This window comes from Rattus norvegicus, chromosome 3, assembly GCF_036323735.1.
Source record: "Rattus norvegicus strain BN/NHsdMcwi chromosome 3, GRCr8, whole genome shotgun sequence".
NCBI classification, from domain to species: Eukaryota; Metazoa; Chordata; class Mammalia; order Rodentia; family Muridae; genus Rattus; species Rattus norvegicus.
The window spans coordinates 132735750-133003907 of NC_086021.1; the positions used below are offsets into that span (position 1 = coordinate 132735750).

The 268158-nt window shown below is 43.0% G+C and overlaps 5 protein-coding genes and 2 pseudogenes across 35 annotated transcripts; 6 read left to right on the plus strand and 1 right to left on the minus strand.

Moving 5' to 3' along the window:
• Positions 1 to 37054: 37054 nt before the first annotated feature.
• Positions 37055 to 56593, plus strand: Slc24a5 (solute carrier family 24 member 5). The gene is made up of 9 exons (NM_001415920.1): positions 37055 to 37200; positions 37667 to 37852; positions 48968 to 49051; positions 49140 to 49243; positions 49575 to 49675; positions 51287 to 51570; positions 53809 to 54015; positions 55625 to 55726; positions 56164 to 56593. Exons 1-9 carry the CDS (start codon positions 37080 to 37082, stop codon positions 56484 to 56486), a joined length of 1512 nt encoding a protein of 503 aa, NP_001402849.1. The 5' UTR covers positions 37055 to 37079; the 3' UTR covers positions 56487 to 56593.
• Myef2 (myelin expression factor 2) lies at positions 55945 to 91823 on the minus strand. 7 transcript variants are annotated; one of them, NM_001013205.3, is made up of 17 exons: positions 91563 to 91774; positions 84916 to 85124; positions 83667 to 83719; positions 82266 to 82273; positions 82071 to 82164; positions 78075 to 78266; positions 77267 to 77420; positions 76798 to 76847; positions 76614 to 76677; positions 67744 to 67845; positions 66281 to 66331; positions 65934 to 66002; positions 65535 to 65633; positions 65187 to 65258; positions 63538 to 63746; positions 63339 to 63390; positions 55945 to 57199 (listed from the first exon to the last, which is right to left on the minus strand). In NM_001013205.3, exons 1-17 carry the CDS (start codon positions 91694 to 91696, stop codon positions 57036 to 57038), a joined length of 1776 nt encoding a protein of 591 aa, NP_001013223.2. In that variant the 5' UTR covers positions 91697 to 91774; the 3' UTR covers positions 55945 to 57035. The 7 variants fall into 7 exon arrangements, with proteins under 7 accessions (NP_001013223.2, XP_006234993.1, XP_006234992.1 ...); XM_006234931.4 differs by lacking the exon at positions 65187 to 65258 and having other exon boundaries at positions 91563 to 91823; XM_006234930.3 differs by lacking the exon at positions 66281 to 66331 and having other exon boundaries at positions 91563 to 91822.
• A 14664-nt stretch (positions 91824 to 106487) lies between these two features.
• Positions 106488 to 119025, plus strand: Ctxn2 (cortexin 2). Of its 4 annotated transcripts, none has more exons than XM_039104078.2 (2): positions 106488 to 109586; positions 118582 to 119025. In XM_039104078.2, exon 2 carries the CDS (start codon positions 118636 to 118638, stop codon positions 118882 to 118884), a length of 249 nt encoding a protein of 82 aa, XP_038960006.1. In that variant the 5' UTR covers positions 106488 to 109586; positions 118582 to 118635; the 3' UTR covers positions 118885 to 119025.
• Positions 119026 to 123831: 4806 nt separating this feature from the next.
• Positions 123832 to 200605, plus strand: Slc12a1 (solute carrier family 12 member 1). Of its 4 annotated transcripts, none has more exons than XM_063283138.1 (27): positions 123832 to 123862; positions 124943 to 125540; positions 131226 to 131357; positions 132474 to 132549; positions 137782 to 137877; positions 141173 to 141312; positions 142267 to 142377; positions 142783 to 142894; positions 145588 to 145715; positions 149598 to 149682; positions 154573 to 154724; positions 156124 to 156231; positions 156532 to 156655; positions 158094 to 158195; positions 160008 to 160163; positions 163012 to 163111; positions 163871 to 163982; positions 169294 to 169434; positions 172136 to 172242; positions 174587 to 174669; positions 183051 to 183194; positions 187806 to 187937; positions 188169 to 188280; positions 189829 to 189915; positions 196129 to 196264; positions 198315 to 198382; positions 199366 to 200605. In XM_063283138.1, the coding sequence occupies exons 2-27, from the start codon at positions 125133 to 125135 to the stop codon at positions 199499 to 199501; spliced, it is 3288 nt and encodes a 1095-aa protein (XP_063139208.1). In that variant the 5' UTR covers positions 123832 to 123862; positions 124943 to 125132; the 3' UTR covers positions 199502 to 200605. The 4 variants fall into 4 exon arrangements, 3 of the variants coding, with proteins under 3 accessions (XP_063139208.1, NP_001257546.1, NP_001257547.1); NM_001270617.1 differs by having other exon boundaries at positions 123841 to 123862; positions 124940 to 125540; NM_001270618.1 differs by lacking the exon at positions 137782 to 137877 and adding an exon at positions 138339 to 138434 and having other exon boundaries at positions 123841 to 123862; positions 124940 to 125540.
• A 12063-nt stretch (positions 200606 to 212668) lies between these two features.
• Positions 212669 to 213196, plus strand: Rpl32-ps1 (ribosomal protein L32, pseudogene 1; annotated as a pseudogene).
• A 3312-nt stretch (positions 213197 to 216508) lies between these two features.
• On the plus strand, positions 216509 to 227684 carry Dut (deoxyuridine triphosphatase). 19 transcript variants are annotated; one of them, XR_010064679.1, is made up of 7 exons: positions 216639 to 216841; positions 217170 to 217320; positions 219006 to 219097; positions 221074 to 221118; positions 225586 to 225823; positions 226810 to 226884; positions 227324 to 227396. XR_010064679.1 is itself a non-coding variant. In XM_063284327.1 (7 exons), the coding sequence occupies exons 1-7, from the start codon at positions 216694 to 216696 to the stop codon at positions 227332 to 227334; spliced, it is 609 nt and encodes a 202-aa protein (XP_063140397.1). In that variant the 5' UTR covers positions 216639 to 216693; the 3' UTR covers positions 227335 to 227684. The 19 variants fall into 19 exon arrangements, 16 of the variants coding, with proteins under 16 accessions (XP_008760410.1, XP_063140402.1, XP_063140397.1 ...); XM_063284327.1 differs by lacking the exon at positions 225586 to 225823 and adding an exon at positions 227016 to 227102 and having other exon boundaries at positions 227324 to 227684; XM_063284325.1 differs by lacking the exon at positions 225586 to 225823 and adding an exon at positions 227016 to 227086 and having other exon boundaries at positions 216644 to 216841; positions 227324 to 227684.
• A 22756-nt stretch (positions 227685 to 250440) lies between these two features.
• LOC134486434 (large ribosomal subunit protein eL8-like) lies at positions 250441 to 251989 on the plus strand (annotated as a pseudogene).
• The last annotated feature ends 16169 nt before the right edge of the window (positions 251990 to 268158 follow it).

The window sequence follows — 268158 nt, forward strand, 5'->3', positions numbered from 1 at the left end:
TACACGGCTGCACTGCACTCTGGCTGTGCAATAACTTGGCTCTCCACGAATGAGCACTTGGGTGTTTTCCAGTCTTCCACCAATGCAGAAGACGCTGTAATGGGTAGCCGTGCACACCTGTCTGTTTGCACAGCAGTTCCATCCACCCTGTGAAATCCCCAAAGTAAAGTTGTTTCAGGACAAAAATGTTGCTCAGACCTAAAAGGACAGTCAAGTCCTGCAAAGACACAAACCAAAACTACGGTTCTTTGTGAGGTGTCCAAGGCAGTGCAGGAACAGATAACTGAAGAGCCTCCCACAGGAAAGGCGTTTCCGTTTCCTCTATTCATAATAACAGAAAACAAAGGCAAGCCTCCATGATGAATATGGATTTCTGTATTTAATGGGCTTTATGCCAGATGTTACAAACACTGTTGTGTTTGATATGCTCTGCTATGGTTTCATTCATAACGCTGCTCTCAGACTTTTGAACAACAATGGGAGAGAGCTGAGTTAGGTGGGAACTCGTGTGCAGAAACTTAGTTGGTTAAGATGTCAGCTACAGAGTCATCTTGGGGTCAGACAACAACAGCAATGACACCCTCTTGGCTGAATTGTTGAGTTGGTGATTGGCAGGCCTGGGAGCTTAAATTCACGTGGGCCTGTCTCCTTTCCCGCTGTTGCCAACACCAAGCTCAGAAACCAAAGCCTAATGCACAAGGGGAGTTCCTTCTCCTGGGAGCCCACAAGCACAAAGCCAGCCAGCCAGGCTGTCCATGGCAGCTGAGGGTGGAGACTTGGCACGTTCATGCATGGGACAGGAGAGCCAAGAGGAAGGTGGTCCAGTCTCTTTACTCCGACATCCATCACTTCTTCTTAAATGATTCTGACAGTAAGAGTGGCACTTGTCCAGGGAAGTTCCCTCCCGGGTCACATCCTCATAAATCAGAACGTGCTTCTTTCCCATGAGTCTGCACCAAGGCCGAGCACTTTGGGTTGAACAAGAAGTCACCGTAGGCATGTAAAGGGATGGCATGAGCCTGGCACTGACGGAGACATCTGAGGAGACAAAAAACACTGTCCAGCGGGCAGAAGTTCGGAAACATTGATGCCTCATTCCTTATAATATTACCTATCAACTTGAAAAAAAAATCATTGTAATAACAAAAGTCTGATGTTTCAGCCTTCAAGGAAGAAGCAGGAGAGAAGCAGACCAAGCTGGAGGTGGCTCACACAAGGGGCTTCGGAGATGAGGCCTCGTGAGGATGATTCAGGAGATGGTGCAAGGTTATAGGAAAGCATCCAGGAACTCCGGCGAGCTAAGGGAGCCTGGAGGAGCAGCCTGGAGAATCAAAGCACGACTGCTCTTTTTTTCCACCCCCCTGCCTAAATCATTATATATTAGCTACAAATTTAGTTTGTTGGCCAACACTCAAAAGTGACATATGGCCAATAAAAGGTTCGGAGTTTCCCATCTGCTGCTCAACTTTACCATGGCTTCCACCCATACAGCACCATGTCAGGGCGACCACACGTCAGAATCCTTTCCTGAGCCTGCACAGCCTGTTAAATGGGCACTATTCTAAGTCAGCATATGTCACCGACACAGCAGAATGCTTCACAGGTTGATATGCACGTTCTTTGAAATCTGTTCCACTCTCAGATCCAACTGTCTTCCTGGAGCTACAGAACAAAAATGACTGAGCAGAACCCTCTGCAATGTCGCAGGCAGTCTTGCAGTAGCTGCCACTGCACAGCATCCCAGAGGCATTGTCTTGATACTCAGCAAAAAGCTTGTGAGACAACACTCTGGGTACTCGTTAAAACCCAGAGCCAAATGCAAAGGAATTGGCAAGAGCCCTGCCTAGGATTTGGAAACTGTATCCATTGGCATTAAACTGCACAGGGAAGTCGTCTATTTTCCTGGCTCTGGATCTTTCATGTCCCCTACCTTGAAACTAGAATTGCCTGCCTCTGAGCACACCAAGGCTAGGTGGCCCCATTTGTGATGTGTTCGCGAATCAGTCAGCCTGCTTGCTCCTTGTAAGGGCTGACGCTCTGCCATGCATTCGTGGGACACCGTGCTGGTCCCGTGTGCTTTTTCCTTTTTAACTGCTTTGCAACTAGGACAGCTTTTTACTGCAAAAGCTTGTGATAAGAAGGATCCAGAAACTCCAAATCATTCTAATCGTTTTCTGACTGCTGTGTTCTAAAAAGCACTGCTCTGGAGAGGGACTGATAGCCATGGTGGTTTCTCTGTTCAAGCAGAAGAGAAGATGATGGGGAAATGGCGATTTGCAGTATCCGCGGGGAATGAGGCAGGAAGGCCAATCCCACAATCCTCTGCGTGCTCCCCTCCTCCTTGGTGATGCCATTTCCCCTCCCTGCTCTGCACCTGTCAGAATTGATTGCTAGAGGCAGAGAGTGAGAGATTGGGGTGAGACTCATAGCATGCCTGTGGCTCCTCTTTCAAGTGTGTTGGCAAAGGTAGGAGAGGAAGAAAGACTTAAACACTACACAGGAACTGGCTTTTAGAAAGAGTCCCTGAGATTGTGAGGAAGTGTCACAAATTCTCACTGTGAATCATTTGCAACAGAAATGGGTCCTTGGTCCTGACAGACTGCTTGGATTTAGGAAGATGAATTCCTCCTGAGTTCATCAAGAGGCTGTGGCAAAGAGGCCAGCAGGGCTTGGGGTTTGGCTGAGACTTCATCCTTTCTCCAATGTGCTGACTTGGTGGAAACTCTGTCCACAGGAGCCAGCCTCTCTGGAGACTATAACTTTTTAACTCGAGTGTATGTGAGGGAAACTTTAATCTCCCTGACTCTGACTCATTTGTGCTTTAACTCACGCAAGAGTTGCTTTGTTCTGAGTTACTAGATAGCTAGTTAGTTTAATTTAGAAACAGCCTCTGGGCCTGGAAAAACACCCAGAGAACCAGCACTCAGGCCCAATTTCTGCATGCAAAAATAGGAGACTCTCTCTGGGAGCCACTTCAAGAAAATAGTCGGGGCTGGGGATTTAGCTCAGTGGTAGAGCGCTTACCTAGGAAGCGCAAGGCCCTGGGTTCGGTCCCCAGCTCCGAAGAAAAAGAACCAAAAAAAAAAAAATAGTCTATGTCGAATTTCCCCCAGCTCCCACACTCCCCACATCCTATCTGCAGTCACCTGCACTCTCACCTGAGGGACCCCTGGCACATGTCCTTGGAACAGGCCTGCCTGGCTGGCTCCACAGCCATGAACAGGCTGCCTGGCCAGCCGTGATGGCCATGCACACCTGCATAGCTGGCCTAAGACAAATCATCTCGAAGCAAGAACATAGAAGACCTGGGGGGGGGGGGTGCGCTGCGGGGGGGGGGGGTGGCATTGAGAAGGTACAGGGTGGAGAATGGGTTCAGGTTCCTCTGCCGTCCTTTCTTTAGTATAACCTTCGGTAGGCAAGTGACTTGATCTTCTTAATTTTTGTTTTTAATTTTTGTGTGTGTATGGGTATTGTACCTGCTTGCATGTCTGTGTACCGGGTGTCTAGTTCCAGGCGGAACTAGAGGACAGCAGATGAAGGATGGAGGAGGTGCTTCAGTACTTAACTTAGACTCTCCTATACCTGAAGCCTCAGAAGACCACACAGCACGTGCTTCATAATGGTCTTCCCCAGTGAATGAAGCTAACAAAGGACTTGCCCATTGCCCTCAGCTTCCAGAGATGCTAACCCCCTAGCATGTGGACTTTATCACACTGTTCTACCCTGAGAAGGTCCCAGAGAGCTGCGGGAGCTGGCTGGAGAATCAGACTGAATGCAGAGTCAGGGGCTTGGGGGAGCAAGGTCCTGAGGACCAGAGGCAGACACAGATGCAGCAGCCATGCCTGCCACACCAGCTCTGGGACTTTGAAAGACTTGGGGACTCTGCATGAAAGACTAGCGAACCCAGGCCGACATGAGCTAACATTTTCTCAGTTGCAAATTTCCAAATTTCCATTGATGTACCAACATCAGAGATACCAGAGGCACGATATGGAGTATGAAGTCACACGAGCACTATCGAGTGGGTGAGACCACCGAAAGCATCCAGGAGAACTTCTGACCCTGTGGATCACTCTCCACCATTGTGTTGCACATCCATCAATAGCATTTATAGGCGAACTGAGGAGTCTCCTTTAACAGCTACAGGAATGGAACTAGAAGCAGAATCTTCACATTCTACTGCTGTCTGCACGTGTACACTGTCTCCACCCCTAAATGACAGAAGACTAAGCCCTTATTTTAAAAAATGAAATAAAAGCATAGACACGGTGGCTAACTTTAAGTATTTTAGGTCAACATCAGATTTTGCTATTTTGAACACAAAGACCTTAAGTGCCCTCTTTGATGCAAAATCTGTGTTCAATAAAGAAACAAATGACATATGAGCACCATCCTAACCTGCCCCGTCCTGTGCCCTGACACAGAGATGTCAGCCCCACATCAGCTGGTGCCGCCCTGATCCTCATACATGGAAAAACTCCACGCATAATATATCACTTGTTTCTAGGAGGAGGATGCCGTCCCTTCTACTGCCAAAGTGCCAATGAACATTCGGTGAGGACTGCTGCCCTCCCACCCCCACTGTGGCTCATCGGGTGCTAGCAGCGTCAGTAATGACCTGAATGATACAACTTCCCAATTACTCTCCTGCCACTTCACCCACATGGACCTGAAAGGCATAGATGAAGACAATGGCACTACACAGTGCTTGTACATCAGCTGGAGCCCACCTTGAGTTAGACACAGGTGACCAGAGTCTTTCCCTGAGGCCAGCTAGCCACGGTGTTAGCCACTGTGGTCCATATGGCCTTGTTTGTAATTTCTTCACTCTGTGAGTGCCAAAGCAGTGAGAAGCCGATAAATACACAAATGGATGTGTCTATATCACTATGGAACTTATTCCAATTGGTTGCATTCTGATGCACCTGGATTGGTTATGGTCACCCTCATGAACACACCAAGGTGACCTGTTGATCATGCTGTGGAGTTTCTCTTCAAGCCCAATTATTCTGAAAAGAAATTACTCAGAAAGCCCTAAGAATCCTAGTATAGCTTTGTAAAAGTATTTTTTATTCTCCTGAAGTAATTGCCATTTCTGAGGTTAACTGCCCTAGTCTGTAAACTAGGCCTAGTCCTGGAAGCTTCTTGCCTCCTACAATCTTATATAGACCTAGAATGTTGTCAGCTTCTGAGACTGATTGAATACCGCCCACCCCTTTCTAGTTCTTTCTGATCTCTGTCTGGGTAGTTCAATTCAGCTCTTCCAGGTCAAACTCCTCTCCATGCTGACTGATTCAATCTGCTCTCTCTCTCTCTCTCTCTCTCTCTCTCTCTCTCTCTCTCTCTCTCTCTCTCTGTGTGTGTGTGTGTGTGTGTGTGTGTGTGTGTGTGTGTGTGTGTGTGTGTGTGTGTGTGCCTCATACTAACTTTGGCAATATGTTCTAATCTTCTGGCTCCTTCTAATTCTCTGACTCATTCTGTCTTCACCTATGTTTAGCTTGTTCTCTTTCTGCAATCTGTCTCGGTACACCTGTCTAACAAAAAACTGCTTCTCCTCCTCTTTCCCTCTGCACTGATCCCCCTTACACCTACCTTCCTTTTCCTCTCTCTTCTCATGAGAGTTGGGTATATCCTATTTGGTCAAATTTTTCTTGGATTCATCACTTTGTCTGCCATTCAATTTAGACATCACAGGAGTGGTACCTTCTACAAACTAACTTTACCTTCATTGTTTTGGATTAAAGGTATGTACTAACAACACACGGGGGGTGGGGGGATCCACAGTGTGATCAAATATCCTGCAACATAGTTTAACTTACACTAGTAAACTACAGCACAGTTTAACTTAGCATAGTAAACTGCAACATAGTTCAACCCTCTGGACATGAGAAGTGGGAGAAGCAAGAGGGTAGGCTCTCAAAACTAACTGAGACTATCAGAAGACAAGAAAGAAGAAGAAGAAGAAGAAGAAGAAGAAGAAGAAGAAGAAGAAGAAGAAGAAGAAGAAGAAGAAGAAGAAGAAGAAGAAGAAGAAGAAGAGAGAAGGAGGAGGAAGAGGAGGAAGAGAAGGAAGAGGAGGAAGAGGAGGAAGAGGAGGAGGAAGAAGGGAGGAAGGGAGGGAGGGAGCAAGGAAGGAAATAACCAAGGGAGGAAGAATAAGCAAGCTGACAAAGTATGTAACTTAGGGAAGTGGGAATGGAGAGGTGGGAATGGATAGGAGAGGTCTAACCACTGTATGGTGGAATCATCCCTTTAGTAGTAGTGTCTAGTCACAGAAAAGACATGTGTTGTGGAACTCAATCCTTCATCACAGTCAGCTGTGCTTCTGGCATGGCTGGTGGGACCTTGAGAAGTTACTCTGGGCACCAATACCCTCATCTGTAAAGTAGAACTGATAGGACTGAGGTGATTTAAATTAAATAATTTGTAGAAAGTACCTAGTATGATTTGGCCACTGGCAAGGGTCAGTGTAATCGGTTTTGACGTGTTATAATCCAGTATGAGACCAAGGAATGGAGGGTATTATGAAAATGCAGTTATAAATTTACCCATGCTTGTAGTGACTAGCCAATAGTAAGGAGCTCACTGGGGAGTCCACTGAACTGTCTGGACAAGCAATAAAAAGTGGTGGTTCGGCACACACACTTGCCTGCATAACACAACCTTTCTAAAGTCCAGACCCTGTTAGTCCTTGCCCCTAAGAAGTCTCCTTTTCCCAGAATTGTACATTTAAATATATTACATGCTAGGAGTTTCCCTCCACACTCTAACGGTACCTGTCAGGAAAACTGGAGTGTGTTTCCCCTGTCAGTTATGTCACTCCTGCTTTCCTGAGAACTCAAGGAAGAACAAATTAGATAGTGTAACTCTTGGGATGCATGAGACTAAGCTAATTCTCTATTTGTGGGAAGCCTGGTGAGGCCTTGTTCACAGCTCTTACCCTTAATGGGTCAACCTAAGACCTTTAAGGTGGAGAATTAAATTCCAGGGCATAAGCATTGACACAGACAGAGAAACGGAAAATGAGAATTGGAAAGTAATTGTTTCCTGGGCTGAAAATGAACACTTCTTGTGGAGTTCAGCCCGCTTGAGGCCCTCCCAGCTTTGAGGCTTATCAAAATAACGTCTCTCAACAGATGGAATTGTTATGTTAGAGGCTGAAGAAACTCACCATTTCTAGCTCTTTCTCAACTCTGGCTGGCTGGTTCAACTCCACTGTTCTGGCCCGAACTCCTCTCCAGGCTGATTGATTCAAACTGGCTTCTCTCAGCTTTTGACTGAGTTCCTCTACTTGGCCCCAAACTAACTCTGGCAATTTGTTCTGTTCTCCCTGCTCTTTCTCATTCTCTGGCTTGTTCTGTCTTTACCTGCAACCTGTCCTAATAAATTCTCTCTCTCTCTCTCTCTCTCTCTCTCTCTCTCTCTCTCTCTCTCTCTCTCTCTCTCTCTCTCTTCCCCCCCCCCGTGTGTGTATGTGTGTCTGTCTCTGTCTGTCTGTCTGTCTGCATTCCATGTGTTTCACATAGACCATGAATGTGATCCCTTGCCAGAGCAACCATGTTGCTGGATTAAAATCCCTCTACATCTTCCTCCTGTGTTTAAGCTAAAAATTGTACACAGTTTAACTTTTACTACAAAAACAATTATCAGTCCCACAAATTTAACAATCCAAATGTCCTTGTGAAGATCCGTCGATGTGATGATTCTTCCTAACCACAGTCCTGGTCATCTGTCCTTCAGCATCAAGGTTTTCCAATCTGCTGGTCTGAAGAACCATCTGTCCTTCTTCTCCTGGTTTGTTGAGCTATCCCCGTACAGTGGCGATCTTCCTTTGGCATCATGTGCATTGCTGTCTCTCTGTCTCTCTTACTTCCTTTGGTCCTGCCTGTCATGTGGAGGAAGCTTCCTTGTTTGGAGCTGTGACCATCACAGAGATCAATAGCTGGAACATCACAATAAAAACCCCTTTGTTAGCCCTTCCAAGCTAGCACTCCTCCTACAGTAACTAGCCTGATGTCTACTAACAGACTAATTTTGTCCATCTTTGCAAATGACGTAAATTAAATCATACAATACAGTATTAGTATGATTGTTCTAGTTGTCTAGAATCACCAGGGAAGAGTCTCAATGAGGCACTGTCTAGGTCGGGTGGGTCTTTGGGCATGTCTGTTGGGGGTATCCATTGAAGTGGATAGAACTGCTCACTGTGGGTGGCACCATTCTTAGGCACTGGCTTCTGAGCTATAGGGGTAGAGAAAACCAGCTGCTAACTAATTATATGCATTGATTCATTGCTCTTGGATGTTCACCATAATCAATTCTTCAATATGCTGATAGACTGAAACCTGTTATTGTGAGCTATAATAAACCCTTTTTCTCTTAATTCACTTGGTACTTTCCATCATAACTACTGTTTACTATGAAAACTTCCACTTTGCACTTCTGGGGATGGAATCTGGGGTCTTGCTAGGGAAGCACTCTGCCACAGAGCTACAGCCACGCCCTTTATTTAAAAGTTTTCATTTTAAAATGTTTTTACATGGAAAAAAAAAAACCATTCTCTTCTGAATCAGTCAGCTTGAAGAGGAGTTTAGGCCAGAACAGCAGAGTTGAGCCAGCCAGCCAGAGTTCAAAAAGAGCTGGTTTGCACACATGTCCTGCACTCTGGCCCTCTGTCAGTGTCACTTTGCCTAAGTACAGAAATTTAAGGGGGGCTTTCCCTTCCGTTTTCTTCACTCAATTTCTGACTTCAGAGATTTACCTCCTGCTGGTTATGGTCGATGCTCTGTCCTCTTTGCTGAATGCTGCTTCATTAAGGGAATGCTTCTAATTATTTATCCATACTACTATGGATGTACATTTGGATAGCTCCCAGCTTGGAGTCTTCACAAAAGCTGCTGCTAGGAACATTCTGGCATGGTCTGTTTAAAAGGCTCTTCGGGGGTTCTAATGTTCAGTCCCAGGTGGAAAGTGCTGATGTAGTCACACCAACTTGAACTATTATTCTGGCTAACGCAAAGTTAATACAAAATATAAATATACTATCGATTAAACCCAAAATACAGATATAAACTATTATTGGTTAGTTGGTTGATAGTTTCCTTTTTCCAAGTAGGTCTGCTCTAGATTCACCTCAGCTTCTCCTGCTGGGAAGCTGTGGAGTGAGGCATACAGAGCTCACCTTGCTGGATCTGGCTCAGTGAAGGCTTTCCCTCTCGTCCTATTGTGATGGATCTTAACAGGCATCCTAAAAGAGAAAATCCGAGTGTGATTCTTTTTTATTTTTCCTTGCAGGGAGTCTTTTATTTTATTTTTAATTAATCATTTTATTCATTTACATTTCAAATATCGCCTTTCCCAGTTACCCCTCTACAAACCCCCAATCCCCTCCCCCTCCCCTTTGCCTCTATGAAGGTGCTCCTCCACCCACTCACCCACTCCCACCTTACTCCTCTAGCACCCTACTATGCTGGAGCATCAAGCGTCCCCCCATTGATGTCAGAGAAGGCCATCCTCTGCTACATATATATCTGGAGTCCTGGCTCCCTCCATGTGTACTCTTTGGCTGGTGGTTTAGTCCCTGGGAGCTTTGGGTGGTCCAGATAGTTGATGCTGTTCTTCATATGGGGTTGCCATCCCCTTCAGCTCCTTCAGTCCTTCCCCTAACTCTTCCACTGGGGTCCCCGGGTTCAGTCCGATGGTTGGCTGTAAGTATTCCATCTGTATTCGTCAGGTGTTGATAGTTCTCAGGGAACAGCCATGCCAGGCTCCTGTCAGCAAACGCTTCATGACATCAGCAATAGTGTGGGGGTTTGGTGTGTGCAGACGGGATGGATCCCTAAGTGGGCAGTCTCTGCTCCATTTTTTGGCCCTGTCTTTTGGACAAGAACATTTCTAGGTTAAGTTTTTTGAGTATTTTGGGTGTGTGTGTATATATGTATATATACACATACATATCTAAATTCAACCTGCTGAGCTGTCTTCGTGTTGCTTGTGTATGTATGATTTCAGGGCTAACCTCTTGGTATTGTAGAACCAGTTGTGGGCCTCATCCCTGGGGAAGACTAATTCTCCTTCTCAGCAGTCTTTATTTGTGGGTGACCCCATCCTTCAACTGGAGGCAGTGCCTATCTACTTGAGGTGACCTCTTATCGCCTCTTTGTTGGATATTTTGTCTAAAGTCATTGCCATTGGCTCCTGGGAGCCTCTCACTTCCCTGGAGTCTGGGACTTTCTAGTGACTACCCCCAGCCCCCAGCCCCCACTGCTACATGTTTCTATTCAATTTCCTGACCCTCTGTACTTCTCTCCTGTCCCTTCTAATACCTGTCCCTGCCCCTCCCCCCTTTGTCCCATCCTCTCTCCCTCCCAGGCTCCTCCCTTCCTCTACCTCCTGTGTTTATTTTGTTACCCCTTCTGTGTAGCACTGAAGCATCTACACCTTGGTCTTCCTTCTTCTTAAGCTGCATATGGTTCATGGGTTGTATTGTGGGTATTCTGAGCTTTTGGGCTAATATCCACTTATCAGTGAGTACATACCATGTGTGTTCTTTTGTGTCTGGGTTACCTCACTCAGGATGGTGTTTTCTAGTTCCACCTATTTGCCTGCAAATTTCATGAAGCCATTGTTTTTAATCACTAAATAGTAGAACTCAATTGTGTAGATGTACCACAATTTCAGTATCCACTCTTCTGTTGAGGGATATCTGGGTTGTTTCTACCTTCTGGCTATTATAAATAAGGCTGCTATGAACATAGTGGAGCATGTGTCCTTGTTATATGTTGGAGCGTCTTTTGGGTATATGCTCAGTAGTGGTATAGCTGGGCCTTCAGGTAGAACTACTTCCAATTTTCTGAGGAACCTCCAGACTGATTTCCAAAGTGGTTTTACCATGATTCTAAACATCACAATGAGCTGGATCAACCATAGGTCAATTTGCTGAACACTGGTCACTCTTTTTGTATGCTATCTCTCAACTATGCCTTTTAATACTGTCTTTTCTAATTGACTTTTTTGAAAAGGGGCTTCCTACTAAGGAAGTTGACCCTGTTTTTCTGGGGTTGATCTTAGGTACACTGCCATGACTTACTTGCCTTTGAATTTCATGTATGATGGACCCTGAGAATCCCACATCTAAGCTAATCTTTGCTCTTGCTGATTCTTCCCAGTTCTACCCTAAGCTTTGTGCCTGTCATTCTGAACTTCCAGCCTGTTCTCAGCAGCATCTTAGACTCTGAGTCTGACAGAGAAAGCAGCTACAGCTGAGTTTATCTACATATTGTTCTCCTGGGTCTTACAGCAGCAACGACCTGGTAGATTGCAACTGAAGTGCATTTGTTCACAGTTCTGGATGCTGGATCTTCAAAACAGAAGTGCAGAGAGGATGTCTTAGAGGTCTGGAGGGAGAAAACATCCTGCTCCTGGGGCCCTCCATCAACTTCCTTGGCATCCACCACTCCAGTCTGCATCAGTTCTCACATTGCCTTCATCTTTGTTTGTGTGTCTCTGTGATGGTTGACTTTTCGTATTAATTTAACTGAACCATGTTTCCCAGATGTTTAGACAAGTGAAATTCTGGCTGATTCTATAGGGCTGTTGGGGATTAGACCAGTATTTGTGCCAGTGGACTTTGAGTAATGCAGGTTGCCCACTCTAATGGGCCACATCTTGTGGGCTGCATCTAATTAGCAGGGAGCTTGAATAGAGCAAGATTGATTCCTGAAACGTGAGGGAACTACTGCAGAAAGCTTTTCAGCACGAGCTGTCACCGGTCTTCCCTGGGTCTGAAGAGAACTCCTTGGCCTGAAGATTTGAGCCTTGCCAGCCCTCCCCCTCCCCCTATTCCCCATAGTTCCGTGAGCCTATTCCTTAAAATGAGCCTGTCTATGCTCACGTGCATCCAGTTGGTTCCATTTCTCTGGAGAACTCAGGCTGAAGGTTACCTCTTGTCAGAAATATACCAGTCATTAGAAACAGAACCTACCCAAATCCATTATGACCCTCTCCTAACTATCACATCTGAAAAAATCCTTGCAACAGCTTCTCTCTGTCCTTGAGTCACTTCCATGGCATCAGACAACCTTGATCCAAAAATATTAAACAGAAACTTCTAGGAATAAAAAATTGATATGTTAAATAAGTGTTATTATATCACAATAAAATTATTTCATTTTATTGTTAGATATTTCTGACAATCACTTTGATGTACCTATTTATATGTATACATACATAGTATACTATATGTAATTATATTGATAAGGTATAGGACTTGTTGTGGTAAAAAGTTTCTGCCATTCGTAAAGAGTCCTTAAAAGCTCCCGGGGCTAAGTGGGAAGTGTTGCTCTGAATAAGGCCAGATTCAGAACTTCTGGGTAGACATGAACTTGAAAAATGGCCTCATTCCATTATCTGATATTATGTATATTGTCTTGGAGTTACAGTACCATAGACTTGTAGATGAGATCGGGTGGCTCCCTTCTGCCTCCCATTAAAGAAGAGAGCTCTGCATACCTCAGACTTCTAGCACCCAGTCCCATGGCTCTTCTTCTTTGGCTCTTTCAGACCGAACAAGTAGATCTCAGATACAACTGAGGCAGTTCCTGCTGGAGTCTCATCACCCTCTGCCTAAACCCAGATGGGTCCACTCATTGACATGTTTATTAGTTCAATGATCTTTACTGGATTCAACATGGAATTCCCAATGATAAGAACATGGGCTGTGTGTGGAATCTGGTTCAACCCTTATGTCTGCTTTGAGTCTCACACCCACCTCCTCACAGGCCAGGACCACCCCATAGCTGTCTCCGGGTCTATCCAGCTCAGTTTGGCAAAGAAAATGCTTGTCTGTTGACCCCCTTGACACCCTGCCGAGGAGGACAGTCACTAACAGCATGTGTGGTAGGACACCAGGATTTGTTCCTCTTGCTTTGCCTAGAAGGACTCTGGTTTCACTTCAATTATTCCTATATGCTTTTTTTCCAGACTTAACCTAATTAGTTATCACATCCTAGTACACTTCTATTCCTATCAACAATCCTAATATCTTTTTATCCTCAATTCTATGTCCTTCTGTTTATACTTAGCACGTATCCCAGCAGATCTTCTAACCACCTGGCTTCCTTATGAAAAAACTCAACGTAAGGGCATAGTGAGGCTTCATATGTGAGGCTTTAGTTTTCCCACTTCTGCTTTTCATGTATTGGGACTGTCACTAGAGAGTAGGAAATGCTTATCGCCAGTAGACTGATCTGCAGAACTCTGCATGCTGTATGTGGCCTGATGTCTGCTCTCACAGCCTCTCCTTCACCCTTTATCCCCTTCCATATTGCATTGTTTGGAATTCTTAAAATTCAAACGCTTTTCTTCTCTTCAAACTCTGTGACCTACCGTCCCTCATCAAATGGAGCCAATACCTTTCCATCACTGCATCCCTTATAAACCTTGCTGGGAGGGGACATGAGATAGGTAGTGTAGAGGCTCTGGAAATGGGATTCTCCCCTGGGCTTGTGACATTGCTGAACAAGTATGTCCCATCCTATTTAGGGTATGGCAAGCTTACCTATAAATGCAATTTTGACTCATTTAATGGAAAAATGAGCTAAGTTCAGGCCTGGAGGATCAGATATGAGCATCCAAAAAATGAGAGTGCCCCCGTGTTAGCACCTCAGAAAAGACATAATATACAAGGTTATATTTCCAAATACACTTCTTAAGCTCAACATATATTAGCAGATAAGCTTCACCAAAATTCCTCACCTCCTCATCTCTTCCTCTGGTAAGAGATGATAAGCGATTTACTCAAGTTGCACTCCTGAATCCTCGGTGCAGTGACATTAAGAGTCCCTAGTCAATAAACACAGTGAAGCAGATCCCTCGCACTCTCTCCACACCACCTGCAGTCTTGTGATTGAAGATGCCACTCTGAATTGTCCGAGCACACTGCACCCGGGCAAAGGACCAACACCCCCATTTCATACAAGGGCTGCATTCCTCCATAGAAATGGTCATTCACATTCCTCACCCACAGGCATGTGGAGTCTTCATCCCTCATCAAAAAAATTTTTTCTCTTTGCAATAGGAGACCATCGAAGTAAACTACAACCAATCAAAATGCAGAGTTGTAAACCACAGAGCCAATGGCAATGTCTACAAACAACTCTTGTACCTAAGGCTCAAGGAAGATTATGAAGAAGCTGTAAAAGATTGTAAGAGCTGGGATTGGGGATTTAGCTCAGTGGTAGAGCGCTTGCCTAGTTCGGTCCCCAGCTCCGAAAAAAAGAAAAGAAAAGAAAAAAAAAAAAGAAAGAAAGATTGTAAGAGCCAGGGGGTCAGGGAGTTTGCTGTGAGATTATGTCTTCTACTATTATCAGAAGCTATGCCTGTAAATCTCACCAATGTGACCACCTAAACATGAGCAGAACAAGGAAAACAGTTACAGACATGCTAAAGTGGACAGGAAGAAAGACCACAAGGCCTCAGCCCTACACAAGAACTACAAGCCACTAACAAATGAGAAACATGGGGGAAATAGTTTTCCTCAGGAAAGGGCACACCACTGGTTCTACAATACCAAATGGCCAGCCCTGAAAAGATACATACAGATAACACTATACAGATGGAGCGGGCTATCATTAGGAATACATATATGTATATGCATGTACATACATGATTGAACTAACTAACAATTTTTTTTTTGGTTCTTTTTTTCGGAGCTGGGGACCGAACCCAGGGCCTTGCGCTTCCTAGGCAAGCGCTCTACCACTGAGCTAAATCCCCAACCCCCTAACTAACAATTAATGAAAAAAGAATTTAAAAGAGAGCAAGAACGTTATATGGGGGGATTTAGAGGGAAGAGGGGAATGTGGGAGATGCTGTAATTATATTATAATCTCAAAAATTAAAGAAAAATATTTTACAAAATAATAAAATAAATTCAGAAACAAAGCAGTCAGTTGGCACAGTAAACAATATGGATTTCTTCCCCACCCACGATCCCTTCCCATCTCTGCCCGTGCATGAGCCTAAGGTATCTCCTCTTTAAGTGACCAAGGAGTCAATTCTTAGTAAGAAATATCTCAGGGGTGCAGTGGAAAAGTGAGAGTTCGATAGTTTGATATCGTCAGGTACTGTAAAATCAAATCATGTCAATCAAGATACCAGGTAATGTCAGGAGAGAAAGACTGAAGGAAGGAGGTGAAAGCATCCCTTCTCAGTTTATATGATTAAGACCTTCAGAGCTTCTGGCGGTTGTGCATGTAGACAATTATAAATCAGTTTTCTTTAAAGCCGAGAATGTCCTCAGAGCTTCCACTTCACTGGGGTCCCAGAGTGCCATAGGAAGCAATTCATGTCAGTGCATTTGACTGCAGCCTCTCTGTTGAAAGTGTTTCTCCTTCTAGTAGCGGTGAGCCCATGACAACTGAACACAGGATGTGGATTCGGTCTTACTTTTCCCATGATAGGTCAAAGAATCATCAAACTAAGTGCCTGGTAAGCAAAGGCATGTTAAGAATTCAAGCTCACGCTTCTTGGCTGTTGAATAACAGTCCTGACACACAAGCGACAACCTTGCAGCAGGAGTTTATTGGCTTATTAATTTGCAGATACGGGGCCAGCAAAAGACCCTCATGCTGAAAATGTTGTTTTGCTGGCTCTCTAGAGCCAACTCCAGGCAAGGCATAAGGATGTGGTTCTTCTAGAGGTTATCAATTTTTCCATCAGAAAGCTATTTTAACTCATTATGAATGCTTTCTTAGAATGCCACTATCTACTCACACACTACTGATGACAAAGGACAAAAGTGTCTTGGGAAATGCAAGGCACAAATCCCTCTAATATGTCCATTGGTCCATCCTCGTGACAGTCATTAAATCATCTTCCCTCACAAGTACGCAAGGCAACCCTGGCAGAAATCCCTCAGAAACGTTCCTACCCTTGTCCCCTAACATTATACTGATAAAATCTAACGACCTTGGCTAATTTCCTTAACTCTTCTAAAAGTTTCTGCTTGGAAGATGCAAAGTATCAAGTGGACTTCTTTCATGGGACAGACACATGGACCAACAGTGTGACGAATGCTGGCAGCAGAGAAGCCTGTAGCATCGGCTGTTGAGTACACGGTATTGCAACAGCCTGGCTGCTTGGCAGGCACCTGTTCTATTCAGCCTGGTTGCACTGCTGAGCCTGCACGGACAGCAAGTGCCTATGATTTCCATAGTTCTTCACACTGCATGGCCTATTCTGCCCTGTAAGCTGATATTCACACTGCTGTAAAGAACAATAACACTACCTGACACTGGGCAACTTTCAAGAACAAAAAATTTACTCCTTATAGTTTGGAAGAGTAGAGAGGCCAAGACTAAGTTGCTGGCAAATTCAGCCTCTGGTAGGACCTGCTTTCCACTTTGAAGATGGATTGTTGGGTGGAAGGGACAGAATGCTGTCCCCCACGGGACATAAAAGGGAAGAGCAAAGCCCTTTTTGGGGGACTACTAACCTGTTCCTGTCGCCAATAGTAATTTAATGTCCACAGGAGGACTCCATCTCTAGATGCCATCACATGCAGCATCCGGGACCTGGTAGCAATCTGGACCATGGCTCTACCATGTGTCCCCTTCCCTGCTGGCCTTGCCCTCCTGCACAGCAGACTAGGAGAACCAGCCACAGTCTCGGGGGGTGGGGGGGAGCTCCCTCCTCATCTCTGGATGGGCGGTGATGGAAGGCTCAGACCTGTAGCACTGCCTCAGTTAAATCTTCCATTAAAGGGAACGAATAAAGGAAGGAAATGAAACTAAATCTCTCCTTTAAAAAGAAATGACAAGATTTTACCTTGTCCACACTACCTTGAACTCAGGCTTAAAGTGTACTGGAAAAATATCATGGGTCAGGCTGCGTATGATATCTTAATGAATCAAACTAGCTGCCTTGGCTTCAAAACTAATGAGTTGTGGCTTTCCCCCTTCCCTCTACTCAACTCCCACTCATTGTTCTAGATCATGCTATTAATATTCCATCCAAGAATGAAAGCACGTGATGGGGCCCTGTGCTTCTCATTATCCCGCCTTAATTCGCACCTTGAGATGAGTTACTCTGGAAGTTTCTGACCGCACTCTAGCTGATCCAATATGAAGCCCCTGCTTTCATTTCTCATCCATGCTGTATAACCCGTGTCCTGTTTCACATCGCGGCACCCTTGGGACTCCAGCCCTCACTGATCACACCATTTACTGTATGAGAGACCCAGACCCATGGCGACTCAGCCAAGATGACATTATCCTACCACAGCTTAGATGCCAGGGTGTCAACCATGGAATAAGCAATGGTATGGTTTTTTAATGATGCAGCTAAGCATAAGGAAGCAGTTTGTGCGGGAGGTGTTATGGTGCTATGCACAGGATGGGGTTGTTTTTAATAATGTGATATGGGAAATCTCATGATGCCCCAAAATGGATTATCTATTCTTAGTTCCAACCTGAAAGTGACTTTTCTCACACGTAAGAATTGCAGACCTGGTCAATAACCACAATCCTTTACATTTTTTGCTTCTGGCTCCCAAATTACTAATCCTCACAGAGGGAATGCAGCTGCCCAATCAATCCCTCTTTGGAGCCACAAAAGCCAGAAATCTATATGACTATAGGCAGAGCATTGGGGCAATACTGATGAGAAGCAATGTCTAAAGAGTGTATGTTAGGGACTCTGAGCTAGTGACACTGGAGACAGAAAGACCTTTTGTTTTCATTAATTAAATCAATTCACTGCTAAGTCCTTTGGGGGTTTATTCTACTGGCCTCCTCCCCCAGGAGTTATGAGATTTTCAAAAAAAAATCTTAAAAGGAGACTGATAGATAGATGATAGATAGATAGATAGATAGATAGATAGATAGATAGATAGATAGATAGAAGCTCTGTGTGTGTGTGTGTGTGTGTGTGTGTGTGTGTGTGTGTGTAAAATCTTTATCTCTCTCTCTTTTTCTCTCCCCTCTCTACCAACAATCAGCCTATCTTTCCCAGTTTCTGGACAGCTTTTCTTCTGAAGTACCCTCCCAACATTGGGTCCCAGGGCTGTCTAGACTGTGTATTCCTCGAACACTTTGGGATCTGGGATTCTGCCACTCCCTTCCAATATTTTTTTTCATTCAACACTGTCTTTGATCAGGTCCTAACTTTCTAAAATACCAGGGGACTTTGGCCTTCCTGTAGCTTCTCCTGTTTCCCTTGTGTTTTTGTCAGGCTTTCTATTCCTGCACGAACATCATGACTAAAAAGAAAGTTGGGGAGAAAAGGGTTTATTCAGCTTACTTTCATGTTGCTGTTCATCACCAAAGGAAGTCAGGACTGGAATTCAAGCAGGTCAGGAAGCAGGAGCTGATGCAGAGGCCATGGAGGGATGTTACTTACTGACTTCTTCCCCTGCCTTGCTCAGCTTGCTCTCTTATAGAACCCAGGACTACCAGCCCAGGCACAGCACCACCCACAATGAGCCCTCCCCACCCCCTTGATCACTAATTGAGAAAATGCTTTCTAGCTGGGTCTCATGGAGGCATTTCCTCAACTGAGGCTCCTTTCTTTGTGAGAACTCCAGTTTGTGTCAAGTTGACACAGAGAACCAGCCAGTATACCTTGCAAAATTTTCCAGGAAATTTTCTAGGAAATATAAATAACCTTGTACCCCACAAAACTGAGAGACAGGAGATAAGTAAGGATATGTGCACACCAGTTAATATCTCAACCTCTTATTCTAAAGTGGAGATCTAAATAGGCTGTGGGTCTCCAAGGTCGCACAAGATCTTTCCAGATAAGTGCAGCCCGAGCCATGCAGAGAAGAAATCAATTTGGACAAGAATTATCTAGCAAAAGATGATTTTTCTTTTCAGGAGGATGAGAGATGGGAAGAGGGCAGAGGGCTGTATACCATCTCTTCTCAGCCTGAGGTCTGCACACAAGAACAGGGAATAGTGAGGGGACACCCTCTCCACAGCTCTCATAAGATCATCCTGAAACTCAAGTTTACTGTCCCTTAGTCACTAGGTCTGTGCTATTAAGCATTAGACACCTGGTCTCTGTGATTGATGCCCACTGGACAATAAAGTCATACAGGAGACAAGGCAGACACTGCTCCCCTGAGAGGACTGCCTTACCTGAGACTATTGCTATCTGCAGGAACAGAATAAAGAAAACACCTCATTTTCAAAACAATTGAGTACTACTCAGCTATCAAAAACAATGATGTCATGAAATTCATAGGCAAATGGATGGAACTAGAAAATATCATCCTCAGTGAGATAACCCAATCACAAAAGAACACACATGGTATACATTCATTGATAAGTGGATATTAGCCCCAAAGCTTGAGTTGCCCAAGATACAATCCACAGACCAGAGGAAGCTCAAGAACAAGGATGACCAAAATGCAGATGCTTCAGTCCTTCTTAGAAGGGGGATATTTAAAAAAGAGGAAGGGGAAACAGAAATATTCATAGGAGGAAATACGGAGACAAAGTTTGGAGCAGAGACTGAAGGATAGGCCATTCAGAGACTTCCCCACTTGGGGATCCAGCCCATATACATGCAGCCACCAAACCCAGTCACAATTGGGGATACCAAGAAGTGCATGCTGACAGGAGCTTGATATAGCTGTCTCCTGAGAGGCTCTGCCAGAGCATGACAAATACAGAGGTGGACTCTCATAGTCAACCATTGAACTGAGAACAGGGTCCCCATTGGAGGAATTAGAGAAAGGATTGAAGGAGCTGAACTGGTTTGCAACCCCATAAGAACAACAATGCCAACCAACCAGAGCTCCCAGGGACTAAACCACCATCCAAGGAGTACACATGGACAGACCCATGGCTCCAGCTGCATATGTAGCAGAGGATGGATGGCCTTGTGGGGCACCAATGGGAGAAATAGTTGGTCCTGCCAAAGCTGGATCCCCCAGTGTACAGGAATGTCAGGGCGGAGAGGCAGGAAGGGATGGTATGTGGGTGGGGGAACACCCTCATAGAAGAAGGAGATGGGGGATGGGATAAGGGTTATGGATGGGAAACCTGGAAAGGGGTTAACATTTGAAATGTAAATAAATAAAAATATATCCAATTGGGGGGGGGGGAAGGACATCCAAATGTTAGGTACAACTTTTACATGGCACAGATGCTTTGAAAAGTAATCCTCCCTTTCCCAGTTTATTACAGTGCTCAGTTACTCGGGAGATGGGAATTTTGGAAGTCAGTCATCTATGTGTAATGCAAAGATTAGCCCTTGCCAGAGGGGAGCAGATATGACCTGGCCTGTTTGCCCATCGCATACCCAGCCAGCACAAGGCACAGATCTTCCAGCCATAGTATGCAGTCTAAGACTTTACTCTTTCTCCATTTTGTTGTTCGCACAATGGTTCTGCCTGAACAACGGAAGAAATCTTCAGGGCGTCTGGTGACCAGGCAACCAGTCAGACTGTAGTCATGTGAAAAGGTGCAGTAGAACTCTCCTAGCACAAGTAATCCATTAGTACACGCTTATTGTTAAGCAAAGAATCCTAGAGAGTATGTAAATTAGCTAATAACAGAAGTGAAGGATTGCCTGCTATCCTGTCACCTGGTAATAGCTCTGATTGATAATAGCATGGTGGATACTTTTACATATACATAGAACACATTTCTAATTTTTACCGGAACACTACTACCATTGCATGGTTTTTAGCTTTCTTTTAAATGTAAGGACATATTTTCATATAAACAAACAAACCCCTGTCTCATCACTTCCTATCTATAGGATACCCGATAACAACATAATTTTAGAAAATGCAGGTTCTCTCCAGTTTTTGGCATTGCTAGTAACACAACGAATGAATAAACCATAAATATATTTATGGTCACTCCTTTGAAATAAATTCTTTCAAAAGGAAGTTAAAACGAAACCTGTTGAGATTTCAAACACTGTTTTGATCCAAGCTGTAAAACTACCCTTCAGAAGCGTCTTTCCAAGTCACACTCTCACTTGTGATGTCTGGGTGAGGGTCCAGAACGTGAATCTCAATGCTATGCAGCCAACTCACTGACAGACCAAACTCCTTACGATTTAGAGATCCGAAGTCCTTCCAACACACTGTCCATCATGTACATGAGCATACCCATGAATAAAGTGACCTCACTAATAAACTGTACACATATATCTCTGTATACATGTATTGACTAAAAAGACCCTTAGGGCATTAACTCCAAAGTCATAGTCTGCTTTTTAAAATCTTGTTTAATCAAGTCACCATCTAAGTCGCAAGTTCTTTACCAACCGGATCTGCTCCGACACCCCTCTGTTACAACATCTATGGCTCCATCCTCGGAAGGGAGACAAGAGGCCTAGCCCTCCTTTTGGCCCAGCTCCTTCTTTAGCTATTCCCTCTACTTCCCTTCAGGAAATCTTGAAGCCAGTGTTGCTTCCTGGGTGGAACTTGGTCAGTTTTGAATTCTGAGTCCGACATGTTCCCTCTGTGTCTGAATTTCGCTGCCCTTACTAGCTCCCAGACAGTTCTCCTGACCCATGAAAGCACACTCATCATGACGTCCTGTGGAAGCCCACGCGTCATGACGTCCTGTGGAAGTCCACGCGTCATGACGTCACATCCACGAAGCTTTCCTCCTTTCCCAGCTGGCACTCTGATTCTGCCACTCGCGCCTTCTGTCCGTGCCTGTCTCCTCCATGTAACAATGAACTCACAATGTTTTCTGGATTTAGAATTTTACTATGCTATAAGGGATGCTTCATACGCGGTTGATAAGTATGCAGCAAGCAATTGAATAGATAGGTTACGAATTTTCTGGCTTCATCTACAACACCTCTAGGAACCTCTGAGATTCAAAATCACTAGAAGACGATCTTTTTCTTTTTTTTACATCTAAGGGTCACAGTCTTTTCTGGAGCTCATCAAAATCTAGTCACCGCCCCAACAGTTTTCTACTGGGAGAACTACTCGCTAGTTCTCTAGTCGCCCAAGTTCTCTTCTTGGGAGCAGGTGCCTGCTGACAGTTCCAACAAGGGGAGCAGTTGACAAAAGTCCATCCAAACACCTAGTACAGTGGAATCAGCCAGGTGCTACCCCATCCTTGGAGGGAGAGGTGGAAGGGTTATAGGAACCCTGGATGAATAAGGGGAGGCTGATGAATGTGAAGGGAACAGAGTATTTGCATTCCCTTCCAGCAGTGATAACAGCATGACACTGCCTTAATCGGGGTTTCTATTCCTGCACAAACATCATGACCAAGAAGCAAGTTGGGGGGAAAGGGTTTATTCAGCTTACACTTCCACATTGCTGTTCATCACCAAAGGAAGTCAGGACTGGAACTCAAGCAGGTCAGGAAGCAGGAGCTGATGCAGAGGCCATGAAGGGACGTTACTTACTGGCTTGCTTCCCCTGTCTTGTTCAGCTTGCTTTCTTATAGAACCCAGGACCACCAGCCCAGGGACAGCACCACCCACAATGGGCTGGGCCCTCTCACCCTTGATCACTAATTGAGAAAATGCCTTACAGCTGGATCTCATGGAGGCATTTCTTCAAGGGAGGCTCCTTTCTCAGTGATAACTCCAGCTTATGTCAAGTTGGCGCACAAAACTAGCTAGTACAACAAGGGAAATAAGCAAGAAGAGTACTTGGGAACCACGTTTCCACTTTAGTCAACTTTATCCTGTAGAACTGAGGAGTAACATCACAAGATGTCCCGATGCACTGTGGGCGGTTCCAGCTCTGAAGGTGCTTCAGCTGTGCTTACACTGCATGACACCGTTTCCCAAGACACACCCCTTCCACCATTATTACAGCAGAACATCTCCCCTGTTGCTTTTCAAAGCTGCTCCAATCATAGACATATGCACCGATTTTCCACGGAATCGTGGCAGAGTGCCCTACAGCAGCCACGGCAGTCCTACAACCAAGCACCTGCAGCAAGGAGACAGAATTCAGGGATGGAGTTCTGCATTTGAAACTGCACTCTAGGGAGAATTAGCCTGTAATATGGGGACAGGAATGATCCCAGAGGCTAACATCCACAAATTTAAATTTTAGCTCTGCCATTTTCTATTGTGTAACCCTGGGGGAAACTATTTATCTCTCTGATGAAATGCCAACTGCACAAATTTGTTCCCCTAGCTGGGGAACTGTTGACAGGTGATGGCTGAGGGGAAAGAGGGTCAATTTTCTTTAGTGTTGTGGTCCCTGTGAGGTGCTGCAGTGATGACCACAAACAAACCCATGTGGGCATGCTAATGGGACTCAGCACTGTACAAACAAACATAAAAGAGAACATTAAATCGAAGGGAGAAAAGACAGGGAATCCAGGAGGAGTTGAGAAGGTGACTGAAATACATTGTTTGCATTAGGAAACTCCCAAATTATACGTATGTGTGTATAATTTTAAAGAAATTATATATTTCTAAAATAATATTTGCCTTAGAAAACTTTTGCCTTGCCGTGTGGGAGGTGCAAATGATTTTCTGACAGTTTTTTTTTGGGGGGGGGAAAGATATATAAGTCTTCAGGGAGTAAGAAGACTCTGAGGACTTGTCTAGAAACCTTAAGTTTCCCACACCCACGGATCCCGGCCCGCAGCAGCTCTCTGCTCCCAAACCCCGTGGGAGAGAGACCTCACTGTCTTATCAGGTGGGCACTCCTGAGGCTGCAGAGCGGAGGAGACCACCAACACTGCCCACCCCTGCCCACATCCCTGGCCCAAGAGGCAACTGTATAAGGCCTCTGGGTTCCCGTAGGGGAGGGCCCAGGAGCGGCAGGACCCCTGCGCCTGAGACACCGCCGGAACCTGAAGGAAACAGACCGGATAAACAGTTCTCTGCACCCAAATCCCGTGGGAGGGAGAGCTAAACCTTCAGAGAGGCAGACACGCCTGGGAAACCAGAAGAGACTGCACTCTGTGCACATCCAGACGCCAGAGGAAAACACCAAACGTCATCTGGAACCCTGGTGCACGGAGGCTCCCGGAAAGAGCGGCGCAGATCTTCCCGGTTGCTGCCGCCGCGGAGAGGACTTAGGCAGTACCCCACGAGCAAACTTGAGCCTTGGAACCACAGGTAGGACCAACTTTTCCCCTGCAAGAAACCTGCCTGGTGAACTCAAGACACAGGCCCACAGGAACAGCTGAAGACCTGTAGAGAGGAAAAACTACACGCCCGAAAGCAGAACACTCTGTCTCCATAACTGGCTGAAAGAAAACAGGTCTACAGCACTCCTGACACACAGGCTTATAGGACAGTCTAGCCACGGTCAGAAATAGCAGAACAAAGTAACACTAGAGATAATCTGATGGCGAGAGGCAAGCGCAGGAACCCAAGCAACAGAAACCAAGACTACATGGCATCATCAGAGCCCAATTCTCCCACCAAAATAAACATGGAATATCCAAACACACCAGAAAAGCAAGATCTAGTTTCAAAATCGTATTTGATCATGATGCTGGAGGACTTCAAGAAAGATGTGGAGAACTCCCTTAGAGAACAAGTAGAAGCCTACAGAGAGGAATCGCAAAAATGCCTGAAAGAATTCCAGGAAAACATAAATAAACAAGTAGAAACCCATAGAGAGGAGACACAAAAATCCCTGAAAGAATTCCAGGAAAACACAATCAAACAGTTGAAGGAATTAAAAATCGAAATAGAAGCAATCAAGAAAGAACACATGGAAACAACCCTGGACATAAAAAATCAAAAGAAAAGACAAGGAGCTGTAGATACAAGCTTCACCAACAGAATACAAGAGATGGAAGAGAGAATCTCGGGAGCAGAAGATTCCATAGAAATCATTGACTCAACTGTCAAAGATAATGTAAAGCGGAAAAAGCTACTGGTCCAAAACATACAGGAAATCCAGGACTCAATGAGAAGATCAAACCTAAGGATAATAGGTATAGAAGAGAGTGAAGACTCCCAGCTCAAAGGACCAGTAAATATCTTCAACAAAATCATAGAAGAAAACTTCCCTAACCTAAAAAAAGAGATACCCATAGGCATACAAGAAGCCTACAGAACTCCAAATAGATTGGACCAGAAAAGAAACACCTCCCGTCACATAATTGTCAAAACACCAAACGCACAAAATAAAGAAAGAATATTAAAAGCAGTAAGGGAAAAAGGTCAAGTAACATATAAAGGCAGACCTATCAGAATCACACCAGACTTTTCGCCAGAAACTATGAAGGCCAGAAGATCCTGGACAGATGTCATACAGACCCTAAGAGAACACAAATGCCAGCCCAGGTTACTGTATCCTGCAAAACTCTCAATTAACATAGATGGAGAAACCAAGATATTCCATGACAAAACCAAATTTACACAATATCTTTCTACAAATCCAGCACTACAAAGGATAATAAAGGGTAAAGCCCAACATAAGGAGGCAAGCTATACCCTAGAAGAAGCAAGAAACTAATCGTCTTGGCAACAAAACAAAGAGAAGAAAAGCACACAAACATAACCTCACATCCAAATATGAATATAACAGGAAGCAATAATCACTATTCCTTAATATCTCTCAACATCAATGGCCTCAACTCCCCAATAAAAAGACATAGATTAACAAACTGGATACGCAATGAGGACCCTGCATTCTGCTGCCTACAGGAAACACACCGCAGAGACAAAGACAGACACTACCTCAGAGTGAAAGGCTGGAAAACAACTTTCCAAGCAAATGGTCAGAAGAAGCAAGCTGGAGTAGCCATTCTAATATCAAATAAAATCAATTTTCAATTAAAAGTCATCAAAAAAGATAAGGAAGGACACTTCATATTCATCAAAGGAAAAATCCACCAAGATGAACTCTCAATCCTCATCTTCGGTTGGTTTATATACAAGTGTGCAATTTCTAGGCTTGAAATTAAAATGATGCTATCTGGTGCTGGATAGAGGAGCCTTATTTTTTATTATGGCAGCTTGCTATTTTTGTAACATGGTGATTTGGTTGAACACAATAAAGTACAGTAGTAACTGATCTCCCCTTCTTCCTGGATGAGTGAGGAGATGATTAAATGTTGATGTCAGCATCCTTGAGCATATTCAGATGAGCTTCTGCTTCTGTTGAAAAGGATGCTGTGTTTGATTGTGGTCCGAAGCTTTGAAGCACTACTTGGCATCTCCTTCCTTGGAGGTCTCACTGTTTAAACATAACAGATTTGATAGCTTGTTGGTAAGGTGAGGTCCAGCTTGTCTCCACTAGGTCATCTTCATGTGAATCCGGTGGTTATACGGTTTTGTTCTAGGGATATTTCATTTTTTTAATAACGGTTTTAGCTGACATTCATGGAGAGAATGAATCCTTAGAACTGTGCCACTAGTGAAAGGAAATCCTGTCTAGAGTATGTTTCTTTACAAAGCTGTGTCACACCATCCTTTGGGCCCTCTGCTGGAAAAGTAGAATCAAGTCTCAAATAATGCCTTTTAAATTGTATCCTCTAGTATTATAGATGTAGGACAGTACTGTATCATACCTCTGTGGATGTAAAGTAGCTTGTACCTGCTTTATGACACGTAGTAGTGACCGTGCTTTATCAGAGCTGTTTTTAATGATGTTGCTCAGAATGTTTTCTTTCCAGATGATGAGTGAGAAGCTAATTTAAAAAAAAATGGTGCCAGGTACCACAAGAGTAACAGAACTGTGCTGTTTTCTCGGGTTTTGTTTTTTTACTTTTTTTTTTTTAATGGAGTGTGCTGGATGTCTCTACAGTTTTGTTCAGATGACTGCAGAACCTGGAAAAGCTGTTGTTGCTGTTGATGCATAACACACTGCTATTATTGGTCTTTTTATATAAATATAAATATATATATACAGATATATAATTTGAATTTTTTGAAACTTTAGCTGTGCTGTCAACTTTGGAAAAAAGTATCCCCGTTTACTGTGTTGAGTTGGCACTGTACAGAAATTAACAGCCATATTGGTCTAGAAATGTTGAACTTAAGTTTTTTCCATTTGTACAGGGGTAACACACTGTATTAAATATGTAAGGTCTTATCTACGTGGGTTTGATTACAAAAACTAATAAAGTATTCTCTAAATTAAAAAAAAAAAAAGAAACCTTAAGTTTTACTTTGATCTCCCCTGCCCCGCCCCACCCCCCTGGAAGGTCTTCTTGTGACCTCCCACCTTGGAGTGGAGCTGGCTCAGAATCACTGGCTGTGCTAACGCCAGATAGGGGGCTGTTGAGGCACCCTCCTTCAATAGGAAATGCAAAATGGGACATGAGTGTGAGTCTGTGGGCAGGAAGGCTGGTGGCTGAACTGTCACCCTCAGGCAAGAGCAGCAAGGACTTAAGGGGAGGCTGCCTTGGAACTTGAACCTCTTGTTCCTTCTGTGTCCCATTGGACAATCTGCCAGCCTCAGAATTAGAAGGATCTCCAGGAGCCACAGAAACAGTTGAGTGAGTCGTAGGGAAGCCTAGAAACACTAAGTGAGAGAAAGGCTGAAAACAAGGCTATAACCATACCACAACCACCATCACGGCTGCCGATTCTTCCTGTCCACGAGCCTCTGTGATACCTAGGGCAACACAGACAAAGAGATGAGGCCAGCTAGGAGTCGTGGGATACAACCTTGGGATACTCGGGATAAAGCTCCCACTGGACTCAAACAATCAGAGCTGGCCTGGCCTGGTACCCAAGAGTTCCTGTCTGTTTAATAGAGACACATTGGGAATGATGTTTTTAAACACTTTCTGCCCTTGTCTTCATTTCCCTTTGCCTTATGGCTACCACCCATCGAATCAATAGCATCTATGGCTTCCAAAATTCATTGCTTATGTGCCACAAGAGAAGTCTGGCATTCTGAGCTCTGACCTCTACAGAACTCAGAAAGGCTTAGTGTCGATCATTGAAATGACTCTTCAGAAGTTGTGACTGAGATAACTGGGGGATGGTGCATCTACTGGGGTTTAGCACTCATGAAATAAAAGGAAAATAGAGGAAGCCTCAGCCTCAGCCAAGCCAGCATGGAGTTCTTGCATCTCAGCCATCCAACTAAAACAAGGGTTTTAGGCTGAAATGGCCATATTTTATGTCCCTGCCCTGGCTACAGTCGCCTGTGCTGGCATGACCTCAGGCAGAGTAGCCTTCTGCAGCTCAGACTTTCCCTGAATGGCTTGGATGCTGGAGTCCATGTGTTACCACCTATATATCCAGTTTCTGGGACAGCATTCCTTCAAGGGGTCAGGAAGGCTCTCCTTTATGAATATACTCTTTAAAACCCTTCAAATTTGAAGAAGCAGGTAGACAAGGGAAGGAGGCAAAGGGAGAGTGTATGTGTCTTCATTTTCTAAAAAGGGAATTTGGTTTGCGTCTGGACATTTGACATGTCCAGATAATGCATTCAGGAGGGTAGTTTGTTTTATCTCTAGTTCTGTTCTGAGAACAGGGTCGGCCCACAAAACCTGGTGCTCTGGTCATGGATTTGCTGACCAGACTAATTGACTAATTTTTGTCTCCTCTAATTCCATGCCTCCCATCCCAAAACACGAGACACAAGGCCAACCCGCATCTGATTGTTAAGGAAGGCCTTCAGGAAATAGAAGAACTTGCAGAGCCCAAGCCGCACAGAGAGAAGGACAAACCCTATACTAGGTTCTCTTTTCAGGACCAGAATCTTGTTTTCAGCCCGGATGAGCCCTATGACTTTTGATTTCAAAGCCTAAGGGAGAACTTCCAAGAAATTCCAGAAAAATCTGAAGAATTCCTGCCAATCTTCCTCATCCTGAGCAAAAGGAACATCAATCTCCCCTCGTGGGGACGGCAGCCTTCACACAGCCGCTAGAGGAAAAACGATTATGCTAACTTAGACCCTGAGGGCGTTATTATATTAAAGCAAAGAAAATAAATCTGCATGCTCCGCTCAGAGTCCTCACCCCTCCTCTGGGCTTGCAGCAAAGTAGAAATGGAGGGGGAAGTGAGAAAGCCACACTGGAGACGGGCTTTTTTCCAGATCATTCATTAAACCACAAAATACTGAGGCCCTAGGAGGGCATTGCTGGATCCCTGAGAGCTGAAATTGCGAGATGAACTCAGAAGAACCGAGAGTAACAAGTATCAAAAATGTCAAATTTCACTCAATTTAAATATAGCTAAAGAAAATCTGCTGAATTTCCCCCTCGCTGAAGTTTTCTGCCCAACACACTTCGTTTCACTGAGAGCTGGGCTACCAGCCAACTTCCAGTAATCACCTAGTGCAAAATGTACTGTCCCGTGCACTCCTTCAGAAAGGGCACAAAAGGGTGCATTTAACTGGGTTCTGATAATTCTAGAATTATTTCAGCTCAAAATGCTTGGTTTTTGTTGTTGTTGTTGTTGTTGTTGTTGTTGTTTTGTTTTGTTTTGTTTTGTTTTTTAATGTGTGCCTGTGTCAAGTCTGCGTGTACATCTGTACACCACAGGTATGTAGTTCTGACAGAGGCCAGAAGGGGGCAGCAGAAAACCTCAGGAACTAGAGTTACAGATAGTTGTTAGCTGCTATGTGGGTACTGGGAATTGAACCCTGGTCCTCTGGAAGCGCAGCCAGTGACCCTAACCACTGAGCCATCAACTCTCCAGTACCGTGTTGTTTACTTTAAATAATACCCGATCTACAAAATTGGAATCGTTTTCAGTAATCTGGGGATGTGCCCTGTGGAGGTGGAGAAAGGAACCAGTACAAGTCTTATGGGGCCTGAAAACCTAAGGGTGGCTGCTCTGCTTTGCTCGAAGGTTGGTGTAGCTGCTGTTTGGACTTTCGTTGCATTTCTGACACTCTTGAACATGGAGGTGGTGCACTCTGGTTATACCCCCACACCCTTGGCCTCCCTCCCGTCCCTACTAATAAGCCTTCCTGCCGACACATTTGCCTTTACTCTTCAGTGTTCCTATTCATTTTTAGGCATCTTGTACAGTGTGTTTTACTCAAATTCATCCTCCTCGCTCGCTGTTCCCCTAACTCCTCCCAGATGTACCATCAGCTCCCACCTCCTCAGCTCCGTGTCCCCTTCTTTAGTTTAGCCACCCATTGAGTCCAATCTGGGCCTCCCAATTGCTCCTGAGTGTGTGTCCATCCTCTGGAGTATGACTGACCTTACTGGGGACCATACCCTTAAAGAGAGCTGACTCCCCCTCCCCCAGATGTCATTAACCGTCTGCAACGCCTCAGAGGTGAGGGCTCAGGAACCTCTTCCGACTGCATGCTAGAACGTTGACGGATTTGATCTCGTGCAGTTGCTGTGAGTGACTGGTGGGTGCCACCAAAGGTCCTGTCATGCTATCATGTCCAAAAGATACTGCTTTGTTTCGGTACTCCCTGACCTCTGGCTTGCTCTGTCCTTTCTGCTCCCTCCTGAGTGACAGTCCCTGAGCCTGGGGGGTGCTGCAGCTGTCCCATGTATGACTGAGCAGTCCACTGACACTTTAACCGGATATGAGTCTCTGAGTTAACCACAACCCACTGCACAAAGACACAGCAATAAAACCCATTTAAACGGAGTTGCAAACCGCAGGTCCTCACCCATGCCCGAGGTCAGGGCCCAGTCTTGGTTTCCATGCTCAGTGTCAGTGGGTTTCCGGGCTCACTAAACACGGGGAGGAGGGTGTCTGTGGAAGGTGACAGGGCTCATACAAATACATAAAATACCGAGCAGAATGCTGCCTTGCTTCTAGCTTTGTCTGTCTCAAGGTAGCACAAAAATCAAAGACCCTGGGAGGTCAGATCGCGAGCTCCTGTTCACGCTGAAACTCAAGCTGCTTCCTAATGAGGAACACAAGAGAAAGAAGTTCGGGAGCATAACTGTGGGGACAGAGAAGACTCCGGGGAGCGACGCTCTTACACTCTGCTCACTCCACATCCACCCTCTCAGGCTGTTCATGACATGGTGACAAGCACTCAACACATTAAATGCTGCCAATGGACTTGACTCTATGTGCTTAAAGAGCAAATGGCAATTAGAAAATAATGTGTGCCCTTTTATACAAGCATTATCTATACTAATCAGCAGTTAGGGAATAAAGGGAGCTGCTGACAAGCTGAGTGGAGCATAGGCACAGCCGTGACCGCCGCTTCCTCAGGCCTCCCTGTCACAGGGCAACCTATGAAAACCTTCATTGCAGAGACTACCATGCAGGTAAAAGCAGGGTGACCAACATACTAACTTTCCTTCCATACCAGAACCTACTTAATGCATCAGCAGGTGGAGCTGAAGAGCTATGGGAGCCACTGAGTTAGGGGACATCCCAGACAACTGTTTGGAGACTGTGTTGATGGCATTTTATATCAGATAAATGATGGCAAAGACCTGCTGTATTCCTACAGGTCTGGGGGGTGTTTTCCAGAGAAGCCAGTGAGACAGGAATGTCATTCACTCCACTAATCTGTCCACTCACTTGCTCCCCACAAGAGCAGGGCACCCATCAAACTCGGGAGAGCTGTAGGAATTCAAGCAGAGCTTGAATTGTAGAAATCAGGCGAGGCTCATCCCTAAAAAGCTCCACACGGTTTTTTAGGTAACTGACTGATCATCACCTATAAAGCACTGGGGTGGATTGGTAAATGCACCCCAGTAACTCCCCATCTTCCCAATGTTACCTGAAGATTTTATTTAAATCATCATGCCTACCCTCCTTACCGTTAATTTTCAAAGTCTTGGGTATTTCTACTGAGGAACAAGTGAGAACTCCTTTCTTCTTTAGAGCTGGGTGTTTAACAGGCAACCATTGGCTTTGATACCCAAGCATGAATAGTGGTTGCCTGCATCAGTAAATGTGAGGTGCCCAAAGCTGTTATCTGAAATTGATCAATGAACAGAGAGCACTGAATTGTGATAGCTTTGTTTCTTACAAAGGAAAAATGCCCCCCAACCTTTACAACTTGATCAAAAAGGAGGAACTTGTGTTATTCATTTCTGTGATAAAAATCACTAACAGAACTGACTTTAAGAAAAAGGGGGTTTGCTTTGGATTACAGCTCCTGGGAGGGATGGCAGAAACACACTAGGGGGTCACACAGCATGCACAACAGGAAGGCTGGAGGATCACACAGTATATACACACAGGAAGGCTGGAGGATCACACAGTATACACACACAGGAAGGCTGGAGGATCACACAGTATATACACACAGGAAGGCTGGAGGATCACACAGTATATACACACAGGAAGGCTGGAGGATCACACAGTATATACACATAGGAAGGCTGGAGGATCACACAGTATATACACATAGGAAGGCTGGAGGATCACACAGTATATACACATAGGAAGGCTGGAGGATCACACTGCATGCACAGGAAGGCTGCTGGCTCACACCACATGCACACACAGGAACCAGAGAGGGAGAATGGCTATAAAAACTCAGTTTGTCCCCAATGATGCACATCTTCCTGTAAGGCTCTGCCCGGCTTAGAGATTGCAGGAGCTTCCCAAACAGTGCCACCAGCTGGGGAAAGAGCATCTGACATTTGGGAGGTGGAAGCAGAAGGAACAGAAGTCCAAAATCATCCTCTAGTTCAAGAACATCGTGGGCTCTGGGAGACTCTGTCTCAAAACAAGATAGGCATGCTAAGAAGACATGGGAAGAAGATTTGTGAATTAAGAAATGCCAGGCTAAACAAGGACATTCTTTTATAAGTTCGGGAAAAATTAATTCGGTGTAAAAATCAGAACAGGCAAAATCCCACAAAATGGTATGAGAATAAGAACTACTCCACATCCCTCCAAACGAGCTAGAAACATTCCCTGGAGCCGTCATAGCTGTGGAGTCTGCACCCTAAGACACAAAGGAAATCAGAAGACACAAAGAACAGAATGAAAAGGTATTACAAAAAGGAAACTAGGTGTTACAAAAAGGAGCAACTTCAAACAGAGACTCTCTTAAAGACACAATAGATGATATCATAAAACATCTTAAGTAAAGTGGAGAAGAAAAGATTAAGTAAGCAAAAATGAGTGGAGGAGGCTACAAGGCTGGGGAAACTGAGGCAGGAGGGTAAGCGGGTGAGGAAACATATTTAAGATAACCAAGGGAGTGGTGTGAGCAGGCGGTCCCTATCTAGCAGGGCTGCTCCTGGGGCTCTTTTCCCTCCTGAGTTGCCTTGTCCAGCCTCAATATGAGGGCTTTTGTCTTGCCTTGTTGTGTCTCATTTTGTCCTGTTGCTTGGAGGCCTGCTTTTTTTCTGAAGAGGAAATGGAGGGGGAGTGGATCTGGGGGAGAGGGGAGGTCAGGGAAGCTAGGAGGGAGTGGGAAACTGTAGTTAGAATGTGTTGTATGGGAGAAGAATCTACTTTCAATTTTAAAAAAAGAATAAGGATTCTTTTGAAAAAATTATCAGCATGGAAGGACTCAGAGATTATCATTCCACATTTAAAGGAACATTAGCCGAGTATCAAACATGCACACTTGTGAGTCCAGACCAATTCCTGAGAATGGCAGAGCTAATTCGGTATGCTCAAGCTATGCAGGTAGTGGGGGTGGGGCTCAAACAGAACAGAAGGGGGCTGCACCCCCTCAGCAGCTCCTCTGATTCAGCTTCTGGCTGCATTATTAAGTTGAGACTCTCTCGGTGGCATGAGGCCATGCTAATTCCATTATTCTCTGGGTTCATGAGTTCTCTGGGCATGAAAGACGGGGATGCAGCTAAGAGCAAGAAAGGCCCAATTTATAGGCTTAGTCGTGCACTGAGGAGGGGTGTCATGGGGAGCCTCAAGTTACTTTATTAGGAAGTAAAGTTGTCAGAACTGTATCTGTGATGCCAGATAAGGGAGGAGGGTCATGGATGCCAGGCTGGCCTGGGCATGATAACCCAGGCTAGGCTACATAGTAAGTCCTGTGTCCCAGACACCAAAACAGAAAAAAGAAGACCATGAATTTGCATGTGTGTATGTACGTGCATGAGAGAGAGAGAGAGAGAGAGAGAGAGAGAGAGAGAGAGAGAGAGAGAGAGAATGAGTGAACTCACAGGAGATAAGAGGGGGGGGGAAGGGAGGGGGAAGAAGGGAGACAGACAAACAGACAGAGAGCCAGAGATAGAAAGAAGATAGATTGGAAACAAAATAGCAATTAAGTGTCTCTAACAACATATCAACTTAGATTGCAGTCTTATGATTCTTCTTGAATTGCTTTGATTGCATTTACTTGTGTGCGCATGCCTGTACCATAATGCACATGTCTCAGTCAGCAGACAGGATATGGGAGTAAATTCTCTTGCACCACATAGCCCCCAGGGATCAAATTCAGGTGATCATGGTTGGTGGCATCTGGCATCTCACTAGCCCGTGGTCTTGAAGTGCTTTGTTTAAAAAGAGCAAAGAAGCATTTTGGAGGAAAGGGCTAACCTCTAAGGCAAGCCTGGAGCACTTGTTTCTACCTGATGATAAGGAAGTTGTCGAATAGAGTCAAGATCATGTCAGGACTCTCACAAGGAAGAGGTTGCCCCTAGCTGAGCCAATTTGGCCTTCAAAAGGAACCAGTGCAGTTGAGCAGAGCCTATCAAATATAAATTAGTTAATTCAAATCATGCTTAATCTAATTGGCTAGTTTGGAGGACAGTAACTCCCTTTGGAACTAGTGGCTGGTGGGAAAGAATCACCCATGCTTCATCTTGAACTGCTCGCCTTTGGGTACAGAGAGTAGGGGTAGAAACTGTTTCTGTGAATGCGAACACTGTAGCACTCAAACGCCTCTGTCTGCAGATGCCATATAATCCCAGGGTGTGCGAACCGGGCTGCTCACATCGCAGAAACAGACAGTAGCCCCGGTGTGTTTCCTGAGAACATCCCACCTCCAATCGGCCTGGACGATGGGCCTGAGTGTGAGGAAGCCTCCACATGGAGCTGCGGCAATGTGGAAAACACACATGGGGACCATCTGAAGGATGCCTCAAGGGAATCGGCACAGTGGGGGACTGGTAAGTCAGCTGTAAGAAAGAGAGAAGAGGAGGCCAGCAGCCCAACAGCACAGAGAGCAGTGATGGAGACAAGACTAGGCAATGGCTTCCTGAAGATGTCCCCAGTGAGGGGCATTATACTGCTGGCCAGGACACACACTTCAAGTAACCAATGCCCAGGTCAGGAGGGTGGTTTCCTTAGCAAAACACAAGTTGAGGTGCATAAAGGGGCACCTGGAGTGGCTGTAAAGTTCTATTTCTTAGTCCTGGGTGTTTACACAGATCTTTGTCATATAACGAAAGCTGTACACTTACCTTGTGTGGCTTTATCTGTGGTTTGTTTCACAGATTTTAAGACCGATCAAAAGAGAATAATAAACCTTACAGCAAAGCTAGCTACCCATGTCTCCCCCCTCCCCGGCTTGGTAAATTCATGTTTAATGGGCTACTTTATTTAAACTGGGCACTTGCACATTCCTGGGACTGTTTCTAAGAATCATTGCTCTTTAACCAACCAACTACTGTTTCCTGCAGGCCTACTATGTGCTGCAGATTTCTGTTCTGTGTCGAACATGAGCTTGTACCTTTTGGTACCTGCTTCCTTTTTTTTTTTTAGCTTGCTTCACATGTGTTGAAAATAATTCTGTGTTTGGGCATCTGCTATGGCTAACACTCCAACTGTGAGCAATGCTTTTGCTGCGTAAACTGGTTTGTGTATTGAGTTTTGAGGGGGAGATCACAAAAGCAGTCAGCACGCAGTGGCCCATTTCCCTGGCACTGCTTCTGAGAGTCCATGGGCAGCTCTGCCTCACTAGCTGAGAACAGACCTTCTAGTTTCTATTCAGATGACGCAGCATCCCAGGCTCAGCACCACAGGGCAAACTCGAGAGCTGAGTGTCAGAGAGGTTTGTTTACACCAGCAAAGTTCCCAGCAAAGCCTCCGTGTGCTGGGCTGGTTTTGAAATGGCACAAGTTCGTGAACAGCCAGAAGCAGCTCACTCTTCTACACCAGATGCACCAGTTTCTACATCAAAGGCTCGGCACCTTGATTTATCAGTTAATTTATTACTTGATAATTGCAACGTGCCTATAATACACTCCCGTCTCTCCAATTTTATGTACAAAGCAAAGGAACCATAACAGTTGCAAAGCTACAGAATTTCTCCATGGCAGTTTTTATCTCAATCCCAAAAATAAATAATGGCAGACAGGTGACAAAACAACAGAACAATGGCCCCCTGGAAGAGATTGTCCTCAAAAGGTTACACTTGTCATGTAGTACACACCAAACCAAAATAGAGGCGATCCCTGCCTTACAGATAGTGTAAGGGTGGAACAGAGAGGTTAAGTACTGGGCCTAAGGTCACAGCTAATAAACCTTGCTAGACCTCCACCCTTGCAGTCTACTCCAGAGCCTGTGCCGTCAGCCACAGGTGGCTCCCCTGCCACAGGTTTTCCCGATCTTGGCAGGCTACAGAATGTATTCGAATGCTGTCTGTCTGGTCCAATTAGCATTTTATACAGCTCCTTCCGGCAAAAAGCACAGCTGATCTATGATCAAACAGCATCCATTCTGCCTCCTTAATAGTTCATGGCGCTGTGGGCAGCTCTCAAGCCCCTTAGCCTCGGCCTTCATTCATGCAGCCCTAGCTTCCCAGTTCAACTATCACAGTCACCTCCTAATGGACCTTTCTGTCTCTGGCTCTAACTGTAGATGGACAGGAGCGACCCAAATAAAACTACAAACCGTGCCGTGGTAAGCAGAGAGTATGCACACACACACCAGCCCAAATAAATCCTACAAGCAACTGCTATAATAGGGAAGGGAGCGGGGAGGGGGACAGCATCAAGCTAACCCAGGTCCTCACAAATCTAGAGGAAGTCAAAGGCAGTGTCAGTGTGAAGATATCAATAGATCCAGGATGAGCACAGTTGCAGGCTGCCTGGGCCTGCCATCAGAGTCCGGCATGGAAAGAGCTGTAGTCGGTTTGTGTCTGCGCCCCTCCCTAACTCCTCCAACCTCCCTAGGACTTGGACCTCCTGATCAGAGAAGCTAGGCTGGGCTCCCTCGCTGGCCTCCTAAGCTGTGACCCCCCTTCCCCCCGCAGGCACTGGGGAGGAAGGAGACTCCTCACATGATTCAGCATAAGTCTCCCTTGCTCCCTTCCTGAATCACACACTGCCAAGAGCACGCTGGAAATGCGGACAAAATGGGGCCCAACTTGGACAAGAAGGGTCCTGCGGCTGGGGATCTTCTGGGTCTCTGCATACCTGCCTGTCCGTGGTGTTTTCCTGCCCCCGCGCCTCCCAAGGGCCACAGGTAGGTGGCAGTGGGTTCAGACACCCCAGTCCCACATTCAGATATGGGATGCCCCTCCCCCACCCCGACTCCTGCTGTATCTGCTCTGCTTCCTAGCACTGCAGAGGATGGGAAACACTCTTGATCTGCAAGTGGGTTCTCAAGAATGTTCTGCAGTAGTTCAGAGACCAAGAGGTGGACAGGGCTGCACTTCTTACAGTTGGAGAAAGTTTCAGAACATTCTTCCCACTTAGAAAGAGCATTTAGAAGCAGACACAGAGAGGGGCTGTGGTAATTCCTCCTCCAGTTCTCTTCTAACAGTTTATTTCATGAAATAACCTCTTTCAAAGACCACCTAAGGCTTTGTATCATGTTTCCACCAACGTCTCCATATCTCTCCACTCCCCAACCCCGGATATCCCAGTTTTGGCTTTGTGGGTTTGAAATGTGTGGCTCCAACATCTTGTGGTCTTTTTCTTTTCCTCAGTGGGAAACAGCACGCAATGTGCTGTCTCTCCGGCATCGTCGGAGTTTCCCGAAGGGTTCTTCACCAAGCAGGAGAGCACAGACGGAGGCATCGTAATCTACTTCCTCATTACCCTCTACATGTTCATGGCGGTCTCTATCGTCTGTGACAAGTACTTCCTGCCCTCCCTGGAAATCATCAGTGACTGTAAGTTGCTGGCAAGGTCTCCTGCGGCCTTCCAGAAGAGTAGTCACACGGATCTGTTGGAAACAGTTTGGTAACAACCCTGTCCATCTCACCCGGTGGCAGTGCACCAATGTCTGTCCTGGGGTCCTGTGGGGTCATCCCGGGAGTGCAGGCAGAAGCGCGCCTTTCAGTTCTAATTGTACACTGCTTGCTTCCAGAGGCTTCCTTTTGTTCCAGCACGTCAGTGGCCGTTAGAGAACAGTCTCGAGATTTTGCACCAGTGTCCTTCATGTGCCCCTGACACACTGGGTGCCGGGTCCTCACTGTTTTCTATTTCAAACCTCTTTCCCTTGGGCTCTGAGAGTGGGTGGTAAGCAGATGGGGCCAAGGACCTCCTTTCTCTCTACTCCTTTACTGGCATCCTGAAACTCATGAACCAATAAGTAAATAAATTCTAAGCTCCATGGAAAGGAACCTCAGCAAACAGATAATAATGTTAAGTGTTAGTAGTTTCTGAAAATAAAATCAGTTAAAGCCTGTTGTACTGCAGGTTTCCCAGCACTCTGAGTATAATAGGCCTTTGTGGATGCACTGGGTCCTAATCCAAGGAAAAATGATAGCCAGCCATCTACCCAGAACTACCAAAGTCTGCAGCCTCTCTCAAAGCTGATCTTCATTTCGCAGCAAAATCAAAGCTAAGGGTTGTGTCTTTTCGCAAGACTACAGAGAACAGAACAGCAGCACCCTTAACTCCATCCCACACATACACATGCAGATATATACACACATATGCACACATTAAACACACACAGACTAATATGCACATACATGCACATATATAAACACTCATACACACGTGCACACATATACACACAAACATGCACACATGAGCATGAATTGAGTATAAATTGTCTTTTTCTCAACCCCCTACCCTCCAAATGCAAGGCAGGTTATTTTCTTCCTTTTACGTATGGCCGCGGGACACTTAAGAACTACAGCACCTGTAATGGCAAAGGAATGAAACTTCTATTTGTTCAATAATAATAGGTTTATCATAATTATTAATAATTAAGTAGGTGCAAATGTACTTTATACCAGTATTATATTTTATGCTGATAATACATTGCTATTTTAATGTTAGCTGATTTTAGCACATTATCTTTGCTTAATGAAATGCAATAACAAAAGTAAATCCACCTAAATTTGCGTCTCTTGATCCCCAAAGATCCCTAAACACACCATTTTGCTAGAGTCTCTTCTATCTGCAGATTCATCCACTCACCTCCTAAAGGTCTTGGATTTTCCCACATTGCCAGTCTCTTCAAAACCCTAACTTTTAATCACAGCATAGGAGCTCATGATCCTATGAGTAACTCGGGAACTTCACTCATTATGGCGTCCTGTGAAAATTTACTATTTTAAGCTATTAATCTCACAGAACCGTTTTAAATAGCATTGTGTCTGTACAGTGCGAATGCTCTGCACACTTCTCTGATTCTCTCTGACTAAAGGTCAAAGCTGTGCATACGTAAGACTTAGGATGGATATCATCAGAAACATCCCACAAAGGGTTACAACCCCATGGTCTCAGCAGGGTCCATTCCTGGAAACAAACATCACCTTTAATGTCTTTGTTATGTTCAGCCGAAACCTCATGCTATGACGCTCTTATTTCTCCCATGCATAAGGTGGCTATTCTATGTGCTTATTGAAAATCATAGCCTTACTTACTTACTTACTTACTTACGTGACTTCTTGCCTGCATTTGGGAAGGAATTTTTCTTACCAACTTTCTCAAGGCCTTAGAAGTATGAACAGATATTAGCGCTGATATAAGTTTCCGTGGTTTGTCATCTCCATTTATACTGAGGGCATCCATGGTGTTGCAGCTGACATTTTAAAGTCAGGAATTCTGCTTCAGCTCCTGTGGCCTTCTATCCAGAAAGATCCAATTAGTGGCCCTAAAAGCCTCCCTTTCTTTTCGCTTGTTTTACTTCTACACTTATTCCTGAACCCTCAAACTCATCTTCACAGTATATATCAGTTTTCAAACACATGCTAAGTACATATGAGTGTGTGTTTCCATAATCCTAACTGTAATAATCTTTTCATTCTCATGTCAGCACTACATTTAACTAAAGTGAAAATGTAAAATATTGCTTCATACCTCACTAAGGACTGTAAGCCTCAGTGACTCAGCTGAGCTGATAGAACAAATCCAGCAAGAATTCTGTTTACAAAGGTTGTCTGTAAGAAGTAAAAAATTTAAACTTCCAGTCCTGCATGTTAGATCATGCCCTCCATATAGTCTTCATTAAGAGTTTCCTCCTCCTGTCATAATGACTTCCACTATACCACTTTGTAGAGTTTCTTTGAAACATCATCAACAAACATGCATTTCTCAAGAACATCACATAAGAGGGTAGCTATTAGGACTGCGTGGCCGACGAATACCCATGGGATGCCAGTCCTCCTCAGCTGTAAGATTTGACTTAGCTCCTGAGTATCAGAATGACAGCCAACAACACGAGGTAGAAATAACGTTCGTTCAACCCACTTGTCAAAGTCTGATCCTCTGTCATACTTGTAGTCAAATGACGACATCAGCAATAAGAACCAATCAGCAGTTTGTCTCCATCCTCAGGCACTGACTTCCGTCTGGAGTGCATGCCTTTCCTCTGTGCTCCTTGATAGGCAGAGTTGTACAGCTCCCCATCGGCTGAGGAGTAATCACGTAGTCCGCAGAACATCCCGTGTATATCCCACATTCTACTAAGGGGTCCCTTACTTACAGATACCCATCACGGTGCAATCATGGAAGCCCAGGCACATCATATAGTTGCACATATATGTGTGTGAGTATGTGTGCGCATATATATATATATATATGTGTGTTGTGTATGGCCTCATCTACATAAAACCTTACAAAACAGGGCCTAGTGCATTGGTTTTACTTCGAGGAAAGCGAAGCTGAGCCCACACAGCTGATGCAGACCCTTACTCCGGCGGTCCACAGTCCAAGCTCTACCCCTCCTCTCTAGAGATTATTTACCATCACGTGGTTGTCTCAGAAGACCAGTTCTATCTGAGCCATCTTGTGAGCAATTTTCTGCCCAAGGGCACTGAAAATTTTGATAAAAACATATAGGAGACATTCACTGGAACTATGAAGTATATTAGAAAATCAAGAGTTGTTTACTGAAATGGGTTTTGATCTCTTAGAAATCTACCAAGGGTTATAAATTAATTTTGTAAACATTGTCCCAGATGACTAGCCTCTCGGCCTAGCATGTTGCCTAAGATGCACATGGACTTACTCCACAGTCCTATGGACTTCAATGTCATGTAGAATTCCTGTTGACACATATGCTGTGGCTCTAATAGGACAGTGGTGGAAGGGCACCAGCACTAGCCCTCCCTCCTCTAATCCGCAGCGGCTTTTGGGGTTAGCAACAGAGTCTTCAGCAAAGGGCTGGCAGCTTCTCCTATAGCTGTAGCCACTAGAGGTTTCCAGCAAGGATTTTCCACTTCTCTTCCCTCTCTGCTCTACTTACAGTCATAAAAGCCACACAGCCTCCCCATGCCCTTCAACCCTGGAAAAGCATGCATTTATCTCCCCTGGACAGCTAGAAACAGTCTATCATTATTCGAGTTGTGTGAATCATGACGGGAAAGCAATGCTCGATCTACCCCCTCCTCCCACTGGTCAGCCCCGCTCTCCCATGCTCATTCTGACTCAGATTCCTGTTTCTTCCTCCATGTAGGTTGAGGTACAAGAGGAGTCACAGGAGACTCCCTAAACACAAAGGTCTAAAGTGAAATTAATCGATATTATACAGGAAGAATAGTTATCCACACCGTGGTAACTGAAGACCTAGCTTCTGTAGCGAGAAGCAGAACATGGACTCTGGAAAGGGAGGGAAAGGGTCAGATGCCTTAGAGCCAAGGGAACTGAAGGATAGGACTCTCCTCATCCTTGCCAGGTGTCCCCATCAGACCCTGATTTGGAGGATGCTGAAGAGTGGGCGTGGGTACAAGAGACAGAGAAGAGTGGTGCCTCTGTGTACCTGGTCATTTCAGTGAGACCGGCTAAAAGAAGCCATGCTAATGACTACCGTGCTTGTTGTGAAGCTAGTAACGTTCCTGTTGCTGTGTCTTACTTGCTTGGGATTTTCCCTTCCTAGGTGTTTTCCTCCTACATGTTCATGTACTCAGTAGAAGGTCTATGACACACAGGAGGGCTGGAAGGGTTGGGGAACCCAGTGACCACAAGCCGTGGTGACAGAATTGCTAGAATGGTTGGAAGCGTCCAACTTAGAGACAGACACATCTGGGCCCAACTCCCAACTCTGCAAGCTGCTAGGTCTTTGGCAAGTCCTTAACATCTGTATGCCTCAGTGTATCAGCTGTGAGACATGTAATGAGAGTTTCGTTCAAAGAGCTCTGTTCTATGTACATGAGGAAAAATAACAGTAAACTGCACACAGGGAACAGCCTCTGAGAATTCATTATTACAGAGTATACCAAGAAGGCTACCAAGACTCCTTTACCCAGGAAAAAAATCGAAGTGCAGAAGGGAAATAAGTCAATAAAAAATGTGCTTGGAGCAAATAACAAATCTATGGTAAGGTACAACAGCTTGGAGCCTGTCTTAGGGTAAAAACAAATCAGACAGTCTCATAAGGCAAGATGTAAGCTTATAAAACTCTTACTTAATAACCTATGTGGCAATTCTACACTATTTTTTAGAGTTCCTTTGGGTTCTTTCTTGAATCAACATCCCTCCTGTACTATTGCAATTTCATAATCTATGTTCAAAAAGTGATCTCTTAATAAAAATATACACACATATAGTACACACGTGAGCACACACATACCCACTAACGTTCACTCTCCTGTCTGCAGAGGTGAGACACACTTCTCTGTAGGAACAGAGCACAGTATCCTCTCACTATGTTCGAGGATCTCAGCTATACTCAATCGCTCCTGAACAACTTCCTTTACATTTTTCTAAGATAGCTCCATAGAAATTACAGAGAAACTCTTCAGAGTTTCATTTGCACCTTTAATCTCAGCACTCTGGGAGTCAGAGAGGCAAGCAGATGTCTGAGTTCGAAGCCAGTCTGGTCTACAGAGTGAGTTCCAGGACACCCAGAGCTACACAGGGAAATCCTGTCTCAACAACAACGGCACAGTCACTTGCTTCAGTCAAACAACAACACAAATGTAGTCACTTGCTTCAGCCGAATTCCAGTAAGCTAACTACAGAACCCATCATTTAAATGCTAACCCAATTCAATTCCAACATCTAATCTCTCATGCTAACACCTTTGAGTTATAACACATTTTAAGTGAAAATTTTCCCACGTTTTAGGAAACTGTTTTAAATATTTACTTTTTATCTTGTAAAAATTACTTTCACTACCTCTACCTTGAACTGATGTTTGCCTATGTTCCACACTATGTTTCGGAGACAGACGATTAAAAAAAACAGTAAGCTTTAATTCCAGGTAGAGCTTACTCTAACTTGTGAAGTTAGGAGCCTTAGTAATTCTGAGTCTGACATTTGGATAGCTTACAGTTTGAGGGGATTATCTGAACTCTTAAGCCTCATGAAATTTACAGAGGCAAAAACATTCTCAGAGACTCAGAGCAGTCCCTCCTCCCTGCTGGAGAGCACAGCCTCCTGAGAGCCTGGGAGATGCCCCCACTGGTGCTCTTTTCTCTGGCCTGAACTGTAATCCCTTGGACTGCATCTATAGTAGAAGCTAAGAACTCTGGGTAGTATCAAGATGTAGGTGAGAAACAGGCAGTGATGGTAATTGCACTTGTCCCTTTCTCTTCAAGTGGCAGAAAGCATCACGTCTTTGGCATCAGAACCATATAGGTCCTATCCCACCTCTGACCTTGGGCAACAGGGACCATGAGGTTGAGAGGACCTAGTGGATGGGGGAGATTCTTTTTCAACAAAATCAGGCCTTTAAAAGCATTATAGAGATGTTCCAGAGTTCATTTCATTTAAAATGTGTGTGTGTGAGGTTTTTCTAAACAACCTCTTTAAAGTCTCATATTAAGTTATTTGGCAGTGACAGAGTTTGGGCCTCCATTTTAGCTAAGTTCTCTTTACTACTTGGTATAGCAGTATTTCCAAAAAATCACAAACTTTCCAGCTGGTCATTACAGAAAAGAACACACAGAGGAAAAAGTTTGGTAAACTTTAAAAGCACCTGATTGTCACGATGCTGTGTGTCATCTAAACAATGTGTTGGCACCTGAGCCTATAAAGGGACCATACCTTGGACATCTCTCCTATACCTTGAAATAATGTGGTTGCTCTTTCGGATTAATAGAAAGAGGAATAATAGCAATAATGGAAAAACAGAACAATTTATCTTTAATAATAAACTACAGCACAGGAAAATGTTACCCAAAGGTCAAGAAAGACAAGGCCAATCTACTGTAAAGTTCACAGATGTAAAATAATCTTACAACCATACAATGGGGCTTGGAAAAAATACCCTTGAAGTTTTGTTCAACCATCTAACAGAATCTTTCCTTTCATAACTACAATTAAAGCCCAGGGACTAGCGAGAATGCCTTCTGACACAAAAGACTTCCAAAGGGTCACTGCTTTTCCCACCTTAATACAGCCCATTCCACCATCTTTTCTCTCTGGAAACTGAGCTTGTCCAACGAAGCAGTCTTCAGGCCGCACTGACGGAAGACAGGTCAGTCTTCGGGGCATACTGAGTGTGCACCATCACTGTCAGAAAGGAAAGATGGTTGCTTTCCCTTGTCTTCCCACACTGGCTTTGGAGGGCACAGCCTAAGACTCTGTAACACTAACTTTTAAGTTTCTAGAAATGTACTAGGAAACTGTCAGAGATTCTTGTTTCCCAATAAGTAACTTTCTGCTACTTAAGAACGAAAGAGGGGGCCCGAGGAACTGGTTCAGTGGGTAGAATGCTTGCCTTCCAAGCTCAAAACCCTGGGTTCAATGCCCAGTACTGCAAATCTCGAAGTGCTGGCACAACAGCAGCCCCTGGCAGAGGCAGGGAGATGGAGGTAAAAGGTCATCTTTGGCTACATGGTGAATGCAAGGACAACCTGGGATACATGAGACCATTTCACAAAGAAAAAAAATGTTACAAAGCATCAAGTAGACAAAGTTACAAGGCCGGTAGCATGAAGCCATGGAAACGCTATTGCCCTCCAGGTCCAGCCCTAATTCCCATATTTACAGTCCGTGAGACTTGATTTGTTTTGTACTCCCAGGTCCTGATGTTTGTTTGGATGTGCTGGGTATCAAAGTCGGGGCCTCGTATGTAATAGCGAGTGCCGATTCTTCCTAAAATGTAAACTCTAAAAGTCACATCTAAGAGTTAATGTTAGAAATATGAGGGGTTGGGGATTTAGCTCAGTGGTAGAGCGATTGCCTAGCAAGCGCAAGGCCCTGGGTTCGTCCCCAGCTCCGAAAAAAGAAAAGAAAAAAATATGAAAACAAGCTGAATGCCATAGTGTGAGATAGTGCCTCCAAGGGGTTGGGGATTTAGCTCAGTGGTAGAGCGCTTGCCTAGGAAGCGCAAGGCCCTGGGTTCGGTCCCCAGCTCCTGAGGTGGTAAGAATGCCAAAACTTGAGGACATTCAGGTCTGGCACACAAAATCATGTATTGTGTGTGTGCATAGTGTTCCCCCCCCCACCTGAGTAGTTCAAATGATTCCGCCGTGATCTGTAATAACTAATACAGTGTGCATGGTGTGCAAATAGCTTAACACTGCATTGTTCAAGGAAAAAGAAGAGTCTAGCCCCTATTCAGAAGGAAGGTGATTTCTCTTTGAATAGTTTGGTATGCAGGAGGTTGAATCTGAGGCTATGGAACTTGTGAGGACAGGGCTGAGTATGTATGATTTATATATGCGCCATATGTACTAAAAGAAACACCATAAACTCAAAGCCCACAAGCCATTACTTTTTCCTCCCTTCGTTGTTTACTTAGGTCAGGTGTTTAAGTGATAGAGTCAAGGCAAGTGGGAAGAGATGAGAGAGCCTGGGTGGGATGATCTCACTCCAACCATTCACAATCATCACATGGCAAATGGGCTGGTTGATGCCTTACACCAAAGGCCCCAAAGGATAAAGAGAGTAGCTGGGACTTTATGCCAACTGAAAAAGTGCTTCAGAAGAAAATTCCCTAGCCTTCAGGGTCCACAAGGCCATACACGATGTACCTTCAATCCCACCCCGTTGTTCTCTCTTGGGGCTCTTCATTCTGTCTGTAGCCTGCCTACTACACTCTTACCTACAGAGTAACACCCTCATTTTGAAACCTCCCCTCCAAAGTTCCTTATCCAATGACATTTCATATCTTCTCTATTTTCATTTCTTGTTGCTTCTCAAAACCCCTGTAGAGTGTGTGTGTGTGTGTGTGTGTGTGTGTGTGTGTGTGTGTCCATCTACTACACTATAAGGTGACAGCCGCAGCTCTTGTCTGTTTACTGCCACATCCTGACACACAGAGAAGCATCTGGCATAGTTAGTGTTCACACTCAGCAAGGAAAGTCAGATGATTACAGCTACTTAACAAATTCTTTCCATAACTTGTAGCTAACAATAAAGAAACATTGTTTTTATTGTTCCCCACAGTCTGGGGGCTTTACAGAGTTCAGGTAGCTGATTAGGGTGCCTACTGGTTATAGTGAAAGGGTGGATCTGGAATCACTGAAGGCTTGTTCTCCCACGTGTCTGGCACCTAAGCTTGGAAGACTCAGAAGGACGAGAAGGCATGGATGCTGGAGGTGTGTCCTTCAATGGGGCTCACGAGGTCTGTCCCGATGGAGGCTTCCAGATAGCAGGGCATGTGTGGTGTCTAGGGCACTAAAGCAAATGTCCCGAGAGAGGCCACTTGAGGAAATTCTATCATTTGCTTTAATGTCCTGACCTTGAAAACATTATCACACTGCCATGGCCCTCAATTTGTCAAAGCAGTCACAAAGGCTCATCTGTGTTCACGAATGCTAGCCACGTGCTCTACCACAGAGCCATATGCTCAGTCCCCTTTTTAAATAAGAGAAAAGTTATTGGAAAGGATGTGGAATACAAATATTGTAGTAAGTTTTGTAAAATTCAATCTGCTACAACCCAAACAAGGAATTTGTAAGGCCAAAAAATCAAAGCTTCAGCAGAGAAGAAATGTGTAAGCAGGACCAGTCAGGAGCTGAAGTGGTGGCTGCTCTTCCAGAGGACCTGGGTTTAATCTGAGTGCCCACATGGTAGCTCACAGGGAACCTGGCATCCTCACACCAACGCACATTTTATAAAAGCAAAAATAGCCAGGCTTCACAAAGCCCAGCAGCACTGCCACCCATGACAGAGACCAAAAGAAACACACCAGAGTTCGAGGACCAAAACCTTAGTACAGTAAAAGCAGTTAGCATCGAAGAAGGACTTCCATCAAGAATTAGAAATCTGAATTCTAGTGGCTGGGGTGTTGGTAGGCTTGGCACCCAAGCTTGAGGATGAATTCCGATTACCAGGACCACATGAAATGCCAGGTGCACTAATGCTTGACTGCAATCCTGACCCTGGGGAGGTGGTACAGGGGGATACCTACGGAGCTTCAAAGTTACAGCCACACACCTGACAAAGACATTGCCTCCATATGTACATTTAAAAACATGTAAACACACATGGACATTGGCCTCCATATGTACATCCATAAACATGTATGCACACGCAAACACATGCACACACACGCATATACACACACGAAGGCACACACAGCCCTACCTTTGCTGGCAAATGTAATGAAGATTTCTGAAAGACTGAGTTGTCTCTTCAATACGGCTTTCTCTTCTCCTTCCTGTATGTAGTATGTCTCTCGGTTCTAATGCTGGAAAAGTCACATAAGACTCTTCCCAATGTCAATTAAGTGAAAGGACTTGTATGCTTGGAAGTTGGACCTACAAACCACTCAAATAATAAGACAGTACTTACTTCTTTGTGTAATTTGCATAATGCCAGATTTATTGGGCTTTTTGTTTACTGATTCCCTCCTCTTCTCCATTAGATAATGATGTTGTAAAACTGTGAAAGAACTCAATCCAGCTTCATTGTAGATCTTAAGAACCACTGACCAAATTTGTCAAAGGAGTTGTTTTTGTAGCTCACCTCCAGCTGGAAGCCGACTTCCCTGACTTGGCTGACAGCCCCGGCTTTGTCTCCCCTTTCCATTGTATATTTATCCATTTGTTGGCAGTGGAGCCACAACATGGTGCATGTGTTGAGATTAGAAGACAGTTTTGAAGGGTTGGTTATCTCCTGCTACATAGGTTCTGGAAACAGAACTCAGGCCACCAGGCATAGTGGCAAGGTCCATTATCCACTGACCCACTCACTGGCCCTTAGGTGTTTATTATCTTATCCACTGACCCACTCACTGGCCCTTAAGTGTTTGTGTACTTGCTGGTTTTATGTCAACTTGACACAAGCTAGTGTCCATGATCATTGAGGGAAGGCCTGGCTGATGGTGGGTGGTGCCATCCCTGGGCTGGCAGTCCTGGGTTCTATAAGAAAGCAGGCTGAGCAAGCCATGGGAAGCAAGCCAGTAAGCAGCACCCTCCATGGCCTCTGCATCAGCTCCTGCTTCCAATTTCCAGCCCTGCTTGAGTTCCTGTCCTGACTTCCTTCAAGGAACAGCAATGTGGAAGTGAAAGCTAAATAAACCCTTTCCTCCCCATTTGCTTCTTCAGTCATGGTGTTTCAGTGCAGCAACAGAAACCCTAAGACATCTTGTGTATGTGTGTATGAGCGTACGCGTCATGATGCCCCTTCAGAAGCCAAATGACAAGTTCGTGGAGTCGGGTTCTTCTTCCATGTTTTCATGGGTTCTGGGGATTGAACTCACATTGCCTGCAATGCACGGTGTCTGCACCAGCCCTCCCTTCTGTAGAAATACTCAGTGATGCGTTCATAGGAAACCGAGATGCATACAGGATTTCTCTAAGTCAAATGTTTAACTTCCAGATTCAGTCAGTATCTGTGTAATGTTCAGGTGTAAGTTCTGAGTGTCTTTCACATAGCTCTACTGTGTGCTCCTTGCCACTGTCAGCCATAGTAATCACTTCCTTTGTCTTTAGCCCTTGGACTGTCGCAGGATGTTGCAGGTGCGACTTTCATGGCAGCAGGTAGCTCGGCCCCTGAACTAGTCACCGCCTTCTTGGGTAAATACTGTTCCTTTTACTTGCCACTTACTCGGTGTGGTTTTAGTTTCAAGTCAGCTCTAACCTAGCCACCACTGTCTTGTCCCAGGTGTATTTATCACAAAGGGAGATATTGGTATCAGCACCATTCTAGGATCTGCAATTTATAATCTCCTCGGCATCTGTGCTGCCTGCGGCCTCCTCTCCAACATGGTAAGAAAACTATTCAGTAAGATGTATTTTCTTGACAAATCTAAGCCTGCCTGGGATGAACAATAGGACACTGGAATCGTGTTCAGTCAAATTTAATAACCACCAGAAAAACATTTACTCAATTGACTTAATCCACAAATATCTCTTACTCAAATTTATAAAAGTCAGTACAGGTTTATAAACAAATTTTCTTTAAAATTGTTTTTCTCTACATAATATGCAAACTTAACAATATTTTACCACAAATACACAGTTTCAGAATTATACTATACACTGTTCTTGAACAACTTACCCTGTAAAGCACACAGTAAATCAAACCACTGTTTTCCAGGTTTCAACGCTCTCGTGCTGGCCCCTGTTCCGTGATTGTGCTGTGTATGCAGTTAGTGTGGGAGCAGTTTTTGGCATAATATTTGACAACCGAGTTTACTGGTAAACTTTAAATAACTGCCTCTCTTATGTAAAACATAACTGCAGAGTTTTTGAGGTCTGATGGCTTAGAAGTGTAGTGTCCAAAACCTTCGCCTCATTTCTGCAGCCACTCCAGTCTATGCTGCTCTCCTCACAGCTGCTGGTGGCTCTCTTCTGTGAGGCTGTTGTGTAGATGGCCTTGGTTAGAGGTGGTCATAGTGAAAAAAGCTTGGAGAAGCAGCAGAAGCCCCTCCCCTGCTGCAGTTTCTCCCATCCTCCCCAAACAGAAGGAGCTGAAGCCTTCTGTCACAACCCAGAATGTTTTTATGTCATTATCAAAAAAGCTTGCTGCTTTCCCACAATTTCTGCACCTAATAGGTCCAAGAAAATAAAGCCGCTAACTTGGTGGAAAGACGTAAACTTGCCAAACAGGGGGACGTACCTCCTAGGTCAATGGTTCTCAACCTTCCTACTGCTGGGACCCCTGGATACAGTTCTTCATGTCGTGGTGACCCCCAACCATAAAATTACTTTTGTTGCTACTTCCTAACTGTAACGTTGCTGCTGCTATGATCATTGGGCAGACATCTGATATGCAGATGGTCTTAGGTGACCCGTCATAGGGCCATTCAAGCTCCAAAGGGTCGTGCGTGGCCCACAGGTTGAGAAAAACTGTCCTAGGTGTCCTATGCTGGATACCATAAAACAAAGAAATATAAAACATATGGCCACATGTGTATGTATCCAGAGAACCCAAACAGGGAGAAAACAAGATAAATGAGAAGTCAGGCTGCGTATAGCAAAGAACCCTGGGAGTCTGCTGCCCCATGTGACAGGAGCCAAGGAAATCAGGAACCCCATTTTCTCTTTCAGTTGCAGCAGAGAAGTGATTCTCTGCTATGAAATAATTACCAATACTAATGTGATGAAAATAACTATATACAGAAAAGTGAGACACCAAAGCAAGACAATTCTTGGTGCTGTGTGTGCAGTTTCATTTCTGAGACTATCTTTTCTTATGAATATAAACCAAATTAAGCTACAATCAAATCAACAAATGGGGCCAAGCAGATCTGAAACCCTCAAAGCCCAAGTAGAAGAGGTAGGAGGATCGTGAATTTGAGTACTTAGGCCAATCAAGGGTAGCGTTCAAGGCCAGTCTGGGCTTTTACAATGAGACCTCAAAAGCCAGCAATACTCCCAACACCTCCAATTTTCTTCTAAATCTCTGTAGCACAAATTGCAAAGCCAAACTGAGCCAAAATCTAAAATAGTCAAAATATTTCACACAAGTTTCTGGACCAGAAAATCTTAAGAGACGGTATATTATTTTCTAATTATTAAATATTCGGGGAATATAATGTTAAAGAAATGAATTAAAAAATGCCCATTACTTAGCTTTAGTTTGAAACTCTCCAACTATTTTCAAGGCATTTTTTGTGCCTAATACTTGAAAGGAATCTATAGTCAGACAATGGGTTTTATATTACGTTTTTTAAAGAGTCAAGTTTTTATCGATGAGTTTGTAACAATATTATAACCAAGACAGGGTAAATAAAAGTATTTCGGAATGGTTCCTTGAATTTCCTACCGTTGCTTTTGTTAGATAACAGCACTTCCTCCCATTTCTAGGTACGAAGGAGCACTGCTGCTGCTGATATACGGGCTGTATGTCCTGCTGCTGTGTTTTGACACTACGATCAGTCGATATGTCACGAAAACATGCAGGCCCTGTTGTCCCTGCCTTGCCAAAGCCATGGAGGAGAGAAGTGAACAGCAGACACTGCTGGGGTGGGAGAATGAGAGCCAAATCTACATTCGTCGCCAGTCAAGGACTGACAGCGGGATATTTCAGGAAGATTCTGGTTACTCCCAACTTTCTCTAAGTTTACATGGTCTTAGTCAGGTTTCTGAAGGTAACAACTACACCCTGTTCACTATTCCAATCTAACCACTAGAAAAACACAGGTTCTCGTTTGGAGTTAGTGATTAATACACGCTTATACAAGACACTGTGGAGTCAGACTTGATAACTACAAGAATGTCCTACCCTTTAAGGAGCTCCCAATAAACATTCTTTATAAATCAGCTAAAAGTGTGGGGAAGAGGAGTGTGCACAGACACAGAGGCCAGAAGTCGGTCCTGGATGCTATTCCTCAATTCTCTGAGACTCCACATCAATCTTTGGGACCAGTCACTCAGTGACCCTGAACCTCGCTGACTAGGCCAGTGAGCTCTGGGGACCCGTGTGCCTCTGCCTTCCACAGCACTGAGATTATGTGTGGGCTGCCACACTTCTTATGCGAGTGTTAGGGATCTGACCTCAGACTCACATGCCTGTGCGCCAAGCACTTTACCCACTGAGCCATCTCCCAGACCCAGACTCTGAAATCAGCTAAAATTGAAAAATGTAAGTACCATAAACAAACATAAACTGCTAATACTGGTTCATACAGCAGACAGACTGAATAAACTTGGATGACACTCACACAGGAGATGCACATGGAGAAAGGAGCATTTGAACTGGGCCCCGTGGGATAAGAAAGGCTTTAACTCAGTAATCTGATAGCGTAGTCAGGAAGCAACGACTGACACTTTATTGCATATGTGATGCAACGGAGAAGCATGCTCTATGGACTGAGGCCTGGGCCTGCGCACATGCTTGCAGACAGCCAACATATGCCAGTGAAGCAGCAGAGGAGCAGGTTGAGAGGAAGGAAGTGCAGTGGAGTCGTGTAAGACCGTAAGGGGCATGCAGCGGTCATGAAGAAAGTCGGAGCTGCACTTAAGGTTCCTGACTCTCACCAGTGTTCACAGAATGAACTAAGAGGACACAGGACATGAGCAAAGCAGAGAGGGCAGTGGGGATGGATTATGAGACTAGGAGAGGAAACATCGCCAAACTATGGCAGCAGGAGGACCATGCCGAGCCAGAGCGGGGGCAGAGACAAAGCTGGAACTTGGATTTTCACTGGCTAAGGGATAACTGTCAATCAAAGGAAAGGGGAGTGTTCGGAGGGACAGAATGGGGAAAAGCAGGTGTAATTTAAACATGCTGTGTGAAACAGAACATGAGCTCAATATGACAAAAGCAATCCCGACTAGAAAAGCTTTTATAAAAGTGCTTCCAACTCCAGTTAAGTGACTGAGAAGGCTTCTAATTTATTTAAAATTTTGACATGTGACATTTATTTTTATAAAACATACTTTGTAGTCTTTGAGGAGATTTAAAACAACAAAAACTCCAAAGAACTAGTCAAAATGCTCATGCTAAAGTCTGTGTCTAAATTAAAGCTGCACTGAGTCTTGGTAAGCATTTCTGAGTAATATTTGTGATTTGATCCAACCTCTGCATAACTGACATACATTAGTGTACAGTGCAGTCCCACTTTTATCCGATCTACTCATCATCCTAGTCCCCAGAGCACACGCCCTGGAGCTACAGCAAGGAACTAGGCCCAACCTTCTCTAGGTTCCTACTTCCAGTTGTGAAGCCCGCATTTGGTAGATGAGGCCCAGTGAGAAGCAGATGGAACTTTCTCTCAGCAGGCATCAGTACAACAAAGCACAAGCACCATCAGTTTTGGAAAAGGGATGGGGAGTGAAATCGCCTGGGAAGAAAGCAAGTTAATCCCCAAAGCATGAAGTCCCTAGGGAGTCCATAGTGCAGTAGAGCAAGTAAGTCCTACTTCCTACTCTGTGAACACTGTCACATTCGGCAAACAGTCCTAGACATCACAGCTCATACTGTCTGCCTAGTGTTAGGAAAACTTCTCTGACAGCAGTAACAGTAATGAAGTATTCAAACGTTCTAGATCAGAGCTTCTCAATCATCCTAATGCTGTAACCGTGTGATAATTTCCTCATACTGCAGTAACTGCCAACCATAAAATGATTTTCATCGACACTACGTAACTCTAACTTTGCCGTTATGAACCATAATGTAAGTATCTGTGGATCTTATAGTCTTAGGTGACCCTTGTGAAGGGCTGTTCAACACCAAAGGGGTCAAGACACACAGGTTTAGGCTACGGTTCTAGACAGCCGTTAAAATCTGCATACATTACCGTATTTCAAAACAGCCTTCTAAATGGGCTTTTCTAACATAACTGTACATTTTAAACAAACTCAAAATGTTCAACTTTCCACCACAGATCCACCAAGTGTTTTCAGCATGCCAGAAGCAGATTTAAGAAGAATTTTTTGGGTTCTCTCTCTTCCTGTTATTACGTTACTTGCTCTGACAACCCCGGACTGCAGGAGAAAGTTGTGGAAAAACTACTTTGTGATAACCTTCTTCATGTCTGCATTCTGGATCTCTGCATTCACATACGTGCTGGTTTGGATGGTCACAATAACAGGTGTGGAATTTAAGTATACTAGCACAAGAAAAGTATTTCATGTTAAGAACAAATTGGAAGTATTCAGTCTTGGGGGGCATACATTTTCTTCAGCAAGACTAAAACCTATTTACAAAATATGAAAACTTTAATATCACAACAAACGCATTCAAGTTTTTTCTGGGTTAACATACCAAAAGCATTTCCTATGTACGCTGACACAGCCTGGGGTACAATTCATAGGCTATGCTTATAATTACACGGGGTTCATAAGAATTCTTCATCAAAGTAAATTCTAACCCACAGTAGAAAGTAGAGAAAGAAACTGACTGGGGTCTGGGCTCGGCAGTAGGTGCTTGCCGTTTGACCAGATGGCATTTTATTTTGCTTTAAATATGGTAACTCGAATACAATGCAGAGGAGTAAATGAGAACCAAAGTTTTGTTTTTAGGTCTAGCATCTTCCAGAGTTTTACCACTTAGTCGTCATATGCCCATTAGAAATGAATCCTCTCTTTCCTCCCTGCCTAAATCATCCAACCTGATTGTATCAGTGAAACTTCATGATCAGTTGGGCCCAGACATCTACTAACATGTATGTATGTATGTGTATACATCTATATCTATATATGTGTGTGTGTATATAGATATAGCTACCTTTACACTGCTGACTAAAGAATTACAATAGAAACTCAAACACTGGAAAGTTGAAATAATTACTACCTGGAACCTTCTCCAAACTGGCTGATCCAACTTTTCCCAGATAACTAACCTTACTATGACTGTACTCTTAACTAACAAACAAACAAAAACAAAATAGTTTTATTCTTCATGAAAAAGATAAGAATGTCCAGGTAGCTTGCATATTTGCCATATTCAATTCTTTCCCAATCAGAACATATCTGACATTAGGCAAACAGGAAGAAAGGAACCAAACACAAGCTCGCAGATGAGTCCTGAAGATGACAAACAGTTCCAGCTCAGTCCTCACTCTGCTACGGTTTCCACTAAACCAGTAAGAGAGCAATTACATGTGCCCACCCTTTTTAAGTGCCCTCTGGTTTTATTTCTCAGGATGAACCCATCTGTGCTATCAATCTGATACAAATATTAATAAATTGGTACCATATGTCAGACTCAGGCAGGAAAGAACAAGATCCTGTCTACACCAGATTATCTATGTACTTCCCTTAAAACAAACAAAAAACGGGGAAAAAAACCAGTAAGCCAAGTAGCATTTCACATTTCAACATATTAATCGATAGCTGTAAGGTGCTTAATTCTCAACTACTCTAACTTCTAGAAAAGAGAAAATGCCAACAGTCCGAAGGAGGCAACAGTGACACCCACAGCTTCCTCTGGATGCCAAATATGAGGATTTTCCTGCTAGAACTTTGGCTGCTGAGTATCTTCAGATATCTGACATTAAAAAGATGTGCTAACCTGGTTACCCCAACTATCAACCTGTTTCAAATACTTTGTCATCTAAAAACCATATAAGCATATATTGGTTCAAGTACCTAAACATACCTAAATATTTTTCCTGAATAGAGAAGTATTCAAGCTGCCTTCAGAAAGTAGTTCATGTAAGATCTGAGATTGGTGACCTACAGTCTCTGTACCTGTTACAGGGGAAACACTAGGAATCCCAGACACAGTGATGGGCCTTACTTTGTTGGCAGCAGGGACCAGCATACCAGACACAGTCGCGAGTGTGTTAGTTGCAAGAAAAGGTAAGACTTGAGGTCTTCTACCATAAAGCAAGTCAAGGTAAATGAAATAAGACTTCCTCAGTGACATACTTTAAAGGAAAAAGAAGTGACTCAGGGGAAACATTTAGTTTTTAATAGCAGGTTAATTCCACCAACCTAATCCTCCACAGACCACCTGAAATGTGCATTAGATGGTAATTCACTATCAAATGAGAATAAAAAGCAACAAGGAAGCTGCATACCTTATTAAAAATGGTTTAATAAATAAAGACAATTATTAAATAAATGTTAAGACTTTAAAATACTAACCCAAGGAAATACAAATTCAATAAGACTCTTGCTCTAACAACAGTTTTCTAAAACTAACCAACAAAAGTATCCAGTGTTTTTCTTATGAAGATTATTAATAAAATATAGTGTTGATGTGCACATTTTAACAACATGCTATTCTTCTGCAGGTAAAGGAGACATGGCTATATCTAACATCGTGGGATCCAATGTGTTTGATATGCTATGCCTTGGTCTTCCCTGGTTTATTAAGACTGCATTTACGAATGCATCTGCTCCTATAGAAGTGAACAGCAAGGGACTCACTTATATAACCATCTCTCTCAACATTTCAATCTTTCTTCTGTTCTTAGCGGTTCATTTTAACGGCTGGAAACTAGACCGAAAGTTGGGGGTGGTCTGCCTAGTGTCATACTTAGGACTTGCTACTTTATCAGTACTATATGAACTTGGAATCATTGGAAATAACAGAGTAAGGGGCTGTGGAATTTGATATTTTTAATAATGTTATGTGGAACAACTGGAATGATAGAGGGGCAAAAAAATTCATGTCTTCATTTAGGTCAAATTAAAAAAAAAATCTTCAACTTTAGAGTGTAACACTTAATTACTATCCTTTATAAGCAGAGAAAAGTAATTTAAACCAAACCAAAATCACACCCTAATTTGTCTGAGCCCTTTCTTTAACAATTAAATACAAAGCAGAGATTTTAAAAGAAAAAAAAAAGTATCTGTTAACTTAAAATAATGTTGGAGAAACTAGAACAAACAAACTCTACTACTGAAAATAACAAAATGGCTTATTTCATTACAAATGGTATGTCCATCCATTGAAACTGAATGATCAGACGTGCTGTTTCTAGAAACTCAAACTTGAGAGAACGAAAATCACAGTATGTTTTTCAACATTATACTGTTAAAAGCTGGTGGGAGTTTTAAAAGTTCATTTTTTACAGCATTTGTAAGCATACAACATTACTAAAAAATGACTTTTACTAGGAGTCAATAAACAGATGAGGGAATGTTCCAACCATGCTTGAAATTATGCATTACGGTCCAAGCGCACATCGATTTCCCTGCCACTGATCTTGATGCCGTTCATTATTCTGCAGGCCTTTTCAGCTGACTCTGGGGATTCAAACCTGACTGTCCCACAGCCTTTTGACTTGCCATTCTCCATCTTTATTTCTGCAAACATTACATGACCTGGAAAAAGGAGTTACACAATTACAAGTCCATTTAAATGAGTTCCACTTCACTAGACAAGTTTTGTAAACTCCTCACAGCAATGGAGAGATCACAGGTAATTTGGTTAAGCATATTAACTAATAATATAAAATGCATATGTAAGCATTATCATTTTATAGTTTGAATACAATTCCTATATAATGACTACATATACATATGCATTAGCATACATAAAACAGGAATTGGACGTTGAGTTTGGTTTTAAACCCCACTTTCTGAAGTAGATGTTATAGCAATAAAGCTAGCTAGCATAAATGCCGACAGCTCACCATGACCCCTGACGAGATTACACAGTAGCTCATTGTCCAACCTCCTGAATAGTTCTCCCTTCTCTTTCTATTTTCACTTCCCTCTGGACCTCACAGGAGCAACTATCCATAAATATAATTTCTGTCAGTTCATAAAAGGGAACATCAATTCTATTTTTCAAATACTGTGACAATATAGATTCAAAATCTTAAGGATGCTATCAAATAAGGAAATGACAGCAGATTTAAAACATTAACAATTAAAAACAAGGATGTTGAAGGGACATCTCAGAGAAGCTAGTAGTCTTAAAATCCATCAGTTAAACAAGAGCACTGCTGAGAAGGAAACAGAAGGAAGTACATGGTAATCACAGGTAAAAGGATAAGACGGACTAGTAAGACCAACTGAGACCCAGTCCAGATGGCAGTAACTAGGGTACAACCACTTATGGATGCTCCCCCTATTCTGGATGCATCTGTCATCAAACCATGCTAGACTTTAAATATTATAGCAGCTGGATTATTGTGCTAGTTTTAGTCTATCAACCAAACCAGACAGTCAGACACATTTACTTTTACAAAGGAACAAAAAGGGAAGACAAAATAAAAGGTGAGGATCTGTCAAGAAGTGAAGCCCTTTCCAGATGAAGGAAATTAATATTACTCTTACTGAATAGCAAGGATATTTCCCTTTTAAGGCTTAAGCTGAATGACCTCTTATTTATAATACCCTACGCTACTTTGTCTAACCCACTTTTTATTGCATTACTTCTCAAAGCCAACTGATAATCAATCCTTCACCTTCTCAACACATTAAATATCAGACAACGTCACACTGATTCAAACCACAGCCTGTAAAGCAAAACAGAAACTGTTAAGTATGCCCCTGAGAGTTTAAGACAGACTAATCCCAGAAGAGTCACAGGACCAAAGTAGATTGAAATAATTTACTCCACAACTAGTAAAATAGAAAAGAAGGGGTTGGGGATTTAGCTCAGTGGTAGAGCGCTTGCCTAGCAAGCACAAGGCCCTGGGTTCGGTCCCCAGCTCCAAAAAGAAAAAAAAAAAAAAAAAGAAAAGAAAATACAGAAAAAAAATCTATTTTCTAGTTGGGGGGGGGGGCAAAAAAAAATCGCAGAATGATACTGAGATATATGTGTTAAAAGAAATTTTAATAGTTGTCTTGGTCAGGGTTACTACTGCTATGATGAAACATGTGACCAAAAGCAAGTTGAGAAGAAATGGGTTTAGAGTTTACTTTTACAAATCCCAGTTCCTCCTGGAAGGAAGCCCAGGAAGGAGCTCAAGTAGAGCAGGGACCTGGAGGCAGGAGCCAATGCAGAGGCCACTAGGAGTGCTGCTGACTCCTCATGGCTCACTCAGCCTGCTTTCTTACAGAGCCAGAACCACCAGCTCAGGAATGGCATCTATCACCTACAATCGACTGGGCACTCCCACATCAATCACTAATTCAGAAAATGCCCAACAGGGTTGCCTAGTGCCAGATCTTATGGAGGAATGTTTCAGCTGAAGCTCCCTCCTCTCAAGGTGACTCTAGCTTATCAAGCTGACATAAATGAGTCAGCCAGCTGAGTGGCAGACAGTCAATATCCAAAATCCTCCAGCATAAGAAGAAACTGGTACACAGGAGCACCTCCATTTAGGTGGCACTTAGATCTCCAAGGACTGTGGAGAATTGTACAAGCTTTGAAACTGGAGGTTCTTCTCTTTCTTTACCTTAAAAATTGGGTTTTTCTAAGTTTCACAGCATAGGTGAAACATAAGCAACAATGAGGTTTATGTGAGCAAGAATACTGGAAACACGTTAGCTTCTCTTGAATAACCATCTTTTAATCTTCAGACAAGATTCTCCTTCCATTTTCAACTAAACTGTCCCTGCTGGTTAAGGGAATGTCACTCAGACATGGAGACTCCATCTCATGGCCTATTGATTTAAGACCTCTTGGCTGAGACTCAAGAGATTTCTCAGTCTGGACACTTACACTACAGACTGGCCTACAGACATGTTCACGGTTAGACCAAGACACCCAAGGAAAACAGATGCCCGAAGAGCCCTAAGCCACCGGCGGGCCTTGGGGGCTGAGACAGGCACGGGTGTTAATGCTGAGCCACAGCACAGCCTCAACTTTTGGGTTTATTTAGGGTTTTTTGTTTTTAATCTTTTAAGGCAGAGTGTCACTAGTTTGCTCTGGGTGAGCTGTAATTTACTGTATAACCCAAACAGTCTTCCTACCTCAGCCTTTCTGAGCTCTCAGACTGCGGGCACTCACCACTACACTAAGGTAAACGCCACATTTCCCAACCATATGAAAACAGAAATAAACATTTTCTTTCTAAAATAAATAATTTACAAGGGAAAGTTTCAAATAATTAAAATCAATCTGCCTAACTTTGTGCATGCTGAGGGTGACTTCTAATGGCCAGATTCTATTTGCAACATGACAAGGAAATGAAAACAAGCCTGACATTCAGCAACTGTGCAGGACTAAACTCAGCCATACACAGGAGAACCACAGATCACACACTGTGCCACACAGAGCACTACTGAACTCACAATGAAACAACGCTTCACTTGCCAATTTTTTAAGTCCAGGCTATTACTTTTGGAAATGGTATCCATGTTGCCTTTTGGGAGTTTATTCAAATCTAGAATCTGGAAACAAAAATTTTCTCAATTATTCTTCATCTTTAAGGAGATTTGAGGGCTGGAGAGATGGCTCAGTGGTTAAGAGCACTAACTGTTCTTCCAGAGGTCCTGAGTTCAATTCCCAGCAACCACATGGTGGCTCACAACCATCTGTAATGGGATCCGATGCCCTTTTCTAGTGTGCATGAAGACAGTGACAGTGTATTCATATACATAAAATAAATACGTCTTTTAAAAAAATAAAATAAGGGAGATTTGAAAAAGATTTTTCCTGAACCACAAAGCTTGATCAGACTATGACTTCTACAGGACAGTTCACTACATGCATTTTATTAGCAAGGCACCTGCCAGTAAGTGAATCCTGGCAGATACTGTGTCTAGAGTACCACTAGATCCTTCTTCAGCAAGAACAATTATTTAGCTAGCCTGGACTCAGGAAAACAAAACAGCAAATAAATCAAAAAAAAAAAAAAAAAAAAAAACACCTGCCTTTATAGCTAAAGAGATCATTACTCGCTTGTGTCAGGTTAAAACAATACTATATTAAAACAGAAAAACTCTTAGGAGTCATACATAATGTGATATGGCAGGAAACAGTTGGTTCACTTCAAACAAGTCAGATAATACTCTGACAAAAATGATTTAATTCTGTATTACTATAACTTACTTTCTTTGCCATCAATATTAATTCATGGTTTTAAAAAATGGGATATGAAGTTATATAAATACAATACTAAATATAAAATTGAATAGCAGCTTTTAACAGATTTGAAAGTAAAAAAAAAAAAAAAAAACCTCATTGACCTTTTAACTATCAGTGTATTGGCTGACTTTGCATGTCAACATGACCTCTAAGTTAAGAGTCATCAGAGGAAGGAGCCCCAGCTGAGGAAATGCCTCATGAGACGCAGCTCTAAGATGTTTTCTCAAGCAGTGATCAAAGGGAGGCTCCCAACACCTTTCAAACAACTGCCAACTCACTTGCTTTTGACAAGGTTTTTATCAGAACTGCCTCTTCCTAAAATTTTAAATTAATGTAAAGTGAAAGTGCCATCAACAGAACACCCAGACGTACGTAGCCTCTTAGAAAACCTCAGTATTTTATTTTGTTCACCTCCAAAGGTCTAGTAGACTGCCAAAAACGCAGTGATCGTAGTTAGAGAAAATGAATAACTGAATGAAGATTTAATCAGAACGTCTGTGAATATATCACAAGTCTTTTATATAGAAATAATAAAAGGTACTAGTTTAAAAAGGTAAGAAATACCCTAAAAAGCCTCAATCTGGGGTGTAAGAAAATTAGTAAATTATTGTAATAGCTTAAATAAATGAAGGTATAAAAAACTAACCCTGTAGATAATATTCCTGAGAGCAACCCACAAAGGCTTTTTATGTCCTTCATTTTTCCCCCTTAAGTACTTAGAAACGAACCTAGAAACCCATGCATGATAGGCAAGCATCCTACCACTGAGCAATTCCAGCTCTTGGGGTGGGTGGGTGGGTGTGTGGGTGTGGGTGTGGGTGTGGGTGTGTGGGTGTGGGTGGGTGTGGGTGTGTGTGTGTGTGTGTGTGTGTGTATCTTCTTTGGATTTGATTTCTTATTTTTATTGAAAATAAGATTCTTCTCTAATACAATACATCCTAACTACAGTTTCCTCTCTCTCCAATCCTCCCTACACTCTCCCATCTCCCTGCTCCTGCAGATCTAATCCCCCTCCATTTCCTCTTCAGAAGGAGCAGTCCTCCAAGACATGACAGCCAAAAAGGACAAAACAAGATACAGTAAGCAAGGCAGGGCAAAAGCCCTCATATCAAGCCTGGACAAGGCAACTCAAAAGGAGGAAGACTCAAGAGCAAGCAGAAGTGTCAGGGCTATAAATGCTCCCCTGTTAGGGAATCCCACAGAACGCAGAACTGAAAGCTATAACCTGGTGCAGACCCACACAGACCCCAGGACTGCTCTTTCACCTCTGGAGCCCATGTGAGTCTTGCTTAATAGACTCAGTGGGCCATGTTTTCCCAGTGTCCTCCGTCCTCTCTTGGCTTTTACTTTTATGTTGAGACAGTCTCACAATTGTCCATGCTGGCTCTGAATTGACTCGGTAGCCCAGACAGGCCTTGAACTTGAGGTACCCTGCCTCAGCCTCCCAAATGGCTACAATGACAGGCTGGACCAGCAGCCTCGGCTAGGAAAGTTATCATCGTTGTACAAGGACACTAAAGTTACCTATTATTTTATGCCTTTAAGAATATTCAAGATGTTGGGGATGGTAGTGCACAACTTTGATCTCAGCACTATGAAGGGAGGCAGGCAAACCTTCACTCTCTGTGAACTCTAAGTATACAGCTCAGTATATGGTACTGTATAGTACTTTCAGCCATCTTTCAGCATAACGTGCCGTATTGTGATTTTAGGCTGAGATTCTATATAATAAAAGGAAAACTGTTGCTCTGTGTTGACCACCCAATTCCCCTCTCACACAATTCCCTTATTCTCATATTCATATTCTCTCCCCACCCCCGTCTGCCCTCTCTTTCCAACACACACACACACACACACACACACACACACACACACACACACACACAGAGAGAGAGAGAGAGGAGGAGGAGCTTTTGAAAAGTGAATATGGTACAGAAAAGGCTTTATTTGAAATTAATAAATTAATAAACTAAGGAAAAATTAAGATCTGTAGCTAGTCAGTCTCATGATAGTGAAGAAGAGTTTCCAAAGGACTAGAAGAGCCACCACAATGTATGTTCTAACAGAATCCTAGGCTACTGGCTTAAGGTTTCTATGGTGCGCAAGCAATACAGTGTACAGAATGGCTCTCCATCAACTGTGCATCAGCAAGGGAGTAAATATGCCATTTATTTACTTTTGCTTCTCGTGGAAAAAAAAAAAAGCCTCCAATGAAAAACCATCAACCTCTTTAAAATCTGGTAATAAAAGACTGCTTTATAATGAGTCATGACAGGCTTCCTTGGTGAGTGAGTCTGTACTAAGCCCTGTTGTTTGTTCAAACCTACCAGACAGCAAAACTATTACCCATCTGAGGTTGAATCAGACGAGACCATGACTGGGGTAAGCCAAGATATAAACATTGTATTTCAAGGTTTAAAAATCAAAAATTTCCCCACAAGCAATTTCAGCACAATTTGTAGTTACTGGTACACTTACCACATTGGCTGAATTTCTCTTTTAATTTCTGCCAAGTCAAGTCAAAAGGAAGCTAAAATGAAAAAATTTAGTAACACATGTTATATATAAATTTATACTTTTATATACATGAAAATAATAAAATGACAAATAAATAATTTATATAGACAGACAAAGATATAGAAAGAATTTTAACTTTCCAATACATTTCTTCGCTTACATTTCTAACAAATATCTGGTTGCCCTTGGAGCCTAATCTGTCTCTCATTCCACTTCCCATGGGACCCGATAAAAACCCTCGGTCCACGTCAATGCTCCTTTCCAGTATGGCTCCGATGCCTGGCCCCATCCTGTCGAAGCTGGAGCTCATGCGGTCCAGGCCCATTCCCATGCCTCCCGTCACGGTGCTCATGCCGCTCATGCTGCCACCTGCATTGTAACAAGGGCAGGAGTCCCGAGTTTCAAGTTTTAAAAACAAAACAAAAATAGCAAAAGGAAAGATGAGAGAGGAAGAAAAGAGAATGATCAGTTTTGAAAATGGAGAGGAAAAACTCATTTCTATAACAAAAAATTATTTCCATACAGAAAATAAAACAAGTAATAGATTTTGGTATCCATTTGCTTACTTGAGAAAACTTAATTTTAGTAACTATATAATTATATATGCCTCTGTAAAATAATATTCTAATAAGAAAACATCACATATTTAAAACTTCCATATTATAATATTATATATTATCATGTTATAATAAGCTTTTAATTCTTATATTTTGCAACAGCAAATATAGTAGCTGCTGAAAGCTGAAGCACAGAGATGAAGACACTGTTACGACTCCAGCACACATTTCTCTCCCCACACTCTCCTATGCATCACCCTTTCCTTGCTCACCTTTTACCTCAGTATATGGAGCTGTTTCCCACACAACTTCAATTTTCATATCAAATTTAACTTTCAGTAACCACAGACAATTAATTATCCCATCTCATTCTCCTCCCTAATATTCCTTCATGAAGAGTGTAAAGTCCTAAGGCTTGCCAGCTGGCTCTCTGTTACTGGCAGTCTCCCTGGGAAACAGTGTACACACTGAGATAAAAGGGAAGGTGAGGACGATCCCGAGAGGAAATGAATGCTGCAGGATGGCAGGCAGAGCAGGAAATAAAGAGAAGCACATGGAAAGCAAATGTATCCAGTGGACAGGATGTCACAATTCACACTAAGTACGTTAACTTCCTGTTTCCTAAAATTTCACCACCAAACGAAGCCAGTAAGGTGTGGAGATTTCACAGGCACAGCAAGTCAGCAATGCCCGTCAGGAACTCAGTCTAGCATGTGTGCAGGCTTTATATGATGTTTCCCATGTGGGAGTGGGAGCTGATGGGAGGTATTGGGCATTCTCTAGAGCTGAGACACACCCATGGTTTTGCAAGGTCTAGAAGAGAAGAAAGCAATCATCTCTTCATTCTTATTCTTCAACTTCAGGAAATCCCTAAAATTTGGTGTTTTGTCTCCAACTGCTAGAAGGCATAAGGTATACAAGTCAAACAAACTAGTAGCTATTGGGCAAAATCAAGCAGAATTAAGGCTGGTGTTCAAGTAATGGCAGTTTATGACATGGGTGTGGAAAGACAGTTCTTGGACTGGCTACTGAATACGCATTCTGGTGTTAGCTGAGAAATACCAAACAAACAAACAAATAAAATTAATTTTCAAACATCAATCAAGCTATGACTCATTAAAGTTTCTCAAAATATGGTAAGACACATTAACACATAAAAGCAAACTATTACTGTACTACAATAACTACTCTTGCAAACTCCTTGCAAGCACTCAAATACTACTCAGGAAATTCTATTAAAATTTAAACCTACTTATTCCAGTTCCTACTGGACCCATGTTAGAAGCTCCTATTCTTCCTGCAAACCCTCCAATCATTGCACTGCCTAAACAAGGATGAAAAGATAATATACTAATTAATTTAAATAGTGACACTTCAAAATGCCCAAGGTACTATACTCACAAATAACTAAACATAAAATTTTCTGGAGATAGACAAAATATTCAAGATACTGTAAAAGAGAACCATGAAATTAAAATCCCTAAAGTTTTCTTCTAGTAGCAAACTATGTAAATTATAACTTTTTAATGATTTTTTTACACCAAAAGGAACAGTTAAGACTACAACCTGCAAAAGGGAAAAAGTATACAACCAGCCCTACCAAGTCTACCAAAGGAGTCGCCAAAGCCTCGACTCAATCCAATATCACCACGTCCGAAATCTCGCTCCATGCTACTAGTCATTGCACCGCGGTACAACTCTGAAAAGACGTACGACAAATTAACCCTTCTTCAAGTGCATCAATGTATGGAAAACCACTGAGGAATATGTCTAAGCTAAATTGAGGAGAAAAAGATCAGAAGTTACCAATTCAAAATAGTATGTGGCATACCAACTTACTTCATACACTCACTGTATAACCCACTACCCACCCCCTCCTGCCATGTTTCCAAGTGTCCTCTAGTGCCCGTGTGCCTTCTGAAGACTCCTATAGCATCCAAACCCGTGTGTGTGTAGGGAAAGCAAAGATAACGTACCCCGTATAGGTACATTCACCTACCTCCCATTCGGCCAACTCCACCAAAGCCTGCCATGCTATTCATTGCTTCCAGACCACCAAACCCAACGCCTATGGGACAGAGAATAGTTGTGAAACTTGACTGGAGCTACAGATGAGCGGTACATTCTGGAAATGTTAAGTCACCAGTAAGCGCTTCCTTCATTTCATGTTGAGCAGGTAGTTTAACACAGGACCTTCTTTTAAGGGTGTATTTAGGCTCAGTGTTTGCCAACAGCCTTTAGAACACAAGCCAACAATATACCATGACTTTTTTCTACAATTCTCAACAGTTTCTAGTTTCTTTAAAATGGCGATGAGTACATGCAGAAACAAATACTTATACATACCTCCTCCAATTCTATTCACTCCTCCAAAACCCGGACCATCCATTCCCATACCTCAAACAAAATACATAGTATGGACTTTCAGTAAATCTTAATTTGTGACTAACGAATGACATTATAGCAAAGTAAATACCATTGGTTTAGTCACAATGGAACACTAGAGAAGCAGGTACAGGGTATACATAGAAGGATGGTTTACAGAGCTATGTCATAGTGCCTAACCAGTCACCAATCTTCAAACAGGCCTCTGAGCATCAGAGAAAAAAAGAAAAAAGTTTACTATTCACATACAACATCCGGTCAGAGAGTTACTAGAGCCCGTGTGCACTCTTGCAGAGACAATGATGTTCCCACAGAAGACTTAGACATTAAGACTACAAAGTAAAGATGCCTCTAAACACATCAGCTAAGAGGCTGGTCAAATCAGTAACAAACAGCTTGTGTTTGGACAGGAAGGGTATGAGATCCTAAAACAAATAAGAAAAGGGGTTTTGCCAATTATAAAGTTTGTATCATCCTAACAAAAAGACTATGACATACTTATCAGCTCATATACTGAAATGTAATTCTCAAAGGACAGTAAGGGAACCTTTGAAGGACCAAGAGGTCAAAATAATTTCCATAACTCAATACTTCTGTTTCCCCTCCTCCTCTCCTAACACCGTGGATCTTTCCTTCCATAAACTATCCGATGCATGCCATCACAGCAAACCCAAATGCGGACACAGCAGTACAGCTATTGACATTACCCAAACACTAGGAAGAGATGCCAAAAACAGAATCACTCTTCTCTGATTAGAAACACTTTATTTTCTTAAAAATAATACTTATGTTAATTACATGTTTCATATTATATACATTAAGTATAAATTTTAGGATTAAGATTGTCATCAGAGTAAATCATGACTTTTAAATAAATAAGTCAATTTTTTACAATTTTAAGTTTTTTTATAATACAGTAGACACTGGGAAACATAATCACATAAGTAAAATCATGTTAGAATTTTCAGCCAACTTAAAAGAATGAAGTTTGCTGAAATTAAAAGTTGGAAAGCCGATTTCTAAAGATAATTAAGAGTGTAACTAACAGACAAATAGCTACTTCAAAGCTACCTTCCAAATGTAATACATTTAAACTGCCTATGCTACGGCATGTTGCTACTCATTCCCGGACTCTACATCCCACGATGCAGAGGGCACTATGGAGATACAGAGGAGACGTCATCTCCTTAAAGCCATGTCAGTACGCACAAACTCCAGCTACCTTTCACATGCCTGGCCCCAGAAGCCGTCCCCACCTACACCTACCCTCTTGTCAGCTGCTCTCACAAGGTTTCTCTTCTTTTTCAGACAGAATTGACATGCTAAACATCTTGGAACAGAGTTCTCTAAGTACTAAGACGAATAAATATAAGCTTTATTAAACAGCAAATAGATCACTTACAAAGGTTTCAAGAAAAACTTACCACTTGGACCTAAATTTCCCATTACACCAGTTATGTTCAGCTGGCTGGCACTAATTGGCTGTCCACCTGGACCCAGTCCCATTCCAATGCCTCCAAGACCACCTAAATCACAAACAACAACATTACCAAGACTCGCATAGAACTAACTGTACCAACCTTTAAAACTAGCTGTATGCTTGCAATAGTATCCTAAAAGGTCGCAGATAGCAAGGGTTCTGGTTTTCATTTAGAAAGCAACATACATAAAGACTAATACCATTTATGAGGGAAAAAAACCACTTACGAAGTAGGTTCAGCTTACACTCCATTTGAAGGTACCGAGAGAGGTGTAACAATCTGACAAGAGGGGGTCTGAGAAAATGGCTCCATGAGTAAAGGATTTCCACTACAAACATGAAAACCTGCCTTCAATTCCCAGAATGCACTTTTTTAAAAGCCAGAATTATGTTGGACATGGGTAATCTTAGATCTGGTGAGGTAGCAGATCTCTAGGGCTCACTGGCTAGCCAGTCTAGCTTACTCAGCAAGTTCCAGTCAGTGAGAAACTCAGCCTAAAAAAAGTAGACACTGCCTGAAGAAAAACACCCAAGGCTCTCTTCTAGCCTCACTTCCACACCTACCCACTCCCAACCCGAGACACACACATACACCCCAAATGCATCCCAAGAAAGTGTGAAAGACATTTTGTCATGTCACACATGTGGAACTCTCTTCTCCAGGAATGGTATGACATCACCATCAGAGCAGTTGTGATCACCAACAGGAGAAACTCCCAAGATTGGGTAAACTAATATTCCTTTGTGTAATGAAGAGAGCTCACAAACCCACTTATACCCTGGAGGAATTAACTATTAGTTTGGGAAGTGGGAAGAGGGATGACACACGTGACTATTTCTTGTTGGTATTGCACCTGTAAGTTACCCATGATCCTATAGGTTACCTGTAGATAATTAAATGCACTAATTCACCAAACAAGACTTGGGTGAATCATTTCTTTATGGTCTGTGGCTACTAGCCTTTCTGGCTGAAGACATGTTTCTCAGACATCCTCATGTAGTAACACTGTACATACATACCTGAGAATGAACATCTTGCTCAGTGTTGAACAACTAAAATACTAGTATTACATTCAAAATAGTCCAAATAGAACTAAACGGTCGGCAATTACTGAAGAGATAAGACTTGAAAGCAGAGAAGAGGACAATGAGGACAGCCCAGCTGCAGCTATGGAACAAGATTCCTATCCAGACAGCCAACACCAAAGCCAGTTTTCAAATTAGTTATAAGGGTCTGGAGAGATGGCTCACTGATGAAGAACACTTGTTATTCTTACAGAGGACCTGGGTTCAGTTCTCAGAACCCAAATGGTAAATCGCAAGTATGCTGGATCCACAAACCTGAGTGTCTTAGAGAACTTAGACACTGCACACACCTGATACAGGCAAACACCTATACACATAAAATATCTTTTAAAAGCCCACAACACTGGAAACTCTAATTGCCTGGCTTTATCATGATATTTATTACATTTACAAAATAAATGTTCTCATCAGGCATGAATATGAGGAATTTGAGACCTTACATTATCTGAACACCAACATTTACCTGTGACTAAATTCAGATCTTGTCTCTTGTCTTTAAATTCAAGTTTGTTTATTGTTTATTTGTTCAGTTTTAATATACTGATGCTCTTTAAATAAGTAAGGAAATAAGTAAATAAATAAATAACTTTAGAAAACTTTAGTTATAACCTCCCCTGGGCATATATCCAAAGAACTTCAAATCCTTGCACATCTATCTATATATCTGTGTTCATTACTGCTCTATTCACCATGGAAAAATAAATAAAGAAACCAGACTAAAAATTTACCAAAAGATGGAAAGATAATGAAAACATGCTAATATATAAATGGAGATTTATTCAGCTACAAAGAAAAGTGAAATTTGGAGAAAAAATAACTGGTGAACCTGGAAAATATAATATAAAATGTGGTAAGATGAGCTGGAGAGATGGCTCAGTGGTTAAGAGCACTGACTGCTCTTCCAGAGGTCCTGAGTTCAATTCCCAGCAACCACATGGTGGCTCACAACCATCTGTAATGAAATCTCATGCCCTCCTCTAGTGTGTCTGAAAACAGCTACAGGGTATTCATATACATAAATAAATTTTTTTAAAAAGATGTGGTTGAGACAACTCAGAACAAAACCCTGCGAGTTTCCCCCTCATCTGCAGACCCTCCCTAACCTGTAAGGTATAGAAACTAAGGTAAACAAGTGTAGGGCAGGTCAAGCCCAAAACCTCAGAGAGGAGACCGAAAGTGAGTAATATTCAGTAACGAGGAAGTATCCAATACAGACAAAAGGACACATCATGAAAGATGTTATAAATCTGTTTTTGCCTAGTTTTCAAGATGTGACTTCAACTTTCGGTTGCAACGTCAGTTGTAAGAACCATTTCTGTACTTCCAGAGTCTAATATGGGTTAAGCCTTTGAGGCAATGATTGTTTGGGCTCTCTTGAATACCATTACCACAATGGGAGTCATATGACCAGTCACTGCGCCTTTCTGTTACACTGGCTCAGTTAGGAAAAAAAATTAGCAATTAAGGCTTGGGGCTAGGAATTATATACTGTAAGATTTGTACAGAATGGTAGTTTTAAACTGCACAGATTAATGTCAAGTAAATGTGTTCCTGTGCCTAACGATATCACAGTAATTATAATCTCAAAGAACTATAAAAGAGAAAAGAACTATAAAAATGAAAAGATAAAAATTAATATCAGAAGCATGGGAATTGAGAAATTTCCCACTTGCCAAGTCACAGTAAAATGAGAAAGTCAGATGAAGGACGTAAAAAAATCTGATTCTATGGTAGCTCATGACTTTATTATATCTCAAGACAAAAGAAAGTATGAAAATACAAATCATTAAAAAATATAAAGCATACCTAATAGGACAAGTTTTTTAATTCATTGTTTGAGACTTCACACATGTATACAAATACATTTTGATTGAATCATTGCCCTGCTCCTTCCCCCACCCCTACGACCGCCGCCCTCCCCACCACTGCCTCTCAACTTCACACATTTCTTTGTTGCTTTAAACTACTGCGTCCACTTAGTATTGCACTTGCATGGGTGTAGGGACATCAACTGGGACCTGGGCATGCTCTCGAGGCTGTTTCTGAATCTTCCCCAGCAGCCATTAGTTCCTCAGCTAAGGGTGGGCTTGCATGCACTCCTTCCTTCACCAATCTCACTCACCCAAGCTGAGACTATTATGGCTGGCTTCACTGTGCAGGCCTTGAGCTTTAAAATTTACTGCTAATAGAGGTAAATGCAGTCAGGATCATGAACAAGGTGAGCCTGGCCAGGTAAACTGGGAAGGGAGGAAGCTGCCTTACAAAGGGAGAAAGGGAAATATTCAAATATGCATGGTTGGTAAGTTTCCGCTGTAAAAGTTCAGCAAGTAGTAATCCACACTCATTCTGCAGTGAAACTGTCAACCAGGGACTAGGACTCTAAAATTAGTTCCATGAACAATAAACTACCAAAAAAGAGGGGATAATTCAACAAAAGCCTTATCTGAATTATGGATTAGCAACAATAGAAACCAGAAGACTAAACTATTTACAAAATGCTAAGATAAAATAACTTAATCTTAAATTCTCTTTAAAAAAAAAAAATCAAACTATCTTAGAAGACATTTACAGAGCAGCCAAAATTAGAAGAATTTACTAACAATAAATCCTTGTTGGGAAAATAAAAGCTTAACAAATAGATACTCTGAAGAAATGAGCAGTAGCAGGTGACAGAAAACATGATGTGTACTTGTGACGTCTGACAGTGACAGAGCGCCCTGTGCCAGTGCATGCAGTTACCAGAAACGGGTTAGAGTCAAGGAGGAGGATACAAGATGAACTTCAAGCTTTATACATATATAACATCCAGGGTCACCACTCAAAATACAGACATATTTACAAAGTACAAAAGGTGAAACCCAAACTAAGAAAATGAAAATCCATCCAAATGAACCACTAAATGTGAAGAAATTTAATTCCTCAACTTCACATAAAAGATTGCCAAGCCAATTTTAAAAGATGTAATTGCAGTTATAACATTTACACACAGAAAAAAAACATTTACACACAGATCAAAAACAGTAATACAAAATAGTATAAACTACACAAAATTGTATTTAGTATTATACAAGGACTTAAGGTAACTACAAAATCGCCTTGTAATAAATTACTTGATTTGAATTTTTGAAATACTTCAAAATATTTTCAACAACAAAAAAGTAACTAAATCTATCAATACACTGAAAAAAAATTACCATTAAGTACTTCTTAGTAACCGGTAACCCAAATAGGTAAAATTATACAAAATTATATAAAAACAGAGAAAGGCTACAAAACACTTAAATGATTAACAAACTTGACATAGTGAACAAAGAAGATTTATAAAAATGGACCTATGGGTAAGTCACCCACGATGAGATTCTAAGGCTGTCACACAATGAGTCACGGTCTTATAGACCATGTGCTATGGTTTACCACAGTGAACCCAAGTGAAAAACCAATAGGAAGTACAGAACTCATGAATTTGGAAATTGTATTTTCAAATATACAAGATTCAAAATAACTGTAGTGATTGGTAATTTATAAACACTGAACTATAGAAATGGTCATGCAGAGCCTGTCCCACATGGGGATCCAGCCCATATACATACAGCCACCAAACCTAGACAATATTGAAGTCAAGAAGTGCATGCTGACAGGAGCCTAATATAGCTGTCTCCTGAGAGGCTCTGCCAGAGTGTGACAAATACAGAGGCAAATGCTAGCAGCGAACCATTGAACTGAGAATGGGTCCCAGTTGGAGGAGTTAGAGAAAGGATTGAAGGAGCTGAAGAGGCTTGCAACTCTGTAAGAATAACAATACCAACCAACCAGAGCTCCCAGGGACTAAACCACCATCCAAAGAGTGCACATAGACAGACACAGGCTCCAGCTGCATGTGTAGCAGAGGAAGGCCTTGTCAGGCATCAATGGAAGGAGAAGCCCTTAGTCCTGCCAAGGCTCAATACCTTCCCCCCATCCCCCACTGTAGGGGACTGTCAGGGTGGGAAGGCAGGAAGGGGTGGGTGGTTGGGTGGAGGAACACCCTCATAGAAGAAGGGGGAAGGAGATGGGATAGGAGGCTTATGGACAGAAAACAAGGAAAGGAGATAACATTTGAAATGTAAATAAAAATATCTAATAAAAAAAATGAAGAAAAGTCCATAGAAGAACCTATGTTCAGTAGCTATATTTATAACCCTAATTGCTTAAATTAAAAAAGAGAGGCTGAAAACTAGTGAAATACATATCCAATTCAGAGTTAGGGCAAAAACAAAAAAAAAAAAAAAACAAAAAAAAAACCAAAACGAGACTAAATCTAAAGAAAGAGGAAGGAAAGAAATGATAAAATATACTGACAACAAAACCTATTCTTTACATTTACAAATTGACAAGTTTCTAGAGATAATGAACCACTAAATGAAGACACTATGCTGGACTGGAGAGACAGCTGAGCTGTTAAGAACATGCACTGTCTTCCCACAGACCCAAGTTTGGTTGCCAGCACCTACACAGTGTACAGCTCCCAATCACCTGTAACAGCACCAGGGGATCCAACATCCTCTTCTGGTCTCTGTAGGGATTGATCTCACATGTACCAACCTACACGCACACATGTAGACACACACACACACACACACACACACACACACACACACACACACACTTAAAGTCTTCAAGAAGAGGAAACAGAACTATTAATATAGTAAAAATTTAAGATGATGCTATGCTAACTAAATAAAATTCAACACAAAGCCATGGCGGGGTGGGAGGGGACGTGTACCCACAACCAAACAGTGGCTGGAGCATGGTGACTCTTATAGAAGAATAAAAGGAATAATTCCAGACCCTGAAGGAGATAGGAAACTCCACAGAGAGAACAATAGAGTCAAGTAACCTGGACCCTTGGGGCTCTCAGAGACTGCACAACCAACCAAAGAGCATACAGGGCTGGACCTAGTCTTCCCCCACACATATGTAGCAGATGTGCAGCTTGGTCTCCTATGGGTCCTGAACAACTGGAACAGGGGATGTCCCAAAAGCTGTTGCCTTTATCTGGGATATGTTCTACTAGCTGGGCTGCCTGGCCTGGCCTCAGTGGGAAAGAAAGCATTTAGCTTCAAAGAGACTTAAAGTGCCAGGTTTGGGGGAATACCCAGGGAGGCCCCTACCTACTCAGAGGAGAAGGGGAGAGGGAATGAGGAAAGGTCTGTGGGAGGGGTGACTGGAGGGGGCAGTGAGCAGGATGTAATGTGAATAAGTAAAAATTAAACAAAATTAAAAACAAAACAGTGTTTGCTGCTAATCCCAACAACCCAAATTTGATCTCTAGAAGTCACATAGTCAGAGAGCCTTGGTCAGAGTTGTCCTCTGATCTCCCCACAGAGCAAGCACACCCACCTCCCCTATGCCACACAAACACACAAAATAAATGAATGTCTAGAAAAGTTAATGTTCAAGACAGGCAAAAATGGGGAAAATCCTTAAATAAAAAGTTACCATAACTAACTCATGCATCATTAGAAAATATTATGACTAAATAAGTCTTTCCCAAAATATATGGCAAGGCCAGTTTTACACAAATTCTAACAAAATCAAAACAAAAACAACAACAAAATCAAGGTAATTCTTAAAGAATATTCCAATTCAGTATTATTTCAAATAATTTAAAATGCAAATTAAAGAGCAAAAAATGTACGAAGTATCAATTAAAATGAAGCTACCAGCTTTATCAATAAAAAAAGAAATCAGGAACAAAACACAGTGAACTATGAAGTAGCATATGGTATCACACTGAATTCTAATTTATTAAGCAGATATGTACATTACTAAAATCTGCATAACAAACAGTCACGTGTTGTCCCCTCTAGGTGAGGAATGCATTGAGAGGTGAATATGGAAGTGGGGCATCTCAGGTCTACCTGTAAGATTTTATTTAGTTATTAAAAATCCAATAAATGTAGCATATAAAAGCTCTAAAATATTACTTTTGTCTGCATGTTTAAAATATTTCATCAAAAACTTTACTACTAATAATGACAGAGCACAAAGACAAACAACAGAGTACAGCAGCAGTCTGAGGGCAACAGCTAACACAGGGCTTGCACTGCTCTTTTGTATGCTCTGGAACAGCGCAGTAGTGGGCATCCAGTGACAATCTGTAAATCTAAATCTACTCCAGGACTTGTCTCCAGTGCTGGGGTTGAATTCAGGACCCCATGTATGCTAATCAAGGGCACTACTCCAACAGACATCTTGGTTCTAGTGCTAAGGCTAGACCCAGGGACCTAGGCACGGTGGGTGAGACCTTATACCACTGAGTCCATCTCCAGCCCTTATACTTCACCTTGAGACAGGTCTCATTAAGTTACCCAGGCTGCCTGGGAACTCACTCTACAGTTGAGGAAGGCCTTAGACTTGAACTTTAGATTCTCCTGCCTTAGCCTCTTAAGGATCACAGGTCTGTGCCACCAAGCTTGACTTAGGACATCTAAAGAAAATAGTATTCTTTTATACTCTGTTGTGTTGGATAACACATTTAAGATAATCTCAGAGGTACCAAAAATATATCCCTTTCACATTAAGGAATGAAAACAGACCTCCTCTTGGATTAATTTGACCAACACTAAACCCAAACTTGAATTTCTCCCTTTCATCTTGTTTCTTCCATCTGCCTACAGTCTGTGCTTACTGGACTGTCTACAGTCTGTCTACTGCCTGAATGCTGCTCAGATATCTGACCGTCCCCATGTCTGCCTGTCTCTCACATGGAGCTTTGCCCTGTATCTATCAAGCAGCACAGAAACATGTCACTGCAAAGGGATAAAGTTCTTCAGAAATCTGTAACAGATCTTTTACCCAGAATAGTAAACAATGTTGAAAACAGACATTACCCAACTATATCTATATCCTATGTTGCTTCCAACATTTATGGAGGATATTTAAGGTTCCTTTCACCCTGTTGGCTGAAGGATTATCACAATACACACACACATACATTATCTGAATCGGGCATGGGAGAGCAGCAGATAAGTTAAGGGTAGGTTATGTTGTAAAAGCTGATTGCACGGGAGAGCCAACACATGGTGAGCTTGGTTACTATACTGTTCTCTTAAAGTCTGGTCAAACTTAGGCTGAGTACATAACAGGATAGCAGGCTAAATAGTCTTAAATATTCCAGAGATATTAATAACTTGGCTGTGAGGTAAAGTAAAAGTTCAGTCTCTAAGAATATTATTGTATCACACTGTTGGCTATTAAACAAACAAAGATTAAAACATGTAAAACCTGTAACATTAAAATGATTATAGAACACCAATAAAAAAATATAAGAAAAGAATTTTCAACATGGAAACATGATTATAAATTAATGTTAAGCCCAACCTCTACATAATCTATATACTAGTCTGAAACTAGTTAAATGCACATTTATGTACAGAGAAGGAGAAAGAATACACATAAAAATATTAAAAATGGTGGCCCTCTATGGTAAAATTTTAACGATTCCCCCCTTCTTGTATATGAACTCACCAAATACATTTTAACTTATAACTAATAGGCCAAACATTAAATTATTTTAAAAGTCTCATATTTCTTTTCAGTCTTTATATAATCAGAAGCAACACACTGTCCAAAATACCAAACTAATCTCAGAGAATGAGCAACTTCAATGTAGGAATAAAAACAGACTACTGTGTTATACATAATGAAGAAAAAGAAAGTTGTTTTCTAACAAGAGCTTTTACTTACGTGGTAATTGTGATGTCTTACTATCATGTGAACGGTAGTCTTCATGAGGGACAGATTTGTCATCCTAATTGCAAAAAGAAAAAAAGTTTATTATACATATAGTTAAAAAATAGCTAACGAGAGCTGTTAGGAAGTGAACTAAAGCAATTAATAACTAAGGTTGAGATGAGAAATAGGAACTCACCATTTTCACATGCATAGGTCTATCAAATAAAAACTGCCCATTGAACATGGCTGTTGATTCAGTCAAGGAAAGCCAATTAAGATGACTGTAAAATTGTACAGACAAATTATCATATTTAAAGAGTGTGAAACTTTTTCTACTGTCTTAACATTATTAGACTTTCTTCATACTAGTCTCTCATTTTGATTTATAACTTCATTAACCAACAGCAACTGCACTGATGGACAAGGAGTGAGTCCTCAAGTACGCATGCACACACTGTCCAGCAGCAGGAAGGGATCGCAGGAAAACAAGGGCCTGCCTGTCAGTCCTGAAGAACGTGGCCAAATCCAGCCTGCGTGAGTGACTCTTGTCCTCAAGAACAGCAAAAAGCCTACATTTAAATGAGGCAGCATTATATAACATGAACAACTGTGCAAAGGTATCAAGCTTCTCTGACATCACTTAATGCTAATACACATCAGGATACAAATTGCTTGGACTGCTTCGATTGCCTGCTCAAAAGTGACCGTGCCCATGCCTCTGCTCTTGCCGTCCTTGTCTTCTTTAATATCAGCTCGCTTCACAGTTCCAGCTATGCTGAACACTTCCTTTAGTTTTTTCCAACCAACTTTGAAGTCAAGCTTAACACAGAATGCATAAGGTTAAATTTTTAAAAAATGGCCCCCTCCCTCATTGTAAAAACAAAATCATCTTTTCTAACCTCCTAAATCTATAAACTGTAATTCTTGTTCAACAATATACCAACAGTGTTCAAATAAAAAAGGTCTTGTTTAAAATCAGTTCAGCTACATCTATCTTGTTTCTTATCTTGATTTAAATTCCTCAAATCTTCTTTCAATTCCTCAATCCTGTTCTGTATGTGGGAAACGTAGGTATCAACTATGACTAAGTTGAAAAGTCAGGTTTTGGAAAACATTGTCCATTTCACAAGACTTTCAAGAGCATAAAACAAATGGCAAACCAACCATAACAGGCATTTACAAACAGGAGGACTACAAGAATAAAATTCAACTACCAAAATAAAGACTACACATAGCTGACTTAAGGAAAACCGTCTGATGTCTATGATGTCCATAGTCATGTTAAAATGCTATTTGTATTTAGAGTCTAACTTCAAAATACACACATAAAATTAGGCTTGACTTTAACAGAATTATAACTTTTGTTTACTTAAGTTAAAAATAAACACTGACCTACAAACCTATCAGCATATATCTAACAAAATAATCTCATAATAAGAGTTAAGTATCAGAGCAACTAAAGCTTAAACTTACATTAGCAACAAAAATTGTGGAACCAAGTCTACCAGCCTGCAAGTTGTTGATAACCTCAGGAGGAATGTTTGGATTATTCACAATGGAAGGTGGTAAATTCACCAGCCCAGATCCTACATCAGAGGCATGTGATCCTTGAAATGATGTTCCTGTTCGCTGCAGTGCACGGCGAGCATTTTCTCCATCGGGATCCTATAATGCGTAGTGAATGTTAACTGCCAGCAAATACATCAATGAATATATACAATTCAAGTGACTTAAAGCTGGACAGCAGGTAACCCATCTGGCCAAACTATTAACATCTGTGAGAACTAAGGTTTTTTTGTTATTTTTATCCAGAAAGTGAGCGCAATAAAAACCTGTAGATTGACCTGTCACTACCAGAACACATGACTTGCTATAAACTCAGGTAGAATGTGATAGAGGAAAGTTTATTATCACCAGCTAATATCACCCTTGAATAAAATACAATAACCTATTGTATAATCTCTTAGCTTCCTAAACAACGAAAAGGACTTGTGATGGGAAAAGGGAATAACAAAGGCTAAGTGTCCAAGTAAAGAATGCTTTACCCAGTCATTCCACTACGTAGAAGATCAACAAAACACAAATAAAATTACATTAAGAGGCCCATCATATGCATGCAAATGATTATGCCAAAAATTCTACTCTTATTCATGAATTCTACTTTCTTATTCATGACTCTATCAGACTAGTCAACATTCTAACATGGAGCAAAACGGGGCTCAGAGCTCCTAACTATGAGGCACCTACTGGCAACTGATGGCTTCTGGGGAAGGAAGAGTGTAGTCCCTGACGGGTCAACCATGTAACAGCAGATGATGCCACCCCCCAACACACACACACACGAGAGAGAGAGAGAGAGAGAGAGAGAGAGAGAGAGAGAGAGAGAGAGAGAGAGAACGAACGAGTGGACTCAGGTTTTAAAAGCTATTTGGGATGAACACAAAGAAAGTTGGGAGGGTGAGGAAGAAGGAGTGGATCTGGGAGGAGCTGAAGGAGAAAAGAGGTAAAATGATCAAAATACATTGTTATGAAATTCTCAAAGAAAATACTCATCAAAAACTTCTCTGCTATCTCAGTCTGTAAATATTGACTTAAAGTAAATAAGGAAAGATAACTTTAATAAATTTTCTAGCATAGCCAGAATGACAAAAGGGAAAAAAATGAATGTGAGAATAAACATATGCTGACTCCAGTATGCTGCTTCATGATAAAGACATTAAAAGATTATAGAAGTGAATACATGTTGCCAACGAATGCAATGAGACTTTATAATAAGCAGTCAGGATGCTTAGTGCTCATTCTGTTTACTTCTTGACAGACTCAGAGTCATGGAGGGAAAGGGGGATGACTTCTGGGTAAGCCTGTAGGGAATAACCTTGATTACATTAATTATAACTACTTTTCCTCGTGAGCAGAACCATTTCCTGTACTAGATCCTGCAATGTATAAAAGTGAGTGGAGCACACGTTCATATTTCTGCTTTCTGGTTATGGTTTTAGCTGTTTCAGTATCCTGCTGCCTTGAATTCCCCACAATGATGCATCACCCTTCAAACTGTGAGCTAAAATAAACTCTCCCATAAGTTGATTTTATTATATTATGTCATCACAGCATCAAAAAAGCAAGTCACAAATGTTTCAAGTTTGAGAACTGAAAAACTTGTACAAGCACAAAATTGAAAAAGTGGTTACCTACACAGGAGGATTAAAAAGAGAAGTCCTTCAACTATTGAAATTCATAGGTTGTTTGTATTAATAGTTCATAGTAGTATATTTATTTTGTCACATGTAAACATTACACACACACACACACACACACACACACACACACACACACACACCACATATAATCCTAGTTTTCATTCCTGTTTTCCCCTTGCTGTCCAGCCTTCCAGTCACTAACTGCTACTGCTACAGTGGGCCTGCTAACACGTGTATGACTCCTACTGACCTTCATGTAACTGGACACAATACTAAAGCTGCTAAGGAACACTCAAGTGCACCTCCATTAGATAACTATGCAAGCAGTCCCTGCAGTTTTATCAGTCACTGACTTGTAAATCAGAAAATGACTGCCTTTGCTAAACATTAGCTGGGGAGTTAAGTAAATCATTCGCTATTTACTAAAACTAAATTTGACCCCTTTTTCCCTTCTAAAATACTTAAAAATAGAGGCATCCTAAACCTTCACTCTAGGGTCGCAACAGTAGATCTGAGCTCCTCGATATGCTGCAACTTAACCATAACACAATCACCCAACCTGAGCCTCTAACACCCAGTGGGTTCTGTCAATGAAAACAGAAAGATACTATAAACACAGTATGCTTAGTGTCTATAGCATCTCTATGGAGCTTTTATTATAATACTTGTTTTTTTTAAACAGAGACAGGATTATAAAATAGCAAACTATGATCATCAAATTATTAGAGGACTATAAATTGGAACCAATTATTTAAGATGCTGAACATTTCTTTTTTTTTTTTTTTCTTTTTTTTTTTTTTCGGAGCTGGGGACCGAACCCAGGGCCTTGCGCTTCCTAGGTAAGCGCTCTACCACTGAGCTAAATCCCCAGCCCCGATGCTGAACATTTCTAAAGTTAAGTCCTGGCATATGCATAAAAGCAGCAAATAAATGACTAGTCAATCCACAAAACTTAAACATTCCCTACCAAATCTCTGCCAATTTTCATTAGGTAACTACAATCCCAGGATCAATGAGGATTCAAGAAATCTGAAGTTAATTCCAGTCAAGAACGTAGGAGACATGATATTTTTGGTACTAAGGCGCTGACGCTTATCATCACACTAAAGAACAAGACCCCAGCAAGCACGAACGAGAACAGTTTCTACAATTTACGTTTATGAAAGAATTGGACTATTTTAAGCACTGTGCTAACAGCTTTCCATAATATCAAAAGTACAGTAACTAGAAAACATAACACTGAGTTTTTACAACACTATCAGAGAGATTTCTAGTATTTCTCCTATCTCAGTGACAAGGAAAGCTAACAAAGGTATGTGGTTTCCTCTTCCTGGGTCATTTAGCTTTTCTAGTGACAGAGAGTAAGCTATAAGTTATTTACCACACTTGGTCTTCATAAGTCACATTAGTTAGGTATTATCAGTGGCGTTATAACAAATTAACTAAAGTCTAGAGAAATGAGGCACTGTCACATCGCTGGAAAGGGTAAGCTGGAACTCAAAACTCCCTCTTGTGGAATGCCAATCAATGAATAGCATCAGTATTAGCTCAACATTTCAGACTCAAAATAACCTTGTCTAGTTCTCTCAGTACAGGCTTAGCAAGGATGTGTTTAAGTGAGTATATGGCCAAACTAATATGACAAAACAACATAAAATAAAAGAGCCCATGAAACTGAGTGTTATCCCAGCTAATTATTACCAAGATCCACTACTCCTGTAAGTGCTACTATGTAAAGTACCTTCTGATCATTTGTCAATCTATTTATACTACAATTCTCTACAAAGAAAAAGTCCCCATTGTAGATTATTCCAAGTTCTAGTTACACAGATCATTAAGCTATAATGCTTCTTAAATTCTAATCTTATAGAATCTAAATTTATTAAAGAATGCCAATCTTATTCCAATAGCAAACTATGTGCATTTTCAAGCAACCCATAATCGACTACAATACCTATTGAATTTTCAATTAAACATTCTAAAAGCTGAAAATGTTTATAGCAAATGAAGTTTGCCATCTTTAAATTTTTCCTGATTTTTATCTTAAATTGAGGATCTTTATCTGTAACTAGAAGCTAAATAAATATAAAGAATAACTTAAGGATTAAAGCAAATCATCTCAAGTAAAATAATCACAAGTTACAATTCTTTTATAAGCATCTATCCTTAAAAAAGTAGCCATAAAACTATATGAGGAAAAAAATGAAAAAAAATCAAAGGAAGCATGTTCAGATAATTCAAGTTTAAACTGCAAATACAAAAAACTTACCTCTTTAATATTCAGAGGTCTTCCACTAAGGTCATATTTGTTCATAGTTTCTAATGCTTTCTTTACAAATTCTTCATCTTTGAATTCAACCACGCTTAATAGGGGAAAATATATAAGAAATGCTTATGTACAAAGATTTCTGATTCCCAATCACAAGACTAATTTAACGTAAGATACTTTTAAAAAAATTCTTACCCACAACCCTGTATCCAGTAGATTGTCAATATATGCAAAAGAAAAAAAAAACATTTTAGGTCAGTAGATGAATTTAATGGAAAACTCTAATCTTTAAGTCATTAAGAAGTAATCAAGAACACATTTTCTTTTTCTTTTACATCTCCAGAATGTAACAGGCAAGTGACCATGCATTTTCCACACATTTTAAAATCCATCTAACATGTTACAAGCTTGGAGTACATTCTTACTCTCAGGTGCCTTTTCTTAAAAATAAACGAGTGCCACTGTATGAATTCGGTCAACAGTAAGTACAGGAAGAAACTGAAGGCCCCGATACCATGTCTTATGCAGTAATAATATCTCGAGATATGTTGCGCACAATATACTTTTTAAATCTAATTAAAATAGCAATTCAATAACATGAATTTTTAAAGTTATTATGTTATGTATAGTATTTGCCTACATGTATGACTATACGCAATGTGTTAGTCTGGTACCCAAAGAGGCCAGAAGAGGGTGTTAGATCTCGTGGAACTTGAGTTCCAGATGGTCTGTGAGCTGCCATGTGGTGCTGGAGTTGAGCCCAAGTCCTCTACAAGAGCAGTCAGTGCTCTTAACTGATGAGCCATCTCTCCAGCCCCCATGAATTTTGCTTTTAAGAAAGTTATCTATTAGATTAAAGCTGGCTGCACACAATTTAGAAGCATCTAGCTGGAAGCATGTAAAACAAATTAACCATGCTAAAGAAGCTTACAGAATCATTTTTTAAAAATAATTCCTGTGATTATTTACTGTTCAAAGTGCCACCTGAGTGTGATGACAAAATCTGTATTTCTCATGTACCCAACCATGCTGTGACTATGAGGAGACGCTGTCACAGAGCTTCCCGTTATACTCTTCAGTATACTCAAGCTGCTAAGTCAAACCTATCATCAGCTTCCAGGCCAACTTAGTCATAGACATCATTCATACCAATTGGTCAGAGCACTGCCTCTTACATGGTCCTGCAGGCTAACAAATTAACTTTTCAATAAAAGTTTCAAAATTATATTCTAAATTAACACCTTTAAGCCACAGGCCTCTCATAAAACTCTTAGGGAATATTATCAATTCAGTGACTTTTAAAGTATCCCTGAAGTCATCAAAATACAACAAAAAGCAATATTAAAATTTTATTAGCTAAGAAAAAGCATACCTTAAAGCATTAGAAAAATGAATGCCCTTTATGAGCATTTACAAAACCCATCCCTTTCAGGTAGCTAGTTTGGTTGGCATGTCAGACTTGCTAGGATAAAACCTCAAATCTTAAAGTAAAACAAAATGAAACTTAAGTTTCCAAAAGTCTGGTAGAGTAATATACAAAAGTAAACTGCTGAGGAACTTTTAAACCTCGAGCAGATTATGGCCCACAGCACTTACCCTTGATTTTCCTTCCGCATCCTTAAAGAGCTCCACGTATGTAACCTCACCAACTACATAAGACATACAAAAGGAAGATACCAAGAAACAATACATTTAAACGCCAGTATCTTGCTTTACTGCACACCTGTGCACAACTCTACAGAAAAGCACCTATTATTCACCGGCAATCAGGACCAGATCAACATACCTCCTATCGATAGCTGTAGAAATTTAACTAATTTTCAGAAATTACCTCATCCACATTCTCTAAAAAAAGCTAACAACCATATTAACCCAATTCATACTGCAGATCGATCGTATTTGGCCAGCATGGTATGGTTGGTGAACAAATGCACATATACATACAAATGGTCCCTCAGCCTATCGTATTAACAACATTAGCACTTTTCAAATAACTTTGGTCAGCCTACACACAACAGCTGTTTTAAGGTGACTTCCTACCTGAATGTCTTCAATCATGTTTGCCATCAGTAAACTAAATTTACAAGTAATGCTTCACAGCAAGCCACACACTTCTAAATAGTCAGTGAATAAAACCAGTCAAATAGTTGTCACCTTACAACAGATACACCAATGCAATTAAAAAAAATTATTAGAGAAGATCACCCTCAAAGCCAAGTACATAGTTTGCAGGACTGTTGAACCTCAATTTTTCAAGAAATAACAGAACTAACTTTTACAAGATCAAGTATTGACATTATTTTCCCCCAAAACCAAGCATGTGTAGAAGAGGAAGTTTTCAGTTATTCTGAAAACAGAACTGCAGCAGCAGTGACACATTTATACAGAACTGCAAGGACAGCATCGTGGCAGTCGTGACAATGCAAGCAAAATGAATTCCACAGCCAGATTCCAGACTCCACCAAAAACATCTTTGGGGGAAAAAAATCGACCTTATTATACATACATTAACAAGCTAAATGCATTGCTTAACTAATGCAATAGTCCTTTTAAAATCTATTTAAAAAACTTCAACAAGACAAAGCAATCAGTTTAACAGAATTCTTGGTGGCATGCATATGCTGGCTTCACTATCCCACTAAAATGGCAAAAGAAAAGACTTCATTTGTCCATACTTCCTTGTAATGAAATTGCCAAGTGGAAGGAAAAAGAAAAGATTAATGCACATGTCAAGAAAGAAAAGTCTCTCTCTCTGAGTCTGTGTAGCTAAGAGGAATAAAAGTCTGCTTGTTTCCTGCCCTTCCTACACAAGAGTACAACAGTAAGTTACTGAAGAAACTGTTACCTTTTTCTCTCATCAAATCTTTAATAGCCTGCCATTTCATGTCATAGGGGATGTTGCTAATGAACACTCTGTTCCGATTTGGACCTTTCTTTTCTCCAGTGCCCGAATTCTTATCTTTTGAATAAGGATGAAACCGATTGGCCTTCTTATTTCCTGTAGACTTTTCTTTTAAATCAGATTTTTCTTCCTTCACTGATTCATCATTCTCCCTGCGAATTAAAAGACAAACAAAAGCACCTTTAGTTGAGCTTCTAAGAATGGAACTCTGTGTATCAATCATTGACAACTGACACTTCACAAAATTCTCAATTAAGCTAGAACTCTGCAAAGAAGCAGGAAGTCAGTCCAAGGCTCCATATTGTCCAAGCTTATCAATCTCTAAGCTAACAAACAGCTGGCATTTTTCTTCTATGTTAACACTCGTAAGCATCCCCAAGCCCAATTTTTCCCATGACACTATTAATAAGTATTGATAGACCCAACAGAGGGAGCATGTGAATTATCTCAGAATCTCATTTAGGGAGAATTAATCTTCAGAACTTTATTCAACTCGCAAATCCAACTGGAACACCAAGAGGGCACTTGCTACAGGAGCCTGACCAGGACCCATGGTGAAAACAGAGAGAGCTGACTACATAAACTGTCCTCTGATACCAATCTGCACATCATGGCTCACACACACATACACTATACACACAAAACACACACAAATGTGAATATAAGAAAAATTCTTAAAAACGTTTTAACTAAATTTAATTTTAAAAGCTGGCCATATTATAAAAACAGTGGAACATACTTATAATTCCAGCACTCAGGAGACAGATAAAAGATTACCACAAGTTAAAGACTGCCTGGTCTATATAGCAAGTTCTAAAGCAGTCAGAGTTATAGTGAAGACTCTGCCCCCACCCCCACCCCACCACAAAAAAAGTAAATAGATGAATCAATGATTATCGAAAAAGCTTAGAGTAACAAATTATCCCTAGAATTTTCTCTTCCCTTAAAACCAGAATCAAAATATATAGTCACATCTATCTGTCTATTCAATACATATATATACTCATACTCACTGTATGTTGAGTTTTACCTATTCCCTACTTAGATAAATGCAGAAAAATTTAAAGACATCCTTATATAGCTTCATGTTGAACACAGGACAGGACATGTCATAGAATTGTGTCTGTTTTATTAGTAATACTATCTAAACTGAAAGGCTAGAGTTGAAGAGACAGGAAATAATTAAACACATCATGAGACAAAATCTAACAGTCTTTTTTAATGGACCTAATTGGAAAAATCAATTTATAAAACTTCAATCACAATGCAACTATTATGATGCCATATACCAACATAGGAATAAATAAGATATGGATGGGTATGTACCTAAAGTAATCCCTACAGATAAAAATCTGGATTTATATTTAAAACTACAATTTACACTTTTAAAGCAATATGTAGTGTATGTGTATGTGCAGGTGCACAGGCGTCTCTGTGAGCACATGTATGAGGAGCAGGGGACAGCCTTAGAAATGCCACTCCTGTCCTTTGAGATAGTGCCTATCTTCAGACTGAAGCTTACCAAATTCATGAGACCCAGGAATCCTGTCTCCTTCTCCCCAGCACTAGAATTACAAGGACACACAGCTAATATTTTCAAATGGTTCTGAAGAGCAAACTCAGGTTCTTGTGAGGTAGGCACGTTTTCAACTTGCTAACTCCCAAGGACTCAAAAGCAATCTTATTATAGAAACAACCATGGATTTAAGTCATGGATTGCTTTAGTTGACGTAAAGTAATTTCATTAACAATTTAAAAGCAATTTTTTTATAAAATTTAATGAGTCAAAATCTCAAATAAATAAGAAAATAGATTTCTTTTTTTTTTTCTTTTTCTTTTTTTCGGAGCTGGGTACCGAACCCACTGAGCTAAATCCCCAACCCTAGAAAATAGATTTCTTAAAAACTACATGGGTTATTCTAATAAACCAAATTTCATAATCCAGACTAAAATTCTAAGGTGAGCAATTCTGGAAGGCTATAAACAAACCTCTTACTGCATTAGTATGAAAACAGCATTCTCCTGACCAGGTGACAACTGCCCACTGTGCTATCTACACTGTATCTAGAATGGCAACTGACTGTACCATCATATGCTGGATACGTTGTAATTTTGCAATTGCCAGCTAAAGACCCACACTCTGGAGGTTGGTAAAGCACTTGCTCTGCAAAGCAGAGTGCAGAGGTTAGGATGTCCAGCACCGATATAGAAAGCTGGGCATGGAAATACACACCTGCAGTTCCTATAGGGCTAGAGGGTGGGGGAAGAATGGATTCTAGAACCTTACTGGATAACCAGTTAGCCTAATCAGTGAAGATTTAGGTTCAATGAGAAACCTCTCAGAAAGTATACATGCGTGCACACACACAAACATACACAGACACAAACCCAAACTCACTGAAAATGGTGAGTACACTGCCTCTAATGCCAACATTCAAACCCAAACTCACTGAAAATGATGAGTAATTGCCTCTAATGCCAACATTCAAAGAGATGGAAGCAAGAGGACAGAGCTAAGGGCCAGTCTGGACTACATAGCACCAAGTTAGTCAGAGCTTAGATCAGACCCTATCTCAAAAACAAACAGAATCCATACTATGAACAGATGGTGGCTCCATCTTTGAGAAATGCTACCACAATCAAGAAACAGTACCAAACTTGCTTCACCAGCTATTCAGATTTTGACAGGGACAACTTCTCTATCAACCTTATTCTTTTATAAGAAATGGCTTAATCGAAAGGGGTCTTCTCAACTGTTCTAGAATGTGCCTCCATGTGAATAAAGTGGCATTTCTGAGAATAGAAACAAGCAGCCAAAATACACAGGGCCTCTTCTCTGGTTCCTAGCTACAGTAGACATAACAAACCTTTTCTTTTCCATTCCTCCGAAGAACCATCTGCATAATAATGCACTTCCCACTGAACTCACTGAAGGGCTCCAGTCTGAAGTCAGGTAAGAAGATACCTAGTCTGTGATAAGAATCCTCCTTCTGTCTACTCTCACCCTGGATAAGTCACTGTGAAAATACACACAATTCTCAAGTACTCACTAAGTTCCTCTATTCTTCACCAGGCTGAATGAAGGTTATATGACTATAATAAGCATTTGCTTAAAATACTCTTGACAATTCATTACAAAATATATTATTAGGATATTTTCTTTATGTTTACTTCAAAGGCTGACCAGAGGAAAACTAAAGGTTTCTTTTAAAAATATCAGAAACCAAACTATAAAATGACCTAGCAATTCCATTTTTTGTATTTGATGAAAGAAATAACCTCATCTCAGTATCTGAACTCATATTTACTATATTTTTCACAATAACTAAGACAAGGAACTGAACTAATATCTGCTTACTGATCAAAGACTGGTTAAAGAAAAGGTGGGAGTGAGCGCATATATATATGTGTGTGTGTGTGTGTGTGTGTGTGTATGTATATGTGTGTATATATATCCCAGATGTGCGTGCACGCGCGCACACAGACAATACACACACACACACACAGAGAGAGAAAGAGAGAGAGAGAGATTGATTGAGAGATCAGCCTTTAGAAGGAAAGCCTGCCATCGGCAGCAACCTGAAGGACAGTGTGCTAAGTGAAATAAACCAGACACAGAAAACCAAATACTTCATGACATCAAAAACAAAGCTCAAAGAAAACATCAGGGATTAGGGTACAGCATCATTACCACAAGTCTAGTGAGATGTTTGCCTAAGCATATAAATCTCCAGTAGCCAAGTTCTGGAGACAACGTGTAGTAAAATATTTGGAACTACAAAAGATGCTAGCAGGGGCTGGGGATTTAGCTCAGTGGTAGAGCGCTTACCTAGGAAGCACAAGGCCCTGGGTTCAGTTCCCAGCTCCAAAAAAAAGAACCAAAAAAAAAAAAAAAAGATGCTAGCTACATGAGTTCACAGGTATATTAATTAGTTCAATTACAATAATCATTGTATAATAGCAAATCAAAAAAATCTGAGGAGCAAACATCACAGTTATGATCTCCACTCATGATAAAGCTGATGCTTTATTAGTAATCACTTCACCCTACCCTAACGCTGAGTATAAAAGTAGCACAATACACCTGAAATCATACAAGACTAACGACGAGTCACAAGATAGTTTCTGCTTCCAGTTTACAGTAGACAGAGGAAATAGGATCTTTAATTCCTGTCTAAAGATGGACAGGCCAACTAAATCTTTTCCATGAATTTCATGATCTCGAAATTTCTTACATCTTCAACAGATACTCACTGAACCTTTAAAATGTAAGGTTCAAGGATCAAAAGACAGCCATCTCTGTCTGCTGTGACTATGAACTAACTTAATACAAGTCGCTTCAAACCCACATGGTTCACTTCGAAGCTGTCAATGGATGTAAAGCAGTGTCTGGTCTTCAAAATTCTTTTAATGACTTATCATTAAAAGCATGGTAATCAGCCCAAAGTTTAGGGTGTTCAACCACCTCTACAGGTACACTGTAGATTCACATAAGACTTAAGGCCCTAAGTACTCATTGTGACTACTTCATGCTGGGCTATCAGATATGTATGAAATTCCTTAGTGTATTGTTCTCTACTCAACACTGAGAAAAAATGGAAAGAAAGAATTCGAATAAGGAAACAATCTGTATTTATTGTTAATACCCGCCCCATATTTTCTCTCTTTAAATTAGAAAATGGTTCTTTCTCACTTCTTTTCCCATCCTGCAATGCAACTGTAAACATTGTATTTTTGTGTCTAATAGAGGTTTTGATGCTAGCTTCACAGAGTACCAACATTAGAGGATTCAATGATTATTTTCTTCAGGAAGAAAGGGCGGCACACTCATGCTTAGACACAAACTAATAATACATACTTGTCATCCCTCAGCCCCATTCCACCCCACAGATAAAAAAGTCCGCAGATGCTCTAGTCCTTTTCCCAAAATAGTGTTTGCATGTGACTTAAGCACAATCTCGCACTACTTTATTTAATCTCTTCCTCACTTATAATACCAAAACAATGCATATATTATGTATGCTTACTTTCCATATAGATACAATACGGGTATTTCTAATTCACCATTAAATCCATGGAAACGGAATCCAAAAACATGCAAGCTGATTGTATGTTAGTCACTCCACTTTTTTTTTTTCTATTTTTAATAGCAAATCTCTGAAAAAGCCCAGGCTTTGGCAGGCGTAAGAGATAAGCTTCACTTGCTTTCTGGTTTCTCCATGGTGGAGAAACATGCACTCTCTCCATCCAGAAGCAAACTGCACTGACTTCCAATCCCTGCAAATCCAATCCCTGCAAAATTCTGTTCTGCTCATACAATGCTTCCTGTTCAAAAGTCACCAGGGGGGTAGGGGAACTAAAATCCATATTTAAGGTTATTTCTAGCCAATGCAAAGGTTAACACAATGGACTCTGCCTCATGGGCATTCTTAAGGTGCCTCTCCACACTATCATTCCAAAAGTGAATACAGGCATCAGAAAACAGCAAACACTGGACTTCTAACGCTCAGGATAGGCCTCAGGGAACTAGGGTAAGTTCTCTTAAGTACATTTTCAGAGGTTAAGAGAAAATACCCAGTGATGTCATCCTAAGAGCAATACATCCTAAGGCTGTCGCGACAAAGCTGAGGAGAACTACCCCATCTAATCTGCAATCAATTCAATCCTGTTCCAACAAACTGGTCCAAATGTTAGCATCACTACCTCAAGTACTTTGACACAGAATAGCCAGAAAGGCATTTTCCTTTCCTGATTTAATTATGAGCATGTGTTCATTGTTTTCTACTGAGGCAGAATTGAGAGGTGATGGGTGTTTTAACAAATTACACATTTTCAACTTCAGCTTTACAGAATAAACCACAGGAAAATAAATGTTTGCCTTCACATCACCCCACGTGACAAGACAGGCGAGCACAATCTGCCCCTATCCTACTGTCTTATAACTTAAGATCTTATGGATTAATGTCGACTGAATTCTCTACTGACACAGATTGATAGATCCAACCTTCAACCCTTGGGTTTTCTTCTAAAACACGCTGTATTTTATGGGTTGGGGGTGTCATTTTTGTGGCCTAGCGCCTGCCTAAAGAATGCACGAGGCCCTGTGTTCCATTCCCAGCTCTGCCAGGCACAGATTTATATTTCAGTAATTTAATCTTATTATAAGTGAATTATAGTAAGATGAAGGCCACCACACAGAGTTTGTGTTGTTTTTTTTTTGTTTGTTTGTTTTTTAAAGAACAAAACAAAACAGCCTGCACGGCCGACAACCATCACTGGGTGGGTGGAGGAGACCAAGTCCCTCTTTTCCGAAAGCCAATTAAGAGGAACACAATGGGTTCGGTCAGCTCTAACACTTTAGAAACCACCACCGCACACGCGGCCCTCACCGGGGCTCGGAACCGGGCCGGGAGGGGAAAGGACCGATGATGTCATCCCTAGGTCCTCCCCGGGGATGAGGCTAGCCTCGGGCCTTTTAAAGGGGACCGTTTTCCGCGCGCCGGAGGCCGGGGCCGCCCGCGCCGCACCTGCTCCCGCACCGGGGCCGCCCGCGCCTCCCGCCCTGCCCGCCCGCCCGGGGGAGACAATACATTTTAACGCCGTTGGCGCTGCTGCGCGGCGGTTTCTCCGGCTCGCCGGGGTGCGGGTCTCGCCGCGGCTCAGCCGGTTGCTGCTGCGGGCCGTCGTCACCCGCGGCCGCCTCGGGCTTGTCGGCATCGGCCATCCCGCCGCGGGCTCCGCCTCGGCCGCGCTTAGGGCTCCGAGCGCTACAATGGCGACGGCCGGCGGAGCGGTAACGGATCGCGATTTGAAAAGGCCCCGAGCGCTCGGCGGCCCGGATCTCGCGAGAGCGGACGAGGCCCCGCGACTTGGGGAGCGAGCGGGGGCGGGGCTCCGGCGCGGCCACCTGCGGAGGGAGCGCGGGCTGCCCAGGGGCGCGGAGATGGGGGTCCTCTGGGGGCGGGGCGTTTGGATCCGTGAGCTATAGCAGCTCCATCTCTGGAGGTGGATGCCCTACGAAGCCGCCGGCCAGCACCCATGGCTGAGGACCAGTCACCAAGTTAACTACTTTCTTTGAGGGCTGAAGATTTTTGTGGACCTTAGCAATCAGCTAAGAGGTTGAAGTTTTTAAATTCTCAGGGCAGCAATCGATTTGGACTATCCATCATCTTCTTAAAGTCTGTGCAAGGGACCTGGAGGAGCAAAGCAGTTAGGATAACTTGCTGCTCTTGCCAAGGACCCTGGTTCGGTTCCCAGCACCCACATAGAGGAGCTCCTACAACCTCTTCTGACTCCACAGGCACTGACATGTATGGGGTGCACATATATAAATGCAGGCAAACCACATGTACACATGGTAAAACATAAATATAACATACAAGATTAGCTACAAATGAATATTTTGGTTTTGTTTATAGATTGCCTCCCTAAATATGAAAACTCATAAATTTCAGTGTTATAATTACAGTTCACAGTAAAAATCACCTTTTTCAGTTGAAAAATGCCAAGACCTCCTCAAATGTTTCCTTCTATTAAAAAAGAAAGTGAACGGCATAGTAGGTATATTTTATTAGTGATGAGAGTGATCTGCGAAGTGCTGTGTTTGGCAAAGTGCTGTGTTGTGTCCTAAACACAACAGATGCGCTTGATTTGTGTTTCTGTACTGTACTCCTGGAGCCTAATGTTTGCAGTTAGCAGGCAGGTAGTGGAGTCTGGCTGGGACAATCAGGGTTAGGGCGACCTCTGCCACTTTCTCCTTGGCTGAGGCATTTATTTCAGTTCTCAACCTCTCTTCACAGTAAAGACAGCAGCCCCTTCCCTGCAGGGTAGAGATTTAAAGAAAACACTTCATCTAGGGCCAAGTGCTACAATATTACAGTCTCTATCTCTTAAGGCTCTCACAGGGTTTCAGTCAGGGAAAAACCAGATTATTCCCCACCCCACACGTAGTAAATTACAGTAAGTTTCAAAGTATCCATCACTCCGTTTATTCTTTTGCTATCATTGAATTTCACCAAGAAACTCAATCTGACAATCCCTGGTCTAGTAAATTCCTGCAAAACCCCTTTTCACCTTTCAATACTTTCAAGAGTTCATTGTGACCGAACCACAATAGAAGGTTCAGAAAGGACACTAGATCCCTGCTGGAGGGGACTTTGGGAAACAGCATTATTGGGGAGTTGTAATCGAATTAAAAGCACAATTTAATTAAACACACACACACACACACACACACACACACACACACACACACAAGACTTGCCCAAACTCCAGAGTATACCAATTCAAATATCTCATTTAAAGATCTATTCTTAAAGACTGAGCTTGGGAGGGCAGTGTTGTTAGAATTTCCAACCCCAGTAAGCCTGTATAAAACCACACAATCCGGTTATTATAATTCTAAGATACAAGCCTAGATTGGGCAGCTCTACCACTACACTATTTCCCAACTATGACATCCCCTGCTACTTGCGGTTTCTCCTGGCCACGTGGTTCTGCTCCACCCTTGTCTTCAGTTTTCTCTCACCCTCTCTCTTCTCTACCTGCCCCCATTCTCAAAGACCTCCCATTCCACCTTTCCCCTCCACTGTCTAAATAAAGGCTCAGCCTTTATTTATTTAAAATGTGGAGAAGGTTTACGAGAAATCACTGGAGTATGTGATCTACACCTGGTTGGGGCAGCCCCTCTTGAGAAAGCAGAATTAACATCAGAACACAAACAGCACCAGGACAAACCACAACAGAGCAGGATTTAAACTGTTTACCTAAAACAAAGGGCTCACTGCTCACACTTTAGCCCTGACCTTGGGAATGCATAAATAGCAGAGGGCTTTCTCAACTGAGGATCACTGAGGGGCTCCTAGAAGAGATGGTCCTGAAAGGCTGGGTCACGTGCAGCAGCTTCGATGCAGAGGAGAAGCTGCCCTGTACCTTCCCTTCCTCCATGCTGTTGACGTCATACTTAAGTATAATGAAGTCTACAAAGGTCTGGGTAAAATTCAACTCCTCTACTCCCCTCACTGGGATTTCTTTTTTCAGTATATGCGTGCACATGGAAAAACTCTGCTGAAGTTTTGTTTCCCATGGTTCCTACCGCAGAATTGTTATTCTCCACAATTACACAAAATATATTTCTAATACTTCGAATAGGAATGAGCCCCTTTCTCCTATGGGTTTGAACGCTTGGACCCCACTTAGACCCTAGTTGGCAGTGCTGTCTTGGGAGACGTAGGAGATGTAGCCTTGTCAGGGGAAGTTTGTCACCAGGGTGGGCTTTGAGAGTTTACAGAAGCATGCCAGTCCCAGTTTACTTTGTGTGAACACATGTGAACACACTCCTGGTGTCTCTGCTTCCTCCAAGATACACGCTCTCAGCTTGCTGTTCCAAATGCCTCCTGCCTGCTGCTGTGCCTCCCCCACATGGTGACCTCCTATCCCTCTGCAACTGTAAAACCTAAGAAAGTCTTCCTTCTGTCAAGTGCCTTGCTCATGGTGGTTTATCACAGCAATAGAAAATAAGCTAATATAATATTGGTGGAAGAAAGTCAAAGGATCACCTAGTTTTCTTTTTAAAAATTGGAATGTATATTTGCATACATGTGTGAGAGAGGGAAGTCTTACATATTAGAAATGTAACTCCAAAACCCAGTCTTTTTTTTTTTTCTTTTTTTCGGAGCTGGGGACCGAACCCAGGGCCTTGCGCTTGTTAGGCAAGCGCTCTACCACTGAGCTAAATCCCCAACCCTCAAAACCCAGTCTTTTCTGCTAATAGCTTAATATCACCTCATTATATTAACATACCTTATCATTCATTATTACCCGCTAGTAATGGTATGAGGAAATAATCATTTCTTAAATAGGGGGTGTGTTCTTAATCTCTTTAAGAAAATGAAGTACCTATACTATATCCTAGAGACAGTACACTAACCTCATAGTCATGAACCCAGACTCTACTTCCCTAATTTGTGACCATCCTAATGTGATGATCCTGATCCTGAAGGAGACTTCTAGACCATGGTTAGCAATTTGGACATCTTGTCTCCACTGTGGGTCAGAAGTCATGCACAATAGAAGGAAGCATCCTTTTGAGTGGTCTCATACACGTCCAGAGGTGGGCCAAAACTTTCTCCAGGCACACAGAACTGTGGAGGGGATGGGAAATAGGCGAGTGGACCATTGCCAAGGGGCTTCTGTTACCAAAGAGAGGAAAAAACTAAACTGAAGTGGCAGCTAAGGTACCATCGTCCTTTATCTTAATAAGAATTGATGTGCGAAGGCCAGGCCAGGCGTAGCCGCTCACACCTGTAATCCCAGCACTCATGAGGTAGAGATAAAAGGACCTGGGATTCTGGGTCATTCTCAGATATAAAAAAAGTTCAAGGCTAGCCTAGGATATGTGAGTGTTCCGGTATGCCTTTGTCAACCTGACACAAACTAGAGTCCCCTGGATAGAGGGAACCCCAGTTGAGGCACTGTCTCCTTCAGCCAGGCCGTTAGCCATGTCTGTGTCAGTGTGTCATTAATGATTGATTTGAGGAGGACCAGCCCTGGGAAGGTGGTATTGTGTTGGATAAGAAAAGAGGCTGAGGCAGCTGTGGGGAGCAATCCAGTGAGTAGTGCGGCTTCATGGTCTCAGCATCCGTTCCTGCCTCGTGTTCCTCACTGACTTTCCTCCAGGATCAACTGTAAACCAAATCGTTTTGGCCCATGTTGTATCACATTTACAGAGACGCAAACCGGGGCCTTGGAAAACTTGGGGTTTGCAGTGGGGGCTGGGGAGGTGCACAGGGGAGATGAGACCACAACACCAAAAAAGAAAAACAGAACATATGACAAATGAAATGACTGATTGGGGGGAATAAGAATCTAAATTTAGTAAGTGTTCTTCGTTATTTGAAGCTTGGAAAAGAGTTTAGAGATCTAAGGCTATGTCTCAGTGGTGGAGCACTTGTTGAACTTGTTTAATCCGCAGTACTGTATACTTTGCAGTTCCTTCTATGATGAAAATATAGATGTTTATTACTGAGTAATAGAGAAATTTCAACCACTTTCTCATCCCTACCTTAAGTCACCCTGCCTGTACCTTAGTGTCCCTGAGTAACTCCGTGCAAAGCCAGATTAGAGCAAGTTGCTGAGAAGCTTGCCCACTTTCCTTTGCACAGAAGGAGACACTCCCTCTCCTTAGGACAGGGAAGAACTCAGCTTCCTCCATCCAAAGCCATGGAGATGTATCTGTCCCCAGTTTGGCAACCGGACTGACTCTAAAGAGTACCAAGATGATTACCTTGTATTAGATGCCGTCTTTAATTGAAATATTAATATTTCTGCAGCATGGTTCTCAAGCTTTAATAACAGCATTTGGAACAGAAAGTATAATTCTTAGAATGACGACTTGCCAGGTCCAGTCCTCGTGCTGCTCTGAGTATTTGAAGGCAATCCTTAAAAGCTGATAGAGAAGATAACTAAAAAAACCAACCATCCTCGTCTTTCTGACAGATGGGAAATATATTGACATTGATAACTACTCGTCATGGTTTGTATATGCTTGGCCCAGAGAGCGGCACTATGTGGAGGTGTGGCCCTGTTAGAGTAGATGTGTCACTTTAAGTGTGGACTAAAGACTTTACCCTAGCTGCCTGGAAGACAGTCTTCCACTAGTAGCCTTCAGATGAAGATGTAGAACTCAGCTCTGATGATAATGGACTGAACCTCTGGACCTATAAGCCAGCCCCAATTAAACGTTGTCCTTTATAAGACTTGCCTTGGTCATGGTGTCTGTTCACAGTAATAAAACCCTAACTAAGGCAGAAATTGATACCAGGGTGTAAGGTCTATTTTTGTGTGTCAACTTGACATAAGCTGGAGTTATCACAGAGAAAAGAGCCTCCCTTGAGGAAATGCCTCCATGAGATCCAGTTGTAAGGCATTTTGTCAACTAGTGATCAAGGAGGGAGGACCCAGCCCATTGTGGGTGGTGCTGTCCCTGGGCTGGCGGTCCTGGTTCTATAAGAGAGCAAGCTGAGCAAGGCAGGGGAAGCAAGTCAGTAAGTAACATCCCTCTGTGACCTCTGCATCAGCTCCTGCTTCCTGCCTTGCCTGAGTTTCAGCCCTGACTTCCTTTGGTGATGAACAGCAGTGTGGAAGTGTAAGCTAAATAAACCCTTTCCTCCCCAACTTGCTTTTTGGTCATGATGTTTGTGCAGGAATAGAAACCCTGACTAAGACACAGGGACTAGGGTATTGCTGTGATAGGTCTGACCAGGCTTTCGTTTGGAGGAATGTGGATTTGGGGACTTTGGAAAGCAGTGGGTGCTTAAGTTGAGCTTACTGGGCTGTCCTAGTAGGAATATGGAAGACTTCTTTGCTGAGTATGATTTGAACTCTGCAGATCTGGCCCAAGAGGTTTCAGTGGAGAAGAACTTCAGAATGTGGCCTAGAGACTGTTTTTGTGGTATTTTGGTGAAGAATGTGGCTGCTTTCTGCCCTGGTCTGAAGAGTCTGCCGGAGGCTAAGGTGAAGAGATTCATACTAGTTGCACTGACAAAGGAAATCTCAGAAAAGCCTAATGGAGACTTTGTTCTCTGGTTGAATCTCATGGAGAGTGTTTTGAACAAGTATAGCAACCTTAGAAAGAAAAATTATAAAATGTATGGTTCAGGTATTAAAGGGGCACCAGGAAGTGAAATGGAACTGAATCTTATGTTCTAGGAGATAACAGATTTGGGGGCAAGAGCTTACCCAGCTAAGTTTAGATCCAGGCATGGTGGTACACACCTGTAATCCCAGAAGACAAAGCCAAACAGATCTCTGAGTGCAGGGCCAGTCTGGGACAAAGCAGGTTCTAGGTGAAGAAAATCTTAAACCCAGGCATGGTGGTATACACCTTTAATCCCAGCATTACAGGAGACAGAGCCATTCAGACCTCTGAGTTCAAGGTCAATCTACAGAGCAAGTTCCAGGAAAGTCAAGCTTAGGCAGGGAGTTGGAAAACAGAAAGCTGGTAATAGAATAGGGGGGGTGGGAGAGGACATGTTCCAGCAACACAAAGCAGCAGAACTGGGCAGCTTCAGCCATGTGGCTCTGGCTTTAGAGTCAAGAATAGAAGGGACTACTGGGACAATTGATGCTGGTTAGCTGGAGCTAAGAAACTGATGGTGATTAAGAAGAGACCAGAATCACTGAGGTAAAAATCTTCTGGGAAGTGTTTTCTAAGCATACAAAGAAGCCATGTCCCAAAGATAGTCAAGTTTGTACCTTGTGCTCCACCTGAACCTGGTAATGTGTAAGAGTCACCCAGGTGGTACTGGTTTTGAAGGCATGAAGGCGTCATGAAGAGCAGCTGAGACTTGGGACTGTGAGAGGCCATGGAAGGCCATTGGTAAAGGTGCAGCCTCAGTTGTAGTTGACAGCTTAGACCTTAAGGGGTCATGCAAAGGACGTGAGGCTTGGCACCATGAAGAAAGTCTATGAGATGCTTTTGGTGAAGCCTAGTTGAAGCGGAAGGCCCCTATGTATTGGAGATGCCAGTACCATGGGATGATCACCAAGAACAGTAGCAGCAGTGAAGAGGATCAACCTGAGCTTAGATTGCTACAGAGGGCGGAGCTGAAGAAATGATGCCAGCCTGTTGGAAGAGCCCAGAAGATCATGTGTGGATCACAGACATTGGAACAAGAAGCTGTAACATTGAAGCTGCCTTGGAGACCCCAAGATGTTCCAACATGCCAGAGCCATAGGATATCTTCTGTGGAATGTTGATAACAGGGAGAGAAACCAGCCCAGGAAAAAGTTTGTTGCAATCAACAAAGATGAAAAAGAAGTTGCAGATCTGAAAACTCTTTTGACATAGACATGGAGATGCAGAGTTTAGAGTTTGCCCAGCTGGTTTCCTGTCTTGATTTGGGGATTACAATTAAGTGATTTAATGGATCTCAGAAGAGACTTTGAAGTTTGGACTTTTGACATTGTTGAGACTGCTATAGACTATGGGGACTTTGGAAGTTGGAATAAATATACTTTTATTATGCTATGGCTAAATATGTCCCCCAGAGACTCATGTGTTTGAACAAGACTATGGGGGTCAGAGAGTAGAATGTGATGGTTTGTATATGTTTGGCCCAGGGAATGGCACTATTAGAAGGTGTGGCCTTGCTGGGCTAGGTATGTCACTGTGGACGTGGGCTTAAAACCCTTACCCTAGCTGCCTGGAAGTCAGTCTTCCACTAGCAGCCTTCAGATGACGTTGTAGAATTCTCAGCTCTGCCTGCACCACACCTGCTAGAAGCTGCCATACTCCCACCTTGATGATAATGGACTGAACCTCTGAACCTATCAGCCAGCCCCAATTAAATGTCCTTTAGAAGACTTGTATAGGTCATGGTGTCTGTTCACAGAGATTAAACCCTTAGACACTACTAAACCCTGTACTTTCTCCTCTGCTTGCAGGTACATATATTTATGTGGGTATATTTTTGGTCAGTAAAATCTAAGAGAAATGTTGAGTGGGCTATGCAGGAGATTTTTAGAGGAAAGTCATTGAAGAAGACCATGGTCCTTTTGTTTCCTTATTAGCCTCCTCCTGTCATTGGCTTAGAAGAGAGAAATTATGCTTTCAGCAACAATTGCCATGTAGGGCCCTGAAGTGACCTCATAACTGGAAGCTAAGGATGAGGAGAAAGAAAAAATGTCAGGATGAGGCCATGAAATCCACTACCCTGGCATTCTCCTCCCCACCCCCATCTTGTTTTCTGTGACCACTAGTGCCCACGCTGAATAAATTGCTTCTTAGCATTTTCCTAGTACACAAAACTGAACTTGATCATATGATCATGACAAGAATAACTTTCAATGGAAAAGGACTGACTTGCTTAATAGTTTCCTTTATAAGATGTTTGCACAAATAAACCTTAAAATGTTCCTCTGATGACACTATTCGCATTTGTTTTTGGCCTAGCCTTTCCCTTAAGCCATAGAACCTGGCAAGTTCCTTGTCTCCTGTGCATTCTCTACTATTTTTACTGACAAGCGCAGTTTTGCTTAGAGTAATGAATAATGAGCCTAGGTAAATGTGTGACCCCATGGCACAGATCTACTTACTAAGTCATGAGGAAAAGTATTCAAGGGATTCTGGACATGCTTAATTTCCTGATGAGTTCTTTGCTTTTCTTCCTCCCTATGGGACTGGAAAGTTGGTGGAACATATGGAAACCATGACTCAGCAAATCCAGGGTATATGTGAACAATCTGTGGGGAGGCAGATAGAGACCTGAAACTCCTGATGTCAGAACCACTGCATAAACCTTCGTCTATCCACAACCAAACATCATGTTTTGGGAACAAAATAACTTCTCTCTCGGTACTCCAGTTAGAATTCTGTTGAAGTTTAGCTCTTTTACAGTCCCTTCAATATAAGTTGTTTATTATTGATAGGTACTTATCAATATAGTTTACTGAAAGCAATGGTCTTACAGTTATTTATAAATGTGATTTACCTTATCATAATACATTACAGAAGAGTAGACTGAATCTACTTCATATCAATGGATTTTGTTCACAATTTAAGTATGTTAAGATATATGAATCTATTATCGTGAATAGAAACAAATGATAGCATGCATTTATTTTCATTTCTGTTTCGGTTATCAGAGAGGAAAAAAAGGTTTCTGATCCTTCCTTGAGATATTTTATAGGTAGGTGGAAAGGCCTCATGCAGGGACCTACATGCTTTCATAACAACTTCTTAGGCTGGGAGAACAGAAGTTGAGCAGTTATTGCTAATGTTTAAAAAATTAGGAGGGAAGAAATCAGGAGGAACTCCCAGTATCAGTCTCTGTGAGCTGTGAGGGTCTGAAGACACCTAGGGTGCTGGTGTAACACCCTGTCTGCCCCTGTTCAGATCCACTGTCCAGGATTTCCATTGCGAGGAAGAGGCACCATGACCTTGGCAACTCTTATAATGGAAAACATTTCACTGGGGTTGGCTTACAGTTCAGAGGTTCAGTCCATTACCATCATGGTGGGAAGCATGTCGTTGTGACAGCAGACATGGTGCTGGATAAGGATCTGAGAGTTCTACATCTGGTACAGCAGGCAGCAGGAAGTGACTGAGACACACTTCCTCCAACCAGGTCACACCTCCTTCAACAAGGCTACATCTAATAGTGCCACCACTTCCTACGGGCCAAGCATTCACACACACACAAGTCTGTGGGGCCACTCCTACTCAATCCATCACACCCACCAAGTTACCTGCAGCAGCTACTGAGACAAATACTTTCTCCTCTGCTTCCTGGAGAACTCGCAACACTGTTCTTCATTGGCAGAATTTAAGTTGGAGTGCAACTGGAAAGGGATTGTGAAGAAGTTGCAGTTAGAAGGATGAGGACAATGTTGACCAGTCAAAGGTCGTACACAGTGCAAGTTCCAAGCTACTTGTAAAAACCACTACAAAGGCATCTATAAACATAAGGCAATGATAGCATAATTAGGGCAGGAAAAATAAAATGTACTTTACAATATATTTAGACTTCACAAATTTGACTAACAACAAAAATAATGGTGAGAATACAAAGGAAGATTGAGTTATGAAAAATTATCAGAAAAAATCAAATCACTAAATGGGAATTTTCAAGGTAGTCCATGCAGTCCAGATGAGCCAAGGGGAAAGCAGGAATTCATGAATGTGCCAGGCATTAGACCACTGTCTCAGAGTTTGCCTACCTCAGCTGTGTAAGCGGACTTAGAGCTCAGCTATTGGTTTTTACTTGGCAGTCAAGACATACAAAGAAAGGTAAGTATTAAACAATGATTTTCCTAACCTTTGACATTCCCATTTGTCAGTTATGTATTAGTGGACTGATATTACAGAATCATATACTCTTAACAGGAAAAAAGGACTTACTTTGAAATAATTTAAGTCAGTTCCTATGTGTTATACTGTTCATGGTCCAAAAGTTTATGAAGACTGGGCTGAAAGTAACATTCTATTTAACGGCTTGAGTTATGGTTTAAATGAAACCATAGAAGCATGGGGACAGTAAAATTAAAACCAATTAATTAACACTTCATGTTAGTAATCAGTCAGAGCTGAAATATCGGGTGCATCTTTCTTTGCAAAAAAATTCCTAGCAGAATGTAACGTTGCCAATGAGACTCATCAAACAGGCCGGTGTTAGATCATTATCCATGCTGGGGCATCAGCAGCTCAGCTCGAGTCACTTCTCAGGCCACTCAGATTATTTTCTAACCGTTGAGGAAGCCCAACACAGTCGTTTCCCAATCCAATCCAATCATCCCAATACCAAACTCTCCCACCCTATTTCAGCACATTCAGTACCAGCTACTCCTGAGATCGAAGATGGTAAAAATGACCTGGGTGAGGGTTGGGGATCTTTAAGGGGAAAAGAAAGAAAGGAGGCAAAATAGTACGATTATAAAAAAGAAAAACAAAGGATAAAAAGCAAAATCAAACATACATACACATATATATATATACATATATATGTATATATATATATAGTCAAGGCACGCTTAACCTTGCTGAAAAACTGGGGAAGAGCTCCTGCTCCAATTGATTATCATGGAGGCTTTTAAGTGGTCTCCTTGAATGGCACTGGGACAGCAGGACTGAATCTCCAGGGAATACAGGAGGTGGCCGTACAAGGGAGCAGAAAATCTGCAGTTGTGTCTCTTTTGGAGAAGTAACATAGTTCTTACTAAAATTTCAAAAGTATCCTTAACCCTCCCTCCACAAAGATTAAAATAACTGGAGTGCAAAGGCAACAGTGACATTCAGGAATGATAGGGGAATGTGTTTAAAAGCAATCAACTTCAAAACACAAATAATTGTCTAAATCCTAAAATCATTAGGTTCAAATTTTAAATGAAAAAAATAAGTTACTCTAATAAAGTAACTATACAAACATTAGTCTGCATTTTTCTTCCCCATGTTAATTGTGTTACTAATGTTTGAGTCAGTTGTACTGTTCATTAAAAGGCCCAATCACATTAGACGATTAGACCTCAGTCAACCACCAACCAGACAAGATGTGGATTCCTCAGAAAAGAAGAAAGCTGTATTTGGCTTTATTGTGACTTCAGGAAATTATCCCAATATAACAGATGCAAGAGCAAAAATCTCCAGTGAAGAGTCTCCAGGGCAAGCGAAACATCCTCTGGAAAGGATCCCAGGCTGATTTTAGGGAAAGTCTGGCTTTGTGCTTCACTGCAACGAGATCTTTCTATACATTCCTGAGTGCGGCTGGCTGCTGTGCTTTCTAAGTCCCCATAATTTCCACATATTCTTCTGGGGTAGGTAGAAAGGAAACCTCCAGGGGTCGTGGGGAGATGGTTCAGTTGCAGCATCCTGCTATGCAGACTTGAAAGCCTAGTCTGACTCCTCAGTCTACAAGTCAAAGCCGGATGTGATTGATGGCTCATGTCTGTAGCCCCGGTACTGAGGGGGGAGTCAGGAGGATCCCTGAAGCACACTGGCCAGTCAGTCTAGCTGAATCAGAGCTCCAGGCTCAATATGAGACTCTGTTAGTAATAATAATAATAATAATAATAATAATAATAATAATAATAACAACAACAACAACAACAACAATAATAACAATAGAGAGTAATGAAGACACCAGTGATACACACACACACACACACACACACACACACAAGAAATTAATGTTTCTGATCTCTAATTTAATTAAAGGACCTAGTAATAAAAAAAACCAATATTAGGATCTAAAAGAAGAAACAGAATACAGTGTTCTTCAAGGTTAAGATCATTTATAAATTGTATACATTGAAACTCTTTCCTGCCAGCTTACCGTCTTAACGTTTAGTTGTTATAATTTAGATTTTTACCTCCATAATAATTAGGTTATACTGTTGCCTATCTTTCAATATCCCATTAAAATAAGTATAAATAAATACATAATGCTGTCATATGCATTCGCCTAACAGTCATTCTTCTGGCTGTGAACAAATGAAATTCATCTATTTACTCCATTTCTGATTTTACAAGATTATTTTTACAGGTGACCATAATCTAAATTTAAAGAAAAAGATTAATTAAAAAATCAATTTAAAAAAACCAAGTAACCAAATAGAGAAAAGAAACAAATTTAAAAGAACCTATGACCTAAATTTTAACTATTAATTTGACTGTGGTGTCACTAAGAAGTAAAAAAAAAAAGAAGAAGAAGCAATAGAAAAAAGCACTCTACCTATTCTGATGTGAATGAAATAAGGAGTGGTATGAGAGTTCCATTTGCATTGCAAGCAATACTTCTTAGGAAATGTCCAAGGTTTCTAAAGTGCTCAACCTCTTGAAGAAAAAGTAGTAGGTGACATGTTGACCAGATGTTAATTAGATGATTGATTGATAGATAGATGATAGATAGATAGATAGATAGATAGATAGATAGATGATAGATAGATAGTAGATAGATGATAGAAAGATAGATAGATAGATAGATAGTAATAGATAGATAGTAGATAGATGATGATAGATAGATAAATAGATAGATAATAGATAGATAGATAGTAGGTAGATGACAGATAGATGATAGATAGATAGATGATAGATAGATAGATAGATAGATAGATAGATAGATAGTAGATAGATTGATCATTAGTATAACAACTACTATCTAATAACAAGAACTCTAAGAAGTTTGTGTACCTCAGGAGTCCTTCCAACGGTATTTGTAGATTAAGTCCGAAGAGCACCAAGGTACATTAAAGATGATCTTGTCTGGGGCTGTACAAACAATGTCAATCTCATACTTGGTTTTATTCAGAAAGTAAATCATAGGCTTTGAAAGCATAGGTGAACCTCTTCACTTTAGAAGGCCACTGTGAGTTTCATTTCTTTCAGTAGTTTCTATGGAAGTTGTGAAAGAATTTGAAGGGCACGTGTTCATTGCAATTTACATTTCTTCAATGATCCTTTCGCCACAGAAATAAAACGTAAGTAGTATGTTCATTCCTGTAGCAGTGTAACGTTGTAGAAGTTTCCATACTGCTTTACAATGACAAACCTCCGCAAGGGCAGACAATACATCTAATTTATCTTTGCCCCAGCACCTAGCAAAGGAAGGGAACATAATGGATTTTTAATCCATCACATGCTCCTGGATGGTCCGTCTTACAGACTTTTGAGAGCATCACCACCTTCCACACAGCCTGAAAAGGTCAAGGTCACGAGCCCACTAATGACAAACCTAATTTACGTTAAAGCTTTCCTCTGGCACCAGTTCAAAGGCACTAACTGGAAGCACTATGTGAAATGATGTATGGGTTTCTAAGATTAGAAAGCCGGGGGCTGGAGAGACAGCTCAACGGTCAACCGCACGTGTTTCCCTTGCAAAGGCCTGGGCTTGATTCTCAGCACTGGCATAGTGGTTTTCAACCGTTTACAATGCCAATTCCAGGAGGTTCTGTGCTCTCTTTCAACCTCTGTGGGCCCCAGGCATGCAAATAGTGCATGTTCATACGTGTCAAAACACATAAATTAAATCTTAAAAAAAAAACACCCAGCTAAGCCTTCAATATCTATGTATGGACTTTTGACAGCAACAGTCAAACAATATAACATTGTACCATTTTTCTAGACTGGGGGGAAATTAAGTGTGTAACATCCAGGTATTTTTAAAGATTTCTTTGTGTGTGTGTGTGTGTGTGTGTGTGTGTTTGTGTGTGTGTGTGTGTGTGTGTGTGTGTGTGTGTGTGTGTGTGTGTGTAAGTGTATGCCACCTGTATATGGGTACCCACAGACACAAGAATAAGGAAACAGATCCGCTGGAGTTGGGGTTACAGGTAGTTGATTGTTACAGCACACACTTTAACTGCTGAACCGTCATCTCCTTAACCCTAGTGCCCAGGTATTTAAGATTAGGATTAGGATTAAGAGCATTTACCCTGGAACCGTACTGAAAGTCATAAAATGACGATTAAAATCTCTAGCCACGATAATGATTTCTGAATCAAGGTTCATGTCTACAGCAGATTCGTGTCACTTGGCTCTGACCATTTTCATGAGGCCTAAAAAATTGATTGCAGAGAACAATGAGGAAATACAGAATGGGCTGGCAGGATAGTTAAGCACTTACGGGTGTTTCCTCCTAAGCCAATTGCCAGGACTCACATGGGACAAGATGAAAACTGACTCTTGCAAGTTGCAGGTTGAGCTCTAAACATGTACATGTACCTTTGCCCCCAGCGTACACGTGCACACGCATGTGCGAGCGTGCATACACAAGAGACAGAGACAGACACACACATACACACACACAGAGAGAGAGAGAGAGAGAGAGAGAGAGAGAGAGAGAGAGAGAGAGAGAGTCAAACATAGCCTGGGTTCATATACCACCAAAATTAGATGAAACTAATCAGATTCACAAATATTTTATTAATGGTGGGCAAACAAACAAATTGTTAATTTAAGTAATTTCTGGGCTGATTTAAATAGACTAGTTGTTTTTATAACAGCTTCCTCTTTAAGATTTATTTTTATTTTTTTATTTATGTGTCCTGTGTGTCTGCATTCATGCATGCCACACATGATCTGATGTCCTAAGAGGCAGAAAGGGGGTTCTAATCCCCTAAAACTGGAGTTACAATTGGCTGTGAGTTTTATCAGGTGGTTGGGAACCAAACTGGGGTCCTCTGGAAGAGTAATGTCTTAGTTCCTTCTCTACCGATGTGGTAAGAGCCATGCATGATCTTAGGCAACACCATGGTCAAGATGACTTATAAAAGCAAGTACTTAATTCGGTACTTACAGTTCCAGAGGGTTAGGGTCCACGGCCACCATGGCAGGGAGCATGACAACAGTCTGGCAGGCATGGTGTTGAAGCAGCAGCTGCGAGCTCACATCTTAATCCACAAGTGTGAGGCAGAGGGACAGAGACATTTGGAATGGAAAGAGCCTTGAAATCTCAAAGCAAACCCCCAGTGACACACCTGTTCCAACAAGACCACCTCATAATCCTTCCCAAACCAGTTGCGGTAACTGGGGACCATGTATTCAAATATCTGAGCCTGTAGGGACCATTCTCATTTAAACTAGCACAGTCATCAAGGGTTCTCACCCACTAAGTCATCACTGTAGCCACTACAACAATCTTAAAATGTAGAGGGGAAAAAATTACCTCATTTTTTGGACTCTACAAGGGACTGCATTGTTAGAATGTAATACTTCTAGTGCTTTGCTAATTGGAGTGTTGTAGCAAGAGGAATGAAGAATCTGAGACGACCTCACACCTACTGAATTAGCATCTGCTGATTCTCACCAATGTGAAAGTCATAATGACCTTAAGATTCAAGCAACCGTTTTAGTCCATAGCATTAAAAAAGGACACAACCCTTAGCTCACTTGAAAAATGTCTGTAAAGCTCTTAGCACACCCCTGGAAGAAGGGACATTCTCCGCTCCTTCACAGCAGGCCGTTAGGTCAGCTACTCCTTAAGATATTTCCATAGTTCTAAATTTAAAGAGGGATGACTTTTCAAAAGATTATCTCATATGAACCCCCAGAATATTTTGTGTAGCTTCTAAAATATATAGTATTTTATTATATATTTGCAAATTTTATAGAATATATGATCATATTCATCTCCCCCCTGAGGTCTGTCCCCCATAATCAACTTACTTCCTCTCACTTTCATGCCCTCCCTTTTAAAATAATCCACTGAGTCTAATTTGTGCTGACTATATATTCCTACCCCTAGGTATGAGGCTGTCCACAGAAATTTGATCAACTAATCAGGGGACACACCCTTCAAAATGTCTATTCCTCCTCCAGAAGTGGGTGGGTGCTCATGAGTCGCTCCCCATGCTGTGTTAGAATGCTGCCTGGATGGATCTCATGCAGGTCTTGTGCAGTACTGTGAGTTCATGGGTAAAGCAGACTTCATGAATGAAGTGGACTTGTTCAGAAAACACCGGTTCACACACGTCTACCCTCTGGTTCTTATCATCCTTTCTCTTTCTCTTGCTCAATAGTCTCTGGAATTTGAAGGGAATGATGCAAACATTCCATTTGTGGCTGAGCACTCCGCTGACACTCTGTGCAACATCTCTGTAAGATTATTTAATTTCCTAAGTGACCATTCTCCCAATAGTCATAAAATTTATCTTCATTGTTAAACCTGGTCACACCCATGTTCTCGTCTAAATAACAGCAACAGCAGTAATAATGTACAAATTATGTATCTGCATTTTCTCAAATGTTAACAATAGAATAGTTCATAAGATGAGCAATTAAGTTCGTAGGGGATCTACAGGTGCTTGCTGAGGATGGGTTCTGGGAACAGTGTCAAAACATGATCACAGTTAATAATACTAAACCTCTCCAGGAGAGATGAGAAGAGCAGTGTCTGTGTTGCTTTGATGTGTTCTGCCTTGCTTCCAGTGCTGTCTGTTTACAATGTTCAACACTTTTTAGAAAACCTGCATCGCGTCTACCTAATGGTTTTGTCACTGGTAGTTAAGAATCTTCCGGAAGGAAAGAGGTCAGCTTCATCGTTTCAGCACTGCGGACAGCTCCAGGGTGTCTGCGGGAAGGGGTGGGGTGGAGTAAAGGGGCGTGGGTAGTGGAAATGATCACCAAATGACTAAGTGACGCATCAGTCTTCAGTTAAACCAGTACACTTTTCACACCGTTTTTCCTTTGTCTGATCAAAGGAAACAAAAATCTAGCGCCTTCTAATAACCCAGACTGCTGTTTTCACTCAGCGAAATGCCTTCAGCACAGCTGGGGACATAGCAGAGGCAAGGATTTTCGCAATGAATTAATTAAATCCTCACTACCCTAGGAAGCACAAATAGTGACTAACCCCGATTGCTAAGCTTCGGGATGCGATGTGAGTGAAAATGAGCCCTTGCCTCTGCTTTTTCTAACGAACCTGAAGAACAGACCCTGTTGCTGCTGTTAGAGTCCCTTCCCCATCTCACGTCCCACCTCTTTGCTTTCACATCTACATACTCTCAAATATTTACACATTGCCACATTGGAGAAAGCCACACATGCACACACATTTTCCTGCAAACACTCGCGCACAGGTCCTTCCGCGGCTGCCCGTGTACTGTCTCTCCCCCAGACACAGACATTTACACACATAGGCCAGGAAAGCGCTACCCACGGTCCTGTGACTCCACGCAGGTCCTCAGAGTACGCCGTTTACACAGAACCGATCGGCGAGCACAGACAAACCTACCAACAAGTCTACTGGCCGGAATTCATTTCCATGGCAACAAACATGGAAGGTGAGCCCATCCATCCCCGCTGCCTGCGAAGTAACTTTCTCCCCCTTCCTCAGCATTCACCAACAGGGTTCCAGCGCCAGTCCTCAGAAGGTGTCCTTTTTCTCTTGGATTTCAGAAACAAGAGAGCCGAGTGGGGGGCAGGGAGAGCCTGTAGGTTTGGTGAGCTCAAATTTTGAAAAGAAACGAATGCCTCTGCAGCTGCTGATGCTGTCAAAAAGAAAAAAGAAAGAAAGAAAATGTGTTGTGTGCATACAGATTGCTGATGTTTCTCCCATAATGTTTTGTAGGGAGTTTCCATGCTTCCTGCAGCCTAATATGTAGAAGACAACTGGCGACAAGACAAGGTAGAACACTAGCAATGGTCTAGGCTTCTTTAGTGAGACATGTTGAGGATTTTCAGATCCAGCTTACCGGTGCTTTGGAAGGAATGGGTGTCTGAGGAGCCAGCCAGATTGTCTCTTAAGGAAAAAAATCTCTCCAGGCTGCCGTCTCCAGGACTTTGGGGTAGATCCTTGAATATCTGAGGTTTTGGAACTCTAGGAAATCAAAATGCATGTATCTCAGCATGATGAAGACATCTGGGTTTGTAATTTAAGGTTTTCTTTTGATCCCAACACATCCATTCCTAAATGATAGCTGTGTACAAATGTGGCCTCGATAACGCTTTCTGCTGTTCCTTATTTAGAGGGTTTAGCAACCTTTGTATTTGACAAGGAGTCTGTTGTTTGTGCACAGAAGGGCTCATGATTTTTTAAGCTTCAGTTTGCATGTCTCGTTTCAGAAAATTACAAGTATCCTCTCATTAGAGCGCAATCACATTGCGCTCCAAGTGTAATGATTTCAGATTTAATGTTTGTGATGTTATTGCTAGATAAATAAACAAGAGGGGAAAACCTGTTGATTAAAATAAAGACATGGGAGGTTCTTGTGTATCTTCAGGAGGCGCCTACACTTTACCATTAGCTTTGGCAATTGCATGCTGTCATGTGGCAATTAAATAACTGTTTTTGAAAAGTGAATTTGATAGCTCCCAATCAGCAAATAATTTGCAGAGGAAAAAAAATTACCTACCACATTTACTCATGGACACGAAAGGCTACATATGTATAAAAATACTCTCTTTGGTTGGTTACTGGCGATAACACGATGTAAACAACTGAGCACACAGGATTCTGCTGCTGCTGCTGCTGTTGTTGTTGTCCATTATTTGTTGCTAACTACAAAGTAACTCCATGAAATTGGGGCCCCTTGATATCTACAGGTACTGCCATGGGCCAATGCTATGACTCATCAGGACTTACAGAGCCCTGTGCCTGACGTCTGCCATGAAAGAAAAGAGACATTGAGTGTGCTTGCCCACCACCAATGATCTAATCGTTAGTCCCAGTGAACAATGTCTTCTCAGGAGCCGAAGTCATATAACAATGCACTTTGGTATTTCAGAGGGATGCTGATGGCTAATCAGAGCAGTGTTGATGTTAGCCATTTAAAGTAACCCAGGGTGTGTCACATTTAAAGTAAATTTTACCTGGATACAGCTTACATTCAACCCCCTTTTTAAAAATTCACTTATTCTTTTAACAACTGCTGTCTATTTCTCTCATATTTCATTCATATTCTATGTCTCAGTGAACATGATATTAAAATATCATTTTCCTTCTGACATCAGCTTTACAGTTTCTGTTTTCTAGAACCTAATGAGCTTTTACTTTCCTATCTCTTCCAATTACAGAAAATGAAAATGTGTCTTTAATCCCAGGTGAAAAGTGGTTTTGAGACCTTATTCATTATGAAGTAGTCAGTGTTGTAACTGAAGAATTCCATTTGGTTATGATATTGTTATACTGGCAATATATTATATAATAGTATACTCCCTACTAATGGGAAGGGACAAAGCTCAGAAATTTAGGGATATGTTTTCAAAAACTTCAGGCTTGCTTGCTATTGAAATGAGACACAGAATTCATTTTGTATATCTAATAAAAGATGAAAGTTTGGGGAATTCTTTGAGAAAAGCTAGGCCCCAAACACCACTGTTCCAAGTGCTCGATGCATGTCTTGATTATGACGGCCAATGGGCTGCCATGTTTGCTTTTATCTGCCTATGTAGACAGCTGGCCTAACAAGCACACTTCTGTCGGATCTTTGTGTTTCTCCTTTTCAACCATTCTACTAGATTGACTTTTTTAAAAAGAACACTAAAGTTTCACTTTTCCTTTTAAGATATTAACAAAATCATCCCTTCTCAACTCACTTTGTATTTAAAAATGGAAGCTACAACAGTTCTTTAAACATTAGATGAACTGACTTAACTCTCCTTTGAAAAATCAAATATCCTTATTGAAAATGATTAAATTCGAGTGCATTATCCTTGTGCACCTTTTATGCAAATAAAACTTGTTTTGTCAAATTTTATTACCGTCCAATTTCATCTTCTTTTTAACCATGATACCGTACTTCTTTCAATCCATTAACATTCCGGAAATTTCTACCCTGATGAAACAGTTCTGATACCAGACCTCGTTTGTTGATGCTGTTTCCATCCTCACTTCAGAATTAGAAAGTTTTTCAGTGTTTCATCTAGAGATTGTGACTTTCTTATTTCTGTGTGAGTTCCTACTGTGGGTTTATTTGTGATCCTGAGCACTTCTTATGAGTCCGCTGGCAGATGTTATTTTCCCTCTGCAAGGGGAGCGTGGGTTGTGGATTATTGGTACCTTGTTTTTCTCTTCAATCCTACCTGGTAATGGCAAAGAGCATCTTGCTGGACTTGCAGCAACCTTGTCCTGGATCGGCCTTGACCAAGTCTATCCTAGAATACTCTTCAGATGTCTGCTGTATCTACCGCCTTCTTCAATGTTCTCTTTCAACAATCGCCTTCTCTTAAGCTCAAGGTTGCAAAGACTTCTGAGTACTGGGATCTCTCTGTCCTGTCTTTATTCCTCTCTGCCAGTTTAACTCGATGATCATCCTCAAAGTATTAACCCTACTAGGTATTTCGTGTTGCACGGTAATCGGAGTTGACTTCTTACCTGAGAACCACAAGTTGACAATGCACAAATTTACATTTACGTCGTAAATCTGTAATGTTTCTTCTTTTCTTCACTCTGTTTAGTGAAGATGTTGTTTTCAAATTTGTTCAAGCTTAGTAGAGCAGAGCTATCACTGATGGGTCTCTTCTCGTGGTCCACTATGGCTCATCCATCGGGCACCAAATCCTGTCTTGATGAATAGCCTTCAAACGCACATCCTCTTCCACATACTTGACTCAGACAGCCTCTCATCGATTGCTTCTCACATGAAGCACTGTTTTTGGTCCCTTCTAAATATGTAAAGGTAAGAAAATGAATCAATATCGTTGTTGAGATAAAATATGTGTAAGTTACTACTACATGAGAGAAATTCAATAGATGTTGGATGTAATTTGCTCTCTTCTTCATTACCCATAAGAAGACGGAATTGTTTTATTCTTGGTTGAACATGGCTCCTCTCTCCTATTAGCTGGAAGCTCTTTGAGAGTAGAGGCGATATCTACCACCATGTAACAACATTGTGATAAATATTTTGAGTACTGATTACCTATTAAATCATTTTTGTTTGACTAGGATATAATAGTGACATTATCATTCTGGATCCTTTGTTCCCATTCAACTTAAGATTGTCTCTGCTTTTCAAGTGACCACTTTATATCTTCAAAGTATGTGAATTTTTTATTAATTGCAATTTGAATACTTATTTCATGTGAATTATCAAGCAATATTGCCTCCATTTTCAACTGACACATTTCCATCCTTCATATTCAAATGCCAGAACTTTGTGAATAGTTCTACTAATCTCAGAATTTAAGTCATCAGAACTGTTTTGAATCTCAACTCTGGTAACTCCATGTGATTTCAGCCGAGTTTTAAATCGAAGCTTGTAATCATCTCTTCAAGGTCTTCAACTTGGTCACTGTTCTGAAGCATGTAAGCGTGTATAGGTAAGGCTAGACTTTTTTGATGCTACACTGAAGGCCTGGCTTCACGATTACAGAGCCCAGTATTTATTAGGATAGCTCAATGGATTGTGGTTCTATATAAAACACTACAAACTAGGCATATCTCACATCTTCCTTATAAGGAGATTATAAGAGAAGGTCCATGAATTGCCAAAGTCACCAAATCATGTTGTCCCATCTCCTCAGCTCATCATGCTAGCAGCAAATTGACAAAAGGCTAATTTAGCTGCTGTTATCTGAAGTTTTCCTCAAAGACCCATCTGTTAAAGCCTGACTCCAAGCCACAGGAAAAAGTAAAACCTTTACGAGGTGATGAGCTTTGTCGAAGAAGTTAGGTCACTACACAGATGACCTTCATGTGTTGAAAAAGACAGTGAGACCCTGGCCCTTGCTTCCCTCCAGCTGCCCAGTGAACAGCCCTCCAGTGCCACACTCCGGAACCAAAAGCAGGGTCACGTGACCATGGTGGAACCTGCCAAATCAGCGGGCCAAAATGAACTTTTTCTCTTTTAAGTCGATGCTTTGGAAAGCTGAGGAGTACAGCATTGCCTCTCCCCATGTTCTCCTCAGTGTCTGCCTGGTACCAGCAATTAATTACCCACTGAGTGTCTATTAGTCACACATTACCAACGGACCATTTCTATAATTTCCTCTTCCTCCTTTCAAAAAGTGAAACATTTATCTGTACTCGTAACTCTGGTCACTTTTCCATGCTCCGTCATTTCTGAAAGCATATCTCCAGGCTATAAAATCCAGAGCAGGTTAAGGAGTCAAGTCTTTGCCGTTTATGACTTTGAAATAATTATGTCTGCCTCTCCTGTAAAGGCATAACGCTCGGTACGGTACATTGTTACCGAGTTCGCCAGGACCTCGCACCAAGGACGGCGCTGACACGATTCAGGCGGCACTGACACACTTCAGCCTCCATTTTGCTTTGCTCTATTTTTCAGTGAAAAGGTTGAGAATACTCTATGTTGCCTTAAACTCATTCCACCTTTAGACTTCCTGACCTCATCCTGAAAGATTTGGGTCACTTTTCAGCATCGATTCTAATATAGCACTGCATTTCTTCTGTATTTGTTCCAGTAATAGAAAGATTGAGCGCTACAAATTAGGTTTGTTGTCATGGTTACCGTTTTCATTTACTAAGAAATTCTTTATCCACACACCTTTCTCATCCCTACACAGTTCAGAAAATTTGAAGTTTCTCACAATACCCTTCCTGGCAAAGGGTAACAGCCAAGGACTGGACAACAAGGAAGGGGTAACTACACTAGAAATTTTAAGCAAACCAAAAAACAAAAACAAAAACAGAGAGATCAAATGTAAAGTTGACATCTGTACTTTCTGGTACATATTAATGTGAAAATAAGATGATATAGTTTCCTTAGAAAATAAAGGGAACTTCACACTGTAGCTAGGAAAAATCCACGTTCTTCACCTCTGAACATGAAGAATCCTGCCTTTTTGAGAGGGCCACATTAATCAGCTTAATAGGAGAGAGCAGGAACAGTGATTGAGGCATTGAATTGTGGAGCGTATCTTCAAGGCCAGGCTCTGAAACCAAAGGAAAGTTCTCTTGGTCATGTCAACTACTAATAAATGAGACTTCTAGTTCTCTGGATATTTCAGAATTAGATTTTAAAAATAACTTTATTCTTCAAAGACTGTATCCATCGGCATACTTAATTTATTCCAGTTCAAATACTGATTGAATAAAGATGATATGCAAATTTGCAAAGGGTTCTTTTTCCATTAATTCATTAACTCTCTGTCTAAGATTCTAAGAACAAAGCATGATGTGGCATATGTTAGATAAATTGTATCCAAAAGGGGGCTATTGTATCTCTAGTTAGCGAGAGAGATTTTATTTTAGTTCAGGGGAAACAAATGAGCTGAGTGGTTCATTGTTGCTTCAGGAAAACACTTTTTTGTTGTTGTTGTTATTGTTAGTTGTTTAGTAGGTTTTACTAAGAATAACAAGAGTCTGAGCTGGAGAGATGGCTCAGTGGTTAAGAGCACTGACTGCTCTTCCAGAGGACCTGAGTTCATTTCCTAGCAACCACATGGTGGCTCACAACCATCTGTAATGGGATCCAATGCCCTCTTCTGGAGTGTCTGAAGAGAGCTACAGTGTACTCACATACATGAAATAAATAAATAAATCTTTTTAAAAAAGAAAGAAAGGAAGGAAGGAAGAAAGAAAGAAGGAAAGAAAGGAAGGAAGGAAGGAAGAGAATCTACAGATTAATTACTAACCCAAGGCCAACCAGATGCTTCTCCTGTGACCAGCTATGACCCTAAGATTTTATAACATCCTTCTGCTTAGGCCTTTTCTACGCAATGGCAAGATGAACAAAGCATTAAAATTGCTCAGGTGTTCTAAGGTCTGCGATGCCAATTGTTGCAGTAACTAGACTCTGAGGCAGACTTTAGTGGCTCAGATGTTTATTACGAAATGCTCTTGGGTTCCAAACCTGGAAAAGGATGGAGAACGAAGCAGGTGTGGGGAGAAGTTGAATTGTGACATGTGCCCAAAATATCCTCAACTGACACCATGTGGAACACAGAGCTAGACATTTCTTTAGCATTCCCCTCTTTGAGTCAAGATGGTTAGCAACACACCACACACTTGCTGAACAACATCCTTCCCAGGAGGAAACGTGCCCTTGGTAGGGCGCTTCTCTGCAGCTGAGGCAACTCTTGTGAGAAGATAGCAAGTGCTGGGAATGCTGCCAGCTGCTAGGCAGCAAGTCCTGCAAGGTTATTGGCCCCTCTGGTTTTAGAGGATTATTTTATTAAGTTCTGTGTGGTATGTGGGTACATGCACATGGACGCTGTGTTCCTCAGAGGCACTGGGCGTCCTGGAGCTATAGTTAACTGCGTTTATGAGTTGCTGCCTGGCATGGGAGCTGGAAACCGATCTTTGACACTCTGCAAGACTACCACCCTGTCTTAACCACTGGGTATTATTGGCTCCTCTTACCTAGACATTACCAAAAATGTTAAATGTGGCTTCCAGGGACCATTAATTTGACAATTTTTTTAAAAAATCAGAAGCAGAAAATATTGCTTAATCCTATTTCTCATGCTTCCTACAAGATAAATAACAAAAGAACTCAGCCTTTGGCAAGATCACTCTGAATTACTTAAGGCTTAAACATTAATTTTTTTAAAAACAAAGCATGTGTGTATTTGCTCGGGCACTCAGACAATTTGGTGGAAAGATGTTCTACAAAGGGATTTTAAAATATTTTACCTTTTTACTGACTAAAAAGCCAGCCAATCAACACAGCAGAAGTAGGGAGTATCTCTGCCATTGGTGGTTTGAAGATAGAGCTCCTCTGTAATCTAAACCTTTATAAAATACAGTGCGTGCCTCTGAGTTTGAAAGCTCCAAGCCTCTGAGTTACTCTCGCCATTCATTCTCACCTACCTCATCTTCTATCTTAGTGGTTTTTTAGGTTTATTTTATTTTATGCACAGGGATGCTTCATGCATCTATGTGTGCACATGCATGCCTGGTGCCCTTATAGGCCAGAAGAGAGAATCAGATCGAGGAACTAAGGTTGTAGACATTGGTGCCCTATCATGTGTATGTGCTGGGAATCGAACCCCCATTCTCTGCAAGGACAAATACCCTTAACCACTGGGCCATCTCTCTAGCTCCCTCGGTTTTTTTTCTGAAAATGGACAGGGATCTCCATTTAAATTAAAGTCAACTTTGTTAAAATTTTAGTTGTAGCTTTAGAATATCAATTATTGACAAGGGGGGATGGGGATGAGAGTCAGATAGGATAGCGAGTTGTCTTAAAGTGAGCTGAATTACAAAGCACACACAGCTTTAACTTGGATTTTACGTTTACTTAGGGCAGTGATTCTCAACCTTCTTAATGCTGTGACCCTTTGATACAGTTCCTCATGTTGTGGTGGCCCCCAACCATAAAGCTATTTTTGTTGCTACTTCATAACTGTAATTTTGCTACCATTAGGAATCATTGTGTAAATATCTGATATTTCCAATGGTCTTTAGGGGACCTCTAAGAAAGAGTCCCCCAGTCCCTAGAGGGGCCATGGCCCACAGGTTGAGAACCACTAATTCAGAGTTTTCTGAAAATGAATGTAGATGTTGAGAGGTAGTTAATGCCCACAGATATTGTGCTTATCTCTTTGCAATTATGATGTTGGTCATTGCCTGTACTCATGTAATTTTTAAAACATGCTTTTATCTTTGAGAATGTGATATTTAAACCAGGTGTGGTGGCTGTTGCCTGTAATCCCAGCAGCATTCAGGAGAGCTGAGGCAGAGGGACTGCCAGGATCTCTGGGACAGCCTGAACTATAGAACTATAGAGTGAGAATTTCTCTCTTACATACACACACAGACACAGAGACACACCGACACACACACACACACACACACACACACACACACACACACACACACACACGTGGCACATATCATGGAAAAGAAACTCAAAGTATGAAGCTATGCAAACAAGAGTTAAAACAAAAATATTTCACAGCTGTTTAAAGAATCAGATTTTGGGACTGGAGAGATGGCTTAGCAGTTAAGAGCACTGACTGCTCTTCCAGAGGTCCTGAGTTCAAATCCCAGCAACAACATGGTGGTTCACAACCATCTGTAATGGGATCTGATACCCTCTTCTGGTGTGTCTGAAGACAGCTACAGTGTACTTATATATAATAAACAAATATTTTTTTAAATCGGATTTTTTTTTAAACAAAATGGCCATGGAGAGGTCACTGACTGTTTTTCCAAATGTACTGGGGTTTAAATCCCAGCCCCTACATGGCAGCTCACAACTGTCTGTAACTCCAAGATCTGACAATCTAACCTAGGCATACATGCAGGCAAAACATCAGTGCACATAAAATAAAAGTAAATAAGTTTTAAAAATTAGACCTGGAGAGACCTTGCAGCTAGGACTGTAAACAGTGAGGACGGCTTATGCCCACTTTATCAGTGCTATTACCTCCATGAGTGAAAATGAAGGGGCAACTGGATGAGAATTCAGATCAAAGGCGCAGCAGCACTGCCTACCACTGAATCAAAGGCATCTGTGCTACAGGTAGGACAGTCACATCCAGGCTTGCCCTTCTGTTTAGCTGAGTATGCAGGCATGGATCTTTGTGTCCATGAACAATTCTGCATTTACTGCAGTGGAGTACACATTTCCAGTGCCAATTCCATTCTGATCTATAACGGATACCTTCAAACATCATTGATGAGCCAAGAGGGCTTGAAAATGACTGCTTTTATAACTCCTTGTCCAATGCCACACACGGATGAAACTAACCTGGCTCCACTCTGTACCTAGGCGGAGAACCGATCCCTGCAGGAACACTGAGGAGCCCCCGAGATGCAGCCGTGAATGATGAGTAGCACCTACTGCGGCAATTCCTCCGCAAAGATGAGTGTCCACGAGGTCTCCGAATCCTCCCTGTCTCTGGAGCAAAAGACCGGCTTTGCCTTTGTGGGCATCCTGTGCATTTTCTTGGGACTTCTCATTATCAGATGCTTCAAGATTCTGTTAGACCCATATAGTAGCATGCCCTCTTCTACATGGGAGGACGAAGTCGAAGAGTTTGATAAGGGGACCTTTGAGTATGCACTTGCCTGAGGGTGGTTCCGATTCGTGCTGTTCCCAGTTTCCATCGTGACATGTGACAGACACATTTGTAACCAGCTTGCCTGTGCTGCTGGAGAGAGGGGCATTCCATTCATGACGTTCAATAAACATTTGTGACTGATTTATCCACCATGCTGAGTACAATCTCGTGTTCTCCCTGGTCTTCCTGCTCGGTGGAGGTTTCTATGCATAGAATGGAAACCAAACCTCTTCCACCATATTCCCTCCTCTGGTATCAACCCTTGTTAATGAGCTAGCTAAGGAATTTTGCAAAGCAAACCCACCAACCCTCTCCACATTTCCAGACTGGAGTCACAGCGTAGCTTTAGTGACCCTCATGTGACACTTTTCTTGGAGAGATATGGACACAGTTCTATCAGCCCAGTGATAGACTGGGATCACTTCTAGGAATATGGATGAGGGGTTACTTACAGGAACAGAAATGACACAACAACAGCCCATGCCAGCATGACTGATGACAGCTCACAAGGCTGGGAGTCTAGAACTCAGGACACAGCCTGCACCCGTGGGGGTTAGAAAGTTTGAGGCAGGGGTTGGGGATTTAGCTCAGTGGTAGAGCGCTTACCTAGGAAGCGCAAGACCCTGGGTTCGGTCCCCAGCTCCGGAAAAAAGAACCAAAAAAAAAAAAAGAAAGAAAGAAAGTTTGAGGCAACTCCCATGATCTGAACCTCTTCCAGGCAGCTCAGCTTGTCTGAGAGCATCTCTTAACAGTTCTTAAAGCTCATGTACCTCTGGGGAAGGAAAGGACTAGGATATCTGGTCAGTTCCTGAAACTCCCTGAAGCTTTGGGTTTCTAAATGGAATGCTTGCCTTACAGCACTCTGTGTCTTGAGGGGTTTTTTTTTTTTTTCATCTTTTGAAGATGGAGGCTTGTCTCAGAGGAAATTGCTACACAACGCTTGGGCTCAAAGACCTTTCAGCCCAAAATAGAAAGAATATTATTTCTCAAACAGGGATCAGAGGTCAGAAAGTTCACAGTGGAACAAACTTCAAAAACAGGCAAACCTCGCAAGCTTGCAGAGATGTGAAGGTTCTCAGAATTCCCGGCATTCCTCTCTGCCTTGAAGAACCTCCTGTGGGGAAATCCTGTAGTGTAGAGTCTCTCCAGTCCAGACTCACATGGACACTGGCTGCACCACACTCCTTCATGGCTAGTGCTAAAGAAAGAGTCCCAACATCACCCAGTAGGAGGGACAATTGTACTGAGGCAAGGTGTCCAGCCTGCCCTCACTGGAGCCATGACACCAGGAGCCGGTTGTCTAATCTCAGTGGGCTTCAGGGGAGAGATAGCCTTAGGGTGTGAAACTATTCTTGGGGAGACATAAGCACATGTTTACTCACCCCCAGTGATAGACTGTTGTAAACTCCAACAGCCTAAACATGCCACAAGCCTATCTGGAAAGCCAGAGAGCTGAGGAGAGGATTGAAGCTATCACGCACATTTCCCCAGGATTCCAAGGTTGGCTCACCCCAGCATCTAGCTTGACAAGTGATCGGAGGGCAGACAGTTTCCACATCCATGGAAACTACAGAGCAGGTCATCCTTCCTTACTGTCTCCACACCACCCCCAACCCAGCCCTGAGGTTACACATGCTTCTCCCACACCTGAGCTTTGCATGGGTGCTGGGGATCTGAACTAAGGTCTCTGCTCGCACAGCAGGAAGTTCTCCCATTGAGCCAACTCCTTGACCTCTACAACGGTTTCCAAGACTCCTAATCATGTCTGTGGCGTTCCAAAATAGCAGCCCCAGAAAGATGCCTGATGGGTCTTTTGTTGGTTTGCTTGTTTTCTCCTAGGAGATTTATAAAATATCTCTGTTGGCTATGGTTCTTCTGTCCCAAGCCTTGATGTCAAAGATGCTCTTGGTCCCCCAGGTGGTACAGAGCACCTCACATCCAGGTGGTAACCTGGCCCAAGAATAACTCAGTAAGATGAGCTCAGCTGACCTTGCTGGAAGGCATCTGTGCCCAAACGCAGGGCATCATCTTTGTGACATGGGTTTCTTCAGTCCCCCCTAAGATTTGTGTCCAACTTACAGAGAGGTTCCCTTTGCCCAGATTTTTTTATTTCAAAAAGAATAAAAGAAAGAGATATGAGAGAGAGAAGGAGAGAGAGAGAAGGAGAGAGATAGAAGGAGAGAGAGAGAGAGAGAGAGAGAGAGAGAGAGAGAGAGAAGACACAACCATAAGGAATGCAATGCACCATTTCAGGTCATCAACCCCCAACACACTAATCACTCCCAGAATCACTAAGAAGGAGTGCATGCTGGCAGGAAGTACTTGATCCACGTCTTTTGTGCATCTTACTCTTGGGGGTTGGGGGTGGAAGAACGGTCACCATCTGTGTTTCCAGAGTAGGAAGTGATAACTACAAGAAGTTGGTTATAGTATGGAATATAATATAATATGGAAACTTCAAGAAATGTTAATGCCTCTAAGAATAGATAGCCAGTATCATACCCAGATCAGTCCCTGTTGTCAAATACAAGAGCCTGTTAGGGAGAAGAGGAAGAAAGATAGAATCTGTACGGCCAGACAGTTTCCTTACCCACCTGCCTCAAACGCTCGAATCAAGCTCACCATCCAAGGTTGACTTTATGAATGAGGTCATCTCATCCGTATCCCCCAACTATCTCTCAACCACTCTGGTAGGTCTGAACCCCTGTAAGAAAGAACAGAGGCTATCACTTCCCCGTTAGCGATAAGAGCCTCAAATGAAAATGTCTGCTTGATAGAAGACTGAGACGGAAACTAATTCATACACACTGAGGTCAGAGAGGCATGCAATACAAAGGGACTGACTGCAGAGGCACTCCTAGCCTCTGGGGTGGAAAAGGGATGAAAATGGACAACGTGTTCCCGAGGGCAGGTGAGCGATGGACGGTGCCGATCATCCCGGTACAGGGAACAGAACTTGTTTCGGGCCCCAGCCTCATCTCAGCCATCTATTGATCTGTTAAGTCTCCCGACTCCCCCTAGCTGATTCTGATACCTGACCTCCTATACAGAACGGCCTTCTAAGTGAGAGTTGCAACTCTTATTGAAGAAATAAATTTCTTCTATTGAAATGGTCTTCATGAGAAGATCAGGGCCGGCGAGATGGCTCAGTAGGTAAAGGACTTGCTGCCAGGCCTGACGCTTGAATTTAAACCCTGGGACAGACCTAACTGGAGAACAGACTCCCCTGAGGTTGCCCTTTGATCTCTCTCTATACCATATGGCATGGACACTCACACCCCAACACACAAATAGATCATTGTAAAACCAGAAAAGGAGAGAGGAGATCGAGTTACAGCTGTCCCTTTACCACTCTCCTTCTGACAGACCTTGTAACGCTAGCTCGATTTAGTACCAAGGCTCTCCGATGGCTAAGAGCATCAGCTGGATTTTCCTTCAGCATCTGCAAGTCCCTTTGTACGGTCCTGTGTTTGGTCACCAATTTACCTGTCCCTTCATTTTAACAGGATTCCTATCCCTGTCTTTCATGGTTGGTCTCAGAATCATGAGCGTTAATTAAAAATAAAATTACAAACGGATAATAAATATCGTTAAAATGGTACAAGCGAGGACTCCGTTAAACCATTGCTGCTTAGAAAGAGATATAAATTAGCTCCTGTAAACCTCAGGATAACTCAGCAAGTCACATGCCATGCTGTCTGCGTCCACATTTGCATCCGAGGACACTAAAGCTCACACAGTGAACGAAGTCTCCGCCCAGACAGGAAGTGGCAGGGCCAGAGTTGAAATGGAGAATCCTTCACTCACAGCTCCCACATCATCACTACATCACACCACAGCAGAGCCGCCAGAGCAACTGGAAATCACTTGGGTAGCTTCTTATTAGACCCAGAGAGGACTCCTTCAATCATCCTGACTGAAAACCAATGACAGAGCGTGCATGGAGGAATTGCTTGTGCTGTCATCTTAACGACCAGCTCACGGGTTGGAGCCGAACCGTCTTCTGAGCAAAACTCAGAAACTAGATGTTGATAAAAACAGTTCCTTCACCAGGAGTCAGAAAAGCCATTTAGTAGTGCCTCTGGGAAGTGTGCCTGGGTTGACTCAAGCAGCTTGAAGTGGTTTTCATGCTCGGCAGAGGTCTTTTTTAATACTTCACGAATTCTACCCGCAATCTGCTCACTTCCTATGCAGAGAGGAGGCAAAGTAAGTAAGGTCAAATCATTTCAGGTAGCATTTCCTAGCCACAACATATTGAGACCGTCTCTTGGTATTTTGGTCCTTTGCTGAGCAGTATGAGGTCTCTGGGTCTCATCGAAAATAAGATAAATAGGAGGATGAACCAGGCCTGGTTGCAGAGCCTGCTTCCAGCTACTTGGGAGGCTGAGGTCAGGAGGATGGTGAGGCTGCCTGGATCACAGCGTGAGCTCAGGCCAGCATAGGCAATGAGCAAGGTGAAACGTTTAGAGATGGGGGGGGGGGGCACGGGGCGGGGCTCAGTGGTAGAGTTCTTACTTAGGATGTGTGAGGCGGGTTCAATTTCTATTGAGAGAGAGAGAGAGAGAGAGAGAGAGAGAGAGAGAGAGAGAGAGAGAGAGAGAGAGAGAGAAACAAAGACAGAGACAGAGACAGAAAGGCAGACTGTGGAACTAAATTTATCAAGTCTCAAACAACTGAAGCAATATTTTTTGAAGTATTTTGTCGTTGTGCAATCTGTGAATTAAAGAAACTTTATTTTGTTTACTGTCTAAAAGGATTAATGATTTACTACTAGTTACTAGTTGATGTGGTACTTACAGTTCCTCAGGGCTAATGACTGGCAGGCTTCTCCCACTGTTCCAGGCCAATGACTGAAAAGTCATCTCTTTCAAGAAAGGTTTTAGCCAATGAGCAGAAGCCTAAGGTTGTGGGCTGAGAGCTAAGGCCCCATATAGGCCTGGGCAGTGCTAACGTGGGGGACACTTCCTCAGAAGGCGGCTGAATGGGAGGGTAAGTGTCTGGGCTGGGCAGAAACCTCACTTCATATCCTGTCAAAACACAGACTGAAGACACCAGGGGCTATGAGATGTTCTAAGAAGCTAAGAGATATGGGTTGCACTGGTAATTTCACCAGGAAAGATTATTTAAGAGTTTAAATTATGTGTATTTGTTTGTTGGTTTGTTTTATTCAAAGAATTGCCTAAAATTGCTGTGCAAGGGCCAGGGTTTTGTTAGTATTGTTCTCATTTTCTAGTTTTCTTTGAGGGAAAAAAAATCAAATTTTCAGTAATCTCCAAAGAAATATTACTCCAAAGACAGTATTCAAGGTTAGCACACACTTTAGAGTTGTGAAAATTATCGGGTGGTTTATTGAACTCATAAAACATTGCATTAAAAGGAGCCAGTCGGACATAAGCCTTCACTGAGAGCTATGATTTATTCTTGTATCCCAAACACTCATTTTCTAAGGTTTCCATATTTGTGCGTTTATGAAAAAGCACAAACATGTGAGCAAGTGGGATGTTTCAGAGGCTACTGGAGACTTAAAATCCACAGAGCGTCATCCTGAGAGACCTAGTTTTTGATTTTTGTTTGTTTGAATTTCATATTCTAAAACGTAACTTTTTACGGATTACACAGGTGAAAGTTCTTCTGGGTCAGATTTATCTTTGGTGATGTGTGGATTTTTGTGACTAGCAAAATAGACTTTCTGAAGGTTTTGTGTATCAGACAGCGGATAATGCTCTCAATGAAAAATGCTTTGCAAGGCCGGCCCTGAGACTCTCTGCGATCTCTCCTTTGGTCCTCGATTGTAACACGCTTTCTGAATGTCCCAGCGACTTCCAAGCAAACATGACCAACAGTCACATGCTAGTGACTTCGTTGGAATTTCTGTTTGCAGAACCCAGTCCCCTATTATGTGTTAGGGTTTCCTTGCTGAGGTAGCAAGGGTTCCCTGGACCAGAAACTTTGAGTGAAACGAACTTAAAATTGTACATCTTACGAAGGAGAACTATACCCTAAGCCACAGCCCTTCTTAAATAGGTTTGCATTGCCTGGAACAAATGTAAGTTTCTTTCTTAATAGCAGCTTTGGGAATCATTCTGAAGATTACATGGGAGACCACATATCAACATTACAGCAGGAATCCAGCTATCGGGTCGTCTAGATCCAAAACCAAGTGCTCGGTATTGTAACCCTACGATTCTCTATTTTGAAGCAGAAGTAGGTTAAAACACCAACCACTGTAAAATAGGTAGTTCAAAGTAGATTTTGGAAGATGTCAGTCAACATCCCTTCCAACTCAGTGCCCAGTGGTGCCAGTCGTTTCCAAGTCCATGTTATAAATGAGGGCCATGGCAGTGGTGCAGCCATGAGTGACAGCACGGACCCCCCACATTATGAAGAGACCTCTTTCGGGGATGAAGCCCAAAACAGACTGAAAATCAGCTTTAGGCCTGGGAATCAGGAGTGCTATGAAAATTTTCTCCAAACTGGAGAGACTGCTAAAACAGACACCACGTTTCACGCCTATGACTCTCACACAAACACATATTACCTACAAACCTTTGGCCACAACACCATGGACGCCGTCCCCAAGATTGAGTACTACCGCAACACCGGCAGTGTGAGCGGGCCCAAGGTCAACCGGCCGAGCCTGCAGGAGATCCACGAGCAGCTAGCTAAGGTAAGCATCCTTCCGTGCCATTCCCTCGGGGTAAAAACACTGCGCAAGCGGTGGTCAAACGAAGAGGGCTTGTCCACGCCATCTAGTCTCCTTATGCAGCTGTCTCTGGTTCCCAAGAAAAAGAAACTGTACAGATGCTTTGTAAATGTTTACTGACTTGGGAAAGAAGTGCAGACTGAACTCGGGAAGTTGGGCAATGTATCCTATGGTGTTTGCGGTAAAGATACTCAAGTCCCACGGGGCTGACGGTGCCGCACTGAATCGTAAGCTGCCTCCACTTTAGTGTTAAAGACTCTACAGCAATCCTTAAACAAACCACTGTGCTTTCACAGTTCATATTGTGGGTGGCCAGCCTGTGGTCCAGCCATGGTGTGGCCTTAAGTCTCAGCTACTCTGGAAGCTGAGGCAGAGTTATGACTCGTTTTTCTATTTTTAAAAGAAACACCCGAATTGCGTAAGATTCAACCCTCGTGTCCCTCTCTTCATACCTTTGCCTGAGGCTCCTGACTCTACAATTTAAGCCCAGAAGCACAGAAGTGGCCAAACTTCCTATTTAAAGAATGCAAAAGGGTTCCAAACTCTCTGAAAGACTCTAATCCATACCTCATTATTAGACAGATTTCGTCCGTGACTTCCTTGGAGATACACCGACAGACCTTATCCTCCTGCCTTTCTGAGAGTTTGTAACAAATAATACTCTTTTTTGTGAGTCTCAGTGTGTGGTGCTAGCACGTGTGTCTATTTGCATGTGCTTGTACGCAGGTGTGTAGAGGTTGGTGTTGGGCAGATTCCTCAGTTCTTCACCTTATGCACCGAGGCAGGCTCTCTCACCTGAACCCCAAGCTTGACGACTCAGTTAGTGTCGCTTACCGCTTCCTCCGGAGATTTCCCATCTCCACTTCCTCAGTACTGAAAGCACAGGTGGGACACCATATCAGCCTACTTTTTGTGAGAGCAAGAGATGCAAACTCTGGCTCTTACGAGCAAATGCTCTACCCACTGAGCCATCTCCCCAGCCCTGAATATCGCTCTGTGGAACATGGCTGCTCTCTGGGAAGATAATTGAATATCAGTTCCAAACGTTTATTTACTCACGGCCAAGCTTTCAGGAGAATAAAGAATGCACAGTTTATTCATTTATCCATTCTGGTTCTTAAAAAGTTAGAATGCAGGCTGTGGTAGCTCAGACCTTTAATCCCAGTGCTCCTGAGGAAGAGGCTGGGGATCTCAGAGTTTGAGGTAAGCCTGGTCTACAGAGTGAGTTCCTGGACCGGCAGAGCTACAGAGCCACTCTGTAAAGAGTTTTGGGTGAGGGTGGTAAAACAAAGTTAAACAGTCTCCCATTGCCCCCAACCGGACTCAGGGCAGGTTCTCTCAGGAATGATTCTGGTAAAGGCACTGACTCTTCCTTTCATTTCCTCTCACCTTCTTTCCAGAGGAAAAACATTTCCATAATTGACTCCCTAAGCTGCAGGGGCCCAACTGTCTACTAGGACTTCCAGAGGAAGAGCCCATGCGCTCCCTCTGCTCTTATATCCTCACCCCACAAACTTCCTCTTCTGTCCAATGGGCTGCATCAGTGTCGGGGTGCTCACCTCAGACTTTGAGACATTTGGTGCTTTAATCAAAAGAAAGAAACAGCATCATGGCTATCAGCTTCCATGGAAGGTTTGGTTTTTTTGGGTTTGTTTGTTTGTTTGTTTGTTTGTTTTTTGGGTTTTGGGGGGGAAGTTAATTTGAAACTGACAAACTGCTTGTCAGTTTCTTTCTCTAAATAAAGGGAAGGAAAGGAGACTGGAAGGGACAGGAAGAGGGGAGAGGAATGAAACAGTGGACAGTACATGACTGTTCTAAGTTCTTCTGGAAGGGGCAGAAAGAAAAGTTAAACATCACAAAGAGCTTCCTATAATCTGAAGAAGTAAAAAGAACCAAAAATGTTCAGAAAAAAAGAGGTGAAATTCTACCCCACCAAGTCTTGTACACTATACTTAACTTGTAAAGCTGCCCCCTTCATTAAAAGTAATAAAAGATTTAAATGTTCATTCATCCAGTCCCACAATTTACAACGAAGAAAAATAATACTTTAGCCTTCATTGAGAAGAAACTGGAAGCAGGGCCTGGTAGTTGAGGTCAGCAAATCCCAGTTAACCCCAGACGTGATTTCCAAGTCAGAAAATTATGACAAGGGTTGTCCTAATGGGTAAGATGGGGGTAGAGAAGTAAAAGTTCAGGGTTCAGAAGGAGATCAGGATCTAGCTAAAGCTCAGAATTAAAGCTCAGATTTAAAACAAAATAAAGCAAACAATCGAAAAGGCTTAGTGACGCTGTACTTGCCCAGAATGTGTAAAACTATAGGCTCAGTCCCCAGCACCATTAAGGCAAAGGGTTGGAGTTAAGTGGAGGGCATAGTGTTCTTAGGACGTTCTAGAGAGAAAGGTGCTTCGTTTGTAGGTTTTAAACCCCTGGTTTAAGAAGCTCTTTACACTGGGGAAGCCATCTCCGAAGCAAGGGTGTTTCCAGTGTACATCTGAATGGCCACGCAGTCAGGGTCCTAGCTGCCTTGGACATGGCACACTGGAAGCTGCTTGGGATGCCTTAACATTTTTTTTGGGGGGGGGGGGTGGACAACATAAGACTAAGGCATTGATGTTTCTGTGCTCTGCTCTTTTTGCCTAGGCTTGACCTTGCCGCTCTCTCCCCATCAAACAATGCACGGTGATTACCTGGCATCTGATAAGGACTAATCTTTCAATTCTACTTCATAAAAAGAATTCTGCTTTCAGTTCCCCTTAGATTTTTATTTATTTTTACTTATTTTAGACTTAGATTGCATGCGATTGAAGCTGCACTGCTTTTCTTTTCTTTCTTTCTTTTTTTTTTTTTTTTTTTTTTTTTTGGTATTGGAAGAGGAAAATCTCGTACCAACTAGTCTTCCTTTTTCTTTAAATACATTTTATTTTCTCTCCTATGAATCTGTAATACACAAATAGAAATCTTGGTGAATGGATGATTGTTCCATAGGATTAAAAACGCATCTATGAGAGATTAAGGGTCATCATTTATGTCGCACAAAGAAGCAAAAGCAGCTGCAGGAAGGATGAAATCCCAGAACTTTCCATCTGTGCGACATTAACGGCATCCAGATGTCTGTGAACCCCCTAGGCAGAGCTTAACAACCTTCAGGTCCCCACAAACCCCGACTCAAGTTGCATTCAATATTTGGATGAAACATTGAATTTGCTATTGTTCTGGTGTACAAAGGAAGCGTTTATCAAAAAGTAAAACAAAGATTTGCTATACCACATAAAAGGTGATTCTGCCTTGAACTACTCCCAGGTAATACTAAAAAAAGAAAAAGAAAAATCTTGGGCTGGGGATTTAGCTCAGTGGTAGAGCGCTTACCTAGGAAGCGCAAGGCCCGGGGTTCGGTCCCCAGCTCCGAAAAAAAGAACCAAAAAAAAAAAAAAAATCTTGGATGTGTTCTCGTTTCTACTTTCTGAGAAAGCAAAAGTAGATTACTGTAGGACACGCCCGGGATTAATTTCATGAAAAATGAGATCCCATGTGTAGTTTCTAAGGTATAGAACCTTTCTGCTCCTATATATTACAGTCAGCCAAGAAAAATGCCAGCAACTCTTGTAAATTTACTATTAAACATTAGTCACAAAAGGAAAGATAATCACAAAAATTCAAGGTTGTTGAATATAAATATACTTAAAATTTCAAAATGCTAGCAAGTTCCATATATCTATGAAAAGAGCTGTCAGTCCTGCACTGACTCTGCTTTTGGATAATTTAGAAACTCCCTGTTGTGCTAATTTCTGTGTGTGGTGGTTTCTGTGTCCTGAACTCAGACAATGTTCTCTTGGTTCTCTGAAGTCCAAGTGATGGATTGAAAAACCATAAAACGGATCAGAAATGGTGTCCATTAAGAAAAAAAATTTTCATCTAATGGAAAATTTTAAATATGCAATTTATTCTTTATATGACTTTATAGGTTTGTGCCATTATTAATGTTCTTATTCTCCAAATCTAAGTGTCAGAGTCGCCATTGGGGTTCATCAGAGAGCACAGCAATCTCCCAGACCAAACCCTTACAGGCTTTATCAGAAGCATAGGTTTCATTTCCAAATCCATGTCTAAAAGGGCAAGTGGCTAAGGCTTTCTCATGTGACCCCAGCCACAGGAATAGTGATTAACTAGAATATTAGTAATCATAAAGGTAGACTCTCCAACTAAGTTGAAGAAATGAGTTCTCTAACCAGGCAATCCCTTCAGTCATATTAGCACATCTGTAAGTTTCATACTTTCAAAGACTGCGATTTTAGTCATGGGAAGGAAAAGCTGCCCTGGGACATGGTTGCATGTGGAAAGCACTTGAAGCATTGCCTGGTGTGGGTGTGCAGGGCTGAGTCCAGCTGGCAAGAGAGAGGTAGAAGCAGGAGATGCTCTGAGGCCAGTCAGCCTGCCGTACACACAGAACAACAAAGAAGCCCTGTGTCAACCAAGATAGAAGGCAGGGACCAATACCACAAGCACATGTACATATGCACATACATCATACCCAACACAAACTCATGCATCATACATATTCATACGCCTGTACTCAGACATACAAAAGCGTGCACATATGTGCATACATCATATTCACATGACTCATATATACTCACACACCTGCATTCATACACACAAACACACACACATGTGCATACACATCATACATAATACAAAGGCAAACACCATATAACTCATTCACACACATCAGAAATACAGACAGACAGACAGACACACACACACACACAGCACTCACGATTGAAAGTAAAATCTGCAGGTGACTGCTAGCTGCTTTATGCTTCTAGAATGTATTAAAAGAAAAAGACTTTTTCCTTGATGTGTGAAAAGCACCTAATGCTCTCATCAGAGACTGACTGTACTGTATAAGCCTGTGTTGAGGTCTCCCATGCATGACCCTTAGTACTGACCACTGCAAATGAAGCTAGTCTAAGCCAAGATGTGCACTCAATGGAAAATGTACATCGGCTTTTAAATTTTTAGTATGAAAATACTTCTATCAAACCTTCCTGGTACTTTATGCTGACTGTAAGTCTGAATGGTAATATTTTGTACAGACTCAACTGAGTAAAGTATAATCTAAAATCCCTTGTGACTTCAGCCCCTACTACCAAGTGAGGGACCATGACTGGTAACATGTCTTTACATTTCAAATATCAGTAACACAATTTCCTGTAAGAATTTAAAAATCTGATTATCTCTATCTAAGCCTAGGCTATTTCACCTGAAGATTTTTCTCTTTCATCACAGCTTGTCTCCCTTGACTCCATTGTCTTGTTTATCTTTGTGCATTTTAAATTCATTTAAATCCGACCACTTTTGTGTTGTTAGCAGCAGGATGGCCTGGGTTCTGTCTACCATCTTTCAGCCTTAGCCATGGCTGGAAATAACTCACAAACGGAAGCCATTAGCTCCCAGGGTAAGATACACTAACAACAAAATTATTTGCTGAGGTTAGAAATACTTTTTTTCCCAGGGTTTTATGGCCATGGCCATTGTTTTGATTTGGCTTTGAAAGTTTTAAGAAACAGTTTGTTGATCCACTACTATCCTCTCTCTCTCTCTCTCTCTCTCTCTCTCTCTCTCTCTCTCTCTCTCTCTCTCTCAATGCAGAATGTGGCTGTGGCCCCTGGTTCAGCTGACAGGGTTGCTAATGGAGATGGGATGCCTGGAGATGAGCAAGCAGAAAACAAGGAAGAAGACGTGACTGGTGTTGTGAAGTTTGGATGGGTGAAAGGTGTGCTGGTGAGCAAAGTCCTGTGTCCACACTGAGAGCATGTCCTAGGACCCTGTTCACACTGAGGTCCACCCCCTGGGATCCTGTTCACCCTGAGAGCCATCTCCTACAATCCTGTTCACACTGAGTTCTATCCCTTAGGATCCTGTTCACACTGAGATCCACCCCCTAGGATTCTGTTCACACTGAAAGCCACACATGCCCTAAGAGTCAGTTCACACTAAGAGTCATGCATGCCCTAGGATCCTGTTCATACTGAGGTCCGTCTCCTAGGATCCTGTTCACATTGAGATCCATCCCTTAGGATCCTGTTCATACTGAGGTCCGTCTCCTAGTATCCTGTTCACATTGAGGTCAAACTCCTAGGATCTGATTCACACTGAGATCCACCCCCTAGAATCCTGTTCACACTGAAAGCCACGCATGCCCTAAGATTCAGTTCATACTAAGAGTTATGTATGCTCTAGGATCCTGTTCACACTGAGGTCCATCCCCTAGGATCCTGTTCACATTGAGATCCATCCCTTAGGATCCTGTTCACACTGAGGTCCATCCCCTAGAATCTTGTTCACATTGAGGTCAAACCCCTAGGATCCTGTTCACACTGAGGTCCATCCCCTAGGATCCTGTCCACACTGAGATCCACCCCCTAGGATACTGTTCACACTGAGGTCCATCCCCTAGGATCCTGTCCACACTGAGATCCACCTCCTAGGATCCTGTTCACACTGAGAGTCATCCCTTAGGATCCTGTTCACACTGAGGTCCATCCCCTAGAATCTTGTTCACATTGAGATCCACCCCCTAGGATCCTGTTCATACTGAGATCCATCCCCTAGGATCCTGTTCACACTGAGAGTCATCCCCTAGGATCCTGTTCACACTGAGAGTCATCCCCTAGGATCCTGTTCACACTGAGATCAAACCCCTAGGATCCTGTTCACACTGAGGTTCATCCTGTAGGATCCTGTCCACACTGAGATCCACCCCCTAGGATCCTGTTCACACTGAGAGTCATAGCATAGGTGGTCCCACAGGGCCAGCCAGCCCTGGACACCAGGGTTCCTGTGAAGGTTGGTTGGGCTTGGTCTGGGATGGCTCTCGACGCTCACCTTCATCTGCAGGTGAGGTGCATGCTGAACATCTGGGGAGTCATGCTCTTCATTCGCCTCTCCTGGATTGTAGGAGAAGCGGGAATTGGTGAGTCATTTCCCCTCCTAAACAATTTTTATGTAAATTGCAAGCTTAATAAACAACTTGGTTTTCCTTCAATGCTGCAGAAGATGAAGGTCACAGAAGTCATTTACACTTGAGCGCCTTTTTTTGCCCCTGACAATGTCAGGGAGGAGAAGTGGGGGCACTAACTCCTATAAGACTGGAATTTTCCAGTTTCCCCAGTAAGTGAATAGTCAGGTGAATAGTTCTAGCTTTCTGTAGAGTTTCAAGCATATGAGTAAATAAAGTGTATTCATTTCAAGTAACTACAGTCACACGTTGGGACACACGGATATTTGTATTTCATTTGCCTCAGACTATTCTGCTTATAAAGACTGGCAACACTTCACTAAGCGAAAAGGACCAGTGGGAAACTGGTAAAGATATATATACAAAAATATATGTGTGGCCTGATCAATAATGTGCTGCATTATTGAACATTTTACACAGAAAATAACTGTGTTGCTGTCACATACAAGCAGCAAAAAGCAAATTCTCAAAATTTTCCTAACTATAAGCGTAAAACAAGAGTCGAAATGACCCGAGTCGTTGTAAATGAAGACTTACAATGTTAGTAACCAAATCTTTTTTTCTGGATAGAAAAAAACGTGGTATTATCCCAGGAGTGATGACTTAATGCTTTTCAATTACATTCCAATGAAAACATTCTGTTGTACAGATTGTTTTTTTATTAAAAACATAAGGTTTATTTAGAAAAGTTACTTGAATTTCACCAAGTTTCCTAATTGACTGTGATGAAAATTAACAGTGTTATGTTGTATATGTGTGAAAACATTTGGATTGAGTTTTGAGGAGAGACTCAGGGAATATTGATAGGGAGAAGCCGGAAGCTCAGCCGTGTCTTCATATGCTGCTCAGGAAGACATCTCAATTCGTGTATGAAAAGTACCTGGTGTTATCCACCCTCCTTCAGCATGCCCTTTGAACCATCAGCTGACAACTGGAGCAGGAAGGCTCCGCTCTAACAGGGAGCACTGAGCCAGCCCCGTCGGTTGTTTTTTTTTTTTTTTTTTTTTTTTCCTCTCTCCATGTTTCTTGTTCAGCAGCTGCTATGTTCCTGACAAAAAGGCTGCTTGCTGGTTTGATGATGCGTAGCAAATGAATGCCTACAGCCGCAGGGTCCAAAATAAGTGTATGCCGTTCCATGGAAAAGCCGCAGCTTAATATTGCCAGGGCTTTGCTCCAGGGCTTCATGCAAAATTAGGTTTTTAAGGGCAGTTTAGTAACTTATTGAGATCATCAAGATGCAGTTCTTTGTGTGGGGGTGGGAGCACACAGCCGACGGCAAGAGTAATCCTTTCTAATGTATGTATTCAGCACCCATATGTTTGGGCAGCAATCTGAACTGTAATCAGATCTTACTCTACTCTTCACAGCCAAACCCAGTTTTACATCTATTACCAAGGTATAAAGGATCCTCTCTTTGCTAAGCAATTTGCTTCCAACATTAGCGTATCTAAACGAAATCATTTTGTTTGTGTAGTCGAATCTTACATAGAAGTCAGTGGAGTTCGTACTAACCTGATGGTGTGTGTTAGGCTGACTGGAGCTGTTGGTGTTGTTCCTTCTCCTGTTCTTTTAAGTTTCAGAACAGATTATAGTGAGTAGCCAAAATATCTTATCAACTCGCATAGTTAAGACCTAAAGCTAACTGGGTTAAGTCAACATTTGGTCCCATTTGTGTTTATGCAGTGCTGGTTTTCTCACGCATTTTGTTGACTTCCCCACTCAGTGTTGCAGACATTCCTTTCTAGGGTTTGGATAGAATTTATATCCTCTTTCAGGTCCTGGATCATTTTTGCCAAACTTTTGAAATCTTCATCTGGTATTTTCCCAATGTCAGCATCTTTGAGTTCAAGAGTTTTGGATAACTCTTCTTGGGAGGGAGCCTTCTTATTGTGCTTCCTACCCTTTAAGGCTCAATCTCTGGGACCATTTGATGAGGCAGCTTCTGTCATACACAGACACACACACACACACACACACACACACACACACACAGATACAGACAATCACACACATACTTTGCCAGGGAAATGTCCAACAGACACTGTGTCCAGCTTACTTCTCTCTATATTGAAGAAGAAAAAACACAAATACAAGTATTTTCTTCTTGCTTTAGGCATAGTTTAGGGACAGAGGAAACGATATATATTCAAGCCTGGACCTAGGAGATAAAGCAGGTGGAATCTGGTGACAGTAATTACAGCCCACAGGCAGCCATTGTGAGACTCTGAGCCTGGGCTGCCCAATTCCTAAACACACGTGGTAGCCTGAGCTACGAATGCTGTCCAGTTGTTCCTCTCTGCTGGACACCTCGCTGGGGCAGTGTCATCTCCAGCTAACCTAAGCATGACACAGGGAAGCTGGGTGTGAAATGAGTCTGTGACCCAAAGCAAGTCACTCACACTCTTCAAGTTTTACTTCGCAGCTGACACTCAGGAAAATGACTTAATTCTCCCCCAATCAAGTATGTGAAGATATAGCTAAAATACCTTGCCAAATGGGCAGATACAAGTTGAGATGGGCTAACACTGAGCTACTCATCTTGCTGGCGGGTGAGCAAGAGTTATCCAAGAGTGGAATAGAAAGCTGCAGAAGCCCGGGACTCACTGTCAAAGCTCTGAGCCTAACAAATGTGGGCGTTTTAAATAGACCTCTCCAGTGCTTCCTGCAGCGGGCCATGCAAGGGCCACGTCTTGAGGAACCAACACACTGAAAACTCTTTCAACCCGGGTCTTTTTGTTCTGTTTATTTAATTGTGAGAGATGTGCAAGCTTCTCACTGGTTTCTGGTAGAAAGTGGTGGTCAAACCACTTACAGACATGTACGCAGCACCGTAGGGCAAGGCAGGGATCGCTCAGGAGACAATGATCGGGAACTAATGGAGTTAGCCTGGGAGTAATGTCATACGATGCAAGCTTGTGGGCCCATACAGTGTCTAGAGTGTGCCAAACATTCATTCTCCAAATACTGAAAAGCAAAAGGATGTATAGCAGCTAGAAATAACTTACATTTCATGGCGCCAGCACCTGAGGCCACACAGGAGAAGAGAAGTGATGCTCCTCCCAGTGTTGCTGGAACCCAAAACACTCAGTATAACTATTTCTCACAACCCTTTCTAAGGGTCTGTGGTAGGGGTGTGGTGAAGTAGGACGGGGTTTTTTATGTGTTCCCACACATAAAACAGCACAGAGTAAAACACTCTGAGCAGAGCTGCTAAACTCCCCACAATCGTCTCCTTGGATTCTGCGTCAGCTTCTTTGGAGAGGCTGATATGGGGGACAGGGGATACGTTTCCTTCCGTCCATCTTGGGCTCATCGCCTACAGTCTCATGCATTAGACTGTCAGATTAACAAGAAATCACGTTTATTAATGTATTGTATAAAACATGGGGAGGACTCCATGGCAGGTGGCAATTCAAAGGAGCCGTTAAAACACTTGAATGCCATCTTAACCGAAGGACAATGGAACTGCAGAGAAGAGACCAGACAAAGAGAAGGGACTTTGTCCACCTTTCTAGGGTGGACAAGAGTAGGTAGGAAAATAAGTAGAGAAATTTGCTAGAAGAAAAGAACTGGTCAGGAAGTCTTGCTGGATTCCCATGAAACCTTCTATAGGCTGACAAGGATTTGCACTTGCTACGAGTGAGTGTCAGTTCTTCCAGAAAATGGAAACATGAACACATTCACGCATGCATGTCCCCACCTGGGCACAGAGGAAAGCTGAGAGATTTTCTTGTGCCTGCTCTGCCTATGTTCACTGTATAGCTTAAAAAAACAAATCCTTACACCATGGTGATATATTCTAGCATGTTATATGCCTGCCTAAAGACAGACAGACAGACAGACAGACAGACACACACACACACACACACACACACACACACACACACACCAGCTGTTTGTTTCTTGAAACTAAAGATTTTGGATTTTATCATACTCGCTGCCCTTCTGAACCACAGTGTCCTCCAGAGTGGCTTTTTTTCACCCCGCTGTATTTGTGCCTTGCATCTCTACCAAAGCTAAACGTGCAGAAGGCTTTTAATAAACGTTTATGAGCATGGTGGGTATGCTGGCAGAGTAACCCTCGTGAGTATTACCCTTCGTGCGTCATGACAGTGACTTCGCACCTCTCCTCTTCAATTAACTGTGCTTTGGGTGTCAGAAAATAAGTAAATTCTGACGTCACACAACAAATAAGTGAACGTAGTTAAATTTGGGTCTGTCTGACTTACCCAGCGACCTAATGAACAGTTTGCTAATGAAGACATTTACCTGGAAAGCTAGTATAGCCTTCATTTGCACTCACAGCTGGAGGCTGTGTAGAACCTCATCAAAGACCAGGCTCATCCTATATTTTGCCTGAATGAAATTGTTCACTGGGGGGCAACACAGCTCTGCGCCTTCCAGAGATCTTGAATCTCTTAGTACCTGAATGGCGGGTCCGTGGGCAGCTTGCTAAATTCAAATGCAGTCTTTCAACAACTACGTAGGTGTGTTTGCTTCTATGTAAATGACCCAATGAGCTGTTCCACCATTTAATCGCACTTATTTTTCCTCTCTCAACTGAGGTCTCGGTGTGATTATCATCGGCTTAGCCGTGACAGTGACAGCCATCACAGGTCTATCCACCTCTGCTATCGCCACAAATGGATATGTCAGAGGAGGTAATTAAAGTTGTAAGCCAGATCTTCACGTGTAAGGTAAAGGCATCGCAAGCTCTAATAGCTCGCCACTGACCTTTCTGGGGTGTTTTCAAAGGTAAAGCAAGTTGGTTCCTTTCCTCCCACCAGGCAAAGGGGTGCGAGACAAATGAAGAAGGATTTAACCTTTGTCAAATCCCTACCTTTCTCGATCAGGTTCCTCTCAAGCAAGAGAGAAGGTCAGATGTCATGTTTCCCCTTTCCCAGCCACGGTATTTTCTCTCCCAGGACACCAACAGAAGTCGGCTTCTCCTTTCCAGGGCTGCACTGTAGACTGGGCTGACCTCGGATGCCACCCTTCATCATAACGAGTGCCTCTTGGACCTGATCTTCATGCCAGGCACAGCAACTCTACCTTTGTACAAAGAAACCCCACTGGGTCTAAAGCATGGGCCTGAAAAGTTCAATTAGAGGCAGCAGAACTTGCAGGAGTAGGGGGTCCGAGGAAGAAGAGTGAAATGTAATATCTTCTGTCTTTCATTGCTAACAGGTCTTGGAGTCCTTATAATTCTTCTTTCCACCATGGTAACCTCTATCACTGGGTTGTCAACTTCTGCAATAGCAACAAACGGGTTTGTTCGTGGAGGTAAAACTCTCTAAGATATCTAATATCCGCGGCACATGCTCCGGGTAGGCACAAGTTTTCCATATACTTTCTTACTGACGGGCACAGGAAGTGAGGAGATGCTGAACTCGGAGAGCAGCCACGGTGAGTGTAGTTCAAGTCGACCCAGGCCACGGCTAACGAATCCTGGCACATTACAGGTCCTGCTCCAGTGACGTGTGGCGTTCTTGGGGACAGTTCTTATTTTTCCAGGTCAGTCTGGACACTTCTTGCTGGCGTTTATCAGGAAAGGACTCCTCAGAGTGGCTACAGTTTTAAAGTACAGTGCGTTTCAGGTGCCTCCCACATTGTCGTGGAACGGGGACCAGTTAGAACATTTCAGGTTTCTGCAGGGAGACTGACCTTCTATGACTGCCGCATCATGAAGTAACGGTGATTTCTCTACCTACTGGAGCCAAACGCCTCTGTTGGGGGTTTTGCAGGTCTGGGAGTCATCATCATTGGCCTGAGCGTGGTAGTGACAACACTCACAGGTATCTCTATGTCTGCTATTTGCACAAACGGAGTGGTGAGAGGAGGTAAGCCAAGGGACTTACTTGTCATTATCTACTGTGGTTGCATATCCTGTCTAGAGGGGTTTAATAACTAAACGTGGAGATTTTTTGTTGCTAACTGGACTTGGAACAAAACAAAATAAAGCAAACTTAAATAAGAGGGTACAATTCTTAATTAAAAGCGAAAAGACCAGGAGAAAGGGCCCCTTTTATCCATTTCCTGTGAGGAATCCCACTGGGTTCTCAGTACCTGGGTGAGCCACACTGGTTCCCGCCTAGGCCCCCTTAGCCTGAGTGCTCCCCAATATCCCATTATATGGTGATTCCCATAGAGCCAACACTCTTGCACCCAGCCTTCAGGTCCTCCCTGAACAATCTGCTTCCATGAGAACCATCATCATCAACAAACAAACAAACAAACAAACAAACAAACAAACCATTACTATCACGTTCCCAGGCAGGCCTGAGTAGAAAACAAAGTAGGTGAAATCCGTCCCTGCTCTAGTTGCTCTCACCATGCTCATGGGGGCGCCACTGATTTTTGCCTTGTCTGTTTCATCAGGCTCCCTCTGCTTAGGGTTTGATGGTGGTGGCGGATGTGTTTTGTTTTGTTTTTTTTGTTTTGTTTTGTTTTGTTTTTCTTTTCTTTTCTTTTTTTCGGAGCTGGGGACCGAACCCAGGGCCTTGCACTTGCTAGGCAAGCGCTCTACCACTGAGCTAAATCCCCAACCCCGTGTTTTGGTTTTTATGATTTATTTTTGTCTTTGATTGCGTGTGTGGCTGGGTGGTATATATGTGGTGTGTGTGGGGATGTTGTATATATGTGATTTGTGTCTGTGTGTGTGTGTGTAGTGTGTGTTTGTGTTTGTGTGTGTGTCTGTGGTGTGTATATGTGATGTGTGTATATAGTGTGTCTATGTGTGGTGTGTATGTTTCTTTGTGGTGTGTGTGTGGTATATGTCTGTGGTGTATATGTGATGTGTGTATGTGATATGTCTGTGTGTGGTGTGTATGTTTCTCTGTGGTGTGTGTGTGTGGTGTATGTCTGTGTGTGGTATGTGTTTCTTTGCGTGTTTGTGTGTGTGTGTTTGTGTGTGTGTGTATGTGTGTGTGTGTGTGTGTGTGTGTGTGGTGCTAGAAGAGGCCAGAAGATAGACTAGAGTTATAGATAGCTGTGAGCTACTTAACCTAGGTGCTAAGACCTCAGGTCCTCTGTAAAAACAACACATACCCTAGCCACTGAGCCATCTCTTTCACACGGTTTTGGTGTTGTGAGAGAATGTCTTACTCTTCGGGACCAGACTGGCCTTCCATCCATGACAATCTGCTTGCCTTAGCCTTCCAGATTCTTTGATTGCAGGCATGAATACCACCTCTGCCCCACCCCTCCCACCACTACCACTTCAGGGCCTTCTAAACATCATCCTATCCACAAGACACCTTTTCTCTCAACCTATATTTTATTAATTGATTTTTAAAAGATGTGTCTTACTTTATGTGGATGAGTATTATGCCTGAACCCATGTATGCGCACCGTGTGTGTGCCTGGTGCCCGAGGTAGTCAGAAGAGGGAACCAGACCCTCTGGAACTGGCATAGCATATAGCTATGAGCCACCACATGGGTGCTGGGAATTGAACCTGGATCCTCTGCAAAAGCAACAAGGGCTCCTAATTGTTAAGTCAACTCTTCAGCCCCTATCTGTCTCTGGTAATTGTCCAGACAGTTTGCTGAGTAAAGTTAACTTTTAAAAACTCATGTGGATTTGCTCTACCGGATAATATGTTCCATTCTGAGAACTGCTGTGCACGGGACACAGTTCCTCATCTGTACACGGTGGCTCTGTTCTGAGTTTGCTTGTCCCATGTTGACTCTGCAGACCCCATGACTAACTCCACCTAAGAAGTCACTGTGGTGTTCATGTCCCTCATCCAGCCTGTTTGCCAATTACTTCATCTACCTGTGAGGTGCTACTGTCCAGTTCTCATGTCACAAGAGTGGGTGACCACAGACAAAGCTCTTCTTTCGTGTTCAAGAAAGAGCAAGCCCCACTCCCCCCAGGTTTTCTCTCTATTCCTCGTTCTTATTGTGAGAATTCAGGTTTCATTAGGGCTAAAACCAGAAAACAAGGGTAGGAAACACACACCCCAAAACCGATGCTCACTTTACTGACTAGCTATCAGAAAAGTTCATGCAACACAATGGAAGTTAGAAGAGAAAAAGATCAACTACCTTGTTCTTTTGGGTCAGGGTTTTATGTAACCCAGCCCAACTTCAAATGTACAATGGCTGAGGTTACTCTTGCCTACCCAGTCCCCATACCCATCACCTCCCAAGAGCTGAGGTAACAGGCTTGTGCCACAACCCCAGAATGAAACAAGTTCTGCCATTTTGTTTTCTACCCTGGTCTGTCAGTTTCTGAAAACTTCAAATCTAAATTTTTATTTGTTACTTTAATAATTTGGATACTCTGGTGATTTTTTTTAAAGACAACACATTTGGGTAAAGCCTACTGTTATTATTTATAAATTTAAATTAGGATTCTAACTGGTAAGTCTTGATAAGTTGAACTGTATTGGCACATAGTTTGCAGACTATTTACAGAGTTCAAGGCAGAGCTAGCTACAAATATCCATGGTGACATAGGACTTCTAAAATTACTAGAACTCCATAATACTCCTATTGGGATGATTACAGTTGGAATTTAGAGACTGGGGACCTTGGCGTCCTGCCCCAGCTGACACAAGTGCTCTCTCATCACAGGTGGAGCCTACTACCTGATTTCCCGGAGCTTAGGGCCTGAGTTCGGTGGGTCAATAGGCTTGATTTTTGCTTTCGCCAATGCAGTGGCTGTCGCTATGTATGTGGTGGGGTTCGCGGAGACTGTGGTAGACCTTCTTAAGGTAATTAAAACTTTTCTTTGTACCCACAAACCAAACGCACTACCTCATACAATCTGGCTTTGAGTTCAGTTCATACCCTACCATCTGGGAGATTTAAATCTGTTTCCTATGCAGTTTATTTTCTAAAGTTGAAAGATGAGCTAATATTACTACTGCTTTGTGCATTTCACAAGAGCTCACTCAGTACTGATCATGTAAAAAGGATGTAGAGTTGTGAAAATACGAAGCTTCAGGTAGAAGGCAGGCCTTCTTTCCTGTAGCCACACCACTGTTGCTCACAAGGTTCCCAAAGGGGAAGAAGGTTTGAACATGAGAACAGCTCACTGTTCAAAACTAGGCCTTTCTTAGCTAGGAATCCCACCCACCCAGATGCTTTGGGAAGAAGCTTTGTGAACGCATGTAGTGTGGCAACTCCCCACCTTCCTCTCATGCCAATCAAGGGTCCGGCTGAGTTCTGATGTTATAAAGAATCTCTATTGGGAAGTTACATGAATAAGTGAGCTCACTGTGTACTTCTTAAGGTTTGCTCTCTTCAAGAGATGCATTACTGAGTCTGTGTTCCTTGTCCTTAAGTGTGAACAACACTTAAGTTTCCAATATTCATATTGTAAGCCACTCATTTTTATTCTTCTAACATTCCTCTTGGCACATAAAAGTAATTAGCTAAAACACAACACCAAGGGTGTGCACACACATTCTTTTACTTAGTGCTGCAGCAGCTCCCAAAGGAATTTCTAACATCTCTAGCCCTTAGCCTAGCCTATCAAAGGCCTACAGCACAGAGAAAATAAAATTAGAACTCTTTTGACTTCTGGAATGTATGAATATTTCATTGTTTTATTATCCTACGTGGCCTCAGGTATTTGTGTACAGTATCTCTTCTTGTTGAATGTTACAAGACAGACTGAATGCAAAGAGCTATCTCTAATCATTCGAGTGATTCCCTCCTCCCAGGAGAGTGATTCAATGATGGTGGATCCAACCAATGACATCCGAATAATCGGTTCCATCACGGTGGTGATTCTTCTAGGGATCTCAGTAGCTGGGATGGAGTGGGAAGCTAAGGTGAGCATCTCTAAACAACACCATGACAAGTGCTGGCCAGGCCCTGAGTTACTCACAACAATGAAAGGAACACCATACTCACAAAGAACAGCTCATTGTAACAAAGGGCATAAGTCCACTCTAGGTCGCCATCATAACACTAAGCATCAAGTCTGGTCAGGACTGCCTTGCTTCACCTTGCTTGCCACTGTTGTAGTGACACAGTCAGCAAGACTGATGAACCTTCATGCTCAACCATTGTTCAGAACAGCAGCACCCCACACTGGAGACCCAGGTTTCACCCTCACTTGCTGAGCAGAGAGGAGGGCAATATATTAAGCTTCACCTGTGCAATGAGAATGCCCAGACTCAAATAGTCAGTATCATTGTTGCTTCTAAGTTGTCCCCTTCCCTGTGGTGTCACAGGCTCAAGTGATTCTCCTGGTCATTCTACTCATTGCTATCGCAAACTTCTTCATTGGAACTGTCATCCCATCCAACAACGAGAAGAAATCCAGAGGCTTCTTCAACTACCAAGGTAAGTGTGACCAGCCAGTCAGCCGCCACTCAGTAAATGTGCCTATACCATTCTGCCCACTACTACCTTACTCATGCCATCCGCAGCCACCAGAATTCCAGTGTGATCAGGAAGGGACCTAGAACTGAATTCAGGAGACTGTGTTGGGTTGGGTCTTGACTCTTGATCATCAGCTGAACAGGTTTCACATTTCCTGTTTGGTTCTTAGATTTTCCCACTAAATGAATAATGACGACATCCTGAGGACAGTTTAAAGTAAATGTGTAAAGCATTTAAAGTTTAGAAGTAATTTTGATAAGTCAATCTTTTTCAACTGAATGTGTGAAAGTCTCTTGTAAATCCTTGAATATTGGGTGGTCACTAGAGGGTTAAATAGTAAGACTAGAAGCTACCTGTAGGGAAGGGAAACCTGGAGCTGGAAACGATGGTCAACCACTGAAGAACACTAATGTTAAATCAAGTCCTCTCATCTTCCTGGGACTTTGTAGCATCCAACCTTGCTGGACATAGCCTGCCAAGAACCACTGTCAAGCTTTCAAGCACTCTGGGTTAGGAGACTGGTGAGAATGCTCAGCCTTTCACAGCAGCTCACACACAACCTCTGTAACTCCAGTTCTACAGGATCTAGCACCCTTTTCTGGCCTCTGGAGGCATCAGGCAGTCACACAGTATACGTACCCGCATACAAAGAAAACGCATCCATTAAAAACAAGTTATGGGTGAATTACTTGTGCCTCTCCTTGTGGTCTCCCCCACAGCATATTTGACCTTTTTCTCCCCTTTTCTGCTTCTCCTGCTTTCTTACTTTCTACCCTAGCTTACTCAAGAGCACATAGCTGAGGTGTGCATCATATACATGTACATATGCATATATGTCACATACATATACATAATCTACAAATGCATCATATACATGTACATAAACATATACATATATGTCACATACATTTACATCGTCTACATATGCATCATATACATGTACATAAATATATACATACATGTATATCATTTGCATCTACATCTTCATATCTTCATTTCGTACTCAGTTGTCAGTACCGGTGACTCCTTCGCCATTTTTAAAGCCATGTGGTTCTTTTATTTGCTTTTCTCTGCCGTGGTTATTTGATTTCTTCCGGTTTTGCTGTTCTTTCTTTCCTACCCGCCCGCCCACTTTGCATCTTCTGATGTTTTCAACTTTCTTTCCTCCTTTTTCTCATCTCTCACTCCTTTCTTTCTCCAGTTTCTTCCTCTTTCTCTCCTTTCTGCCTTTCCTCAAGATTGCTTCCTTTTCATCTAGGGGACTTAGTGACAGCCTCCAGGGGTGTTGGTTGCCTCACCACGGTCCTGTTCTCTGAGAATTTGGTAGAAGGACTAAGGTCTGAACTCTGGAAGGAAGAGCTGAGAGAGTAGAAGACTAGGGGCCTGTCTGCTGTGCAGCCTCCCTCCCACTCTTCCCTACAGTTTGTGGAAGGTCTAGAAAGGCAGGTTGTTTAAAGACACATGGACTTGAGTATGTGGCTATGAGGGGTAGGTAAGTTTGGGCCGTATATTTGTGAAGGAGCTAACATGCTCCTACAAGAATTATGGCGTTTTGGCATATTTACTCAATTTTATGTATTTTAATATAAATTGTTTTCAGACAATGTACTCTGATTATGGTGTTCCCTCCCACGACTCCTCCCTAGTCCTATCGCTCTCCCTACAGGCAGAACTTCATGCCTTCTCTTTCTCTGTCTTTTTAGAAAACAGGGAGATAAACAGACAAACAAAATAAAAACAAAAAAACTAATTAGAGACACACATACACATTTATACTAAACAAAATCCAGTGGGGCAGTGGTGGCACTCACCTTTAATCTAAGCCCACAGGAGGCAGAGGCAGGCACTCACCTTTAATCCAAGCCCGCAGGAGGCAGAGGCAGGCAGAGGCTAACCTGGTCTACAGAGTTCCAAGACAGCCAAGGTTTCACACAGGAACCCAGCCTCAAAACACAACCAAACGAAAAACATTCAAACACAAAATGGGAAACCCATAATATTCAAGCAAAAGAAAGCAAGACCAAGAATAAAAAAGTCCAAACAAAGCAATATGAGATAAAAAGTCTTTAAAAAATAATGTTGAGTTTCCTTTGTGTTGGCTACTGTGCCACATGGGGATTCTCATGGGGGTTTGTATGCCCAGTGAGATTCTGCTGGAGGAGACTGATTTTTCCTTCTGCAAGAATTTCTTACCCTTTTCCATTTCTTTTGTACTCAAAAAGACAAACAAGCATGGTTTCTTTTTTTTTAAGACTTATTTATTATATATAAGTACATAGTAGCAGTCTTCAGACACACCAGAAGAGGGCATCAGATCCCATTACAGATGGTTGTGAGCCACCATGAGGTTGCTGGGATTTGAACTCAGGACTTCTAGAAGAGCAGTCAGTGCTCTTAACCGCTGAGCCATCTCTCCAGCCCACAAGCATGGTTTCTAATGACTTTTTCAAAGCTCTGTCTAGATGTCTAAGACTTAAATGTGTACCCACAATGATAGATACCTCAGTATTCAGGAAAGAATGAACAACAGTTTCAAGTTGACTCTGCTGCAATTCTCAGGATCGATTTCTCCTTAGAAATACAGAAGTCAAGAGTGTAAGATCCTACTATGTGGAAAACCCAACACAGTGATGTTCCACTCACTTCTATTTCAGCATCTATATTTGCGGAAAACTTTGGGCCAAGCTTCACAGAGGGAGAAGGCTTCTTCTCGGTCTTTGCTATCTTTTTCCCAGCTGCTACTGGGATTCTTGCTGGTGCCAACATCTCTGGAGACCTGGAGGTATGTATGTAGTTTCCTCTGCTCTGAGGCCCTGGTGGTGGAAGTGCGGTTCGAGCATGAGAAGCTGTCCAATTAAATATGACTTAGAACATGACAGGTCCTAGAGACTCCAGAGTGAAGGTTTCTACATGACTTCCTGGTTATTTATAAGCCTTCTCACACTCTCTCCTTTCATTCTAAATATGGCCTCCTAACAACATAGTACTGTTCTGAGGTCTATGTTCAGTGGCATCCACAAACAGTGTGTTCACAGTAGGTCATTTTCCAATAAAATGAACAGAGTTCAGTGAGTTGTAAGAATCACACCTTCTTCCCCTTTAAAAATCTTAGTGGATAAGAATTCAAGACATTTGAGGAGAAAAAAAACCAACAACAACCAGCCACATGGACACTTAGACCTCGCTTCCTAGCCTTCTCCATTAAGGGCTATGGGGACCGTTGTTTCAGCTGCGATAGTGGTTTCCATATTTTATAGAGGATCACTCACTAGCTACAGCCAAAACGAAATTGGACTTTGTGTTTCTGGCACACATATGTTGGCGATCATAGGCCATCCAAAAAAATTTAGAAAAACTGCTTCAAAGTGTATCCAGGGGACTCAGAGAACATCCTGTGTCACCTCTACCTTGAGGTTCACTCTCATCTTTAAGGTCCTAGAAGATTAATCACTTCCTGGTTCATACTCTACCTCCTAAGAAGGGAACTGGAATTGTAAAGGACAGCTTGCACGAGTCACTTCTGCTGATATCCCATTGGTCTGCTATGTCCTTACCTAGCTTCATAGGATTCTACAAAACACATTCTGGAGAAGAGCAACTACGTACCCCAGTAAGTCTGAGGGGTTCCAGTATTATAAGGAGAAGGCTTCGAAGACAATAAGAGTCTCTTCTGTAAAAAGGACACTGGCTTTGCCTCACACACACAAAGGAAGACACAAATCTCACCTCAATTGATAATACATTTCTGAAGATGAGTATTTGCAAGAGTCACCAGGAGATATGAATTAAGTGAAAAACATGCATGGACCAATCAGTGGAATTGTAAAATAAAGATACCGAACAAAGAGTTCTTCAGTTGGCCAAGATTGGTTCCTTCAAGGAGGAACTTGAGGGAAAGGGCTGGAAGTTGATTACTGGGGAAGAACAAGGCAATCCTGGGCAGAGAAAGCAAGCAGAGTCTGGTGTGAGAAACCTGAGGACAGCAGGGAGGCTCTTGCATGACACCTGAGAGCCTCACAGGCTTCACTCAAAGGGAGCTGCTGGGAAGATGCTCTTTGGAGAGCATCAAACACTGTGGAAGTGAGGACTTTGCCTTCAGGTTGATCCATTGTATATCTTCAGGGATATCATGGTCTTAGTAGATATTGGCTGAGTGACTGCGTTAAGGCATTTGTATTTGCTATACTAGTGACCCACCGTCATGGTAAATTCTTGATCAGAGAGGCAATGGCAGAAGAAAGGTCATGACAAAAGTCAAAGTCAAAACCTCGTTCAAAACAGCTCAGCTCCTTTCCCCATTTAGTGAAATGTAGTCATGAGCTCCTTTTTTTCTCTCTACCTAGGAAAGTATCAGAGTTCACTGATGTAAGCTTCCAAAAGCTACTGGCAGGCTTTTAAAGTGGAAAACATTGTGCTTTCTTTAGACTCCTTAAAAACGAGGTTCTTAGTCAGTTCATCTTACGTCTCGCCTGAACTAAGCCCGTGCAGTAAAAAGCTGCTTTTAGTTAGAAACAATGGAAATGACGTCTTTTACTATAAGCCATTATACGTTCTATTCCATTCTGTTCCTTTAACACTGGTTGCACGTTATTGGATTGATTTTATGACATAGTAGATGTGGAAGAGGAGGCTTGGACTCAGCAAATGAGGTTAAAACACCTTATACCCAGTTATGCTCAAATGAAGTTGGGTATGTCACCCAGATCCCATGAATTTTTTGTGTGGAGTGGGCATGTGCCTGCGTGTGTGTGTGTGTGTGTTTGTGTGTGTGTGTGTGTGTGTGTGTGTGTGTGTGTGTGTGTGTGTGTGGCTTGTGGATTAGTAGCTGCACAGAGCTGGTCACACCCATGTAGGGCAGTTTTGCTTGGTTAAGTGTGATCTCCAGTGGTGTTTGCATTTGCATTTACCAATTATGACGTCTTCGATGGACCTGATCATCATATTTAAGTTTTAAAAAGCAATGCTCAAACTTCGTTTGCCTATATTGATTGCCCCAGGAGACTATTGTCTGCTGGAATTGACTTTTCTCTATTTGGTATTTATTGACTCCTTTTGAATGCCCGGTACCTGCCCTGTATAAGAAAAGCATGCACAAAAATATTTGTATATAAATAAAATTAAATATAATCCAATATGCTGCTTGGATGTTGGCTTGATATAATTTAGCAGTCCTTTTTCCAAGTCACATCGAATATGGTAAACTAAGTATCATGTGGACTCGATTCCGTGTGTGTCTATACATTGATAAGCAAGAGACAAGCTCACACCCTGGCATAAGCTTGGCTTTAGCTTGTAAAATGAAGAATTTTGAGAGACTGGAGAATTTAGTAGATGGTCCTTTTTGCTCAGCCAGAAAGGCTTTTCATTTGGTTGGTTTATTTTTTTTTTTGATTGTTTGTTTTAATTAGAGACAAGTGTAAGCTCAGTATAAAACACACATACACCTAGATATTGTGAAAATGCCCGATACGTTTGTGTCTGATGAATCTGCATACAATTCACAAGGAAACAGAGGTCTGTTGTACTTGTGTAGTGTCCCTTTGGATGGGAGTTCAACTCTTTTACCTGAGCACTTGTTCATTTGTTTTTGTTTTTGTTTTTAACATTTGGATTTATTAAAAATAGAACTACTTTTCTCCTTTTCTTTTTTATTTGAAAATAGATTCTTTTCATATGATACATTCTGATTACAGCTTCTCCTCTGCCTACTTCTCCCAGTTCCTCCCCATCCCTTCTCCCACCCAGATTTACTCTCTTTCCATCTCTTTTTAGAAGACAACAGGCAATGAGGCATAATAATAAAGTGAAATAAGGTAAAACAAAAGCAAACAAATATAGAACAGAATAACCAAACACACACACACACACACACACACACACACACAAAACTCATATAGACACAAAGATATACATGTTCACAGACACAAGAATCCCATGAAAACACAAAACTGGAAGCCATAATATAAACATAAAGGGTTTGTAAGGCAAAAACAAACAAACAAGACTCCTGACCTAACATCAGAAGACAAAGAACCCCAAAGACACCGCCGAGACGGTTTTGGGTCGTCCATCTACTGCTGCTCATTAGGCCTATCCTTGAGAGCGGTTTGTTTCCCCAGTGAGACCCCCTTGGAAAAAAACTAATTTCTCATTTGCAAGTGGCTATCAATGGGAGATTGCTTCTGGGTTAGGAAGGGGGGCATGCGTGCACTTTTCCTTTCAGCTCTACGACCCCATCTAGTACAGACTGGTGTAAGCCCTGTGCATTCATAGGCAGCACCAGGTTTTATATTCCATTGCTCACCCTAAACCAGACGATCTGAACCTGGGGGTCATGACCCCTTTGGGGGCTGCACATCAGCTATTTACATTATGATTCATAACAGTAGCAAAATCTCATTTATGACGTAACAATTAGTAACTTTACGGCTGTGGGTTCACCACAAACAACATCAAAGAAGCGTATTAAAGGGCCACAGCATCGGGAAAGTGGAAACAACTGACAGTCCCCAAAGACTGTCCACTTTGCCCTTTGCTAGATGATTTCTTTCGCCCTTGCCTTAGGGAGCGTAGTTTAACATTTTGAAAACACAGAAACAACTCCCAGCTCTCTGATCCTGATCGTCATTCAGTGTATTCTCTCCTCTTTGTATTCTTCCCACAGGATCCCCAGGACGCCATCCCCAGAGGGACCATGCTGGCCATTTTCATCACCACCGTCGCCTACATAGGTGTTGCTATTTGCGTAGGTGAGAGGAACATCTCTGCTATCAGAACTTCAAGGAGCCCAGTGGTTCTTTGTGTCTGATGATTTCAGAGGAACCTAAGTAAGGAGAAAGTTTGTTTTTTGAAGGCACCAGCTTTACTTCTTTTCTTAGTACTGAAGGGTTTGTATCTGGGGGAGGGGGTGATGCAATTAGAATGCAGCCTTGTCACCCTTAACGATAGTACTGAGAAAGCTATCACCCCCAACGCTCAGTTCTCTTGCCTTGTGAAGTGAGTGAGAAACCAGGGCAGAGCAAAGTAGGAAAAAAAAAAAAAAAAAGATCGAACAAAACCCAAACTCAAACATGGCAAAGGAAGTCATGAAAGATGGAGAATTCACAACAATATCGCCAACTTGGAAGTGTCGTTGACACCAACTGCCAGGAACTCAGAGAAGCCCCAGCTGTTAGCAGTGTGGGAGCCAGCTCTATGCTCCTGTGTGCAGAGCGTGCACATGTGCCTTCTCCTTCTGCTCACAGGCAAGCTTTGTTTCACCTGCTGCCTGAAGTCACGCCTCCTCTGAGGGCCAGGGCTTGCTTATGCTGTAGAAGGAAGGAGTTTGTTTTCCAACAGGCAGAGAAGAAACCCTCTTCAGTGCATGGGGAGGAGTGCGGGCCCAGGTTAGACAACTATGGAAGTCTGGTGGCCATCTGACCAAAGAGTAAACTCCAGTAGTCCTCTGTTTAGTGTAAGAAAAATTGGGAGAGTCTGTGTGACTTAAATAGGTTTCTGAAGAAGAAAACAGAAACTGAAAAAGCAGAAAGCTAAAATGGCCTCCGATCTTGCTGTATCTTGCGTGAGGAACCTGGTGAGGTGACTCACTGCGCTGTAGCATTCAGAGCTGAGCTACACAGGAAGGCATTTTCAGATTCGATGCCTTAGGACATCAACAGCTAAAGAATAACACTGAGGCCGCCTGAGGGTGAGTCTTCCAAATGTGGTTTTAGGCAAGCGTGCGAATGCTTAAGGAATAGAAGAGTTGAGGGAATGAGTGGCTACAGAGCTCATCTGAGAGGCTCTTTGAGTTTCAGGTAGCAGTTTGTGTGTCTGTACTTTGCCAGGCCATGAAGACCTGTCAGAGAATCAATGCTAACAGTGGCTCATGGCCTGGCATCTGAGGACTTGGGACAGATCTATTATGCAGGTCACAGAATACGTGGTTCCAAAAAGATGGTTGGACCTAAAGTGACCAGTACAAAGAGGCAAAATCTAGGTGGATAATTTTTCTTAACAATCAGCAGAAGTTCAACGTGTACAGAGAGGGTAGTAGGCCACCTTTCAAGCCTGTGATAAAATGTATCGAGAGTTCCATGATTGACAGAAGAATATATGTAATTCTCATCCCCTAAACTATCTTTTAAATAATTCCGTTTCTATCCAACCATCCATCCATCCATCCATCCATCCATCCATCTATCCATTCATCCACCTACCTATATATCTACCTATCTATCATCTATCTGTGATATATGTGCGTCCACATGTTTGTTTGTTTGCATGTGTGTTTGTGAGTGTAGAGGCATGCATACCAGGAAATTCACGAAGATCAAAGGACTCACGTAGGTCCTGGCCTTCGCCCTGGATCAAAGCAGGGTCTCTGTTGCCTACTGCTGTGCACACCAGTCTAGGTGACCTGCTGTCTTGCAGAGAATCACTCGCCTCCCCTTCCCATCCCAGCACAGGAGGTGTGACACGTAACTACCATGCTCAGCTTTACATGGGTTCTAAGGGTTCAAATCAAGGTGCTCATGTATGTGCGGTGAGCACTTCACTGACCGAACCATGTCTCTAGCGCCTGTCCTAATGAAAAGGCTTACCTAGGATTAGAACCAGCGACCTCTCGCACCATAAGCAAGAAAAACATACCCTCAGACTAATGAGTCACCTTGGGAGCTCTCAAGAGTAGTAGTAATAAAAGACCATGCCAGTGGAGTGAAAAAGCAAAATGAACGTCTTTATTAGTTGGCATTTGGCTTACAAAGAACCTATCATTTATATAGTTTTTTTTAAATCCTTATATATAGTTTACATGTATATCCATATACTTCAATAACTATCAAATACATAATGGCAGAGATTACAGTTAGAAAAACTCACAGGTATAGTAAAGATTTGAAATATACATTGAGTCTCTTCTTTGCTTCATTTCCTTGCTATCTTATTCATATACATTACTGCATTTCTTATTCATATACATTACTGCATTTCTTATTCATATACATTACTGCATTTCTCACCCATGCCCCCATGGCACTTTCTCTACCCCCTCCCCCTCCATTTGCTACACTCCCTCCCCCTCTACTTTCCCATCATGTATATGTGCATGTGTAGGCATATATACATGTCTACATCTACATATATGTGTAGGTATGCAAAACACACAGATTCAGATCTAGATTCTCATCTGAAAGAAAACTTGCAATCTCCATCTCACCAAGTCTATCTTATTTTGCTTAGCGCATGATGTTCTCTAGTTCCAGCCATATTCTGCCAAGTAACATAATTTTCTTCTTAGGAACACTTGTTGCTCATGAGAAGGACCCAGGTTCAGTTCCCAGAACCTGCATGGTGACTCCCAACCCTCCAGGACTCCATTTTTTTAGGGACTCCAGTGCCTTCTTCTGACCTCTGCAGGGGCCAGGCACAAACATGGCACACATAAATACATTCAGGCAAAGCATATACACACATAAAGAGGATAAGCAAATCTAAAAAAATGCTTTGTTTTTTGATACAATTCTGTTTCTGAGAATCAACCCTGGAGAAACAATTCTAAGAGTTAGAAGGAAAAGTTGATTCATAAAGATACTCATCAGGCAATGCTTATGTATAAAATAATGGAAACATTCGAATGTGTGAAATTAATGAAATAGAAAGAAGTCAGATTGTCTCATCATTAATATTAATGGTTACTTAGGGAATATTAATATTTTATCCCAAACATTGCCTTATTAGTTATTTTGTTCAGCTCACCTACAAAGAGCTGGAGGCTATTACAGCACCGCTCCACAGTAGCAAGCCCCCCAGAGCCGCATCTGCGCAGTTAGGCCCCGTCACTGCTGGGTAACGGGACTCAGAAACCACTTCCAAAAGCTCGATGAAGAACAGGCAGCTCCCCCCACCACACACACACACACACACACACGCACGCACGCACGCACACACACACACACACACACACACACACACACACACACACACACACACACCGGACAAGCCCAAAGCCCTCATTAGCTTGAGTCCCGTACAGCGATGCGTCGGTGTTCAGCTCTTTTCCTCCCGTGTATCGATGCTTCCGTGTTCAGCTCTTTTTCTTTCCTCATTTCATGGATTCCCAACGCTTTCTTCACAGTCCTGTTTGGGATAAAGTCTAATATTTTGTATTCTATCTTTTACACCAGTGTTCACATAGGCAGACACCATTCAACCATCTTACCAGGAGATATTATCTTGATTATTAAAGCAATTGAATTACTTAGACATGACTTGAACGAGGAGGACGCCAAAAGACATGCCAACATGGATGGGGGTGGAAAATCTCAAGGTCTCAACCCTACACAAAGAACTATAGGGAGCTAAGAAACGCTGAGAGCAGAAGAAACGGTCCTCCCCGGGGAAGAGCACGCTAATTGGTGGTCCGATATCAAATGGTCAGCCCTGAAAACATAGACAAGTAACAGTATACAGACACAGCATGTTGTGTTTGTGTGTTTAGAAATGCATGCATGAGCACACCCACGTACACGGACACACTCAAGTATGTAACAACAATTTAAAAAAAAATAAAGAGGCTATGAATTTAAAAGCACAAGGCAGGTGAGAGGGCTTAGAGGGAGGGAAGAGAAAGCAGAAATGATGTAATTACATTATAATCTCAAAAAAAAGGTTCTTAAAATTGCATCTAAAGTAGAATTATAACTGTTTCTAAAAAGTGTGCAATTAGTTGAAAATAAGGCTGCAATTTCTTAGTTATGAGATTTTTTCCCCCTTGATTGCCTCTTGGGTAAGAAGAATTATTAAAAATCGTGAGGCCAGTAGAACTAAGGTGTATATGAGCTGTGTACATGTTATGCCAAAGCACTGCACATGTTAGAAATGAGAAAATATGAGAGAACCTCTGCACAAGCCTCCAACAGGGTAGCCTCGGGAACAAGGTCCACACAAGGCAGCGGGAGCAGCAGCTGTAAACCCAGGGTGTTCTGCATGGGTCTCACCCAGGCCCTCTGCTTACAGGGTACAGCTCTATAGCTTAGTGTTTTTGTGGGACTCCTAGTGGAGGGAGCAGGAGCTGTTTCTGATGCTTTGGCCTATCTGGGGACCCTTGTCCTCTTACTGGGTTGCTTTGTCTAGCATCCAAAATGAGGGAGGCACCAAGTCTTATATGTCTTGATATGTCATGTTTGGTTGATATCCTTGGGGGGGGGTGTCTGCCTTTTTCTGAAAGGAAGCAAAAGAGGAGGAATGGGGAGGAATGGAGAAGGTACTGGGAGGAAAAGATGGGGAAGGAGAGAGAAACTGCAGTCAGCATATAATATATGAGAGAATAAATTAATTAAAAAAAAACCATGCTGTGCACAGACCTCAGAAGCTGGGGGCTCTAACAACCATGTCCCAAAAAGGATTGACTGTATGCACAGGCTTAGAATACATATGTTCAGACTCTGTGCCAACTTAGCGTATTTTCGATACAAAACCCTAAGAGAGCAGGACTCTGTCAAAGGGATGACAAGATGACAAGATGACTTGGGGCTCAGGGACTTAGCTCAGCGCTACAGTGTTTGCCTAACAAGTGCAAAGCCCTTGCTTCTGTCCCCAGCACTGAAAAGGAGCATGGGCATGGGGCGGGGGATGACAGATAATCCTTGTTTCTTCAGCTGCCTGTGTGGTCCGAGACGCCACTGGGAGCATGAACGACACTGTCGTTTCTGGGATGAATTGCAATGGGTCCGCAGCCTGCGGACTGGGCTACGACTTCTCAAGATGTCAGCATGAGCCATGCCAGTATGGGTTGATGAACAATTTTCAGGTATGAATTTGAGAGAGAGAGAGAGAGAGAGAGAGAGAGAGAGAGAGAGAGAGAGAGAGAGAGAAGTTATCGCTGTTGTCTGCATTTTCAGAATACCAAGTCTAGTGAAGCTTTTGGATCTGCAATTGATTAAATACTGATTTGAATTAAGCAAGGAGCAGGTGTCATGGGAGGGAAAGAAGCCATGCAGGTGTTATGCGGTGGGAATCTGCCCTTCACAGGCGCTGTTGCAGGGAGACAATAGACAGCGTGACTTAAGTCACTCGGACAGGGGCGCCATGTTGTTTTCTAGCTTCCAGTCAACTGTGTGGGAAACCATACTGGACAGGAGAGGCACAGGCTAGCGAGAACTTGGAGTGTGCACTTTGTGTGCAGGCTTTAGAGTAGAAAAATCTAAGGCAAGAGACAGAGCCAGGAGCAATCGTGAGGGAGAAATTTGAAGGGAAATGAAGGCCGAGTAACATGGAAAAGTAGGGGACAGTGCTTACTAATTGTCCTACGTGCTTGGTAAGGAGAGAAAGAAGTAAATGGGCCAAGAAGTCTTTATCCATCTCATTTAACAACCGACAGGGGCATTGGCTCAGCTGAAACCATTAATCCAAAGTATGACTCGAGCTGACAGGCTCATCCCAAACGTACAATCTGCTCCCAGGGTCATATCAATGCTGGTATCCTTCTCATTGTTATTCTGAGGCAAATAATGTTTCAATTATGCCAAAAAAAAAAATAAAGTTATGTTTAAAGGGCAGTAGAAAAGCAAAGGTTTGGAAACATTTTGGTAGGAGAAAAGCCCATACCTTAAAAAAGTCGGAAGGCAGCCAAGCCCCTCCTTGCACCTTGTCAACCCCACACTCTTTGGGGTAGAACTGCCTCCCACCAGAGCTACAGAGAACACAGGGGTAGGTGCTATGAAAACCCTTGGGGGAAAAGAGACAAAACTTCCTTCTTTAGTCTTTCCAGTGTTTTCTAATATTTTGTGAGGGGTAGCTAGTGCTTGGTAAATAACAGAAAGGGGTCATTTCATCTTGAAAAGAGAAGAGTTGGGCTGGAGAGATGGCTCAGTGGTTAAGAGCACCCGACTGCTCTTCTAGAGGTGCTGAGTTCAATTCCCAGCAACCACATGGTGGCTCACAACCATCTGTAAAGAGTTCTGATGCCCTCTTCTGGTGTGTCTGAAGACAGCTACAGTGTACTTATATATAATAAATAAATAAATCTTTTTTAAAAAAAAGAAAAAAGAAAAGAGAAGAGTTACAAATTCAAGGGTGAAGCAGGTTGGGAAGCATTAGAGAGTAGAGAATCACAGGAAAAGGAGAGGGAAGAAATTGTGTTGAAGAAGAGTTAACTCTTCAAACCTCTGTTGGGTAAGCTGCCTAATTCAAACCACTCTCTTCTTGAGGTCATGAGCATGGTGTCCGGGTTCGGCCCCCTCATCACCGCAGGGATCTTTTCGGCAACACTGTCTTCGGCCCTAGCCTCCCTCGTCAGTGCACCCAAAGTATTCCAGGTAATCCAGCTGTGAAGGCGTGTGCCATCTTCCCTGCCTCCGAAACCAGCTGAAATAGTGGTTCCCACCAGCCATCACTTTCCATCATTCTCTGCAACCGTTAATGTTTGCATCTAGCTCAAATGCAGTGCCCGCCACACGGTCAAGATCGATTCCCATAATATAAAGAATGATGAGCCGCGGTGCTAACGTGCGCCTCGAATTGTGCGTCGCTTAATCTTTCCCAAATCTTTTCCGAATCACCTAGAGAAAACAAGTGCGCACAAATAAATGACAAATGTCTTCTCTTTTTCCCATTAGGCTCTGTGCAAGGACAACATCTTCAAAGGACTTCAGTTCTTCGCAAAGGGCTATGGGAAAAACAACGAGCCCCTGAGAGGGTACTTCCTCACTTTTGTGATAGCCATGGCATTCATTCTCATCGGTGTGTAGCTTTCTTGTACTACTATCACTTTTGTGATAGCCATGGCATTCATTCTCATCGGTGTGTAGCTTTCTTGTACTACTATCACTTTTGTGATAGCCATGGCATTCATTCTCATCGGTGTGTAGCTTTCTTGTACTACAGGAAGCCAAAGATTCTTCTGATTACTTGGGCTTTTGCTCTACATTTGAGAAATTAGCAGGTTGATGCTTAAGACTCCATCTGGGAATGCTAGTGTTTGTCTTAAAGGAACGTGAGAAAGTTTAGTGAAGAGAGCCTTTGAGGAACTGAGGGAGGACCTACCCTTCTGTCTGTTCTTTGAACCTGAATATTAGAGGCCCATCCAGCCAAATAAAACTGAACTCTTCCTCCAAGTCAATATGCTCTAAATATGACAGATCCTGCTCTGTGCACTAGTCTAAAAGCTAGCAGAATTGTGTCTACCTGTGTTTCCTCAAGTATAGCTCTTTGACCAGCCTCTCAGAATCACTAAGGTGTCTCTGGAAGTCCAGATTTTGCTGAGTTAGAAACTGCATTTTACAATCTCCTCAAGTCCCCTCTAGACTGAGACTTTTGAAAATCATTTACCTGAACTGTGATTTGGTTTTCTCTCCCAAGAAATCTAGAAGTAGCCACATGGTCATATTTGCCAGCTATACAATCCTTGCTCTCCCTTAAGACCAAAACTAAGGGTTCTTCAATGTGAAACTCTAGGAGCAAATACAACTTATTTGGTTTATACAATGTCTATAAAGTTGGAAAGGGACTATATATAACTCCAATTAAATTTGTTAGGTTTTTAAGAAATCAAATGAAAATAGTTTATATAGACAGATTCCTGTAATATAACAATTGAGACTTCCAACTGTTGCCCTTTGCTGCATTTAAATGTTTTATTGCGTTTGTGTGTGTCTGCGTGTGTATGTGTGTGTGCATGTGATTTGGCTGAGCAATCCGTTACCTACTGGGCCATCTTACCAGCCCCCTTCTTCTGCCTTTAAATGATCACAGAATCCACTTTAAAAATGTATACATCAAATTATCTCCATTAAAACCATTGAGAAGCACATGGCTTTCCATTCTACAGAGCCTGTTGACTGTTTACATAGCAGACAACGGATACAGGATCTGGTGCGTGGGAAATTGCTGTAGAGTTCTTTATGTGTATGGCTCTTGTACAGACAGAGGTTTGGACTGTCCATTTTCTAACTGGCGGGTTTTCTTGAGTCTCACTCCATGAAAACCTTGGCTGAAGTACCTATTAGCCTCAGAGGGGGCGAAGAAAACCTAACTTCTTAAACTTTGACAGATGCGAGCGAGCTATGATTTCAATTTCCAGAACTTGAGCTTCCGGGCCTTAGCATGCCCGGCCCCCTTTTTCACGGCTCAGATGTGCGCATGCGCTGTCTGAGCAAGCGCTGTTCTGCTTCCCTTGCAGCCGAGCTGAACGTCATTGCACCTATCATATCCAACTTCTTCCTGGCCTCATATGCGCTTATTAATTTCTCCTGCTTCCATGCCTCGTATGCCAAATCGCCAGGTAAGCCGGAATGAAAACATTAACCTAAGCGAGCAGTTAGTTTGTCTCGATAAATGAAATAAGTCCGTGAGAAGTGTTCAATCTGTGTTTTTATGTTTTCTTATATCTTTGTAGGCAGCGTAATCCACTTTATTTTGGTGAGTTGGGGGATGACTTCCGAAATAGAAAAGGAATCATATGAGCAATGGCCTTTTTGACCAACCGTAAAGTCAATTTTCTCCTGTGGCAATAAATTATTCATTGCAAGAGAAACCACATTTATTTCAGCAGTAGAAAAACACCACTATTTATTTCCAGGGCAAAAGTGACCACAGGAGTGGAATAAATGTATATATTTGAGGCCTCCTCACTATCAATTTGTTTCCTGCCCATGGTGCAGAAGAGAAGGATGAGCAGTTCCCATAATTACCTGCTGAACGTGGGCAATGCAGATCTACTGCCGAGCCACGCCAGGGGCGTCAGTACACAACTGGGCTGTGGCCTCAAATCATTTAAATTCCACACCACAGAGCTGCCCTATAGTTCATCACCCTTCATCTCCTGTCTGCTCCCACTGTCCTTCTGACCCCTACAGAAAGTCACCTGAGGATCATCTGACTCTCAGAAAGTCTTCACTAGGAAGACTTTAGTCCAAGATACTAAATAACTATTCTTTACAGTTTGCCCCCCTCCTCAGCCTTGATGACATTGTTGTTAGCAAAGAGGCTGAGGAGCCTGTGTCCACACAAGGCCACTGGGTCACAGAAAATAACCGAAGATAATTAGTTTTGTGTGGTTTGTCTTTAAACACAAATCTACAATCCCACGTCAGTTATCAGAAGTGTGAAAAGGAATAATGGGAAAGAGAGAAAAAAAAGAAGAAAAATATTTTTTAAAGAAGTATGCAGGAAGACACATGTGTGTCTACTCAAACCCCAAAATGACTCTCAAAACCCCTACCCCTCTCCACCCACCTGACCTCCATCCTCTGCCTCTGAAAAGGAAGCAGAACTAAGAGCTCGGCGGGCTCTTCTAATGGCGTTCCTGGAGTGCTGTTTCCACCTTGTGGTCATTGAGGGAACTGCTCCTCTAGACAGACTTCCACTGCGTTTCAGTGACTCCAGATTTTAAGTAGCATTAACCCACTGACCAAAAACGTTTCTACAGATCAGTTTTCCCACCACGACTGAATTGTTTCCTAGGCTCTTTAACTTAATAAAACATAGGAATCTGTGTGTATAGGAATTGTGGCAGACACTTTAAAATATAATGCTGAACATATTAATGTGCTCAGAGGGCCACAGATGTCTCCTCTTCTGTAAGATTATTGCTTCTGACGGAGCAAACATTGCTTATTATTGTATTATTATCCTAAGAAGTTAGGATAATAGTAAGGTAGGCTGCCTCTACGGTTCTGCAAATGGAGCATAGCTCACTGTTATAACCAGCTCTTGGGAAGACAGGAAGCCACTTTTTCCAGCGTACCCTCTCCCTTTAGGTTCCTGATGGTGTTGGCTCTACACCATTGAGGTTTGGTAGTTTGGGAGGACAATCAGGACTCACAGGAAGCACAGGGGGTCTGCTTTACAGATGCTTTACCTTTCCCAGAGTTCCCAGCTTCATCTTTGGTACAATAACCGTCTTTGTAGACCAGGGATCCAAGATCATAAAAAACAACAACAACAACAACAAAACAGTCAAGATCTAGGACACAGAACCTAAAACCTACAGTTTTTACACCAGAGGAAGACGTGTTATCTGCACTTTTACAATACACAGTAGTACAGTAGCATTGATGTGTATAATTTCTTTCTATATTATGTTTCCTCCCAGGATGGAGGCCGGCATATGGGATTTACAACATGTGGGTATCTCTCTTCGGAGCCATTTTGTGCTGTGCAGTCATGTTTGTCATCAACTGGTGGGCGGCTGTCATCACCTATGTCATTGAGCTCTTCCTCTATATCTATGTGACTTATAAGAAGCCAGGTAAGAGAGAAAAGGCCACCTGGGATGGCTTCCATGGTTCTCTCTATCCATCCACTGGATGTGTATCATGTGGCTACCACATGCTTACATGTAGCGAGTGCAGGGCAGCTCATCACAATGCTATATACATTAAGGGCAATGATAATTAACACCACAGAACCTTGCACTTACTCAGTCCTCACAGTGATGCTGCACCGTTGGTGATAGGAAGCCTATGTCAGAGAGGAAAAAACTGGAGTTCAAAGTGTCCAAATTAAGAGTCAGCCTGTGATAGAGCTGAACCCAGACCTCACAAGTGTTCCCTTCTACCACCGCCCTCTAACATCTCGATGAAATAAGACCCTGTCCTCAAGGAGTTCTCAGACCCAGAGACACCGTAGACTGTAGCACAGCACAGTGTATCACGAGAGCAGTGTAAACACGCTGCTGAGAAAAGGGCAAGGCCTGAGCGAGCGTGGAGTTGCTCAGAATTCGTTCTTGGTTCCTGTTCACAGAGCCAACCTCTCTGCTTGAGTTTAGTAAATATGGGTTGAGTGAACAAAGTAAGTTCTGAAGTTAATTGAGCCACGTGGAGGTGGTTAACGCCAGGGCCAGAGAACGAGGTTCCAGGGAGAAGAGCAGGGTGAATTGAAGATGCATGCATGGCCTTCACGTAGAGCTCTTGAAGACCAAGGAGAAGGTCCATGAGTTGTCCTGGAAAGATAGCCAACCAACCAAACAGTAAGAAAGAATCTGGGTACTGTGGACCCTGAGGCCTGAACTGCAGCTCTTAGCTTCGGGACCCAGGAGGAAGGAGACTACAGCTAGAAATGTCCAGGGACCAGAATTCAGCGTCCAGAAACCCAGGTCCACCCTTGTGTCCCTGACACTACTCTGCCAGCCAGGCAGAGGTGATAACACCCTTAGAGAGACTCTACTGTTGCTTCTCATTATCGCTGTGCTTATTGTTAACCACAGGCACAATTCACAGCTGGGAAAACCCCACCCCGTTCTGATGTGCAGCCCTAAGTTTTAGCAAACTTATGCAGTCCTGTAACCATCACAATCAAGGTGTAGGATTTCTCCAATCGTCTCCTCAGACACCTGTGTGCCTAGGCTAGATCTGGATCTACACCTACACCTACACCTACATCTGGATCCACTTCAGTTGCCCAATTTGCATGTTCCCAGTGACTGACGACACTGAGAATCTTACTTGCCATTCATATACCTTGCTGAGCAGCTGCTTAAAACTAAGCCTAGCTTGTTGCTGCTGCTGCTGCTGCTGCTGCTGCTGCTGCTGCTGCTGCTGCTGCTGCTGCTGCTGCTGCTGCTGTTGCTTTCTAACTCAGTGGTGGGCTTCCTAGTGTACCCTGGCTCCCCTCACAGTGTGTACTTTCCATTTTCCCCAGGCCTGTGACGTCTATCTTTGTTTCCCTGATTGTTTTTATTAATACAAGTTCTTAACTTTTATCAAAACGAATTGATCTTTCTTTTTTTCTATCTTTTTCATTTGGTGTGTGTGTGTGTGTGAGAGAGAGAGAGAGAGAGAGAGAGAGAGAGAGAGAGAGACAGAGACAGAGACAGAGAGACAGACAGAGACAGAGACAGAGAGACACAGACAGAGAGAGAGAGAGAGAGAGAGAGAGAGAGAGAGAGAGAGAGAGAGATCTGAGGCATTTTTCCCTCAACCCAAGACCACAAATATTTAGAACTTTTGGTGCTTTGGTAATTGATTAAGGTCTATTATCTACCATATGGACCAGTGTAAGGTGTTTAAGTGAGGTTTGTTCTTTTACATATGAATATTGAATTGACTAATGGGTTTTAGCCCCAAAACAATGTCAGGCCAGCAATTTAGTTCAGTAGGTGAAGTAAATTATGCCACATAAGCTTGATGACTTGAGTTCAATCATTTGAGCCTATTTTAGAAGGAGAAAACCCATTCCTAAATCTTGACCTCTCACCCTTCCCCCAGGCATGTGCTGTGACATGCATGTAACATGCATGTGCTGTTACATGTGTGTGCTGTGGCATGCGTGTGCTGTGACATACATACATTGTGGCATGTCTGTGCTGTGATATGTGTGCCCACTCAGACTCACGCACAACAATAATAAAATAAAACAATGGATGTCCTGAAGCTTGCCTGTCTGGCACATAACGGACACTTCATATCACTCTGTCCAATCCAGAGGAAGCACTCGCTGTCCTCACCCTGCAGAACAAGCACTGAAAGACGTCATCGAAGTCCGTCTGTCAGCTCATCTCTGGCAATTCTTACCATAGAACTTAGAGTCCGTTAATTTTTTTAACTTCTTGTTTTTGAGTCAGGGTAGAGTGCTGAGCTCCCTCTTTTGAAGGTTGGTTCCTGGCAGGCTAGACTAAGACGCTTCCCGAAGAGCCTAACAAGTAAGAATTCCCAAGCTGGTCAGCTCTGCCACTAAAAATATAAATATACTTCTGTGTGCGCACTACTCCTGCATACAGAAATTCCTCTTTTGTTTTCAATTTAAGAATTTGTGAAGGCCTTGAACTCTCTGCCTACCTGGTCATCATCGCGTGGCCTTTCTTACTAAGCAAAGTTTCTGGGGCTTCAGATTTACAGTGTGATCCTGGCTGGAAGGAAGCCTCGCGCCTAAAGATTCGCATGGGTGTTCATGGGAGTGTAGGATTCACATGAGCGCTTGTGGGAGGAAGCAACGTTCTTTCCAGGAAACACTGTGCTGTATTTAATCTAACTTGGATTCTCAGCACTGCTTACATAGGCAAGAAAATTTGCAGGAGAGAATGGCTTATTAAAAATTATTCAGCGCATACAGAAAATAAGGTCAATTTGGGGGAGTACCATTTCCTCCTTTGTCCGCAGATGTGAACTGGGGCTCCTCCACACAGGCTCTGTCCTACGTGAGCGCTTTAGACAATGCTCTGGAATTAACCACAGTGGAAGACCATGTGAAAAACTTCAGGTAAACCGGCTTTTGGGGTCCCGTGGTGTTCCACATCACAAGTGGGTTTCCTTTTGAGGAATCACATACATCAGAGAATCTGCAAGTTCTGTGGGCACATTTCAAACATTCACGTTTCACAACCGCAGAAGGCCTGCTTTCTTGGTTATAACCCACACTGTTACCTAGAACAGAAATGAACGTGCTTTTCCTTCTGTTCTGAGCTCTGCACACTGGGAGCCACAGCTCCGCAAGCTGCTGTGTGCTTTTCCAGGACTACAGACAGAAAGGCCTGAAGGATGTGACTCCAGGGGGGCATCCCCCAGGCCTTTGTGCATCTTAATTATTGGCTATCACCTGCCAATCTGAGGCTTCATGATTTAACGAATTCCCCGAAGAGAAGTCATAATCTTAGATCTTCATTAGTTATATATTATTATGGATGGCGCCTCACAACATGGGCTAGCAAGGAAGAAAATGAAAATATTGATGAGAGAGGGAGATTTGGGATGACCTACTGGCCACAAAAGGAAGACAGGGGAACCCAAGACTATCCTTTTCCTACTTCATACTTTTGCTGTGATTAATGAAATGAAAAAATACTAGGATGACAGGATGTAGAGTCAAGATAACTCAAGAATTTTGGTGGGAAATTCAAGATATAATTAAGGAAGGAGCGTTCCAGTTCTCCGGGTTTTCTATGCCTCTTATTTCCTTCGAGGGGTTCTGGGCTCACATGCTTTCTGCGCTGGCCAATTCTTGTGTCTTCTTTGCTTTCAGACCCCAGTGCATTGTCTTAACAGGAGGACCCATGACAAGACCTGCTCTCCTGGACATAACCCATGCCTTTACGAAGAATAGTGGCCTCTGTATCTGCTGCGAAGTCTTCGTGGTAAGAGTCACTTCATCCAAAAGGAGTGCCTTGTCTTTCTTCCTGTGGATATAGCAACAGGAAAGAGGAGAGGCAGCTTGGACAAGCGCTCACCTCCTTGATTCAGGACTGGAACAAACAAGCAAACAAAAGCAAAACACAAAACACATAATCGTGAATGAAAATGGATAGATGACATGTATTTCTGGTTTCTCCAGAGACCAACTAGAAGCGATAAATATTCCCAAATGATGGTCTTTGAGTCAAGAAGAACTGAACCGGCTCCTCCATAAAAGGAAAGCATCCGGGTTGATAGACTCAGACCGGAGCACTAAGTCCACGGAAGCCAATGAGAAGGGAGCAGGCAGGAGGGCCTTAAAGATCACACGTGCAATTCAGATGAAATGTCTGGTTAATAGTGATGGCAGTGCCTGGGGAATTGAGCTAAGTTTCCCTGGGGAGTTAAGCTAAGTCTTCTATGCCTTTGACAAACAGTCAGAATTGAGCTAATTCCCTTTTGCTCAAGGAACATGTTGGGGGCTAATAACTTACTGGAGGTATTCAAAGTAGATGTGAAAAAGTCAACCATGATCATTTACCAATTCTCCAATGGGAAGAAAGCACTGAAATTAGAATTAATTACATCTAGATCCCCCATACTAGTCTACATCTTCGTGTCTTCTCATCTCCTTCCTCCCTCTTCTCACTCTGCCCCTGTGCTCTCTGTGTCTCTTTGCCGGCACACGTTTGTGTTACTAAAAACTTATCTGTTCTTCAAAGCATCCTCCCAGTTTCTTACTTGACCCACAAGCACGTAAGAGGCAGAAAACAAAGAAATGCTTGTTTCCATTTTTACTGGGAAAATGAGACAGGAAAATCAAATCATGGACTGGGCCGTCCTGACAAGAAAATGCCAATTGGGATGTCGGGGGGCCTCTCGGGGTGCCTCTGCCTAGGCCAGGAGGAGAAAGCCTAGGCAGCCTGACCCCTGAGACACAATCAAAGACCACTAGTTACACTTCCGGTATCCGCCAAGGAATGGGTGTGAGGAAGTTTTGGCCAGAGGCCAGTCCACACTGCAGTGATATGGTAGACTAATTTATTATACGATACCCTGAGAAACACTCAAATGTCTTTTTAAACTTAGCAATCTCCTAGTGCTATGGAAGTTGGTCACACTCTCTTTCCTGTCCATGCTTAGATGACAGTAACCCAAACAATATAACTAAATGCAATTATCCAGTAGGGGGTGGAGAGAGAGCTGCTGTGTGGAGAAGATTGACAGGTTAAGTTATGGCCAACTGTGACTCCAGAGGATTTATTAAAAACTTATCAAGAGCCCTTCTCTCTTATTATCAAGTTTAGTGCCCTGGATTAGTGGATTTCATTTTGGCCAATATAATATAGGAACCGGTTTTGATGGAATAAGCAGTTTGGGGTGTTTTTCTTCTCTAGCAATTTAGAGAAAATTTGGTTTAGCAAGAAATAAAATATCTTCAGGACTGGAGAAATGAATGAGAAATATAAACGGTCATATAATGGCAAGATCTTCCACAGAGATAAGAAACCCTGCTTTTAATTAACCCTTTGAGTCTTTAACTGCAAAAAGGACTGTGCCCTAGAAGAACCTTTCCTGAGAAGCAAGGACCTAAGCATGTAATCTGGTCATTTCACACATGTGTTGGACAACACTTCATTTGTTGTGCTGATGTCTCCATGAAAGGCCCATGAGTCCTACTCCCGGGTGCTCAAGTCCTCTTGGGCACAGAAAACAGTTATTGCATCAATTAAAGCCTTCCTGGTTAGTTACTTCCTATAAACTCCTTAGGCTGAAGATGCATTTGTAGATTCAAGGCTCAGTTGTCAATCATCTTTCGGAAAACAGATGGAGAGGAATGCGGGGGGAGGCAGCATACCACTGGAAATTTTTCCCCAATGTATACAGATGATGGTTAAGCCAGCCTTGTGGAAATGTTAAGTAGTGACAATGGAAAAGGAACCGAGATTGTGTTTTCCACTCGAGGAAGCATTTCCCCTGGGCCTTTGAAACTAATAGTGGAGTTCAGAATCACTGTTTTGACATTTACTAGTGTTGATTCCCTTACACACATAATTCAGTCTCTCTGAATAAGAAAACACCTGTTTTAAGGTCATTGTGAGAATTGTACTTGCTTATAAGCACTGTTTTGTGTCTTTCAAATACTGAATGCTGGATTAACTTTCTTTGTTATTATTGATAATGTTGTTGATATGATTATTGTGGGACTATGATAGTTGCTAGTTTCATTCCTGAACTATGTGGTCTTCAATAAAACCCAGATACCCTTAGGTCCAGAGAGTAAATTGCTAGACCCCTATTCACCTAACTCATTCAGCCACAGAAGCACCCCACCCCCCTCTTCCTCCCTCCTCTTGTCTTTTTCTTATTCGGCCTCAAAATTTCAGATGAGGAACACTAAGTTCTTGATGCCAGTGGGTCTCTATCAAGATGTTAATAAAGCCCAGCTGTGGTGACACATGCCTTGAATTCCAGAATCTGGGAGACAGATGCAGACAGATCTCTCTGTGAGTTTGAGGCCAGCCTGATCTACAGAGGGAGTTCCAGAACATCCAAAACTGTTACACAGAGAAATGTTAATAAAATAATAATATGATCAAATAGAGGAAGAATGAAATAATCTATGAATAGGCACTAGGAATCATGGCAAGATGGCTCATGGGCCAAATCAGAAAAAGGGAGAAATTAGCCTTCTGGTAGCTGCCAGACACAGAAGTAATGAACGCAAAGTCATGACCTCTCAATATGAGGAAGAATAAGTTGGTATATAAATGGGCAAATCTCTCGGAGTTTTATTGTTAAGATTGGAGAATTAATTCATGAGTTCATGTTTGGGAAGTTAGTCTCTGTAATATATTAATTGGATGGTAGAATCCATTTTTGTGACATATTTGAATATTGGTAATTATGTTCCAGGATGGCTCCCCTCCTGTTAGTTTTTAACCTTCTTACATTTACATTACAGTCTAGTTTCATATTAATAAGTATGCTACAAGGACATCATAATCCCTTTTAGCAAAAAGAGATTCTGCATGAAATATTTTTATGAGTTCTCAGTATGGCAAATTCAGTCATTAAAATAAATCTCCCTGACACAATTAATGTTTAATCCAGATTTTTGTAATACTAACATTAGACTGTATTTCTTTAAATAAGCACCACTTTCCCCAGGGGCTTACAGTCATTGTAGGGTAGCTCAGAACTCTGATGGTCTACCGTCTTTCTAGCTGTTGGTGTTCTTCTGTCTGATGGTTCTTGTCAACAGTAAATGACCCTCAGTACAATATTCCTTCCTCTTCTTCTAGTGGGCGAAGGCTAGAGTGCCCAAGGAAAGATCGGTAGCTTAAAACGTGCTGATGTTCTGGAGGTTTCCAGCCTTCTGGTTCAATAGCCATCCTGATACCTCTATCTTTTCTGTTGTCATTGAAGGTTCTTGCTTTTTGACTAACACATGACAATCCAATTGTTTTTGTAATATTTGGAACTTCTAAAACATACTGGAGAAAAACTAAAACTGATCCAGAAAACTGGAGAACGTGATCCAATTTAAACAGAATTCTAAAATGGAAGGGTCCCAGATCCCAATGACTGCTGTATAATAGAAATATAACATGCGCTACATGTATGATTTAAATTTTCTAGTTGCCAATTGAATTGACAAAAGTTAGATCAAATTAATTTTAATAATTTCTCTTGTTTAACTCAAATATGCCCAGAATGTTATTTCCATGTGCAATCAACATAGATGTTATTGATCCTTATTTTACATATATGTGTGTACTAAGGCTCTCTTAATATGAATTCCATTTCAAATGCTGAATAATGACATGTGGATAGGAATTATTATGCTTGGCAGTGATGACCAAGCAATTGCCTCATTTGGAAAATATATTTGTCCTCAGGAGAGGATGCCCGTTGTATCAGGGAGTCAGTCCAGAAGCACAATTAAATCCAGCACTCTGTCTCGAAGTTCAGTTTCACTCCAGATGTCCCAGAGCAAACACAGTGTAGAATTAGCCTGGAGGACTATTGAGATCATAAACATGCATTTACAATGATAAAAGTCAGGTGAAGGTAGGACCTAGTACTTTTCAAGCTTAGTACTAGATACCTTATTTACTTAAAATAGCCATGCAGGAAATGAGGTGTTTATCCCCATGTCCAGAATAAGATTTCAGATCTGAGAGATAACCCATGAACTCCAGAGTATACCAGAGTCCTTTGTTTCCCATCAAAGACCTTTAAGACTGTCATTTTAAATGCAGTGTGAGGAACCAATAACATCTATGTCACCTGGAAGCTTATTACAAATTCAGATACTTAAGTCCTACTCCACACCCTCTAGGGGTCATTCACTCCAGGTTCTCAAGATCTCAAGGGACTTGTATGAAATCTAAGACATCCAAACAAAATACAACTCTCTCTATGGACTGAAGAAAGTAGGTGCTTCATCTGCCCTACCAGACATAAAGGCAATAACTAGAAATACATTTTGAACTGAATAAAAACATGAGAAGAAAAGAGCTACCTTGGACCTTTGTGGGAGAAGAGTTGCTAGGTAAACGCTGGGTCTCCAGAGTTAAACCTGGAGACTATCAGGTGCCTTAACATCACCACGCTGTCCTCCCTTTCTCTTAGCTTCTCTCACTAACCTTATGCCATAAACACATGATCTTTTGTTCCCACCAAATTCACTGAATGAGAAAGAAACATTAACTTACCCAACCATAAACGTATCAAGTCAAAGGAAGAGTGGTATGAGGGAATTCTTAGCGATCCAAAAGCAGTGCTTAGGCACTTACAAAACTGTCAGGATCTGTGGCCTGGGGCAGAATTTGCAGTCTAGAATGCTCTGGGTCCCAGGAGCTCTGTCTGTTTTTTGAAACTGGGATCTAGCTGAGACTTCTTTGAGGTTTGTAAACAGGGCTCTCACTGTTGAATCGCAGGTTGATTGTGACTTTATCCTGAGCCTCTTTGATCCTGTCCCATATTTCCCTGTGTGCTATCACACCCTTGCCTTTTCTTTCCATTCTGCACAAGGCAGTTATTTAATGGATGTTGATGACCCTGGACACTTGGGGGTGAAAGCGACTCATGTGAACAGTACAGGTCCTCTCCCAAAACAAAGTCCTGGGCAAACCTCATTCAAGGGGGTGCTTTCACCTCTGTCCCATCTCCTAATCTAACGAGGCTCATTTACTATTTGTCACCTGGTAACAAGAGTGCGATGTATAATGGTGGGGCTTCTAACCAATATTTCATTGTGTCCTACAGGGACCTCGCAAGCTGTGTGTTAAAGAGATGAACAGTGGCATGGCTAAAAAGCAGGCCTGGCTGATGAAGAACAAAATCAAGGCTTTTTATGCTGCGGTGGCGGCAGACTGCTTCAGGGACGGTGTGCGGAGTCTCCTTCAGGTAAGGCGGGGAATGAGCACAGAGGTGGAAGACAGCATCCTGGTAGACAAAGCGCCTAGAACCAATGGCTCTATAGAGTTAGGCCACTCACAAGGAAGTGTAAGAGATCAAGGCAGATGGTTGGAGATGGGGTTGGGGGGAACTAGAACGAAGGCTGAGGTGCTGTTACAGTAAGCAGCAATGATCCACTGGAAACAGAAAATCAGTTTTCCTTTGGCCAGCATCACTCTGTCCCCACACTCACTGAAATGTTCTGGTGGCTGAGAACTTTCGAATCCTATTAAAACATCAAACTCATGCATCTTGTACAGCAGGTAGCTATGGTCCACTTGGCACCTTTTCCTCTTTTTTTCTTTTGCAAATGATGGGTAGGCAGCTGCTAGACTCCACTAATAAATGCATGTGGACCAGGGTGGAAAATCTCGCCAGCCTCGGGGATTATTTCCAGAACATTAAATAAATGTGCTCGTCTCTACGCTACATGCTGCAGCCTGCAGTCTTCTATCCCTCCTCTGTTCTTTCCTTTGCCCTTCTCTTTTCTACTTCTGTGGTAACTGCACAAGATTGTTCTTCAGTTCTCACCTCTGTCATCTGAAGGGGGAAAAAAATCTTTAAAGCAATTCAAGAGACTCTCTGAACGCAGCATCTGTGTATTTCAAAAATATTTACCCAATGGCCCCAAGGATGTTAAACGACATGGAGGGAAGCAGTAAGTGGTCATCCGGGAGGCTAATAGACACTCAGGATAAATTGGCTGTGAACTTGCCACACGCCAACCTCTTTACAGCACTGACTCGGCCGATCAGCCTCTGCGGTCACAGCTTCTTTCTGGGAGTTCTCTAACAATAACCTGGCTGGCGAGATATGTCCATTCAGGTACCAGTGGCTTGACTGTTCTGGAGACAACCAACCACTTCCTCCCAGGGTCTGAAGCCTATTCTATAAAGGGGAACTCATGCCTGTTAATACAAACCTGGTCAAGAGCCTGGAGCTAAAAAGGCCATAGACCCCAAAGGAGAGACCGCTCTTCCTGTTTCACTAAGATGACATAATGTTTATATCCATAGATTAGTGCTGGTCCCAGCCTTCATCAGGGAAGCTTCTTTCTGTAATAGGTGTTAGCGACTCACCACTAGTTAAAGTACGAAGAATGAATCTCTGTGGGGTGCTGGTCCCTAGCAAGGTTGTCACCCCCTCCAAGGATCATGAACATCACAGGAAGGGGGGATAGAGAGTGGAAGGCTCAGGGGCCGAGGTCTGGGCTGCTGCACACAGTGCCTTCTGGACATGATGTGGGCATCACACCCATGAACTCACTGCCACTGTGGTTACCTGCACAGGACCTGTATGAAATCTGACCTGTAACCATTTCGTTGTGTATGGGCTTACACAATGGGCTTACAGAAGGACTATGGACAATTTACAGGTGCCAGAGGAGGGAGGCCATTTTCTTCAGTGGTGTGTTCACCTAAAAGTTGGCCGTGTCCAGTTAGCAGCCTCACATATATTTATGCTCATGCGAGTGACCACATTTTAAACTCAGTGGGCTATGACAATGGCCACCGAAACTGGTAGGGGCCAGTTAGGGAAAAGGCTTTAGCAGGGGGATAACAATACCTAGAATTCAGCATAAACATGAGTAAATTTGACAAAGAATTTTTAAGATAGTAAAATAGTCATGAAAATGCAAGTAAAGAAGTATACAAATAAATATAAAAAAATGTAGATTCACAGAAAGCAAATGCCAGATGTACGGAAGGGCAAGCTCATGTTAGCAATCCTTGATTTTTCCCATGTCCTCCTTCTGCTCATGACTGCATCCCCTAGAATGGCTGGTCCTGGTCATTTCTTTAGTATATTGATGACCTAGGTGACCTCTCTTCATGCTCAGCTCTCCTTATTTTTCAATATCTAATTTCACTTGAAGATTCGGAATAAATGCCACCTCTCCATGAAGCTGTGAGCCATCAGCTGGAGCACAAGGCTCCCTTGGTGCTGCCATAAGACTGTTGTATCTATTCATGGGTTACAATTGCTTATGTATCTCTTGTCTCCTCCACACTATTCTAAACTCCTACCACCGGTGCCTCAACCATCACTTTGCAATTAAGACAGGCTCAATAATATTGCCACATTAAATGCGATTAACTGGAAGTCATATCTTGTCGTCTAAAGATGACTGAAGTTTCTGATAGGAAATTGAACAGCTAAGGACACAGCCACGCAAAAGCATTTTGTTTCTGACGTGCAGCTCAGTCATTCCTCAGCAAATAATATGAGAAAGTTTTCAGTGGTCCTCGTGTATGGAGGTGGATTTTATTGTGGACATCACTGTGGACATCACAGGTGGAAATGGGATGTGAACTACTGCTATAACATGCCCGTCGACAGTTAAGCCAGCCCTTGCTTGACTTTAAATTATTGAACCATTTTAATGAGTGTGTCAGAAGTAATGCAAATGACTGCTAATTTAGCAAGGCTACATTCCTGTCATTGGAAATACATTTATGACTGAGATGATTTAAAGCTGATCTTCCTATTTTATGCTTGGGTACGGGCATGAAGGACGTGCATTAAGATGTAATCTAATCTTCAGACTCTTCAGAACATTACTCCAGCGCTCTTTGACATCGTTCGTCATTTGCCTTAGTATTTTGCCGGCCTGGTAAGGATGGCTCATGTGTTTATGTCCTCTGTTTAGGCCTCAGGCCTGGGGAGAATGAAGCCAAACACTCTAGTGATTGGATACAAAAAGAACTGGAGGAAAGCTCCCTTGTCTGAGCTTGAGAATTACGTGGGAATCATACAGTAAGTGATGGCTTTGGGGACGAGCATTTGTTTGTAATGCGCTAACCAGGGCTGCATACAATCTGCACACACAAAGGTCCCTTGCATCAGATCCAGTTGCCAGAGAACACATTCTTCTGACCCTGGACATGCTTTACCAAAGGAGGAGAAAACCCCACACCACCAGTACAAACTGGAAGGCGATGGAATAGCAGAGGAGCTGGGGTAAGGTGATCCTGGAGTCAAGGAAGAGCAAGTGTGTAAGGTTCTGAGCTAAACGTTCTGTTTACTAGATTAAAGAACATGTAGAGGGGATGGGAATTTTCTTTGATGGCATTTTGTATCTGGGTTTGGCTATTTTGCCAACAAACAAGGTGGAGAAAGAAATCTAAGCAAATTTCAGACTGCACACATCCTCAGGGTCCAGTAATTGATGCAGCATCCCTGCGGTCAGCCTCCCCACCATCTCAAACACCCAATTCAAAGGGCCAAGATGACTGAGCCTAGTCACATCAAACCGAGGAAGCCTCTGGCTCTTACAACACACTAACAATTGGTCTTCTTGGTAGTAAAATTCAATGTTAACTAAGGTGACCCATGTTTGCACTAGTACAAAACTGAATAATTCTAGCACAAAAGAGAAGACAGGAGGAAGGCAACCACACATCTGCTCTGTGTTCCCTTTCCTGGTATATTGTGTTGCTTCAAGTAAGATACACTATTATTGCTAATACTGGGCTGTGCTACAACTGAATATTGTCTTACTGTTCTCCTTTGAATATAGGGTTTGTATTGTCTGTACCACTCTTAAGTATGGTTTCTTTTACTTAGAATCTGTCTTGGTTTTTGATGGTATTTAAAACAACAAAGTTTTATCTTACAGTTTGATGAGTTAGAACTCTAAGAGTTATCTTACCGTGCCTGAATCAAAGTGGACCAGGCTAAATTGTCCATAAAAGGCTCTAGCACAATGTCCTACCTTGTCTTTCTAGTCCTAAAAGCTTCCCGCTAGTGGATGTGGCTGGTGGCACTTTTTCCTCCATCTCCAATCCAGCAATGGGCACATTGGATCAACATCTTCTGTCTCTCAACTTCATTTTCAAAAACACCTTTGTCACTCTATCTGGCCCAGGCAGCTATTGCAAGATACTCTCCTTACCTCAAAGCTCTTGACCTTTTGCCTTGTGAGGAAATATAGTCATAGGTTTTAGGAATTATGATGCCCTTTAAAGCCATCGATCTGCCCTATCTTATGTAAAACCAATGGTCTAGTGTTTCATAATCAAATTTAAATAGAAATAAGTTTTGCTTTTATAGACTTATGAGTTATGTTTCACCTCTTTTATTAAGTGGAGATAATTTATGTTTTGAATTTTGAGTGAATATTTATGTTACACTGAACTTCTTCATATCAGTCCCTGAAAGTTCAGGTTGAATTCTTATTGGAAGCTTGTTGCCTATGGTGACCAATCACAGACGACAATGATGCTCTGGAGGGTGGCCTGACTGTGGGGGCTCTGGGTTTGAGTTCTGTTGATGCATGAACAAGGGAACTTCCAGAAGCAAATGTTTAGTAACACAAATAAGCAATGGGCCTGCTTTCAGATGTACAACATGTACTACAGGAGATGAGATAGACCAAACAGCTTTCCCTTCTCTTCTGCATCCTTTAATCCCTTTAGGCTGGTGCAGAGAAGGCATCAGAGCCATCTGTCAGTTTGTAGGGTTTCCAGAGGGAAGCATTGCTCCTAAGGGCCTGTGCAGGGTCCATGACAAAAGTTCCTTGGAAACACTAGAAACATTTTATTTGTTTGTTGACAGGGCTTCAGTTACATAGGCCTGGCTGTCCTGGAAGTCACTATGCAGACTAGGCCAGCCATAACTCAGAAAACTGTCTGCCCCTGCTTTCTGACTGTTGTACTAGAGACAATTTAGGCCATGAGCTTGGTGTCAGACATCACTGAAGATGTCTTCCCAGTGGCAGAGAGGAGATGGCAATAATCAAAAGATTTTGCAATCTATAAATGTTCCATTCTAAATATATCAGATTGTTTTGATCACTTAATAACAGATTAATTATTTAAAAATATGTAGAGATCTCTTAACGAAAATATCTAGCTGGTGGGAACTATTTGAACAAATCAGCTTCAGAGTGAATAATTTACCTCTACATAGAATTTACTTTTTAAAGGCACAAAGGAAGAAAACACAAAACAAAACAAAAGACACTGGCTCTCAGCTGTAGTCTAAAGTGAATTTTAATAGCCTCATGATATCAAATTCCTAGAGTCCAGTTTAATGTTTACCCCAAGTGTGAGGGTTAAAGAAAACACTGGCCACACTCCAATGTTGCTTCCTCTTTCAGTGACGCCTTTGACTTTGAGATTGGTGTAGTCATAGTCAGAATCAGCCAAGGGTTTGACATCTCTCCAGTTCTCCAGGTACAAGGTAAGTATTTCCTCATCTACTCAGCAGATGGTGAATTGTTTTAGGTGGCTGGATCAGAACAGCGCTCAGTGTAAATAAAGTGATTATTTAAAGTGTGCACTCCATTCATACTTCCTGATGGCTAACACACGTGGCCCTTGCCTTGGTAAGCAGAGATGTAGACTAACTCTGGGTAGTTAATGGTTTTCCTTATTGCAAGACCACCTTGCCAGCATGAAGGTAAATAAACACCTTCAGGAAAGCAGCCAAATTAATCTTTGCAAACTGTTTCCCAGGGCACAGCATGTGTTTGCTTTTAGGTGACCAAGAACTGGTTTGTAGTTGACTAGGAATGAGTGAAATGAATCTCAGTGTGTCGCGCCTGCGAATCACTAATCTAAGGCAGAAAGACTCATTCTGGCCCGCAACTGTTTCTTCTCTATAGATAATTTGGTAGAGTTGTTTAGTCTTAGAATTTAAACATCTCCTCTTGGTATATGAGGAAAGGAGAGCATGTAAGAGGAATTTCTGAAAGGTTAGGAGAGAACAGGAATACACCTCTTCAACTGAACTTCTTAATGGAATCTTCTAATGATGTTGAGATGAGGGGATACCTTGGGATGCCTGTTGTATGACCCACAGAGTGCAGGTGAAGATGTTAGTGATGATGATAGTGGTGGTGGTGATGATGATGAAGATGATGTGATGGTGGTGGTGATAAATAATCCTGGTCTCCACACTTAAGAATCTGGCACTGTAGTGGGGAAATGGACATTACTGCGATCATTATGTATGAATGAGAAATTTTGGAAAAGAAGGGTCATCTAATCTCATAGAGGCTTCCTCGAAGAAATATGGTTTGAAGTTTTGGGGATGAGTCTGAGTTAGGTAAGCAGTGTGTAGAGGGACAGAAGCATAGTAAGACTTGGGAACAAGCATCTCTTGCCCAAAGGTGAACGTGAGGGAAGGTTGAGATGAGAAACGGGAAGGGGTGGGTACATGTGTAGCCAGAGCAGATCACCAAAGGAGAAAGTATGAGGCAGGGACTGACTATCAAGGGCTTCCCAAGCTTCTTCTACCATACCGAAAAGGGCTGATCAGAGTTGGTCACCAATGAAAACCATCAGAGGAAGGTATAATGGTCAAACATGGGTTATAAAGTTCATACTATTTCAGTCATTTGGGGCATGACTCAGAGGCCTAGAATGCAGAAAGGAATCTCATTTTCTCTCATATGTGAAATCTGGATTTAAATATATACACATATGCATACATATATGTGACATGGAAGCAGAAGCGGGTATATTTGGAGGTAGAAAGGGGAGCAGTAACAGTAGGCAGGGTCAGATAGCAGAGAGTAGTCGGGGGGACAAATATGAGCAAGACACAATGATATGTATGTCTGAAAATGTCAAAACCCACAAAATAGTAAGCTAAGAAAAGGGAAAAGACTATGAAGACATATCCTTTTTAAAAGAAGATATCTATAATAGTGGAAGCAAGGAGAGATAACAGCCCAAACCTGGAAAGCTTCTTCAGGGATGAAGAGAAAAACCAAACTGGAGAAGTGTCTTGGAAGCATAAAGAACAGCATTGGAAGTTGAGGGAACATACAGGACAGGGGACGGGGAGCTGTGAATTTAAAACTGCCTTGGTTGGTTAAATGCCAGGGCTAGCAAAGGAGATGGGAAGTGCAAGAAAAGATTTAAACAGGAGGGGCTTAGGTCTCAACTCAAAGGTGGTAGGAAATCCCGCTGGGGTCTTCATTAGGTAGTGAATACTCCCAATCTACCTACGTCTGAGATCCCAATTTCGATGTTGTTGGCTAAACTGTGCCCCACTAACGACCAAACTGATAGCCCAGTACCTCAGGACAGAAGTGTCTGCAGAGATTGTCTTTAACAGCATAATTAAGATAAAATAGGGTCACACTGATACACCACAGTTCAACTTTCCTAGTGCCTTATAGAAAGAGGTGGTTCCACGGTCGTCCCTAGGAAATGAAGGAAGAAAACCATTATGGGTAAGGTAGAAATGGAAACCACAGCAATGGAGACAGAGCCCGAGAGAGAAGCTGGGAGGGAGGTAGAAAGGGAAAGGGACCAGGTGATGGGTTCAGAAGAGCCATGAGAATAATCAGCACGGTCAGAGACAGCAGTCAAGGCCAGTTACAGTGAATGAAATATACTGGACACAGCGTATGCAATTGTGGTGAAAGAGATTTCTCTAGAACTATAGTGTTGAGATCCCTGTGCAGATCTTGCTTAGGCAGCCATGTTGTTGAGGTGTCATTGAAAAAACCTCCCTGTTATGTCTAGGAGACACACTCTCCTGCAGCAGATGTCCTGGTCCTCTGGCTCTCACGGTCATTATGGTACCTCTTCCATGACATTCCCTGAGCCTTAGATGCACGAGCTGTGTTGTAGATGTACCAGCTGGGGCTGGGCAACCCGCGGTCAGTTCTTCTTGGTCAGGTGTGGTTTCTGTAAGTCTCCCCATCTACTGGAAAGAGAAGTTTCTTGGATGAGGAATGAAGACTACACTTAAGGGCCTGAGTATAAGCCCTTAGAATTCAGTTAAGAATTATGCTGCTTTAGTAAAGTGGCAGTAGTATGTTCTCCTCTAAGATCCATGGCTTTACTAGTCCTGGGTAGTTGGCTAGGTTTCCAGTACCAGGCATGATCTCCCTCTCGTTGAGTGGGCTTTAAGTTCAACAAGAGAGCTGTTGGTTACTGCCAAGGTATGTGTACCACTAGTACATCTTACCATGCTGGTCATTGTTGTAGTTCATGGGCATCAGCTCGGTAAGGCTATTCACTGCTTCCCTCCTGTGGAAGCTTCCATAGTACCTTCTGGTACTATAAAAGCTAGTCCTCATGGAGAAGACTCCCTGGTCAGACCCACCTTGTATCCTCCAAATCCTGTGTCCTATGTACTTTGATTTTTTTTCTGGCTTTGCTACTGCTGTGTTTCCTATCTTAAAACGAGAAAGGTAAACATTACAACTTGCATTTAGATTATGCATTTGCTTCATGTATTTTGTTCGTCTCTTCACGCTGATATATGTGACGGAGCTGGGACATGACCTCTACTACCCCTCACTGCTCCAGGCACCAGAATGAATATGTGGTGTTTCTCAGAGAAGCCCGAACTATGGCTCCTTTAAATTTCCCAAAGTAGTATCTAGATCGGCTTGGATGTTCACGTTATTTCTGCTTCTTAACCAAGAGAGAGAAAATAACAGTTAGATGCTAATAAAATAATTGTAAATACCAACTGTCTAGGTGAACGGAAATGCAATGTTGCACAAATCCATGGAGAACATGCGAGATAAAAACAAACAAACATAATGACGGAAATTATCTTGATGTCACGGCACCGCTCTTTGTTATGACGCTTCAGTAATTTATGGCACAAGCCTCGTGGTAGATTTTGGATTAGAAGAAACAAACTTGCAGTTCATTATATTACACTGTAATATAGGGCTTAATAAGAACCTGATAAATCTTCAGTATAGCATTATGGTATGTTAATGATTATCATCATAGCTCTCTCAGCATGGGTACCGCAGCGTCATCGCAGACTATAATTTCAGGGAAACATTAGCAATGCAGAGCCCATATACTACAGTTAATAAAGCAGTGAGTAGAAATCAGCTTTCTAGGTAATTTGCCAGCTAATGGCAGCCGTCTCTATACTGTGTCACAGACTCATATGACAATAACTTTTTGTACAAATAAGATTGATGCCCATAACATTATAACTTGTTCACTGCGGCAAGTCACCCGGTACTGATGACTAATACTTCTTCTTAATAAATTAATTTATTGCCTGACAACAGACCAAAAAAAATATGTGGCATTTCATATTTTTCACATCCCAGAGGTATTTAGCAAGTTCGCCAATTACAACAAAGACTCCAGATTGCACTGGTAGTAAACGAAGTGATAGAGTGTGGCTCGCAATTGAGTACCCTGTGTAAGTACCGGACGATTTATGACCCACTCAGAGCACGGTGATACTGCTGTGTCTGATCGAGTGGCTTAGCAAAATAAAGACAGATGGCCAAGCAGTAAATAATTGCTCGATTGGAAGGCCAGGCCGCAGGACTGCTTCAACCCAGCCAGGCTCCACCTGGGGTTCGGCGACTGATCCACCTAAGCGTGTGCGGCTTCAAGTTGATCGACCAAGGAAAGAGTTATAATTTAATAATGGATAAAGGGGAAAGAGGCCGTACGATGGGAGGGAATAGCACTATCCTCTGGCTTTCTCTGCTCCTCCTTCTGCTGTCCTTAAGATTCAAAGCAGATGGTGACTTATAAGCCCCTAAATGACATCTTTTTAAAAAATGACACAGTAGAACGCACGAGGCAATTTTGACAACTAAATTCAATACAGTTTCTCTAATCGGTGACCATGTGGCCGGTTTATGAAGCACTTGGGAACACAGTCACTGCTATTCAAAGCAGTTTGGGTATACGTCTCACTAGAGTTGTTTGGGTGTGCGCAGGAAGAAAGTTATTCAACTGACAACCTAAAGGTCATTTACTCCCTCCACTATAGTCTTGGGATTCTCTCTCAAAATCTATAAAAGCAAAGGGCAGGCAGATATCATGATTGAGTCACTGAAAAAGAGAAAAGAACAGCAGTTCTCAGTCTGTGGGCCTTGACCCTGTGGGGGGTCAAATGACCTTTTCATAGGGGGCCCCTAAGAACATCAGAAAACAGCTATTTACATTATGATTCATAGCAGTAGCAAAATTACAGTTATGAAGGAGCAGTAAAAATAATTTCATGGTTGGGGGTCACTACAAAGTGAGGACCTGTATTAAAGGGTCCGGGCATCAGGAAGGTTGAGGACCACTGGTAATGGGCTTACACAGGGTGTGGTGACACATTCCTAATCCCAGCACTAACAACGCTGAAGTAAGAAGATCAGGAATTGAATGAGAGCTAGCCTAGGCTAGGGGGTGAGATTGAGGCTAGCTGAGTCTCCAAAATCTCAAAGGCAGTGGTGGCAGACTCTAAGGTTAGAATTGGACCCAGAAGACATGTCGCTAGCTACATGACCTTGGACGAATCACCTGAACTGTCTACGTCCACGTGTCCTTTATAACGAAATGAGAACTAAAACCCAGCTGTCCCTACGCACCAGCATCTGCAGCAAAAGCTTCCTAAATACTGTAATTCCTAAATATTCAAAGTTGTAGCTGAACACAGGAACGTGGACCTGCAGTCCCAGCACTTGGGGTGAAGAGGCAGAGGTTAAAGACAGCCTCTGCCACACGAAGACTTCTAGACTACAGAAGAGAACCCTGTCTCAAAAAACAACAACAACAACAGCAACAACAACAACAGCAACAACAACAACAGCAACAACAAGAAGGCAGGAGTGGTGGTGGTGGTGGCGACGGCTGTGCAATGAGGAATCTTTAATGTCGCCCTCCTGGCTCCCATGAGTCCCCTCCTCCTTTGTGACTAATGGCTATTTTTTGCAACACAACTGGCCAGTATCCCTCTTAAATGTTTTAGCGAACATTTGAGTCTACTGTTCTTCCCGCTCCTCGTTTCCACTGCAGACAGAGGTGTGCAGTACGTCAGATATAATTTAAAAACCAGACCGTCAAGGCCACCTCTGTGTCACACTGCAGTGTGAGGAGTCGCACCGGCTGGAGGACCTCTGTCTCCCACAAAGTGAACAACGAGGGATCACCTCTGAGGAAAGCTCAATAGAGATGGCTCCACGGTGCAGCCCCGACGCCCAAGATGGCTAAGCAAGCTGAGTCGAACCTTCAGAATGGACTTTGCTGTCCTGTCTGCTCTACAAGGGAACCAAGGAGTCCAAAGCGTAGGAGCAGACTTCGCTCTGCCTCCTCCTGGGTCTGGGGTTCTGCAGTTTGCTTGTCCTGGAACAAAGCTCGTGAGTAACTCAGATAGCAAACTCCTTTTCAAAAGAGGATGTGACCATCCTTGCCCAAGCAGAGCACTAGTTGGGGTGCACGGTTAGCACTAAAGACAGGGTGTGCTGGAGCCATCAGAGGAAGAAAAAGGTGGGGGGAGCCTCTCCTCTGCACTGCCTTTATAGCTGCCTCCAAGAAATTAACAGCTAAACTCCTGGAAGAGAATGTCTCCCCCGCTGGAGCACGGAGAGGCCTCCCATACTACCCAGATCATCAGAGCTCTCCCTCAGATGACATGTTCCAGAAGCATCACTGGGGGTGTGGCTTGGCATCCTGTGCCTGCAAATGTTTTAGTTTGTCCGATGAAGAGACTGGCAGTTAATGGAAACAACTCTTCAGTAATCTTAACAAGAAGAGCTTCATGCTGGGAAACACGTAGACTGGCCATCAAACGAACCTCTTTGGACTCAGGTCCTGACCTTGCTCTCCGATAGTCACACATGTTATTTAACCTCTTTGAACTCTGTTTTCTTCATGTGCGAAGCAAAGAGAATAATTGCAGCCATTTCCAAGCTGTTTGGAAAAGAATAAACCGTAGTGCCCAGAGAGTGCAGTAAGCGGTGTTAAAGCAATGCTCAGTTTGCTTCTCATGAGAAGTCCTATTTCCAGAGGAAGAGAAAGACGCTGCCTGACGAGCCCATCATTTCTCTGTTCTTCTTGAAGCTCCAGGGCAGACTGTTGTTTATTCGTCTTATGAAGCTCACAGGCAGGAAAAGGGAAGTGTTCTGCGCAGTTTCAGTACACGGGAGGCCTGAGACGGAGAAGGAGTGAATGACTGAAGCCACAGAAAGTCAGCTGCTGAGCTCTTCTGGGTTGTGGCCCAGCCCACCATGTAGTGTCCTCACCTTTTAAAGTCAGGGTAAGCCTGACCTGCCCTGACTCTAACACCATCAGCTGCATTCCCCAGCCTTCTTATGGCTGCTCATCTTGAGAACCTTTGAACCTTTGGGGAGATCGCATGGGTGACTTGACTCTAAATCTCATGCTACTGGCAAAAGATTAATTGCTAAAACCTGGAGAGGGGCCAGGTGGTTTGGAGTAGCTGGCTGCTGTGTGGGCTCTGACAGACTTAATGTGAAATTGTCCCTTCACGGAGAGCTAAGGCAATGGTTCTGAGGGCTGACATACTGAGGCCCTAGCAGGGTTTTGTAACACAGAATCTACATTTTCTGCCCTCTCCTCGGGGCAAGGCTTACTTCTCAAGGCTGGATTCTCAGCAGGCAATGAGATAGGAGATCTGACAGAAGTTGAAGATACTTGTTAGCCCAGCAGTGTTATGTGACTGTTTATTAACTCTCACGCTAAGGTCAAGGAGAGATTATATATTATATTATGGTATAGGGAGGGATGGATACGAGAGAGACAAAGAAAGAGACAGAGGCAGAGAGACAGAGAAAGAGGTAGGAGAGAGAGAGAGAGAGAGAGAGAGAGAGAGAGAGAGAGAGAGATCAACTAGGAACTTTCCAACACAATCAAAATTCAGAAAAGCTAAAAGGTAGCCAGATACAATACAACATCAAAGCCTGGAGAGTGGTCCTGGACCTTTCTGGAGGAAATTTTGCACAGACCCTTGGTTCTTGCGCCGTGAATGACTTTCAGCCACCCGATCTCTGGCATTCTCTCAGCTTTCTTCGTTCTTTGGCTTTGGGTGCCCACTCCATTGGGTTTTGTTTGTTTTGGTTTTGGTTTTGGTTTTTCTACTTAGGAGATATAATCAGTGCCTGATATTTTGTTCACTGCAGTTTATATTCAGAGATTAGAGAAGTTTATTATAAAATCTGACTATCCTTTTGTAATTTGCTCCCCATTCCCTTTAGGCCTTTTGGGACAGTCTTGCAGTAGCCTGGGGCTGGCATTAAATTTATTCGTGTAGCCAAGGAAGACCTTGAAATTCTGGACCACCTCCCAAGTGCTGGGATTACATGTGTGCACCCACATGCAGTACCCTTCTGTGATTCTTGCTCTTAGTTTCATGTTTTCGATTCATAGGCCTTGCTATGTGCAGACAGCTGCCTAGCATGGGTGACCAGCATACGTGCCCAGTATACGTGCCCAGCATACTCCTGCAATATTGTTACTTCTGCTTTTTGAAAACCTTACCTGATAACTCGACCCTTAAGTCAGTGGTCTAACAGTGACATCATCTCACTAGATGGCTTTTCTGGGTAGTGATATAAAGGTCTAAATAAGAAGTAGCCTTTCTTGCCCTCACAAATAAAAACAGCATGGGGCTGTTTTTCTGAGCCAGCTGTTGCTGCTTCCCAAATGCAACTTACTGAACACATTACTTTTTAATGATTGGGACAGAAAATTAGCAAACCATGTGCAAATTTGCATGCGTCTTATCGTGTAATTATACGAACTGCTAGATTATTTATAAGATTGTTCCCAGAAACTTTGTTCCTCCGAGTGAAAGTTGCTGACTGTGTCTACTCTCTTCAGATGAACTGGAGAAACTGGAACAGGAGAGACTGGCTCTGGAGGCCGCAATCAAAGACAACGACTGTGAGGAGGGCAAGGGGGGCATCCGAGGCTTGTTTAAGAAGGCCGGCAAACTGAACATTACCAAGCCGGCCCCTAAAAAAGGTGAGCACTTCTAAATCTTAAGAACATGACTTCAAGATGAGCGCAGAGCTGGACATCACAAAGGGACAGAAAAAGCATCTAAGTCACTGAGCAGGCACCAAAAATCTCTCTTTCAGGAAAGCAGCATCACGAAGCACTTTATGCCTCCTTGCTGTTAAATATATATATATATATATATATATATATATATATATATATATATATATATATATATATATATATATATATATATATATATTTTTTTTTTTTTAAAGTAATAGGGAATTACCTAGTGCTTACACAGACTGGCTGCCCCAGAATGTCTGCTGAGATGGAAAAATGGAAAATTTAAAACCAGTGATGCCCACCCACTTATCTATACAATCCTTACCATGCAGAAGTATCCGGGGCATACGGTGAGTTAGTGAGTGAGGCAAAGGGGATACAGCTAGAAACATGCCTGTCACTAATCAGAATGAGAGACCATGAGCTCCCTCCGCTCACACGGATTACCGCCTATAGTGTTAGTTTAGTTGTAAGCTTATCTCTGCATGTCTGGAAAACATCCAGAGGACAGAGGATCAAAAATGAGAGAATTTGTTTAAGTTATAGAAACAGGAGATTTGTTTATCTGCTTACTTTTGAAAATCTCCTTTCCCAATCAAGAGTAAGTTGGATTTTAACCAGGTCCACAGTGACCTCTGCTGGTAGAAAATCAGAATGCGCACAGCCCACCAGAGACTGTCACACACTGGTGTGAGATTGCAGGCTGGTTCACTGTCAACCCAGGGGCAGGACCCAAACTGAAGCTTTGTTGGCTCCTAGCCTAGAGTGGCAACAGCTCTAAATGGCCACTTCCTGACCTGTAAATAGTCCAATTCCATTGGCTTGTGCTGGCATGTGTAGCCCAAGGTTGAAATTTCACCTGTAATATAAGGACGATGCAAACACAACCCGTATCCCACGCACTGTGGGAAGCCTTATTTTTCCCAACAAGTTTTTAGAAATTATTTGTTTTTAATTTATGTGTATGTGCCTGTATATGTGTGAATGTCAGAAGAGGATACCAGGTGTCCCGGGGTTGGCCTGTCAGGAGTTTCTAAGCTACCTGACATGGGTACGTGGCTGTGGGGACCTGACCTTCTGATCTTTGGAAAGCAGCACTCTTAAACACTGAGCCATCTCCACAGCTCCTCCTCACATACTTTAAAACGTCACTTCCCTCCACAAACGGTGGAACACAGCTTTAATCACAGCACTCAAGAGGCAAAGGCAGGAAGATCTCTGTGAGTTTGAGGCCAGCCTGGTCTACAGAGTGAAGTGCAGTATATCCAGAGCTATGTAGAGAGACCCTGTCTTAACACACACACACACACACACACACACACACACACACACACACACACACACACTTGAATCTGAAGTTGGATCTGATGTAAAATTAATAATAAGGGCCTTCGAGGTTGGTCAGCAGGCTAGGCTCAGCTTGCCTCCCACCAAGCCTGACAACCTGAGTTTGATCCCTAGAACCCACATGGTGAAAGGAGAAAACTGATCCCCCCACCACCAGGTTGCCCTCAGACTTCCCTATGCATACGATGACACATATGTGCCCACACATACACATGTGCAAAAATAAATAAATGCTTAAAATTTGTAATTGAGATGGCTCAGCAGTTAAGAGCACTGATTGCTCTTCTGGAGGTCCTGAGTTCAAATCCCAGCAACCACATGGTGGCTCACAATCATCTGTAATGAGATCTGATGCCCTCTTCTGGTGTGTCTGAAGACAGCTACAGTGTACTCATATATAATAAATAAATCTTTTCTAAAAAGTTTGTAATTAGAATAAGGCTTTAAAACATTTTTTCCCACTGTTGTCTTATTTGTAATACTAATCTCTATTAAGCGACACAGTCTGGAAAAGCAATGGAAAGTTCAAAGTCAAAGCTGAGTCCTCTGCTCATTTTAATCGGTAGGGAGCACAGGCCTTGTTTTTCCTTGCTCTTTCTAATCAGTAGGCAACACGGGCCTCATTCTTCCTCTGCTCATTCTAATTGGGAGGGAGCATGGACATTGCTCATTTAAGCAAAGCTTGTTCTAGTCCTCTGTCACAGGATTCGTTTTGGTTAAAAGGTACTTTTTCCAAATGCCAGCCTACCATGGTGTTCAGAAAACAAAGTCATAATGCTGTGTGCTTTAATGCCTAGGAGTTCAAACACTGCTCCATAGGGGGGCCTACACCACCCGGCTTTGAGGTGGTGACAACTCTTTTGAGCTCTAGATCAAGCCCAAACCCGCAGGCTCTCCTAATGATTCCTCCAGACACTTTGTATGGAACTAAGGGCAGAGTTTGGTCCATTCTACAAATAAATGTACTTTCTGTCTCTGTGGTCTTAAGAATATAAAAACAATTTGAGATACTTGCTTTAGAACGGACAGGCCCACAACATGGCAACACAGAACAGAGCAAAGCCTCTTCAGAACCTGCTGGATCTGAGGGGAGCTCTGAAGAGGCTTCTCAGAAGAGGCTTTCGGCACTGCAGTAAGCACTTGGCCAACGCTGCCTCTTTGCATGAGAGCCAGGAAATAACAATTCTCAAAGGCAAGGAAACTAGAGATAATATGGACGGTGTCTAAAGAATGATAGCGGTGAGGTTAGGAAACAGGTCTGGTTCGCCCGATACTCCTTCTCTGTCTCCATGTCAGGGTCAGGAACTTTTAAACATGTGCTGAGATGGCTTGGTGTCTAAAAGCACTGGCTATTCATCCAGAGCATCCAATTCCTGGCACCACATGGCAGCCCATACATGTACACTCCAGTTCCAGGAAACGTGACATCCTCTGCTGCATTCCAAGGGTACACACATAAAAGTAAGTAAATCTGGGACTGGAAAGATGGCGCAGCAGTTCTGTTCTTCCAGAGGACCTAGGTTCAAGTCCCCGTACCCACATCAGGTGGCTTAAAACCTGTAATTCTAGCTCCATGAAGATTCAATACGTCTGACCCATGTAGGCACCTGCAGTCATGGGCACATAGTACACACACACACACACACACACACACACACACACACACACACACACACACTAAACAAATGAATAAATACTTTAGAAAAATTTTAGAAAATATTAATCACTTCTAAGTATTATATGTGCAGCCATCCTTAATTAAAACTAAAAGCTTTTTTTTTTAATCTCCATGTATCCTTGACTTTTTTTTATATCCTTTACAAAACTTCACACAACTCAAAGGGTTTTGCTTCAGCTTCACAGAAGTCTTGAAAAAGAAACAGAAGTGGGCAGAGCTAGTGAAATAGAACTCGAGGGGGTCTATGGTGCCTGGGAAACTGAAATCCAGACTTTCATGGGGCTTATGACAGAATTGTTCTTAAGTGAGTGAAAGCACCAATGAAAAGATATTTCTCTCTCTCTCTCTCTCTCTCTCTCTCTCTCTCTCTTTCTCTCTCTGTGTGTGTGTGTATGTGTGTGTAAATGTGTATGTATGTGCACACTGTGTGTGTAAATGTGTGTATGTATGTATGTGCACACTGTGTGTAAATGTGTGTGTATGTATATGCACATTCTGTGTGTGTGTGTGTGTGTGTGTGTGTGTGTGTGTGTGTGTGTGTGTGTAGGCCAGAGAACAACTTGGGTGTAATGCTCAGGAAAGCCATCTATCCCTTTTGAGGGAGGGCCTTGCTGGCCTGGAATTCTCCAAGCAAAGCAGCTTAGTTGGCCAGTGAGTTCCAGGGATCTATCTCTCTGCCCCCAGCCCCAGCCCCACCCCCAGGGCTGGGACTGCACAAAGCTGCCACCACTCACATCATTTTTTATAAGGTTCTTTGACAACAGAGTAGCCTCCCAGTCCCCTATTCCTTATCTCTAGAAAAGCCAATCGCCACAGGTTCTAATATAAAATTTCAGAAGGTTGTCACGTGCTATAGTTGTAACTGGAGCATAAGTGGGCTAAAACACTGAACAAGGAAGCTGCCTTTGTAGCTCAATTCTTCTGAAAAGATTCTTTTTATTAACATTCAGAACTAGGGTTCATTGTAGTGTTTTTCAAACAAGGTTTGGCTTTGTTAATCCTTTCCCCCCTTGTCTCCCTCCCCCCTTCTCTCATACCCTCCCCTTCCCCCAGTAGCCTTCTTCCACAAACATGTCATAGGTGACACTGTTCTCCCCTCCCAACCATACTCACAGACACCACTTATTCTTTCATGGCCTTCTGAACAAAGCCAAGACAGAACAAAATCCCCCTTAAAGGTGGAAAGATTTGCCTCACCTCATGATTTCAAGATGAGCCACAGTGGCTTCATCTCTGGCAGCAGAAGCCTGAGGCGATGCTGTTCACCTCGGGGCAGACCAGAAAGCAAATAGGCCCTACGGATCAGACCCAAGCTGTCATGTAAGGACCACCCACCACTGAACCACTTTCTCCAACTATGCCGAGCCTCTAAAGGCTCCTCAACCTCCCCAAACAGCACCATCAGCCATGGGGGAAAAATGTCTTATAGGGGTATCTTCAAAGTTTAAGCCACCACATGCCTAAATAATAATTCCATCATGTAGCTCACTGTTCCTGTCCTCAAAAGACAAATAGATGTTCCACTGTATCCTCCATTTCAGACAGCAACATCAGCACCATCCAGTCGATGCACGTCGGGGAGTTCAATCAGAAGCTGGTAGAAGCCAGCGCTCAGTTTAAAAAGAAACAGGGAAAAGGCACGATCGATGTTTGGTGGTTATTTGATGATGGAGGTAAGCTATGCAAAATGTTCACTGAGGAGCAGAACTTCTGCCTTGTTCTTTTAACAAGGTTCGTGTACACAAGAAGGGCATCAGCTCGAGAATGCCATTTCCGTGTTCCCAAAGACCACAAGTCATTTAACAGCTATCATAACGGGAATGGATAAAAATAATGCTCTCAGTTTTTTTTTTCTTCTCTCAGTTTCTCTCTTCCTTTCCATTGTAATTTGCTCTTTATTCCAGGGTTGACACTGCTTATCCCATATATCTTGACTCTCAGAAAGAAATGGAAAGACTGTAAGTTAAGAATCTATGTTGGAGGAAAAATCAACCGCATTGAAGAGGAAAAAATTTCGTGAGTGATCTGTGACTCACCTTTCTGGCCATTCTGAAGGAAGGTCACTCTGTTGCTTTAAATGTCTTTGAGAGAGCTAGGAATGATGGTGCATATCTTAATTCTCAGCACCAGGAGGCAGAGACAGGCAAATCTTTCTGATTTCGAGCCCAACCTGGTCTACTACATAGGGAGTTCAAGGCCAACCTAGTCAACATGTTGAGTTCTTGACAAGCTGGGAATTTAAATTGAGACTCTATTGCAGAAGGAAGGAAGGAAGGAAGGAAGGAAGGAAGGAAGGAAGGAAGGAAGGAAGGAAGGAAGGAAGGAAGGGAGGGAGGGAGGGAGGAAGGGAGAAAGGGAGGAAGGAAGGAAGGAAGGAAGGGAGGAAGGGAGGAAGGGAGGGAGGAAGGAAGGAAGTGAGGGAGAGAGGGAGGGGAAGGGAAGGGGAAACAGACAGACAGACACACAGACAAACAGACTTTTAAAGTAAAGTCACATCATTTATCTTTGTAGATTTTTCATTAGTGCAGCCACTAAGAGCTGAAGCATTCATGTGAGAAGAGCAAACGTCTAAGAGCGTGGCTTTCTCATACTGTCATGGGAACCCTGGGGAGACCCAGCAGCTCTTGGTCTTGCATGCAAACTTAAGCCCTGAACTTTGTAACTCCCAGAACCCCGCAATAAAGACAGGACTCTCATTCCATCAGTTTTCATAGTGTCTTCTCCCTCTGAGGAGAATGTAATGATGGTATACCCACATGTACACACATTTTATAGCAAGGACATAATCACATTCAATGAAAGCATGACAGTTCTCATGTAATAATATTGCATATGTTGATTCTCCTTAAGAAGCAGACAGACAGATAGACAGATAGAAAGAGAAAGAAACAAAGAGGATAACAAAGCAAACTGAAAAACATTCCAATGACAGGTCTGGGAATCTTTGTACCACCTTTACAAGCTTTCTGTAACTTTAAGTTAAAATTACCAATTTCCAGGGGCCAGCAGGTAGAACAACACATAGCCATACACTATTAGTCTGTTGGAAATGTTGTAAAAGCCTCTTCGACAAGAATGACCGAGTTCTGTCTTGCTGGCGACAAGGAGCGTTTCCCATTCTCCCTCAGGAAGATGAATCCCTTTGTGCTGTCAGTTCTCTGTACCTACTGGGATTTCTCTGTTTTTTCTTTCCTGGATTTTACTGTTATTTCTTGTATTTTTATTTTTATGACAAGGTGCCTCTGAGTATGTCATGCTGGCCTGGAATTCACTGTACAACCCTGTGTGTCCTGACTCACAGTCCCCTTCCTCAGTGTGCTGAGATGGCAGGCGTGAGCCACCTTGGTTGACCTTAGGGATTGCTTCGTGTCTTCTTCGGAACACACTTAACATCTCCATTGAACACATTAATGCAATCAAAACTGAAAAGCCTCTGTCTGAGAGCCACCCTGATTGCTTTTGATACCTTAACTCAAACACAAAGGCACCTTTGATAGAAAGTAATTACATAGGCACTAGTGATGTGGTTTTTTTTTTCTTCTCTCTCTCTCTCTCTCTTTTCAGAATGGCTTCTCTTCTCAGCAAATTTAGGATAAAATTTGCAGACATTCATATAATTGGAGACATCAACATTAAGCCAAACAAAGAGAGGTAAGAATTGTTTAGCAGGCTCGGCTGACCCCGGCTTCTCATTTTCGTGTTGTTTAACAGAGGGTGAAAACACAACGAATTTACTGCAGTCACTTCTCGATAGATAAGATAGTAAAGAAACCTTCATTAACCGTGACACTGAGAGGGAAGAGGGCTTTAGCAAGGAACTTGAGGAAAGGATCCCCATTCCAGGGTGACTTTGGGTTCCAGGTACTAAGCGGCTCAACACTTAGGGCCTGTGAACTTTTACTGGAGCCTCTAAAACTATTTGAGACCTAGAATGGTGATTTATAAGCCCTGCTCCCAGAAACTATAAAGCTGGCAGAGTTGAGGTAATCAGCGAAATGTCTTCAAAGGATGGCAGCATTTTAACCCTTTCAGTTGTAGAGTTTCTCAATTCCATTAACTATCTTAGTCATTTACAAAACGCTATAGCCCAGGCAGCTTAGCAAACCAATACTTGTAGCTCAGTTCTGGAGGCCAAGCAGTCCAATTCCCTTGAGGGACCACCATCCTTATGACTCTAAAGAGCTAAGTGCCCCCTAACGTCCCCACTTCCAGACGTCACAACATTGGTGGTTTAGGCTTCACTACGTAAACTTTGGCGGCCTGCAAACCTTGTGGTTCATAACAATGGTATCTCTGAAAACCATTGGTATCACAGGTTCTGTGTTCGCAGGATATCTCAAAGGTGCAGGAATATTGCCTGGAAACATGGTCAATTGTAAACTAAATGAACTGGGGCAGGGAAAATGGCTCAGAGGTTAAGAGCACTGACTGCTCTTCCAGAGGTCCTGAGTTCAACTCCCAGCAACCACACGGTGGCTCACACCATCAGTAATGGGATCTGATGCCCTCTTCTGGTGTGTCTGAAAACAGCTACAGTGTACTCATATACATAAAATGAATAAATTAATTAAAAAAATAAGTTAAATGAACTGCTTAGACTTATAATTTAGCAACTACAGAAAGTTTTCAGTTGCTGATAGTAAGTTATATTTACTGTATCTTGTGGATACAATTTAATACATCTTACTTAGAATAGACTGGAGCCCACAAAGAAAACCACACCCGGGACATGAAGGCTTCTGCATGCCTGGGTTCCTATAGTTCCATTGGGCCATCTTTGACCACTATTTCTGCCTCCTCTGGCAAGTCTTGACAAGCTGTCATTCTGCAGTCCCCAAGTCTTCTCCCCTCTTCCCTTCTTGCAATATAATTTTTTTATAAACTTGATAAATATCTAAAAATCTGAAGGCTCACAATGTGTTTTACTGACCAGATAAACTGGAACTTCATATTGTTTAGGGTGTCTATGAGCTTCCTAAGGCTACAAGTCAGGTATAATGCTTCACAAAGCACCTTCTAATAAGAAAGTTGAAGCTGATAGGGCTAACCAGAGATGCTTTAGAGCGTTTCCTTGTATCATACAACCCTCAAATGCCTAACATTCTAATGCTTCTGTACTCACAAGTGTGTACGTAACACACAATTCCCTCTGGTAAGTGTTCTCACTTACTGTTCTGATCAGAACTGAATTGCCGTGCAATATCTCTTTTCACTTGAAGAGTTGTAGTTCATTGGGTCAACGCCTCATGGCATTTTCAGTCATGTGACCCAACAAGGTCATTGTGTGGCTCTGGTTGGTAGACAGAATTCTTAATAGCAGAACAAGACGAGCAATTTTTAACATGAAGCCTTTAGTGGCAGAGTTTAGAGATTATGGTACGTCATGGTTGAGCCACCTTCCAGTATCTGGGGTTGGGGTAGCCACTGCCTCTATTAAAGCCCTTGTTCTACGCTGAGCCCAATAGTCACCCAAATTAGTCTTGTAGTAGCGGAGTTTGTCTTCATTACTCATCTTCCTAAACGAGCCCTTGATTCTCTATTCCCTTTTCCTTTACCCCTCAACCTGGTTTTCTCTCCTCTGAGAGCCCTATTTCTTTCTGCATCACTGGCCTCGCCTCTGTTCAGCTGCTGTGTCCACTGCCCTGTGTTCTTATACTTTCTGTTCTGTCACTGAGCATGTGATATGTCACCTTTATGAACTGGCCTCTCCATTCTGGGAGTACCTACTTGTCACAGTACAGACACACTTTGTCTTACTATGATGACCTTGTCCAATGATGTCTTCTTCTTAGGGCATTTTCATCTTGCCCTGTGTCTAAATTTTATTCCAGACACCATTGTTATCCCTCACGCAATGCCATCCTCCTCCTCAAAGAGAATTGCTTACCTTCCATAAGAAACCAATAAATTAGGATTCAGAGTTTTGCAGATTTTTCTCCCTGCTCTATCAAGGTTGCAAAGAAGATATATCAATCCTTACTGAGGTAAGATAATTGTGAAGCCTACTGTGCACTGTCCTGAGGAAAGAGGCCATCTGCCAGAGTGTGCAGGGGACCTGTCCTCATCTCTCACCTGTCCACCACCCTTCAGCCATGTTGCTTTGTAAAATGGCATGTACCCTACTGGCAACTCACACCCCAGACTTTGAAAGTGGCCCTAGTTTAGAACTGAAAGCAGTCATTTAGCCCATGGCACCCATGGCCTCTGGCAGCCAGCTGGATAGCACAATCAAACAGAGAAAGCTCTTCTAGATGGCAGCCCCAGGGCAACAATCTAAGCCATCATGAGAATACTGGCCCAGTGACTGGAGAGATGGCTCGGCAGTTAAATGCACTAGCCTCTTACAGAGGGTCTGAGTTCGATTCCCAGCACCCGCATGGTGGCTCACAACCATCTGTATGGGATCTGATGCCCTTTTCTGGTGTGCATGGAGACAGAACATTCATACATAAAATACATGAACAAATAAATCTTAGAGAGGGGTTGGGGAAGAATACTGTCCCAGTTTCAGCACCCATGGTGGTCTTCATGTCTGGGCAGTCTTCGTCACCATTAACAACTGTCCCCAGATCTCTGTTTTTGTCTTGCTCACCTGGTATTATACAAAGTCAGTGGTTTGCTTGTGGAGGCTAGTGTTAAATTATCTTTCAATCACCTTTGGTAAATCTTTCAATAACTGTGAAATGTTGCTACCTCACAAGCATTTGACAGAACAAAAGCCAACTAAATGAGAAAATAATTGAGCCTGAGAAATGTAGCATATATTGTGATTAGATTCCATTTTTATTGTGTAAACTGAATTAAAAGTCATGGGCCAAAGACAGCAATCTTTATATGGAAATCAAGAAGAAACTGAAGACAATTAACTAGATAATTTAGCTTAAAGATGCTAGAGTAGTTCTAAACAAAACAAAACAAAAACAAACAAAAAAACCCCACTATTAAAGATTACTGTGAAAGAGGAAATCTTATGTGGTCCAAGGAGAAAATTTAAAATTTATATCCTATTTGTGAAATGAAAAATATATCCTTTTCCTCCTTCCTTTTCCTCTCTCAGGGAGAAAGTTTTATGCAGTTAAGATAATGCTAAATCTTGGTATGAGGAAAATGATGGAGAATGCAGGACAGCTATTAGTTAATTTTAAAATGCTGAATTAAACCTCATTCATATTTAACATGAGATATTACAGATATATCTAAGAGTCAATTTAAAGGTACTTTTTAAGAAAAAAAAAAAAAACACTTGGGGCCAGGAAAGCTGACTCAGCATTAAGACAATTGGCTGCCTGGGTCCTGCTAAGACTGAACCCCCAGTGAACTAGATTGTTGGGGGGAGGGCGGCAATGGGGGGAGGATGGGGAGGGGAATACCCATAAGGAAGGGGAGGGGGGAGGGGGATGTTTGCCCGGAAACCGGGAAAGGGAAAAAGGGAATAACACTCGAAATGTATATAAGAAATACTCAAGTTAATTAAAAAAAAAAAAGACAACTGGCTGCTCTTCCAGAGGACCAGGGTTAAATTATTAGGGCCTACACAGTGGTCCTAATAACCATCTATAACTCTGGTTCCAATGACCTGTTCTGGTGTCCCTGGGTATCAGGCATATGTGGTGCATGGACATGCATGCAGGCAAAACACCCATACATATAAAATAAAAATAAATAAATCTCTCTTTTTTTTCAACTTTAAAAAAGAAAAGAAAATCAGGTAAAGGAGAATGGAAGCCATGGCTGGGACAGCAAAGGGTCAGCTCTGGACAAACAGTCAGAGGAAGAGTGGGCAAAGACAGTTTCTTGCAGTACAGTGTTTCAAATGCAAGTGAGAGAAAACCTCCTAGTGACTTATGTGACGGAAATGATTGTCACACACAGTCAAGTACAAGTGTAGTCTGGCTTTCAATTAAATGACCTAGAAAATAAGCTTTATAACAAAGGACTGATTCTTTTCCATTCTTCCTATTCTATCTTCTTGTATAAAGCTTCACTCAAAGTCTATTTAGCTTATCAAAGCAAGAAGACTGACAGTAGCGACTAGGACTACATACTTGTTCCCATGTATTCAGTAGGAGAGAAAGTGTCTCTTTCTAGCCATTAAAGTCAGGTCTTGTACTCCATTCAGGATACATTGCCCCCCCCCCCCAATCCACTGGGCCATCCATGGTAGTCACCATATAATACTAGGTGTGTATTAGTTCAAAACTGAGTTTTGCTCAGCTCTTGCAGAAATGTGCTAGGATTAGCTGATGCTGTAAATGGAACAGTTCTCACCAGAGATACTGTGGAAACAACTACAGATTTCCACTCCGCCTCTGTTTCTTGGGAGATCGTTTTTATGCTGTATTTTCGAGTCAGGTTCTAGACGAGGTGCAGAGAAACTGTAACTCTACAATGTAAAGTAAGAACATGTAGAGTTGTTTAAACAGTACTTTCACATATTAAAACCAAGTTCTGGAGCTGGTCAGTGTGGTGCTGCCTCACTTTCCCAAGCCACTCACCCACACCATCCCCGCTGCTCTAAGACTACTGGTGGCCATTGTCACTCCCTTACATAGGCCAGGTTAGCTATGCCAAGGACAAGAGTTAGAGCAATCATCCAGGATCTGAGGTCCAACCCTGCACCTTACTGTCTGTACAGCTCTCTAAAGGCTGACACTGTTGGAAGGAGCAGCAAATGAAAGTACTCTTGAAAGAATAATAGGGTCACTTCGGCTCTCTTGCTCACCCATTGTCTCCCCCACTTACTGTGAGTCAGCACAATAGAAATCTATGGCACTCAGTATCTCTTCGGTCCTTAACAGAGGCTTCCTGGCAGAGGTAATTTTACTCCTTTGTAATCTCTGCACTTTTATCTGCAAATCCTAAATCAGGCCAACTGATGAGATAATTAAATTCATCGCTTCGTATTTTAATGTCTTCACCCCAAATCGTATGGGTTCTAATTATCATTCATCCCAAAGTTACTAAATTGTAAGTAAGTTAAATTATATAAAACCAAAGAAAATTATTCATAGTCAAGACCTTCTCCAGCAGAGCTCTGAAGACAACTCCTTTCATAAATTATAAGCTTTACTTTGTGCTGTGGTTTGAAGAATAAATCTTAAGAGATTATCATGTAAGACAAGAATGAGATTCTCCTTGCAATTTTTAAATGTTCCATAGCTCTCACGCACAGCTTCTCGCTTTCTCCCCAGTGATTTATTTTTAGATGCCCTAAGATGGCCTCAGATTTTTAGGCATTAAATGTTATTGATTTTTGTCCTCTCGCTTAACACAAACATGAATAATAGTCATTTGAAAAATCTCAGACGACAACATCAAACATCAGGACAAGGACACCATTATTTTTGGCAGACATTTTTGCACAAAGGATGTTAAGCCTGTGGAAACCCAGACTATTTTCTTATCAGCCCAAAGCCTCCTTAACAGTGGGCATTGTTAATTGACTGCCTGTGAGAAGGGCTCCCAGCTCTCAATGAATAGAGGTCATCTCTCATCTACAGAAAATGAGCGTCTCCCATTGATCAGCATAACAAGCAAATAGAAACTCAGGTGTGGACTAAAGTGCATACATCACAAGTGTGTCTTTAACCACATTGTGCAGAAAACATATCTGTGCAGAAATTACTATCTACTTGCTCATGAACTAATAATACTGATGATCCTCACAAATGAACAAGGTCTCAAACACACCACTGCTTGCTTTCACTAGGGAGGGAATGCTGTGCCCATGGTTTCCCTCACTATAAGTTCCCTACAAAGATGACTCTCAAAAGATTTGCATACCATTCAGCTCTGATTCCATGCATCTGTGGAATAATGAGTCTGTTTCCCACTGTGAGGCCTCCTTTACAATTCCAATTTCAGCTGGAAAGTCTTTGAAGAGATGATTGAACCTTATAGGCTCCACGAAAGCCACAAAGATTTGACCACTGCTGAGAAATTAAAAAGAGAAAGTCCATGGAAAATTACAGATGCAGAACTGGAAGCAGTCAAGGAAAAGGTAAGAACTTGTCTCCCTATGTTTTCACTTTAATGTGTAATTAGATAAAGAATGTAACGGGTTGATTTCAAGAAGTGAGACATCTGGTCAACCTGACTTCCTGAGCACCCTGTATTTTTAGGTGCTTTTTAATCATATGACTGGATAAAATCATTTAGAAAATGTTTTCATTTTTTCCTGGAAAATAACCTATTTTAAAGTTAATGAAACAAGTTATTGCTCCATATTGTGATGACTCCTCTGAAATTTATTCTTAATAATCTAAAATAAGTCATTAGTCATGCAATGTGGATAAAGGTAAGTTTAACAAAATTTAAACAACAGCAAAGACCTTTAACCTGTTAAACATAGCTGTGAAAACCTAATAAAAATATCTACAGAAAGTTATGATGTATTGCTTAGAATAAAGAATACAGATGTACCTGGAGCTAGCAAGATAGCTTGTCAGATGTCCTGAGTTCAATCCCCAGGTCTCGCTGTGCAAGCAGAAAATATATTTATAAAAAATTGTCCTCTGACATTTACAAACAGTGCAGTACAAATACAGGAATAATAAAATAACTGTGTGTGTGTGGTTGTGTGTGAACATATGTATGTGTCTATATGTATGTATGTGTGTATATGTATGTGTGTGTGGTTTTGTATGTGTGTGTGATTGTGTGTCTGTCTGTATGTATGTATGCATGTGTATGTGTGTATATGTATGTATATGTGTATGTGGTTTTGAGTATGTATGCATGTATGTGTATATGTGTGTATATGTATATGTGTATGTATAAATGTATGTATGTATGTATGTATGTGTGGATGTGAGGATGTATGTGTGTGGTTGTGTGTGTTTGTATGTATGTATGTGAGTGTATGTATCTGTGTGTATGTATGTGTGTGTGGTTGTGTGTGTATGTATGTGTGTGTGGTTGTGTGTGTGTATGTATGTGTGTGTGTGTGATTGTGTATATATGTGTGTGTATGTGTGTGTGGTTGTGTATGTGTATGTATGTGTTTGTATGTGTGTATGTGTGTATGCATGTGTGTGTGGTTGTGTGTATGGTTGTGTGTGTGTGTGTGTGTGTGTGTGTAGTATGTGTAAATTGAGTCTGGCATACACCATGAGGTGAATGATGAGCTTTCCTAGGTAGCCTGGAGTACCAGCACTCTGGAGGCTAAGACAAGAAGATCATAACCCCAAGGCCAGCCTGAGGCAGACAGAACAACCAGAAGTTTCTCTCTGGCCTAAGTGTAAATTGAACTGGTGGGCAGTACTGGTAATGAAAAAAGAAACAAATCATCAAATCAGGGATGCCAATCTAAGTAAAAAAACTCAACATCTTAATTGGACATTAAAGGACAAGGGTGACCCGAGCTTCTAAACTACAAACACAGATAAACTGTACTAGGATCTGAGCTGGGAAACTTAGAGGAAGAAAATATTAAACTCTTCCAGCATTAGTAAAACAACCCTGAGATAGAACAATAACTTGTGCACCGGATTGAGTATCCAGTTTTTAGAGACATAGTGTATAATTAAGCAATGCAGACATCTGAGGCTGGTTCTGAACCAGTGAATTCAAAAGTATTAGTCTCATCACTAATAATTTTCCAATGAGTTTACTGGTGGCTTATTACTCGAAACCAGACTCATACAAATATTGTCAGGGAGCTTAAAGAAAATAGAACAGAACAGAACCTATCTTGTTAGGCTATCAAAGCAATAGCAAGATTCAATTGGTTTTCTCCAAATGAAAGTCTGTTCCCAATCTCTCTGTTCTAGCCTTTTTTGTTTTGGCCATCTGCCTTGTCTGCTCTGCACCCCTAGAATCTAGTAAAGCCACCGCATCACAGTGACAATCTAGACTCTCTCTATAGTTCTAAAGTTTCCCATGAAGCTTTGCAACATTAAGTCGTTTTTAAAAGCATGTCCAATTTATTTTTAGAAATGACTTTTTAAAAATGATACCTTCTGCTTATCCATGACTTGAGGTAAGAAGATAAATTCTCGTTCAGATTTCTGATAGACCTGCACTCAACCCCATCTAAATACTGTCCACAGAGTTACCGCCAAGTTCGACTGAACGAGCTGTTACAGGAGCATTCCAGAGCCGCCAACCTCATCGTATTGTAAGTGTCGCTGGGCAGTTATGACTGGAAGGGAGAAGGGACAGGGTGAGTGGGCTGATCAGACTAAAGACCTATGGCTCTTCCCGTGGGAAGATTTTTTTTTTAAGATAGGTTGGCCCATCTAGGAGTATAGGCAGTGAAGGAAGATAAATGTTACCCTAAAACAGGATGACAGAATCCTGGGGACTTCAGCAGTATGTGCTTGGTTTCTCTAGCAGTCCAACAACACTCATAGGGCTGGGAACATGCATCCATGTTGGGTTGATGCTACCCTTATGGGCCCATATGGACCAGGCTCCAGGAATCCGAACTCTGAAATTCCTTCCCAGTAGCCCAAGTGGGTCATGGGGCTCACAAGCATCTTCCCTGGGTGGGTGCTCCTGAGCTGTGTGTCTATGGCTGACTCCCAGGGATCTGTACAGTGTGGAACAGGTCACCAAATGGAAAAGGCTATGAGCTTTTCCATTTCCGTTCTTTATCGCATGGCCCTACCAATGTTAGGAAAATGCCTACTGAAAATATTACTTGTGAAATGAAGATTGGTGCTAAAAATGGGGAAATGTCCAACTATTTCATTTTTACCCCATGAACTGACCTAAAGGCAAATGTATATATCTTAAAGTATGGTATGGCCTGGAGGACTGCTACGTCTAATGCCCTCCCCCCAAAAATTAGGAAGTATTGAAGGCAATGGTAACTGCCCCCATGCGATGGCCATCTTTTGATTAGATTCAAAGATCTAATAAAAAAATCAGAAGTTAGAATTCTATTTTGCCTGTATAAAGACTAAGCCACTTTTCTCGTTTATAGATGTTTGCATTATCTGAAAAATGCATCAATTAAATTTCTGTATTCAAAGTAACTCAGTGCTTTCCTCCAAGGGGGAGCGTGATAAACATTTCATTACTAATTCAGAAGTGCAGATAATGTCCCTGCCGGCTATAACTTTCTCTTTGGTTTTAATTTTCCTTCCCTGTTGTCAGGAGCCTTCCAGTGGCGAGAAAAGGATCTATTTCGGATTTGTTGTACATGGCGTGGTTAGAAATCCTGACCAAGAACCTCCCTCCTGTGCTACTGGTTAGAGGAAATCACAAGAATGTCCTGACATTTTACTCTTAAAGCGCGAGGGATGAGAAATGTTGTACCTTGGTGTCCGAATAATTACAAAACGTGTCTGGTACTTTGTGTTTTAAAACCTCATCTATGAATATACAAACCTCTGGAGACTATCCCACCTGATTCTACATAAATTTCATCTTTTTTAAAAAAGTTATTATTAATGAGAGTTTTTTCCCACCAGTTTTAAAAACATCGAAAACATTTTTCCCTTGTCGCTGGTGAATAAGAAATTAATAAGAGCTGGCTGACATGCTTGCAGGATGTGCTAATGTAGATGAGCTCCAGGCAAACGCAATCTCTTGTTTCCGTGGATTCTTCTGCATGGCCCCGTGCAGGCCACAGGCCCATAGCGGGCTCTCTTTAAGTTGTTATTGACAGACTGGTGTGGTGAAAGCAGGCGGCTATCATAGGGAAAGACACACTGGGTCAGTGGCCTGATTCTGCTTGGCCTCCTGAGAAGTTTGTGGAGATTTAAAAATCAATATCCGGAAACTGTAAGAAGGACTAGAGTCTACAAAGTGTTCAAAGCAGTTACCTAAATTAAGGTTTATTTAATGCAGCCGATAATAAGCTTAACCTCTGATCACACGTAGCTTGCATTCGCTGCTAGCCAGAGGTACACTAGGTAGGTGAGCAAAGACACATGTTCCACTTAGACGAAATAGAGTCCCAACATACAAATATCAATTGTCTTCCTGGTTAAATGTTTTGAAATTTCTACCTTAATACTACTTTATCTTTTTTCTCTGATTAAGTGGTTTGCATAGACGAAATAAAAATAGACGATCTCATTGAAAAATAATCTCACAGGTTTCCAATCCACTACTAAAAATATATCCAGATCCTACATTTATTTACTTTCTCTATATACAGGTATATGGGTTTTATAGAATAACAAGGATATAAGTGGAGAAACTTGTAAAATTTTAAAACACAGGTGTTGATTTTTCTTCTTGTTCGTGTGTGTATAATATTTAATCACAGAAAAAATGCTTATATGATAAATGGCTTGGTTTTGGTTTTGTTGGCATATTTTGACTGTTCTGGGGAAGCTTGTGGGGGGCAAATCAACCTGAAATAAAATTCTACTAAAAAAAAAAAAAACCACTAAGTTTTGTTTGCTTTGGCAAAGTAGTGTATGTTCCTTTTCTGTTACTGAAATCAACAGCACTGTGAAGTGGTTTGCAGATGTAAGCAGGAATATTGCATCCGGTGGCCCTGCACTGTTTAATGCTGGGGTTCAGGATGGGTGTTTGTAACCTTAGCTTTGCTGACAGGCAGAACAGAGGCAAGGAGCAAGGCCTGAGCTTCCCTAGTCCTGTGCTTACCTCAGCCTATGGCTCTAAAACGTAAAGGACTAGTGACCTAGTGAAGAGTGCCCAGCCTCCTCTGAAATACTAGAGTGTGACTCTGGGAAAGGCATGAAGTATATCAGAAAGCAACACATCCCCTCACAGCGGGACATGTTGGGGGTTGGCGGGAGGCTGGAATTGGAGGAAGGGAGTGGTAAGCAGAGATGTGAGGGCTAAGGACTGGATCACCCAACAATCTGGAGCTAGAAAGTTCCTTCAGAGTAGCCCCAAGAAGGGAGGAGAGTGCCTGCGTCTTGTGCATGATTAGGGTGGCTCACTGGCTGTGGGCTGCCGGGTGTGAACCGAGCTGGCGTGTCTCCCAGCTCACTGACAGCAAGCTCTTCACTTGTATACTATTATATTATATATAATATAATATCTACATAGTATATACATATGTATATAATCATACTGTGTATAATAGTATTTATACTATAAAACAAAAGCCCTCTCCTCTCAGGCCTGAGTTCAAGTCTCCTTTCATTAACGGGGCCACTCCTTAGGCACTGAGTGACAGATGAAGCCTAGGTTGGTTTGTTCGAGGACGTTCTATCGTTGCTGCTGTTGCTTTGGGGACAGATAGGGGTCATATAGTTCAGGTCAAATTCAAATGACCTTGACCTTCTCCTCCTGCATCTACCTCCCAAGAACTGGAATCTCAGTTCTACACCACCTCCTCTAGCTTCTGTGCTGCTGGGGTTGAACCCTAGGCTTCATGAATGCTAGGCAAGCCCTCTCCTGTAGCTGGTCTCTGCGACTCTGTGGCTTCTTTTTCCCCACCCTTGATTCCCCACCCCTGGCTTCACCCCCTCACACTGGATGGGTTGGGGGGGGAAGGAAGAGAGAGAGAGAGAGGGAGAGAGAGAGAGGGGGAGAGAGGGGGGGGGAGAGAGAGAGAGAGAGAGAGAGAGAGAGAGAGAGAATATCCTTGAATCTAATTTCTTTCCTTTTGTTTCTTCTTTGAGCAGAACACTAACAAACCACAACCGGCACCCTGAATGACCACCAACGCTGCCTATCCGGGCTCTAGCAGCAAAGAGGTGGCAGCAGTGACAGAACCCCATCTGCTGCTCAGAGCTTTGGGCACAAAGGGAAGGAGTCATAGGCAGGCAAGGCAGAGAAGGCAAGCGTGGCTTTCTCTCTAGAAGGCAAACCCCCACCCCCAATGCCCTGTTATGTTTAGATAAGAGATAGCTCGGCTGGATGTTTGACTTCAATTTAAGACAGTTTAAACTGCTAGGACTGTAACACTCATTATGCAGGAAATAGAAGACTAACGGTCACTGGGTGTGGCCATCCACATCTGTAATCCCAGTGATAGGTGGAAGCAGCAAGACCAGGAGTTCAAGGTCATCCTCTGGGAGTTCAAGACCAACCTGGGCTACGAGAAATCCAGGCTCAAAACAACAAAACAAAAACAGAGGAGATGCAGAAAAGGAAATTTAAAGAATTTATGGGTTGGAGCAGTGGTTCTCAACCTGTAGGTCATGACCCCTCTAGCATATCAGCTATCCTTTATATCAGATATTTATATCATGATTTACAACAGTAGTACAAGTCATAAAGTCACAGTTATGCAGTAGTAATGAAGTAATTTTATGATCGGGGTCACTACAACATGAGGAACTGTGTCAAAGGATCTCAGCATTAGGAAGGATGAGAACCAATGATTTATTATTAAATGTTAAATTAGCACAATGAACAATTTTCAGCCCCTGCAACCTTTCTGGTCTCCAGTTACCATAGAACACCATCCTCTCACAAACACTCTTCAGTGTCACAGCCCTAACAGCACCTGACAACCTGTTAGAGAGCCTGCAAATGACGACTTTATTCACAGCAATCTTCTGATCGCTCCTTTACTGTTGCTGGTCCGTGTGTGTGTGTGTGTGTGTGTGTGTGTGTGTGTGTGTGTGTGTGTGTGTGTGTGTGTTTAGGGCTGACCACTCAGTATTAGAAAACCAATAATTAAGGGACTCATCTCTGGAGAAGACTAATTTTCCCTTTCTCTACAGTTGCTAATTGGGTCTAGTTTGTCATGGGGGTGGGGGGGCGAGTCCTGGCCACCTCCCTGTCCATGTTAGCATACTTATTGGTGTTGTATATGGAGCCACTATGCATTTCCCACCCCTGAGACTGGGAGGGGCTGGCTCAGACAGCTAAGCCTAACCCACAGGGAGGGGCGGGCTGTATTTGCTCTTGTCATTTGAGTTGGCTCCTGGGATCAGACAGGCTCTGGGAGGCAGTTAGTGTCATTTCTCTCAGTCATGCCTGGCTTCTGTGACAACCCTTAGTCTGTTAGGGTATAGGTGGGCACTGCAGCTGTAGTTACCTCCCTTGTCTTGCCCACACCTGGCTTCTGTGAAGGCCCCAGGCTGTGTGGCTAATTTCTACCCCCAGTGTTATTTCCTACTGGAGAAGTACGTACAGCTTAATCTGGGGATGTGACTGACTAGAGGACAAGCCTAGTCTTTCTTATTTGTACTGTGTTATGGTTAATGTTGCCTATGAACTGTTGCTCAGGCTTTAAAGCCTTCTAGAAGCTCACTAACACATTCAGAGTTTTGTTAGTTTTCCCCTTAAGAATGCCAACTTGACCCAGATTTTGCAATCTTGCAATATTTTGCCTACAAGTGACCTATAGAGACCTCTTATACCTCCTCCTCCCCTTCTCCTCATCTTCCTCCTCTTCCTTCTCCTCTTCCTCCTCCTTCCTTTTCTTCTCCTCCTCCTCTTCTCCCCCCCCCATCACCTCCCCTTCCCCCTTCTCAAATATCGCTTTACTGCTTTTACAAACTCAATTCAAGTGCTGGTCTTGGTCACTCGTGTCTGCTAAGAAGATCACATCCTACCATAAGACTCCACAGAGCCACTAAAGCCATCCTAGTCCCAAGGTTCCTGCTGAATCAACTTCCTTTTAACTGTCAGGTGAATATGGTTGTTTTTGGCCTGGTGAACTGAGGATCAAACCCAGCTTTGCTTGGTCTCCTCAGTAAAACGCACTCTTCCTCCATGGCCCTCCTTCTCCTGATATTTATAGGGACCTCAGATGGAAATGGCCAAATCTTCCTACAGGCTCTACCCAACCACTTCATCAAGGGCTGATTTCCCTCAGACTGTCATTTGTCTCAAGGGGGCATAGTTTATTGCATTGCTCAGTTTTTCTGCCTCCACAGTGGTTAGAGGGATCCCATCTGTTCTCATGTCCCTCAGCCTCGATCCTAGGCTGTTGCAAGTTTTATATTCTTGTTTAGAAGTCTTCCCCAGTTGGAGCAGCTCAGGGGCAGTATTATTCCTTTTACTTTGACTCAAATTGTAAATGCAAGTGAACTATAAAAGGTTACATGAAGCATGCTGGGATGAAGTAAATTCTGCCCCCATGGCCAGATGGAACCACATAATGGCTCTCTGACAGGGACCAGACGACAGAGACAGCTAGCTACATTGCAAAGTTAATTGTTCAGTCCAATAATACTCTTCAAAGATGAGAAAGGAAGGCATGCTATGAAGAAGCACCATTGGCCAGGCAAGATGGAGAAGGGCCATGCTCCTCAGGCTGTCCCTGTGCAGTCCATGTAACCCTCCTCCATATACTGACCCTTCTGGCTCTGATTTCACCTCACATTGGGCGGAAAGCTTAGCTCCAGCCTTTCAGTCCCACTCAATTGTGGATGCAGCAACTTTTGTGCCTTACCTTAATGATCTCTGTTCAGCTTAACTAAGAAAGCAGCAGACATTCTGCATGCTGCCTGTTCTGCAACTATTAATAAAATTATACCACAAAACTAGTGCTAGGAACAAAGACTCTGGCCTTGCTAGTATATTTAAGGTGATGGTGCATCTATCAAAATGTTCAGCACGGCAGGTTTGGTAGAGCTGGTAATAGTGATTAAATGTGGAGAAATTCTGTCTGGGGTGTGATGAACCCACAAAAGTCCCTAACAATAATTCCTCAAAGCAACGTATCTACCAGGATGAGCAACCAAAGGGTCCTAAGGGCTGGTCCTATGGGCTTTAGCCAAGCTCTCCGATGGTTGTCCTGTGTGCTTTTCCTCTGGAAGCTATCCTTTTACCCTATTTACTTCATAAGAGCTAAGTGATGCTTCTAAGTGAGATAACAGTAACTCATCTCAGAACTATAATTATGGAGATTGTGTCTCCTGACACAGCTGCTTGATCTAGAGTCAGCTTTTCATGATGGCTGCCCTCGTTAAGTTAGATTGAGTACGCAGTGTAGTCAAGAGAATGTCACACTCAGATTTTGTTAAGTATTCTGACCCCGACCAAACCACAGCACAGTGAGGCAATAATCTGTGAGTTAGTTGAAATAGTTTCACACTAAGAAATGCCTGTGGAATTAGCTTCTAAGCCACTTAACTGCCAGCCCATTTTTTTTTAACCAATCTAGAGAGCCATTTTCTTTTTTATTTTTATTTTATATGTATGAGTGTTTTGCCTGCATTTAGGTAGGTGTACTTCATGTGTCCTTGATGCCCATGAAGGTCAGAGGAAGGTACCTGATCCCCTGGAACTGGTGTTATGATGGTTGTGAGCCTTTTTGTGTGTGCTGGGAACTGACCACACCTCTGCAAGAGCAACCAGTGCTCTTAACCATTGAGTCATCTCTCTACCCCCTCCTATTTGTACACTTAAGATCTTGGTGCTGGTTCCATGAAATTAAAATCCTGCCTCTGTTCATTGTGTTCTTCATGAGAGACTCATAAACATAGTCATGTGTGGTTCCCAATTTACACACTGATAAAATATTTTCAAATATGTCTCTGCACACACTTCTGGGTGACACAAGTCATTCTGAGAGGATTTCCAATGGCATTCTTTTCTAGGAGTGTGTGTGTGTGTGTGTGTGTGTGTGTGTGTGTGTGTGTGTGTGTAAACCAGAGGCCAACCTCCAGTATCATTTCTCTTTTGTTTCTTTTTTTCATTTTTTTTTGTTTTCTTTATCTACTTTTGAAATATTATCCTCCTTCCAAGTCTCCCCTATGGAAACCCCCTCCCATTCTTCTTCCCCCTACCTCCTTGAGGGTGCTCACCCACCTACCCACTTACTTCCTCCTGCTTACCCGCCCTAGCATTCCCCTAAACTGAGGCATTGAGCCTTCACAGGACCAAAGGCATCTCCTCCCATTGATGCCTGACAAGGCCCATCCTCTGCTATATATGCGGCTGGAAACATGGGTTGCTCCATGTGTACTCTTTGGTTGGTGGTTTAGTCCCTGGGAGCTCTGGGTGTCTGGTTGGTTGATATTGCTGTTCTTCCTATGGGGTTGCAAACACCCTCAGCTACCTCAGTCCTTTCTTTAACTCCTCCAGTGGGGACCCTATTCTCAGTCCAATGGTTGGCTGTGAGAGTCCATCTTTATATTTGTCAGGATCTGGCCGAGCCTCTCAGGAGACAGCTATGTCAGGCTCCTGTCAGCATACACCTCTTGGCATCCCCAATAGTGACTGAGTTTGGTGACTACATGGGGGATGGACCCCCATGTGTGGTGGTCTCTGGATAACCTTTCCTTCAGTCTCTGCTCCACACTTTGCCTCCGTATTTCCTCCTGTGAGTATTTTGTTTCATTTTCTAAGAAGTACTGAAGCACCCACACTTTGGTCTTTCTTCTTCTTGAGCTTCATGTGGTCTGTAAATTGTATCTTGGGTATTCCGAGCTTTTGGGATAATATCCACTTATCAGTGAGTGCATACCATGTGTGCTCTTTTGTGATTGGGTTACTTCACATCAGTCAGAATGCTAAGATCAAAAACTCAGGTGACAGCAGATGCTGATGAGGATGAGGATGTGGAGAAAGAGGAACACTCCTCCATTGTTGGTGGGATTGCAAGCTGGTACAACCACTCTGGAAATCAGCCTGGAGGTTCCTCAGAAAATCGAACATATACCTGAGGACACAGCTATACCACCCTGGGCATATACCCAAAAGATGCTCCAACATATAACAAGGACCCATGCTCCACTATGTTCATAGCAGCCTTATTTATAATAGCCAGAAGCTGGAAAGAACTTAGATGTCCCTCAACAGAAGAATGGATACAGAAAATGTGGTACATCTACACAATGGAGTATTACTCAGCTATTAAAAACAATGATTTCATGAAAATTTTAGGCAAATGGATCCAATATCATTTCTCAGGAGCCATTGTTTTTATAGACAGGGGCCAGGGGCCAGCCCCAGTGGAGCCTTCTTTCTTGTCAGTTCTTCTTGAGGCAGTGGCAGGGGAAGAGCATTAGCGGAGGGTAAGACGTTGTCTTATGAGATATTTAGGGTTGCTGTATAATAGTAAAAAGTCTACTTACCTAAGTCTATGTTACTCTGCTACTGTAGCTGATTTACTGACCCACCTTCTGTGTTCCTCAGAGGCCAGCAGCTGGAGTCTCTGGCACTTAGTCCCTCATCCTAAAACAGCAGGAGATTAAGTAAAGGATTAATTGCTAGAGCCTTTCCCTTTGTTCAGATGCCTCTTGTCAGGCTAGGGGGAAGTTTGGAGCAATAAACTTCTATTGAACCAAGAGATTCACACTCTCAAAGAGGAAAAACATTTACATAAGCAGATATGCATAAACACCTAAATTCATATACGGATTCATGCCTGTGCATACATACATTTACATTCAAATCAATTGGGCTCAACTTGCACACATTCTCACAATCTCACACACACACACTCACACACACACACTCACACACACACACACACACACACACACACACAAATACATTTGGAGCAAAAGACCAAGCACCAGTAAAGAAAGAACTCACTCATTCTGAAGGAAAAATGAGCTCCAATCTTTATTGCATAAAGAAAGGAAAAGCTTCCACCCTTTTAATGCTAAATGAATTAAACCCAAGTTTGTAAGAAGAAAGCTTTGTTCTCTTTAATAAGAATAAGCTGCCTTGTTATTAAGAAAAGACCTGTTCTGTCCCATGGCACGGAGAAGCCTGCCCATTCCTTCTGCTCTCTCTGCAGCTTCCTTCTAATTTCCTCTTTTCCTCTGCATTCCGCACATTGCTTTCCATAGTTTCTAAGTTATTCCACTCTGCATTCTTCTAATCTTGCTCGCTTCTTCTGCTCTGATGTCACAATAATGCTCTTACTCTCAATACCTTTTCCCCAGTTCTATGCCTACACTTGTAAGTTCTTCATGAGTTCAGTTCTGTCTAAAAAATGTTCTGTCTAAAAACTTCTCCTCAGTCAGTTCCAACTCTTCTCTTTGTCCTCAGCACTTATACATCTTTCAGAATACATGATCACATGTTAAAAAGTTCATCACAAGTTTACATAAATTCAAATCACAAATTGAATAAGAAGTTTGCAACCGAGAATGTTTACATGCATATCCATCAGGAGTATTTATCGGGCTAAACATTCATCACCTGTCATAGCTTCACAGGTTCACTGAAAGTTAAAAACCGTAACTAAGTTATCAGTAAAGTTCTGTATATATAAACTCAGTCAATATTTTATCTTCTGTCCTAGCACCTATAGTAAATCATTAGTTCCCTTTTTATGACCTTTGGTTAATGGTTTTACAACCTCTTGGAATGTGCTTTGAGTAGGAGAAAGTCTGGTTACTATCTAGAAGCAATTAACTGGTGACACTTGGGAGATTGGCAGAGTTCTCATTGCAGTTTTGACTATCAGAAAAGGAACTAGTAGCAGTCCCACTATAAAAGAGCTTAATAAATACTGATACAATTTTAGGAAATCTTATAGGGTCATCATTAAGAATTAAGAAATCATATACTTGTCTATATAGCATCACTACAAGGCAGTACATCTGCGTAGATCTTCGTAAATCTGCTCAAAAGGGTGGGCTAATACCTAGTGGTTGTCATATATGTTTAATAATAACAGGAAAAGCATATTAATAGCAGGAATCTTTCCTAAAACAATTTTCTCATGGGCCTTGCCTAGCGGAGTTCCATCGTAAATTTTAATCTAAGGCAGTCATCTCAGGAAGATCACCTGTTAGTTATTAGTTTGTCCTATGATGGCTCCTGACAGACAAGGTCTTTCATTGACCAGGGACTCACCCAATACCCTAGGTTGGCTGCCCAGGGAGCCCCAGGCATCTGACTGCCTCCAGTTTCCAAGCTGTGAATCAAAAGAGCACACCACTATACCCTAATTTTCACATGGGTAGTAGTATCAGACTCATTTTATTTTTATGGCAAACAATCTCCTGAGCTATCTCTCTAGATCCCACAATGGTGTATTTATTGGGCCAAAACATTTAAAAAAAATACATTAGCAAAATTAAAGCATCCTGAAATTCTAGAAGAATAATTTGCAATAATATTACATTTTAAACACTGATCTGGGTGGTCAGTGTTTTATTTAAATGTATCTGTCTGTATATTACCCATTCCTTTCCCCTCTCCATGTAACCATCTATTTATAAAGACATGCTTCTCCCCCACCCCCGGCCTGCCTCAGGTTTATCCCTTGGTGGAAAGGCCTCCAGAATAGAAGCAAAGGAGCACATTTCAATGTTAGTGTCAGAGCCCTAGGTGACTTCTGCACATCCTCGGCATCCACGTCTGAGGATGGACCCCGGCGTGAGAAACAAGGTACTTTCACCCAACTTTTGGCACGTTCTAAATTCAGGTAGAGCTGGCTGACTGAGAATCAGAGCGATTTCCTCCCCTGCCTGATCTCTTCCATTCCTGCATCACTGTCTGGGAAAATGTACTCCCACTGAGAAGCAATGCAAGAGTGTTCAAGCCCCCAAACCTGAGAAAGCTTCTCAACAAAGGCCTTCTCCACGGGATACGGTGGATAGAGAAACAGTGACACTGGCCAGAGGTCTGGAACATGGGAAGACAAGTGAGAAATCAATACCTGTTGTGATAAACTCCCAGTCACCAAGTGTCCGTTAAAAAAGAAAGAGAGAAAGAAAACAAACTTAAAATCATTTCTACTTGGTGTAATTTAACCAAGTGAAGGCAGATTTGAATTCGTACCTTGTCTCTCCGTGTGTCTCTGTCATCCTTTGTCTGCTGTGTGAGTCTCAGTCCGTGCCTGACTGGATGCTGTCCTGTGAACCTTACCCTCTGTCTGTCTGTCTGTCTGTCTGTGTGTGTCTGCATCCCCAACAAAGGACTTTGCTCTTTCTTTTATACAACAGCACAGGGGGCATCTCATAGGGGAGGAATGAGGAATACTTTACAGAAATCTTTAACAGTTTGACAAGGGATTAAATCACTGACTCCAACTGACTCAGATAACAAGCAAGCACATGCTATCATATTCACATTTTGTCTTCAACATTTATGGAAAAGAATCATTTTGTAAGGTTGCCCGTTGTAAAAATATATAAATAAAAGAGTAAAGTTTGTCTTTTACCCCGGTAGGTCCGCACCTCGGTGCCCCAAGATATCTGCTAGATATCTTGGTGGAAACACACCCCAGCTGCACGCTTTCTTATACTCAAACCCTCACATAAAAGAACACACAACACCTTTGACCCAACTGATAAGATATAATTGCTCACTTAAACATACAAAGCCCAGTACCATCCATCCCTTGAGAACATTAATAACAACCTGTAAATACACAGAGCAGAATCTTAACATCACCTGCCATGGCTTCTCCCCTCTCTCCGTCTCTCTCTCTGTTCTAGTCTCCTCCTCTTCCTTCAAACTTCTCTCTCGCCCATCCTTCCTTCTCCTCCAATGACAGGCCTCCTTCTATCCTGTACCTGCCCCTCACCTGTACTTTACAAATTCAATGGAGAGGTGGTTCTGGTGAAGTCACCTGAGTCCTGAGTTCCAGACTAGGCAGCTGTCCTTGGGGCAGTGGAATTAGCATCAAAATACAGATAACTTCAGGGCAAACCACAACAGTTGCCTTCAACCTGCTTGCTGTTTTTAGTATTTGTTACCAAAGCATGCAGGGTGGGAGGGTTGGAAGCGGACAAAACAAGATCTCAGCTATGCATTAGCTTAGGTTGTAAACGTTGGTCACAACGGAAATCCAAGCAAGTATGGTTGGTTGTCCCGCCGTTCTCTTAAAGGCAGGTTTAACACACAGGCTGAGTGCAGGATGTGCAGGAGGGTAGGCTTAAATTTCAGTGACTGCAAGATCTGTTATTAACTTTGGCTATGCGGGCCATCAAATGTTCCAATTTCATAGAAAATAAGGTTTAGCTCAGTAGCAGAGTGCTTGCCTAGCAAGCGCAAGGCCCTGGGTTCAGTCCTCAGCTCTGGAAAAAAAAAAGACAAAATAACAAAAAGATGTTTTCAAAATAAAGCTTTGTCATAGGTAGACATCACTTTAAATGGCTACTCAAAGTACTGAAAGAGTGAGGCTTATCAAAATTAAGTACCCAGAATGATTAAAATACTAGCTTATAATTTCATGTAAATGAGAAAAGGATTAACAAGATCAAAGCGTTATAAAGACCCCGAGTTATCCAGAAAAAAGATATAATTAGGCTAATCTCATATCTTAAACACTGATAAATCAAGCACAGATTTTAATTAAAAACCAGTAAGACATAATAAGAAAACACAAGACAAACGTTTAGTAAGTTTAAAAGAAGACAAGGAAGAGTAAAGCAATAGTTAGAACTCTGGAAAGAAACTCAGAGTTTTAAATCCTCCAGGGTGTTTCCATGATAGTCCTGGACAGCGACACAATGAGCTGGTGAAACAGATAAAGTGTATCTTACATCCGTACAGACAGTGACAAACCATCGAATAGGGCAAAACATTAGCTGGTGCCCAGGAGGAGACTCATTTTAAAGCAGGGAAGACCTGAAAGAAATAAAAACAAAGAAAGACTCTTCTTAACACATTGTGTGTGTGTGTGTGTGTGTGTGTGTGTGTGTGTGTGTGTGTGTGTGTGTGTGTGTGTGTGTGTGTTTGATTGATTGAGGCTGGCCTAGAACTGGCTGTAGAGACCAGGCTGGCCTCAAACTCAGAGATCCGCCTGCCTCTGCCTCCCAAGAGCCGGGATTAACGTGTGCTCCATTACATCGGGCTCTTCTTAGACATTTTCAGCTCGAAGCACTAGAAGTTAAGAAGGATCAGAAAAGCGCCTGAGAAGAGAAGCTGAGAACTGGAAGGAAAACTAGAGAGTGCAGCCCAGGGAAGGAGCACTTCCGAAAGGACAAATAGACTCTGAAATGAAGGATCCTGAATCTTCTACTGTTGTCGTAGCAACCCAAAGAGCATGGGCAGAGGCAGGGCACGGGCAGAGGCAGCCTTGGTGTTGAGTTGTCATAGTCTCCCCGGGACACATGGAGACCTGCAGAGAATGGTAAAGGGACAGACAGACATGGACTCTGACCCCAGGTTGAATGGCAAAGCTCCCATTTGATCCTCAAGTTTCAAAGGACTCTGAGCTGCATCGTAATAGAATAAACCATGATGGGGGGGGGGGGATGTTCGTTTTATTTTTTAAGATTTATTTATTATATGTAAGTACACTGTAGCTGTCTTCAGACACACCAGAAGAGGGCATTGAATCCCATTTCAGACGGTTGTGAGTCACCATGTGGTTGCTGGGATTTGAACTCAGAACCTCTGGGAGAGCAGTCAGTGCTCTTAACCACTGAGCCATCTCTCCAGCCTGGATGTTTAGCTCTTAAGTGCACTGGCTTGGATTTCAGTCCAATGTTTGTTTTGCGCTAATTTCTAGTGTCTTTAATAATGTCCTGTCATGTGTGCCGCCTCAGAATCCTGATGCCCCTCTTCACTTGGCCCTTTACACTTTAACAAAAGATACTGCAAGATACATACTAGCTTGGTGGTAACTCTTATAAGCCAAGCAAGGTTTTTGTTTGACTAGAACACTCAGTGAGCTTCTTCCTCGGCGCTGCCTGCGAGGTGGCTGCCATCTGTTTTGCGGCATCATGGCTGCCCTTCGGCCTCTGGTGAAGCCCAAGATCGTCAAAAAGAGGACCAAGAAGTTCATCAGGCACCAGTCGGACCGATATGTGAAAATTAAGCGAAACTGGCGGAAACCCAGAGGCATCGACAACAGGGTGAGGAGAAGATTCAAGGGCCAGATCCTGATGCCCAACATTGGTTACGGGAGTAACAAGAAAACCAAGCACATGCTGCCTAGCGGCTTCCGGAAGTTTCTGGTCCACAATGTCAAGGAGCTGGAAGTGCTGCTGATGTGCAACAAATCTTACTGTGCTGAGATTGTGTGCTTACATTGCTCACAATGTGTCCTCTAAGAACCGAAAAGCCATCGTAGAAAGAGCAGCACAGCTGGCCATCAGAGTCACCAATCCCAACGCCAGGCTACGCAGCAAAGAGAATGAATAGATGGCTTGTGTGCCTGTTTTGTGTTCAAATAAAACTGCAAAAAAAAAAAAAAAAAAAAAAAAAAGAACACTCGGTGAACACTTGGAAGCGTTCTTGGAGTTATATGACCTTTGCTAATCTGGAAGATAAGATATGAGACCACACAAGGAGGCTAAGTGAGAATAAACGATTCAGTAAGAGATACAGGAGATAGGATGGGGACGGACGCCACCCCTGGTTGTAAGTTTCTAGAGGGATGGGAGGTCTGAGACTAGAGAAAGGGAGTCCTTGCAATTATTACATGACAAGAGAAGCACAGATTCAAACAATTTCTCATGTGAACTCTCTTCAGAAACTACAAGAAAAAGAACCCAGCAAAATGAAGGAGCAGACTAAGAGAGGCCCCTTGAACCATACTCCAGTGTGAGAGAAGCGCAGCAAGGTTTTCAGAAGGACAAAAGTCACCAACACAGGCCAAGGCTAGATCACAGAGGTTTTAGAGAAACAAAACAGAAAAGAATAGGCAAATTAGATGTAGTCCAATAACTCAAGTGGAAAGAACAGTTGAGACTGCTATTTTTTTTAAAGTTTCATGTTATTTATGTCAGTATAGAGTGCTAGAGTCACAACTAAATGCATTCAAAGAATGACTTAAAAGTCCTTACTAAGCTACTCCCAGGCCTGGAAGTGTTAAAAAGAATTCTCCTAATTCAGAAGGTGAGTTCTGTATCCTTTAAAAGAAATATCAACACAGAACCTAGAAACAGGGAAGTAACTTCCAGTACGGAAAGCCTGGACTTAGGAGGGTATTGCCCCTAAGGAGGGCGACTTGGAGTGGGTATGTGCAGACGTTTCGGGAAGGCATCGGGCCTGTTTCTTATATTTGAAAAACAATATAGGGAGGAAAAAGATCTTCAACTACAATTAGAAGAACGAGGGAGCTGGGGATATAGAATAGTTCACAAAGTGCTTGCCTAGAATGCAGGAAACCCTGGGTCCTATCCCCAGGCCCTGACAAAATCAGGCATGTGGCTCACATCTATAACCACAGCACTATAGAGGCTGAGGCAGGAGGATGAGAAATCTAAAGTCATCCTTTTCAGGCCCACTGTGTGTCGTGGGGGTATATGAGATCCTGTCTGAAAAACATAATGAATTCAGAAAATAAAAACAACGGGCAGATAAGGCCCCACCTCTCCCTGAGAAGCCACAGACATAAGGGTTACCCACCCAGCTTCAAGGAGGCAAATCTAGTTAAATGCTGTGGTTTCAAAAGAAAAAAAAAAAAAAAAACAAGACAAACAAACGTTGTTCTTAACAAAATCTCAATTACTCAATTTTACCAAAGAAGACTTGGGAGCCAGATGCTGGAGTGAAAGCCTGCTAGCTCACAGAGGCAAAGAAAGCACCCAGTAGACCTTCCAGAGCTAAAGTCCCCAAAGGAATTTCTCCACACCACCTCAAAAGAGGCTTCAAACTCAACGTCCCTCCCTTAAGTTCCTGTTTGTTTCCCTAACCGTCCTCCTGACTTCTCTTACTCTGACTGTTTCTTTTTCCGGTGTTCACTCCCTGTCAACTGGTTGCTTGCTCTGCCTCTTGACCTATGGTTGACTTCATTTAATCCTGTTTACAATAAACAGAAGCTCTGGGATGAAAGGTCTGTCTAGGGCAGAGCCACACCACAACTAGAAACAGGTTTTTCCAGTAAATAACACAAATCTGTGGGTTCATAGTGAGATCAAACATCCTGCAACAAACAAAACAAAAGGCCAGGAGAGGCACTTCCCAGGAAGAAGGGGTTTGTGATAAGAGAATAGGGTAAGAGAGGACGAGAACTGGAGAATTGTGGTCAAAGCATACAGACATTTATATGCAAAACTGAAAAGAATTTATTTTCATGTATCTGCTCACGTGGGCCTGATTGTTTGTGCACCATGTGTATACAGGTGCCCTCCAAAGCCAGAAGACATAGTTGGGTCCCCTGGAGCTGGAGTCACAGGCAGTTGTGACTCAGCCAATGTGGGTGTTGCTCACCAGAATGGATCAGATACAGGAACACCAAGTGCTCTTAACAGCTCAACCATCTCTCCAGGCCCAACAATAATTTTGTTTCAAAGGATTGAGCCCAGATACTAAGATTTCTGAGAAGAAATAATACACAGGGATCCTACTTACTAAACAGAGAGATCACCATCTGTCTTAGTGTTCTACTGCTGTGAAGAGACACCACAACCAAGGCAACTCTATAAAGAAAGCATTTAACTGTGGGCTTTCTCACACTTTCAGAGTTAGTCCATTATTATCATGGTGAGGAGCATGTAGGCATGGTGCTGAAGCAGTAGCTGAGAGATACATCCTGATCCTCAGTCAGCAAGTCAGCAGTCAGAGAGAGAGAGAGAGAACACGAGAGAGAGAGAGAGAGAGAGAGAGAGAGAGAGAGAGACTGACTGGACCTGTGTGGATTTTGAAACCCACAATAGTCACCCAGAGTACAAAGGCTGGATTGGATCAAGGCATCTTTCCCTCATGGACTTTGAATCTAAACAAGTAGACATTGGACAAGAAAATACATGCGGGTGCAGACTGCAGTAAGAAGAACTGTAAATAGAAAAATATTCTGAAGAGTAAACAGAGTGAAGGCAAGATCTTCAGTTAAGATTTCCCAGAATGGGGGTTGGGGATTTAGCTCAGTGGTAGAGCGCTTGCCTAGGAAGCGCAAGGCCCTGGGTTCGGTCCCCAGCTCAGAAAAAAAGAACCAAAAAAAAAAAAAAGATTTCCCAGAATGGCCTCTTACAGATAAATTGAGTTTTGCCGAAGCCAAAGGTCTAGAAATTGTTAGAAAGACACTGACCAAAGGGCAGCAGGATAAAAGCTCAAGCCGGAAAATGAGCGGAGCTCTGATCACGTTATTAGAAATTTAGGAAGTTCTGGGCATACAGGTAAGACTTAAAGCCAGGGAGAAGGCTCAGTGGGAAAATGAGATTGTTATTCAAGGTTGGCCACCAGAAGTCTACGCCTAAACCCACCTAAAGGTGGAAGGGTGGTGGAGCAGGTGACCTGCATTGGCATGATCTGTGGGACCACACAGACACATCATACAACTGCACGATAACAGATTCTTTAAAAGAGCCTCAAGAAGTGTAGTGTGTTGCACACCCACCAAGGGAATCAATCGTCCCAAAGTGTTTAGTTGGCATTTCTATAAAAGTGCCTTGGGCCTTCTTTTTATTTGAAAATCCAAAGTGCGCCCCAACCTGAGTTCCACACGTTTGTGGTATAGTCCAGATAAAACCAGAAACTCCAGAAAGTTCCTTATTTATCCTCTCTGGAAAAAAAAATCAAAGAATGTCTGACTCCCAACCACAGGGGTCTTCCTCTTGCTTTGCCTGAGGTAAAGAGATTTTAAAATGCCCTACACATCCATCCGGTGGCGGAAAGCAAAAGGTCTCTGGTTTGCGCCTCTGAAGGTCAAGGCAAGGAAAGGAGTACAAGAGGGCCGCTAGGCGGAGCTGGGGGCGGGGCAGCGGCCTCAAGGCCTGCGGGGCCTCCAGCGCCATGCCGCTCTTGTGCGCGCTGCTGCGCAGCCGACTCCAACCTTCTCTGCTCCGCTCGCTTACGCTCACGTCCGCGCAAAGCCTAAGCTGCGGCGGAAGCAGAGGAGTCCGGACCTGGAGCGCGCGGACCGGACCCGGAGCGTGCGCTGGTGAGGGGGGGCTGGGGTGAGAGCGCGCGTTGGTTGGCGAGGCTGGGGCTGGAGCGCTCGCTGGGGGTTGGGGGGAGTTTGGAGCGGGAGCGCTCCTGTAGGGAGCCTGGGTTTGAACTGATAACGGTGAGCCTGGGCCTGGCCCAGAGCGCGGGGACGAGTCCACTGGGGTCCCGGAGGAGGGGAGCCTGCCGCGGTCGGTGCCTCAGCTAGGCCGCGCTCGAGCCCTTTGCGGAAGGCCGCTCCCCCGTCCTGCGCGGTGGGCTCGTCCAGGCGGGAGATTTTTGGCGGGCCGGCTTACTCATCGCTTTCTGCATTTACCTTCCAGCCGCCATGCCCTGCTCGGAAGACCCTGCGGTCTCTGTCTCTAAGAGGGCTCGAGCGGAAGATGACGCTTCTCTGCGTTTCGTGCGGCTCTCGGAGCACGCTACGGCCCCCACCCGCGGGTCCGCGCGCGCTGCAGGCTACGACCTGTACAGGTGAGAGCCGCGGCCGGACGGCAGGAATGCGAACACCCACCCTTGGTGCAGTCGTGGCTCCGCGGCCTTCGCGCAGAGACTTGAACAGTTCATCCTGAGCAAATTGAGTAGGGGTTTGGAAGAGCGGACAGTAAAGGGTTGTGATATTTCTCAAGCGTTAGTGAGCAGCGTGTGCGCCACCCTTTCCAAGTGGAAGGTCCTGGTGGGCAAGGCTTACTCTTGACCGAAGGGTGACCATCTGCGGTGTGCACGTTAGAAAAGCTACCTGGAAGTCTAGGAAAAGGATCTATAGAAGCTGTTTACTTCTCTCTTCCGTTCCAAAAACTAGGAACTTAAGAGGGTCTAGGGTTAGCTAGTGAGGTGGCTCAGCGTAAAGTAAAAGCACTTGTCATCATGGTCACCAAGTCTGATGATCCGAATGTATGCATCCGGCATACCCAATCTAGGGAGAGATTTTAGATACTCTGACCGTCTTCTACATAAGCGTGTGTTTTCTGTGTTTTGGGAATGACTGATTTTCAAGAGTGTAAATTCCCTGTGGAAGAAATAGAGCTACCCGTACACTAATACCAGATACCAGACTAACTTCCAGGGCTGCTCATTGTAAAGTCTCTGAAGTAGTTTTGTTTTAATCAGTTTGTTTTGTTTTAATGCAGTAGTAGAGACTCCCGCAGTATTTGGTAGATGGATTTTCTAAAATCGGTTGTGATCAAGGCCCATTCCCAAGAGCTGCTCTGGGAGACCAGCCATAGCCAGAGAAGAAGGACTCTCACCTGTGTGTTAACATTTCCTTCTGCAGGTTCACCCTCAAGAGAAACGTTAGCAGGTTAGAAGTGTGCCTAGCATGGAGTCAGGGCCTAGTGAGTGTTCACCGTTATTTGCTCTTTGGTTGACTTTTCAAATTCTTTCCATAAAGTTAGTGAATTAAGTCTGCCTTCCTTCTCATGCTAACTCAGCAGCCATCACTTTCAGAGACAAAAACCACAAAACACATAGCAGAGACAAGGTTGACATCTTCTATTAGGGTTTTGAATCTCGGCCCGTGCCCGGAAAGAAAAGACACCATGGTTCCACGTGGAAGGTTTAATGAGAGAAGAGTAGAAGAGAGGAAAAGTGGCCGGCCATGGGCACATGGAGGGGGGATGGGGGCAAGAACAGGGAAGAACAAAGAGCAAGAGGGGGAAAAGAGGGTTAGAGGGAATAAGAGAAGGAGGAGGGGGCAAGCAGCCCCTTTTATAGTGTCAAGCACAGCTGACTGTTGCCAGGCAACTGTGGGGTGGAGCTTACCTGACTGCTGCCAGGTAGCAAGGGCATGCAGCTTAAACAAAATACCAACATCTCCCTGTTCCCCACTCCCACAGACAGGGTTGGGTCTTGCCCTGCCTAGCCTGGAGGTCACAGAGCGCTCCCTCTCCCTCTCTCCCTCTCTCCCTCTCTCCCTCTCTCCCTCTCCCTCTCTCCCTCTCTCCCTCTCTCCCTCTCCCTGCTTGGGTGCTGGGATTAAGGGCTTGAAGCTATCTTTCTAAAGCTAAAAGAAAATACCTACTACCTTGTAAGTAGACTTTTTTAAATGAGTTAGGAATCTGTCATAAGATTATTTATAGGTTTACATGAGGTGATGACATTTTATATGGTTATCATAGGGAAGAATGTTAAAAACAGTTTAATAAATACTTGTCTTCTAGTGCCTATGATTATACAATTCCATCCATGGAGAAAGCCCTTGTGAAGACAGACATTCAGATAGCTGTTCCTTCTGGGTGCTATGGAAGAGTGGGTGAGTGACTTATGCAGGTAACGCCCTCGTGCCTGTCCTTTATGATAACATCTGTCATCTTAGTGTCACAGAGTGGGCATGGAGGGAAGAGATAACGCGTGGGCTATGTCTCAAGGAGATCAAGTGCCGTCTGACTAGATTAAAACTAGATTCGCATGTCTGCTTTTCCTTTTTTTGCTTTTTTTATTTCAAATATGCTCTGGATTAGCACATTGACCCAGTTGTTGGCTCTCATAACTTGACAGGAAAAGGGGAAAGTGTAGGTGTTCTTTACTTGGAGCTTTTCCAGTCCACACGTGAAGTCATACTTGTAAATCTTAGAATGATGGGTGATGGGTCTTGGCATTTTATGGGGGAAGAAGCTGCCAGATTGTCTCAACGCACTGATCCTTGTCTTGTTCTGCCTCGTAGAGATTAGAGTGAGAGGCACTCCATGCTAGAGGAAAGCCTTGTGTCAGTTACTGATGAGGAAAAGTGGGCTGTGAGTTCGTGGGTTTGGATTTTTCTAGGGCATGTCACTTGTGAATTAAAAACTTGTCAAAAATATGAGTGCTTGGTTTGGTCCCCAGCTCTGAAAAAAACAATAACAGAAATATATGAATGCTTTTTGTAACTTCAGAATGAATAGGGGAAAAAACCAAGTCTCTCCTTGGATAAGAGACCATGACTGGGCTGGAGAGATGGCTCGATGATTAAGAGCACAGACTGCTCTTCCAGAGGTCCTGAGTTCAATTCCCAGCAACCACATGGTGGCTCACAACCATCTGTAATGAGATCTGATGCCCTCTTCTGGTGTGTCTGAAGACAGCTACAGTGTACTTATATATAATAAATAAATCTTTAAAAAAAAAAAAAGAGTGACCACAACTAACACTGTCTTGTTGTGCATATGTAGAACTTCTAGTATTTTGCCCCCCTCCCCCCCCAAAAAAAGCAAAATGGGTTTTCCTGGGCTCTAGCATTACTGAACTACACTTGTAAAGCCCAGGCTAGAAAAGCAAAGTGTTGGAAGAAGCTGACATCTCAAGAAGAGGTCGCAGTTACTGTGTCATTGACACAGCACCTGCTATAAGTCATTCTGAAGCATGGTTTTAGATAGGATTATTGAGGTGGACCTGTTAGCTAGGCCAGCAAATTAAAGTTATAAAATGTTTGCCATTTCTAGAATTTAAAGAATACAAGAGAGCTTGATTTTCGATGCATGGCTGTAGATTTTTAGTACACCAATGAGGGCTGTGGCCACCACTCGTGTTTCGTGCGTGCAGGTCCCCTACCTGAATAATGAAAGAGAAGTCCCGGGTTCCTGACTAAGCTTCTCTGTTTGCTTAGCCTGATTACTTCTTCCCATCTAAGATTTGCATTCTCAACTCCCCAGTCTTGAACCACAAGCTGGGCCAGAAAGATGGCTCAGCGAGTAAAACGCTTGCCAGGAAAGCCTTGACCCAAGTTCCATCCCAGGGACTCAACGTGAGTTCGCAGAGTGGTCTCCTGACCTGCACCCACACATCATACACATGTGCAGTCATAATAAGTCAAATGGTTTAGAACTAGACTGGGGGCTGGGGATTTAGCTCAGTGGTAGAGCGCTTACCTAGGAAGCGCAAGGCCCTGGGTTCTGTCCCCAGCTCCGAAAAAAAGAACCAAAAAAAAAAAAAAAAAAAAAAAAGAACTAGACTGGGCTGCGTGTGCTTGATTTCCAGTTCATTCCAGCAATCCGGAGCTTGTATGGCATCTGCAGCACCACCAGTCATGTGGTCAGGCTTTGAGCTTGTATTGAATTAAAATGCTTCAAGCTTTTCTAAACCAGCCTCTCCGGCTTCAGTGGTGTGGTATGATAAATGCGCTCTTTAAGAATGATCTGTTGAAATTAATATATGAACATTAAAGGAGACCGTGGTATTTAAATTATGCCAAAAATGGTGTATCGTTTCCATTTACCATTTAAAATAACCACTGTTTTCCCATTTTGTTTTCAGCTCCACGTTCTGGCTTGGCTGTAAAGCACTTCATAGATGTAGGAGGTAACATTTCTTTATTCTGTGAAATTTTGTAGTATCTTCGCCACTGGCCGTTTGTAAGTCTGAATAGGCAATAATTTTGCTTGATGGTGTCTAATTTTAATTATCATGTGAAATGCATGTTATTTTACTAATAACAGGCACAGAGTGATGAAGAGCTTTTAACCTCGCTGTTGTGATAATCCATACCTTAATGCAAAATTGATTCTAAAACTAGGAAACCCTTCTGAGTGGTTATTGGGTTGATCCAGTTTGTAAGAGTTTTCTTAGCTCTGGAAGAAGGAAAGACCATACTTGTTTTGCAAAGTATAACAAGGTACTTTCTCCCAGGTTGCTTCCCTGTATTGAACAAGAGTGTCTTCAGAGACACCTGTTTACCATGTTGCCTTTGTGACTGTGTTGTCTAGTAGCCATTTTTGCTACAGGGTTTCTAACCATACCTTTATATGTAAAGAGTGCATAGAGAGAAGAGAAGTAGGAGAGACACCAAAATGTCTGGATTATATAGGCAAGAGCCTCTAGGGGCAGGGTATACCAGGTAGGGACTGAGGGATGCTGGGAGGACCTGGAGGCCAGGTCTGCTTTGATGTGTAAAATACACTTTCCCAGGGGTCAGAAACCAAACATCAGGCCCTACAAAGGATGGACTTATTTCTGACCTCATATTGGGGTACAAACTACACTGATGTGGTGCTGTTGTCTTGACCTTGGTCTTCATCCACCGTTTCATTTTGGACACACTAGCCCTCACACATACTGGTATGCTAGATTCTCTTTCAGAACCACACCAAAAGGTATTGTTTTTTAAGATGAGAAAACTATCTTAAAAATGTGTTTCTTTAAGCACAGTTGTCACCAGTGGGATTAAAAGTCACCAGTGGGTGTTCTGTGCCCGTGTAGGGTTAATGAAGTACCTGGTGAAGCTGCCCAGGTCTCACTGGCCTACTGTTTTTGGAAAGTACCTGTGTCTCGCGTGGCATCACTAGGTGGTGCTGTGGGGCAAGGCAGAAACCCAACAATAGTTTTCTGATCTCCATAGCCTCAAGGTTGATATTTATGTCCGCTCTTAGGTTGAGGATTCTCAGGGTTTAGTGAGTTACATTTAATTTTCAAAAAAAAAAAATACTTTTACAGGCCAGAAATGATTCAGCGGTTAAAAGCACTGGCCGCTCTTTCAGGTGACCTGATTCAGTTTGCAGCATCCGTGAGGGAGCTCAGCTGCCTGTGACCACTGCTGGAGTATCCGACACCCTCTTATGACTTCCTCATGCACTGAATGCATGTGGATGCAGGCAAAACAGCCATGCACATAAAATAAAAGCTTAAAAAAATACTCTTTACCAACTCAAATACGGTCACTTAAGATAAACTAATTACCCAACAAAGTTATAAACAATTTTATATATATATTTTAATGCAATTTCGAATTTTTTTAAAAAGATTTATTTACTTATTTTATGTATGTGAATACACTGTAGCTGTCTTTAGACACACCTGAAGAGGGCATCAGATCCCGTTACAGATGGTTGTGAGCCACCATGTGGTTGCTGGGAATTGAACTCAGGACCTCTGGAAGAGCAGTCAGTGCTCTTAACCACTGAGCCATCTCTCCAGCCCTCGAAGGGTTTTTACATCTGCATAATAGGAATTAGCATACCTACCTCCGAGAGGTAGGAAAGCTAAGTAAAGTGTGGAAAGCATCCAGCAGTGTTTGGCACACACACTAACTCAAGTCTGTCTCCTAAGGACATAGCAGGGTTTTTATGTGGAAACTTCTTTCTTCCCTCCAACTTTGTTTCTAATTTTTACTCTGCTTAAAACAACTGTCTGGGGGAAAGTGGTGTAGTTGGGAAGTTAGTTTGCCTGTTGCTTGGTATGTGGCTATTCTTAAAATCACATTGTGGTATGTTCTTGGATGCAGGATATCTAAAAAATTCCTCTTAGGTACAGGTTTATCATAGTTGGCACCCGAGGGAGGTGCTATTAGAAGCCTCGGGCTGTGAGTGGGGGTCAAGAAGAAAAGCTGACTCTACAAGATTGTGTTCTGAGTTCACGTCTGGAAGGTGTGGGGCGTTTTTGCCCAAGAAGTTTCCAACGATGACGGGCCAAAGTCGGTTAGCCACTGCTAGTTCCGATGCCTGGTTCTTCCACGGATAGCTTCCCAGGTTCCTCAGTGCATTCTCGTGAAGGGATTTGAGGACACATTAAGCTTCATGCAGGTACACAGAGCTCGTGAGCATGCAGAGAAAAGGTCAGTCTTGTGGCTTCTTTGTTTGTTTGCCTCTTTTTTTTAAATTGTAATAGCAACACTAAGACTGAACCTGAGATCTCCACACTCGGGCCAAGTGTTCTGACCCCCTTTTTCTCTAGTCTTCTCTTCACTTGTAGTTGCCTTGTAGGTGCTGGGAACTGAACTCAAGTCCTCTGCAAGAACAGCCATAGCTGTTAACTGCTGTCCATGCCTCTAGCCCGCCCTTTCACATCTTTGAGATAAAATCTCACTAAGTTACCAGGTGGCCCTTGTTACCCTGTGTCGCCCTCCAGGTACTTGGAATTGTAGGCCTTTGCCACCAGAGCCAGCATTGTTTTGGTTATTTATTTGCTTGCTAGTCTTAAGATTTTCCCATTTTCATGTTCCAAGCACATAAAATGACCTGGCTTCATAGAATTCAGGACACCTAGCTATTTGAATACAGGAGAACTTGCAGATACACAGCAAAAGGGTGTGTCTCGTGTGTGTGTGTGTGTGTGTGTGTGTGTGTGTGTGTGTGTGTGTGTGTGTGTGAGACTAGAAAATTACTATATTTGCAACTCATGAAAAAACACATTAAAAATCATAGACAATATAGAAACATGTATGGACATACAAGTGTTCATTATTCATACAGAAAGATGTCAGCCATGGGGAAAGGAGTGCTTTCTTTATTATATTGGCCAGCAGTTAAACTGCTACCATCTGTCCTAGCACAAATGGACCCTCAACTATTGCTGCTGGAAGCTGGAATGACTGCTGCTTTGGGGGGTTATCTAGCAGGGCCTCATATACATCTCCATCTGTGGGATGTCATACAGGTGAGGGTGGGTACAGGATAGAACCAGGCCTGTGATTGGATGAGAAGAAAGGATGGGCGGGAGAAAAGTTTGAGAGAAGAGGAGGAGACTAGAGGAGATGGTGGAGAAGCCACAGAGAGAACACGGCTGACGTTAAGATTCCATGCTGTGCCTTTACAGGTTGTTATGAATCAATTGGATCAGAGGTTGTGTGTTCTTTCTTGTGGCGATTTGTCTTTGGGAGAGGGTGTGGTGGCAGAGACATTGGGCCGCCATGGAGCTAGGATGTGTGCTTCTGATGAGATATCTTGGGGCACTACAGTGCCAAACCTAGCTGGGTAAAAGACAGCCCCTTTTTATAATTTTACAACAACATCCATCCTTTGACCCACAGAAGTTTTTGTAACTTCCTTGAGTTAGCACTAATGTACAGGTATATACATCAAGGACTGTTCTGTGTATGTCATAGCAGAAACATGAAGGCAACATAACTAACTGGTTTTATGTAAGACAATATTCATGTAAAAGTACTGGCGTTTTTTCTACATGTGTATCTAGAAGGAATGGCTAGAGTTCGTGCTGTTTCAGAGGATAACTGCTTTGGTTTTTTTTTTTGTTTTGTTTTGTTTTTGTTTTGTTTTTTTTTCGGGGCTGGGGACCGAACCCAGGGCCTTGCGCTCTCTAGGCAAGCGCTCTACTGCTGAGCTAAATCCCCAACCCCCGGATAACTGCTTTGGTGTCAATGTCACTGTTACTTCCTCAGATGGTGGATAAGATGGGGCCATACCCAAGCTGAATGAGTACACAGCTTGGAATGAGCTCAGAACATTTCCCTCTGTTTGAACTAGATCTAGACGTGGGCCTGGAAGCTTCTAGCCTCTGTACAGTCTAATCTGCGAAGGTGACTGATTCAGTCCAGCTTCTCCTGGCTTCTGAGCTCTGCCTAACGGTCTCACCCTGACTTGGACAATCTGTTCTAGTTGTCTGGCTCCTCCGTCTCTGGCTCATTCTGTCTTCATCTGTGTTTAGCTTGTTCTCTCTGCGATCTGTCTCTGTACGCTACTCCCCCACCCCCTTACGTACGTACGTACGTACGTAGCCTCTCTTCCTGTGCTGTTCATTGGGTGTCTGCTCTTCAGTTAGCTGTCACTTTCAAGCATGGCTGCTTTCCTTCTACAAACTGACCTTACCTTCACTGTTAGAGGTTGAAGGTGTACTAAGGGCATGTCTATTCTGACTGGATCATAGAGACATGAAGTCTTTGGATGTGATCCCTTGCCAGAGCAGACACACACTTTGGGTGGAAGAGTTAAAGTGATTATAAATTTTGTTACTATAATGTTGACTTCGCCTTGTGCATGGTGATACTGTTTGAGTAACCAAAAGAATTTGGAAGTCAGTCCAAGTTGTCTTCCACAGATTCACTTGCAATAGGCCTATTAGGCTGTACCTCAAAGGTCTTCCACGGTGGAAAATTTCCAGCCTTCTGTGATCATTCATTCCAACATGGAACAACTTGCTCTGTACTAAGGACTTGCCTTGTTAAGTGCAAGCGACATCATCTGCAGTCAACCTCTCTCCAAAGAGTATGAAAACAGCCGGCCCAATCTTCATGTCAGATCTTTTCCTAAGTACTAAGGACTAAACTAATAAACCGGTAAAAAGGAAACCTTATATAATAATTTGAATTGGTGAAAGGTTTGTTACTGTTCTGCTAAAAAAAAAAAAATAGATCGTCTAGACAGAATGAACTGCCTTTGACATGTGAATTAGATCTCCATGTTAGAAACGGAGGGCTGTTAGCCACATTATCTGTGCTTCTGTAAACACATCAAGTTCCTGGCTCCGGGACAGCTGAGGGCAAGTCTGGGGCATGTATCTTCTGGGCCGCAGCAAGGTCTCCTTTAAAGATCTATTTTACTTTATAATATCAAACAGGTACTAATTAGACATTTAAAACTAATCTTGGCCCAGCAAGATGGCTCGCTGGGTCCTCGCCTGCTCCGAGCCTAAGGACTTGAGTTCAGACCCACGTGGTGGCAGGGGACCCTTGGCTGAGCGGTTGTCTTCTGACCTCCACACATGTGCTGTTGCAACAACAGAAGTTTCAGGTGAACTCATTAAGCTTACCAGCCAGTGTTTATAGAGCGACTGGTTTTTAGAGGATGGGGTTGGAAATGAAAGGAAGAATGTAAGCATTGGCTCCGCCCCTATTCTAATGGCTGCAGGACGCCACTGAGCATGTGGCCACTGACCTCCCAGTGCAGGTCACCCGGCTTTGGAGCTTGTTCATGACTCAGAGTATCCGTGAGGCTGTTACCAAGAAGATGTGAGGTCCGGGCTTTAATTTTCTCATCTTCTCCAATGCAGGGCCTGGGTAGTGTCCTGGAGGTGGGAGATAGTACGAGCTGTGCTCAGCTTGCAGTGGGAAATGCTCACCACTTGATGAGCATTCAGACTGAAATCCGGGACACATTTTTTAAATTCTTGTATTTTAGTAAAACTCGTTCTCAGGCTCCGTAGGACCAGAGTGTGGCCTTGTCAGTTGTAATCTCAGAGACTCTTTGGAAAGGTGGTTTTGAGATCAGTGCAGACCCCCGATGTTCTGACGGCACGAATGAAGCTGACATTACTCTCTTCCAGCCGGTGTCATAGATGAAGATTATAGAGGAAATGTCGGCGTCGTGCTGTTCAATTTTGGAAAAGAGAAGTTCGAGGGTGAGTTAAATATGTTCATGTATGTAGAAAATGTGAGCTACCTGTGTCAGTGTAACTGACTGGTTCTCACTGAACAAGACAGAAAATAGGTCAGTACACATGGTGATCTGTGCTCTGCTCTTTCTTTGAAGTGAAAAAAGGTGACCGGATCGCGCAGCTCATTTGTGAGCGGATTCTTTATCCAGACTTAGAGGAGGTGCAAGTGAGTGTTGCTAACAGTGAGTGGAGAATGAATGATGTGTCCAGCAGAGGGCGGATGGCTCAGGCTGTGCTGTGGTAGCTGTGTAGTTAGTGACTGGTAATCTTTAGTTTGTTAGTTTGAGACTTGAATGATTTTCATCTGAATGGGGGGTAAAGGGCTCCATGTGCAGATTAAAGGGTCCCTGAGATGTGCAGAAGCTCTGGCTGACTCCTTCCCCTTCCTACTTTTGTCTTTCAGACACTGGATAACACTGAGAGAGGCTCAGGAGGCTTCGGCTCCACGGGAAAGAATTAAAACTTTGCTTGAAGTACTTTGCTGTTTGAACACTGTAAACGAGCTTTAATTTCAGAAGCATTTTGTGTTCTAGGATGTAGGAAAGGATACCTATCACGGTGGAACTGCTCTGTTCTCTAGTTGATGGTTGCCTGTAAATCTGTATCGTGAGAATGGCATTGACATGCAGACTTGGTTATTAGATATTTTTTTTAAATTTGGTGTTGTATTTAAATTATAGTCCTATAAGAACTGATTTTGCTCTAATTGCTATATTATTTGTAATTTTTTTTTTTTTATCCAATAAAGTCCGAAGTCTTTAGCAGATGATTTTTACATAAGCTGACTGAAGAACTACAAAGAGGTCCAGTGTGGCTCAGGGCTGTAACAGCACTTGGAGGCTGAGTCAAGAGGATTGCTGTGAGTTAGGCTAGCCTGGGCTACTATGAGATGCTAAGGAAGGGGGCGGTGTGAAAAGAGTCTCTGTTCCTTTCTGCACTGGTGCTGTGTGACACTGGGACTTTAAACTTTAAAGGTCTACTCACCCCAGATTTTGAACCCACAAAAGTACAACTTGGTGAACTGGCGAGGTTATCGTTCTGTAGGAGTGGGGCTGCAAACAGGAGCAGAAATGACTCAGAGGTGTCACTGAAAGTTCATTCACCCAGCATGGTGACTCCTGGTAAAGCCATAAACCGTACAGCCTGAAAGCAGTTCTGTGGGTCTTAAGTGGCCCAAGTTTCTCGTGTGGGTAATGGTGGAGGGCTTCTTTCCTGCAGTTCCCTCACAGTCCTACTGTCTGTGAATAGAAATCTTAAAGGCCAAACCAGTGTTGGTATTGACAGATTTAGGAGTGTCTGCAGATAAAATTGCAAGGCACGTGACCCTTCAAACAATGTTAATGCTGTAATCTGTGGCCAGACATTTCGGCCATTTTCTGCTGTGTAAACGAATTACACCCACACCCACCCCAGGTAATTGACCTGATCATTTTAGCTGAGAAATGCACTCTGTCATCCTAAAAAGAAAGAGGTTGGGGTGAGTATCTTCCCTAAACAGAAAATAAAATATCTTTGTGCTCCACACGTCAACGTTTGGAGGATGGCTGTACACAGGTGTTGTGTTGTTGCTTTTTCTAATCAAAAAGAAAACGGAAAAGGCATAAATTTACAGTTTTAGAAGTTCCTTCAAGAGGTGTATGTTTTAAAGGTATCTATTTGAAACTACATGGTTAAATTGTGGAGACTGATTCTTTTTTAATTTGGTCTCAGAAAAAGTCTAGTACCTATATAAGGTTATAAACAAAATTTAATTAAGATTGATCTTAATATAAAGCGGGGTTTATGGGGTGGTCACTGCCTCACGGTCTAACTCCTGCTGAGACTTCATTGAGCACATGATTCATGCAAATACAGACATGCATACACACACACACACATGTGCATTTTTTTTTTTTAACTTTAATTCTCTAGGAAAAGACACTGCTGGGCTTGGTAAATCCTTTTTGTGCTGTCTACAAACTTTAAAAACATGGTTCAGGAAGATCCTTTTTTTTTTTTTTTTTTTTTTTAAATATATATTTTGTTTGAGATAGGGTGTCTCTGTGTAGCCCTGGCTGTCCTGGAATTTGGTCCACAGAGCAGGCTGATCAAGAACTCAAGAAATCAGCTCGGGCTGGAGAGATGGCTCAGCGGTTAAGAGCACCCGACTACTCTTCCAGAGGTCCTGAGTTCAATTCCCAGCAACCACATGGTGGCTCACAGCCATCTGTAAAGAGATCCGATGCCCTCTTCTGGTGTATCTGAAGACAGCTACAGTGTACTTAATATAATAAATGAATAAATCTTTAAAAAAAAAAAAAAGAAATCAGCTCACCTTCCTTTCCACAGTGCTGGAGTTAAAGACGTGGGCCACCAACATCTGGTTTATGTGTATCTTTTAAATTATATTTTACTATGTTTTTAATGCAGAAAATATTGGTAAGTTTTGAAGAAAACCCAAACGTAGAAAGTGAGACGGGAGACTTTACATTCAAGGTTTAGTTAGGTTCTTAACTAAAATATTGAATAAACGTAACAGCTCTCTCAAGGTTTTTTTTGTTTTTTTGTTTTTTTTTTTTTTGGAGCTGGGGACCGAACCCAGGGCCTTGCACTTGCTAGGCAAGCTACCACTGAGCTAAATCCCCAACCCCTCTCTCAAGGTTTTTAATCAAAGAACATGACTCATATCGGAGTGAGGTCTTAACTTTTGCAAAGACCAGAGTGACCATGGCGAAATGCTGCCACCTTGTGGCATCTTACTAAGCAAGAAGGCTGAACTGGGGGGATAAAAGCCCATCATTTGTTTCTAGTGCATGGACATAACATTGCATTCACTCAAATTGTTTTTATTAGATGATATAAATGAAACAATTAAGGTAATGAACTATCACATGCTACCCTTGTAACCTAAAGGGCAATATTTAATATACTAAGTCTGAAAAATAAAGGCTGTTAAAATAGAAAAAGTAGAGATGATGGATGCACAGCAAAGAGCGCTTGGCCAGGGACAGCAGTTATTCTCAGCAGAAGGGAAGTTTAAAGACTGAGTGTGTGGTGTACACCTGAGATTCAGCACCTGGGAGCTGGAGGCGCAAAGATCCCGAGTTTGAGGCCAACAGAGGCAGTCATGCTATGAAAACAGTAAAGGCAAAGTCCAAAATAAACCAGACTTAATGCCACCAGTGATGGTTTTTTGACAAATGAGAGAAATCAGGACAAATGACAGGAAAGGGAAAAGGTATATTTTGAGGGGACAAAAGCAAATAGGGATAAAATCCCTCTGCTGCATGCTGGGAGATGTCAGGGGTAATAGTGTTAGGGGAAAAGATGGATGGCACACTATCCTGTCTCATGGGAAGCATGCAATGATTCTGAAATAGTGAAAAGGCTGCCTGTTGACTGAGATAGTCTGAGAAGTGAGACACATGTATATATGTACATGCACGCCAAAGCAAAGAAGCTGGTGACAAAACAAGCTCAGAGGGTTAGGTGGAAAGTCCTCATTTCAGTTAAATGATTCCAGTGTCCACGTTACTCCAGCCAGCTCTCCTGTAACATTACCAGACTCCATGGGATGGAATAGAAACTTAGTCAATGGTAAGCCACCTTTGGGGAAACTTGGACAGTAGCTGAATCTTAAGATCTTGGATAAGACCCCTTGTTTCCTCAAGTAGACAAAGCTATCAAAGGAGCTGGGCCAGCTGAAGCTAAGGAATGAGGTCGCTTGTCACTGGCCCTTGGGCCAGGCCTGTGCATCAGCCTTCCAGGTTAGCCATGACTGTGTGAGCTGTGAAAAATGAGAAGAGCCTAAGGGGTGAGGTGGGGTTTTTTTCAAGGTGGTTCTATTTGGGCACAGCACAGTGTCTATTGAACATCTTGTTGAGGCAAAATAATCACCTGTTTGCTGTCTTCTTTCTCTTCAAGACTTTTCTGTAGGGCTTATTTTTGCAACTGCTTTTTCCTAATACATTAATCCATGCCCACTCCTTGAAGACTCAATCCTGGGCACTTGAATTAGAGAACACAGGAAGAGAGGGGTCTTTTAAAGTGAGGAATGAGCCATATGCTGAACTATATTACTTTTACCTAAAGGATCGATTCTGCACACCTGGATGGACTACTTAGGGTGAGGTGGAAGCCAGTTCCTTTGTCTTAACTTCTGGGTGACCTGAGTCAGCTGAGAAGCCTCCTCAGCCTCCTCCAGACATGGCAGGGGACTTATAGGAGAAGAGAACGGAGAAATTTCCTGCCTCGGGTATTGCCAAGATTCTTGCTTTGAAAATGTTACAGAAGTTCCAAGTATGAATGAAAGCCTTTCAGTAGGTCCCACCTCCTCCCATGGTTCAGACAGCACTGTGGATGACTGACCCCTATGTAACCTTAATTTTCCCACTCCCAATTCTTCCGCAAATATTTTGAAACATCCCAGGCTCCCTAGCATCATGGGTGACATTTTAATCTGCTGGCTGAGCCATTAGTGCTGTAGCTCCCTTGTCTCTATCCCCACAATTCAGCCTAATCGACAACTATATTTCCACAACAGTAGTGCTTTAGAAGGGCGTGAAAAGGAAAAAACATTTTGGTCAAAGGGGTTGGGGGAAACGGGACAAGTGACATTTCATACAGTGCTCTGGGTGCACGGAGCTCTTGGAATCTGAACAGTGAGAAGTTTGTTTTCTTGAAAAGCCCAGTCGTGTTGTGTGACTGTTTTTGTTTTAATCCCAGGTGTGGGATTTGAGCCTGCTACAGATCATCCACAGCCACTCACTATGACTTGTGCTGTAGGTAGGGTATGATTTTTGACAGGTGCAGATAGATACATTTGGAATTAAGGGGAATCTTGAGAGGGTATAAATTTGCTGCTGCTGCTGTTGCTGCTGCTGCTGCTGACGATGATGATGATGGGATGACAATGATGATGACTCCTGCTGCTGCTGCTGACGATGACGATGATGATGATGATGATGATGATGATGATGGGGTGACGATGATGATGACTCCTGCTGCTGCTGCTGACGATGATGATGGGATGACAATGATGATGACTCCTGCTGCTGCTGCTGACAATGATGATGATGATGGGGTGACGATGATGATGACTCCTGCTGCTGCTGCTGACGATGATGATGGGATGATAATGATGATTCCTGCCGCTGCTGCTTCCTTTTGCTGCTGGTCACTGCAGTTCCATTTGTGGTTTTGCTACTGCTGCATTCTGTTTGCTGCTTTGCTGGTTTGCAGGTTGGAGATATCCTGACTCCGAAGATTGGACTTGCCCCTAGTAACTTGCTGCTCCTAGCCAGCAGGAAGTAGTCTAAAGAGATGCGCACCCCCTTTCCCTGCTAACCTTTCTCTCCTACCTAGTGTTGGGATTGGGAAGGGATAAGGGTGGCAAAAGGTGGTAGATATAAGAACCCAATAAAGTAGCCAAAAAGTAGGGTTACAGTGAGTGGGAAGGTAGGGAGAGGAAGGAGTTTTGTGGGGAGTTTCAGGAGTGCCTATACCCTGTGTGAGTTTGAGTTTGCAGGTTATCAAAAAAAAAAAAAAAAAAAAAAAAAGATTCCTGAAGACTTGGGGACAGCTGGCACTTAGGTTACAGCTGAACATTTTCTTGGAAGAAAATACTAAATTTAAACACCATCTTTCAAACTTTTAGTGACTGATTTCCTTTTCTGGCCTTTCTACAAATTCAGTGTGTGCACCCACGAGGACACTTCTGAAGCATGAAGGGAGCTAAAGGGAGCAGGGTTCAGCTTTCCCAGTCCTAATTAAAATCCCAGTGGACTCTGCTGATCTCTTAGGAAACCAGCAAAGGTACCCACCAGCGTAGGAAGCCGACAGGATTCCCTGCATTTGCACTAGTGCAAGTGTATTCTTTTTTTTTTTTTCCGGAGCTGGGGACCGAACCCAGGGCCTTGCGCTTGCTAGGCAAGCGCTCTACCACTGAGCCAAATCCCCAACCGTGCAAGTGTATTCTTAATGCATGTCACCTGGGGTCTGTGGCTGGCTACCTACTGTCTTCACACCCACCTACCTGGCTGCGGGGCACCCTCAGCCGCCCCAGTGCCCAATAGCATTGCTTGCTTTATCTCCTTGTTCATATTCTTTGAGAAGAACAATGTTTTCTGTAAGGAAAGAAAAGGACAGTTTGCCGTTCTTATTGGATAGTCTTTTATCAAATGTTTTTTTCCATCTTAAGAAGATTAAAAAACTATTTGAGAAGCAAAAAATTTAAATATTTATAAAACACGATATTGAAACTGTCATCCAGAGAAGCGGTTCTCAACCTGTGGGATGTGACCCCTCGGGGAGTTGAATGACCCCATCATGAGTTGCATATCAGACATCCTGCATGTCAGATATTTACTTTTTGATTCGTAACAGTAGCAAAAATACAGTTAGGAAGTAGCAACAAAATAATTTTATAGCTGGAGGTCACCACAAATTGAGGAACTGTATTAAAGGCTTTAGGAAGGTTGAGAACCACTGATCCGGAGGCTTTAACCCAGATGCCCACTAGATGTCACTTTTTGTTTGCTTTTTTAGTTTTAAAAATGGCAAAAAAAAAAAAAAAAAAAAAAAAAAAAAAGTAAATTAAAAAAAGACCAAGATTCTGCAATTATAATTGAAGACTCCCAGTGGACCCAAAGCCTGGCAGGAGATGGGATGTAGCGACGTTTGAGAGCAAATGGGCAGGAGTCGTTTGAAGAGTGAGATTGTGTCCTTAAAGAAGGTTTGGCTGGTTGTGGACTTTGTCTAATCGCTCCTGGCATTCAGGAGGCCTGAGAAGACAGCGGCTCTGCCCTCCTGCTGTGCTGAAACAAAACGGAAAACTGTGCCAAGGGCCTAGGATTTTTCCTCCATTTTCTCTATTCTCCCCCTCCCCCATTTTAAGGAGAATGTGGCTTCTTCGAGAATCACCCATTAATGAAATCATTTGAAACGTTTTCAGATCTAGTCTGCGTTTGAATTTTCTATCCACAAATTAAAACTGCCTGATCTGCGTGAAAAGCATGCAGCACGAATAAGAAGACTTCTAGACGTTTCCCAGGAGTTATCTGAGGTTATCCACTTCTTGTATTTGCCAAAAAATCTAATAAGTGGCTTCAGTGGAGGCCGTGTACCCAGTGGTTTTGCTTTGTGCAACAGCTGTTTGTTTATTTGTTTTGAGCTGTCTTTGTTATTTTGGCTTCACGATGGTCAAATGAGTCTCAGTATTAAGTAAACTTCCCTGACCTGCCTATTTCCCGTCCCATCAAGCCTCCCCTTGTAAGAATAACAGTGTTCTTTTATTTGGTAGTGTGCAGCGTGATGTTTTTGGCATACCCAAAGTTTTTGACTTGCAAAACTGTGTGACCTCGAATGTGAGAGAGCTGAATGCTTTCTTCAGTACCTCATAGGGTTCCAATCTTCAAACGTGTCCTGGTGCAGATGTGTCAGAGCTGGGAAAGAATTATCAGCCTGTTTTATCATCACAAACAACAAATCGGAATAATTTTCAGTAAGTTCCTGAAAGGATTAAGCCCTGAGCCCTTGGTTTGCTGCTGCCACACTCTCCCCTCTGTACTAAATGTGGCACTTTTGTTTGTGGACATTTTATTCAGATCTTCAAAACATATTGTTTTCAAACCAGTAGCCATGTCGGGGGCTGAGGTCGATTTGCTACTCCAATCAAAGCAGGGAAACAATCTTTACTGTGTGCTCTTGCATACCCAGCTCTGGTCTGCTGTCTGGTGGGTTCTGTAAGCCCATCACACCCACCGTCTCCATCAAAAGTCGACTCCATTTAAAGTGCACTTGGCCTCTCTATCTCTTGGGTTATCTTTTCTTTTCAACCATGTGAACATCGTGGCAGTAAGCATGTGGTGGACATCTGCATCTCATGAGTGATGGCTGCTTAATCGTTCAGTTCCAAATGTTGGGAATTACATCCTGAAGAGAACAGACGGGGACAACTCAAAGGTGTCAAGGAATACAACCTCACACTCACACCTATGCCGTCTGGTAGTGTTCTCAAGGTCTCTGCAGACAGAAATCTAAATAACAGAAACCGGTGGAGCTTGGTGGTGAGAAAGGAACCTACCAGCAGTCCTTAAGCCTAGAAATAGCCCCAGAAGAGGCAGGGGGATCTCTGTGAGTTCAAGGCTACCCTGCTCTACAGCGTGAGCTCCAGGACAGCCAGGGCTACACCGAGAAACCTTATAAAAACAAAGAGCTGGTGATCAGATGGTGTCACAGACAGCAAGCCTTGAGGGCTATGTGGCAGCCATCCTTCTAACTAAACTCCAGCAACATGTTAGACTCAGTTTTCTCGTTAAAACTTCCTAGACTGTCCCTGGTCACCAGGTATGGAGATTTGAACTGTATTACCAGGATTTACTTCATTTGTACCAAGCACACACCCTTCCCACAGCAGAGGGGAAGCCCAGCTGAGCTGCCCCTTTCGTGAGAAACATGAAGTGTGCTAATGCGTAGTTGCTGTCTTTTTATATAGAGTTATAATTAATAAAACACAAATTACGTTTTAAAGTAAAAGCCAACATACATTTAAAAAAATATAGCTTTCAAGTGAAAAATTGTGAAAAGCCACTGTACTATGTGTCAGCTGCTAGCAGCCTGGGCTTTGTTGGAGAGTGCTAATGCTGGCCAGGTCTGAGAGTCTTCTGCCTGTATTTGAATCCTGACCTTCACTAGTTGCAGACTTTGTTAAGCTAATTAACCTTCTGCTTTCAGTGTGCTGTTTCTACAAAAAACGAAGGGAATCATACTGCTTATAACAGTATCTTTTAAAGCACAAATAAGTTAAATTTCAAAATGCTCAGCCAGGGCCTCCCCGCCCCCAGGAAGTGCTTGATAGAATCTACTGTTCTTATCACTGCTATGAAGTTATTCAGGTAAGTCCTTGCAAATCTTGTCGTATTGGAATTAATTGTGTCTGTTATGTATTCTAATGAGAACTTAGGAAAGAATTGAGGGTTTGAAGTCCAACTTCCCCTATCTCTGAAGGATCGTTAAGTTGTGTCATGATCAGCTTTACCACCTTAATGCAAATGTAGGACTCGATGAGATTTTTGTTATAAATCCTCCATATTTGTATTGGGGTAGAATATATTTTTAAGTTGCTTTAAAACATTTTCACTCTACATGGATTTTTATATTTATTTATATTTATTTTATATGATGAGTGTTTTGCCTTCGTGTGTGTGTGTGTGTGTGTGTGTGTGTGTGTGTGTGTGTGTGTGTACCATGTTCCCACCTGATGCCTGGGAGGTCAGAGAAAAAGGCATCGGTTGACCTGGAAGTGGAATTATAGATGTTTGTGAGTTCTCATGTAGGTACTGGGAATCGAACCTGCGCTCTAGAAGGACAAAGGTGTTTAACGGCTGAGCCCTTTGTTTTAGTAATTAAATATTAGCCCTCATAAGAGGGAATAGGAAGAATGCTGACCAATATGATATATCTATTCACTTGCTACTTGTTCTCTATGTTTAAAGCATCCGTGTATGTGTCCATCCACTTAGTCTGAAGTACAATCAGTGTCTTAGACAGCACTGAGCAGTCACCATGCAGCTCACATCCACACAATACTCCATATCACACCACATTCGACATTGTTTAGGATTTCCCCACCCCTGTCTGTCCTGGAATTCGATTTGTAGAGCCCAGCTGACCTTGAACTCAGAAATCCTCCTGCCTCTGCCTCTCGAGTAGTGGGATTAAAGGCGTGCACCATCACTGCCTAGCTTTGTTTAGGAGTCTCATAAAGGTCTATTTTCATTTTTATTTATGTGCACACGTCCGTGAATGTTTGTCATGTGTGTGAGGGTATGCACACGGGTCCGAGGAGGGCAATCGCTCCTGGAGAGCTGGAGTTACAGGTGGTTTGTGAGCTGTCTGACGTGGGTGCTAGGAACTAAGTTGGGTCTTCTGGAAGAGCAGCAAAGTATTCTGAGCCATCTCTCCAGCCCCTGTTTGGCAACGTTGATTCCTAGGGGTCAAGAGGTGATCTGACTTTACAAACAATCTCGTTAGTGGTAGAGCAAACGAAGTGCTGTGCTTCTACTGTGACAGCATCTAGCCTAAACATGGAAGCTTACCCAACACTCGGTGACTGTATTCACAACAAACACAGTGACCAGAGAAATGCAAACAGAGTCAAAGTGACCATGCATCTCTCCTGAAAACTTATCGACTGTCTCCACAGCATTTTTTTTAACATGGGTTGAAAGTAAAAAGTTAAAAATCATATGGCTTTCTTCCCATGTGCCATTTGTCTTCCCTCATGGATTTGAGCTAGCAGGACTAATTCTATGGGTGTAATTTATTGTCCCTCTGGACTAGGGTTGCGTGGAAATCTGGCTTCTCCTTGTCCCTTGGAAGAGGGTGGTCGGTGTGCATGTAGGCAGGTCTGCCTCAGGCAAGGTCAAAGAGATCAAAGCTGTATAATCACAGGATTTCATCATGACAGCTACCTATAAACCTGAGACATTCCTATTTGGCTTTAACTTCAACAGCTGTTGGTATTCCCACAACTGACGCCTATTTTAGTTCTCATGACTGCTGAACGCTAAGTGTTATTGTTGTGGTTGTTTTCAAGACGGGGTCCCTCTGTGTAGCCTTGGCTGTCCTGGAACTTGCTCTGTAGACCAGGCTGACCTGAAATGCAGGGATCTGCCTGCCTCTGTCTCCTGAGTGCTAGGATTAAAGGCATGAGCCACCATGCCTGGTTTCGAACATTATAGATGGGAGTAAAACAGACACAGGAACCGTAAGCTTAAGTGGCCAGTCCATGTGTGTTCCTGTAACCTCCACCAAGTGGGGAGCAGGAAGGAGAATAAGCACAGAGTATATATGAACATGCTGCCAGGCAACCATGACTTCGCATGCTAATTTTTGAAGATTGTGCCAGGATTTAGAATATTGAATATTTATATCCCCTACTCTGGCACGTCTAGATGTCTTAGTCTCTGCCCATCACCACCCTCTGCCCTACCCCAGGAGTGCAGAGTGCATCACCCTCTCACTCTACCATCAACAGCTGTGCCATTTTAACGGCTCAGATGGGACGCTCTCTTTGTTCTTCGCTACACCTGACCCCTCCCTCTGTGTTGGGACCTGCTTCAGTGGTTGACTCTCTCTCTCTCTCTCTCTCTCTCTCTCTCTCTCTCTCTCTCTCTCTTGGTTTTTTGCTGGATCATGGATACAAGCTATTTGGATACTTTTGCATGACTGTTGCGAAGAGTCTTGTCCATTTTAAGAGCTATCACCTAGGAGTTGAACTGCTAAATTACACAGTGGCCCTGGGCTTTCTGAGAAATGGTGTAGTTAGAAACCTTTTCTATAGATTGCTCTGCTGGAACATGCTACCAAGATGAATACACCCCATTTCTCAGTGGTTTATTACATGCTGTCTCAATGGCTCTCAAGTGTCTGAAAAGGGGGAAACTGTCCAGAGTGTGTGTGTGTGTGTGTGTGTGTGTGTGTGTGTGTGTGTTCTGCACACTCTCTACCACTAAGCTACCCCTCAGCTCAATTTTCATATTACCCCTCAGTTTCCATATTAAGCCTACCATTCATTTCAGCATCAAGCCTCATCAGAAAGCATGGGGTTCATATCCCTCCTGGCTTCAGTGCTTTGACCAGGAGATGCCTCCCACATTTCAGATCTACTCATAGCCACTTGATCAGAACACATGGGTTCACCCAATTTGAAAGGAAGTGAAGTGTTCTGAGGAACTAAAAGAAAGGAGAAGCAGATGTCAGCCAGCGTAAGTCATGCTGATACACTTCACACGTCTGACAGAACCTTGCTTCTGATGTCACACTGTGTGAGTTTGGTGTTAAAGCCGCAGCGAAGTAATTGCTTTCCTTGGAATCTTGATTGTTTTCTCCCTCACCTTTGGATTCCTGTCTACTGCTAAGTTCAGTGCCAGTGTGTTCATTATGTAGAAACAGTTTTTCTCCTTGAAAAAAAATTGTTTTTAGCATTTTCTCTTCATATCCTTACTTAGTTTTCTGACATTTCACAGTGACACTTAAGTCTCTTTTATTTTTTTGATCATTGCTTTTCTGTGCTACTCTCTAGATGATATTCTGTTTTGCTTTCCAATCATTTAGTTGGTTTAAACATTTTTATTTTCATATTTAAGAGATTTATCTTTTGTATATTATTGTCATAGAACATCCTGCTATTTTATGGATAAACTCAATCTTGATTAATTAATGGCTGTCAAGTTTTCTTCTCTTGAATCATTTCTTCTTTTCTTTATGTTTGGTGTTTATTTTAAATTGTTCATTTAAAAATAATCTCTCTCTCTTTTTTTAATTAGAGGATTTCCTCATACCCCTAAAGTCTTTGTTTGCCTGTCTTTATTCCAATGCTGAAGGTATTTAAAGGATGAATAAAGCCCTGTATTGTGGGTAGAACATACAGGTGGATGGTTTCCCTGTAGAAAGATGAGGGGGACTCCCATGTCAGGTCCAGATGGCTACTTCCTTTCAGGCTGGCCAGTTTCCCCACAGGTACTTAAGCCTGTGTGGTGTTCATAGAGATAAGGAGAGTGTAGTGGTTTGAATATGCTTGGCTCAGGGAGTGGCACTATCAGGAGGTGTGGCCTTGTTGGAGGAAGTGTGTCACTATGAGGATGGGCTTTGAAACCTTCCTCCTAGTTTCCTGGAAGTTAGTCTTCCCCTGGCTGCCTGCTGCTGAGGATATAGAACTCAAAAATTTCTCCTCCAGTACTGTGTCTGCCTGGACGCTGCCATCCTTCCTGCCACGATGATAATGGACTGAACCTCAGAGACTGTGAGCCAGCCCCAGTTAAATGTTTGCCTTTATAAGAGTTGCCTTGGTCATGCTGTCTCTTCACAGCAATGGAATCCCTAAGACGTGGAGGTTTGGAACTCTCACCTGTAGGATAGGAGGCTGGGTCCTTCTCTTTATCCTCCTGTTTCTATGCAGCCGCTCACTCTGCTCTCTGTATCACTGAGAGGGGAACACTGCTGGCCCAGCATCTCCAGAGACCAAATGGCCACCTACTACCAGGCCAGTGAGATATGTTCCTTTGGACATGAAGGAGGGCTGCATAACGTAACACATGTAGACTTGAGTGCTCCTTCTCCTCATTCCTACCATCCTTAAGAGCAGTGAGAAACATCACTCCTGACCTCTCCAAGTCCTTTAGAGCAATATACTATTGCTTAGTTGTATCAGACTTTCAAATTGCCATAATTTCCCTACTCCGCTCAATTACCAACTACTGGTTTTCCCCCTCCTTCCTTCTATCTTAGGGTTGTTCTTGTTTCGATGAAATACCATGACCAAAAAGCAAGCTGGGGAGGAAAGGCTTATTTGTCTTACACCTCCACATTGCTGTTCTTCATCAAAGGAAGTCAAACAGGGCAGGCACCTGAAGGCAGGCACTGACGCAGAGATCATGGAGAGTGCTGCTTACTAGCCTGTTTCCAATGGCTGTCTCCAAATGGCTTTCTTATAGAACCCAGGACCACCAGCCCACAGCTGGAGCCAACCGTAATGGGTTGGTTCCCTCCCCCATCAATCACTAATTAAGAAAATGTCTTGCTGCTGGATCTTATGGAGGCATTTGCTCAATTGTGGTTTCTTCCTTTCAGAGAACTCTATAGTTTGCATGTCAAGTTTACACAAGACTACCCAACACAACTAACACTTTATCAACTTGACCTACAAACACATCACACTATTAAGCCATGATACTCCCTTTATTATTCACCCCAAGATCTTACATTAAAAGCATAAATAACTTTAAAAGTCCCACAGTCTGTGCAAATCTAAACACATTAAAATTCTAGTCTCTTTAAAATATCCACTCTCTAAACATTCAAAATCTCTTTCAAAAGTTTGATGTTTTTCATTGTAGGCTCTGTGGGACTTTAAATAGGTATTGCCCCATAGATTCATGTGTTTGAATGCTTAGCCAAAAGGAGCGGCACTATTAGGAGGTGTGGCCTTTTGGAGTAGGTGTGACCATGTTGGTGGAAGTGTGTCACTGTGAGGGTAGGCTTTTCGACCCTCCTCCTAGCTTCCTGGAAGTTAGTCTTCTCCTGGCTGCCTGCAGATCAAGATGTAGAACTATTGGCTTCTCCTCCAGCACCATATCTGCCTGCGTGCTGCCGTGCTTCCTGCCATGATGATAATGGACTAAACCTCTCAAACTGTAAGCCAGACCCAAATTAAATGTTTTCCTTTATAAGAGTTGCTCTGATCATGGACTGACCCTGGACTCTGACCTCATAGGTAGCAGTGAATATCCTAGTAAGAGCACCAGTGGAAGGGGAAGCCCTGGGTCCTGCTAAGACTGAACCCCCAGTGAATGTGATTGTTGGGGGGAGGGCGGTAATGGGGGGAGGATGGGGAGGGGAACACCAATAGAGAAGGGGAGGGGGAGGGATTAGGGGGATGTTTGCCTGGAAACCGGGAAAGGGAATAACATTCGAAATGTAAATAAGAAATACTCAAGTTAATAAAAAAAAAAAATTCAAAACTGGAAAAAAAAAAGAGTTGCTCTGATCATAATGTCTCTTCACAGCAATAAAACCCTAACTAAGATGGCTCCTATCAAAATCAAAATTAAATTAAATACTCTCTTCAAGAGGGAAGAACCAGGGTACAGTTACAAACAAAACTGACCTCCAACCGTGTAAATAACTCAATGTCCAGTTATCTGGGATTCACTGACAGTCTTCTCCGATCCTCCAGGTAGGAGCTTGAGTCACTTCTTTAGCTCTGCCCTTCAGCGTACACAGCTTGTCTTCTAGGCTTTCGATGGCTCCACACGATTGCTGTTGCTGTTCTCGGTGGTGATTCTATGTTACCAGCATCTCCAAAATGCTGGAGTGTTCTGCTGCAACTGGGCAGCACTTCCACCATTAGCCTCTCACAGGCTCTCTTCATTGTGCCAGGCTTCACCTTCTTTGCATGACCTTCAGTCCTGGGCCATCAACTGCCAATGAGACGATACCTTCTCCCATGGCCTCCCCTAACCTCTCACAGTGCCAAGTCACAGCTGTTCTCCATGACTCCTTCATGCCTTCCAAACCAGTACCATCTGGGTGACCTTCACACTGTCAAGTTCAGCTTCCAGAGTCACCACAGGAACACAGCTTCTATGTACTGACTCTCAGAAAAATACTTCCCCTGGTCTCTTCTTAATCATTGCTAAACTTTCAGCTCTGACTGACCACCATTAAGTATTCCAGCAAAGGAAAAGTTTTGCTTTAGTAGTTATGGTATTCTGTTAACCACAGATGATTCTTCAGCCCTAGAAAACCAGAACAATAGAATCTTAAATCAAAATAGCAAACAGCCCCAATAGAGTCTTTAATCTCCCCTCTGAAACTTCACAGGCTAGGCCTCCATCTTCTGCACTGCTCTCAATATTCTTATCTTCCAAGCTCCAGCAGAACAGCTTACTGAGCTCTCAACACTCAATAGCTCTTAGCCCGAAGTTCTAAAGTCTCTCCTCGGTCCTTCTGAAAACAAGGTTAGGCCTGTCTTAGCAATACCCTACTCCTGGTACCAACTTGTCTTAGTTAGGATTTTTATTGCTGTGATGAAAAATAGCAAGTTTCGAAGCTTGATGAAACACTGTGATGACCGACAGCAAGTTGTGGATCAAAGGGTTTATTTATCCTATACGTCCCTATTGCTGTTCATCAAAGGAGGTCAAACATGGCAGGAACCTGGAGGCAGGAGCTGATGCAGAGGTCATGGAGGTGCTGTTTACTGGCTTGATTCCAATGGCTGTCTCAGAATGTTTTCTTTTATAATCTAGGACCACCAGCCCAGGGTCGGAACCAACTACAAGGAGCTGGGCCCTCCCCCATCAATCACTAATAGCCAGATCTTATGGAGTCATCTTCTCTATTGAGGTTTCCCTCTTTCAGATAATTCTAAGCTTATGTGTCAAGTTGACATAAGACTAGCCAGCACACCCTTCTTTCCCAACCTCTCTCTCCTCCTCTTGTCTCTTTACCTTCCAAAATGCAACCACCTACCCCTGTCTAGTGTCTGCTCTGCAGCCATCTTTGCCCTCATGATCATGCTCAATAGATATCTCAAAGAGTACTCATAAATGGTCACCCTTTATTTCTATGTTTAATTTGAATATGAGCCATATTTTCTTTTAAGTTTAGAAGTTAGGATACATATCACTCCCCTCAAAGAAGCACAATGCATGCAGCATTAATCTTAACATTCACACATAAAATCATTTATCACTTAATCTATGATATCTGGGACAAAGAAATTGCCTTCTAGTTTCCGAGCATGCCAGCTTCTCCCTGTCTCATAGCTACACACATAGACAGACCTTGCGGTACATGACCAGGTCTACTTTATTTTTCCTTCCTTAAAAAAAGACATCTTATTTCCTCCTTTCTTGCATTCTATGATTCTGCTAAACAAAGTAGGCCTCTTCTTGGGTATTCACATAAACCTCAAGGTTCTATATAAAAGTTATGTTTTCCCACTCCTATGGCAGAGAACTTCGATGCAGTGGTTTATGTCTCCACAGTGAAGAACTGCTGTGGAAATACTGCCCTGGAGGGCAGAGGCTGTGTCTCTGTCTTCTTTCACTTTTCCTGCACTTAGCAAAACATCTGGGTGACAGATGAGTGACTAAAGAGACCACCTGAGGTGTCTGGCTGTTAAGAACTAAGTGCACCCAAAGGCAAACTTCCCTGGGAAATAAGATATGCAGGTCTCTGGTTCCACCCAACCTGAGCTTGCTATCATGCATGGGTCACTCCCTTTTTCCCCCCTGCTTTCAGGATTTTCTGAACTCCAGAATAGGTACATCTTTTAGAACATCATTTTTGGAGAGTGGTTAAGAAAAAAGCTTTGTGTTCCAAAGCCTTTTGGCCAGCTGTAAAAAAAAGTTACAGACAGGCCCCCAAACTCTGTAACTAACGTTTCCCTAAAGGATAGAAGGTCCTTGATCCTAAGTATCTGACAGGAAGCCATCATTGTTAATGAAGGCCCCACATTTAGTTACAATACCACTGCTGTCCTGTTCTTCTTGGCAGTTCCTCCCTTTGGGAAATATCAGCAAAGCTTCTCCTGAGGTACCTACCCTTTCTCGCCTGACCTCGTTTTCTTAACACTGACCTCAGATGAGGCTACAAACAAGTCCCACCCCACAGCTGCTGTCCCATTGTGTCATCATGTCTTGGGCTGGGATTTGTTTGTTAAAAATAAATTAAAAAATCCATCTGTATGGAAAGTCCCAATAATTGCAGTCAATAGAACAGAATTCTTAGCTCTTTGTCACTGAAACTTTCAGAGGGGAAACTATGTGAAAGATCCACTCCTCTCAAGGCACTTGATTCTCATCTGTGTGTCATTTCTGAGAGTGTCGAGCTCCCTTTTAGACAACACGTTTTCCTTTCAGAGCACCAGCATATGTTTGAACAGTTACGTCTTTGTTAGGTAGGGACATTAGTACTTCCCTAAGGGTCTGATGGCTGTTTCTTAAGTGACTGGCAGTGATTCCACCCCCACCCCTCCCATTTAGTGTTTTAAAAAGCTAGTCATGGGCTGTCACTTGTCAGTATCCTTGCCAGTTCTGTGGAACACTGCCTAGAAAAAGTATAATTTGGGATTTCTGCATCTTCCTGGGTATGTCCTTTCTGGCTAAAGTGTACTTGAAGAGAAAGTTATAACAGGGCGCCCAGCTTCAAACATAGCACTGCTCTAGATTTGACAGCAAATATAAATATGGAGATGCTGACTCCAAATAGGAAATTTCAAAAATTAAAACAAAATAGAGCTAATATGACAGGAGCAGACTTGCTACCCTGCAATATAAAGTGTTCTTTTCCTCCGATTTTTTTTTTTAAATAAAAATTTAGACACTTAAGTAATCTTTCACTTTCCGTTGGAAATTTCCCTTATGTGAAAGCCATTTGCAACTAATTATAAAGTGACATCATCCAAGACTTTAAAAATCTTACCTCTGGAAACTCCCATGATAGGATATCATCACTAGTTTTGTCTCTGGCTCATTTAAGGGGAAGTGGCCACATGTCTAAATGGCACATCCCCAGAGTAAGGCAGCTTACCTGTCCATTGGGTTTGGTGAGTAATTGGCTTCTAACATGTCACTAACCCATTGCTGCCACACATAGTTGCAATCATGCTGGTCCTGGGACATCCAGGAGGTATTAGCCAGGGAGATGCTTCACACTTAGGCATGCTAGGACAAACCCAGCAGTCGACACATGCACTATTGTCTGAAATTGTCTGTTCTTAGATTTGATGTGTTCTTATATTTGTTCCAGGTCATACCAGAATTCTTAGTTCATGCATGTAGGATTGAGCAGTAACATGATAAGCCATTCTGAGTTCTACCTCATTCTTCCAGCAATTCTTTCACTCTACATTCTCCTCTGCTCCTTTCCTTCTCCTCTTCAGACTCCCACTGCGTCTTGCTCAGGAGGAAACTCATGTTCTCCAACTTCTCTAACACAACTTTAGGAATAGTACTTAGGGCTCTCTGATGCGTCTCTGCAGAACACCTGGATCCTCACTTTGAGCTTCCAAGGCTCTAAGTGACACTGTGTATCCACTGAAGGATGAAGGCTCGCACGCAGCTCTACAGTCTCCGTGTTCCTCTCTCTCTGCATGGTCACCGCATTCCTCAATGCTTTCGCTGAGGAGATGGGACCCACTGTCCACTGGGAACTTTTTCTTTTAAAAAAAAGATTTATTTTATTTTAATTGTGTTTGTGTATTTGTGGGTATGGCCACATAAGTCCAGTTTCCTGAGAAGTGCAGAGATGTTTTGTTCTCTGGTGCTGGAGTTACAGGTGGTTGTGAGTCATTCAGTGTGGTTGCTGGGAATCAAACTTGGGTTAGTTTACACTCTTAACTGTCAGCCCTGAGAATTTAGTTCTTATTTATTTATTTAATGTGTATGAGTGTTTTGCCTGTATCTATGTGCCTGGAGCCCTTGGAGACCAGAGAGATATGAGATCCCCTGGAACTGGAGTTACAGACAAATTTGAACTAAACTGGTGCTGGGACTCAAACTTGGGCCCTCTGGAAGAGCAGCAACCGCTCTCAACTACTGAGCACAGAATTTGGCTCTTATCAAAAGCATAAAACCGTATCACTTTGCTGTGCTGATTTTCAATAAATCCTAAATATTATAGTTACTTTCTTTGTAACTGCAATGATTTTCTTGATATAAACTTCTGACATCTGAACCATTAGGAGTAGAGAGTTATTGTGCTACTTTCAATTCATAATTCAATTCATAATTTAAGTTATCCAAACGGAGAGTTTTCAAACCAGCCAGGGGACAAGCATCAGATGGAGAAAGGAACTGTTTATTATTATCGGCAAGTTTTGTCATTTCTTTTTAACCGTTTGAAAAAAAAACAAAACCGGATCAGTTTCGTGTCACTGTTGAGAAATGGGCCCCACCACGCTAGCTAGCACTGTAGTGTGTTTTTCCCATAAAGAGTGTTTTGTGAAAGACACACCCAAACAGTACAAGAGCAGAGCTTGGGAACCTCACTCTGTTCCAGAAACCAGAGTTCCCACATAACTGCATAATGCGATGCTATCAAGTTTCCAGCTCCCCACAATGCCTGGTGCAACAGGGAGTTCATCACTGCCACAGGGAGGTGTAAGCACCAGGAGGGATGACCCAGACTGAGTGTTTGGAGTATTGGGGATTACTAGGGAAAAGCCATGGCAGCCTAGCCCTCCATCTAAGCTCTCAGTCCCAGGCCAAGTTTATCCAGGATTAAGCATGCGGCCATCTTCTCCTCCTCTCTGTGCTAGCATGGTGGGTTGGTGTCTCTGTGAAGGCCCAGGAAGCACGGCGTTTACTCTGCTGATCTTGTGTTTGTACTATGAAACACTACAGTGTTTCCAGCAGCAGCTCGAGGGTCCCTTTGTAGAACAAAAGAGTTGCTCACTGACTTTCGAAGATGAGTTCCTGGTGGTAAAGATGAGGATGGTAGCTTATAGGTAAACGCCATCATGGTTGTACTAGACTTTAACCTGTGTCCACTCTTATTCCTAAGTCACTATCCAGTCCCAGATCCTAACCTGAAATGAGGCAGGCTTACCAGTAGAATGGATGGGGTTTACTGAATGTGGATAAGACCCAGGGTTGAATGCAGACTTTGCACAGTTAATAAAGTGCTTAGATCACAAGTTCAAATTCTGCACAATGTGATGAACAGTTGTTGTAAATCAGGTCTTCCAAGAGTGACGTAAACCCGGATCACAAAGAGGAGAATTCTAGCAGAGGTGCAGATAAGTTCTGGAACACAGCCCTCCGCATTCATTTGCACTTCCCGTTTGCACAGCACACATCCCATGAAGAAGGCCTGGTTGGTTCAGTTTTCCTCTGTCACAGCCTGGGTGGGCCACCTCCTGTGACCTGGATGACCAAATCCCCATGACTTCTAATCCCATGTCTTAAGAATGATCATCACCCTGACTCCTAGATCCTATGTCACTGTTTACCTTGCTAGTGGCAAATCCTTTGGCTAAAAATCATCCAGATGTCCCAGAGAGCTAAACACGGCCAGAGGTTAAGCAGTCTTGTAGAATGACTTCCAAAGACTTCCCCCAAGTAACAGAATGCTTTCTTCTTCCAATTCAATCTCATGCAGATGCCTGATGTCTAAAACAGATGGATGTGGCATGGCAGGCAATGTCCACGAGGTTTTCATATTAACCGTGAGGAATCATTACAAGCTCGAAAGGCTCCTCCTACAAGGCATAGAAGCCTTGTTATCAGTCAGGACTGCAGAGGAAGGAGGGGACCAAAAGGTACGTGAATTACTTCAGCAGCTGTTCACTTAGCAATCGTAACTTCCCTTCCATGGCCTGACCCTGAACCCAGACTTTCTGGATCTCCCTCAGAACAGAGGATGAGGGTGACCTAGAGTCTCACTGACTCCCACTCTATTGCTCAATTTGTCATTCATAGTTCTCAACAACATCCTGTTGAGAACCTGGCCAAAGGTTCCTCGCCACTCCTTCGCTGTGCATCTGTGCAAGGGATTTATGAATGTCCACAGCCTTGAGTTTGATATGTTCTCGGCTAAAGATACTTGTGTGTGTATATTGTGTGTGTGTGTGTGTGTGTGTGTGTGTGTGTGTGCGTGTGTGTGTATACTTTGAAATTATTAATAACATGCTAAAGTCATAACAATAATTTTCTATTGAACTACAATCACCACTGAAAACCTAGTTGGCTCCAGAGATGCACATAGAAGTTACAACACTGAAGAAAAAAAGGGCAGCCATTTTCAGTATCCCTTGTTGCTATGACTACAGTTTACCAATGATCTATGTGCTCTCAGAAGTTTTTTTTTAGCTTTTAAAAATTTAATTTAATTTTTTTGCCTATGCACTTTACATCCTGCCCACTGCCCTCTCCCAATTATTCCCTCCCACAATCCTTCCCCCCTTCACCTTCACCTTCCCCCAGCTCCCCAAAAGGTAGACACCTCCTTTAGTAACGTTCTGAATGGCAGAGGATGGTTGAGACGCTCACATATTTGACCAGACTTGGGAAATGGTGACTTTCTAAATAACCAGCACAGGAGATTTGAGCAGCTCTTCTGTGGGCTGTGGGAGAGCAGGCAAGTTTCAGCATTGCCCCTGTGCCCCTTCATCATTCACATGACCGTAGCCATAGAATTCACAGAGGCCTCAATGAGGTCACACAGAAGTCTTCAAGATCCTGGAGAAATGGTACCCAACAATGGAAAAAGGAGCATGTGTTTGTGCAGTAACTTAGGCAGGTCCAAAAATCTCTAATAACTATCAGACCATTTGACAAGACAAAAATGGAGGCACTTGAGATGACCTGGCAGGAAAGGTGGAAGCCTAACATATTTATAGCATCTCTTATCTGCCCTGAGCCCATGACATACAAATGAAACAGGACATTATGAAGATTCTGATCCACAAAATGGAGTTAATCATAAGTGCACATACACCATTAAAGGGAGAGATTTTGACGGGATGGTCAAAGGGTTACCCCTTCTTCCCACTAGGCCATATTAACATTTTCTTGGTTAGACTTGTAGTCCTAGAATCTTTCAATGCAGCACTCTACAAAGCTACTTCCAAGATTCTAGAAGAGACCGAAGAGCCATTTCTGTGATTCCCACTTTGTTCTCTTCTCCTGTCCTCGACCCACCACTGTGTTGTCACTAAGGGATTACGCTGAGCAAGAGGAGGCTTCTTCATCCACAATGTCCCCTCCAAAGCAAGACCCCACCTTCGAAGATGTGGACTAGTCCCTCTCTACCATAATATTTGTCTCAGTCCAAGGACTCAGAGAGAAACTGAGGAAGCTGCTCCCTGCGGAGCATTAAAAGGAAACCACAGGATTTTGTATGAGAAGAATAAACCGTGACTTATCCTCAATGACAAGATTCCATAGGGCTGATATGGACTGTTTCAACATTAATTACATAAATTTGCCAACCACCGCTGGCTCTACCCTTAAGATTTTCAATAACAGCCTAATTTGCCAAGCTTCCTGATGACTTCAAATAGTTGTCCAGCCCAGGGGCCCTCCTAAGTGGGACAGTGACTCACTGCCCCGAGACGCCCCATGCTCTCTGGACTGGGGCCATCCTCCCTTTCCTCCTCAACTCTGTCTTCCTCCCATCCTCTCCCCAGAAGGATTGTTAAGTCCCTTTGTTTGGTCCACCCACAGCCGGGCCTCACCCCACGATTGCTTCACCTTCCCCTGGCTGCTCTTATCTGTCCTGACGACCCTTTAGCAACTCTCCTTCCCACCCCGTGGTGCTCTGGGCTGCATTCTCTGGCTCTCAGCCTCTTCCCCAGTTGCTATCTTCCCTTTCTCCATGCTCCTCTGTTTCCTGAGTCCCCACCCTTCCTGGTCCATCTCAGTGTTCCTCTTGAAGATCTATCCTTCTACATGGGTTTCTTTTTAAATATCCTCAGTTGAAATCCAATTTCAAAGGACGTTGGCCATTCTCTTGTCAAGAGTTTGTCCTGATGCTCTTTTCTCAGGCTCCTCCTCTGTCTTGTCCACTGATAGACCAGTCATTATCACGTGGGAAGGGGAAATACGAGTTCAATCTTTCCTTGTCGTTGGAGTGAATGGGAGGACAAAGAGCAGAGAGTCCTAGTATGAGTTACTTATGTTATTGTTGTGATCAAATACCAGTAAGAAGCATTTTTAGGAAGAATGGAGGCTGGGATGTGATCACCCTTCCTAGTAGCTGAGTGGAGCAGGGCATTCTGTATTCTGCTAAGGCAGAAGGCTGCAGTAACCATTACATTTGTCATTCAGGGTTTCAAGACTGGCTGCTTGTGATTCCTACTTCCACGGGCAATAGTCAGATGTTAACTCCCCTATACCTGCTTCTAGAAACCTAGAAAGCCTTCCTGGTCATTTTATTCTCCTGTAAAATGTACACACACACACACACACACACACACACACACACACACACACACTACCCAAATGATTAATATAGGCCTTGAACCTTTCACTTATTTCCTCAATCTTTCTATAACTCTATAGTCACACAAATGCATATTTTCAAAGGCTTTTTTAAATGTATGCACTTGTGTATGTTTCTGCTTGTGATTATGTGCATAGTGCAGGTGTCTGCAGAGGCATCAGATTCCCCTGGAACTACAGTTACAGGTCATTGTGAGCCATTCATTGTGGGTGCTGGGACCTGAACTTGGGCCCGCTGCAGTAGGTGAGTAATCGCACCAGTTCCTAAACATGTGATTGAAGTCTTCTAGAAATAAATGTAGCCTCCTCCAGCCAAGCAAGATGCCCAAAGGAAAGAAGGCCAAGGGGAAGAAGGTGGCCCCGGCCCCCGCCGTGGTCAAGAAACAGGAGGCCAAAAGGGTGGTCAATCCTTTGTTTGAGAAAAGGCCTAAGAACTTCAGCATTGGGCAGGACATCCAGCCCAAAAGAGATCTCACACGCTTCGTCAAATGGCCCCGTTACATCAGGCTGCAGCGGCAAAGAGCCATCCTCTATAAGCGGCTCACAGTACCTCCTGCCATCAACCAGTTCACCCAGGCCCTGGACAGGCAAACAGCGACTCAGCTGCTAAGCTTGCCCACAAGTACAGGCCAGAGACAAAGCAGGAGAAGAAGCAAAGGCTGCTGGCCCGAGCTGAGAAGAAAGCTGCTGGCAAAGGGAACGTCCCAACTAAGAGACCACCTGTCCTCCGAGCAGGGGTCAACACAGTCACCACCTTGGTGGAGAACAAGAAGGCTCAGCTGGTGGTGATTGCCCATGATGTAGACCCCATTGAGCTGGTGGTTTTCCTGCCTGCCCTTTGTCAAAAGATGGGGGTACCCTACTGCACCATCAAGGGAAAGGCCAGGCTGGAGCTCCTGGTCCACAGGAAGACATGCACCACTGTTGCCTTCACACAGGTTAACTCAGAAGGCAAGGGTGCTTTGCCTAAGCTGGTGGAAGCTCTTAGGACCAATTATAATGACAGATATGACGAGATCCGCCACCACTGGGGAGGCAACGTCCTGGGTCCTAAGTCTGTGGCTCACATTGCCAAGCTGGAAAAGGCAAAGGCTAAAGAACTCGCCACTAAGCTGGGTTAAATGTACACTTAAGTTTTCTGTACATAAATATAATTACAAAATTAAAAAAAAGAAATAAATGAAGCAATACAATCATTAATGATAAGAAAGGCAATGAAGGACTTTTTCCCCTGAATATTCCCTTTCTCTTCACATTTCACCTCAGGTTTCTCTTACCTCCCACTGGCTCTGGCTGGCCTGCCCACTCCCATTGGCTCTGGCTGGCCTGCCCACTCCCATTGGCTCTGGCTGGCCTGCCCACTCCCATTGGCTCTGGCTGGTCTGCCCGCTTCCAGTGGCTCTGCTTTTCTTTTCCATTCGTTTTCATTCCAAAGAAAGTGCTCAGTTCCCAGACTTTTGAATCCCTGTGTTGGGAAGCCTCTGTGCCTTCCCGGCCAAGGAACCAGTCTTAGGACAGTGCTACCAAGGGCATCTCAGACTGACTAGACTCAAGAGAAGAATGTTTCCAGGGGTGGCGGGGTGAACAAGAGGCTTTGAAATTGTTCTTTTTACTCTTTCTTAGAAAACTTTGAGGAAAGAAAAACGTTTACGAACACATCCTCGTCCGTCTACAGATGTAGACTGTTTAGCAGTGGAGTATGAGGCTGTAAGTGTTGACTCTTAAATAAGTCAAACTAACCAGGAAGTGTGATACTTTTCTAGAAAATTAAGGCTGTTCTTGCCTCAAGCTACTGGAAATTGTACTTCAGGAAAAAATGAGAAAGAAAACAAGGGGAGAAGAAGCGTGAGCTCAGATCTCAGGGGCAGAACCCAAGAACAGAGCACGGGGAGTCTCAGAAGTCAATTATGAGGCAGGGGAATATGAAGCTTGGAGAGGCAGCTTTGTTTCCCATGCTATGACAGGAGGGAGGAAGCTTGAGAAAAGTCACATCCTTCTTTCCTTAAGAAACAAGTAAAGGCGACCAGGCGCTAGTCCTTTAATCCCAGCACTCTGGAGGCAGATGAAGGTGAATCTCTGAGTTCAAGGCCAGCCTGGTCTACAGAATAAGCTCCAGGACAGCCGGGGCTACACAAAAAACCTGGTCTTGAAAAACAAAAAGGCAAAACAAACGAAAGAAAGGGAGAGGGAGAGAGAGGGAGAGGGAGAGGGAGAGGGAGAGGGAGAGGGAGAGGGAGAGGGAGAGGGAGAGGGAGAGGGAGAGGGAGAGGGAGAGGGAGAGAGAGAGAGAGAGAGAGAGAGAGAGAGAGAGAGAGAGAGACAAGGGAACATGTACAGAGCCGATGATGGGTAGGGTCCATCTTGGATGGCTACACTTCCCCACCAACCCCATACTTTTATTTTACAGTCTCGTTTGTTCTCCAGGCTTGGGCTCAGGTGATCCTCCAGTCTCTGCATCCTGAGTAGCAGGGATTCCACAGGCCCACTACAGACCTTATGTCTCTCTTGTGTTCTTGTTTCAAGTGTAACAGAAGATACTAGCTGGGATGCAGCTTCCTGAGGCAAAGAAGACTGGCTAGAACAACCTAGGCTCTTTCTGTCCTCTCCATCTCTGAGTGTCGTGAAACTGTTCCGACGTCCCACAGAAGCCTTAATTCTGGTGATCACCACCAAAATCTTCATCTTCTGAACCTAGACCAACTGGCACAGTTTTCTCCCCAGAGAGCAGCCAAGTCTTCGTTATAGAGAAAACACCAGGATAATCTGTCTGTGGTGACCTTTTGTAAATATCCAGACCAAAAAAAAAAAAAAAAAAAAAAAAAAAAAAAAACCTATTTGCAGCTTTTCTCTCTAAAACATGTTCAAGCTATATTCCATTGGCTGTCCCTCCCCAGTGACTTTTTGGGTGTGGTCATTCTGACTCCAGGTACTTTCAGTGTGGGCTTCACTGGGACTCTTCATTTGTGGTACGAGTGTGGCATCTGCCCTGGCCAGTGTTCTGACCCTTAAGCCACAGCTCACAGCAAATCCTAGGCATCTCTTTTTTTTTTTTCTTTTTTCTTTTTTTTTTTTCCGGAGCTGGGGACCGAACCCAGGGCCTTGCGCTTCCTAGGTAAGTGCTCTACCACTGAGCTAAATCCCCAGCCCCATCCTAGGCATCTCTTATCCATTGCTACCTACCTCAACATACACAGTAGATCTGCTTCATGCTACCTGTTCTTTCTCACCGTACTTAGACACATTGGTAGGCACTACACAGTAACCTTGCAGGAATGAGAGCAAAGCCATGAACTCGGGACAAGAGCAGTTAAGTCCTTTGAGATACGATTTTTTTTTCCTTTTCTTTTTTTCGGAGCTGGGGACCGAACCCAGGGCCTTGCGCTTGCTAGGCAAGCGCCCTACCACTGAGCTAAATCCCCAACCCCTGAGATACGATTTTTAAGCAATTGATAATGTATAAGAAAAGGGAATCTGTTTGCTCTCAATGCATACAAGAGAACCTTCGAGAAGAAAGTGCAAGTTAGCACGCTACCAGGTTTAGAAGTGAGCAATGTGCACTCAGATAAAGCAATACAAATACTGAATGCTGACTCTGTTTAGGATTTTTTTGTTTACCTTTTGTTTTTGCTTTTAAAAGCAGGGTCTCAAGGCCCAGAACAGGTTGTTCTAGAGTTCACTATACAGCTAAGCATAACCTTGAACTCCTGATCTTTGTCCTTCTACTGCCCAAGCTCTGGGATTATAGTGTGCAATAACATGCCTGGCCTGGTATGTTGACTTTTAATCTTTTTAAAAAGAGTCGATAGACAAAGCATGGATGCTTGACATCTGAGCATAAGTAAATGTTAGTTGATTTGGTTGTGCAAAAAAAAAAAAATGTCTCTGGTTGTAGTTTACAAGAGGAGGAAGTAATAGAATGAAAATAGTCACCGTCACCTCTCACTGCGATTGTGCCTGTCCAGTAGAGGGTGAACTCAGCAGCCACCCCGAGGATTCCTTTTCTCTTTTACATTTTCCATGTTTTGTGTCATTTCCCCTCTCCTTGCCCTGTAGCCCTGAGAATGCAATGATGAAGGTACCAACATCTGCGCGGAGGGCGGGGGGGAGTCATTCTTTAGAAAACAAATGTCGCTGTTTCTAGGCTGAGATTTCATGTTAACCAGAAGACAGTTTATTTACGGAGTCCTGTGAAGCTGGAAACACACAAGAGGGCAGGAAATCCCTAGTGCCCGCATGCCTTCGTTTTCTGTTCTCGGATGACAGTGAGGACATTCTGTGTATGCAGGTGGCTTCTTGCTGAGATGTGAAAGGGAAATTGTCAACAGTGATTTACAACCAAACTGTTTACTCATGTTTTTATGACACAGTTCTCTTAGTTCTGCTGCCCACAAGGGAGACCTGGAGTAAGGGGTAAGACTATCCGGTTGGCCACCAAGGAATAGCCTAACTCAGTGCATTCGAAAACATGGGAGCACCTCAGAGCCCAGTGATACTCCCAGGCTACATAAGGTCATCTGTGACCACATTGCATGACGTCTGCCCTTATAGATAGAAGCTGCTGGCTGAGCTGCAAGCACAGATATTAATGAGGGAACTAGGGAACAGGCGGAAGGGTTAGGACATCCCAAAACTCTAAATCAAGATTTATATTTTTTTGGACTCTAGCATATCTAAAGAATTAGCACAGCTTCTGTGACTTCCAACTCCCTCTGAAGGGGTTCCTTCCACTCCTATCTCAAAACTGTGGAATGAAATGAGACACGCAGATTTCAACCCATCTTTATACTCCAGCCCACTTGAGTCACCTCACATTGACATTCTCACTGACCCTTTAAATATCATAATATCAAATTTTGTATCAATTGAGTTCCAATCTTGACAGTAAAAGCCATCCTTAGAGAAGGGGATGGGAACCAAGATATTTGAGTCCAGTCTTTTTAATTGTGAGAAAACGGCAGGTCATAAACAAAATAAGAGTTCATTTTTCTAAAAATTAAATGGAACTGGAATTATAAAACAAAAGCTAACCATGGGAAGGATGTGGGACAGGTCCTGGGGACCAAGAGGATTTCTGGGAAAAAAAATGGCCAAGCAAGAGTGCAGTTCAGATCGCAGCCTGCCCAATAGCAAGCAGATCCTGTCAGCAGCAGCAAAGGGAGAGTGTCTTTGTCTAACAGTTTCTTGAGAGCTGAATAGCAACCAGGCAGTGGCCTTTGAATCTTTCCCCATAAATGAACCTGAATGTGTGACTCACCTCTCCCCAGAGAATGCCAGTCAAGGATGCCATGGGATGCTTCTTCACTAAGAATTCAGAGTCCAGAAGTGTATCCCCAAGTACCACTGGGAAACCTTATGAATACTGTCATAACCAACAAGATTCTGTCACTTCTTACTGGCTAGATGCGAGGGCCTGGCCTGTAAGTGACTATTATACTACCATAATCTCTGCATGTAATATAGTGGCCAATGCTAAGGCATCTATGGAAATTATTTATGCTCACTGATGCTGGAGCGGACACTGAATGCAGCCTTTTTATCTTGCCAGTCAAAAACTATATTGGATCAAGGTGCACACTGTGAGCCTGTCCCTTTTGTTGGTATGACTGATGGCACTGCCATCTTATAGCCTCCTCTTCCTTTCTCTCCTCTTCCTCTTCTTCCTCTTCCCTCACTGGGGATTTGAACCAGTACCTTGAACAGGAGGCAGATCAATGATCTACCACCGAGTTTCACTCTTAGCTCTATCCTAGTTAGTTTACCTCCCTGAAGTTCCTTTGCATCTGTGTTAACTGGGATGTTTCAGCTGTACAGACCTTGTGTGCTGGACTCTGCCCTCTTTAAGAATGGTTCTGTCCAAAGAGTCACCCTACTAAGTCACCAGTTGTCCCATGCCTATCTTCTGGTGATCAGATGTTCAGACAGACCGAAATGTGATTTTCTCATATATCTAGCTCTAAGACTAGAAGACAGAGTCCACCTTCCCTGTGTTGCAAACAAACAAAAAACTCTTCTGAGTTTACTGTTATATGGGTAGTCAAAATTGTTAACCATGACTATTATCGGACCAATGGATGAGCAGAAGAAGGTATAATTCCTGTAATCAGCCTTCAGAAGGAACCAATGGGTCACAAAATAGATTCCCAAAGCCTGAATAAAATCTTACTTGGATGAGCCAGTCAGAGTCTAACCCAGACAAGACTCCAAAACAGATCTTTCTAAGAACCCGACATTCTGTCTGTCTACCTGGATTCCTTCCTACCTGGGTAGGTTCCTGTTTGGACCTTTGGTGTTCTAGGATGCCTCTGTCAGAACTGTCTTGCTGCCTCAGGGAAAACTTAATTCTGGTGATTTCCACCAAACAAACAAAACCTAAAACCCCCTCCATGTTCTGAACCTGGACAGAGTGGTGCTCCTTTCTCCCCTGAGAGCAGTTCCAAGGCTTTGTTACAGTGAAACACCAGGATTATCTGTCTTGTGGTGACTTTCTGCAAATATCCAGACACCAAGACTATTGGCAGCTTTTCTAGCTAAAACGAATTCAAGTTCTGTTCCATTGGACATCCCTTGCCAGCATTCCCTCCTGGGGAAGCCAGCCAATGTGTCACAAACATCACTTGCAGCATCCCACACAGTGATGCATTGACGTACTTCTGGAAGCCACATAAAGCTTGAAAGAACTGAGAATGACTGACTTCTTGGTGCATTGGCACCTTGGGCAGATTCTCAGGCACACATAACCTTTCTCACCCTGCTGCTCCATTAAAACTGACCTGACTGAAGAAGAGTGGAGGCCAGCAAGACTCTCTACCACCTCTAGGATGACACAGACAGCTACACACCAAATGACCAGTGTTTCATTTTTATTTTATGAGTATTATTTTTTGAGGCAGGGTCTTATGATGTAGCCCAAGCTGGCCCTGAACTCCAAGTGTAGCTGAGGGTAACCTTGAACCTCTGATCCTCCAGCCTTTATCTCCCTAGTGCTGGGATTGCAGGTCTGTGCGACCATGCCCTGTTTTATGCAGTGCTGCCAGATAGAACCCAGAGATTCACATATGTTAGGTGGGCACTTTGCCGGTAGAGTTTCACTTCTGACTTAGGACCAATACTTTGGTTAGCACGTTTGTGTCTGCTTAGCTCTGAGCTTGTGAAAAAGAATGTTACTATCTTCTCTACTGTGCATCTCCTGTCCCCATTAATTAGGTATGATTCACCACTTACCGTTTTAACAGATAAATTAACTTTGAGCTAAATGAGAAATTGGGACAGCTAAATGGGTTCAGAATTAGGGGGAAGCTGAGGAGTTAACTAATTAGATCAGTGTCATCACCTCAGGATTTTGGCACACTTTAAGTACCCGCTCTACACCCCAATTCCACTGGGCACAAGAAGGTATCCATGTCATCAGTAAAGCACAGCAAGGGAGTTACATACAGAGCAGCACCAGCTCAGAACAAGAAGACACCAGGAAAGCCCCGGCATTGTAACACCATCTGCATGACCCCACTGGGAAGAGAGAACTCACCATCTCTGTTTGCTGCCTCCATTTCCCTGTTTTGAAAGGACACGCTAAGGATTGTGAATCTTTGGCAAAAGCAGTTCCCTTTTGGAAGAAGGGGAAATTGATATGAGGGAGGATGAATGGGAGGGGACATGAGGGACCAGTGATAAACTCCCCCAAAACAGGAGAATTTCTCCTCGAGAGCTGGCAGCTCCAACAGCTTGAGTCATGTGGGAATGACAGGGAAAAGGTAGAACGTGGCGGCCCGAGGTAATGGCACTCTGTTTTACACAGCTCCTCTCCTGTGAGGAGATACTGTCCTGAGAGCATCAGGCTCTGTTCCTAATAAATTCCAGTGGACGAAGGCAGACATTTTACCTAAGGACACTGTTCAGATGATTACAGTTTCAGAAGCCAGAAAAATGGGGCTGATACCCATTAATGTGACCTGTCTCTTCAGCAGGGTTCCCAGCTTTCTGTCATGGAGAAGGTATGTGCTGACTCTCACTGAACCTGGAGACTTCAGTTCTTCCCTGTGCACAATGTCTCTTCTTCCAGAGACATTTGTTGTTGTTGTTGTTCATTTTGTTTATTTGTTTTTATAAAACATAGTTTTATGTTCCTTCCAGCCTGAACCAGTGCCCTGAGCAGACCTTGTGCACTGGCCCTGTACCCACTCCTACAACACCCAGAGGAAGCCTGACTCCCAGGTGCTGTAAAATGCCCAGAATCAAAGGTGAGGAGGTCACAACAACTGCCTCAACACCAGAAGTAACTGGGACCCCCAGGCTCAAGGGATGCAGAAACCCCCCACCCAGCCAGTGGCACAGCTCCCTTCCTGTCTGAACCAGTGCCCTGAGCAGACCATGGGCGCTGGCTCCACACCAAGTACCACAACACCCAGAGGAAGCCGGACTCCCAAGTGCTCTAACATGCCCAGGATCACAGGATCACAGAGGAAGCCGGACTCCCAAGTGCTCTAACGTGCCCAGGATCACAGGATCACAGAGGAAGCCGGACTCCCAGGAGATTGGACACAACCAGGATCTCAGGATCACAGGATCCCAGAATCATAGGATCACAGAGACAGCTGGACTCTGAGGAGTTCTGACATAACCAGGATCACGGGAGGGACGGGCTGCAGTCAGAGACCGTGAGGGCAGGTAACACTAGAGATAACCAGAACTAACAGAAAACAACAATCAAGTTTCCTTAATATCTCTTAACATCAATGGACTCAATCCCTCAATAAAAATACATAGACTAACTGACTGGATACATAAACAGGACTCAGTGTTTTGCATACAGCAAACACACCTCAGTGACAAAGACAGACACGACCTCAGGGTAAAAGGCTCGGAAAAAGCTCAGGTGACAGCAGATGCTGGGGAGGATGTGGAAAAAGAGGAACACTCCTCCATTGTTGGTGGGATTGCAAGCTGGTACAGCCACTCTGGAAATCAGTCTGCTGGTTCCTCAGAAAATTGGACATAGTACCTGAGAACCCAGCTATACCACTCCTGGGCATAAACCCAAAAATTTCCAAGCAAATGGTCCCAAGAAACAAGCTGGAGTAGCTATTCTAATATCTAATAAAATTGACTTTTAACCAAATGTTATCAAAAAAGACAAAGAAGGATACTTTATCTACATCAAAGGAAAATTCTACCAAGATGAACTCTCAATTCTAAACTTCTATGCTCCAAATGCAAGGGTACCCACATTCATAAAAGAAACTTTACTAAAACTCAAAGCATACATAGCACCACACACAGTAATAGTGGGAGACTTCAACACCCCACTCCCAGCAATGGACAGATCGTGGAAACAAAAACTAAACAGAGACACAGAGAAACTAACAGAAGTTGTGAACCAGGATTTAACAGATATCTATAGATATCTGGTCACAAAACAGGCCTTAAAAGATACAAGAAGATTGAAATACCTCCTTGCATCTTATCAGATCACCACGGACAAAGACTGGTCTTCACTAACAACAAAAACGACAGAAATCCCACGTACACATGGAAGCTGAACAATGCTCTACTCAGTGGCAACTTGGTTAAGGAAGAAATAAAGAATGGGTGGGTGGGTGGGGGAGCACCCTCATGGAGGCAAGGGGTGGGGGATGGTTTGGGGGGCTTTTGGAGGGGAAATTGGGAAAGGGGCTAACATTTGAAATGTAAATAAAGAAAATATCCAATAAAAGAAAAGGAAAAAACCCATAGTTTTAAATAAGATATATGAATTATTTTCCTGTTTTTCTATTCTAACAAACTGTCACTTGTTCCTGATTTCACCATGTAGGTGTAGACTCTTAGACGTTTTAAAACACTTTTCAATTCAGAGTATAAGAACCAGGTGCTTCCAGCAATTGATAGCCTCTTGCTTTGAGACAAACAGCTGAACAATAGATCTTCCATTCAAGGCTCTCCAAATTTTAGCAATAATTTTTTAAATGAATTAAGAAGTTTAAGTTCGGGAGCTTGGTCACACCTTTAAATGTTTTGTTCTTGTTTCTCTTTAGATCTAGGTTCAGAAAACTGAGCTGCAGAGACTCAGAGGTTTGCTTTTCTTCCTCCTCCTCCTCCTCCTCCTCCTCCTCCTCCTCCTCCTCCTCCTCCTCCTCCTCCTCCTCCTCCTCTTCTTCTTCTTCTTCTTCTTCTTCTTCTTCTTCTTCTTCTTCTTCTTCTTCTTCTTAAATATTTTTCATTATTGTCTTTGTTAGGGTTTTACTTCTGTGAAGAGACACCATGACCAAGACAACTCTTATAAGGACAACATTTAATTGGGGCTGGCTTACAGGTTCAGAGGTTCATTCCAAATCATCAAGTTGGGAACACAGCAGTATCCAGGCAGGCATGGTGCAGGAGGAGCTGAGAGTTCTACATCTTCATCTGAAGGCCGCTCCCAGAATACCTACTTCCAGGAAGTTAGGATGAGGGCCTTAAGTCCACCCCCACAGTGACATACCTGTTCCAATAAGGCCACACTTCCTACTAATGACACTCCCTGGGCCAAGTATATACAAACCATCATGATTATTAAATAAGTGTGCATGTCTGCACACACATACGTGCTAGAGGACAATTTTGAGGAGCCAATTCTCTTTTTCCACCTTTGATTGGTTCCTAGGATCAAACTCAGGTTGCCAGACTTATACAGCAAATACCTTTACTCACTGAGCTGTCTTATCAGATCAAAGCTTGTATTTTCAATGGGAGAGACCATTTTCCTAATAACTCTGCATTGCAGGCCTGGTGGAATGTATGAAGAGGAGGCTTCTCTGCTGCTGAGGCAATGAAACTCATAAGTGTGAAGGGCACCTGGTCAGTGACTAGTCCTGTCATCTATTTGGAAGACCGAGGCAGGGAGATTGCCAGCTCAAGGACTTTCTGGGTTACAGAGGGAGTTTAAGGCCAGTCTGACCCAGGTTCATGAAGGAAAAAAAAATGGAGGGAGTTTGGCACATAGCTCAATTGTACAGTGCTTGCCTAGCATGCATAAAACCTGTACTCAATCTCCAGTACTGAAAAAAAAACCAGTATGGTGGGTAGATGGGGACAGAGCAGAGCTGGTCTGTTTATGAAGATCAGGACTGGCTCTGGTACTCAGTATCTACAACTGAGAGGTCCTGAGTCTATGGATGGAGGACGCTCACAGCACAGAAGGTGCATACACACAGGGCTTTGGCCTTATCCCCACTGCTGTTTTAAGGACTCTGGCTATAGGGCCAAGTCATGGGCTCCCTTGAGCAGAGAGGGGTGCCATCAGAGGGGACACTGTGTCACTACTCCAGTGGTAACTATTTCCAAAAAGAACAGACAGGAAGCCATCTAGCCCTTCTGTTTGATGCTTTCCAGTGATGTTCCTCGGGACTGGCCTGTTCGACTGAAGAAACCTTGTTGGGGTCTTAGGGTTCTCACATGGACATAATGTGGTTGTTTAAGCATTTGTGAGAATTCCACTGCATTTTGGCCCCAGGCTAGTGAGTCAGTTACATTTGTGAAGTGATTAGCAGGCTGCCGGGCCCAGTTTTAAAGGCTCTATAAAAGACGCTCCTTAGTATCGAGCACACGTGCCTTAGCAGCTAAGAGCACAGAACAGTACTTCTTGGCAGTCTGAGTTCCCTAAGGAGAGGGCGGGCCTTAGAAGCCAGAGAAGAGAATGGAATCATTTAGCTGACACACACCCAGATCCTCCTTGGAATCTTCCACCCACAGAAGTCTGACCCAATTTGTTGGGCTCTTCTCCTGAGACCCCCTGGTTTGAGCACTAAATCCAAACCTCCATAATGGGCTGTGGCTAGGAAGAGGGGAACAGAACTTGCATCTCCCGCCTTAAACCTCACCTCATCTCTTCCCTGGGGCCAGGAGGCTGCAGATTCTGCCTGGTGGGCAGTAAAGACCTTGCCGTGGATGGAGAGGCAGCCAGGTCATGGGCACCCTGCGATTTCTTGTCTCAGGGAGGGGAGAAGAGGCCATGTCAGTGCAAGGCAGTGGGAAGTACCCACCAAACAGCCCCTGGGCTTGGTGTGTAGCTAGAGGACTTTTAGAACTTTCAAACATGGGGTTCTATGACATTTCTTTCACGGTGGGGGTTCATATCAATCATTTAAGTCAGACTGGGTGGAGCCAACACTGGTTTGCAGCCTGGGGTTCCTATCTTTCTGGAGACTCATCTGTGCCCTACAGGAACAGAAGGCTAAGTGCAGAAGCCATCTTGGGTGTGGATTTTCAAGTTCTCTGAGAGCTGGGAGCATGAATTGGCTTCACCCGGGGGTGGGGTGGGGTGTGGTGGGGCAGGTACAAATGGAAGCCCAGGGCAGTGTTCATAGCCATCGCTCTCACTGAGTCCAGCTGAGGCACAGACCTTTTCTTCTCCCTGTCACCAGGGCCTGTGGCACTAAAGCAGCTTCTTTGGAGCCAGCTGATGATATATCAGTTCCCTCTGTTTATGGGAAGTTTAGTGATCTAAGATATGCTTTTGCCTTGATGGGAGCAAAGGGGAACATAGAGGAATATAAACTCTTCAATGCTTGTTAAAACTGAAGTAGGCAGCAGGAAAAAGCCAAGTGCAGGGAGATGAGGCAAAGGTCAGAGGTAGGGAGGGCTGGTGGTTTCTGTGGGGCATAGAAAGGTCCTGGGGAAGATGTAGAAGCCAGGGCTTATAAACCACAATAAGAAAGTATCTACTGTGTAGCTGGGCACCCTCATCCTTTGCTATTAGCAAGCTCTCTGCAGTGCCTTGTTACATCTAATCTTCCATAGGCCCCTCTATACCTCCACAATGTTTGCGCTTAGGGGAACTAGACGGATGTAGGAAAACTGGGTCCCAGATCGAGGTGACTTTCTTTCCCTGGGGCACCAGATGACATAGCAGGGAAAATTTCTCTTAATCAGTGTGTGTCCCTTTCTTCCCCTTCCCAAACCACTACATTGCATAGGGCCCTCCCTCATAGGGTTACTCCTTTCATCAAGGGATTGAAGTGGACATAATTCTGCCCTCATGCCTTACCAGGCAGTAGCCATGTTATGGCATGGCCAACTGAGACACTGTACATAAGCAACGGTGAGAGAGGAGTCAGGGCCTTCCCTGCTTGGCCTACCATCTCAGTGACTTCTCATTTCAGACATAAGCCTGTCCACTCCACATAAATTAACATTCCAAATGTTCCCAAAGCAACCCAGGTAGCCAAATTACTGCCCAAGTCATGCTAGCCCCACCCTGTTCCTCTACTCTTTTTTCACACACAACCTGCCAGCTGGCCAAAGACTCCTCTGTCCTTGCCACTGGGGTATCCTCTTCATGTAAAAGCTTGCTCAGGTGGGCTGCCATGTCCTTTGAAGGGTTCCTCAGCATCTCTGAGGGAAAGGGCCGGTCACAGGTTACTATGTAACTTCACACCACAGTTTAAGGCTTCTTTTGTGGGAAAGAGGAGCACCGCACAACTTGAAGAATTTATGGCTCGCCTGGGTGATGAAAAGCACACTCCGAGACAGACGGAAGCTGGGAAGCCCCCGGTTGGCCGCCACTCAGCACATATTTGTGAGCTCCCTCCTGTCGAGCACTCCCAATTCGTCTTTTCTCTGTCGTCACTACGTCCAGGGTGCCACAGGGCAAAATGCAACCTGAAAAGTCAGGTCTGGAAAGATACAAGTGGCTTAACATAAACCGCCTTTGTCAGTTGACATTTGGAAAAATTCCTAGAAAGTCTATGGAGTGTGTGTCAGCTGAAAAACATTCACTAAGCCCCGTTTCCCCCAATCCGATCCTCCCCAGGACTTAGCCTGTAAGAAGAATTGCTTCTTGTGGTGTGTTTTACATGTGGAAGTCATGGTGTGGCTGTGTACACGTCTCTCTGGCTCACTCTTCTTCCCAGTGTCCTTCAGAGCCCTGTACAGCACGCCGCACGCCGCTCAAGTTCCTCTTTCTGCTTTAAGCTTCTGATCTCCCACTCCTTACAAATGCTCTCTGTTCTTAGTTTGGTGCCCCACAGTTTAGCTCTGCCTCTAAAGTGACTTAGAAACACTGGGGTTGGCTTGACCTGGAGCCCATGGTCAGGAACGCTAGGAGATCTGCTATCCCCCTATAGGACAAGTTGGTTCCGAGACCCAGTTCCCCATGACAACTGTCACTTCTGACTAGAGGTTGTTATAGCATCTCAGGTGCCGTGAGCACTGACTGGCTTCGCCTCTCTTCTTCGTGGTCTTGGATGCCACACCCTAGGAGTTTAAGTTCAAGAGCTTCGAGGTATAATAATACATACACGGTTCTGAGATTTGAGAACACAAGGTTTGGTAAATGTTTTCATCCTGATTCCTTGGTCACCACTTAGAGAATTGCCTCCTCAGATAAACTGCCAGCCAGGAGTAGCTGCACAGGATAGACTGCCAGCCAGGAGTAGCTGCACAGGATAGACTGCCAGCCAGGAGTAGCTGCACAGGATAGACTGCCAGCCAGGAATACCTGCACAGGATAGACTGCCAGCCAGGAGTAGCTGCACAGGATAGACTGCCAGCCAGGAATACCTGCACAGGATAGACTGCCAGCCAGGAGTAGCTGCACAGGATAGACTGCCAGCCAGCAATAGCTGCACAGGAACTGCTGAGACCTTTTCCCTCTGACCAAAACAGATGAGACCTAGTCCCACATCTGCCATTGTTTGCTGTAGTTGGGAAGGGCACTCCACTGGCCCAGGTTCAGACTCCCCACTGATAGAGATCGATCAAGAGAGCTCAACTCTTCAGGTTGGGTATGAGGAGTAAATATGGTGTTTCTGAAGCACTCACAATATTGTAGAGGCCAAATATTCTCCTCTATGTGTCATACGTGTATGCATGTTTTCATATGGTAGCCTCACACCTCGATCTTATTACTGGACTGTATGTTCTTTGAATAGTCATTCAATGCTGTCCACCTTCTGTAGGCACAAGAAATTCCTGTAAAGGTCATACAGGACCTCAGTACCTATTTACCGAGAAGAGAGTCATCATGGCATCGCCCTACCGCAGCACACCCATACGCGTCACACAGCTTCCTTTGTTCTCTGTCACCTATGACCTGCTGATCTCTTACTTCCTTTAGCTTCCCACAGATCAACACCTTTAAAGAGCATTTTTTTTTCTGTATGGCTTCTTCCTAGTGGGTGAGTAAAGGGTGTGGTGTATCTACTTGGATGAAAGTGCTTTTGTGGTTTGTAACAAATGGATGGAAGCCAGGGTGGGAAGCGGTGGGGGGAAGTTGATGACTGGGTTCTTGGAGGATAGCATGCTAGAGATGACCTTGTTTTATATTTTTATAAACGAGCTGTAGACATGAATTGTATGATGAAATCTCTCTGTTGGAAGATGTCACTGAGCCCTCCTGCCCAGAATAAAAGATTAAATTGATGAGGATCAACAATCTCATCTTCTTGGTATGTTGGAGTCTGAGGCATCGTTTCAGGGCATTTTTAAGGAGACCACATATCCAAAGAAGAGGGAAGATGGGTTGTTTTGTGTTGCTTTAAGCCAACACAGTTCAGCTAATCTAAAAGAAATCAGACACTGGCCTCCATGGTTGGAGAGACACCGATGGCTCCTCTTCAGACTGGCAGACTGACAGGACCTTCGCTTACATTTCCTCACCCCTTCTATAAAGGCTCTGAGGAAAAGCAAGTAAAAGATACTGTGAGCGTTCTGCTGATAGACGGAGAACAAATATCCTCCTGATAAAAAATGCTTTCTATGTGATTCAATTTAAAAGGTGTTCAAAATGAGTAGACTTCATTTAAAAGACTGTATGTGCACAAAACACAAGCACAAGTCGGCCGCCAGGGAACGGGCAACTTTGAGGAGTGAGTAGAGTATTTGAAATTCATTTCTCTGATCTAAGAGGATCTGCATTTAAGGAGAGCTAAGTCTCAGAGAGAACTTTTATATGGATAGTGCACATCCAAGTACCTCCTTGCCATTTGGGGCCCTTGAACCTACTTTTTTGTGATATGAGAACTGGGGAAGGGTAGGAGAGGTGGGCTGCGAGGCGGAAATGATGTTTTCGAGCACGAACTCTAAGATAAGAAGCATAAACAAAATCCATGCTGTCTAAAGACAGGGCAGGGCGTGAGAGGCACCCTGTTGGGTACACCAGAACACTGGTTCAGGGTACTTTAAGTCGGGATGTAAGGTTTGCAATGGCAGGCTCTGTATCACTGGCTGATTGGCTGTGTTATAAATTCAGATTCCCAGGCCTAATGTCAGCTTTATAGCTGTCTTTGCCCATTAAAATCTGCCCCAGGAGCCTTGAACACAGACGGACAGACTAACTTGTGAATGCTCCAGGATTTGGTGCCTTTAAGCAGATACTCATTAAACATTTATTCTCTATCACTGGCTTATTAAAAACACAGAAAAAATTTAAAAATTAAGATGGATATCTCTTTATATTCAACACAGGGAAGTTATATCATACATGTAATTTAAAGTTGCTTAGAATGATATTTCTGTACTGTGCCTTTTTAGTCATCTATAAGCACGATTGAGTGCTCCCCCTCAACGTATGTACGAACTTTCCTTTCCCAACTCTCAGTTGGCCACGGCAGCCTACTTTTCTGTACTCCTTCATTTGTTTTGTACTTTTATGTGTGGTTTGCTGAATCGGAAAAACTTCCTGGGAGGCATATTAAAGTTTACATTTTATAATAGAATGCATTGCCAAACCATTCTGTAATTTATACATTTCAAAATGGAACCACTGGAGCCAGGATGGGTGGTGGCCTGGCCTGCATCCCGTCATGCAACTTGTATATTCTTAATAGAAAGCTGCAAAAGGAAGCATTTGCTTTCTCTGTAGAAAACTGTCCACTTCGAAGAAACCTGGTGGTATTTCTGAGGTTCATAGTTTTACAGGGTTTCCTTGACATCTTTGCTATGGACAGACTTCATGTTAGAGACATTGGCTTCATGCAAATAAACCAGGATGGAGGCAAGACTTTCTCACAGTGGCAAGTATGAGAGGAAGATTGTAGTTGGTTAGAGTCCAGACAAGTACCCAGCAATGTCACTGCTGCCTGCCAAGTTGTCAACTGGTGCCACAAAACTCCGGTGAAGTTACAGTCAGCAGAGACCAGTGTCACATCTTACTATGTGATAACACGGAGTCCGGTAGATCACAATGGTAAGGGAAAAGGGGAGCATGTGAGTTACCCAAGACTATACCCTCGACTGCCAGACTCTCACAAAGGCTCCAAGCCTTCAGAGTAGTGGCTTTCAGTCAGGGCTGCACACTTGAGTCACCTAGAAAACTCCTAAAACTGACCATGGCTGGACCACAGACCCAGATTCTGAATTAATGGGTTAGGGATACAACCTAGATCCAGAGATCCCTTTTAAAGGGCCATCATGGTTCTCATGTGCGGCCAAGGTGGAAATCCATTAGTGTGTAGATTCTTGGTGGTGAAAAGGTGGCGATGTGTGTATGCCTTTATTAGAATAATCAGCAACATGTATAAAAATGTTTCCAGATAAAATATGTATCAAATTCCCAGACTATCAGAGACTTAAGGCAATGAACTTGCTTTCTTGCCGGAAGGACTGTCTGTTTTTGTTTGTTGTTTTCAGATGTGGAAAGAGTACATGTCCTTTCCTCTAAGATCCTCTTGGTAAGCATCCTGACACATAGTCCCAAACCTTCTGTTGACTTCTGGTCTTTCTGTGGGTTCTGGAGAAAGAAGCAGAGTTGATGACTGCCTACTTAGTTTCTGCT

Bases quoted from the DNA above. Each gene is read 5' to 3' on its own strand.
- Slc24a5 (NM_001415920.1), top strand. From the start codon at position 37,080: ATGCGGACAAAATGGGGCCCAACTTGGACAAGAAGGGTCCTGCGGCTG. The intron at 51,571-53,808 runs GTAACAACTACA...TTTCCACCACAG, and splicing joins TCTTAGTCAGGTTTCTGAAG to ATCCACCAAGTGTTTTCAGC. The intron at 54,016-55,624 runs GTGTGGAATTTA...TACCTGTTACAG, and splicing joins TTGGATGGTCACAATAACAG to GGGAAACACTAGGAATCCCA.
- Myef2 (NM_001013205.3), bottom strand. From the start codon at position 91,696: ATGGCCGATGCCGACAAGCCCGAGGCGGCCGCGGGTGACGACGGCCCG. The intron at 77,421-78,074 runs GTAAGTTTAAGC...TTCTGTGTTAAG, and splicing joins CCACAATTTTTGTTGCTAAT to CTTGACTTCAAAGTTGGTTG. The intron at 67,846-76,613 runs GTAAGTAAAAGC...TTTGTGATTTAG, and splicing joins TAAGACATCACAATTACCAC to GTGGTCTTGGAGGCATTGGA.
- Ctxn2 (XM_039104078.2), top strand. From the start codon at position 118,636: ATGATGAGTAGCACCTACTGCGGCAATTCCTCCGCAAAGATGAGTGTC.
- Slc12a1 (XM_063283138.1), top strand. From the start codon at position 125,133: ATGTCAGTCAACATCCCTTCCAACTCAGTGCCCAGTGGTGCCAGTCGT. The intron at 163,112-163,870 runs GTAAACCGGCTT...CTTTGCTTTCAG, and splicing joins GACCATGTGAAAAACTTCAG to ACCCCAGTGCATTGTCTTAA. The intron at 189,916-196,128 runs GTAAGAATTGTT...TTCCAATTTCAG, and splicing joins ATTAAGCCAAACAAAGAGAG to CTGGAAAGTCTTTGAAGAGA.
- Dut (XM_063284325.1), top strand. From the start codon at position 216,694: ATGCCGCTCTTGTGCGCGCTGCTGCGCAGCCGACTCCAACCTTCTCTG. The intron at 219,098-221,073 runs GTGAGTGACTTA...TTTTGTTTTCAG, and splicing joins TGGGTGCTATGGAAGAGTGG to CTCCACGTTCTGGCTTGGCT. The intron at 221,119-226,809 runs GTAACATTTCTT...ACTCTCTTCCAG, and splicing joins GCACTTCATAGATGTAGGAG to CCGGTGTCATAGATGAAGAT.